This window comes from Ambystoma mexicanum, chromosome 7p (assembly GCF_040938575.1).
Source record: "Ambystoma mexicanum isolate Mex_15411 chromosome 7p, UKY_AmexF1_1, whole genome shotgun sequence".
Lineage (NCBI taxonomy): Eukaryota > Metazoa > Chordata > Amphibia > Caudata > Ambystomatidae > Ambystoma > Ambystoma mexicanum.
The window spans coordinates 168,145,243-168,433,600 of NC_090939.1; the positions used below are offsets into that span (position 1 = coordinate 168,145,243).

The window sequence follows — 288,358 nt, forward strand, 5'->3', positions numbered from 1 at the left end:
TCAGTCGTCGCAAAACACTAACGCTTCTCTCAGCCTCAGAGAAAGAACTGGAATAGTTAGGCTTCACCTGTGCAAAGAAAGCTGTTTGTCTGGGAAGATTCCTTATAAACATATCTACCGATTTTGGGACTGAAGAATACTTGTGGATTCTTGATAAGATGGTGAATTGTGCAGAGAGGAGGGCATATTTGATTTCCGGTTATTTAACTGTAATTTCAGTGCGTCTCCCTGGTTAGTGAAAGAATGGAATGGAAGAGTTCAGAAGGGGAAGTGGGGTAGCGTGAAAGAACGGAGAAGTGAACACGTGGATAGTTGCTGAGAGTCATGGAAAAAAGATGATATGGGAGGAGGAGCATTTAAGAGGGCAAGAGCGGTATAGATAATGTCCCAAAAAAAGATTGATATATTCAATATTTGCCTGCTGAAACATTTTAGACTCCACTTAGAGCAAGCACTGGCAAAGCAAATAGTGTTGGCCTGACGTATACACATTTTATATGCATTGGTATTAATATCCAGGTACCCATGCTAATTACCAGCTATTCCATCATAGGCCCATAGAGTACCACCGTTTATCAGGTATGGGTATGATGTGCTCTGGTACACCATGCACCATATATTTCTGTCCTGTACCAAGTAATGCAATGAAAAGCCCAAGTACTTACAATTGTAATGATCAGAATCCAAGGTACTCAAATCTTGGCATCAATACATCGGGTTCAGACACAATTACCATCCAATGATATGATATGATATGATATGATATGGCATTTATAACGCGCCTATGTGTTTCAATGCCTAGGTACTCAATCGATTATTGAGGCTTTGCAAAATTGGCATAGTATAGCCAGTGTCCACGATGCCCAGTTAAAAGGCAGTGCCAGATTCCATTATGTCCATTTAGCAAAGTGGTTACTGGCTACATTATGCCCATTTAGCATAGCAGTGCAATATTCTGTTTTACTCAATTATGATGTTAATACAAGGTTACATTATATCTACTTAGCACAAAAGGCTTGATACTAATATGCCAACTTATCATATGCAATGGCAGATTCAAATATGCCCAACTAGCACAGTGATGCCACATTACATTATTTGTAGTTTTCACTGTGGAGCAGGATAGCATTATGAACACCAGCACTGTAGGCCCAGACTTCAGTGTGCTTGGATAGCACTGCACTTCTGCATATTCTGTAGGGGCTGTATGTGTATGGTGCAGTTGCATGTATGTGTGTGGTGCTGGGGGCAGCTGGAGTGTGCAGTGCAGTGCTCGGGTACTGTATGCACAGTAGGGTGAAGTATGTGCATTGCTATGCTAGTGGCAGTGTGAAGTGTTGTGTTGGAATGCTGTGTGTGCGCAGTGTGGTGATGTGCAGGCACAGTGCTGCTTTGGGTTTATCCTCAGGGCTGTGTGGTGTGGGTGGGCAGCAGGGTGTATATTCCTTGATGGGCAGTGCTGCCTATGCAGTTCCAGCATGTTTATTGCCAAAGCATACTTGGGCATGTGCCTGCTTCATACTTGGAAATTAAAGGAGTTTCTTAATGTAGACCACATCTCAGAATGCATGTCCTTTCAATGTACCTAATTAATCAAAAAGAAATGCATTCAAGTGTTATTCTCACACTTTTTAAAGATGTTCTGCTTTGCCAACTTTCAGCCAAAATGAAAAACAATCATTGGCAAATGCCAACAGTTTGGGCATTTGTGTAGACATTGGAAAGGCACTTGCCAGGCACTGCTGTAGTGGTATTAACTGACCCTTGATGACAGCAGGTGCAACATTGTGAGAATACCTAGGCATCTAATAGCAGTGCTTGGCACATGCCAAATACTTATACAGAAGCCAAAATTGGTGGCTTTGCCAATGCTTGTTTTTCATAGGACTTCAATGAAGGACATCCATACTGCTTACAAATCGAGTGGCTGAAGGCAGACTTGGTTAAGACATTTTTATTGCATTAGTTGCGCATTTAAAGCTTCAATTAAGTAATTAACTCTCAGAAGATTGCTTTGAAAACACATTGGCAGGCACTTTGAGTGCAGATGATAAGGCTTGATTAAAGCAAGCTCAAAGATGGCCATAGATATTAGCGTGGCCATAGCCAGTCAATGGGTGGGCAAATAACCAAACAGCACGACAACCTTTGTTTACCTGCTCATATGCCATTTCTCTCTATCTGTACTCTAATGCAATAGTTGTGGCTTATAGGTGGCGCAAGGCCAAGGGTGGATCATTGAAAAATTCAATGGGTCAGATTTTCAAAACCTTTTTGACGCACGTGAGATGTGCTAGCACACCTCCCCATTTGAGCCAAAAAAAGGAGAAGCGCAATTCACAAGGGTCATCTGAATGAGTGCAACCTAGATGCACTCATTCAGATGCCCTGTACTCCCCTTTGTACATTTGTGCAAATAACAGGTAATCTCAGGATATTTAAATGCCCTGGAATGAGTGTCATCCCCCTCTGCCGTTAGAAGAAGGTGCAGTGGGGAGGCGCAAATCATGACAGGGTAATTTCTCACTCTATCATGATTTTTTTTTTTAAACTTTATTTATCATTGCACACAGGTAATGCACATACATATATATAATCCACTTTACATCATCAATGATTGTTTGTTTTAAATGTGACAGCCCTGAAAATCCTCAACAAAGGCACAGAGGATCTAGACAAACACAAAAAAACAACCAACCCCAGCAAACTAGTAGATAACCCACACACCTCACCAACACTGACATCCAGGAATAGCATCCAACAAAGAGTCATCCAAAGCACACATGCTGCACTGCAGCCTGCTTAACGTATGATCTATGGCAAAACACCAAACAGAAATGTACGACTTTGTTAGCAAAGATGGCATTGACACCCTCTTCCTCACAGAAACATGGCTATCAGACAACTATAAAGTAATCCCTCATGGAGCCATACCCGGCAGCTAGAAACGAATACAATCAAACAGAGAAGGCAGATAGGAGGAATTGCCATGACAAACAAAAAACAAATCAGCTCCGCATATTTACATTCAACAGACAAAAAACGGAGAATCACTCTTAGTCAACCTCAAACTCAGCAAACAATCCAACATACTCTTCCCTACTCTTCCTTCTTATCTAGAGACTGCCCACCTACCACCCTAACTTCGTCCCCAAAATTCACTGATGCCATAGCCAGCATAGCCATAAACCTGGGACATTTCTACATTTCTACATTTGGTTGGAAAGAGAAAACGAAACCAAAACTAACTCCATCGGCGCACTCCTGGAAATTCTCCTTCTCAAACAAATGCTGACCGGACCCACCCACAGATCTGGACACATCTTTGACACAATATTCTTCAGGGATGGACTCTCCACTACTGCCCCACTGGTACCAATCATCTGGTGGGACCATCATATGATTCCTTTCACTGTTAGAACACCAACCCGTACAATACCCACAAACATAAAGCAATCAATGACAAACAAAAAGAAACTGGAAACGGCTTGATCTAGAAACACTAACCCAACTACTAGAAACCACCAAACCCGATTCCTCTCAACTACATGAAACAACACCAGACACTGTTGAAAAGAACCTTTGCACCTGGATCACAGATGGAGTAGTCCATTTGGCACCCTTAAAAACCTTCAAACCCACGCTGACAAAATTTACTGGTTAGATGGTTCACAGAGGAACTGTGAGAAGTCAATAAAATAACCCGTAAACTAGAAAAGACGTGAAGAAAAACTAAAAACAACTGGACGAAAATAATGACCAAATACAAATTAATCTATACACATTGGCAGTCTTCAAAGCCAAGAATGCACATTACACTGCAGGAATCCGATCGGAAACAAACCCCCAAATGGAAATGTACAGAATTATCAAGGATGTATAAAACCCAACCTCATGCAGTAACAACACTGTACCCTCGCAAATGATATGTGAGTGTATTCCAGACCACCTTGGAGTAAAAATACGCTCAATCCAGGAAGCCATAGAGGCATCCAGGAGGACCACTAACAACACCCTCCAAGAAACCACATCTCCAATAACCAGTGCAACATTCACCCAATCACTGGCATAGCCGGGGTCCCTGCAGCCCCTATGCTGTAGGGGGACCCCCCGCTGCCACGGGTCCGGGGGGTTCACTTGGACTTCAAAAAGAAATAGTTTATTTTTTAAGTCACTGGCCTTTATGAAGAAATTATGTCCGAACAGAAATAATTTCTTCATAATGGCAGAGTGACTTCAAAAAGAAACTATTTCTTTTTGAAGTTTGATGGCTCGAACACTACATGACATGGAAGCGTCTAGGCAAAAATCACCCAATACCAACCCAGAAGAACCTTAGGTTCTAGCACTGACCTCCAAAAAGAAACAAAACACTATGAGAAAACTAAACACAGAGTGACTGTTTTCTCCATTCTCAAAGCCAAACTATGGAACTCGATCCCGAAGGAAATGAGGACAACGTAAGACCAGCAAATCTTCTGGAAATGGCTTAAAACTTGGTTATTCAACTCGCCGAGATAAAAACAGATCAACAACAACTATACAATGATCTTCCTCATGGGCAAGCCATTTCCACCTCATACAATGTCCAAACCATGGGCAGGCTCTTTCAACCCCATACAATGGTCAAACCACATCCACAAAGGCATTGAAACTGTAGCCACAAGGGACAGAACCGCAAGGACTCCTACAACCAAGCACTACTCAATTCTCGGACCAATGTTTCAAGAAACACGCACACAAGTTTGCATAACGGGTCAGGAGGATGTAGGAAACCAAATATCCCCTCTAGATAATTACCCACCCCAGTGACAGTTAACAGTCCCCTACACAATACTTTCTACCATATTAATCTATTTCCTTCCCTGTAGTCTCGTCCCACCAATTGGAAACAATAGCATAGCTGCACAATATCCAGACACCACCGAACATACTACTAACCACTTCCTCTTCTCTACCACCCGCCGTCACCACACACTTACCACCCACACCCAGATGGCTAAGGAACCACCCTGCTGAACACCCAAAACTGCACATCACTCCCAAACCAAATCACAAATCTCAATAGTCTCCAACACTCAACAACACAAACACTGGACCCTGTCCATCTGGAAACAATAAGCATGCAGTGTACAAAACACACCCAGAAAGCACACATGCACAGACTCTAGTTACCCCTGGTTCTGCATGCATCAACCCACCCCACTTTACCTTACAGATCCACGAGTGTCCCTGGAGACCATGGAAATGGCAGCAGTCTGCAGTATAAACAACTTAACATAACATAACATTTCCATCCCCCAAACAGGAATGGAATTATTTTTTTTCCTCCGGGCATTTTCGCAGAGATGGGCCCTTTAATACCCCGTCTTGGTGAAATGCGCATGCAGCAATCACATGGTTGCTGGGAACCTGTCATACATTAGTGTCGGGAGCACGATAATGTATGCAACGGGGCTCAACAAAAATGCTCAGGTCACTTGGTGAATATGGGGATCTGAGCAATTCTGAAAGCAGCAAAATGAAATTGAGTGCATTTGCTGCGCTCCTTTCTTTTGCGCTAATTTTTGACAATCTGGCCCAATGTCTGACTGTACTATCCCATGAGCAAATAATGATTCAATATTTCTCCTTGTTGGAGAAGGAAACCTCAGTGGTTGAATTCTCTGCTAAACTCTTGTTTATTAGTAGGTGACATTTGCATAGAAATATTTCATTACAAAGGCTTTAATAAATTACATAGTTAGATACATTGTATTTGTATAATAATACTTGTTTTACTCTGAACTATACAAGGTAAAGGTTAGTTTGTGGACTTAATACTCCAATCTTTTCACGGTCTTTGAAAAGATGCTCTGCAGATTATCATGGATGTGACCTACCCATCTCTGAGCTGGGACTGAACTGTACCTACATGTAACTACCTAATGTGACCCATCCAGCCTTGCGCTGTGCCTCAACTGTACCTACATGCAACTACCTAATGTGACCTACCAAGCTCTGCACTGGGACTGAACTGCTTCTATATGCAACTACCTAATGTGACCTACCCAGCTCTGCGCTGGGACTGAACTGTACCTATATGTAACTACGTAATTGTCCCCCACCCAGCCTAGCGCTGTGATCAAATTGTACCACCTGTAACTTCCAAAGTTGAATATGCACTTTCTGTAACTAGTTCCTAGATACCTCCGGGTTTTGTGCGCTGAAATTAATGTAAAAAATAAATAAAACTGAGCAGTTCATTGCAAAGTAAGCAGTGTCTGTATATATTTCAAGCATTTGGAATAAGAAAGGCACATTTCCCAAAAGATGCTCTGCACTGCAATTAGGACAATAAAGAGCCCTTCTTTCCCCTTGCTCCAGATTGTGGGGGGATAAATCATATTGTATCCCCCTGCCTAAAATTGTGGGGGTTATGTATCCCCCCTGCCTCCTCCATTTCCTGCGCCCATGCCATTTCCTGCAGTACAAGGCACTCGGGCTAGGATTTCAGAAGGCAAAGGGAACATTTTATAACAGCCTGGATTGGACCCCTTACATCAGGCTTGCTTTGGTCCAATCCCCTGTGACACTTTGCCTGTATAAAAATGGGGGGAACCTGCTCTTTCTTTGATTCGTCTTTAGACTTTCAAGACAAGAAGAAGGATTCACTGGACCTCTGATGAGAGCATAGTCTACTCCAAGGTCCACTGCTGGTGAGGTGAAGACAGAAGGTATCCAAAGCATATGCAAACTCTGTCCTCTACCATCCCCAGGGAACAGTTAGGATGAACTGCTGTAGGCCAAGGCCTCTCCGATGGCTGTACTGTAACCTGGACCCTGTTCAATGCAAGTGAAGGACCCCTTGTAGTTGCCAGCCAACTGGTAGAGTAGAACTGAAGGACTAGCCCTGTGCTGGAGACTCTGGGTTGGGCTTACCAGCAAACTAGAAGTCCAGAAGAAGCATGGAATGCGGTTCCATTGTCCCAAGACCCATTTTAGCCAGATTGATCCTGATTGATACACTTCAAGTCGATCCAGAACCCCTGGAGCTGCTTTTGGCACTCTATGCAGTTTTGAACCTCCTTATGTGCTTTGAGCCATTCAGATGCCAGTTCAATCCATTGAAGAGGCCTGACTCGTCTGTACCCGATACCATGCTCAACATCGTGGGAGCAATTGACTTAGTGCAGACTTGACAGCAACCCAGCAGAGCCATCGTCTCACTGCGGACTTCACCACCATCTCGAACCGCTACATTCCATTGTCTCAACCATCTCAAATGCTGACTCGACCCAACGTGAGCCTACACTTTCGAACCAACTCGATAATGTCCAGCAGTGGGATTGCATTGACTTGAACGTCTTGACATTGGTATGACCATAGAGAAAGTGACTAGAAGCCTGGCTCAATGCTGTTGAGCACCCAAAGACAAGAACAAAGGAACTGTGAGGAGGCCATGCCCTCCTGGTCCACATTTTGTGACCACATTGACATTTAAGCTCCCCTTCTCTACCTTTCTTCTAAGGAAACATATCCTTGAAAATTGATTTTTGCAGAAATACTTGCCTGAACACCTCCAATTACCAACCCAGAGTGCTGTTTCAAATCAAGTTCTGCATACCCTGTTTTTTTTTTTTGCAGGTGTGGCTTTTTAGTTTATTTTTAACTAGCTTGTTTACATTGATTAGTTTATTAAAGTCCTTATTTTTATAGAACTTTGATGGAATATTCTTTTATTTTGGAACCATTGTACCAATGCCGTTTGGGCTGCTACAGCTATCATCTGACGCCCCATTTGTAGATATAGCCTGCCCTCGAACCACGTAATCAAAAGAGACGAAGGAGCGGGGCCTGTTTCACTGGTTTATTGGGATCACTGCTGGTTTAGCAGCAGCAGCAGTTTGGTGCAGAGTAGGCGGTTTAGCCACTATTCATCCGTACACTCCTGCAGAGCAGTAGTCATTTGGCCACATGGATGCACAGCCAATAGACACAGCCAAGTTATATCTAGCTGACCTTCCTGTTGAGGCCCCAGTGGAGGTAGCAGCTAATATTATCCCCACAAATAATATTGCCATATATATGGTCGCTGGAAAAGGCCGTAGGTGATATTATTTGTGCGGATAATTTATGGGGTAAATGGGAGCAGGGATTGCGGGGGTGTCCCCCACTCCCTTTAAACAAATATGCGGGTTGCAGGGGTGTTCCCATCAGGTTACATGGGTAAATATTGCAGCAAATAAATGGCGGCATTCTTGTATGGCGATATTTGTTCAGGGATATCAACACATGGAACCCCAGTGGAGTCAGCAATTATATTGATACAGCTACAGATTTCATGTTGGCCTGTACCTTGCTCATTCCCAGATGTCACTGCATACATTATTATGGGTGCTCTGCTCAGGCTTCCCGCCTCTCACCATGGCGTTGCAGAGAGGACATCTAGAGGGAACACCCTGCGCATGCAACACTTACCACCGACCAGTCACTCCAGGTGAAACTGGAGCTGGGCTCATGCAGATGGGCCCAAAAGTACAGAAGCCCCCAAAGGACCCAACAAGTTCCACGGCCATGTACATACAGTAACATTCACCTGTGGAAATGTCTGTGTAATGACAGCTGCTGGTTAGGGGAATCTTGAGAGTGCACCAAATCCTGAGGCTCTTCGGGTGGAATGTCCTGCTGCAATCTAATAGTGGCAAGATAGACCTTGTTCATTATACTGCTTCTCACCCTTACCCCTGACATCTCTGGCTTTCGGCGGGCCGTTCTTGTTCTCACAGTATGATTTGTATTCAATAGTCCATCTCCCATTGAACTGCGTCTCGCCAGGCGGACCCGCCCATGTCCGCTGCTTACCTGTGCGGGGGGACACACCCGCAGGTCCATATTCCATTTGACCTTTCCCAGAGCAGAGCCTTCACCGCCCTGTGTCACTCGTACTGGGGGTGCCCATAGCAGCTCTGCACAGGCTCATTGCTTACCTGGGCAGGTGCTCAATGACATCTTCTTACGTTCCCTCATAAACATCCCCCTGGAAGGGGGAGGCGCCCTTTTGGTGGCTATAGACGTGTTGGTCGGTCGGTGGGCCTGGCAGCGTCTGGAAGCGATCAGTGCCTCCTTTGGAGGGGTGTGCTCCTGCCCTTCCCACTCTGCACCCTGCACCCGGGGCATGGTGAAGGTACTTATCGGCCCTGTGTCCCTAGCAAGAGGAATATCTGCTGTAGAGCAAGAGGCGCTAACCCTCATCCTCCTGGGAGGGCCAACCAAGGTAGCAACCCTCCAGGTACTCAACTAGCCTCACTCATCTCCTCTCTCCCTCTTCAACCATCGTAACATTATTGTTGTATTAACCCCTTAAGAGCCATGGACGAGTATGCTCGTCCTTTTTGCATAGACTTGCAAATACACTTTCCACACATTGTTTTTCTTCTTCTCAAAGCAGCACACTCCATTTCATCATGCCCTCCGAGGGAGTACCATTCAGTTGTTGGTCCAGAATCCACATTCCAGGTGCAGCCCCCGCACCTCCTGCAGAAGAGGGCCTGTGGTCCAACGCGGCCGAGGGCACCTCCATAGTGGCATGTGCCCTAAACAAAGTGCTTCAAAGCGCTCCTACATTCCACCTTCATGCTGAATAAACTGCATTAAAATAACCAATGGCGTGTCTTTTCTTTGTTCTCGAGTAACAGGTGGCAAGAACGAGGCAGTATCCCCCATCCGGTGAGAGCTCTATTTGACCCGGGAGCTGCACACAGACTGGAGGGGAATCCGGGCAGTGGCTGCTCACGTGCACATTGTGTTCTTCTGAGCTGTCCTTGCTTTCCTGGAAGCAGCCCACCCACGCTTGTCATCCTGCTCCTGCTGATTTTGAGTGATGGATGATTCCACAGAAGGCTGGAATTGTGTGCTGTGACTATTTAAATGTATGCGTGTCTGATAAGGCCAGGCTGTGGCTTTATTGGCTGGTGACTACTAGCAAGCTGGACCTTTTCCCACTGGGGCATTAATAGGCTCAGGACATATTTCTGAGACAGCATGCTTACCGTTTCACCTTCTGTTCATTATTACATACCTTTGGTGATATAATGATGGAGGCAATAGACTATGCAGAAGGCCCTCTGAATAAATGTTCTTTCCAAACGCTGGCTGTCGTGTCAGGCATTCCATATGCCTCTGCTGGTGCTCGCAGTTTAACACCAACCATTCACCACCACCACTGGAGCACATGGGCATAGAGCCCTAAACAAATATCTGAAATTATTTCCCAAACTAAATTGCCCATATATGTACTAAAGATATATTCCATTAACTCATTTCTCTGCACCCACAATGCACACTGCAGTTGGAGTCATTTCATGTATAGTTCCATCAATTGCTCCAATCTGCTCATTTCTATTATGTTATGCTTTGTTATGTTATGTTACCACTGATTTGCAGAGAGCACTGACGCCACAGCTTGTGGCTGTCTTCTGCTAAATGATCAGGCAATGCAGAGGGGGAGGGAGAATACTCGGAAGCAAAGGTAGAAGTCATGTGCCTTCATTTTGTTTCTAAATGAGAGGTGATCCACTATTCTCTTCAGTTCTAGTGGTAAATCATGCCAGTTTCGAGGCTTGTAATGGGGACACCGAGTAAAGGTAGCAGTCTAGAGCGAGATCAGAATAAGGAGGCTAAACATATGGGGCCTCATAACGAGTCTGCTGTTAGCACCAGCGGGTTACCGGCAGACTCGCCTTACTGTTACCGGCGCCCGATATCCCGGTGTTACTGGGATATTACAGGCGCTGGCATCGGCGGTAAGTTCCCATTCCATGGAGTCCCCTAGTACCCCATGGGATGGGAACTACTGAAGCACTGGTACTGTTGCCAGCAGTGCTGGTGCATCAATGATTACTCTGCCGGTAGGGGCCTCAACTCCCGGCAGGTCAGGCCTCTAATGGCAATCTAATCTGTGGACTCCCCCACAAAAAGTGTGGATGTGGTTAAGAATCTGGCTGTTCTATTCCATAGCCAGCTCTCTTTTGGTACGCAAGCAGGCCCGGTAGCAAAAAACACTCCTTTTCAATATCAGCCAATGCAAGCATCTGCTTGATGTAGGCCACTTAAAGAGCCTAGTTCAGGCGGCCATACTTTCAAGAGTGCATTACTAAAGGCCTCTTTACCTGGCCATGCCAATGTAATCAATTTCCAAGTGCAAATCCGTGCAGAGCATTTGTGTTCATTTTACACACCTTAAAGTAGAGGTTACACGGTTGCTACAATTTCAGCTATTTTATGTACTTTATTTTCTATTTATTGTGTGTTCATTATTTGTATAGCGCCTTGAAACTAGTCTTTGTATTGGTAACATATTTGCGCTTAATACATATTGTTGCTATTACTACTTGCGTTTCATAGACTGCCAGGCTAGAAGCTCAATTGACGATTACAGTAAACATCCCAAAGAGTGAGCAGTTCGCAAGCCCTCTTCCACTCCATCACTACCACGGAGTGGGGGTAACTGGCAAACCCACTCAACCAAAACATTAACCCCTACCAAGACCATCTGACAATTATTTCCGGTATGAGCATGGCTCTTAATGGCGGTCACGATATTGCTTGTCAATCCGCGTGCCTGATGCTGTGCCTGCTCTTTCCTTGGTCACTCCACTCTCTTTCCTGCCTCTTCTTCTACTGCTGCCATCTTCTTCCTCTCTGCTGCTGCTTGGTATCAAGGCAAATGCTACTTTACATCTATGCTGTTCCTGCTCCTTCCTTGGTCACTCCACTCTCTTTCCGGCCTCTTCTTCTACTGCTGCCATCTTCTTCCTCTCTGCTGCTGCTTGGTATCAAGGTAAATGCTACTTTAAATCTCTGGCTGAACGCCGCAGACAGTGAAGAAGGACTATGGACACAAGGCCACTAAGCATTGATTGCTTGGCAGCCATCACAGTTAATGGCTTTTTTTCACTTTGACCCTCAATAATTCTAAAACTATAGTCGAAATCAAGCAGCCGCCCTGTGACTAAGTGAAAATAGCTTCAAAGCACGTCACTGTTGGGAAATTCTAGTAGATATGTGAAATTGTAAACTAAAACACCTATTCTCTTTGTCCCTGTGCTCTTGCAAATTTAGATTGCAGATACGGTTAGCTCAGCTGAATATAGCATGAGAATTGATCGTTACTGATGTACCAAAGAACCGCTTCCAGCCGACGCTGAACAGTCATTTTGCTGAGCTGCAAAAAATGTATTGGTTTCACCAGCATTATAAACAATGACTAGAAGCAATGCACTATTGCATAGTATAGGCAAAGACAGGGATTTATCACTAATCTCAATTTACAAGAGTGGAGAGACATGGAGGATAAGTATTTTTGTTTACAAGTTCATACATGGGTGTCTAGACAGGAGTGCACCCTCGTTTCCATGCCTCCAGCAGCCACTTACCACTAATACAAATCTCTCAACTACTGTTTATACTCAGTGGTACAGAGCAGCAAATACCACGTGGAGTACAGACACTGCAAGTCTCTAAATTTGTAGTAGTTATGAGCCTGTAGAGTAGGAGCAAAAAGCCTCTACCGGTAGTCCTGCCCCGGTTCTACCTATATGTTGGGCACCAGAGATAGTGACAAGGGTGACACCTGTAATGATGCCAATAATACAAGCAGCCTTTGAAGCAAAGTACCCATTAAGGAAGCCATTTTTTATGTATCCACGAAGAGCTGATAATCTCCTGGGGAAGATCCCTGAAGAACGAGAGAAAATGAATGAAAGAGCAGATTGGTGACGTCACATGATGTAAAGTGACACATGGCGAGGAGATGACAGTGGAGAAAGCAAAGAGAACCTTTGAAACCTGATCACAAAGTAAAGAAATCAAGTAACTTTTTATGTGGAAAATGAAGATTACACTTGTGAAAAGCACAGAAGAAAATGCAAGCTGTTTTACAATTGTACAGAGGCAGTAACGCAAGTAGATTAAGTGATCATAAGAAGCTGGCTATACGTAGTATATAGATTACAGGTGGTGCCGCCAAGGTATATGTGAAACATAAAAAACGCCAAGGTATATATGTGCATAAGAAATCTGGATGTTCTATGTCATGTTTTAGCAAACTGGGATTCCATGGACAGAAAGCCTGAACGTGTGTCGCAGTTCATAAACGATAGCTGAGAAGCAAGAGAGAATCAAGGAGACTAAGCTGGCCGAGTGACAAGAAAGGCCACGGCCACCGAGAACCAGTTGTCTATTCAAAGGATACCATTAATGAAAGAGAAAAGCCACATTTCTGCAAAGGTGCAGCCGAAGGACAATGAGTGCCAAGTTTTATTTGCTTTAGTACCAGCTAACATTAAATTGAAGCTCGAAACATGGTCTCTAGACATGTGACCAAGATGAAAATAGACTCAAGCAGATGACGTTGAGAAAAACAGATGCAAGTATATACCCATACTGCCTAACATTCTCAGGAGTTGTGAAGACTACAAGGCCATGTACAAAGGCTAATTGACTGGCAGACAGTACGAATGATGATGGTTGTCAGGCTAATTGGGTGGGAAGTTATGGTCAAGACCAGCCGACCAGCACCTGGAATGCCAGCTTGTGCGCTGCTTGCAAGTAGAATATTCCAGAAGCGTACAAGCATGTCAACCAATTATAGGGGGCCACGTAGTAAAGAGCCCTGTAGTTTGAGAACCAATAGATCGTCGTGTAATTTGTGATGATGTAGATGACTTGCACTAGAGGAGGGCTTAGATGCCCACCTGTCAGTAGAGACCCAATCCCAACTTCAACTCCCATAGAAAGTATATGTAGATGTTCTTTGTTACCCTATCACAAAACCCCATAGGTTTGTACACTTTGCCATATAGTATGACATCAATGATGATGAGTTTTTAGTTTATAAGTGTGTTTTTTATGAAATTGCTTCGAGATTATGCTGTATAACATCTGCTGATGTTCGTTGTACTCCCTGTTTTAGATAATTGTTATTAAAACAGCGTACACCTTGCCAAACCTCTTGAGTCAACCTTATTATTGATGTTTGAGTAATTTCTGCATCCCCATCATCCTTCCCATAAGAGCGCCACCTCGTTTTAAAGAGCCCCTCATCCTGGTTCAAGTGGTAGCGGGTCGGATGGTTGGAAATAAAAGGTCCGTTGATTTAGTAGACCCGAGACTTTCGGATTATCCGACACCCTCTGCCATTTAGCTGGAAGGATGCAAAGTTTCCTGTGGAGAACGGCCAACATAGTCAAGCTTGCAAGTAAAGAAGATACAGGTGGGACAGGTCCCTCTTTGACGAAATCCCTCCTGGTTTCCACAGGCGCCGAGAAGACCCAAAGCGACAGTGGCCGGATTGCGGGAGGAGATACACCACTGATGCATGATATGATATGATATTGCATTTATAACGCGCCTATACACAAGTGTTTCAAGGCACGACGAGGCAAGGGAGGGGGAACAGAGGGAAGAAAAACTGCGATCCTACTAGGCCAGGTGTCATTCAGATTGCGCAAGTGCATGAGAAGGGGAAGGGGGAAAAGTGCTAGGGAGAGGGGGAGGGCAGAGGGCAGAGTGCAGTACATGGGATAATAGACTAATAGCATAGTAAGTACGACCAGCTGGTGGCAAGTGCAGACATCCGGCATCAAGTGCAGGTGGAGGGACTGTAGGGATACAGTGGCAGTCCAGAGTGCAGGGTTTGCCAGGAAGGCAGTGCAGGTGTGCAACTGGCAGTGGAGGGGACATGTGCTCGAGATCGGAGGATGGCCAGGTAACCAGTGCAGTTTCAGCCAGGGGTTCAGCAGGGGAGAGGAGGAGAGAAAGCAGAAGCAAAGAGAAAGGTTTTGAGGTGCTTCCGGAACCGGAGATAGTTCTCCTCAGTTTCAGTGATGCAGGGAGGCTGTTCCAGAGGGCGGCTCCAGCCAAAGAGAGAGATCTACCGCCAACTTGTTGCTTGGAGAAGCGACTGACCCTGAGGGAGTTGGAGGGGGACGAGCGAAGGGCTCGAGAAGGAAGATATTTAGGTAGAGAGAGTTGAAGGTATTGAGGCCCAAGGACCCAGAAGGTTTTGTGGACAATACAGAGGGTTTTGAACTTAATCCTTGCAGCCACTGGGAGCCAGTGCAGGGATTTCAGTCCTGGAGAGATACGATCCCTGGTCTTGAGGCCAAGAACAAGTCTCGCAGTCCTGTTCTGAATAAGTTGCAGAGGGCGGAGAGTAGAGGCAGGCAGATTTAGAGAGAGGCTGTTGCAGTAGTCCAGCCTAGAGAGAACCAGAGCTCTGGAGACAGTGAGCTTCTGGGGGAAGGAGAGGAAAGGAAGAATACCTCTGAGGAGGTGTAGCTGGTCGTGTGAATTCTTAGAGAGATGTCAGAGATGTGAGGAGAGAAGGAGAGTGTGGAGTTGAAGATGACCCTAAGGTTTTTGGCCTCACAGGTGGGCGCAGGAAGAGGACCGAAAGAGGCCAGCCAGAGAGTGACAGGAAAGGAGGGAGTGGGTGTTCCGATGAGGAGAATCTCTGTCTTACTGGCATTAAGGCAGAGATCATTGGCAGCACCCCACTCCTGGAGGGTGGACAGTCAGAGATGAGAGAGGGAGGAGAGGTGGCTGAGGGTAGCCTGAAAATTAGCTGAGTGTCATCCACATAGCACTGGAAGTTGGGGCAGAGCGCTGCAATGCGGTGGGCAAGAAGTGCCAGGTATTGGTTAAACAGCCAGGGATAGAGGTTAGACCCCTGGTGAACACCACAGGTAGAGATAGAGATAGAGGAGAGGAAGGACCCGAGTTGAACTTGGGAGGGTTGGTCAGAGAGGAAAGAAGTCAGCCACGCCAGGGCCTGACCGGTGATGCCCATGTTATCACTGAGATGATTGAGCAGGATGGCATGGTTGACCGTATCAAAGGCAGAAGAAAGATCAAGTAAGATGAGGACACAGGGGGTGTTGGAGTCAAGGTTTGAGAGCAGGTCTTCACAGATGTTCAAGAGAGCATTTTCTGTTTCTGGCAGCTCGGAAGCCAGACTGATGGTCATGGAGACAACCAACACATTCAGTGTGAAGATTAAGCTGGGAGATGGCCAGCTTTTCCAGGAGTTTGTCCAGGAAAGCAGTGATGGAGATTGGACGGTAGTTTTCCGGGCAAGACGGGTCGGCAGAGGTTTTCTTAAGAAGAGGTTGCACAAGGGAGTGCTTCAGGGGGCAGGGGAAGACTCCTGCGGCGAAGGAGTGGTTGCAGAAATCAGCCAGCGCATATGTGTAAGACATCGCCCAAAGCCCAAGATCAAACAGTATAGTGCAGAATGGGTGAAAGGCACGGCAGATAAGATGTTCATGCCATGGCCACAAGGGGGATCACTGTGGAAAGCAGTTTTGCAACACAGGACCACATACCTGCATGCAGCATTCACAGGGAAGAAGTTAGAGAACAGATTAGCTATTTTAGAACTCCCAGGAGGAGCGAGAGGATCCGTCCCCTGAGGAAGGGATGCTTAACCAGAGCAAGGAGAAGGGTGGTGAGCCTTCTGCTCCCCCCTGCTCCATCAGAAATAAACGGCGATAGTACAGAAGACGTAGGGCTGTATCCGTTAAAGTAACTGAAAGCGGCAACAGTATATACTGAACCACCTGCGTATAGCATTGGTTATAGTTCAGAAGACAGTAAGAGAAAGGAAGACATTTTTAAAGCCATACAGAACAAGGACGAGAAAGGTGAATGATCAAACTTGACCACAGAGATAGACCGAGAGATCAAGCGATGGAAAGGAGAGAAGGATAAAACTGACGAGATAACGCTCATACAGAACAAATGGATGGGTGGACAGATATTGCTTAAACTTGATGGGAAAAGCATTGAGGAAATAAGGCAAGGGGAAGATCAAGCCACGCAAGATAAAAAAGACGTGGAACAGGAAAGAAGGTTGAGGGAAGATGAGAACAAAAGAAAGAATAGACAACAGCGAGAAAAGATGTATCAGGAAGAGCAGCAAAGAAAGGAAGAGAGGGCTGAGGAACTACGAAAGCATGATAACAGCCAAAGAGCACTTGATGAACAAGATTGGTTGGAAAGAAAGAGGGAAGAGGAAGAAGAGAAGACAATGTGGGACAAAAGAATGCAAAGATGGAGAGATGAGGAAATGCGTAGGGCAAATGAGAGAAGGGAAGAGAAAAGAAAAGAGGAGGAAAGAGTTAGATGGGAAGCGAAGAAACAAAGAGAGTTAGATGAAGAAATGGAGTGAAAAAGGAGACAGAGGGCATGCGACATTGATCACATTCAGAAAGAGCTCATGGAACCAAGTCCGGTAATACCGTGGAGCCACATAGAGAAGTTCCTCCTGCCACAGGGAGCAACAATAGAGGCCCTCAGGATAAACTTAGAGGAGTTTCTTCTGTTAAAGGAAGTAATGCCTGGGTCGTCTAGAATAAACCTAGAGGAGAATTTGGAGATAGGAAGTATCAGAGATAGGATTAATAAGGTCTATCAAGACATGAGGGCAAAGGGCAAACTGGGAAGCAGGGGAAAGGAAGATCGATCTATAATTGCCCAATCACGAGACAAAGAAGGAAGCCTGTTTAGTTTCTAGCACCAAACCTTGTCTTTGGACAGGTTACCTTTGGATAAGAATGATAGGGATGAAAGCCATATTAGTTTGGGACTTGATATGTCACCCGAAGAAAGGGAAGCCTTCCAAGTGGAAGAAGGAGAAAGGGCATGTGGTCCAGAAGAATGTATGCCGTTAGTTAAGGAAGTAAGATGGTCAGATCAAGAACAATTTAGAGACAAAACGTCCGCACTAGTAGTATGTCTGGAGCGCCCCAAAAGACGAGCACATAGTGACAGAGGAGAATCCCCACCATATGTGAGCAGGCTAAAGGCTAAGGTCATTGCCCGGTAGAAGGCGATGTGTAACCATTGTTTAACTATGAATAGACAGATGATGGGAGCCAATGGCGGATCTGGGTATACACAGTTCCCCCTATTGGAGAAAGGAGGGGGTAGGCCACAGTATGGCCCATGTCCTCAGATGGATAAGGACAATTTAAGATGCAAGCTCCCTAGTTTAACGGCGGGCTCAGGAAAATTGATTCATGAATTGGAGAAAATGACAGGAGGAAATACTCTGGCTATAGGGGACATTAAAGGTCTCCTAGCAGTCATTCTTGGGGAAAGGGCTGACAACATTTGGACATGAGCAGGTTACTCGAGTGTCACAGTCACAGCAAAGAACACAGCGCATGATGGAGCGCCATTTAATAATTGTAGAGCAGATGTTTGGAGAGCTCTGAGAGTACAGTATCCTGATGCCTCAGATATGGGTACTATTATGGCACTTAAAATGCAACCAGACGAAGATCCTCTTGTTTATATTCAATCCATTCAGGAACAGTGGTCTTTGGAAACTCGTAAGTCTTGGGGGAAATCAGTGGCAGTATTTTACCACATTTTATGTCAAGGACTGCCGGAGCAAGTGCAGAGGCAGCTCAAGAAATTAGTGGGTATGGAGGCAAAGCCGTGGGCAGAGATACAGTTGACGATTGTGCATCACTGTCGGCTTCTGCAGGAGAAGAATACAAAACGGGACGTAGCTAGAAAACCCGAAGAAGCTAAATTAGTTAAGAAAAAACTGCCAAAATACTCCCTAGAAGGAGTGGTTTTAATGAGCGGGGAGCAGTTGGGAATGCTGCAACCCATAGGTGCATCAGAGGCGAATAATCAATGTCAGATGGACCAAGAAGGAAGTGGGTACATGCAGAGAGGCCGGATAGGCTTCAGAGGAAGAGGTGGTTTCCAGAATAATCAAAACAGTTTTCAGAATGTACAGAATGATGATCAGAATATGCAAGGAGGGCAAATCAGAAGGACGCCTCTTGTTTGTTGGGCATGTGGCACGACAGGCCACTTCGCGCGCATGTGTGGAAGCTCAGGGTATGTACAGAAGGGGCAATTCTCGAGAGGGGGACAGCTTACCCTCTGGTGTATAGCCCACAAGGTAGACATGGGTTTGTACAAGATCAGAAAGTTTATCAGCAGCAAGCGCCGCATATACAGCAGGCACAGCAATTGCAGCAAGCACCATTGAGTCCGCCGCAAGGGCAGTCACAGCACGCACCCATTGAACTACAACAGGACACAAACACGGGACAATTAATGACACCTAGAGTGGGAGGTGCAACTGTAATGAATTGGAATCCTTTCACGGGTAATGGGATGAGCATATATTTCCAATAGGACAGCTCACAGGGTGACTTGATGTGTTCATTACTATTGATAACACCACACCCCCAAGATGAACGGAGGGTTGATGCATCAATAGGAGGCAAATCTTTTTCTTTTTTAGTAGACACGGGTGCAACTCGCTCATGTATATGGGAGGGAAAATTGGCATTATCAGGAAATACCATGAATGCTCAAGGCTTCTCTGGAGCTACAAGTAGAGTTCCTTTTACTGATGAATTGCCAATTTCTGTGGGAAAATGTGACATGTCTGCACCACTGTTGTGTTCCCGACAGACACTGGTTAATATTTTGCGATGAGATTTAATGACGAAACCTAACATGACAATTTCATTTACGGATAATGGCATAGTGTGTTCCATGCCTGGGATACACTATTTAAAGGTGGGTGAATTAATAATGGCATTTACAGGGCATATGGCTCTGCGAGGGGTGCCACTCGAACCTGAAATCTTTCTATATGGGGTACGCGTTTTGTTAACATGGTTGCCTGGCTTAGTGGGAAAAACAATGAGAATACCCGATGAATTTTTGTTTAGACCACAAATACAGAAGGACGAAGAGGGAGGGCGAGTTATTCCTCTAGAACAGCGGTATTCAAACTGTGGGTCGCGACCCCCCAGGGGTCCGTGGGTGCATCCCTGGGGGGCCCTGAGGGCTCAGAAAGAAATATTTTTTATAAAAAAACTGTTTTTTTTTTTTTTTTTTTTTAGATTGGAAGAAATGGGCTGGGGTGGCTCAAATGGTCGGGTTGAAACATGAAACTGTCTCAGGCAACAATGAAAAAGCGGCCCGCAGTTGTAAATGGATATTCATTCCTTTAGTCACAGTCTGGGCCTCATTACAACTATGGCGGTACGGTAACAATGGTGCTGTTAAGCTACCGGCACCATTGCTACCGTACCGCCATAGTACGAGGTTTGCTCGCGGGTGTCTGACAGCCCGCCAGGTCTGACCTGGCAGGCCGTGCGGTAACCGTGAGCACAGCTCGTCGGATGCACCGGCACCATTATTAACGGTGCCGGTGCATCCGAGCTCCCCATTCCCATTGAGCCCTATGGGGCTCTGATGGGAATGGGGTTCTACCGGTACCGGCACCCGCGAAAGGGCAATTATCAGGTCTGCCCAACTCGGCATGACCCGGTAATTGCCCATTCGCGGGTGGCGGACCCGGATACAACTCCAGCGGCAGCCGTGCCCGTTTTACCGGCACAGCTACCGCCAGGGTTGTAATGAGGCCCACTGTTTCAATAGTACCCAAGGGGGTGCTTTGTGTTAAAATGTAAGTACATTGTGATATATTCAGCAACAATGGTCAAAATTACTAACTGCATAGTTAAGTAACTCATAAACCTGGTCCACATTGGCCAAAATGGTGGCCCATTTTGACTGGCCCACACTAGCATTTTACATTTTTGGTACAGGCATTGCCCTATAGGCCAGTACGAGCCTGGCGGCTCATCCATAATGGCGAGGGGACGCCCACCCAGTGGCCCCTCACCCATTATGGAGGAGCTAAGGAGCCAGCCCGGTGAAACAGTGAGCACTCCCTCGCTGCTTTTTCCAGCTGATGGAGTGCTCCTGGGCTGGCTGAACTGTCAAAGGGAAACACTGTTTCCCTTTGACAGTTCAGTTTAGTTCCCCAGCCACACATGCTCCCTGAGCCATGCAAGTGCTGGGGTGTTTTGCTTCGCCAGCATTGCATAGCTCATTGGAAATGCTGGCTGGGGCACTGCATGTCTGTATGTCCGAGGGGGAGCTCGTGCGCCTCCTCGCACATACGGACAGAGCAGCCTGGAGCAGGGCGTTTCAGCACCCACACGCAGGCCAATGCAGAAGGTATGTTTATGTTCATTGTTTTTATTTAAACATGTGTATGGATGCGTGTATGCTTATGTTATGAGTGAGTGTATGGTGATGGATGCTCGTGTGAATGATAGAGTGATTGCTGTATGAATGTGCAGCGCCTTGCATACACACATAATCATGTTGATTGTGTTAGGCCCAGTGGGGCCCAGGACACAGGGGTGGTAACTTTTTACTGGACATCTATCATAGATGTCCAGTAAAAAATGTCATGCCTGCCCTCTGGGCCCCCCAGCACCATTTGCAAACTGATTGGTTATTTACCCATTTTTTTGTTAAAAGTATGCTCTACAATGCAACATTTCAACCCATTATTTAACAAAAATTCACAGGGGGAACCCCCCCCGAACCTCCCTTTATTGGTTCGGGCTCCCTCACTATGCTCTGTCGCTATGGCATTTTTGGGGAAATAGTTGTGCCCCTCCACTTAAAAAAATCACCAGCCGCCACTGGCCCTCAGACTGTGTTGGGAACGGGATGGGGGGAACCCAGGGACTATGGTGGGAGCACAATGGGCGGGAACCATGGGATAGTGGTGGGAGCAGAGTGGGGAGAGCCCAGGATGTGTGTTGGGGTGGGGAGAGACCAGGGACTGGGTAGGAGTGGGATGAGAGAGCCCAGCAACTGTGATGGGAGCAGGTGACGGCGCGCAATACATACTGTCCATTTGGCATTTCTGGGGGGTCCCGACCTGCCCAAATTTTGCTCAGGGGGGCCCCGGCCAAAAAAGTTTGAAGACCACTGCTCTAGAACTAGGTGCAGCTGTGGTACGAGGAGAATTGGCTATGCTCAAAGGATGGGATGAGGGCAGGCCATGGAGAACAGTCATTGCCATTGGGCAAGGGTATAGACTGACTGATGTCACAGGAGTTGTTTAAAGATGATTCAACAGTTGATGAGCTAGTATTTGAAATGAATATTACATATTGGATTAAAATAGGGAAAGAGAAGTCCCACAGCGAATGATGATTATGCAACAGCATCCAGAATATTTTGACGATGATTTAGGTAAAGTGCCACTTCGTTATGTACTACAGGCCCCTATGACCTAGGCCTATTAAAAGGGGTGGGAGAAGTTCAGATTAAGTTGAAACCTGGAGCAATTTTACCTCAAGCAAGGCAGTATCCCATGTCTCGAGAGGCAGATGAAGGTATTTTTTAAGACAATTTCCACATTAATGGAACAGGGTATTTTAGTGACGTCAGAGTCACCATGTAATACCGCAGTGTGTCCTATCAAAAAATGTAAGGGAGGGTCATGCCGTTTAATTCGGGAAATGTAGCCGATTAACCAGATTGTAGAGGCAGAGTTTCCTCTAGTTCCAAATCCTGCGACGACATTATGTAATATTCCCATCGAAGCATGATATTTCACAGTGATTCACTTGAAAAATGCATTTTTATCAATCCTGTTGCATAAAGACTGTCAAGATCTGATGTCATTTACTTTTCGTCAGACGAAACTGAAAAGCACAAGGCTACCCCATGGATACTGCGAGTCACCATCGATTTTTAATAGGGTCCTTCAGATGGACCTAGGAAATGTTGTATTGAAAGGGAAAAGTGCTGTCCTGCAATAAGTAGATGATATTTTAATTTGCAGCACGACAGAAGACGAGTGCAAGGAAGACTCGAAACAGTTAATGATTATATTGGCAGAAAAGGGATACAAGGTAGACAGAGAGAAATTGCAGTACTGTTGAAAATAAGCATTGTACATAGGTCCGTTAATTTCGCATTAGATAAAAAAGGTTACACCTGAAAGAGCTGAGGCAATTATGAAGACAGCAAAACTGCACACAATAAAACAGATGCAACCGTTTTTGGGATTGTGTAACTATGTTAGAGCATGGGTATTTGATTATAGTTCATATACAAAACCACTTTTGCGAGTTCGTACCAAGGCGCAAATGAACACAGATAAAATAGAATGGACTGAGAAAATGGAGGAAGGGTTTGATGAGTTAAAAAGGTAATTTGCATGGCACCAGTTTAAGGAATTCCCAATTACTCTGCAGAAGTCTACCTGTTTTTGCACACTAATGGGACTGTTATGACGGCAGTGCTTACACAGAGAACTACTCTGGGGTATAACCCTCTGGCATATTATAGTGGGATTCTAGATCCAGTTATGAGAGGACAATTTCCTTGCGAGCAATCGTTGGCTGCAGCCACGTTTGCCATTGAGAAGACTAGAAATATAGTGATGGGATGCTCTATGATGTTATTCATTGAGCATGCCTTGTTTGCAATTCTGGAAAAACCCACATTGATGCATCAGAAAGCTTCTACTTATGAAGTAGTCATATCGAATCCGGCAATTAAGAGAGTCATATGCAGGATAGTGAACCCTGCCACATTTGTAGCTGGGCCTGCGGTAGAGGGTGAGCAAGTGCATGATTGTGCTGGTTATGAAGAAACGTATGACGACATACCACGTGTAAGTGAAAAGATGCTGTCAGAGGGAGAGATTCTCTTTATTGATGGGTCTTCGAAAATCGATCAAAATAATGGAGAAAGACAGACTGGGTCAGTTGTAGTGAGATACAGGGAGAACAGAGAATTTGAAGCAGTGGCAAACATAAGGCTGCCATTGCACTTTTCAGCACAAGCAGCAGAATTGGTGGCGCTTATTATCGTGCTTGAGAAATACAAAGGAGAGGAAGTGACGGTGTACACTGACTCCGCCTATGTGATGCCGACTGTGCACGCAGGGTTAGCACGTTGGAAAAGGAGGGGCTACCTCTGAGCGGATGGCACTCCAGTGCAACACTCATTATTATTGGACAGGCTTATGAAGGCACTGCTGCTCCCAGCAACCATTGCAATAGTCAAATGCACAGCACATACTAAGAGAACTGACTTTATTTCACACGGGAACAAGGCTGCAGACTTAGGGGTCAAGAGGGTTGCACACTCCTCAGATATTTCAAGTTTTGATACCCCTAGTGTAAAGAGGGGGTGGCCATGTCTATGATAATGCAAGAAGGATTTAATCATTTACCAAAAACACAGTTGATCGAAATACAGGAAAATTCTCCACAAGATGAGAAGGAGCTATGGGAAAGGAGGCGGTGTTCTTTATCCCCCATCGAAGCTTATCGCGGCAAGATAGCACTGGAAAGCCAGTGATGTCAGTAACATTAGTGAGGGTAGCGCTAGAACAGCTATACTACCCTGCGCATGTAACTAGAGAGAGTCTGGCTGCAACTATTGCAGAAGACTGGTTCATACCAAACCTGGTAGAACACATTGCATTTTTTGTAGTAAATGGCATTGTATGTCAAAAGTTTACTGCTGGGCATACACTGTGAACAATCCGGGGAGTAATCCCCAGACTGAATGCAGCATTTACATATTGACTATGTTGATATGCTGCAGATATGTAGTGGATACAGTTATATGATAGCGGTAGTGTGTCCGTTCTTGAGATGGATTTAAGCCGGTCCATGCACACATCCTGATGCCACTTGCACTGTGAAATTTCTTGTCCAAGAAGTATTTCCTAGATGGGGAATATGTGAAGTGTTGAGGTCCGACAATGGTCCACATTTTGTAAATGAATTGTTTGAACAGATAAATTTGTTGTTGAATATCAAACATATGTTTTCTTCTGCTTATCACCCGCAAGCGAACAGGATATGTGATAGACTCAACGGTCTGCTCAGAGAGAGAATAGCTAAATTAAAGTTAGCCCTGAAGAAGGGATGGTTGTACTGCCTACCGTTGGCATTATATGCATTAAGAAATCCGCCTGGGTCGTACCATCACCTCACACCCCATGACCTGGTAACAGGGAGGTGAATGAGAATGCCTCTAACTCCTCCATTGAGGATTAGAAGTGATGCCCAGAAGACAGCAGAAATGTTAATTATTGAGATAAATGACTATTTGACATGTATGACCGCTAGTATCTCTGTCATTTCAGATCAACACAGCAGCAAGGGGTGTCGGTCTCAAAATGCAAATAAAGATTGTGCAGCAATCAGTCTATCAGAACTACTACCTGTTCCTAGACTATACATTGGAGATTCGGTGCTAATTCGCAATTTTACAAGGAAGTGGCACGAGCCCCGTATTGTTGGCCCATTCGTCATTGAAAACTTTACCCCTTCAGCAGTAAAGGTCCAAGAAAGGCGTGCCTAGATCCATTTGGGAGACATCAAACCATATGCCGGAGAGTCTGACATGCCCCTACCCGTTGAATCGGAAGCAAGCCAACGCAAAGTAGTTCAGCACGTGCAGACTTAATCGATGACGTGGAAGAAGGATGCAGAAGGTGATGACTGAATGAATACAAGTTTGCATTTGGACTGTGGCTTCTATCGAACTCTCCGTATAGATATTATAGTAGATGTGAAAACCTGATTGCTTAAGCCACAGAGGTCTTTTGAAATATTTGGACTTTAGAAAAGTATTGAAGTCCTGAAAAAGTATGCCAAAACTTGAATTTCTCTTTGACGACTAGAAGAGGGAGCAGTTCCCCGATTCCTTCCTTACTGAGTTCTTGTTTGATTTCCCCAATGGTCCTCTCTAATATCGATACCCATAGATTACTTATTATGGTGTTTGTTTACCTGATTGAAGATCATCCTTATCTTGCCTGCCGAAGGACCAATACTTATGTGTTTTTGCGAGACCCCATAAATAGTACTGCAATAAGGTCACTACTTGAAGAGATCATTGAGCAAATCCTGCAGCTTCCTGAGAATCTGATAAACTTGTCTGATTAAAAGCATTTTTCCTTCCTTAAAAGTAATTCACAGGCAAGAAGTGGAGTATTGATAGTAATAATATAATAGACAACAAGAGAGCACAGCGACATTTGAGGAATCCCCGCTGGTGGGGTCTAATGTACTTGTGTATAATATATGCATGCACCGAATTCATCATTGTTTTTCTGTTTCTTACGATACACACTGTTTATTATGTTGCTCCAAAGAGAGCAGCAGTCCCTTTGTTCCTCCCCACACAAGAGGCAGTTACAGACATAACTGTTTCAAGAAGGCCAAGTCCCCATGTGATTATTCCTACACCAATGACACGTTTAAAGTCACCTATCTCTCTGACAGTGTCCCTATGATTTTGCCGGTAGGAAGGATGGCTACTGATATATTTCATGAGTGGCTTGCACGAACTCTGCTTGCAAGGAAGTGGCCCAAAAGGGGTGTAAGAGAAGATGATCATGAGTTAAATAATTATCTTGACAGTACAGCACATTTGGGGAATAACATGTGGTATCAGCACATGAAAGAGGTGGGCAAAAGGCCTTCTGAGGAGAGTTGATATGTGTGTGCTCTCCTACCTTATGCATTGGGGAACTTTAAGATATTTATAGCTATTGAAAAAGATGTCCAGTCAGCTCATTGCCTGAGGCACCTTGCACTCTGCCATACAAGAGGTCAATTCCATGGTCAAACAGCAGCTTTAGTATGAGTGACAGAATGTGCAGCACCCGAAGAAGATGATTATGTTAAAGATTAAAAAACAAGATCAAGATCACACACCAGAAATCATGTGATAAAATATGAACAGTCTGGAATGAACGGAACAGAGATTACATGGGCGATAAATACTAAGCTCAATTACCAAGGAAAGACTGAAGAAGAAATCCAAAGTTGTAAAGAGAGAGGACAAATGCAGATGTGGGGAACAGTACTTTCACCAGATCGATGGGAAGAAGGCCTAGTTGTATGCAGAGCACTGGCAGTAATGGGATTAACCAAATCAACCGTGCAGAATGTGGAACGGATATTCAAACCACGATGGCCGAAGCTTGCCAAGCTACTAACCAGGGTTGAAGATAGAGGAGGCCTAGTGTAGATAGCGGCCCTGGCAAGTGCAGAACTGTGTTTCAGAAATCATGGCACAAGAGAAGTTGGCGAGAACCAACAGTGTGCCAGAATCTTCGACGTACCAGGAATGAAGGATGGGACAGTCGTGATAATGGACCACTACTGGGCCTGCAGATCCAGAGCTTACATGAAGCTACCCAGAGATTGGGGTGGACTATGTTTTATGGTGCTTCTCCAAGTTCCAGCATTAGTGATTCCGACAAAAGTGACTTGAACATTGGAGAATTTCCCAAAGCCGATACTCACCTAAGAAAGAAGAGATCACTTGAAGAGGGAGAATTACTTCTCAGCAAAGTCAATAGAAGCGTTTGACTCCATTCCTTATGAGCACAGGCTGTTCAGCAAGACTGCCTCAACGTTTACGATCATCTTCATGCTAGGGATGCAGACGATGGCGAATACTAAATGGTTACAGATAACCAGATGGGAGCTTTTGCAGACTATCAACACTACCATAAAGGGATTCAATGCAATCAAAGAAGAGTTGAGAGCCATAAGACTGATGACACTACATAATAGATATGTCTTAGATATAATCACAGGTATGGATGGAGGTGTTTGTGCCAAAATCGGAGAATCATGTTGCACATTCATACCTTCTCATGATGAAGAGAATGGAACCTTGACAGAGGCCATAACGATGCTGACGAACTTACACGTCAAAATGGAAGATGAGGTAGAAGATGTTGCAGATGACAGCTGGTTTGCTTCATTCTTGTCATGGGTACCTCAGTTTATGGCAAAAAATTGTAAGTTCCTTGGAGCACTTCTAGTAATGATAATGTTTGGATTTTGTGTGATCAGGATAATCATCACACAATGCAAGAAGACAACAAAGAAGGCAATAGGGATGAAGATCATGATTGATGTCGAATCTGGAGTTGAACCAAAGGAGCTGACACATGGAGAAATCAGAGAGCACATCAAGGCCAGTAGTTATGCACCTGATGGAACGAAGTTCCTGTATCTAAGAGACCATAAGAAATATGTGGGAAGATGGATCTATGTAGTCCAAGTGGAAACTGCAGTCACATGGTTTGGAGCATTGATGACCATGTAAAATCAGCAGGATCCTTGAAGGGAGTGATGAAGATATGGACTCAAAGAAGCATTTCTTCAAGAGAGGATGTCTGAAAATGGAGACTGAAGGAAGAGTAGTCGATGAATCAGCCTGAGGGGATAGTGTAGAGGAGGAGCAAAAAGCCTCTACCTGAAGTCCCGCTGCATTCTACCTATATGTTGGGAGCCAGAGATAGTGACAAGGGTGACACCTGTAATGATGCCAATAACACAAGCAGCCTTTGAAGCAAAGTACCCATTAAGGAAGCCATTTTCTATGTATCCACGAAAAGATGATAATCTTCTCGGGTAGATCCCCAAAGAACGAGAGAAAATGAATGAAAGAGCAGATTGGTGACGTCACATGATGTAAAGTGACACATGGAGAGGAGATGACAGTGGAGAATGTAAAGAGAACCTATGAAATCTGATGACTAAGTAAAGAAATCATGTAACTTGTTATGTGGAAAATGAAGATTACACTTGTGAAAAGCATGGAAGAAAAAGCAAGCCGTTTTACAATTGTACAGAGCCAGTTCCGCAAGTAGATTAAGTGATCATAAGAAGCTGGCTATACGTAGTATATAGATTACAGGTGGTGCCGCCAAGGTATATGTGAAACATAAAAAACGCCAAGGTATATATGTGCATAAGAAATCTGGATGTTCTATGTCATGTTTTAGCAAACTGGGATTCCATGGACAGAAAGCCTGAACGTGTGTCGCAGTTCATAAACGATAGCTGAGAAGCAAGAGAGAATCAAGGAGACTTGGCTGGCCGAGTGACAAGAAAGGCCACGGCCACCAAGAACCAGTTGTCTATTCAAAGGATACAATTAATGAAAGAGAGGAGCCAGGTTACTGCAAAGGTGCAGCCGAACGACAATGAGTGCCACGTTTTATTCGTTTGAATACCATCTAACATTAAATTGAATCTCGAAACATGGTCTCTAGACATGTGACCAAGATGAAAATAGACTCAAGCAGATGACGTTGAGGCAAACAGATGCAAGTATACCCATACTCCCTAATATTCTCAGGAGTTGTGAAGACTACAAGGCCATGTTCAAAGGTTAATTGACTGGCGGACAGTAAGAGTGATGATGGATGTCAGGCTAATTGGGTGGGAGGCTATGGTCAAGACCAGCCGACCAGCACATGGAATGCCAGCTTGTGCACTTCTAGCAAGTGGAATATTCCATAAGGGTACAAGCGTGCCAACCAATTATAGGGGGCCATGTAGTAAAGAGCCCTAAAGTTTGAGAACCAATAGATTGGTATGTCATTTGTGACAATGTAGATGACTTGCACTAGAGGAGGGCTTAGATGTCCACCTGAAAGTAGAGACCCAATCACAACTTCAACCCCCATAGAAAGTATATGTAGATGTTCTTTGGTACCCTATCACAACCCCCATAGGTTTGTACACTTTGCCATGTAGTATGACGTCAATGATGATGAGTTTTTAGCATATAAGTGTGTTTTTTATGAAATTGCTTCGAGATAATGCAATGTAACATCTGCTGATGTTCGTTGTACTCCCTGTTTTAGATAATTGTTTTTAAAACAGCGTACACCTTGCCAAACATCTTGAGCCGACCTTATTATTGATGTTTAAGTAATTTCGGCATCCCCATCCTTCCCATAAAAGCGTCACCTCGTCTTAAAGAGCCCCTCATCCGGGAGAAAGCCCTTGGCCCTCTTTATGTACCTGGGCTTCGGGCCCATAAGTAGGGGTTCCAGACACATGACGGCTGGTGTTGCCAGCAGTGACTAGCTTTAATTCTTCTATAACATACAGCAGAGATTTTAGTTTACAAGCAGCCATTACCTCCTCGTCCGTCCTCCTCATCCCAGCCCTCACTCTACAAGATGAGTCCTCACCCGGGAGACAGGCTTTTCACAAGCCCCCGCAAAACATATTTTGTTCGTCTCATTTTTTCATTCCGCTCCTAAACACCTCTGACCCACCAAGACTTCCAGTTTTTGTCTGTCCCCGCTGGAGGAAGGTTCACGTACGCCCCCTTCCAGCATTCCATAGGTAAGTAGTATTGAACTGTTTGGACATGCCTGTGGTTAGTTTCTGTTGTAAATATGTTGTTCTTCACTTTTAGGATATCCCCGGCCATTGGACCAGCAGATTGGGGACAATTTGCACTCAGGCAGAGGTGGCTCTTAACATACTGAGCGTTCGTCCATTGGCGTCAGAAATTATTTTCTTTCTAAAAATGGGCTGTAAGGTTCTGCTGTGAGGGCCTATCACTTAGAATTGGGTTATAACTTCCCCTATATACTGTGAGATTTCTGGTACACATTAGCCCCCCGACCACCCAAATTGAAGTAGGTGGGTTCTATGTGAAATAGGCCTACTGAGACCCAGGCAGTGCTGTAGACATGTTTCTATAGATCCCTTCCCTTTTCAGAGACAGGCACTGCTGGGCACTCCTGGTCTCACAAATTATCCAAGTAAAGCATTAATTGGCCGCAATCTAAAGAAACCTGTCTACCACAGTGGTTAGTGCTTTGGCTTTTGAGCCTCATGGTTAGGAGTTCAAAACCCATCAGGAGCCTCAATCTTGAAATTGTATCCCACAACTCTGAGTTCTGCTAGCGTAGGGCGAAAAGGAGATTACCATTTAAATGATTCTCAGCAATAGAATCAATTAATACAGGTTATCTCACTAAATAGGGATGTAATGTGGTTAATTTCTGTTAAAGACCTCATGTGTACAGGACAGAGGCTGTTGCTCAGGGGGTTGAGCACTTTTACTAAGTGTATATTCAATATGCAGTTTGAATATTTGGATCCTGCCAGTACTGATTCTGCCTTTCACCTTTCATGAAACATAAACATATATGAGATTCCTGTTTTCTTTTTGTAAGAGTTTTGTTTCAGATGTACCTAGCAACTAGATGTGTGGATGCCAAGAAGGGTGCCACACAAGGTACATCAGTGTTGCATGACAGGTAAGCAGGTATTGCTTCATGCTATTTATAAATCTGTTTTCCTTTTTAAGGGACCTTTTTGTATCTCCCTGTGCCCTGGTTTGTATTGGCTACCAAATATTGGAAGTGTGTAAAAGAAATCAGGGTTGCAGTATTATGCACATCTATATAAATGAAAGTCAAAATGTGTTTGTTTGTGGCAGGATTTGTGACGAAGCGTTGTCCCTTATACAATTCCACACTGTTTCACCAATCTGCACCAAATTTTTCATAGTTACCTGTTAGGACCCTCCGGACATTACACACTACAAGAAATTTGGACACCCCACCCAGTTCCCTGGATTTCAGCACAAGCCAACATTTGTTTGTGGGTTTATGGCTTGGCGAAGCATTGTTCCTTATACAATTCCACACTGTTTCACCATTCTGCACCACAGTTTGCAATGTTACCTGTTCAGACCTGCCAGACATTACCAGCCACATGACATTTGGTCATCCCACCCCTTTCCCCGGATATCAGCACCTTCACACATGAGACGTTTGCCTGAAATCGGTGAAACATCAATGTGGTCGTAGAAGGACCAGCCCCGACACAAGGAACAAAACAAGTTCCAGGCCCTAGGATGCACAGTTTCCAAGATATTTGCACCGCAATGCACAGCAACGGAATGCACCACGCCAGGGTGAGGTGACAGGTGGGGAGAGAGCACAGAAGGTCCCAGTATGCAGCAGCACAGCAAATCTCGCCTCCCCCAAACGTCTGCTCTGGGGTATGTCAGCCAGCAACATACACCCATTTTCAGTGCAGTTTACTTCAGGGTGCAAAGCACATCAAGTTGACATGAAAGACCCAGTGCGTCTGCATCACAATGTTAGTGTCAAGGAGGTAGTTAACCTCACTGACTTTTTCTAGCACCACTTGGCATGCAAGGCACTGGGCAGGATGGGTTCCATGATCCAGACCATCTGGCATGGCATGTACTCTGTCATGGTGGCTTTCTAGTTATACCAGTGCTTCATGAGCTCCTGGCTTACCTTCATGTTCTGGGTGCTCTGACCCCTGTACTTAGCCATCTTAGATTGAAGACCAAGCACATAGTACACTATTTTGTGGGAAGGAATTCAGGGATTGCCTTCCCATACTTCCTGCACAAGGCCTAGCGGACCCCTAACAGGATGACCAAACAGAAGATTGAATATACTGAACCCAACACTGCTCTGTGTCACCTCCTGGTAGGAGAACAGGTGGCATGGTAGGAGAACACCTCACTTTCCCCTAAGGAGCTTTCCCAAACCACTTATCATGTACTTGAAGATTTTGTTGAACCGCTCAACTGACCGTTGGTGTGTGGCTGAAAGGCCGTGGAGAACTTGAAGGATACTCCACATTCATTGCACTTCACCTTCATGCCGATATGAAGTTGGAATCCCCGGTCAGAAATTCTTTAGGGAATTCCACATGAGAGAGTATTCTAATAAAAGCCTTCGTGATCCCCAGGGGCTTTGATGCTTCTCAGAGGGACATCCTTGGGGTGCCAGGTGGCTTGATCCACTACAACCAAAATGTATCGGTTTCCAGAGGAGGTGTGGGGATCCAAAGGACCCACAATGTCCATACATAGCCTTTTGAGAGCCCGGCCATAGGTAGTGGGATTATGGGGACCCTGGTGGCACCGCCTGCATTGCAAAATGCTTGGCTAGTGTGGCAGGACTGTAACAAATGTTTTATCTTTGACCCCATTTGTAACAGCTTTCAAACTTTGATAAAGCAGACTGACCTGGTCTGAAGGAGTCAAGTGGTAAGTCCTCTGGATGATGATAAAAGACAAGGCCTTGGTAAGCACTCACCTCCCGAAAGAGAAATCTGTGATGTAAGAACAGAGCAATGGGGAAGACGGCATGGAATTAGAAAGAAAATATGACTAGGAGCTAGAGCAAGCGAAAGGAGCAATGACAATCCCAGAGTGAGAGCCACGAAGAAAGACAGAGAACCTGTGGGGAAGAAAGGAAAACAGAATAGCTAACGCTAGGAGGAAAGGTGTCCTGAGGGGCAGTCCAAAGGAAATGAGACTGGCAACGAGAAGGCAGGAGCCCAACCCTGCAAAGCCGTGAGAGGAGAACAGAAGGTGAGTGCCGGAGGAGCCGGGACTCAAGGTAGGTTGGGCTGCGAGAAGGGAGAAGCCCAACCCAGTGAAGCCGAAGCAACTGAAGCAGGGGATACGAGTACCGGAGGAGCCGGGACCCAAGGTAGGTTTTGGCTACGAGAAGGGAGTTTGGTTTGGTGAATGGGGATTTACCGGTCCTGACAAGGTCCGACTAGACCGGTAAGTCCCCATTACACCAAACCGGACACAGTACCGTTATTGGTGACAGTCATGGCACAAATAGCGCCATGACTACCACTAACCTCGGAATGAGGGCCAATGTCACATTTATGCATTGCCACATTGTCAGTACATTTCCGACCTCTGCCAACAAACTTCCTAACATTTGTTAGAGTCCCAAGCAATTTTGTTGACTTGCTACTGGTACAAAAGACAAACACATAATCCCCCACTATCCTGATGATATACTTACTGCAAACTGTTTAATATTCTATATATAATTCACTGTACTAGTGATATAACTTGTATATATTGTTAATTATATGTGTAACTACATAACTATGTAACCTATGCCTCGCATATCCTGTACTGCGGCGCCCTATTACCCTCGGGTCTGGTGCGCATTATAAATTAATAAAACAAACAAACATAGTCCAGAATTTGCTCAGACAATTTCCTCTTTCTGGAGATTTTTCTTCTCAATTCCCCAGTACCTTGATTTTCAGTGGCGAAATGAAAATGCAAAGCTAGCAAATAATCTATGACTTAAATAATCAAACGAGGACAGCAACCATCTGTAGATGGATGAAATGGACAGCAACACTTCCTGTTACTGACATGTTCCTTTAGCAAGGACAGTAGTACACCTTTGCACCTTCCAACCTTCCAACCGCCACCTCCAATATGGAAGACAAGACAGTCTAGCCGTTCCAGACGCAACAGGAAGTGTTTGTTCAAGTGCAATGTAGATAAAATGTTCTTTCGTGACCAAATCAAGGCATCCGCTTAGCAGTGATCCGCGGTCACCTTCCTTTACCTGGGTGCTCTTGTTCATTCACTCTTTACATGATCTTAATTAGCGAGTCCACTGTTCGGTCGATACTTGTCAGTGCAAAATCAGACATCTGTCTCTACAGCAGTAACTATTCAAGTATCCTCCATTACATTTCAGTGCAATTGCCGTTGTGATGGTTGACCGGTTTGTATGGATGTAACACCCATAGACTGCCTCTTTTACTACATTACTGAGAGCAGATAATGTCATAACTTGTCTTCATATTGATAGAACGCATTTTCATCAACTCTTCTTGGCGAACACATTGACCACATGTGCACTTGGGAGACTCATACTGGAATATGAGAGCTTTAGGTGAACTGGCCTAAGTTCTCAGCCTAGGAGAAACACATTGGGCCTCATTACACGGATGGCGGTAACCATGGCGTTAATAGCGCCATGGTTGCCGCCGGACTCCGGCATGGTGAATGGCGAAATTACTGCCCCATTCCAAGGTTGGCGGGGCGGTAATTCCCCATTCACCATGGCCCTTCCCCATTCCCATTGAGTCCCCATAGGGCTCAATGGGAATGGGGAAGGAGAAAATAACGGTACTACAATTAGCGGTACCGTTATTTGCTCTGAAGTCCCTCAGCGGGTCCCGTCCTTAACGTGTGGTCTGACCACACGTTATGAACTGGACCCACTGAGGGACCTCGTAGTAGGGCAGTAAGGGATAACCGGCACCGGTGCCCTTACCGGTGCCGGTAATCCCTTACCGCCATCCGTGTAATGAAGCCCATTGAGAAAGTGTGTGCAATTGTTCCTGGAGGGTTCCATGTGTTAAAATCGCAGCAAAAATGGCTGTTTACACAAAAAATCGTGGCAAAAAGAACATGGTTTTGCAGCCGCAATCCATGTACAGGATGCGGGGGATACCCCCGCTACCCCCAGACCCATTATACCATTGAAGGGGAGCAGGGGACACCCCCACAGCCCCCGCTCGCCTTAAATGGTATAATGGGGTACACCTTTACCGGGTCAAACCACAGCATTTTTGCAGCAATTTCTTGTAAAGGAGACATTTTTGCCGCAATTTTATTACTGCATACCTCTTGGAGTCTGTACTTTCTAGAGTCTTCCCAAAGAGGTGTTTTAGTTGAAACGTACAGACCATTTCTACAATGGGCTTATTTTGAGGTTTTTCAAACTTGTGTGTTAGAACCTCCACAGGGTTGGAAGAATACTTTGGTGGGATCAGGAAATCTGGCCAGGTCCCTCAATTAGAAGTCCTAATAAATTTAGTAATTCTGAAATCAGACGTAGTAGGGTCATAACTGTCAAATTTGGGTTTTAATGAAAAATGTGCACAAGTCAAGGGATAAACCTCATAGACCTACCTTGATCTAACTCATATCGTAACACCCATTCCCTACCCCCCCACCCCCCACCGGCTTCAGTGACATTGGCATTCCAGAAGGTGAAAATGCTATCTGCCAGTATAACCCGCTCCCCCAGATTAATGCTGGTGGCAAATACTGCTGCTTGTAATTACCTCTGGCGATAGAAATACCGTCAAAATTGTATTACTGCCCGCACCAATTATAGAAGAAAATACAGCCAGTAGATTATTGTATTTACCTCCCAAAGCAAGACCAGCTATTAAGACAGTAACATTCTTAAATAGCTGTTGCCATATGACACGTGTCTTGTGCGAACAGTACAAGCACGTCATTATGGAGAAATGGATGTGTGCCATGGGGGTCACATGCCATCCCCAGAAGCTAAATTATATGACCGGCTGCATTTTTACCACTGGTATTAGCTCTGGTGGTGTTTACCACATTGGTGTTTGTGAAACTGTTAGAAATTACTGTTTTTTTGGTACTGCTGACAGTATTTACTTGGGCTGTATTTACCCCAGGGTTTAGTGCCATACTGCTAGCAGTTAAGTGTAATTGCAGTACTGTTTGCAGGATTGACCTCCAAAGGGGTATTTACCACTGGCAGCATTTGTTCTGTACTGGGGCCCTCCATGTTTTGATTAGAATAGTGCAGGATTTTGAACATAGTTTTTTGGCATTGACAAAAAGCAACAGTAAGAGGGAGTATTCATTACTAGAGTGCACATTCCACAACAGGCACATTTATGTGATCGCGCGAGGCAGGTCAGACAGCCAGATCATCTGACTTAGCCCGACTACTAGTCCGACTAGATTTGCTGAGCCTACGGCTATCATTAAAATAGATCTTGGCGGCAGCGTGCGGCACAGACTTGTTTTTTACTGGAGTGCTTTGGGAGTAGTCTATATTGACAAATCGATCATCTCCGATATCTTCTTGGCTGTGGACCCATTCCGCCTTAGTGTTGGCCGTGTTCTGCTGGGACTCCAATTTATTTGGGAAAGGGTGGACGTACTTACTAGTGGAAATGCTCAAGCATTGATTAAAGTCAGGTGGAGGAGTGCAGCTACGAGATGGTACATTAGGTTGTCCAACCTCCTTTGTGGCTTCCTTTTTATTGGCTGGTGGGGGAATGGCTTGGTGGGAACCTGGCAACTTTTGCCTGAACTTTTTCCAGGCGAGGTGATAGAGCTCCGCCAGGCTCAAGAGAAGGGAGAGCACCGCCACAGCCAACATGAAGACAATGAAGACATTCTTCTCCGTGGGCCTAGAGACGAAGCAGTTCACGGGATGCGGGCATGGACTACGTTGACATACGTACAACGTGTTGAGAAATATCCCATAGAGCATGTATTGCCCTACAATGAAAGCCACTTCCATGACAGTTCGTATCAAGATACTAAATATGTATGTCTTGAGAAGGCAACCTTGAAGTTTAATTGGTGCACTGAGCTCCTCCCTGCAGGAAAGTTCAGCTCTTTCCACTAGATAGGCCTGCTCATGATACGAAGGGTCGCTATTCATCATCACTTTCAACCTCTCCTCCTGTTCCCGATGTTTCTTCTTCTCCTCCATGCGGACTGTGTGCATTGCGTGCCCCATGTAGAGAAGTGACGGAGTGGACACAAAGATGATTTGAAGGACCCAGTAGCGGATGTGGGATATTGGAAAGGCCTTGTCGTAGCAGACATTTTCACAACCGGGCTGGGTGGTGTCACACATGAAGTCGGACTGTTCGTCCCCCCATGAAGACTCAGCTGCGGTCCCCAGCACCAACATCCGGAAGATGAAGAGGATGGTAAGCCAGACCTTCCCAACCACTGTGGAATTTTTCTGAACCTCTTCGAGGAACTCTCCCAGGAAGCTCCAGTCACTCATGTCTCCTCACCAGCGCTGTAGGTTCTGTTGGAGAGATGAGAAAAAATTATTATTAGCCAATCTTTATTCTGCTCCATCCTACTTAACGCTCATGGGACAAAATTGAGGATTAAGGCTTGTCGAAGACTTATAAACAATCATGCAAGTTATGCAGACATTGATTGAGCGGTCAGCACTTTGAATGAATCAGTATTTTCCCTCCAACTTGCAGGAATGTAGGGTCATCTATAAGGATGTTATAGACAGTTCTGTTTATCTGTAGCAGCTGCTTCTGTGACCAGATTGTCAATGTTACCTTCGTTCCTGTAGATCATGTTACCCTTCCCTCTACAGCTCATTTTACCTTCCCTCGTGTGGATCATGACCGCCCCCTCCAAATCGAATCAATCAGCGTTACACAGTACATTCGTTTGTGAGTAATTGGTTCATGCGGCCGCAAGTATACTCTTCACACAATTTCTCTTGACTGCCTAAAACAAATATCCTCAATCATTTCAAAATAGCCTTCCACATCGAAACTGATAATACCCAACTGAGTTTCCGTCTAGATGCGGGGTACCCCTCCAACCTGGCAAACATCTCCAACTGGCTATCTGCTCTCCACGCATGGAAGTGCTCCTGAATCCAGCTGAAATAGAAAGCCTTTGAGTTTAGGCAGGCCGATTGTTGAAGAAGCCCTGCTGTAGTGGCCTCTGAATGAGTCGTTGCACAGATGGGGATTTGAAGTACTTTTATCACTGCAAGCTTACAGTTGCTCGAATGACACAGAGGCCCTGCTGGGCATGAAACAAGCTAAGTAAGTACTGTACATTAGCAGGCTGGTTTTAAGGCATGGATTGTTCAAGACTCGAGTGTCTCTTTAGTCAAGATGGGAGTAGTATTCCAGCGGTGTGGGCAGCGAAAGATGCATGGTCACCAGCTCTTGGCAGGAGCTGTGGACTGAGGACGTCTGCTTGCATCCTCGTCCCGCTCTCAGTGCCAGCTGCGTGCATGCACAGCGTGGTCTCGCCAATAACATGCAAGTCATCTTTTACCCAATCGTAAGTTGATATTATTTTACCCTGAGAGGTCATACCTGTGCTGGACATGAACATTGAAAGGCACCTAATCCATGTATTGATCATATAAAGATTGTACTATTAGAAGAGTCTCCTGCACGGCATTCAAAGGTGATCCAAAGCAGAGCAGCGTGACTCCATGTGGGTTTTAAAAAATCTGAACATATTTCGGGAGCATCAAAATCCCTACATTGGCTTCCAATTCAATCCTGCATTTATTTTAATTTCCTATGCATCGTAAGAAAAGGTGTTTGGAACGTGCCCTCATCTCCCGCTATCTTAGATATCATCCGATCCTTATGGACCCTTACTCCCAACAAACTGTCCCCTGCAACCTACTAGAGGATGTACCAAAATTTGGCTTTAAGTAAGTATTCGGCCGAATTCCGGATGAAAAACAGATATTCAGAGTTGGTGGAATACATAATAATTCTCAAACTCGAGGCTGAATAGTTTCAGGAGACATTTAATGCTGCTTTTTTCTTGGAAGCAGCCCGACACGTCACAGCCATTCAAAGGCCATTCAAAGTCTCAGTAAGCAAAGGCTCCTGTCAGTTCCATGACTGCATGCTAGCAGTGCAGAAGGGATCAAAGTGCAAGTGTCTAAGTTTTTCATGTGTGGGACACATTGGGCCTCATTACAAGTGCAGTGGTGCGGCAAAAAGTGTCTGTAAAGACCTGATAATACCGCTACTGTGACTTTATCACCAATTACTGTACTGCCGTACATAAAGCTGGAGGTAAATCATCATCTTACTTTCAAAAATCATCAGAATTACTTCAGCAGAACTACCGCTTGTGGTAATTCTGGAGAATTCGCCAAGGAGTCCCATGGACTCCAGAAATGGGTACTAACACCACAGTGCCACCACTCATAATACTGTGGTATGTCCATAGGACGAGTGGTGGAAATTGTAATCGATTTTGGTGGTAAATAAGCGAATTTACTCCCCAACTCGTAATGAGGCCAAAAGCCTTCAATCTGGTTGATTGGTGGGGTTGGGCCCAAAGAGGCAGAACTCCCAATATTGTGGATGTGCTAAGAAGGAAGCCAGTGTAACATCTACTTTTCAACTGAAAGCCTTTGAGCTGCAGCAAGAGTTTAACCAATCACGACAGGAATCTGGAATTTTCTCCAGGGTCCAGTTCACTTTCTGAGGAATGGAGTGAATAATCTGTAGGTTACAGGTTCCATTCCCTTCAGTTTCCTATCTAAGGGCGATAAGTAGGGGGGTTGATTTGTCTGCTGCAGCGATCCCTTCAGCTTCCAATCCCAGTAAAATAGCTCAGGAAGTCATATGCCTACAGCAAAGAATTGTCCCTTTAACTTGGTTATCCGTAACCGCTGTTACTAAAGTACTTTGCTCTCTAATGATTTGAGAGCTTTACCAAAGAACACCTAAGAATACTTTAACCAGAAGGCCCAGTGGAATAGCAGAGAGCACCACTTCCAACACCAGACACTTAGGAAGAGGGATAGTTGCATAATGAAGACACGCAGGTGCCGGTTAGCACTTTAAATATGATTGTTGTCCTTTTTGCCCAGAAGACTTTGCAACGATGATGCATTTTCTCTGCCCGAAATATGCTGCTATTCGGAGAAACATTAATCAATGCTGTCCAGCTCCCTTATATCTTTTGCTGGCTCGGATAAGTTGTGTGTCATGAGCGGTAATTTTGCTTCAAAGGCTTTTGAAATTAGGAAAACTCTATTTAGTTTTGACTAAGGTTTTTTGAATTTATGCTGCTATATGGTTTCATTGATCTGTTTTAGGTTCGATATGTTGTTAATATTATGGGCCTCATTACGAGCTTTGTGGTAGCCATGCCCGTTTTACAGACGTGGCTACCGCCAAACTCGCTACCGGCACCGGCAGCCGCGATTGGGCAATAACCGGCCCATTACGAGTTGAATGCCGGGCTCCAGATCCCCATTCGGCCCAATAGGGCACAATGGGGGTGGGGAGCATGGTTGCAACGGCACCGTTGATAACGGTGCCGGTGCAATCACGTGTTCTGCTCGCGGGTGCCGCACAGCCCGCCAGGTCGGCGGAACATTCTGAATGGTGTTGGTGCCTTCCCGGCACCATTCATACCGTTACCGCCAACATTATAATGAGGCCCAATGTGTTCTCAGATTTGTTAACCATATTAAATTACATATTGTCTAAAGGTTTATATTAATACTGTTATTTTCTATTCTTACGATGCTTTTATGGGTTTTCCCCTGAAATAAAGCTTTTTATTGATTCATTGATTGGTTGGTTCATTCATTCATTTATTCGTCCATTCATTGGACAACATTGATGTGCAAGTGAAACAAATGTGTAAAACGCACGTGCCAACCAATTGTAGATCTTGAAATCAGCATGATTGCTCTTAAATTAGGTCAGCCAACAAACACAGAGGGCTCAATATTGCCTACTTGCTTCATTCTGGTCTGTTTTTTCCATGCCACAAAATACACCATTAGTGCTACCCTGTTGAAAACCGCACTGACTATGCATAAAAAGAAGTCTATCCAATCCCTCTTCTCCTCTGAGTGCCACGGTAGAAAGCTTGGCTCTAGCACCCCCATGGTTTGCATTCAGCAGCACTCGAGCAGTCAGCAGGGTGCAGGAGCCCGAAGGCAAAAGCTAGGCAGGACCAAAAAGGACATTTTGAAGATGAACAGACTTTTGTGTGAGCCTTAGTTACTTGTACCCTACCCGAAATGCAGCACCCACGAATGCACAAAAATAAACACTGGTACTCATTACAAGTTTGCCGGTCTGGTAACTACGGTACCAGCAAGATTGCCGGTACCGTAGTTGCCGGACCGGCAAACTACGAGTTCTGTTCGCAGGTGCCTTTTCGTCGGTGGTCCGACACCAGCGAGCAGAGCATGTCGGAGGCACCGGGTACCTGTACATCCGGCCTCCCCATTCTCCTTTAAGCCCCCACTTTGGCTCAAATGGGAATGGGGAGTAAACGTTTCCGGACCCTGGCAATGGGGAAATACAGGGTCCACCAGGGTTGTAATGGCCCTGTATTTCCCCATTGCCAGGGGCCGGAAAAATTAGCAAGTTTGGCGGCAGCCTGCCGGTTATACCGGCAAGGCAGCCACCAAACTTGTAATGAGGGCTACTGCTATGGATCTCTGTATTTCCTGCTAGACGTGTTCCTTTCTTGCTTTACCCATGAAAGTCTGTATATACCAAAAGGAGAAGGAAAACTAAGAGTGGCAAAACTCAAAAGTGTGGTGGGGTATATGCAACTTTGTTAGAAAAGCAACACTTTGGCCACGGCAGAATACTTGACCAACTCTTTGGTGCAAACCCTACAATCTACAGAAACAAAAGACGGGGACGAGAAACCTAGCGGCCAGAGGACCACACTCCGGAAGCGCTTTACCACAAGAGCTAAGACTAAACCCAAACAGTAAAGGCTTTCCAGACCATCAATTCAATTGCAACCTATATTTGAAGGGCTTTAATTTGAACTTCTGAAACAGGCCACTTATATTTTCAAGAGTGTTGGATAAACGCAATAAAGTTAGTTTTCTTCACAATGGCAATTTGCTGTCCCCAAAGCACTGTGAAAACCTTGAAATAAGGTTTTTATGTACCCTTCTCTTTCTTCCTGCTGACTCCCAAACCCCCCATTTTGCTTCCTGAGCATTATGCGGTATTGTGCCCATAGGCTGATGTATTAATTAACACTACAAATAAAGAAATAAGTGAAAGACGGCCACACATTTTTGCCTTACTCCTTCCTGACCAATCTGATGACAATTACTTCTTTCATTGTCCGTGTGCCTAAATAACGCCCGAGATAATGATGTTAAGCATAATTGTAAAGACAAATATGAATAACAAAAATTAGCACAATCAGTGGGGATCCAGCCAATCAGGAGCCATGGAACGCCCGCGTTCCAAGCCACCTGATGGCCAGTTCCCCCACCTGCCATCTTCCCCCCAACCGACCCTGCTTTTTTTTTCTCACCCTCTCCCAATCCTAATTACCTGATTGCTCCTGCAGCTCCTGTCCGCGTTCTGTTTGGCCACCAGAGAAATAGAAGAGGGGCTCCATACAGACCCCCTTCCTATTCAATGGTGGCCATGTTGGTATAGTATTTTTGGAGAGAAAACATTTTCCATGAAGCGAACTACACAGGTGCTAATGGCGATATATCATGAGGTGGCAGGCCGACCCTTTAGGTAACGGCCCACCACGCTCATTAAGGGACCCTCGCTGCACTTAGGCCCTTAACTTGGGCTGTGGGCTGTTACCTACAGGGTCAGACGCCACTTCAGGGCATAGCGCCTCAATACGTTCTATTCTCAGTTTAGGATAATGAGATTCTCATCAAGCCTCCCAAATATCAGAAAGTAAGACAGTCTAGATGCTGTGCTAGGAGGCAGTGATTAGGAGAGAGGTCAGAGCATGGGGGAAGGAGAGAGAGAGTGGATGAGACAAAAAGGGTAAGCGAGAGAGAGCAGAAGAGGGGATATCAGCAGGCAGAGAGAGAGGGCGGGGCAGAGAGAGAGAAGACAACTGCCCCACACAAAGCAAACGAGATAGTGGTGAGACAGGAGGGAACATAGAGAGAGAGAGTGATAAGAAGAGAGATCAGCAGGGAGAAAAAGAGGGGCAGCAACTGAAATAGGGGAAATGAGAGGCTTGGTGGGTGAGACAAAACGGACAACAGTGTCTTTGTGTGAGACAGAGTAAACAGTCAGAGTGTACATGCCTACAAGAGAACAAACCGCCAGAATCTGAGAGAGAGAGAGAGAGATAGGTGGGGGAGAGAGAGAGAGAGCGAGAGAGAATTAGAGAAAAACTTAGAGAGAGAACATTAGAGGGAGAGACAAATACTAAAATGCAAAGTGACAAGATAACAACCAGACAAAAACAACAAAGTGAGAGTGTGAGATAGAGAAATAGAGAGAAAGACAAATAAACCAAGGTACCATAAGAGAATGACCACACAGAAATAGAGAGGGAGAGAGAGAGAAGCAGTGGTGGGGGAGAGACAAAGAGGCAATGTGACTACAAGAGAACCACCAGACAGAAAGAGAGAAAGAGATTTAGAGAGACAAAGAAAAAGAGGAAAAGTGACAACAAGTGAGCGACCAGACAAAGAGAGAGAAAAAGAGAGAGAGAGAGAGAGAGAGAGGGGAGAGAGAGAGAGACAGAGAGAGAGAGAGAGAGAGAGACAATGACAAAGAGGCAAAGTGTCTACAAGAGAACCACCAGACAGTAACAGGGAGAAAGAGAAAGTGAAAGAAAGAGAGAGAGAGAGAGAGAGAGAGGCAGATAGTGAGAGAGAGGCGGAGAGAGAAAGAAACAGAAGATGAGAGAGAGAGAGAGAGAGAGAGAGAGAGAGAGAGAAAAGAGGCAAAGCGACTGCAAGAGAACAACCATACAGAAAGAAAGAGAGAGGGGGGCGTGAGAGAGACAAAGAGGCAATGTGACTACATGAGAACGACCAACAGAAACAGAAAGTGAGACCGAGAGAGAGAGAGAGAGAAAAAGTGAGAGAGGAGGTGAGAGAGACAAAGAGGCAAAGCGACTGCAATAGAACGACCAGACAGAAAGAGAGAGGGGGAGTGCAAGAGAGACAATGACAAAGAGGTAAAGTGACTACGAGAGAACGAGCAAACAGAAAGAGAGAGAGAAAGAGAGAGAGAGAGAGCACGAGAGAGTAAGAGAGGGGGGTAATGAGAGAGAGGCAAAGAAAAAGCGGCATCAAGAGAACGGCCAGAGAGAGAGATATGGGTGAAGAGAGACCATGACAAAGAGGCAAAGTGACTGCAAGTGAACGAACAGACATAAACAGAGAGAGAGACTGACACTGAGAGAGAAAGAAAGCAAGAGAGCGAAGACGTAAAAGGGAGAAAGAGGCAAAGTGACTACAAGATAACAACCAGACAGAAAGAATAAAGTGAGGGAGAGAGAGGGAGAAACCGAGAGAGAGAGAACGAGAGAGAAAGAAAGAGAGCAAGGAGGTGAAAGGGAGAAAGAGGCAAAGCGACTGCAAGAGAATGCCCAGACAGAATCAAAGATAGAGAGGAGTGTACGGGGGATAGACAGACAAAGAGACAAAGTGACTACAAGTGGACATCCTAACAGAGAGAGAAAGAGTGGGAGAGAGTGAGAGAAAGTCAAAGAGGAAAAATGACTAAAAGTAAACCACTAGACATATAGCGGGAGAGAGAGGGAGGGGAGAGAGAGAGAGAGACGCACGCAAAGACAACCAGAGCGCAACAGGACGAGAGGGACAAAGAGGCAATACAAAAATCAGACAGAAACCGAAAGAGGGAAGGGAAGAGAGAAAGAGAAACAAACAAGATACAGCAAGCATTACTTAAGATTAATAGAGTGAGAGTTAGAGAAGAGAGGCAGTGAAGTGGTGAAACAGTGAGACTGTGTGAGGTGGGGCATGGTGCTGTGGATTTCAGTAGGTCCGGTATTGGTATTCCAATCTTCAGTTCAGCAGGGCATGCAGGACACACCTTATGCACATGCATTGAGCTCAGCTGCTGGTACGTCATGGTGAGTGTCCCTACAGGTGGCGTGCAGGAGCAGAAATGGAACCCTTGCTCTCAGTGCCTAGAAACCCCAAGTACATCTCACTGGGCCTCATCACAAGTTGGGCTGTAGCCCTTAAATGCAGTGGTAACAGTATTACCGCTGCATTTAAAGGCTGGCCCTATCACGAGTTGGGCACTAAATGGGCTGTTTTACCTCCAGCTTTTTTCTGGATGTGAAAATCCCATTTAGCGCCCTGTTTACTGCCGGCTGTATTGGAGCGCAGTAGTAGTGCTGAAAATTGGGAATGGGGATTTATCGTTAATGCCCAACCTATGATCCAGCGGTAATAGCGCCGGACCAGTGGGCACTAACACTGTTGCAGTAGGTTGGTATTACAGCTGGGATGCTGCCCAACTCGTGATGAGGCCCACTGACAGGCCCTAAGTCCCTACCAAGGTTAAAAAGTGTTGGACAGTTGCTTGAAGTCTCACGTAGAGTGGGACAACTTGGTGGTTTGCAGCACTTTGCTCCTTATCGCACGGTTGGACTAATTCGCATAATTTGAGTCCCCTTCTTTGATGTCACAGATCAGTAGTAAAACCATGAACTGTTTCCAAGGATGTATAATTGTGTCCTTGGGACGTTCTCCAGTCTTTTTTAGTTTTGGCTATTAGGTGGCGCTGAAAGCACTATCTTTAAGCCGAAACTATTGTCATTAAAATAAGAGCTTTATCATAAAAGCTTCAAATAGGGCCTTTGAATGAGGGTCTCTAAAGCTTTTCAATGCAGATGACATATGAGGATGGATTTGTGTTGTTTGGCTCTGTATCCCACCCACTTAATGCACATCTCTAAGTCAAATCTTTACGATTTACCTCACATTCCCACCCATCTCCACCTTAAACCACACCTCTTTTTGCATTCTTTACCGTGCTGAAGTTGTCAGCCACTTTTTTTGCTACAGAGCCGCTATCTTGAAATGTGGTTGTTTACAGTTTTATGTTGGTAGATCACATAAGAATGTGGTTGTTTTGATAAAAGTAAATTATCAAATTGCACCGTTTTTAGCATCATTTTGATTTTGTTGTAAAAAAGGAATCCATTACACACATTTTAAAAAACTCTATTAATATATTTATCATGAAAACATGAGGACTCATCCATAGAAAAGATATATTTAGCAAAATAAATGTTATAATCATTAAAAAAACTTTCCAAATAATAGTAATGTCTCCGTGGGTCTGCTTATAAGGCAGGGAGAATACAATGAGGTAAGATGGCTGCTTGATGTATCATCGTCTCCATCTAGGGATCACGCTGCTGCTCCCGGTGTGCTCGGGAACCGTGGCCGCATATAGTGCTTTGTTTGTGTCTATGCTATCATAGAGCTGGGAGTTTGGGACTCAGTGGACTGTAATGAGAGGTCTTCGGTGTGGACTGAGTTTATGCACCCCTGGCTCCTCCAACACCTTTTTCTGCACCACCCGTTGAACAGGATATGATGGTGCATGTTCAGGGGCCTGTACGCCCCTGGGTGCCCCCTTTTTGTTTATTCATGTGCACACATTGAAGCATGTTTTGTCTGGTTACATAGTCTGCGCATGTGCAAAGGAGTAGAACACTGTGTGTGGGTGAGGACCTCATCCGTACATATTGTGCCCAAGTGTAACAAGTTGTACAAACAATGAAGACTCCAGTATTGCAAGGCAGAGCTGCAGCAAAGAGGCGGTCAGGTGAGGATGCAAGATGCACTACATTTGATAATAGGAACCTTTTAAAAAAACAATGTAATGTATGCACAGGAACAGCATGCCATATGCCAGCTCTTTCACAAGGCACTGCCTGCCTCTTGCAATCATCTGTACACACATTACCTGTTTAATGTAGTTGTTCTTTAGATGGTGTCACTTGTTAGATGGACATTACTATGGTAAATACACTTATTGCATAAAACAAAACAATGCAGTAATTCTTTTATTGATTGTAGTTTTCAAATGGTTTGGTTGCGTTGTGGTGCTCCACACCACCTATTTTAGCTGGCTTTTAATATGCCCTATAAAAGTTATGTTATGTTATGTTAAACCATTTATGAAGCCCAAACTCTCACCCCCAGGGGCATCATGGCACTAAGGCAGAACTATACAAAGACAGAAAGAGAAAGCTGCAGACCAAGTCCAAAGATTAGGCTGCGAAAGGCCAGGTTTTCACAGCCCGCCTCAAGCTGAGATGATCCTCGGTAAGACGAAGAGGAGTGGGCAGAGAGTTCCACAACTGTGCAGCCGCAACAGAAAAGTAGCGTCCCCCCACACCATTGCGTCTAACACGTTGAACCAAAATATAAGCTGTATTGGCTGACCTCAAGGAGCGGGCCGGCACATAACAGCAAGATTTCTCCTGCAGGAACTCAGGGCCAATACCATACAAGGCACGGTGCACAATGCACAGGGCCTTGAACTTAATCTGGCTGGCCACCGGGAGCCAATGCAGCGATTTAAGAACACCTGGAACCAAGATGAACCAAGAGACCCCCGTGGCAAGCTGTGCCGCAAAATTCTGAAGGATCTGCAGGCACTGCAGCAGATAAGCAAGTTGGCCAAGGTACAAAGAATTACAATAGTCCAGTGAGCCAGCAACCTGAGACGAAACCACCAGTGGGCGAACTCCTACGGGAAGACAGGGGAGAAATTTGCAAAGAGTGTGGAGCTTAAAGTAAACCCCTTAACAGACAGAGCTTATTTGAGGGAGCAGGGAGAGGGAAACCGAAAACTTAACCCCAGGATTTTTGACTACAGCGATTGGCTGGGGCACAGGGCACAGCTCGGGCGGCCAGAAATCGGCCAATCAGAGAGAAATGTCAGGTGGTACCCCGACGACCAAGACCTCGGTTTTATTGCCATTGAACTGGAGCCAGTTGGAGCCCATCCAGAATGAGATTGCCAAGCGCCAGCGCTCCACTGTCGATGGCGCATCAGAATCTGGGTGCCACCAGCATAGGAATAACATCAAAAACAGGGACTTCTGCACAGGCTTATTAAGTCACGTCTATCCCATGAACAATGAGCGCTCTGTACATGTTTTGTGCACAATCTTTTGAGTAATACATACTTTTTACTTCACATATTATACTTTTACTAAACCTACTCTATCCTTAATGTATGAGCCTCCAATAGCAAAACTAACCATGGTAATGTGAAACAACTAGAAAATTGACCTTTCCTTTACTGTGCACTCTTTCACGGTCTGTAGTGATTACTTATTTAAATATTTCAATCATTTTTAGTTTTGATATTAGGTGGTGCCAATGCACCACCTGAAAGGCAAAATTATTGCATTAGAGTACAGAGAGTACAGCTAGGGAGACATGGAATACGAGGAGGGACACAAAGATTGCAGTTGTTTGGTTATTAATCCACCCATCAACTGCCCATGGGAATACTAATCCTTATGGGCTTTCCCACCACGTCCTGCTCCTCCCTGCCCAAAACACATCCTCCTGGGATCTCCTTAAGCTAGCTTTATCAAGCTGTATCATCAAACTTTGTGCCTGCAAGTGTTTTCTCAATGCAGTCTTCTAAGAGTTAATGAATTAATAGGATCTGTAAATGTGCTACAGGTGCAACAACAATGTCCTTACCAGGTCTGCCTTCAGCCACTCAATTTGTAAGCACTATGCACGTTTTCCCCTGAAGTCCTGTTAAAAACAAGCATTGGCAAAGGTAATAGTTTTGGTTTCTGTTTAAATATTAGCCATTGGCCAGACACTGCTATTATATGCGCAGGTACTTGCACCATTTTGCAGCTGCTACTATCCATAGCCAGTTAATACCACTACTGCTGTGCCTGGCAAATACGCCTACACAAAAGCCAAAACTGTTGGCATTGACAATGCTTGGTTTGTTTAATCTGAATCGTTATGTCGCTTGCCAACCTTTCTCCCACTTTGCGCAGCTGTTGACATAGTGTGCAGGCGAGACAGGGTTCCCAGTGACAAGGAAGCAAGACGGTCTCCAGGGTGCAAGGGACCCTGGTCATCTCTTCCATTGTCCCGGCATTGCGCCTACTGATTCCAAAGACCACTGAGCACAGACGCTGTGACAGGGATCACAAATATCTCCACGCACTGTAATGACAAGGAAAGCTTCCCAAGCTTCATTGATATCATGCCACGAGCTTTAAACAAGCAGTGGCAATGTAAACATTTTGGCCTTTTGTGATGGCAACAGATAAGCATTTGCCAGGCATTGCCATGACGGTACTAACTGGCCATAAAATGGCAACAGCTAGCACATGTTGTAAGTACCTGGGCATGTCATACCAGTACCATGCCAATACCTATATAATACCTATACACTAGCCAAAACCGTTGCATTTGCCAATGCTTGTGTTTAACAGGATTTTAGTGCGAGACACAGATGTGAGGACACACATATTGCTAATGAACCAAGTGGCTGAAGGCACTGATTTACAGCTGCATTTCAAAAGCCATTAAAAGACTGCATAGTTATTACAATGACAGTGCAAAGTTTAATATTACTGCATGATAGATTTAGTTCAATGAGATCTGATTCTGGCATGTTTCAAGCCGGTAGGTTTGGGTGAATGGTTGGATATCAATAGGGATTAGCACGGCCATGGGAGGTCAATGGGTGGGTAAACGCCAAAGAACACCCACATCCCATCGTCCTCCTCTAGGTACTGCAATGCCAATAGTTTTGCTTACAGGTGACAGTAAAGGAGCACCTACTAGACGTTAATACCAATGGATTACGTTCAGGTTCTTTTGTGTTGAAAAGAGGAATGAGGCAGGGGTGCCCTCTGTCCCCCTTATTGTTTGTTATTGGGATTGAACCTTTAGCTGTGGCACTTAGGATGGAGTCTGGATTGCTTGGATTGAGCTGCTGGGGGTTACAACAAAAATTGGGGCTGTATGCTGATGATTTACTTTTGGTTCTCAGGAACCTTAAAAAGTCTTTACCAGCACTTATGGATATATTGTCATTTATTCATCTGTGTTCAGGCTACAAAATTAATTGGGCTAAGTCGGAAGTACTGCCCCTAGTCCCATATTATGATAAGCAGTTTATATTGAATTTGGGATTCAATTGGTGTGCCGAAAAGTTGTTGTACTTGGGGGTTTGGATTACACCTAGGATTGCTGATTATGTACAGGAGAACTTGAAGAGGGTTTGTACTGATTTTAGGCAGGATTTGGAACAATGGAGTTTATTACATCTCTCCCTCTGGGGGAAGGTCAATGCTCTTGAGATGGTCTCAACTCCTAGGATCAATAATGTCCTGAGCATGTTTCCGCTGAATATTGTCACGAAGTATTGGAAAGAATTAGATAGACGCCTAAGAAATTTCCTATGGGACCAAAAATCACCCAGATTAAAACTTTGTAAATTGCAATTACCTTTGGCAAAGGGCGGGTTAGGGGTGCCCAATTTTAGAGCTTATCATTTGGCGTTCATTTCCCATTTCTTGTCGGCTTTCCTAGAACCTGAACCGGATGAGTGGGTAACTGCGGAAACTAGCTATAACGGCCTAGGGAGATTTTAACTTCTGTTTCGAGGTCTGGCTGTGTGAAAGATCCCTTAATTGCGGGATTAAGGAGTTCCTGGAAGAAGTTGAATGAATTTCTGAGAATTGATGCGTTTGGGGATCCAGGGGCATCAGTTTGGATGAATCCGAACATTAGACTGGAGGATGAAGTTATATTTTGGCCTGAATGGTTTCTTGGTGGTGTAATGTGGATTGCTGATATTTTTAGGAATGGAAAATGGATGAAAGCCAGAGAATTGCAGATACATTTTAATATCTCTGATTTCAAGATCTCAGATTATCGGAAACTCAGAAGAGTTATTGGTGAGGTTAATGTGGAGGAGAGGCTGAATTTAGCCTTGTTCACTATGAAATCAAAATTGAAAGAAGGTGGCTTAGCCAGTCGAGTTTATGGATTGATTGTGGAAGAGTATAAAGGCAATGATACTTTGAGGAAAGAATGGAGTCGGAGGATTGGAAGTGATATTCCGGATGAGCTCTGGTCAAGAATGTGTGGGAATGGGGGGCGTGGCTAACTGCGGGATGGAGTAGACGTGCATCTGCTCAGCTCCCACGGCCGCACTAACATCCTGATATAAAAAAGCCTGTTTTCAGGGGTAATAAGAGCTGGAAATACTCTGATACGATAGCGAACACCGTTGGGCATTCCTGGAGCGAAGATCGAAGAGAACCACGGTCGGATTTCCCGGAGACAACCGTGTGAAGTTTTCTAGCGACAGCAGCCGGCCCGCTTTCAAAATGGCCGCGGGCGCACGCAGCTGAGCGTCCTGCGCACACCCAGCGAGGCCGCGCTGAGACGGTGGCCGACCCGCAACGGACTGATCGATCGCAGTGGGAGAAAGGTGCGGACCCGGGGAGGCCCCGACCGGCGGACGACCAGACTTCTTGTCTGTGCTCCCTGCAGGACAGCACAGACAAGAAGGTAACGGGAGAGCCTGCCAAAGAGTGGAGCCTAGGCCTCCCGCACCGGCTCCCGCCCCCTCGGGGGACTGGCCGGAGCACCATCACTGGCCGGGAAGTCAAGAAGGCCTGCAAGGGGAGAGAAGACCGTACACCCTGGTGAGCCCTGCCCTCCGAGCGGGGCGGCCCTGTGAGGCGACCCCAGTATCATACGCGTGGACCCGTGGGCCGGTGTGAGAGAGAAGAGCACGCCTTGCCCCGGGAGGCACGCTACTGCCGGGCGACGGGCGGTTCCTTCGGCCCTGGAGGGTGGACATATCCCCGGAGCACAGCAGCTATGAAGGGTGCGACATGCCGACAAGGTAAAAGAGTCTACGGGCACACCTGGCAGCGTGGTGCTCAGGCGAGGCTGACCACATCAGCCCATATAGCGTAAACGGTGGACCGGGCGCTATGGGGAAAGACAGGCCGAGGAAGCTTCACGCCCAAAGCAAAATGGATCAATACACCATTCCTCCTCCCCAACCCACTGAACTCTCAGACGACATGGAGACGGACCAAAGAATATCTCTCAAAGACATCATGGCCGCCATCACCGACTCCCGCACGTCCATGGAGCAGAAAATGGAGGAATTAGCATGGATGTTTCCCGCCTCAGGCACGACCTCCAAAAACTGACGGCACGCATAGGGGAAGCCGAGCAGCGCATTTCTAATACGGAGGACAGAATGAACACTGTGCAACAACAACTTCATAACACATTGTCCAAACGGAAGGTGCTGGAAGACAGAATTGAAGAGGGAGAGGGCAGGTCCAGGCGTAATAATGTACGCATCCTGGGTATACCCAAAAAGGCAGAGGGCACCTGCATGGAAGTCTTTCTAGAACAATGGCTCTCTGACCTATACGAGCCCGATGCCTTTTCCAAGTTTTTTTCCATAGAAAGGGCACATAGGGTGCCCACAGGCAGGCCACCGCCTGGAGCCCCTCCAAGAACTGTGATAGCACGATTCTTAAATTACAGAGACCGCGACGCCCTGCTGCAACATGCGCGCACCAAAGGATCGGTCACGTTCAATGGCTCCAAAATCACCTTTTTTCCGGATTACACGAGGGAAGTGCAAAGGGCAAGGCAATCCTTTGACTCCCTGAAACGACAGCTTCACACGATGGGCGTGAAATACGGCCTGCTCTTTCCTGCACAACTCAAGATTTCCCATAAAGGCACATCAGTCCATTTTAGTGACCCTAAGGAGGCTTGGCGTTGGGCCGAGCAAAACATAGAGGGAGACTGGTCTTCCCCCGCGAAAATAGGGGGAGAAACCGAAGACCTCTGCCAGACCAGCGGCGAGAACCCCGCCGACCACCACCGCAGGACCCACCGGAAGACCTAGGGGGGTGATAACCCCCTCAACAATCCTGTGTCCATACGGAGATACGCAAGTCAGACCATAGATCTTCTCACAGTACACGCACACACACAATGATAGACAGCACACATCCACCTGTTCCGGCCGCGGTACGCCCTAGGCACTACGATAGGAAAGAGCCCCACCCCTGAGAGCGCAACAAATCCCAGGTGTAGTTTACACGTGGATTGCCCTTGGGGATCACCTTTAGAGGAGTACTACCTCCCCCCACCCCGGGCTTTCCCTAGATGGGGACCACTTTTGTTTGATATTAAGTTCGGTGCATGTTAGGTGTCCAGTTGACACCATAGAGTTTTTGTTTGGGCGACCGATGCTTCTAGTTTGGAGGAGTATGGGGTGGGGGGTTTTGGGTTTGTTAAGCACAGCTTCATCAGGGACCTATCAAGCTAATGGAGGAACATGGCCAGGAAGGTCACCAGTACACCACTGGCATGCTTCCAACAGGCGCATATCACTGCCGGTGACAAGCAGGGCGGCCACAGACACACACTCACATGGCAGAGTATCATGATAAGGTTGACACTCTCAGAACACTGAGGCTCATGTCGTGGAACGTCAATGGCCTAGGCAATGCAATCAAGCGCCACCTGGTGTGCCAATTTTTGAACAGACGGGGGGCTGACATAGTGTTCCTGACCGAGACACATCTTGCAGCAGAATGCACCCTATTTAAGCGTACAAATTATAAGCTGATATTTCACTCAGGCTTTACGATGGACTCAAGAGGCGTTATGATCCTGATACACAAAAACCTGCCCCTCCACCTCTACACAGTGACCCATGATACAGAAGGCAGATATATATATGTGACGGGCGATCTATGGGGGGCGTCCATTGCTCTGATAGCCATCTATGCACCACTGACCCTTCTAGAATCACTGCTCACTGACATTACCCCGTTAATTGCTAATGACACTTCTGACTGCTTGATACTTGGCGGTGACTTCAATGAAGTCATGAATGTCACCCCGGATAGATCCCATATACGAAATAGGAACACCAAAGTCCCCACTAGGCTTGCTACGTTCGCCAACGCACTCGGCCTGTGCGATGTGTGGAGGGAACTGCACCCAGATGCTAAAGCGTACTCTTCCCACTCAGAGGCCCATGCCTCACTCTCTAGACTGGACTACTTCTTCACTCCCACAACTGACCTACACAGGGCACAGGAAATAAACATACTACTTAGAGGCATCTCTGATCACTCCCTGCTAGAAATGCTACTTATAATGTCCCGGAGGGTCCCACTGCCATGTTGGCGCCTGAACATTTACTATCTGGGAGACCCAGAGCTGATAGATAAACTACATGAGACCACCACCTCATACTTTGAGTTAAACACACAGACTGCAACGAACCCTGAAATGCTATGGGAAGCCTATAAAACAGTGCTGAGGGGCGAACTAATATCCTGGATGGCGGCCAAAAAAAGGCTGCACATGAGTAAGATCCTTGAAGCAGAGCTCCAAGTCAAACAGGCAGAGGAGAGGCACGTAGACGAAAATATGCCGGCCTCAAACCGGACGTTGCTACTTGCACAAAAAAGACTGCAAAGTATAGTGATGGACAATGCGCGCCAAGCGCACACTGCAATGAGAGCAAGGGTCTATGAAACCGGTGACAAGGCCGGTAAGATGCTGGCATGGCTGGAAAGGAAGGAGCAGGGACGTAGCCATGTCCGGAGACTTGAAGCGGACGGTTCGAACGCAAGGGTGACGGACCAGGAAATAACCCAGGGCTTTGCGGAATACTACGCAGAGCTATACAGTGAATCCACAACCCCGATGGACGCCACGATTATGGATCGAATTGAAACCCCTACCCTGAATGAGGCGCAAAGGCAACGACTGGAGCGGGAGATCACAGAGGATGAGATCCTAGCCGCCATTTCTGGGCTCCAGACCGTTAAGACTCCTGGTCCAAACGACCCTTCAGAGGTCTGTTTGGGAGGGGGGGATCGGGCTGCCCAGGATGCAATCATTCTATTGGGCCAGTCAGATGGAGGTATTAAACGACATGCTTCACGGTGACAGGAGTCTCCCGCATATCAAGGGCTTCCATTGCAACACTACAATCAAGCCAATAGAGCACCTCTGCAGAGACTTGGACCGCCCTCTGAAATCTGACATGGCATCCCACATAACGAGAATTTGGAAGGAAGCGCTTCGATTCTTGGGCTGGGGCGGGAAAACAACACTGGCCCAGCCGTTGTGGAACAATTGCAACCTCCCCGAAGTACGGAAACTGCCGAAATGGGCCGAATGGACCCAGCATGGAATCTCCACCGTTGGAGATGTGGTACAGGAAGACAACCTGGCAACGTTCGAAATGATGCAAGAAAGGTTCTCCCTGCCGGACACGGAAAGGTTTCACCACATGCAGCTAAATCATGCCTGGACAGCCCACCGACGGACCATACAAGATCTGCCCGAAAGCTCCCCGCTTGAACGAAACATAGTTCTGGATCGGGTAGAGCGGAAGGTCACCTCCACCATGTACACTGTAATAACCTCCTTCGCAACATCAGAGCTATCCGACCTGAAAACAAAATGGGAGCGAGATGTGGGCCCCCTCCTTCCGGAAGACTGGACGGAGACCCTGATGTACCCGCGTGAAACCACCATCTCTTCGAGACTCTGACTTGTCCAGCTGAAGATCCTGCACCGCACCTACTACCCGAGAGTGGCACTCTTCCGATGAGGCAGGGCCGTCAACACAAAGTGCCTACGCTGCAAGCGAGAGGAAGGTACCTTTTTTCATATTCTGTGGGAGTGTAGCAGTATTCAGTTGCTCTGGCAGAAATGCTGCGATAAACTGTCTAACGTTCTGGGAAAGACGATACAGAGGTACCCGAAACAATTGCTTCTGGGGGTCTCCGGGGAAACTGACTTATCTCGATATGAGAAACTACTGTGGTCAACCGCGTTCGCAGTCCTTAGGCGGAACATTGCAGAACTGTGGGGTTCGGAGCGCACACCCAGCTATGACCAGTGGGTCACGGACGTGGACATATGTGCGGTAATGGAGCACCGGGTGTACAAAGCAAGAGGGTGCCCCCATAAAGCCGGGAAAATATGGAGAAGATGGGAGGAGGACAGCTGAAGGCCGAGGCCGACCCTGTATCCACTGTGACTGTGTGAGACCCATTGAAAGGGAAATACTAACTCTGTTAAGACCGCCCTGTGCCATGAAATCATCCTATGAAAAAATTGATGGTCTGTTTGACCAAGGTCCCTGAAGCTGAGTTTGTAACGGTTAATGTTGTTTCTTTTGATTACATTGCTCTCTCCCCACCACACCCCTGCCTTGGCAACTCCCCCCCCTTCTCCCTCCCCCTCTCCACCCCCTTCCTCTCCCCTTCCTTACCCCCCCCCCCCATGCACCCTCCCTGGAATGTTGAGAGATGTTTGTAATGATGTTTAACCTTGAAAACCAATAAAATCTTTGATAAAAAAAAAAAAACAGGGATTTGCGGGCAGAATGGCACACAAATCCCCGCTATTCGGCGCACAAATTGCATGAATCAGCCCCTTATTCTCATCATTCCATAGAAAATAATGGCAATTTAAGTAACCAAAATACGTTTTCCAAATAATATTGCAGAGAAATAGAGGTATCCTGCATTTTGAAGACTCCTTATGCCATAGTTATTCAAATTTGCGTTTATACATATGGATATGAGTGTGTATTGTGAATGTAAACATTAGTGGGATGGTAGAAGTAAGGTTGCCCTTTCATTTCTGTAGACAATATGCCTCTATTTATGTGGAATATTGGTTATGACTTCCCCTGCATTTAATGTTAGGGCCCCATCTTTAATTTAATTTTTAAATAAAAACACAATATTCAGATTAAAAAAAATAATAATAATAATTTAAAAAAAAAAAAAAGAATGTGTGGGAATGTTCGACTTTGTTCTTTGGGGCTAATGGATAGATCCCATCAGATTAAGATTTTGAATCGTATTTTCTGAACCCCAGAGCTGATGTGGAAGAAAGGTATATTGGACAATGCAGATTGTTGGGTATGTGTGCATGAAATTGGCTCCCTTGAGCATATGTTGTGGGACTGCAGGAGAGTGAGAGGGTTTTGGTTGGAGTTTGGTGCGATCTGTGAGAAAGCCCTGGCAAAGAGAATCGATTTTGATTTTAAAACCTTGGTGCTGGGAAGTGATGAGATTTTAGATGTCCTCATTATATGCCATAAGAAATGGGTGTTCAGAGGTGCGATGATGGGGAAAAAAATTGATCTTTTCGGGTTGGAAGAATGCTATTTCTGTGAAGATTGAGGTTTGGATCATGGAAATGCATAATTTGGTGGAGATGAAGAGAGTGTTGTACAGGAGGGAAAGGAAACTTGCATTGTTTGAGAAGATTTGGGGGATGTTTCTTTCGTTGTATTAGATTTATGATGTGCCTTTGTGAACCTGTGGTGTGGAGGGGGTGTATGCCGGCGGGACTTTATTGAATGTAAAGATGATGGTGTATATAGTTCTCTTGGCTATTTTTTGGTTTGATGTATTTGGCTTTTGCATATTTTGTAAATTTAAATAAAACATTTTTTTTTAAAGAAATACTAGACATAACAGAAGAGAATAGGCCTCAGAACACCCTCCCCCGTGCACTGCACTGTATAGCTCATTACCATAACATAGTGAAGGTTCAATCTTGCAGTGCTCTACTCTGTACACCAGCAGCTATTGATTAGCTGGTTCAATATCCATGCAGTAGGATCATCTTTACTTGCCTTTAATGACTTAATAATCCATAGGGCAGTGTATACATTTTTCAGTGTGATACCTCAGTGAGTAAAGGTCTCTCTGCTGAGATCTCTGTGTGAACTACAGGTAGCAAGTTCACATCCCAGCACAGCCATCTCATCCTTTCATCTATATGATGCCAATGAACTGAGATTGGTTAACTATTGGTTAGTGTATGTGATACCTAGCGAGTCCAGATTGTTGAAGAGTGGTCTAGTGAAAATATTATATAGTGTAGAGATATGCAAGAGCCCTGTGGAACTCTGCATAGGATGATGTCAGGATTAGCAGAGAAGACTCGCATGGCGCTGCCTTGCAGGAACAATGTTATACAGGCTGTGGCATTGGGGGAGAAGTGCACAGCGGATGAGAGGTGGTGGCAGGATGTTATGGTCTACCAAGACGAAGGCCGCTGATAGGTCCAAGAGAAGGAGTAGGGGAGGTTTACCGGCATCACGGATGTCGTCCATTTGTTTTTTTTAAGTCAAGTAAGGCTGTTTCAGTTCTTTGGCTGGAGCAAAGGCCAGACTGAGGGAGGCCGAGGAGGCTACTAGCTTCAAGGAACTGTTGGACTTGCAGGTAGGCTGCTTTGTCCAGAATGTTTAGCAAGAATGGCACAGTGGTTATGGGCTGTAGTTGCCAGGGATGGTGGGGTCAAGTGATGATTTCTTTAGGAGGGGGCAAACCCAGGCTTCCTTGAGGCAAGCTAGGACAGACTCTGCCGCGAAGGAGGCTTTTATGAAAGACGTAAGGAAGGGTGCTAGTGTGCTGACACATTCTTTAATGAGGGGGTCCGGGCATATGTCCCCTTTACAGTTGGACGGTTTGATAGTGTTCATTATGTTGATGATATCCTGTTTGTTTACCTCCTTGAAGGAGAAGAGAGGGGAAGCCTTGCTAGTTTGAGGGGGGGTAGAGAGGCATGGGATGGACGACTGACTGTTGGCTGGCCTTGATTTTGTCTAGCTTGCTTAGCATGGCTGGTTGTATGTTATTACACCAAGTTTCATCTTTGGTGATGGCAAGAGGAGGGGAGGGTAGGTGTTTCTAATTCCCTGAAAATGGAGAAGATCTCTTTGGTATCGGACGTGGCATTAGCAATCCTTGTGATGAATGAGGTGACTTTGGCTTGGATGATTGCCTTTTTGTATTCCCTGGTCAGTTTACGAAACTCTAGATTGGTTGAGTCGAGATGGTTTGCTTGCCAGGCAGATAGCGCTCCCGCTTTTTGGAGCGAAGATCTTGTAATTCAGCGGAGAACCAGGCATTAGTGTATTTTGTTTGTTTAGCTTACCAAGACTTAAGGGGGGCAATGGCTTCCACTGATAGTTTAATGGAAGTGTTGTAGGTCTGTGCCAGTATATCAGGGTCATTAGGGAAGGGGGTCTGAAGGCCGGCCCTAGTAGGTGGGGTAGGCATCTATCTTTGGTGAGCTGGCGGGAGCTCCTAGTTAGAGTGGGTGGGAGGGGCATGGCAGGCTGGTGAACCTTCTTGGGTGTGGCGATGTCGAAAAGGATGATGTGGTGGTCGGTCCAGGGGGAAGGGGAGTTTGGGCCTCATTACGAGGTAGGTGGTAAGGGATTACCGGCACCGGTAAGGACACCGGTGCCGGTAATCCCTTACCACCCTATTCCGAGGTCCCTTAGCGGGTCCCTTCCTTAACGCCTGGTTTTACCAGGCGTTATGGAAGGGACCCGTTAAGGGACTTCAGAGCTAATAACGGTACAGCAAATTGCGGTACCGTTATTAGCTCCATCCCCATTCCCATTGAGCCCTATGGGGGCTCGAATGGGAATGGGGAATGGTTCCCGGAATGGGGACTTACCGGGTCCTCCAAGGTTGGAATGATCCGGTAAGTCCCTATTTCAGGAACCCGGACCCGGAATGCGGTAAGGGGGTAGCCATGGTGCTAATAGCACTACGGCTACCTCCTACCTCATAATGAAGCTGTGTGCCTTGATGGTGTGTGAGGAGTTGTGGTGAGCTGGCCAGTTTAGGGTGCAACCCTTGATGTGGGTAGGGTCAGTGATAGTGTTTTTGAAGCCTAAGATATCAAGCACATAGTCAAGGGATTTGGCGGATGAGTTTTTGGGGTCATTGAGGCCAAGGTTAAAGTCACCCAAGAGGATTTTTTAGGTTGTCTGAGAGGAGGTGTGTCAATGCCTCCTGGAAATCACCTGTGGGACCAGGGGGGTGACAATCAAGATGGAGGGTGATGGTGCTTAGAGTGAGAAACACTACACCACCTCATCATCAACAAGGCACTGGGTGCCACTGAGCAAGCCTTTATGACAAGCAGTCATATAGAACATATGGGGTTGACAATCATGTCCCTATTGTGACAATCACTGGGACTTTATGATCAACCAACAATGACTCTGGGCCTCATTAAAACGAGGACGTCCGCAGAATGAACAGTGCCGGTAAGGGACTGGCACCATTCACTCCGGGCCGCCACATCACAAGGTCTCCTCACGGGTACCGCTAAGGATGTCTGGTCAGACCAGACGTCCTTAGCGCACCCGCGAGCAGAGCAGGATGCTAACAACGGGCCCGTCATTAACAGGCCCGACATTAAACGGGCCCGTTGTTAGCATTCTCCCCATTCCCATTGAGCCCTATAGGGGCTCAATGGGAATGGGGATGTCCCGGGTCCCGGTGCCTCGAATGGGAATTACTGGGCCCGCCAAAGACAGCATGACCCTGTAATTCCCTATTTTCGGGAGGACCGGGACCCGGAGCCCGGTTTGGGGGTAGCCATGCCGCTAAAAACGACATGGCTACCTTCAAACTCGTAATGAGGCCCACTGTGTTGTCCACAGCCATCTAGCACACCAAGTGGCCCCATCTAGTTATTTGAAGTAGCTGGAGGCCAACGGAGCAGTGTGTTACACAAATCATCAAGATAAGCAATTAAATAAATATACATGAAGCATATGGTTAACATTACCTACATATTTGTGAGCTTAATTAGCTTTAAAGAAACACACAGAATGTGGTGCATTGTCATATTGCTTGTGTTTGTTCATATTAACTACACAAGCCTTTGCCACAATAATAATCCTTTTTAGGTCTGGCAAGAGAGACCTGTAGCTCTCTTAAATAGCTCTTGCAACAGTGTGCAGAGGGACCTTGCTGTCAATCAGCTGCTCTGCGATGCAGACACTTGGTATAACGGTAACATTACTTTTTCAGTGTCAGCCATTTTGTAGACAATAGAGCTACTGTGTAAATTGGGGAGCGAGTGGTTCGCTGTTGCTTTAAAGAGCTTCTTTTGTTTCCATGCTGCTTGGTATTGATATTTTTTCCACTCGTGTGCTACGTTGAAGTGTGGTTAAAGTATATAATACTGCAGCTCTCAATTCATAACAATTAGCTGCTTGCTGATGCGCTGTTCCTTTCCTTTGGCCATTATAGCGTAATTACAGCAGCATTTTCCTGGTGAGCATCTTGGAACGGTTAGACACACCAGCGTTTCTTTGTGTGTGCCAGCTGCATGATAATGGGGTTCATTACGGGGGTGCTGGTGAAACCTGCCGGTAGGCGGTGGGATACTGGCAACCCTGCAATGCCCTTACCGCTGCCTGATATCCTGATGCCACCGGGATATCCCAAGCGGCAGCGGTAACGGTAAATCCCCATTCCCATGGAGTACCATAAGACTCCATGGAAATGGGGTCACTGAAGCACCGGCACAGTTGCTAACGGTGCCAGTGCTTCAGTGACAACCATGCTGGTAGGGGCCAGAAAACCCGGCAGGTTAGGTAGGCCTCTACCGCCATTGTAGTAGTATGGACATTGCAACCGGCACCCTTATTTCCAGACCGCCATACTTATAACGAGGGCCAATGTCTCTATTGAGTGCGCATTATGTGGTAACTGTGAACTGCAGCATGGAACACAACATCTTAGTGAGTGTAACATTGCCTTATATTATTAGGGATATGTTCATGGTAGTGAATGTGTCACTGCATTATATGTTCCTGTGCGTGATAACTTTAAAATGAAGGACGTCACAGTGAATGAACGTCCGCATTGCATGATGGGAGAATAGCTATGCATACACATTTATGTTTTTGCAAGATAATGTAATTGTTTCCATGAGGATTTACAAAGCTATGGCGGGTGAGTATATTTCTGACCATTGTATTGTACCGAACAGGCTTTCCCAGGGTAAAGCAACATGAAATATATGGCACTAGTTCTAAAATATTGCAAAGTTGGGGTGATCAGGCTAATTTCTACTTCACCAGGAAAAGAAGAGCTAAGTTCCTAACAGCGCCATACCACCGTTAAAGACAAAGTAATACTTCAGGGTTTTCCAATTAAATGGTAAATACAAAGGATGTGGTGTAAATTAAATTTATGTCCTGTGAGCCAACAAGTGTTTCGTGCCTAGCTCTTCTTCAGGGCTGAATGGGGTACAATGAATGAATCCAATTATCAGTTCATCAGTAATATAAGTGACCATGGGCCTCATTACAACGAGTGCGGATCCGTAATGAACGGTGCCGGTAAGGGACCGGCACCGTTCATTACGGGCCGCTTCATTATGAGATCTGCAGCGGGTCCCGCAAAGGACGTCTGGTGAAACCAGGCGTCCTTACTGGGACCCGCTAGCAGGCCGGATGCTAACAACGGGCATGTTGTTAGCATCCTCCTCATTCCCATTGAGCCCTCTGGGGGCTCAAATGGGAATGGGGACGTACCGGGTCCGGGTCCCGGGAAAGGGAATTAGGTCTGAATGGCCCGGAAATTCCCTATTCCTGGAACTCGGACCCGGTACCCAGTATGGGGGTAGCCATGCCGGTAAGAACGGCATGGCTACTTCCATACTCGTAATGAGGCCCCATGTGGTGTTAGTTACTTAAACGTGCCACAATAAGTGCATAACATTTCACGTGTGTAAGTTGTTCGTGCTTTGCAAATGCGGCAGCCAATTTCATTAACTTGGCAAATGTGCAATCCATGCTCTAGGAAAACAGGGCTTGCATGTTAACAGGTGCGGGAGGATATCGTCGACTTCCACAAAATGGTGCCTATGCTCACCATTGGTACTGACGTCTCCTGAAGTACCGGAGAGCCCCGTCCCTACTGTAGTCCTAGTTGTCTAGTTTCCACTTCACTCCACTCACTGCCCATCAACTCAATTCCCCCATTTTCAATGCTTCGCAATAAATCCTGTATTAAATGCAACATGATTTCACAGGAGGAAAGTAGCAGTGCCCTACAGGTTTGCAAAAGAGACCTGGCTGATTGGCAGATCATACATGATGGGTACCTGACAGACATTATACACAAACCTACTGTACCTGGCATTTCATGTGCTGATTTAACTCTCTATCTCACATGCTGCCCTCCTCTCCCTCTCTCTGCCCCTCTCTCTCTCTCTGTCTATTTGTCTTTCTGTCTCACTGTGTATCTCTTTGCTAGGTGCGTCTTTCCTAGAGACACCCCAGAGATTGCTGTCAGCAGCCCGGCCAGAGGAAAAAACCCAGATTCCTTAAAGAGGGGTTGCTGTGTTTCTAATGGTTGAAAGAATAATGGGAGCAGCCGTGAGAAGTAACAGGCATCCCCGCTTTGGGGACCAGCCTGGTATATGGAGTCATATATTGTCATCCTGGGTGTCCTACAGGAATGTCACCATCAGACTGGGGATGCATTGTGCATGTGGGAGACGTGAAGGGGATGTTTACATGCTCTGCAGAGGGTGCAGGGGTTCTGACATTTAGGTTCTGTAAAGGGTCAGGAAGACCAGACTGAAGGGTCTACACCTGTGGTTATTTTCAATTTTGTGTACATTATTAATATTTGTGCATTCTGTAACAGTTGGATTGGGGTTTTACAGATAAATAGGCAATTGGTTTTAATATGAACATGACTCTTTCCAAGAAGAACAGACATTTTGAAAATTACATTGTAAACTGGCTCTTTCAAAGTTGTACAATGTTCATTTCTAATGATCCCTTTCAGTGAATTTTTTCGTTGTAATAAGAATTTCTAACTTTTCTTACTGGCAAAGCACATTATCACAATCTAGAACAGCCATATACATTATTTTCTGATCAAAGATTATAATTCCAAGATAGAAGACTAGTACACTCGTATTGTAACTTTTTTGAAATACCCGTTTGAAGGGTACAAATAGCACCAATGAGGGCTATTGACTGTTTTGCATAAATCCCAAACGACTCCTGGAGCATAAGAATGACCACAGACCTTTATATTTACCAAATATTTCTGTCAAAGAAGTTGCATGATTCAGTCACTAGGTCCTTAATGCACACTTGGTTTGGTGCTCATATCATTTTTCACAACATTCAGCCTCACATTAAATGCTTTGTAACCCTGCACCATATATGCTCATTTGTACAGCCTCAGAATTTGGATGTCAGGATACAATGGCTGTGACATGTGTTATTCCTTTGCGGTCTGAGTGCTCTACTGGTTCTCATTTCTGGAACAATCTGGACTATGATGGCAATACAGAAACCCCCAATTCTGGATTTGGCAAAGAGCCCAATTCTGGGAGAAGAAGAGAGACTTGCGGTGTTTCAGGTCCTTCCAGAATTTTGGACGAGGGAAAGCAAGGTTGCCTCTGGTATGGTGCTGTGAGCACGCCCGGACCTCAGGACGAGGGGAAGCAAGGGTGTCTGTGGAATGGCACAGTGAGCGTGCCCGGACCGCAGGACGAGGGGAAGCAAGGGTGTCTGTGGAATGGTACTGTGAGCGTGCCCGGACCGCAAGACGAGGGGGAGCAAGGGTGTCTGTGGCATGGTGCCGTGAGCGTGCCCGGACCCTAGGACGAGGGGAAGCAAGGTGTCTGTGGCATGGTGCCGTGAGCGTGCCCGGACCTCAGGACGAGCGGAAGCAAGGGTGCCTGTGGCATGGTGCCGTGAGCGTACCCGGACCTCAGGACGAGGGGAAGCAAGTGTCTGTGGCATGGTGCCGTGAGCGTGCCTGGACCGCGGGACGAGGGGAAGCAAGGGTGTCTGTGGCATGGTGCAGTGAGCATGCCCGGTCTGCGGGACGAGGGGAAGCAAGGGTGTCTGTGGCATGGTGCCGTGAGCGTGCCCGGACCTCAGGACGAGCGGAAGCAAGGGTGTCTGTGGTATGGTGCCGTGAGCGTGCCCGGACCGCAGGACGAGGGGAAGCAAGGGTGTCTGTGGCATGGTGCCGTGAGCGTGCCCCGACCGCAGGACAAGGGGAAGCAAGGTGTCTGTGGCATGGTGCCGTGAGCGTGCCCGGACCTCAGGACGAGCAGAAGCAAGGGTGTCTGTGGCAAGGTGCTGTGAGCGTGCCCGGACCTCGGGACGAGGGGAAGCAAGTGTCTGTGGCATGGTGCCGTGAGTGTGCCCGGACCGCGGGACGAGGGGAAGCAAGGGTGTCTGTGGCATGGTTCCGTGAGCGTGCCCGGACCTCAGGACGAGCGGAAGCAAGGGTGTCTGTGGTATGGTGCCGTGAGCGTGCCCGGACCTCAGGACGAGGGGAAGCAAGGGTGTCTGTGGCATGGTGCCGTGAGCATGCCCGGACCTCAGGACGAGGGGAAGAAAGTGTGTCAGTGGCATGGTGCCGTGGGCGTGCCCGGACCTCAGGACGAGGGGAAGCAAGTGTGTCTGTGGCATGGTGCCGTGAGCGTGCCCGGACCGCAGGACGAGCGGAAGCAAGAGTGTCTGTGGCATGGTGCCGTGAGCGTGCCCGGACCTCAGGGCGAGGGGAAGCAAAGGTGTCTGTGGAATGGTGCCGTGAGCGTGCCCGGACCTCAGGGCGAGGGGAAGCAAGGGTGTCTGTGGAATGGTGCAGTGAGCGTGCCCGGACCTCAGGGCGAGGGGAAGCAAGGGTGTCTGTGGAATGGTGCCGTGAGCGTGCCCGGAACTCAGGACGAGGGGAAGCAAGTGTGTCTGTGGCATGGTGCCGTGAGCATGCCCGGACCGCAGGACCAGCAGAAGCAAGGGTGTCTGTCGCATGGTGCCGTGAGCGGGCCCGGACCTCAGGGCGAGGGGAAGCAAGGGTGTCTGTGGAATGGTGCCGTGAGCGCGCCCGGACCTCAGGGCGGGGGGAAGCAAGGGTGTCTGTGGAATGGTGCCGTGAGCGTGCCCGGACCTCAGGACGAGCAGAAGCAAGGGTGTCTGTGGCAAGGTGCTGTGAGCGTGCCCGGACCTCGGGACGAGGGGAAGCAAGTGTCTGTGGCATGGTGCCGTGAGTGTGCCTGGACCGCGGGACGAGGGGAAGCAAGGGTGTCTGTGGCATGGTTCCATGAGCGTGCCCGGACCTCAGGACGAGCGGAAGCAAGGGTGTCTGTGGTATGGTGCAGTGAGCGTGCCCGGACCTCAGGACGAGGGGAAGCAAGGGTGTCTGTGGCATGGTGCCGTGAGCATGCCCGGACCTCAGGACGAGGGGAAGAAAGTGTGTCAGTGGCATGGTGCCGTGGGCGTGCCCGGACCTCAGGACGAGGGGAAGCAAGTGTGTCTGTGGCATGGTGCCGTGAGCGTGCCCGGACCGCAGGACGAGCGGAAGCAAGAGTGTCTGTGGCATGGTGCCGTGAGCGTGCCTGGACCTCAGGGCGAGGGGAAGCAAAGGTGTCTGTGGAATGGTGCCGTGAGCGTGCCCGGACCTCAGGGCGAGGGGAAGCAAGGGTGTCTGTGGAATGGTGCCGTGAGCGTGCCCGGAACTCAGGGCGAGGGGAAGCAAGGGTGTCTGTGGAATGGTGCCATGAGCGTGCCCGGAACTCAGGACGAGGGGAAGCAAGTGTGTCTGTGGCATGGTGCCGTGAGCGTGCCCGGACTGCAGGACCAGCAGAAGCAAGGGTGTCTGTCGCATGGTGCCGTGAGCGTGCCCGGACCTCAGGGCGAGGGGAAGCAAGGGTGTCTGTGGAATGGTGCCGTGAGCGCGCCCGGACCTCAGGGCGGGGGGAAGCAAGGGTGTCTGTGGAATGGTGCCATGAGCGTGCCCGGACCTCAGGGCGGGGGGAAGCAAGGGTGTCTGTGGAATGGTGCCGTGAGCGTGCCCGGAACTCAGGACGAGGGGAAGCAAGGGTGTCTGTGGCAGTGGGCTGCCACCTCCCTCGCCCCAGCTCCCCTGACCCCAACTCGATCTCCAGTGGGCTGCCACCTCCCTCGTCCCGGCTTGCCTGACCCCATCTCGATCTCCAGTGGGCTGCCACCTCCCTCACCCCGGCTTCCGTGATCCCATCTCGATCTCCAGTGGGCTGCCACCTCCCTCACCCCGGTGTCTGTGGCATGGTGCCGTGAGCGTGCCCGGACCTCGGGACGAGGGGAAGCAAGTGTCTGTGGCATAGTGCCGTGAGCGTGCCTGGACTGCGGGACGAGGGGAAGCAAGGGTGTCTGTGGCATGGTGCCGTGAGCGTGCCCGGACTGCGGGGAAGCAATGGTGTCTGTGGCATGGTGCCGTGAGCGTGCCCGGACCTCAGGACGAGCGGAAGCAAGGGTGTCTGTGGTATGGTGCCGTGAGCGTGCCCGGACCGCAGGACGAGGGGAAGCAAGGGTGTCTGTGGCATGGTGCCGTGAGCGTGCCCGGACCGCAGGACAAGGGGAAGCAAGGTGTCTGTGGCATGGTGCCGTGAGCGTGCCCAGACCTCAGGACGAGCAGAAGCAAGGGTGTCTGTGGCATGGTGCCGTGAGCGTGCCCGCACCTCGGGACGAGGGGAAGCAAGGGTGTCTGTGGCATGGTGCCGTGAGTGTGACTGGACCGCGGGACGAGGGGAAGCAAGGGTGTCTGTGGCATGGTTCCGTGAGCGTGCCCGGACCTCAGGACGAGCGGAAGCAAGGGTGTCTGTGGTATGGTGCCATGAGCGTGCCCGGACCTCAGGACGAGGGGAAGCAAGGGTGTCTGTGGCATGGTGCCGTGAGCATGCCCGGACCTCAGGACGAGGGGAAGAAAGTGTGTCTGTGGCATGGTGCCGTGGGCGTGCCCAGACCTCAGGACGAGGGCAAGCAAGGGTGTCTGTGGCATGGTGCCGTTGGCATGCCAGGACCTCAGGGCGAGGGGAAGCAAGGGTGTCTGTGGAATGGTGCGTGAGCGTGCCCGGAACTCAGGACAAGGGGAAGCAAGTGTGTCTGTGGCATGGTGCCGTGAGCGTGCCCGGACCGCAGGACAAGGGGAAGCAAGGTGTCTGTGGCATGGTGCCGTGAGCGTGCCCGGACCTCAGGACGAGCAGAAGCAAGGGTGTCTGTGGCATGGTGCCGTGAGCGTGCCCGCACCTCGGGACGAGGGGAAGCAAGGGTGTCTGTGGCATGGTGCCGTGAGTGTGCCTGGACCGCGGGACGAGGGGAAGCAAGGGTGTCTGTGGCATGGTTCCGTGAGCGTGCCCGGACCTCAGGACGAGTGGAAGCAAGGGTGTCTGTGGTACGGTGCCATGAGCGTGCCCGGACCTCAGGACGAGGGGAAGCAAGGGTGTCTGTGGCATGGTGCCGTGAGCATGCCCGGACCTCAGGACGAGGGGAAGAAAGTGTGTCTGTGGCATGGTGCCGTGGGCGTGCCCAGACCTCAGGACGAGGGCAAGCAAGGGTGTCTGTGGCATGGTGCCGTTGGCATGCCAGGACCTCAGGGCGAGGGGAAGCAAGGGTGTCTGTGGAATGGTGCGTGAGCGTGCCCGGAACTCAGGACAAGGGGAAGCAAGTGTGTCTGTGGCATGGTGCCGTGAGCGTGCCCGGACCTCAGGACGAGCGGAAGCAAGGGTGTCTGTGGTATGGTGCCATGAGCGTGCCCGGACCTCAGGACGAGGGGATGCAAGGGTGTCTGTGGCATGGTGCCGTGAGCATGCTCGGACCTCAGGACGAGGGGAAGAAAGTGTGTCTGTGGCATGGTGCCGTGGGCGTGCTTTGCTTTGTCAGTCATGATATTTGAACATTATTTCAGGAAGGCATAAGTTAGATACAACATATATTATGTACATTGACATTTGTTTGTAATTGTTACAGATGGCTTCAAAAACTCCCAGACTCCGAAAGATGGTTCAAGGGTTTTCATTTTGAAAACTGTTAAAAATGTCCCACGGGGCTTCCCTATCTCGAGCTCCAGTCGGCTCCCACCTCCCTCACCCCGGCTTCCCTGACCCCATCTCGATCTCCAGTGGGCTGCCACCTCCCTCGCCCCGGCTTCCCTGACCCCATCTCGATCTCCAGTGGGCTGCCACCTCCCTCGCCCGGCTTCCCTGACCCCATCTCGATCTCCAGTGGGCTGCCACCTCCCTCACCCCTGCTTCCCTGATCCCATTTCGATCTCCAGTGGGCTCCCACCTCCCTCACACCGGCTTCCCTGATCCCATCTCGATCTCCAGCGGGCTGCCACCTCCCTCACCCCGGCTTCCCTGACCCCATCTCGATCTCCAGCGGGCTGCCACCTCCCTCACCCCGGCTTCCCTGACCCCATCTCGATCTCCAGTGGGCTGCCACCTCCCTCACCCCGGCTTCCCTGACCCCATCTCGATCTCCTGTGGGCTGCCACCTCCCTCACCCCGGCTTCCCTGACCCCATCTCGATCTCCAGTGGGCTGCCACCTCCCTCACCCCTGCTTCCCTGACCCCATCTCGATCTCCTGTGGGCTGCCACCTCCCTCAGCCCGGCTTCCGTGACCCCATCTCGATTTCCTGTGGGCTGCCACCTCCCTCAGCCCGGCTTCCGTGACCCCATCTCGAACGCGGCTTCCCTGACCCCATCTCGATCTCCTGTTGGCTGCCACCTCCCTCACCCCGGCTTCCCTGACCCCATCTCGATCTCCTGTGGGCTGCCACCTCCCTCAGCCCGGCTTCCCTGACCCCATCTCGATCTCCAGTGGGCTGCCACCTCCCTCACCCCAGCTTCCCTGACCCCATCTCGATCTCCTGTTGGCTGCCACCTCCCTCACCCCGGCTTCCCTGACCCCATCTTGATCTCCAGTGGGCTCCCACCTCCCTCGCCCCGGTTTCCCTGACCCCATCTCGATCTCCAGTGGGCTGCCACCTCCCTCGCCCCGGCTCCCCTGACCCCAACTCGATCTCCAGTGGGCTGCCACCTCCCTCGCCCCGGCTTCCCTGACCCCGTCTCGATCTCCAGTGGACTGCCACCTCCCTCGCCCCGGCTTCCCTGATCCCATCTCGATCTCCAGTGGGCTCCAACCTCCCTGACCCGGGCTTCCCTGATCCCATCTCCATCTCCTGTGGGCTCCCACCTCCCTCGCCCGGCTTCCCTGACCCCATCTCGATCTCCAGTGGGTTGCCACCTCCCTCGCCCGGCTTCCCTGACCCCATCTCCATCTCCATCTCCAGTGGGCTGCCACCTCCCTCACCCCTGCTTCCCTGATCCCATTTCGATCTCCAGTGGGCTCCCACCTCCCTCACCCCTGCTTCCCTGATCCCATCTCGATCTCCAGCGGGCTCCCACCTCCCTCACCCCTGCTTCCCTGATCCCATCTCGATCTCCAGCGGGCTCCCACCTCCCTCACACCGGCTTCCCTGATCCCATCTCGATCTCCAGCGGGATGCCACCTCCCTCACCCCGGCTTCCCTGACCCCATCTCGATCTCCAGCGGGCTGCCACCTCCCTCACCCCGGCTTCCCTGACCCCATCTCGATCTCCAGCGGGCTGCCACCTCCCTCACCCCGGCTTCCCTGACCCCATCTCGATCTCCTGCGGGCTGCCACCTCCCTCACCCCGGCTTCCCTGACCCCATCTCGATCTCCTGCGGGCTGCCACCTCCCTCACCCCCGCTTCCCTGACCCCATCTCGATCTCCTGTGGGCTGCCACCTCCCTCAGCCCGGCTTCCATGACCCCATCTCGATCTCCTGTGGGCTGCCACCTCCCTCAGCCCGGCTTCCCTGACCCCATCTCGATCTCCAGTGGGCTGCCACCTCCCTCACCCCGGCTTCCCTGACCCCATCTCGATCTCCTGTGGGCTGCCACCTCCCTCAGCCCGGCTTCCCTGACCCCATCTCGATCTCCAGTGGGCTGCCACCTCCCTCACCCCGGCTTCCCTGACCCCATCTCGATCTCCTGTGGGCTGCCACCTCCCTCAGCCCGGCTTCCCTGACCCCATCTCGATCTCCAGTGGGCTGCCACCTCCCTCACCCCGGCTTCCCTGACCCCATCTCGATTTCCTGTGGGCTGCCAACTCCCTCAGCCCGGCTTCCGTGACCCCATCTCGATCTCCAGTGGGCTGCCACCTCCCTCACCGCGGCTTCCCTGACCCCATCTCAATCTCCTTTTGGCTGCCACCTCCCTCACCCCGGCTTCCCTGACCCCATCTCGATCTCCAGTGGGCTGCCACCTCCCTCACCCCGGCTTCCCTGATCCCAGATTTTGGTAACTAGCGAGTGGTAACCCCTACTATCTAAAAGCTAGTTATAAGCGAGGGCCTAAACGGCAAAGCCTTTTCTCTCTGGCTCCCTCTGAGCTTCTTCTAAGGGGTCCACGACCTAATACCCCCCACGTTTGTGCAATGGAAATGACACTTCTCTTGTGCTAGTAACAGATACCCTGGTGAAATCTCTCACACGTGCAATACCTCTCTCTATTTTCCCTGATTTCACCACAGCTTCTCCCTCATCCTACTAGCCGGTCCGATAGCACAGCGAGTAGAGCGCTCGCTTTGTCATCTGTGCAGAGCCTGCTGATGCAGTTTTGAGGCCAAACTCAGCACGATGTCGATAAATGAGCACCACACACCGTGGGTAATAATAAGCAGCGCTCAGGTACCTGAGGGTTGGTGGCACTATATAAATGCTAAATTATTATTATTATTTACTCTACTCTCACTCGTCCCTCTCCCTTACTCCGCCTTCTCTCACACCTTCTGGTTTACTTCCTCTCCTATCTTTCTCCCCTTTCTGTCTCTCCAATGTCAGCACTCTCTCCTCACCCCACTCCTGTCCGCTCTCTCATACTCACACTCCCCTATTTATGCCTCTGTTCCCCAATCTCACCACACTGTCTCTGCCTATTTCTTCCAACCATGTCTCCCGCTTCCTACTTCACCCTGCCCTCACCACTAGTCTCACTATGGCCTTCCATCCTCCTACAATACACTCTATTCATCACTTTCACTTCATAATTCTCTCTCTAATTCATCCTAACCCCCCACTTTCTTCTCTCTCTCTCTCTCTCTCTCTCTCTCTCTCTCTCTCTCTCTCTCTCTCTCTCCCTTTCTCACTCACTTTTTACACCCCCTCAACGCACTACACTCAACTGGCACCACTCTCTCTCACAACAAAACTAACTCCACCAGCAACTCTGCAACACCCCATTCCACCATCTGTCCATCTGTCCTCTGCCTGGTCTCTTGGTCCGCTGCCACATCGCCTGATCTCACTCCTTCAAATCACACTCTGTCTCTCATTCATTCTACTTTTATAGTATTCTCTTCCTGGTTCCATCTCCCCCTTCCATTGGTTCCAGTGCCCACCTGACTCAAGCGCAAAGTTTAAAAAAGAAAACTCTAAGCCGCCCCCTTTTCAATCTACATTTGCAGAGAGTTCAAGGTGCTCGTTTTCCGTGTGTTTTTCTTAATGTACTGGGGCGTTTTGCTTCCAGAACAGTTTGGGGCTGATTTTTGTGTCGCTCCTGCTCCCCTGCAGTGTCTTATCGACCTCAGTTTGTTTACTGTTGCCTCACGGTTTTCCTAGGATCCGCCTGGGGTTGGTAGGTTGGATTTTGGGTGTCTCATCTGTTTGACAAGAAAAGTTCCAGTCAATTATATTTCTGTTTTTTTAATCCATTACCGTGGTTCTAGTCCAGGCTGTCTTGGCTGCACCCAAGTGCATTCTGGGCATTGCTGTCCTGAAAAAGACAAAAGAGAACTCTGGTCAGAAAGGGTACTGGGAGACATTGTATGACGTAGGGTGGTACCCACCTTAGAATTGAATGCCGTGAGGGTGTTTTAGGGACTGACACGGCTCAATTCCTGCTCTCTGACTTGGGGCCAGGGCTGACTCTGACTTTTGCCCTGCTAGACCCTATGGCCAGGTTGGGTGGGGTCCTTGCTCCCCATGATAGGTTCCAGTCACAGAGCCTGTCCCATGAAAAAGGGGTCCAATACATGCAATCAACTGGGCACCTGATTTTTTAACCACTCCAGCAATATTGTGTTGTCAGCCAATTGTGTTTGGTTTTTATGTACTGTTATTTATGTATTTACATATTACTTATTGTTTTCATTTATTACCTGCTTTTTCTATTGTTAGTATACTGGTCCTGCGCGTATAAGTTGTGTCCAACAGTACTTCAGTGGGTGTTTTATCTAAATCTAATGTTTTTTTTCTTTTTTTTTTGGTGCACTCAACTCCTGCAAACTAGTAAGATATAAGCATTGGCTCCACTGATAGGGTGATGGAACGGGACTGCATTGAATACTTTCAGAAAAAGGTGCATTTAAAAACGGAGCCATTTGAGCATATGATGTAGAAGCGCTTCCTAGCACATGGGGCGGCCATTATTCCTGTTGCAGGAGTTGGCTTGTGGATAGGACACACATCTCGTAGCCCCTCAATCAGCTGGGGCCAGGTAATCATTGTCTCATTCCCTTTGCCAGACACTATCATCATTTATTTCAGGTAATGTTTTGGCAAAGAGTTTTTTATTAATATTTGTGGGACAGATAGACAGAAAACATGGGCAGGGACATCTTGAGCACTTTTGGGGCCTGGGGCACCGACCTCTTTGGGGCCGCCTCCACTGAGCCACTTGAATTAAGGGATCCAAATATCTGGTCAAGCCCCCTTGCCCTGGTTGTAATTTGTAATTGGTTATTTATAACACGCTTAATACCCAGAGGTTTCTAAGCGCGGACCCCGGAATCAAGTAGTGTTGCCATTAGAGAGCGAAGCAGCAGGTGGTGGACGCGGTGTGCAATATAGCATTGCTCACTATTATTATAGAGGAATCAACATTGAAACCGTGAGCGAGGCGTGTTTGAAGATCAAGCCCTCAGAAGGAAATCACTCCGAAGGCCCACAATTTTGCAAGGTTTCGGGGCTGGCAATTTTGACAAATTTGGCAATATGAGATTACCTGAGATGGCCAGGATCACACATTGGTGATACTGGGGTTTGCTCTCACAATGCAATTTCTGCACTTTAATGCTTTCTTTTCCAGTTCTTAACATGAACTAAAATAATCCCAATTGATAGAACCGACTGGGAAAGTACACAAATAACATAACTCAACATGACAGTTTTAAAATAAAGAAAATGTTATAGAATCGCATATTATGCAAACTTGGAATGATTCTAGGCTCATTGTATCTACAAAAGTAGAAGTACAAAAGTACCAGCAAACGAACACGATTTTATCCGCGTTCTCTTTTGCATTTTAAAACTTTAATTACACCCCAAAACACAGGCTTGTGAAATTGTTATTTAGAAGTGTGCAGAAAACAAATTTGAATTGCACAAAAAAGTAAACCGTTTTTTGAGTCAAATGAGCAGAATATGCTTGTCAGAAGCCTGCTACATCCGATCCACATTCTTCGGTATAGAAACTCTTCCACTAAAATGACCTATATAAAAAGAAAGATCGGGGAATGGGAGAAACAATGCTGCCAGCATGTGAGAAGGCAACACAGTAATGTTAGTGATAAGATGATTTCTCCAGGATCACTGTATTGTCTGCTGCCAAAGCCAGGATACGAGCATGAATGCTTTGGTTCAATGGTCTTGAATTTGGATGCCTAGTGACCTCTCTGGACTAACAGTTTATGCTCTTTATTGGAAGAGGCTGTCTAGGTTTTAGCACTCCCCATTTGAGCAAGCTAATTTCTAGACCCTCACCATACTGATGCTATGTTTGTTTTCATAGCAACCACTATCTGGTGCAGGTACATTGCTGATAATAGCACCTGTTTGCTACAATATAAGTACATATACATGCAACTTCAGTCATAGAAAAGGCGGAGTTAGCCTTGTTGGAATTTGGTATTGTACTCTTGTACATGAGCACAGATCTCTGCAAGGAGTGCATAACACACTGAGCTATCTTCTGAACCATTGCGGCACTCACATTTATCAATATGCATTTCAACTTCTGACTATTGCAAGTGATCAATATAACCCACACAGAAAGGTGAGAATGCTAATATGGTATGGTATAATATGGTATTGTTTATTTATCTAGCGCCTGTACACGGGCAAGTGCTTCAAAGCACTCAAGGAGGGTGGGAGCATGGGGAAAAACAAAGAGTCGCTCAGAGCCCTTGAAATTCTGAGACAATAATAGATAGAACAGGTAGAGTAACTGCATAAAAATTACATTTAAGAGACTGGGGGGGACAGCAAATAGACATGACAGCAATTCAGCAGTTTTAGACAGTGCAACTAGGGGGTGAAGACAAGGGAGAACAGAAATACGATCTTTGGCGCAGTGCGTACGGATCGAGCAAGTGCACAGAGGGTCACAATGAGGGGGGAGGATCAAGTGCACCAGGTCGGTTGAGACTGGGGTAAGTGCAGAGAGAGCCACTCTCTTGGGTTTATTTCTCAAGTGCTTTGAGTGGGGTAGGATATAGGGCCCTAAGGCAAGTGCGAGAGGACTGGCAGGGGTACTGGGGACTAGTGAGACTCTGAGGTACATTCAGTCACCAGTTAGCATGCTGTACAGAGGAGGAGGGAGGGAGGGAAAAAGCAGGGAACTAAGTTAGCAGGGTAGAGGGAGAGAGAAGGAAAAGGAGAAGAGGAAAGTCTTGAGGAGTTTCTGGAATTTAAGGAGATCTGGCTCAAGAAAAGAGGGCAGAGGGAGGCACCTGCTGAGGATAAGGATGTCCCTCCAAATCTCTGCTTGGAGAACCGGCTCACTCGCAGAAAGTTGGAGGTAGATGAGCAGAGGGCTTGAGAGGGACAGTATTCAGGTAGACAGCATTGCAGGTAGGTAGGTCTTAGGATCCAGAAAGCCTTGTGAACAATGCAAAGGGTCTTGACTTTGATCCTTGTCACCACAGGGAGCCAGTGAAGGGATTTCAGAGCCTGAGAGATGTGGTCCCTGGGCTTGAGACCAAGGATAAGTCTTGCGATTCTGTTCTGGATGAGTTGCAGAGACCGCGGAGCAGAAGATGGGAGGTTCAGGAAGAAGCTGTTGCAATAGTCCAGCCTGGAGAGAACCAGGGCTCCGGAGACAGTGAGCCTCGGGGGAAGGTGAGAAAAGGGATAGTACTATCTATTGGGGAAGGTTCTTTGATGATATTCTGGTAATTTGGAATGGAACTAAAGAATCATTGGAACATTTCTACAGGTACCTGAACAACAACAACTACAACCTGCAACTCACTCTGCAAGAATGCACAGAAATAAATCCACTTTCCGGATTTAGAACTCTACATAGAGAACAACACAATCCAGTCAACTCTGCATGTGAAACCTACAGCTGGGAATAACACCCTACATGCCATGAGTAACTACCCAAACCATATGATGCACAATATACCGTATGGAGAATTCCTCAGGATTAAACGGAATTGCACCAAAAACAATGAGCTGGGGAAGCATGCAGCGATAGCCACAAAAGAATTTCAAGCAAGAGGCTAATATACCAGGAAACTTCATCAAGCGTATGCTAAAACTATGCTTAGAAGCAGAAGAGAACTACTCCAGCTGCAAGTTCAACTCAAACTCAATTTTGAAACTGAAAAAATAAGGTTCATCACAATCTATAGCTCTGATTCCAAATGACTTAGAAAATTACTGATGAAATACTGGAACACACAGAAAGCTCAAAATTTGAAAAAACTACTTTGCCCATTCCACTTTCAGGGCAAAATACTTAACAGAGGAATACCTCAATTATGTAATCCAACTAATCTGAGAGGGAAATTCAAATGTGGCAAATGTACACAATTTTCATTTTCTGAAAATGGGAAAACAATGATACCATTGCCCAACGGACAGGAATATCAAATAAAATAATTTATCAATTGCAATACAAAGTATGTGATATATTGCCTAAGATTCACATGCTCGAAACTCTATATTGGCAGTACAATTCGCCACCTAAAGAACAGGATAGCAATACACATAATGTCAATCAAAAACAAAGACATTAAGTATCCTTTGGCATACCGTTTCCATCAAGAACACACACAAGACAGCGTTGACGATATAAAATATTTGGGTTTGGAAAGAGTAAGTATGCCACTAAGAGGAGATTTGTATGATGGACTGCTGTTATACGGGGTTGAACTCGGATACTGAAATGAACCACTTCTTATGAAATCAAGTTATTAGATGCTCAAAATTATCTAGTTACTCTGATAGCTATGTTTAAAGGTTGGCACTAAACTAGGAGTGTTCAGGTACTGTGTGTTGCAAGTACAACATTGGCCTAAATTTGTGTTCGTTCAGCCCCATACACGGAATATGCATGATGATTCAAGATGACTGGTTTGTATTTCACATATTTAATTATAACATTAGTCATTTCCATCAACCTTGAGCATCGTACGAATACTAGTACTGTTAACCTTGTTACTGAACGTTAGAATAGGAGCATTCCGCTTGTGATATAAAATCAAACCGATGCAAGATGGCGGACGGCGTGATGGGATGGTCACGTGATGCAAAGCGCGTCAACGTAATCACACGTCTTTAAAAAGCGGCCATCTTGAACACATTGTTTCCAGCGGTTAACATGCCGGCTCTTTAATCTAGCCATACAACCGAAAGGGGCTAGCACCACTCACTAAAGACAATAAGGTAAGCGGAAGCTTTGTTAACGTTAGAAATAGACCACGTACACTAATATGTACTACAATTAGAAATATCAAACACATGATTATTATACCAACAGGTATCATCCTGCCATTACAAGTGAAACAGCGAATATTCATAGATGCAATACACTAAAATCCAAATATCTACAAACACAGAGAGAGAACTGGTAAGTAAACCTAGCACCTTAAGAAATTCATTTAGACTGTCTATACAAACCAGCATGAAAATGTTTCATTCACATGAAAGGGCAACCAAATACTTGTATCATTACTTTTGTTTATATTCTTAGACGTGCTAATTGCCAACCCTCCCGATGAACCATTAGAGATTAATGGAGAAACACATGTCGAGGGAGATACAAATTGTTATTAAACTAAGGGATATGTGATATAATATCCAACCACAAACTGCAACTGAAGTGAATCACTGGGAATTATGTAATGTGAAGTAACATACAAATTTGAATTGAAGAGGCAACTACGCATTAAAAAACTAATTGAAAAATGTAATATGACTTTTTACTTTGGATAAATCCAAACAACTCAGGTGGGGCACAGACAATAAGGTTACTCAAGGTCTCTTCAGCTTTCTGATCAATATTGGGCCGCCACAGTATATGAGTACCCTACAAATGCAGCCCCAACCCAAAATTTAAATCAACAGCTACCAAGCAAAACTCGCCACCAGCTGCTCAAAGGCTGCATAACAAATACTTGAGGTGAAGCTGATAGACTTTTTAGAGATGTCAGGAATGTGAGAGGAGAAGGAGAGAGCGGAGTCGAAGATGCCCCCAAAGTTTCTCACTTCGCAGGTGGGCACGGGCACAGGGCCATTGGAGGCCGGCCAGAGGAAAAGTGGGAAAGCGGGAGCAGGGGTCTCAATGCGAACGATCTCAGTCTTAGTGGCGTTGAGGCCGAGATCGTTTGAGGCACACCAGGACTAAATAGCAGACAGGCAGTCAGATATGAGCGAATAGGATGAGGCGGCTGAGGGTAGCCTGAAAGATAGTTGAGTGTCATCTGCGTAGCACTGGAAGTTAGAGGGGAAAGTAGCGATCAGACGTGCTAGGGCAGCCATATAGATGTTGAAGTACCAGGGGGATATGTTAGATCCCTGGGGAATGTCACAGGTTGAGAGAGTGATAGTCTTGTGAAAGGCTCTGAGTTCCACCTGGGATGGAGAGAAAGGAGGAAGGAGGAAGGAGGTTAACCATGCCAGAGCCCGACATGTGATTCCCAGGGTGTCACAGAGAAGTACGATCAGGATGTCCTGGTTAACCGTGTCGAAGGCAGAGGAGAGGTCAAGGAAAATGAGGATAGAGGGGGTGTTAGTGTCAGGATTTGAGAGCAGGTCTTCACGGGTGTTCAGAAGAGCAGTTTCCATGCCTCTAGATGCTCTAAAGCCAGATTGATGGTCGTGGAAGAAACCAATAGATTTGGTGTGGAGAGTCAGCTGAGAGATGGTCAGTTTCTCCAGGAGATTGCCCAAGAAAGGAGTGATGGCAATAGGGCGGTAGTTTGCCGGAATGGAGGGGTCGGAAGAGGGTTTTTTGAGCAGAGGGTGCACAAGGGAGTGTTTCCTGGCAATTGGCAAAGCTCCATAGGAAAAGGAGAGATTGCAGAGATCAGCCAAGGCTGGGGCGAGGGAGTCAATCTTGTCTTTAATGGTTTTGGAGGGGTAGGGGTCTACCTGTTTGGATGAAGCCTTCATAGATCAGACTTGTTTGGTGACCTCATCTGCTGTGATGGGCAATAGAGAAGAGAGGGTAAGAGAAGGGGGGCCAAGGGAGGCTTGGTATTGGTGTAGTCTGTGGTGTGGAAGAGAGAGTGGAAAAGATGTCTTGGGTTTTTGTGGTGAAGTGTGCAGCCAGGGCCCAGCAAAGGGCCTGGGTGGGTGTGACAGAAGAAGAGGCTGCTGCAGGATTGGCCAGTTCTTTGCAGACTTTGAAAAGTTTAACCGTGTTATTTGAGGCCGCAGAGATGCAGGTTTGAATAAGGACTATTTTCTTGGTGCAGATGCAAAGTCGATAATGCCTTTGAAGGAGGCGGCAGGAAATTTTGTCAGATGGTTTGTCTGGCGCATTCCATTTCCACTTAGCTGCCCTACATTTGCCTTTAAGGGCTGCCAGGTCGGAGTTGTTCCAAGAGTTGCACTTTTTGGAAGGCTTCAGTTGGACCCTCATGACAGGGGCAAGAATGTCAAGAGTGTTGGTGATAGAGCGATTGAGGTTAGCGAGGGCTCTGTCAGCTGGAGGACTGGGCAGAGGAGAGTAGGAGGAGGCAAAAGCAGCCACTGTCACTTTTTTCATGGTAGTGAGCGCACAAACTCTGTGTACTACAGTGAACACAGAAAGCATTACAGGAAGAATTTATCAAAGCAGAATGTACTTGTCAGCAACAGATAAGCAATAGATTTAGATCTGCAGCAGCACAGCATAAGATATCTTGATGCGTGCTATTTAAGTTTGGTGAACAATGGGAACTGACTTTTTTTTAGCTCAGGTAGCCTTAAGGGTCATCCTCCAAGGTGGGGCCCTGAGCAAATGCCTTTTACCCTCCCCTAAAGATGTCCCTGATACATGGGATTGCATTCTTTTCAATGCTATAAAAAAACAGAACTTCTGAGTTGGGAGTGGCATCAGTAGTTGAGGCAAGCTGGCTGAGGCCTAAATTGCTGTAGAATCTGTTCAAAAGAGTGTGCTAAGAGATGGAGCACTTACTGTTCCAAAGTTCTTTTAGGATTCAGTGAACTAGAGGTGCGCAGAGGAGGAGCAGGATGAAAAGGAAAAAAAAAAGGATTAAAAATGTAGACCAGGTAGAAGTTGGGTGGCAAAGCAGTTAGGAGGCCAAGAGGTGGCAAGAGATCCTGTCAGTTTCTGGACTACATGTTATCCATCAGTTACCATTCTAAGATGGCTCCCAGAGTAGACCTTGGGTGGAAACAAACAAAGGACTCGCCTATTAAGGGATTAGATGGGACTATAGAGACTTGCAACTAGCATGAGTAATTTGCTTATCAACATTGTTCGGTGGATCTCACTTTGGTCCCATTCCGGCCTCTTGGATTATTTCTGATTTTGCTTGTTGGAGTTTCAGTGGTTTCCCCCAAGCCTCTAACCCCTGTTCTAGTTCAGGCATTTGAACACTTTTTTCTCCTGCTCTACTTGCTACTCCCTTTCTTTCCCCGTTCTCGGCCTTCCTTCTCCTGCACTGATTACCTGGTTATTCTTGCTAGGGCTCCACAGTTTTCACGTTCATGCTCTCCTGGTCCTCCGACACCCGCAGTCCCTGTGGCAATCTTCAGCTGGCGGCACCTCTGTGTTTTCCCTGAACTTTTTGCTTTTCTGTGCTGGCCCCTTCTGTGCTGCTGTTCATCCTTTTCCACCCGCAGCTCTTACCCCCTGGTAAGCTTTGAACCATGCCCTTCCTAAACTCTTTGGGGAATGGTCTAGTTCCTTTGTTTATAATGTGCATCTGTTTGGCCCGTTTATCCCTGCGGCATCAAGGCTTTCCCCTGACATTTTTCCTTGAATACATGGGATAAGAAGAGGCAGATAGATGTTGGTGGCTCACCATAGCCAAACACTCTCTACTCTACCAGGTAAATCCACCAGATCCCTTTCACATACAAGAGTCAGTGCTCATTCATGGTGACAGCCAATATCCTTAGATATACCAGGGATCCTGTGAAGTGGTTTCTCCTGGCCTGCCATTGTTTTGTCTCCTCCTTCCCTTGTAAAGTGGGACTCATTCTCCCAGGAGCTCTAGGGTTCAGTAGGAAGGCAGGCGTTGCTGTTCGAGTTTGCCAGAATTACTTTCAAGTCACGGCAGTTCTAAATACTGTGGTATAGATACATTGTAAAGTGGTATCTATGATCCCTCTAGTTTCAACTTTTAGGCTACTGAATGGGGCTGCGGTGACTGATCATGGGGGCCAGGAACCAGCACCTGCTCTTAAATGCAGGCACTGAGGTACACAGAGGATCTCTCCAGCCCATCCATAGCCTAAGATATGTTCCACACCCCACTTGTCAGTATATGCACCCTAGCAAAATGACAGACACATCTGTGACAGAAAGAGCACAGCGTCAGCAACATACTAGAAGAACACACCAGGACCCTGCAGCAGCCCCTTCTTTTCCGGCCCCCGCCTGGGCAAGGTAGTGCGCCTTCCCTACCACAGGCCAGGGACGGATACCACACGAACCAGCTTCCCCCAGACGAGCTGTTTGGAAGGGGCCCCACACCACCTGCAAATAAAAGTGATGTCAAAACAGGAGATGGGCTATGCCCTGAGTCCATATCTTCTTTTTTCACATGGGACACAGACATCAAACAGGAACCGCCTTTTCTTTATGAAACCCCAACACATAATATCTCATTAACATTTCCCTTTAACAAACCCTAAGGGATCTGCCCGTCAGCCCAACCTCCCTTAGGCAGGTCAAAGGTAGACCCTTGGGTTGGAAGCCGAGAACTGATGTTTTTCTGCCACCTCCTCTACGTCTCTACAACCGTTTTTTTTCTTTTTTTCAACGGTCTTTCTCCAGAATATTCACTCTCCCCTGTCCAGCCCATTCCTGTGCAGAGGAGCTTCATCCATTGTTCCTTCGTTCTTTTTTTCTCTACATCCATCCAGCCCCATGATGGGCTGCATGGTACAGTTCAGACAGGTAAATCCACCAAACACACCTACACATTAAATACAATGGGCCTCATTACGACCCAGGCGGTAAGGGATTACCGGTACCGGTAAGGGTACCAGTACCGGTAATCCCTTAACGCCCTATTACGAGGTCCCTTTGCGGGTCCCTACCATAACGGCTGGTTTTGTACGGGACCCGCAAAGGGACTTTGAAGGTAATTACGGTACCGCAATTTGCGGTACCGTAATTACTGCCTTCCCCATTCCCATTGAGCCCTATGGGGGCAAAAATGGGAATGGGGAAGTGACATGGTGAATGGGGAATTACCGTCTCCGCTCACCATGGCGGAATCAGTAAAATACCGGCGGCAACCATGGCGCAACTAGCGCCATGGTTACCGCACGGGTCGTAATGAGGCCCAATCGGCCTCATTACGGGTCCGGGTTCGGGTTCCCTGAATGGGGAAATACCGGGCCATTCCGACCTTGGAGGGCCCGGTATTTCCCCATTCAGGGACCCCGGACCCAGACCATCCCTATTCCCATTGAGCCCCTATAGGGCTCAATGGGAATGGGGAGCATGCTAACAACGGGCCCGGTTGTTAGCATGCTGGGCTGCTGCCGGGACCCGATAAGGACGTCTGGTAAAACCAGGCGTCCAGAGCGGGTCCCGCAAGGGGCCTCGTAATGAGGCGGTAGGGGTTTAACGGCACCGGCAGCTTTACCGGTGCCGTTAAACCCCTACCGCCTCACTCGTAATAAGGCCCAATATGCTTGCCTACATGCTGGGGTCTGTTTCCTTTTTTATTTTTAAACGCCCAGACCCAAGGGTAACACTGCATTTGAACAGTCCAGAGGTAGACGAACAAGGTACATGATAGACAACCTAGGCAATAAACAGCGGTCAGCTACTACCCATGTTTGTCAAACAACCAGGTCTTGACTAGTTTTTTGAAGATGGAGAACGGACAATTTGAGTGATGCAGTTGTTAAGGTACAAGGGGGCCTCCTTGTGCACACACTTGTGAGCGATGGATAGGGCTTTGAATTCCACTCAAGCTTTGATGGGGATCCAATCGGATTCGCGCCTGGTGGTTGAAATGCAGTCAGAGCGTTTGAGGCCGAGGGCGGAACGAAGTGCTTTTTTTGGAGTAGTTGGAGTTTGTACATGTTAGCAGACGAGGTGCCCATAAGTTGTACATTGCAGGAGTCAAGTTTCGAGAGGATCAATGCTCGTGCTAGTGTGATTCAGTTACTCAGTGAGAGGAACTGTCTACTCTGGGAGATGAGTCTTGATATGTAAGCAGTGGAGGATGTTAGGGCGTTAATCTATCTGGACATGGTTAGGGCTGTTTCGAGGTATACCCCCAGTGTTTTTATTTGTTTCAATACTGGGATGGACATACCATCAATGGAGGAGGAGAAGATGGCGTCCAAGTGTCTAAGCCGTTGTGGGGAGCCAATGATGAGTAGCTCTGAGTGGCCATCCAGTTTTGGATTGTGATGTAGACTGCGTAGATTTTAATGGTGTCAAAGTTGTGATCACCTGTGAGAGGGATGAGAATTGTGTCTTTATTCCCCTCAGGGGACAAGCATCTATCCCTACCTAGCTGAGCCCAATTTGGGCCATGGTCTACACTGCATCTTGTGGAGCACCTACATTAGCGTCTGCAGTGTTTGTAAAGGAGAAACCTGTTTTTTACAAGCACAGCAGCTTGCAAGCGCAGCTTAGCCAGCCATCAGTGGACTGTGTGTATGCTGGATCAGAATCGGGCAGTGAGCAAGAGGATTCAAGCCTCAGTCCACATGGGGGCATACCCTGCGTAGCTCATCAAACCACAATGGCGCCTGGGACTAATCACACGTTAGGCCATGGGGAGGCCATGTAGCAGCATGACAGGTAGACCATGGTGCTGATCTTGTAGTTCGTAGGAATTTTGTCCAAGCACACACATTCCCTACAGCCAGTAGAAAGCTAAACACACTTAGGTCCTTTACCAGCCTTAACCATGAGACTGACAGGTAAGAGAGGGGTCCGTGCAGGCCAGAGAGCGAGAGAGTTAGGAGTATGGTAGGAGAGGTGTTTGGAGCATGGAGACACATCAACGAGGGTGGATGGCGAGAGTGAGTCATGAAAGAGGAGCAAGCAAGAAAAGTGAAGGAGAGAGAAGGGAAGGAAGAGCAAGAGAGGAGAGCAGAGGAGGGAGATAATGAAATGGAGCTTGAAAGGAGAAAGGATGGGCTTGAAAGAGAAGAACATTTGGGATTAAGAGTAGGAAAATGGAGAAAGGACAGGCAAAGGAAGAAAAGGAGCGAGGGGGAAGAGAGCAGAAGAGTTGAAGACGGGACTAACGTGAGAAGAAAAGGAGTGGCATTAAAGTAAGGAGCTTAAGTGGTAGAAAGAGAAGCACAGAAGGAGACGAGGAAGAAAGAAAGGGAAGACTGTAGAGAGAAGAGAAAGAATTAGGTGGGGCTATGGAGGAGGAAGGAGTGAAAGGGGTAAAAAGGAAAATCAAAGTGGGAATAAAAAACTCAGAGACAGAACAGTCAAAAGTGGAGGCAAAGGAATCAACTGGGGAGGTGAAGGAGGGAAGGATGGAGGCGTAGGAGAAGACGACAGAACGAGCAAGAGGCAGTGAGGAGATGATGGAAGGAGACACCAAAAACAGACAGAGGGTTTCATTAAGAAGAACTAGAGGAAATCAGGGAGGTGAGGTGGTAGGAGGAACCCAAACAGAAGGGAAGAAGGAGGGGATGGGGGAAGATGAGGGCAAGAGGGGAACTAGGGGAAAACCATGGGGTCTGTGATTAATACTACAGAGTCCTCACAGAATCCCTGCCTAAAGTCTCCTCCTGGGAGGCCTGGGGAAGGCAGCCACTACCTGAACCTGATCCTGGGGGTGGTATTAGCTGGGTGGATCACCTGTGAGGAGAAGGCCCCCAAGAGAAAGGGACAACTCAGTAGGGAGAGACGCCGTATTTATTTTCCTCAGAGGGGAAGATTTCCATGTTGCCAGAATATTTAATGGCTTCTTGTCAGAGTGAGGCTTCCTTTCCCAAAACTACACACTTTGTTGGTAATGAAAACTGTTGTGATCAACTTGGGAACGCTGCTTATCGGAATCATATCCTTAATACACTGGCTTCTGATGAAAATGATTCTCCCTTAAGTCTGAACCAACCATTGACCCCTCTAAAATCCTTCCCTAGAAACATATTCATTAAACAGAGGGAATTAAATAAAGATGAAGGTTGTATTTGTGAGACAAGAAGAAACCAAAATATTGGAAACTTCAAGTCCCACAATGCCTTAAGTACTGGGACGTGGAAGCGGGCCTCATAGGCAGAGAACTGCAGTATCAAGTCTAGTGTTCCTGACAACCTACACCTGAACAGGACTTTTGAATATTTAAATCCCCCTCAGGTGCAGATCAGAAGGAGTGGCAGTGGTAGAAGAAGCTATCAGCGGCAGTGTATGCAGGATGGGCAGAGAGTCGAGGACGCTGGGACCACCACTGTGTCTGTAACGGTTGATGGTGCTGAGAGAGTCAGGAGAAGGCAAAGGCCAAATTGCAGAGCTTGCGCAGTGGGAAGCACTGCTGTTGCAGGTTACCCCTTGGGAGAGAAGTACTCTCCGTGCAGTGTGCCTGACTCTGGTGGCTGTTGAACACCAAGGAGCGAGAGGAGCAACGTGGGCTCCTGTTCGGGAAGGTGTGAGTCACGGGACTGCAAACTGAGCTGTTGAAAGCTCCAAATCCAACCAGCAGAGAAGAAGTGGCAGCAGCAGCGAGACATGCGGACGTGCAGGCAAAGACCATTGAATTGGCCTTTGACCAGGGACGTCATTTCACCAAAATGCCAGGGGTAGCGGAAGTGGCATCACACGACCTTTGACCTCTAATGATGTCACAAGAAGTGATGCCATTTGACCTCCACCCCGAAGTGACATCACGGGAAGCAATGGAATGTGACCTTTCACCCCTTGACAAAACAGGATGTGGCATCACATAGCAAGTACACTACGAAAAATATGGTTACGATATCACTATAATGTGATATACATTTCATACAAGAATGGATCACCATGTGTATCATTAAATCAGGGTGTACAGGTACATATTACCAAATTACTTTGAATGCAAGCAGACGTCCAAGGCCAAATGATAATGATGTGTTATAGCACTCATGTTTAAGCGCTTTATATAGAACATATAAACATACAATATAATGCAACCTGTATTGGTACTCATTTGTCGACCTCAGAAGGATGAAAGGCTGAGTTGAGGTGTTTAAGAACATACTAAATCAGTGACCCTTTAATGAGTCTAGCAATTACTGTACATATTTCCAGAAGGACACATTATTTGTTATTCCTATTCTTTCTTATTTAGGATCACTGCTGAACATTTTAGACTTATGGAAACCCCTGTTTTTTTAAGAGGCCTGAACTAGGAAGCCAGTCACTCCAGAAATAAAGAGCCACGTTGCCCTGGCCACAGGCCAGGAGTTTACATCAAAAATTGTTTTTTTAGGGGTTGCAAGGCCCACAGGCGACCCCCAAAAACGTCCCTGCCTTTGACAGGTGACCCGGAGCACTCTGTAGTCAACTGCAGACCACCAACAAATGTCATGAATACCAAACTAATGCAAGAAAGTCTTATGGGTGTACTATCCACTTTGGTCAGAAAAGAAAATGTTACACCTATTATTGCCAAGTCAAAGACGGAGCAATATTGAAGCAAGATAAGAACCTGCATTGCCAAAGTAAAGATGGGGCAATACTGAAAAAAACAATAACCACATTGCCAAAGTAAGAAGGGGGAAATATTTCAGAAATGATATAACCCACATTGGCAAAGTAACTACATGTGGCTGGAGGTTGTGGAGAAGAGAAAGTGACATGGCCACCAATGTGCTTAATGAATTGTGGAGAATTCATCCTGACAAAACATTGTTGATACAGAAGAATTGTAGAAGTGTTTATTTGTCAAGAAGAAGAACTTGTGTTAAAGTATAAACTATGAGTGTGGAGATAAACACTTTTTCGATTGGTGGAACCTTTGTCAAATGCTAAGTGAAAGACTTTTGTAGCAAAAAGAACTTTATGGTCAGAACTTGGCTACACAAAGGAACTTTCTCATTTAGAACTTTGATTGGGAATCCTGATTTGAATTTGGGGGAGGGGAGCTGACCCAAGTTACAAGGATACGCAGTATCCAGGTTTATGATTAATATAAATGTTATTTTCTTGTAAACATATATTGCAATATGATGCCTTTATGATTTTGACGTATGTAGAACTGTGCAGGACAGATTCCTTTTTAGAGGGTTTTCCTTTAGTCTTAGATAGATAGGCAGGGAAATCCTCTTTCTCCCAACGAGTACGGCGGCAGTGAGACCTGGCAGTTAATGAATTAATGAATTAATGAATTAAAGTGAGTCACTTGGACTGCATTTGCAATTGTTTGTTTAATGTTGCTGTCACTTACTCTAATATGTGTGCATATTCGCACATTTCAATCATTCATTTTGTATTTCTTAGGACTAGGTCCATCTACTTGCGCAACTTACAGCACGCCGTGTGCTGTGGTCCCCTGAAGGCCACCAGCTGCACAGCAATCCTTATGCAAACTTTCGAGTATGCATGCCTCCTGTGAGGCTCCATAGACTCAGATGTAGATACTGCCCAGCACTGCAGGTAGATCTCCCACCCTCCCTTCCTCCCCTTGGTTAGCACCCAGCACGACTAAGGTATGAATTTGGTCTCTGTATATCCTGCACCACCCTTGATTCACTAAAGGCACGGGGGCCCAGGGCACCAGAGTTATTGTGGGATCACCTGCCAATCACTGAGCTGTCCCCGGCTTGTTGTGAATTCACTATGGTAATTTTTGTCACTCCTGTATGTGAATGTGCAGCATTGCAACACGGCAATTGCAGGTGACATTATTTGGTCAATCACATCTGACTCATGTGGTTATACATGTGCTTTTGTTGTAGAATGTCCTTTAGTCCCCTGATGAAGATCTGGAGAAACAACACCTACACGTTGAAACCGGTTGGTCCTGTTAGAGTCTTGGCAATATGCTTGTATTTCATTGGATAACAAATTAGACTCATTCCAAGACAGAGGAAAACAAACAAAAGAAAAAAAAGAAATGTACACAAATTGTGGAATATTGTCTTTTATCAATGTTGAGATGAATTGTTGCATATATGTATTTTTATTTAGTGTGTTCTGCAAATATGAATGTTGAATTGTATATGGATGAGTGTTTTAGGATAGATTGTCTATTTGGTGGGTGTGAATGAGTTGTCACCTATTTTCTTATGTTTTGTCACAATTGTGATTTTACCTGCATTGAATTGTTGCGCTCTAGATTAATTCATGATTTCTTGCGTTTTAATGAATTTGTATCAATGATTTTGTATCAACTGAAATAAATATTTTTGATATCTTTATAAAAATGAATGTCTTCTGGATCCTTTCTTCAGTAAACTGCTGTTCCTGTTGACTACAGATTCAACAGGTATTGGTAATCGGTTAGCGTTGTGCCCTGCGATATCACCAGCCAATGCTATAATATATGCATCCACCATCTTGGATTCATTACCAGCCAGCTGATGTTACAGTGCTATTTGAGGCCTGGAGTTTCCGTTTGCCTACATTTAAAGTTTCCGACTTGTTTGGAATCGCACTAGCAGCAAAGCCCAATGCCCACGAAAAGTGGGGTGAGTAGTGTTTGTGAGCTGCTGTGTTTTGATGAACTATGCCTCCCTCTCTGTGCCACTTGTTCTTTTTCCCTTACGTCTGCTGGGCCACCCAGCAGGAGATCCTCTCCTAAGCAACAAAGAGGTCCCAAGGACAACCTGTTGGTGTAAAGATATAAGGCTAGGGCTGGACTCTGGAGCCTCAGTGTTATGCAATGCATCTCCTCCGTAGACACAGAGCGGGTGGCCTCTAATGTACGCCCAGTTACATAATCTAGCCTCAAGCCTGGGGCTTCCTCACATCCCGCAGACATGGACATTTTAAAAGTGTGCTTAGGCTGTGACTTACTAGACAGGTGCACTCTCTTCCACAATGCCATCCTGCTGGAATGTTGATGCTTGATGGATATCTTGATCGTGAAGAGCATGGGCCTCATTATAAGTTTGCTGGTCCGGGAACTACGGTACCGGTATGCTTGCTGGTACAGTAGTTCCCAGACCGGCAAACTACGAGTTCTGCAGGAGCGTGCCTTGCCGTCCGCCAGGTCAGACATGGCGGGCGGAACGGCACCCGCCCGCAGAACATGTCGGATGCACCAGCACCATTCACAAATGGTGCCATTGCATCCGGCTTCCCCATTCCCATTGAGCCCTCTGTGGCTCAATGGGAATGGGGAAGAATATTTTCCAGCGGCCGGGAATGGGCGATTACCGGGTCCAGTGTTGGGTTGTTTAACCATTTGATATATGTTATTGACTAGGAAAGATTATAATAGAATGTTATATTGAATGTTATACATGTGTTCTCTTATAGTATACTGTGTTGTAGTGCTTAGTGTATTATGACATCACACTGTTCTGTTTCAGAGTGTTTTTCTTCCATGTCAAGTTCTCGGTGGTCAGTTGGAGCTTGCCTCTGAGGGCAGCTCCTGCTGTCGTGATTCCTGCTACTTAATAAATACTTAAACGTGTTTGCGCTGTCCACGCATTATTCCTAACATTGGCGACGAGGATTCAGGCTACAGATCCACCTCGAGGCCTTCTCACGGCTGTTTGCTGCTGTTTGCTGCCTGGCCCTGCGGTGCTCCCGGATCGCTGTGCCGTATCCCTGCTCCCTCCTGTGTACGCGACAGCAGGCGGAGGTCCAGGAGGTGAGGGAGTGCGGCCATTGATTATTCCTGACGCGTTCAGGCAAGTCAGGGAAGGATATGGACTGAGGGAAGCGGAGCCCGTGCGACAGTGCTGGCCTTATTTTCGCTTAACGGGAGCGCAACTGTCCCCAGCGCGGGCTGTGTGCGGGCGAAGTCTCGTGGGGTTCTGTCTCCGCCCCACACATGCGCACTACTGGCCGTGACGTGCACGGTTTGGAGGCGTGTCTGCCTCCTTTGAGCCCCGGTCCTCCCCATTGTGACGTCGGTTGCGCGGCAACCAGTTTCCCATGCCGGAGGAATACGGAAGGGGGATCCTGCATACACCTTCATTCTTTCATTACGAACAGACAATGTTACACGGCATGTTTATATATTGTTGCTCGCTCGGCGCGATGTGTATTTGAAGGACATTTGTGACATTTGTTTCACTCCTTTTCACAGCTTTGGAAAGGAATATATAGAGTGTGTGCACAGTGGACTAATATTTATTTTTTGCATATGGTGTGTGCACAATGGGCCATTGATTTATTTTAGCCATTGCCTTGGACAAACCATCTTCAGCAAGCACCTTCCATAGAGGAGTCCTGATATTACACCACTTCTGTCATGGCTGCCTCTATCCCTCCTCCTCTTTCCTTTCTCAATGAACCAGGTCGCCCCTCCATCAGGTGGGACAAGTGGAAGGATGTTTTTGAGAATTACCTGGTGGCCATGGGGGGTGATAGATTTAGTTCTGCACGCAAGAAAGCTCTTTTACTCCACATTCTGGGCGTGGAAGGGTGCAGAAACTTTGATGGTTTGGCTAGAAAGCAAGTGCCGGAAGCTGGCGATGCTGATGAGTATGCCCTAGCTCTCAAGCAATTACAAGACCATTTTGAGCTACGGAAAAATGTTAGTTTTGAAAGGCACAAATTCTTCCAGCGAGTCCAAGAACAGTCGGAACCAGTAGAGTCCTATGTTGCCTGCTTGAGATCCTTGAGTTATTCCTGTGAATTTGAGCATTTGACTGACTCACTGATCAGAGATCAGTTGGTCAGATGTACTAACAATGTCAGAATTCAGGAGAAGCTTCCCACTAAGGATATGATGTTGGATGAAGCTGTTGAGTTAGCCAGAAGCATTGAACGTACATCCCTGTACGTCAAGGAACTCAGGGTTGATAAACAAGCCTCTTCAGCCACGTCGGTGTGTACTATTGATCAGAGAAAGAGAACAAGTGTTCCGACTGGAAGGAAGGGAAATTGGAATGCAAGGAATTCGTGTTCCCGGTGTGGGAATCCCAGACATGGTGCCAATTTTCCCTCTTGTCCTGCCAGGTTTGCGGAGTGCTTCAAATGCAAAGGCAGAGGGCATTTTTCGAATGTTTGCAAGGCTGCATCCATAAACATGGTGGAGCCCAGTATAGATAGCAGAACCAGCAGTGAAGAGAGTGTTCGGAGAAATTACAATATACAAGAGATTTCGAGCACGCAAGAACCCGGTCCCAGACATATATTTGAAATTTCAGCCATTTCTGGGGAGACGAAGGAACCAGCAGACATTTTTCATATTGATGGGTGCAAACTAGTGATGAAAGTTGACATTTGCTCTTCCTGGACTATAATATCACAAGACACTTTAGTGAACACTTTGAGGAAGAGTGACACTGTGATTCGCCCCACTGACATTAAGGCTTGTGGATATAGAGAATCTGCAATAGAGATCTTGGGGGAGTTCCCGGCAAAGGTGCTTTACAAAGAGAGAGAGTGCCTAGCCAACATCCTAGTAGCTAAAAGAGGGGCTTCTCTGTTAGGATGGGAGGAACAGAGGAGTTTGGGTGTGAGAGTACAGGCAAGTGCGCCCAACCCAGTGACTATCGCGGAGGTTGAGGATGTTTGGACCAAAGAATTCCCTGAGGTATTCTCTGAGAAATTGGGAAGGCTTAAGGATTTTGTACATCACATAAAACTCAAGAATGGTGCACGACCTATAGTACACAAAGTGAGGCAGGTGCCATTGAACATGAGGAGCCAGCTTCGTGATGAGTTAGACAAACTCATTAGCAAGGGAGTGATCGAACCAGTGTCAGCCACTGAATGGCTATCACCTATTGTATTGGTAGCTAAGGCCAATGGGAAATTGAGACTATGGGCCTCATTACACGGACGGCGGTGGACCAAGGTGCTATTAGCACCTTGGTCCATGCCGGTAAAATACCGGCACCGCCTTGGTGGAAAGGGGAATTACTGCCCTATTCCAAGGTTGGTGGGGTGGTAATTCCCCCTTCCCCCATTGCCCTTCCACATTCCCATTTTTGCCCCATAGGGCATAATGGGAATGGGGAAGGTGCTAATTACGGCACCGCAAATTGCGGTACCGTAATTAACTCCCTGGTCCCTTTGCGGGTTGGTTTTTAACGCCTGCAAAAAGCAGGCGTTAAATTCTCCAACCCGCAAAGGGACCTCGTAGTAAGGTGGTAAGGGTTTACCGGTACCGGTAAAATACCGGTACCGGTAAACCCTTACCGCCTACCGTGTAATGAGGCCCTATGTGTTGACTTGCGCAGCCTGAATCAGAACATAGTTGTTGAGAGGCGAACATTTCAGAGACTCTTTCCACGCTAGGTGAACCGAAAATATTTTCTGTCATTGATCTATCAGCGGCCTATCAACAGGTACCATTGTCCAGAGAGTCTCAACATCTTACCGCCTTCATCACCCATGAGGGTATCTTTAAATACAGTCGCATGCCATTTGATCTAGCTTCGGCTGCGTCTGTATTTCAGAGGGTGATGGAGGAGGTGCTTAAGGGCTTAGGAAAAGTCACGGTTTTCCAAGATGACATTTTGGTATTTGCTGATAATGAGAGTGAACACAATGAAATACTAAGGGCTGTTTTGATTAGATTCAAGAAAGCTGGATTAACTGTTCAGAGGAACAAGTGCAAAATTGCTGTACGAGAAGTAGAGTACTGAGGCCACAAAATATCCGGTGATGGTATTTCTCCAAAAAGGTCCCTTGTTGAAAGTATTAGTAGTGCTCCCCAGCCACAGGACAAGGAACAATTACGTTCATTTATGGGGCTGGCGGAGTACTACCATAAGTTTGTTAGTGGTTTTGCCACTATTTCCTCTCCCCTGAGAGATTTACTGAAAAAAGGTGTGAAGTATGAGTGGTCGAGTGGGTGCCAGGAGGCTTTTCAGAAGATTAAGGAGTGTATTGTACAAGCACCTTCTTTGGGGGGGTTTGTTACAGGTGGGAAAACAGTATTGGCTGTAGATGCTAGTACCCTGGGTCTCGGTGCCGCGCTGTCCCAGTATGATAATGGGAAAGTTGAACATATCATTGCTTTTGCATCTAGACCATTGAGGGGGCGGAGGAAAATTATTCTGTTATAGAGAGAGAAGCGTTGGCAGTTTCGTGGGCGGTTGCACATTTCAAATTTTATCTCTGGGGTCAAACCTTTACAGTAAGAACGGATCACAAACCCCTAGTTCAGTTATTGGGCAGTGTGGAATGGACCAAAGGGTCCCCCAGAATTTCAAGATGGATGATAGAGCTTTTGGCCTATGATTTCAAAGTTGTGTATATTCCGGGAAAGGACAATGTTGTAGCGGACTGCCTGTTTAGGTTGCCTGTGGGTGGCAAAGATTTCAGGGAGATGGTCGTAGAGCAAGGTTTGAGCATCTCTGAAATTGAATATGAGGCCCTAAGTAAGGATGAGTGGGAGGCTGCTGATGGTGAAGATGGTGAGTTAAAACAAGTCAAGATGTGGACTAGAACAGGGTGGCCCCATAGGAATCTTATTGAGAAGAAATTGGATTGTTATTATGGGATTAAGGATGGGTTAAGTCTGTCAGAGGATGGTTTCAAGCTCAGGAAAGGCAGTAGAATAGTTCCTCCCAATAACATCAGGTCCAAATTAGTGGGTATAGCACATCAAGGACACTTGGGCATGGGAGGTGCGAAGAGATATATTAGATAATCCTTTTGGTGGCCAGCAGTTGACAGTGATGTAGAGAGGTGTGTTAAGAACTGCAGGGAGTGTGAAAGAAGTGACAAGAGCAAGGTGGTTAGGGAAACACCCATAAGACCCGTAACTGTTCCTGATGAACCCTGGAAGGAAGAAGGTTGCTGTAGATCTAGTGGGCCCATTACAGAATTTGGGCGATGAGTTCAAGTTTCTGGTTGTCCTAGTTGATTACCACTCAAAGTGGATTGAGTGGAAGGTGATTTGTGAAGCTACCACCTCTCAAATGATTTCATTTTTTGAGGAAGTATTTTACAGAGAGGGTTTCCCCACAGAATAATTTCAGATAATGGTGTCCAGTTCTGTTCTGATCGGATGCTGGCTTTTCTTAAGAAATTTGGTATAAGACATTTAAGGACGGCTCTCTATCAACACAGAGCTAATGGGTTGGTGGAGAGGGCAAATAGGTTTGTAAAAGGGGGTTTACAGCTGGCGATGGCAGCGGGTTTGGACTGGCAGAAAGTATTGAGGGAGATGATTTGGAGTTACTGCACGACTACACATTCTGTTACCAAGGTTTCTCCTTTCATTTCTCTCAAGGGTAGGCAGCCGGGTACGAAACTCTGCCCGGGCTGGCTAAATTTAGCAAAGAGTATGAATGTGGACAGAAATAAGATCATGACTTATCAAGGAAGCCCAAAATGAATATAAGCAGAGATTTGATATGGAAAGAAAATCCAAGGAAATAACCTGGAAGGAGGGAGATTTGGTCTATGTTAAGAATCCCAGATTGTCTCCCAAATGCATTGAAAGTAAATTTATTGGTCCAAAAAAGATTGCAGTGGTGAGAGGGAATGTAGCTATCATGGAAGGGGGAGAGTGCTGGTCCATGTCAAGATAAGTGAAATGTTACCATGATGGTGGGGTAGTGGACTGTGAGACAAGTGAGGATAGCAATGACAATGAGTTTTTGTGTGAATCAAGAGTAAGCAATGGAGTTAGCCAAGACAACCACATGAATACAAATTCAGAGAGGATAAGAAAGAAGCCTCTTTGGTTGAAAGATTATTAGTAACCCGGCGAGAGCGAAGCAGAATGCAACAAGCATTCTGATTGGCTCTCGCCAGGTCCCTACCCGGGCAGGAATCCCTCCGTCAGGATTCCACGGCCTTTGTCCCCGGCGGGGGGCGTGGCAGCCCCTCAGCCAATGAGGAGGCTTGAAGCGGGGCCATCCCCGCGGCTGAGAGGCTGCCTTCGCCCCCCGGCGGTGACTCGGGTAAGTCTTTTTTTTTTAACGGACTCCGTTTTCCCTTTTCATGGCGGCGGCCATTTTCTTTTTTTTTTCCCCGAAACGCCTCAGTGCCAAAACGCTGCAGCGTTTCGGGACAAAAAAAAAGCTTTCAGTGCCCCGGTCACGCAATTTCTGCGGCCTGGGGTACTAATAGCAATAGAACCCTCGTGTCGGGGGCATTACCGACTCTGGTAATGCCCCGGGGCCTTCGGTAAGGCCCTCGCTTCGCTCGGGTCCTTACCTATGGGCCCCGGGGCATTACCTGAGTCAGTAATGCCCCCGACGCTCGGGTTCTATTGCTTAATTATATTGACTAATACTTTCAACATTGTAAGGGAGGAGATGTGTTGGGTTGTTTAACCATTTTATATATGTTATTGACTAGGAAAGATTATAATAGAATGTTATATTGAATGTTATACATGTGTTCTCTTATAGTATACTGTGTTGTAGTGCTTGGTGTATTATGACATCACACTGTTCTGTTTCAGAGTGTTTTTCTTCCATGTCAAGTTCTGGGTGGTCAGTTGGAGCTTGCCTCTGAGGGCAGCTCCTGCTGTCGTGATTCCTGCTACTTAATAAATACTTAAACATGTTTGCGCTGTCCTCGCATTATTCCTAACATCCAGCAAGGCTGTAATGAACCGATAATTGACCATTCCTGGGCGCCGGGAAAAAAATGACACCAGCGGCAGCCGTGCCTGTATATAATGAGGCCCCATGTCTTTGAAGTCGTCCTTCTCGATTGACCATTTTGCATTTAACACCCACTTATCCTTATTCACGTCACAGATCATAGGTGACAAACTAGAATGAAATTGAAAGGACCCACTACTGCATTGCACTGTGCATATCAAGACTGCACAAAATGTGAGGCTGATTTGTTCTCCCTCCCTTAGATTAAAGCCTCATTGCAGCGCCACTCCCCTGAGCACACCCAGACACTCCCACTTCCCCAAAAACACACCATTACTGTACTGTAAAGTACAATAAAGTAAATAAACAATGCATGGCAACAGTGCACTGTGTAAGGAAGACTTTTATTTTACGCCCCTCAGTTTACAATTATTTGGTGGGTGATATGGGGTGCGCTGGGGACCAAAAGAGGTCCTGGAAATAATTGTCAATGTGGCCCCATATTACACATTTTCAGCAAGCATAACCCTTTTTCTATGAGAACATTTGGGGGAAAATAGGTTGCTGCACAAAAGAGTCCCAGGGTGCATAGGCCTACCAGGGAATCTCAGAGTTCCCCATAGGCCAGTCCACCGCTGTGGGTGATTACATAAAAGTCAGGTGAAACCCTCCTCCAAAATGAGGGTGAGTTGAGAGAAATGGCCGACTGTACTGTAGAAATACTAGTCATAATCCGAGCATAGAATCTCCCCCACCCATTCTGCCCGGACCACAACTACAATTATCTTTTTAACATTAGTACGCAGGTTGTATACACAACTTTGGTTCTTTTTAAGGGTCATACAACTGTACGAGGTCCTGATGAAGGTGGTCCAATTACAGTACTGCTGAAATGTCCAGTTTACAGTAGGGGCCAAACTGCCCCTCTGCACAAATTAGTAATAGGAGAAATCCTTTCCATATACCTGGAGACATAGACCCTGTTTTGGAAACTAGTGCTCATTTGGGTGCTTAGTGGGTTTCACAACACGTGGCGTTTTTGAGAATTTTATTTTCATTATACAATTTTTTGCACGGTAGGATGTTTGAAAAATTATGATTGAATAGATAAACATGAAAAAAGATGCTTTATTCATTGGAGATACTTTGAATGGAAATGTATGTTTTTTGGAAGTGCAATGAATAATGTTTGCACTAAAAAATTGATGCAAAAACAGAAAACCAAAAAAAAAAATATTTCAATAAAGGTGACTGAGATGCTGGAAATGCATTGGAGGGACAGGGCCTCCATGTCCTTGTCTTGTACTCCTTTTTCGTGTGTGCTCTGTGTTGTTTTCTGTACAGGAGTCCATGTGGGACTCCTGGCAGGGCAGCTCTTCCTCTTTTTGGTTGTGTGAACAGACCCTTTGGATACCCTTATGGCACCCATGGGTGGGGGTGCAACCCTGTACCCCAGGTGTATGTTTTTGGGCACCTGTGTGTGGCCCACAAAGCAGGGTATGGGCTGGTGGCAGCTCCATGCTGAATTTGACAGGTTCCCTGAGTATCCTCCATTTTGGGATACCCAGGCCCTGCCATTGGAATCAGTTGACTCCTGATAGGAGACAAGATGGCCCCATGTGCCCTCTTGGTTTCTATTACCTGTTACCTTATTTTCCCAAAGTCCTGGGAAGCCCTGACTCTGTCCCTTTACTTGACTGGCTGTTGGGTGGAAGACCATATAGGCCAGACTAGCTGGAGCCTTTCCAATGACTGTATGTTTGGGGTGGGACATGGGTGAATGAAGTGTGTGACCAATATACATTTCATGTTATGGGTGTCTGGTTTCTAGTGTGTGACACAATGTATGAGACAGCCCTGCCCGAAACTGGTATGAATGTAGTGTGGTGTGCTGAAAGGCTGGGTGCTTGCCCCAATCCACATTCCTTGTTGTGAGTGTCTGGATGGAAGAGAATGGCCTGAATGCACTGTGAGCCTGATTTGCTGCCTGCCTGCCTGAATGCCCTTCTGAATGATTGGCTGCCTGAGCTTGGCTCAGCGGTGTGAATGAGAGACAAAACAGTATATTTGGGGACCTCTCACTTACCAGAATTGTTCAGAAGCTTAAGTCGAAACTTGAAGCTACTTATCCTCGAAGCGAGCTGGAAGAAGAAGAATTGCTGCTGCTTTCCTTCGATGCAATCTGAAAGCTGCCGTGTCTTCAAGGACTGATTCAAGAGAGGACTTGGCTAGGAGACCTTTCCCGAGCTACGAGGGAACATCATGCAGAAAGCTAATCTTCACCCAGGCACCCTGGAAGTCAGTCCCGAAAGGCTGTCGACCAGAGACTGGGACCGCCGATGAAGGGAAGCAACAGAACGTCGAGGCCGTCGACGACCATCACCATTGACTGGGGTTTGGACCTCGTCGACCGGAGCCGCAACGCTCCATTGCCTAAGACATTAAACAAAGGATTCCCTTGCCATCACCGTCGACCGCTTTGTACCACCAGAGAAAGTCGAGGTCGTCAACAAACCGAGGAGAATCTGCTGGTGGTTTCCCGCCACCCAAAGTCCACAAAGACGCCAACGTAGATTCGAAAGCCAGCCATGGTCGAGTCCCGATCGTCGACACCAACGCCGACCGTTAGGCAGAATTATATGCAGTACCCTTTGGGAACACCACACACAATTAGGACTACAAGTGACAGTACACATTCACCTTTGGTACAAGCCTGTACTACAAGTGGTAGTGATGGCTGAGCACCCAGACTTATCTCAAGAGTAAAGTGAGCAGTATCAATAGTTACACAAAGGACAGCAATTACTATGATTCAAACAAACACTGACTCAAGGTTTCTCAGTAAAAGAATATACATTTATTTACACATCAGTTATTAAACATTTCACTATTATCACGCAGTTGAAAAATCACACTCTTAATACACCACACCGCACCCAATAGATTCTGGACAAGTTAAGCTCAAAATGAAGTGTGAGCAAAATGGCACTCCAGTAATTTAAAAGGGAGGGAAAGAAAGTGTCAGACAGAAATTGAGCAGCACCAACAAGTAAGTAAGCAGGGCAATCTAGAAAAAGGAACTACAGTGAGGAAATCAAATTCAAGGGGCCTGGCCCAAAGTCAATGGACGAAAGTCTTCGCAGAGGATCACACAGTACAGGGTAGTTTCCGATTAAGTCTTTGCCAAGAGTTCAGAACGAAGTTGGTCGGACGAAAAGTTACTTTAAAGAATAGAGAAGGACAAGCCCTCGGATTGGCGAAAGATTTCACACACTTTCACCGCGGCTGGACGGAACGAACAACTGGATTAGCACAGTACCTTTAGAGCACAAGAATGCTGTAGCTGAGGCAGACGTTCCTGGCAGGTCCTGCAGACTCACAGTTCCTGGAGCGACTGTCGGACTGACACGAAGTAGGAAGACTGGAGGGTCCTGCACTGCCCAGGGAAGAAACCAGCAGCAGTGCAAAACGTTGAATAAAAGATGCGCTCCTTAAAACCCAAGCAGGGTTCGACCTTCCTGGCTATCCGGTTTACTGTAACTATGCACAGCAAATTCGACCAGAGAAGGGAGACCTGGCATGCAGTTTGGCGAACTGGTTGTTCCCACCAGCTCAAGGGGAGAAGATTCCTTGCAGATCTTCCATGTCGTCAAAGTTTGGCGATTCAGACCTGCAGCAAGGCTTCACCGAGAGGTTCAGTCATGGTAGAGGTTGTCCTCTGTCATCTTCTCTTCAGTTCTCGCGATCCAGTGGCGACTCTGCCTCCTCAGTCCCAAAGACCTGCTTTTTATGCAGTTTTCCCCCATTCACACAGCCTGGCTATCAATCACACAGCAGGGTGGCTGTCCCGCCGGGACAGTCACCACAGCCAATCATACCAGAGTGCGACATGGGTCTCCAAGGAGCCCGTGTGCAGGGAGTCTCAAACCCCTCCCTCACATCCGGTCCCCCCAGACATTCAGGCGCCTAAGGAGGGCTTCTGTGCAGAAGCCCGCGAAAGGTCGGCGAACAAAGGAACCAAACCTGGTTTGGCGCGCAGAGTAAACCACGAGAAAGACTTTTACAAAAAGAAATGGCAAATAAACCCGACCAGAACCGTATAAAAGTAAATATGGGTACAGCGGGTTTAAGTTCGAGGCTACCAAGATAGCCTAAAACAATACCAAGGCTATTTAAAATAACCGCATTAGGAAAAATAAGGTAGTTACCACTGCCACCAGCTAAATCTTAATGAAAAGGGAACAAAACAAGGTTCCATGAGAAACAGACAAAAAGGGATAACTATGAACCCTTTTCAGAACTCTATGAAAGATAGTTTGTAATGGGTCTGTGAGTTTAAAAAGACTAATAAAATCAATGGCAACTTTACATGTTCTGGGAGACAGTAGTCAGTCCTAGAAAATGGAGTCTGAGTTTGGGAAGTCTAAAGGACAACCCTGTGTCACTGCACTGAAGGTGCTGTGTAACACACAGTAAAATAATTATGCCTATGGAGTCCAGCAAAGCTGCTGAGGGACTCAGTAGGTAAGGGAAATTAGCCATTTTGGAGAATTCTCCCTAACACCAACACCCAGCGCCCACTGCCAGGTCTAAATTCTTCATCAAGTACTCTTTGCAGCAACGAACTCTCGTCACTGAAGTGCATTACACACCTCATCTTCGCAGGACGTCCACGATCGCGACGAGCACCGCAAAGGCCAAAGCTGCTGCCTCAACGACATTGTTCACCTTTTCTTCGAGGAATCTGGACGACCAGTGGCTCCTGCCTTAAAGGGAGTCCACTCAAGAGGGATCCATTGACGACCGATCAAATAACCCTGCTAAAGCAGGTACATTGGGGGTAGTAGAACATTTTTAGAAGGAAACAAGTCTAAATTAAGCATATATGGACTGGGCTTGTTCATACACTTTATTTACAGGTTGCCCAGGTGGGGGGATCCTCACACAGAACTGTGTCTTTAGTAGGGACAAAGCATTCTGCCATTTGTTTAACCCAACTTGCCTTCCTCCACATGTCTATTGTTGATTCACTCTTCTATTTGATTTGTATGCCATTGAGACTGTCAGCAGTTGGTGCATTTTAAAGGAGTCAAGAGTTAACTGTGGTACCCTGTAGACATTGTACATATTTATCATATTAGTACTGCCAAAGCACAAAGTGTGTTATTGATTGTGTATATATTCAGAACCTTATTTATATAAAGAACTGTGTTATCACATGACATACTGTGTGGACATTCCTTTGTTGGGGGCGTGGGGACTACACTACACTTAAAAACCAGCCTGCATCTCCTCCAAAGAGCTTAAGCCTTGATTGCTCGACCATTGCTACCGCATAGAAAATCTTGGCTGGGGTGCTCTTTGCCTCTACTCTGCCATATAGAGGGCAGGAGTACAGATACCCCTCTCCAGTCTTTACGTTGATAAATTGGTTGGTGGCATTTAGTCCTGAGAAATGTATTGACATTTATTGCAACAGAAATAGATAGAAATGGATATTTAAGCCAAAACGTTGGCCACACTTTTGTGAGAACTGAACAACTATAAAGCCAGACTCACATCATTAAATGCAAAAAGAACAAGGCACTTGTCTGTCTCTCAGTGTGGCATACCAAGCTCAAATCTGGATGGCTGAGAGATAAACCATCAAAGATGCAATCCAGGGCAGCCGAGCACTGCTCATTATTCCACTCTTTGCAAATCTTACATAAAATGCACTTTTTTTTGTTAGAATTAGTGCTGTGTACTAAAATGCACATTGTATAGAAAAATATGTGTTCGAGTCCCTAAACATAATATACATTAACTAGATATACACAATTGAACATAAAACTCTTTTTTTCAAAGACACACCTCAGGCAGGTATTCATAAAGGGGCCAGATTAATCAACAATAAATCCTACATACACATTGATGAGTTTGCTATGCAATAAACACCCAACAAGTTTCTTTCCTGGTGTTAACTGTAGGACATTCTTCAGGGTGAACCCTATTTGCACAATTATTTCAATCTTAGGTGCCCATCAACCTCTGAAACACTCAAAACAAGTAACTCATGTTATTTTCTAGATACTTGCATGTAGGATTTTAGAGCAGCAGTACATTTGATCAGATGCATTCATATATTTGTATGAGAACTGTGTCTCCCCCCTGTTCCAAACACTGAGCCCTCACATTGGTTTTTTCTCCATTTTAATAATCTTCAGATAAAGGGCTACTGTTCATCTTTATTACAAACGCTTGCTGCTCACGCGGTTTAATGGAAAAATCTGATCATATGCAACACAAGTCATGGTTTCTTCTCACTGCGCATAAGTATTTATCGGCCTGAAGGGAGAATAAAAAAAGAGGGCCTGGATTTCCCCTGACAATATCACACATATACCCTTCCTCCACCTCACAAGAAACACACAAGGATCAAGCGTAAAGCCAACGTGTAAAACCAAAGTGTAAACGGTTTGCACCTTGCTTTTACACTCAGTTTACTTTTCAGTGTAGTCTAAACCGCTGCACTTAACGCCATGAAAACAAAGTGTAAATACAAGTGCCTTATGTTTTATGCTTCATTTCACGCCTTGCAGTTTGCGCCTCTAAATAATACCTCTCCAAAAGGCCTCATCAAATAATGCAACGCCACATCACTTCATTTAGCACCCACTTTTACACCCACAAATATCACCTGCTCAACAGGATCTACAAAATGAGAGACACCCTGTACAGCACAGGTGTGGCCCCTGTAGCACCCAGGGTAAGGGATCTTCAGAATCAGACGCATGCAACAATCCCTCAGTGGGGAGATGTCTATAAAGCTACCATGTTCTTCATAAAAGTCCACACTAGATTTCGAGCACTACCTTTCCAGTGGCGGTTGCTGAATTCTTTTATTGGAGGGGCATACATGTTACTCCGAATATGTCAGAGCGACATAGCCTAGCAAGGAAGCCCTAACACAGAAAGGAGAGTTCGGGGGTCTCCCCCAGGCAAATCTTTTATATATTGGGTTAAAACCATGCATTTTCAGTACGCTTTCTGTGAAAGTATAGATAAAAAGCCACAGTTTGGAATGAGTTTATTAGGGTAACACATGAAACGAATCCAATAGATGCAAGCCACCAACATTGCACAGGAGCATTTTCCAGCTCATTTGCATGATGCCTTTGCACACAATATATGCAAGTATAAAAACATGTTCATGTCTATGCCCATGCAGGTCCATGGAAACTACAACAATCTAAGCGAGCATAACCATTTAAGAATATACTCCTTTTGGCTTTACCAGTACCAAATGCCATGACACAGTAAGACAGTATGTCCACATTGGTCCCACCAATGTAGGCCAGTGCCACATACGAACACTCATGTAGCAGGTCTGGGGCCAGGATGTACACCTCCCTCATACCAGACCCGGGGCAGTCCCCAGAGCAGCCAACCACCCCCACCCCACAGGCCAGCTGGATTGGGAGGGGCGTTGCACCTGTAAATTAAAATTGAGCTTAAGCAGGAGATGGGCTACGACCGGAGTTCTTACCTTACTCCTTCATGAGACACAGACACCGAGTTGTAATTTTTAGGGTTCTCAGTGGGGATCCCTCTTTATTTATAAACCCACATACATCATTCTCATCAAACATTATTACCCAAATAACCACAAATTCCCCTTTTGTATTCAACGGCGTGAGTTCCTTTTAAAGGGATCTGCCCTGTCACCCCCTCCTGCCTTAGGGGGCTTGAGGGGGACCCCAAAGGTGGACAGAACAAACCCATGGCCTACACCTGGCACCACCCAGTGGAGAGTGAGAGAGACCAGAAGATGGCCTCAGTGAGTGGCCCCATGCCATGGGCGGCCTCTGGCAGACCGCCGGTTCACTCACCTGCTTCACGCCAGGCAACACATGCCATTTCTTTTTCCCAATCCCTTCCCTCTTTTCTAAACTCTTACCCACCTCTATACACATTCTTTTATTAGCCCCCTACTGAACTACTACTATGCACTATCCATTAGTATAGCTATACACATGCACTTGACTGTACATTAACATATACACAGCAACACACATATAAACATATACTATGTTACATACGGGTGACTACCACAGTCAGCCACCCATTTTTAGCACCCTTAGTCGTGCTGTCCTGGTGGTGGTTGGGGTCTGCCCTGGCTGAAATGGGGGGCTGCTCCCCAAGTCTGCTCTTCAGTGGTGGCCCCATCCGTCATGTCAGGCCACCCGAATTCACTGTGCTGGCTTTAGGTGGCCCTGTTAGCCACGTGTGGCCACCTAATCACTGCTGCCCCGCTGCACACCTGGTGCTCTTTGGCAGCTCCCTTACAGTGGGTGGGCCGCCCGATATCACTACCGCAGCCTGTGATCTTTTAAATGTTTCGGGCGGCCTGTTCTCTAGGGATCTCAGACTGGTCTGGGCTCCAGCCAGCCTGCTGGAGCCTGCATCTTCACCCTGGCTGTGATGACTGTGGGCCCAGGACGTGTCTTCCCCTGAGCCGCAATGACAGAGCTGCCCGGGACTTCTCGTCTCTTCAGCAACATATCCAAATTGCAACACAAACAATGTCAGCAGCGATTCTCAGGTGAGTCTAGGGGCAGTTATTGCGAGGCTGGCGAGGCATGTTTATCGGGCGCCTCCCTATGAGTCTGTAACAGAAAGGAACAGAAGGGAAGCCAGATGTCAACTGGTTTACGTCCCACCAGTTGGAGCTGAGCCATTGTTCTTTCTGGTCTGAGGCCCACGGTATGGCCCACAACCATTGTGCCACTGTTGGGCTTGCCAGTCTCAACCAAACTAGTAGTGTGCAACTAACCACCAGTATCATGCAAAGGCTGGCTAGTTTATGAAAACATCGTCTCAATGGGTCAAACCTGTGGAACCAACATGGCAGTGGATTTTCCACTATAGCACACTCCAACATTTCCGACAATACACGCCCCTTTCCAGAAGTCTCTCAGTCTCAGGCAGCCCCACACCATATGGAAATATCCCAAGTAGCATCTGGGGCAAGTGGCGGGGATACCCATGGAAAACAGGTGCAATCTGGCCGGTGTGTAATGGTACCCATGAAGTACTTTACATTGGATCAAGTGGAACCTAGAATTAAGAGACACTTTACGAGACTGTAGGCACATATCCCCCCAGAATTCATCTGTAATGTCTAATTGGAAGTCCCTTTCATAGCCATCTAAGGCCCATTGTGGCAGAGCATTCCCAGTCACCTTAGGCAATGATGGAACACAATTCCACAAGGGGAAATCGCCAAGAAATGGACAAAGGGAACCTAACAGTCTCCATACTTTACTCCATGCATACACAGTCACACTGGTGCAATCACACACACACACACACACACACACACAGGTCCGTGTATTGCGGTGGCAGCACCAATGAACGAATGTCATGGGGTACCACTGCATGTCGTTCGATCTTAACGTGCGGATGGGGCATGCCATCCATGTACCAGTAGGATGGGCCGCAATCCAGTATTTTGTTCCGAAAAATTGCAAATGTTTGGGAGTTGTGACTCCACTCTGCGCTCACCACTTATTATTGCAAGCTGATTCTTGGCTGTCGTAGTCAGGGTAAACTAAGGTATTCCCAAACCTTATTTGATAATGGATATGATTGTTGTCGACCCACAACCAGCGCCAACACCTTCGATGTCAAGGAAGATACCCTTAGAATACTAGTAATGTGAAGGTGATCTTGTTTATTGAATCGCCCCTTAGTGTCACATCATCAAATTGTACACCTTATTAAATAAGGTTTGGGAATACCTTAGTTTACTCTGATAGCGACAGCCAGGAATCAGCTTGCAATAATTAGTGGTGAGTGCAGAGTGGAGTCACAACTTCCAGACATTTGCAATCAAGGTTAATTGACACTATTCCGCAGCTAGAACACCAGAAAACATCAACAGAGATTAGGAGTTCTAACAATTAAGAAATATGGCTGAATATCTACTCAAGGGATGAGGATACTGCTGCCTTATTTTTGCAAAGGCGGAGTACAACTAATGCTTTTCAGATCTCTAGAATAGTCAAGGAAGACCTAAGACAGAAATGTGTAAAACTCAAGAGATTATCAAAAAAGGAAACAACAAGTACTCGGACAAAGTTACGATGAAAAACTACTTAGACAATGACAAAATACCAAGGGGATTAAGAACACTAATATTTCCTGATTTCATCAATCCTGAAGACAGAGACCTAGCAGAGCAGTGGAAACCAATCTGAATCAAGGATCCAAGGTTATGATGGAATTATTAGTAGAGCATTCCACCCGATAGCTCAACAGAATAACCGAACAAACTGAACTAGTGAAGTGAACGAAATCACGAAGCTGAAAGACTTGCATGCCACCAAAGACAAGAATTATGCGAAAATACATTAAATACTAAAAGAATATAATGATGAGGTTAAGATTTGTAAATGTTGAAAGTTCTTTAGAGACGACAAAGACTATCGGGATGGGTGTGTCTACACTTTTCAAGAAAAATATTGAGTTTTGCAAAAAAGCCAATCAAGAGAAAGCACTCCGGCCAGCTCAGATGTGGACTCGGACAAAGATGGTACAACGTAGGCTATCGCGCCTAGAAACACTTGTGCACAGGTGCGTTACAAATGCCATATCAAATCATATCATAACATCCAATGTAGGGGCATCTTCAACAAGTGACAGCAGGCGAAGTATTCCCCTAGGCAATACGGGTTTTAGAATTTATCAGGAAGTTCAAAAAAGGCAATCGATGTATACATTTTAAGCAAGTCAGATTTCAAATTCCAGTCGTCAGTGGTATTTCAAATCAGATTGGAGGAGGGGAAGGCGCTGGGGGCTGGGGGTTGGCTCGAGGAAGCACAGATCAAGGCAATCAAGGCAAGCATGCAAGAAGGTTAATAAGAGCCAGTATGAGGAACCTAGCACAGAACCTGATATAGAAGATCTTGTCATCAACTTATCACGCAAGTCTCTGACGCTCACTCAACACAGAGTCCTTAACAAAGGTCTGTCATTTGCACCTTCTGCAATGAATGATCCTATTGACTTACATATTGATCTCTTCAAGTTTACTCGTAAACTGAAGAAATTCTTTGCATTACAAGCTAAACAAAGACGTGAAAATGAGGAATTACCACCTCTCAGTGAACTCACAATCAGAGATATTGACAATACCCACATATTGTCTACATTGGGAGAAGGAAAAGACAATGCTATATTGGATATTCTTCAAGAATATTAGACCCAGGAATCTTGAAATTATTTAATTAAAACCAAAGTCAAGATTCATGCCTCCTGTACCAATCGACAATGTAACAGATACATTTCATAAAGCGGTTACTGTAACGCTCACCTGATTCTCGCAAAGGCGCCGGTCTTGACTGGGCGACTACCTTATCTTCAAAGGTGATGTGTAGCACCCGGTTGGCTCTTTGGGCTGGACCTCTGTGCACTGTATGCCTGACGTGTAGAGTAAGATGTCTGCAGATAGAAAATATGGGGTTAATGAACTGGGGTTATTGGGGTGTCCCTATCTCTTTCCTCTTCTCCTCTCCTGTAGACCCCCAAAGGTTAACGCTCTCACCTTAGGTAAGTGAATGCCGAGCTCTCCATCTGCCTCGGGGCAGGGTGCTGTAACCAGTTTCTTCACTGGATAGGTAGCGCAGGCCTCTTGACTTCAGAGGACTGCTGTCCGTCGTTTACTGCACGAACGGTAAGTTTCGAGTCATTCAAATGTCTTTAAAGTCTTTAGTAATGATGTCTCTTGTTTTGCAGGGTTCCGGCGATGGCGGATGACGGGCTGAAGTAAGTTGAAGATGGAGCCCGTGTGATGAATAGAAGCGCCTGGAAGCACGTAAGTAAGCGCTTGTTGCCTGCTTCACTATGCGCTCTAACTGTCTTTTTATTTTGCAGGTACGAGTTTGGAGCGGCTGCAGGGTGCCGGAATACCCACTGGATTAGATGTGGAAAGGAGTATGGCACGTGAGTATTAAAGTTCCCCAATGTCTTTAAACGCACCTTGTTTTGTCTTTCAGATGCCGGAATGCAGTGTGAAGACCTCCGGAGCGCACGAAGAGTAGGTAAGCCTTTGCCTTTCAGATGCCGGAATGCTAACCTGTTCTTTCTTGTCTTTATAGGTGTTGCTGAAGACTGGATTCAGGATGGTAAGCCTTTGCCTTTCAGATGCCGGAATGCTAACCTGTTCTTTCTTGTCTTTATAGGTGTTGCTGAAGACTGGATTCAGGATGGTAAGCCTTTTTCCTTAGGCCCTGGACCGGATGCAGAAGACACGATGAGCGTTCTGCTGCAGAGGTTGCAGAATAACGCAAAGCAAGATTCATCCACCGGGTGTGGTTTAAATAGCCTCCTGTAGTGCTTAGGTGTCTCCTTCCACAGCCACGCCTAAGTAAGAAAAGAGTTCCTGGTAAGAAAAGAGTTCCTGCCTTCCAGAAGAGTTCCAGTGTTCTGAATCTAGGGAGTGGCTCCAGCCCCACCCAACAGGAAAAGTAGTTCCAAACAGAAGAGGATCAGAGGCTCAACTGGCAGGCAAGTAAGCAGCATGGTCTGCTGAAGGTAAGTCCACCCAAGCATTATGAGCCCGGCGCTTCCAGCGCTGGGACTGGGCATATTTATGAGCCTGGTGCCACTGGCGCCAGGACTGGGTCCAAAAGGTCCCAATTGGGACTGGTTGGCACTCGGAACCTGGGTTATGGATCTGCTTCCAAGGGAGTTGGGAAAACCCTGACCTTTTGGAAGCAGAGATCATGACAGTACCCCCCCTCAAGGCCCCTCCCAAACCGGGCTTCTCCGGGGGTTTTGGCTTGTCAGGAAATGTTCGGTGAAATCTTTTGATTAGGGGAGGAGCGTGGACATATTCAGCAGTTTCCCAGGATCTCTCTTGGGGGCCGTAGCCTTTCCAGTCAATTAGGTAGAATAGTTTAGATTTGGAGATCTTGGAGTCCAGAATGCTTTTGACTTCAAACTCGAGCTCTCCATCCACTAGGATAGGTTTTGGAGATTTGGTTAGTCGGGTTTGAGGTTGCACAGGTTTTAATAGAGAGACGTGGAAGACCGGATGTATCTTCATGTGCGGGGGCAAGTCCAACTTGACCGCTACTGGGTTTACTATGGTAGTGATGGAATAGGGACCAAGGTATCTTGGGTTGAATGTGCGTGGCCCTTTTAGAGATAGATATTTGGTGGATAACCAGACTTGATCCCCTACTTGATAGTGAGGGGCTTCCTTCCGATGTTGATCTGCTCCTTTCTTGTATTGTTCTTTAGCCCTTTGAAGGTGAGAAACAGCTTCCTTAAAGGCTTGGGTGATTGTAGAATGCAGGTAGTCTACTGCTGGTGTTTCAAGATCTTGGAGGGGATCCAACTCCGAGGTTCGAGGGTGACTGCCGTACAAAAGAAAAAACGGGGTTTTCCCAGTTCCCGAATGGACAGAGTTATTGTAGGCATACTCGGCTATCCAAAGGATATCTTTCCAAGTTTTTTCAGTTTGTTGCAGCATGCAGCGTAAATACTGTTCCAGAGTTTGATTGGTCCTCTCGGTTTGTCCGTCGGTCTGAGGGTGGTGACTGGTCGATAGTCTCACATCAATTTGAGCCGACCGACAGCAACTTCGCCAAAAATGAGAAATAAATTGACTACCTCGATCCGAAATTAGAACCGAAGGAAAACCGTGCAGTCGGACGATGTTTTCGAGAAATTCTCGGGCCAGAGTTGCTGCTGTTGGCAAGCCTTTGAGCGGAATGAAATGCGCCATCTTGGAGAATAAGTCCACGATTACTAGAATCGTATTGTATCCGGAGCATGGAGGTAGATCGGTGATGAAGTCCATAGAAAGCGTATGCCAAGGGCGATGTGGGATGTCAATAGGGCGTAAGAGGCCTGCTGGTCTTTCCTTTTGACTCTTGTTTTGGGCGCATACTCCACAGGACATTATAAAGTCTCTGATATCTTTTTTCCAAGACGGCCACCAGAAGTAGCGCTTGATCTTTTCTGAGGTCTTGGCTATACCGGGATGACCTTCCATTAAAGAGTCGTGATAACAAGAGATTACTTTTTTCTGTAAATCTGTGCTGGGTAGGTATAATCGTTCTTGGAAATACAATAAGTTGTCCTTTACTGCAAAGTCCTTTCCCTGCAGATGCCAATTCTGTATGTCTGCTGGAGTTACAAGTTGCCTGGCTTTATCCTTAACTTCCTCTATGGATTCTGTGGCGATTACACCCAGAATTCTTTGTTCGGGAATGATTGGTACAGGTTTAGGGTTGACCAAGTGTTCTTCCACTCCCATCCGAGAAAGGGCATCGGCTTTACCGTTCTTTGTACCAGGTCGATAGGTAATTATGAAGTCAAACTCGGCAAAGAATAATGCCCAACGGAGTTGTCTAGAGGATTGGGCTTTTGCGGTCTTCAAATATTGCAGGTTTCGGTGATCCGTAATCACAGTAACGGTGTGTCGGGCCCCCAGCAGATAATGCCGCCAAGCCTTAAAGGCAGACTTGATAGCCAGAAGTTCCTTGTCAGTAATCGTGTAATTGATTTCAGGAGGCGAGAATTTGCGGGACCAAAATGCCACGGGATGCAACTGATTGGTTACCGGGTCCTTTTGTGATAGAACTGCCCCCATGGCAAGGCTTGAAGCATCAGTTTCCACGATGTAGGGGAGTTCGGGGCGAGGGTGTTTTAAGATTGGTGCAGAGATAAATTTAGTCTTCAAATCCTGGAAAGCTTGTTCCGCCTCGGTAGACCATTCAAAACGTTTGTTTTTCTTTAACAAGGCAGTGATGGGCTGGACTATTCGAGAGAATTCGGGGATAAACCTGCGGTAAAAGTTAGCGAAGCCTAACATGCTTTGCACACCTTTTACGGAGGATGGTGATGGCCATTTGAGAACTGCATCGACCTTCTTTGAATCCATACGCACTCCGCCAGGTGATAATATGAATCCCAAGAATTCAACTTCAGTCACGTTGAAAACACATTTTTCCAACTTTGCGAAAAGTTTGTGTTGACGCAATCTTTCGAGGACCATTTTCACGTGTTTCCGATGTTCAGATTCCGATGAAGAATAAACGAGGATGTCGTCAATGTAAACAACAACACATACATCTATGAGCTCTCTGAGGACATCGTTCATAAAATATTGAAAGGCGGCCGGGGCATTACAAAGTCCGAAGGGCATGACCTGATATTCAAATAGCCCATACTTGGTGTGGAAGGCCGTCTTCCATTCATCGCCCTCTTTTACTCGTACCAAGTGGTAAGCTCCTCTAAGATCCAGCTTTGTATATATGCATGCTTTTCTGACTTGGTCCAGGAGTTCAGGGATCAAAGGTAACGGATATCTATTCTTAACGGTGATCTGGTTCAGGGAGCGATAATCGATACAAGTTCTAAGGTCTCCTTCCTTTTTTGGAACGAAGAACAAAGCTGAAGAAGCAGGGGACTTGGAAGGACGAATAAACCCATTTGCCAGGTATTGATCCAGGTATTGTCGAAGGTGAAGGTTCTCAGGCTCGGTGAGGGCATAAATTCTACTACAAGGAGGAGTAGATCCAGGTATCAGGTCTATCTGGCAGTCATAAGACCTATGAGGAGGTAGAGAGTTAGCCTGATCCTTCCGGAAAACATCTTGGTATTCTAGGTATTCGGGAGGTAACTGGGGAGTCTCTGAAGAAATTGCGGCCAGTGCAACACCAGGTGGAGGGTGACAAGTAGAGACACATTCTGGAAACTGGACCGTTCTTGCTCGCCAATCGATCAGAGGATTGTGTTTCTCTAACCAAGGTATTCCTAGAATAATCTGAAACTGAGGGGCCTTGATCACATCGAACATGATCTTCTCATGGTGTCCATCTTGACTTACTAGCGTCACCTCTTGAGTGGTATGCGTTACTGGCCCGGAGGCTATCTCCGTACCATCCACCGTAGTAATGACATCCTTTACAGCCTTGGGACAAAGAGTTAGATTCATCCTCAAAACCATTTCATGATCCACATAATTGCCGATGGCACCGCTGTCGACGTAAGCTTCAATTGCATGTAATCGATCCGGATTATCAGGGCTAATGAGGACCATAGGTATCACGAAATGCGAGGTCACGGAACTGGTTTTCACGCTCGGCAAGAGGACCTCTATTCTTGTCGGGCGAGGTTGTTTCCCTGCTCAGAGTTTGTAACTTTGGTAACTGCAGCTCCTACTGCCTTCTTGGCAGGTTTCACCGGACAGTCTCGAAGAAAGTGCCCTGAGTTTCCGCAATATAGGCATAATTGCAACTGTTTCCTCCTTTCCCGCTCCCTTTGTGTTAGAGGACCTTTCAGACCCCCTGAATGGGGGTTCCCCGGAGTCTACTCCTTTGGAAGGAGTTGGCGGTTTGGAAAATACTCGAGCATCAAACTTGGAACAATCGGCCTTCCTGTTCTGCAGCCTGTGATCTATTTGAACGACCAAGTCTATATAATCCGAACAGTCTTGTGGGGGATTCACTACTTGGGCTAAAACGTCTTTGAGCTCTCCACGTAGACCTCTATAAAACAGCGTAATCCTTTTGTCCTCAGGCCATTGAGTTTCCACTATTAGTCTATTGAAAGATGCAATATAAGCCAAAAGGTCTTGATTACCCTGTCGCAACGAAAGAAGCTCATTGTCCAAGGCCTGCCCCTGTGAATGTCTTGCGAACAGTTTTTCCATACTAACCTGAAAGGCTTGAAAATCATGGAGAACCGGATCATCTTGATTAACTAGACAGATCGACCAGTCTGCCGCATTGCCACTAAGGTACGAAAGTACAAAAGCTACTTTTGCTTGATCAGTTGGAAAGGCTGCTGGCCGGCATAAGAAGTGCAACCGGCACTGATTGATAAATACTGCAAACCTCTTTGGGTCACCAGAAAATCGTTCGGGCGGAGCCAGAGGTACATTCCCAGGTAGGTTGATCTGCACTGGTTTCATAGAGGATGTTGAAGGAAGATTTGCCCCTGAAGCGGGTAACGGGGTCTGTCCGGCTTGTGACTGTAGCACTTGTCTAGCAAGATTGTCTGTTCTCTCCTTGGAAATAATTAGTTCCCTTCTTAGAGCATTCGTTTCCTGACGAGCTGCATGCACTTCTGCCCTTAGTTCCCCAAGTAACCGGGCTAGGGGGTCAGTATCCGAGGTTTCCATAGCGCCTGGGCGAGAGTTTTGCGGTAGGCTTTGCGTTCTGTAACGCTCACCTGATTCTCGCAGAGGCGCCGGTCTTGACTGGGCGACTACCTTATCTTCAAAGGTGATGTGTAGCACCCGGTTGGCTCTTTGGGCTGGACCTCTGTGCACTGTATGCCTGATGTGTAGAGTAAGATGTCTGCAGATAGAAAATATGGGGTTAATGAACTGGGGTTATTGGGGTGTCCCTATCTCTTTCCTCTTCTCCTCTCCTGTAGACCCCCAAAGGTTAACGCTCTCACCTTAGGTAAGTGAATGCCGAGCTCTCCATCTGCCTCGGGGCAGGGTGCTGTAACCAGTTTCTTCACTGGATAGGTAGCGCAGGCCTCTTGACTTCAGAGGACTGCTGTCCGTCGTTTACTGCACGAACGGTAAGTTTCGAGTCATTCAAATGTCTTTAAAGTCTTTAGTAATGATGTCTCTTGTTTTGCAGGGTTCCGGCGATGGCGGATGACGGGCTGAAGTGAGTTGAAGAGGGAGCCCGTGTGATGAATAGAAGCGCCTGGAAGCACGTAAGTAAGCGCTTGTTGCCTGCTTCACTATGCGCTCTAACTGTCTTTTTATTTTGCAGGTACGAGTTTGGAGCGGCTGCAGGGTGCCGGAATACCCACTGGATTAGATGTGGAAAGGAGTATGGCACGTGAGTATTAAAGTTCCCCAATGTCTTTAAACGCACCTTGTTTTGTCTTTCAGATGCCGGAATGCAGTGTGAAGACCTCCGGAGTGCACGAAGAGTAGGTAAGCCTTTGCCTTTCAGATGCCGGAATGCTAACCTGTTCTTTCTTGTCTTTATAGGTGTTGCTGAAGACTGGATTCAGGATGGTAAGCCTTTGCCTTTCAGATGCCGGAATGCTAACCTGTTCTTTCTTGTCTTTATAGGTGTTGCTGAAGACTGGATTCAGGATGGTAAGCCTTTTTCCTTAGGCCCTGGACCGGATGCAGAAGACACGATGAGCGTTCTGCTGCAGAGGTTGCAGAATAACGCAAAGCAAGATTCATCCACCAGGTGTGGTTTAAATAGCCTCCTGTAGTGCTTAGGTGTCTCCTTCCACAGCCACGCCTAAGTAAGAAAAGAGTTCCTGGTAAGAAAAGAGTTCCTGCCTTCCAGAAGAGTTCCAGTGTTCTGAATCTAGGGAGTGGCTCCAGCCCCACCCAACAGGAAAAGTAGTTCCAAACAGAAGAGGATCAGAGACTCAACTGGCAGGCAAGTAAGCAGCATGGTCTGCTGAAGGTAAGTCCACCCAAGCATTATGAGCCCGGCGCTTCCAGCGCTGGGACTGGGCATATTTATGAGCCTGGTGCCACTGGCGCCAGGACTGGGACCAAAAGGTCCCAATTGGGACTGGTTGGCACTCGGAACCTGGGTTATGGATCTGCTTCCAAGGGAGTTGGGAAAACCCTGACCTTTTGGAAGCAGAGATCATGACAGTTACTCTAGATATTCATAAATGGATATACAGTCCTAATCAGGCTAAGAAGCAAACATGGAGTAATCTGAAGAGAGAGGAATTTGAAGTTATTAAGAATTTGAAGAATGATCAGACTATTGTCGGCGGAAATATTGTCGTTATGGATCGTGCAGACTATATTGCAATGGCCAACAATCACTTGTTAACCCTGGGATGTTATCAGGTCTTAAGAGGTAATCCTAGACAAGATGTGGTGGAAAAATTGCAAACTCTGATAGGTACATGGTATGGACATGGTTCATTGACAGAGCAAGAGATAAAATATTAAACAGTGAGAGAACCGGTATTACCTACATTATACTTTCTTCCAAAGAAACACAAGCCTTTTCAGTGCATTCCAGAAGGAAGGCCCATAATGAGTGGGACAGGTTGGGCAACGGAAGGAATTTCAGAGTATCTCAACAACATCATATGCCCATATGTTTCCCATCTTAAATCATATCTATGGCACACAACCCAAACATTGATATCATTGCAGGAGGTCAAGTGGGTATCCAGATACCATCTAGCCACGATGGATGTGAATGCATTATACACTTCGATAAGTCATGATTTGGCTATTGAGGCAATGGAATATACATTTAGAAATGCTTCTCATTATCTACATTTTACAATGCTCAAGGAAATGTAACAAGCGACACTAGAACATAATAAATGTATCTTAATGTTCAATTCTATAAACAGATAAAAGGGGTGGCCATGGGAGCTAAATATGCGCCCACAACCTCATTCATTTTGAGGACAAGTATGTTTATACAGATGTGGGTTTTCAAGGACATGTACTTTTGTGGAAAATGCACATTGAGGATGTGGTAGTCATCTAGAAAGGAGATTCTGAAGAAATTCAGGAATTGTGGGGATACGTTTCACACCTGAAAGCAGTGTTGGGAGTACTAACTTTCTTGACTTAACAATTTATGTGGACAGTGGGTGTCTGAGAACTTGCACTTACCGCAAGGAGACAGAAGTTTATTTGACTTTATATGTAATGAGTTGTCATAGCAGAACAGTTATCAAAAACATACTGACTGGAGAATTTATCAGGTCCATACGCAATTGCAAGGTTGATGTGATGTTTCGAAAGGGGTGTGATCTACTCAAGAATAGATCTTTGGCAAGAGGATATCCGGAGAAGAATATTATAAAAGCAGAAAACAGAGCACAGTCTACGAGCAGTGAATTGACACTAATACCTAAACTATCTGAAGATCAACTTTATCAAGGTACTATCAAATTTGTGACTAAATATACCAGAACAAAGATGGGATTGTGAGGATCGTGAACAAACATTGGCACATCCTACGACTGGACAAAGACATAGTGAAATACTTGGATGAGTCACAGGATCACCTATACCAGAGCCCAAACTCTCAAAATTAAACTAGGCCCTTCATTTCTGAGTGGTATGTATAAAGATCCACACACGATTTGGCTACAGCCAATTAAAAATAGTTTTTCAAGATGCGGTACCGGTACTATGTGCCGATATGCACATGGGACCACAGAGACATTCATGAGTCAAAGAGGTGGAACGATTAAGATTGGAGGCATGATTAACTGTAGATGTAAACATGTGGTGTATGAATATATATATATATATATATATATTATATATATATGTAATATATGTATATGCGATAAAATATATATTGGCAGTACAATCAGGGAGCTACGGACTCAGATTCAGGAACATTTTGCCACCATTGGAAGTCAAGATATGAAATATCCAATTGCCACCCATTGGCAAACATGCATCAACTTGATGTAAAAAAGGACCTGAGGTCTATTGGACTGAGTAAGATCACACTTGGGAAGAGAGGGGGGGATTTTGAACTTAAACTGAGACAAACTGAAGCAAAGCTTATTTGTCGCATTAGGACAACGGAAATAGGTCTAAATTCAGGCCATTGGTTGGGTATATTTCTATGAAGTAAATGAATGAATTGTAAAATTATGATAGGACAGATGGGCTAACTTTATTTTATGGAGTCAGTACGAGAATTGTTGTTATCAATGTTGCAATGATAACATGATGAGTGAGTTGCTATAAATTATCTACATGATGTGTTACCTGGCCGGTTCATGGGTGTGAATACCAATTGATGACCGTTATACAAATGTCTGTGGAATGTGGAAATATTAACCAAGGAGAAAAGGTACGTTTTCAGTTAATGATATGCTGCGTGACGCAAGAGTGGCATAACAAGATGGTGTCACCTTTAATTGGTCACGCATATATGCAAGTATGGCGCTCTGTTCCGAATCCCATTAAAAAAATGCCAGAACAGAGCATGTTACATAGCACGTACGACATCAATCATGTAAACAATTATAAATAGGGTCTCTAAAATGGAGGCAAGTCGGAACTAAACACGGGCAGATCACAGCGGCACTCTGCCTTCTCGAAAAAAGGAGGTTCCAACAGGTAAGCACAATTCTTCCCGTTGCTGTCTACTTATCAGACTTTAGGACATTATGCCTATTTTTTGTGACTGCACATTAAGAGTAACTATAAGAACGAATGTTCACTTAATATAAGAATTAGCAGTCGCACTAATAGATATTGAACTATGGCAATATGAGTATACAATTGGTTGGTTTAGAATTATCATTGTTCAATTGAATTTTGGCAGTAGGACATTATTGATTGAGTATTAGCTCAGTCTGACCACACTATGGTAATCATATTGGAAGTTATTATTTCCGGTTTTTGTTTGTTTTTATTTTCATTTGGCTAATGCTGGAATTGGATTCACAGGATTAGGAGTGTGACAGGCTATACCCATTGGAGGGTTATAACAGTGAGTATCAGATTTAAGTTATGTGTTAGCCAATAGTACTAGGGCTGCATGGGTTTGTAAAATGGTACACACAAGAGTGTAACGAAATTGAGTGTTTAACTGATATAAGGAACAATATGGCTTGATGAATTAGCACAATCGGAATATGAGCATGGAGTGCAATATTGACTACTGTATCACTAGTGATATATTAATAGACAAGTTTCAAATAGCGTTTTTGGTTATGGCTTTAAATGGCACCACAGTGCATGGATGGGTGATTGATTAGTGTACGGATTGTCTAACTCGGAATCGATTGCTTATTTAAACTTATTATGCTTCTTAATATATGTTTCTTACCTAGATATCCCTCCCCATTCCCATTCCTGAATCTCTGTCTTTTGTGTGCACAATCTAAACAAATAAATTCTTATTAATCAAATTGTATATGTTCTGTTTTGGAATAATGGCCTATTATTGTTTCGATTTTTGTTATATTTTGGAATTTATGTTCTATGAACCATGATTCTAGCCCTGGTTTGAGAAAGACTGACTGGTCGAAACACGTGTCACTAAGGGACATTTCAATAAACAAGATTACCTTCACCTTACTAGCATTCTAAGGGTATCTTCATTGACATTGGAGGCGTTGGCGCTGGTTGTGGGTCGACAATAATCATATACAGTATTTTTCGAAAGTCCAGGTCTGCAAATACCCCCTGTGAGACAGCGTGCTCCACTTAAGACGGACAGCCCCCACATGCCACGTAAAAGCATCAACCTCTGCCTGCAATTCTTTGAAGTAACGTCCCACAGTCCACAGCAGTATATTAAATAAAAAGTATAAAAGCTTGGGAAGGATAGCCATTTTAAGTAGTGCTACTTTTCCCTCTAAGGTGGGCGGTAGTCACCACCATTTCTTCAGTTTATCTGCAAGTCATGCCAAATATGCTGCTTAGTTGCAGTCCAAAAGTACAGAGGAATTCCTGGCCACGATCACCCCCAGGTATGTCATTTCTGTGGGTGACCAAGCAACCCCCAATAGGTCTTGCGGTGCAATCGTGGCCTCCGTCAATGGAAATATTTCTGACTTACCACAAGTAACGCGCAACCCTGACATATCACCAAAGGTCTGCACATCTGTCATTATCGTGGCCAAGTGCGTTTGGTGATTGTGCACATATATTATTGCATCGTCAGCATTTAGTGATAGGACCTCTGCTTCTCCCGATATTTTAATCACCCTATGAATGTGTCTATGGCGGATCAGATCTGCCGGCGGTTCCATCACTAACGCGGACAGTAGGGGCGATAGAGGACAACCCTGTCTGGTCCCCCTGGCAATGTTGATGGGGGGGAGGGAGCCTCCCGTTGGTCTTCACCCTAGCCAAGGGGGAAGAGTAGAACAATTGAAAAATTGAAACCATGACAAGAACCTCGGTCCGAAGTTGCTTGCGGACTACCGCCCACATAAACCTCCATGATAAAGAATCAAAGGCCTGTGGGATATCAAGAGCCACCGTCAACACCTGGACATTAGGGTCAATCTAAGAGAGGACATTAAAGAGGTGGTATAGGTTGATCGCCATGGAACTCCCAAGATTAAAACCTGATTGATCTAGGTGTATTATGAATCGCATGTAGGGCGCCAGTCTGGCTGCGATGACCTAAGCAAATATTTTCGCAAGTTGTGGAAAGGTCGCTCACATGCAATCGAGAGGCATTTCAGGAACTTTGGTGAATTTCATGGATGGTAGGAAGTGATATGATAGGTCATTTATAACGCACTTAATACCCAGAGGTTTCTAAGCGCGGACCCGGGGATCAAACCTGTGTTGTTCCGTGTCGTCTTACTTCCAAGGCGAGCGCGTTGCTCCTGAGCTATCCTCCCGAGACTCCATGGAATCAGACTCTGGGACTCCGAGAAGTGCCATGGAATAACCCTTCGAAGTAGACATTCATCCCAAGGAGACAGAAAAAGAGGGAGTCTGCTACTGGGGATGCACGTTAAGGTCTTGGGCAGGCTACAAAACTAAAGTGGTTGCAAGCCTAGTCCTACACTTGCTTTTGTTACTTATAGTAAGACAGGATTGGTGCTCCCGAGAGATTTATTTAATTACTAATCCAGATGTAGGGTAAAAATAATGTACCACTTTACAAAATTAAACACATTAAGACAAGACGACCCCCTTCCTACAGGTGGTCACTTACATGAAGTGACCACTACTTTCCCTCCCCTCCCCCACATTTCCAAGCTGTACAAGAGTTAAAATGCGAACAGAAAAGCTAAATGTGCAAGTGCATCACAAAGCCATCGAGGGGTGAGAGGAAAGCAAGTGTGCCAAGGTACACACCGTGTTTCACAGATGCAAGGAAGAAAGCTTGGAAGTGTCCCTGTGATGCATTTGGCAGGGGTGCAGCAGGCTGGCTTTTTCGATTTTTATTACATTATTAAAATGTTATGTTGCGGATAATTCCACCGCTGAAAGGGAAATCTGCTGATCAGATTCCCCTTCTACAAGCTCCAGGCCAAAAGAATGGAGTACCTGTGTCCCACAGCGCCAGCACGCCCATCCGCAGCGCCCGCCCCACCTGTGGCATAGCGCAGTCCCAGGTCACATGTCCCAACCTGACCACTGCCGTGACAGCCAAGTCTCTGCAGCGCAGGGTCTGCATTTAAGATATGTAACCCTGTTCCAAAACCCCTTTAATTATGGCTCTACCTACTGGGGGGTACAATAAGGAACACGTTACTTACCTGTAACTCCTGTTTTCCAGCATTGGTATCCTTCATGGACACACACACACACACACACATCAAACATTAACATTCCCCGTCAGGCTGGGAAATCCCCTGCAATGCCAAGACAGTATAGATTCAACATGTAAAGTTGCTCATCACTTTAGTAGTCTATCACTGGGAGGATAGCTCAGGAGCAACGCGCTCGTCTTGGTAGCAAGCTGACGCGAAGCAACACAAGTTCGATTTCCGGGTCCGCACTTACAAGCCTCTGGGTATTAAGCGCGTTATAAATAACCCATTACATATACAATTACAATTACTGTGAAGTTCCTGCTTGTGGGAACAGTGCAGTGCAGTACACTGTAGTGCCATGGAGTGTGACATTAGCTGAGCTCCAAGGGACAAAGCATGTTAGTGTGACAGTGATGAATACGTGTACAGGAGGACTTTGCTTTAGCTGTGACAGATCCGAGTCCCTGATTTAGGTAGACTGAGTGTGACAATATCACAATAGCAGAGGCAAATGCAAAGAAACATGACATGATAAACTAAAGACTGATGAGCTATATCAAAGTTATCAAGAGCACTTGGGCTACATGCACGGGCATAGAGCAGCAGGAATGAGAATGGTGCTTTAGATAGTTCTGGGCATGGGATAAAAGGTCAGTAGGGTCCTTTCATCTGGATTTGGTCCGGTTCAAACAAGGGTTTTCCTCAACTGGCAGGTCCCTGCTTATGGGCTATACCTATATAAAGAAGCCGAAGCTGACGCAGGGAGAATCTGTGCACTTTGCTCTAAATGGCCAAAAATGTAGTTTGGACTTATGTGCCAGCTCACACTAATGGTACCCCTAAATTAGCAAGACCAAAAGTGGGGTTCCTGCTTAGCTTACTCATGCAGGAACTGTAACCTGGCACTCTTCCCTGCAGTATCTGACGACTCCAGCAGGAAGATTCCTCACTCCACTGCTGTACTGTCAGTTATCATTCACTGTCTGGCAGGGACTGACTATTTCAGAAGTATGCCATGGTTGCTCAAGGCCTTCATCATCATCCCCTGTTGTCAACTATTGCAACGTTGGGCCACAGGGAGGGTCTGTCTGAGTTTTCTTTGAAGGTTAGGACCAGGACTAGCAGACATTTACAATCTTCCTTCCCATCCATTAACAAGCAACGGTATTACCCAAATTGTTCGTTTACAATTGTTCGAATGAACAATTGACCGAATTTAAAGGGTCCCAATTGACCTTTTCACAATTGACCGTATATATAACGGTTTGGTAATATATATATATATATATATAGATAGGGGTTTTGGGGGGTTTGGCGTTGGGTGGGGGATTGTGGAGGGTTTCCCCCCACATATATGTTACAATTGACCTTCACAATTCGGTCAATTGTGAAAAGGTCAATTGTAATTCGAACAGTTGTAAAACGAACAATTCGTATACAACCCAAGCAACGACTGCAAATGCATTTTCTTCATAACCTAACTTTCATCTAAATGAACTTAGGCACCCACTCCTACTCCCCACCTCCAGCTCTCTCTTCTCCTTTAGCATTATGAAAGAGCCTTTTGGCAGCCTTGAATGCTACATCAGCAACTAATACTGATGCTGCCTGCTTTTCTGTACATTTTACCACAGTTCCCAATCGCCCACTCCGCCTTCCTTCACTTTCACCTCATCCCCCACAGACCTTTGTAGTGAATCATTTGTCATAAAGCTTCCAGTAGGTTTTACCTCACTCGTAAAAGATTATATATTTTTGTTTTTTTGTTATGTCATGGTAAGTTGTTATCCGTATATATATATATGGACAAATGTGGACCGCTTTTGTCCAAAGTTTCTTTTGAGTAGAACCCTCCAAATGTCATTAGAGAGGGATGGTTCATGCCTTACATCTGCCCACACGGTGTAATTTGGGGCAACTAAGGAAAGGAGGAGAATGGGATGAGAGATGATAGGTGAACAGGGTTCAACATGGAAAAAGAGATAACAGGGAAACTGCAGAGAATGGGACCACCAGCAGCCTTAAACATAAGCAGCTGGTATTAAATCCAACAAGAATGAGGTTCAGTAAGAAGGGAGAACTGAAAAGTGAGAGACTCAGAGGCAGCAACAAAAAGGAGGTTGTGGACCAAAGAAATGGAATGATGATGCACAACTGCACTATGGCAATCTTCTACTGGTAGGACAAGCAAAGAAGCTGAAAGCTCCACTTCTAAAATTTGACAGCGTCAACACACATCGCTGTGGAAATCTATTGATGTCTGCAATTTCATGTTTGCAGCCGAGTTAGCTACATTAAAATGAGTTTTACAAATGTGCAGCTCTGGATTCAGGATACCTACTGATATTTAGTTTGGTTTTAGCCATGCTTAGGCAAGATGTCTGAGCGATATTCCAAGCCGTATGGTCTTAAATGCAAAATGCTAGCAATGTTTTTAAATGCATTTGGAATGTATGTAGGCAATGTAAAATAATTCACTCTTAAGAACAGAGAATTATGTTGGTAGTCTGGGATGTGCAGCAATGTTATCTTTGCTAGGAAACATTGTGTACAGATTGCATAAACAATGTTTCTGGGACGCACTCCAGACAGTCTGGGAAGCGCTTCAAGTGCCTTGGTTTATTATGATGAACAAATCTAAATGGTTTAGCTAATAATGACAATTACTAACAAACTACACAGAACTAAAACATTAAAAGGGAACATCGCCTCACCCCTCAGGATCCTTTCGGGAGCTTCATAACAATTATGTCGACACGATTAACAGGTGCAGTAACTTCCATTAATTAATTGTAGTGTGCCCATTCTCTCTTTGGCTTGAAGCTGATCCATGTGTCCACCCTAATGCTAAATCAGTAGCTAAATTCTTGGTGCATGAGGTATTTCCTCAATGGGGAATATATGATGTCCCGAATCTGACAATGGAACACACTTTTTAATGAGCCCTTGAAAGAAATTACCCCCTTATTAGGAATGAAGCAAAAAGTTATGCTCCATTTATCACCTGCAAGCTAACAGAGTGTTGAGTGCCTGAACAGCCTGTTAAAGTAACATTTAGCAAACGTTTGTAGCTCACTGAAGAAAAAGTGGTTGCACTACCTTCCTATAGCATTCTTTTCTCTGAGGAATCAGCCAGGGAAAAACCACCGTTTAACACAGGATTGTGATGGGCAAGAAGTTGCATACACCACTCACAACCACAAGCACAAACTCTGATGCCCACAACACAGCTGAAGCATTATAATATGATAGGTTATTTATAACGCGCTTAATACCCAGAGGTTTCTAAGCACAGACCTGGGGATCGAACCTGTGTTGCTCCGTGTCATTTTAATTCCAAGGCGAGCACGTTACCACTGAGGCAGGGGAAGAACTTCAGGGCTATCTTGGGGACCTAACCAAATGTGTTCCAGTTATATCTCAACAGCTTGGACCCCATCCACGACAGCTGGCTGCATCAGAGATCAACAACCCAGCATCTCTGCAGCAACCACTTGCGCGATCTGATCGACACAAGGCCTAGTAAGATCATTGTTTGTACTCCTTCTGTTTCCCCCTCCTTGTCTTGTTGCACCTTGTCTTGTTGTACAGGCGCATCATAAATGACTTATCATATATATATATATATATATATATATATATATATATATATATATATATATATATATATATATATATATAACCACTTCCCAGGTAATCACGTTTTTTCTTCAGATATTTGCAAGAAAGTGGACACGAAAGAAGATTCCAGGAGCCTTATGAGGTCATCTATGCCACACCCATTGCTGTGAAGGTTAAAGGACACAAAACCTGGTTCACCTCACTGACTTTTGGAAGGACACCAGTACCCCCCACCCCCCAAGGAGCAGGACATAAAAGGGGGGAGCACCAAAGATGGGTTTTCTAAATATGTTATTGACATTTCTGAAATCAGTGCTTCCTTTCAAACAAGCAAAAAGCTAAACCTTCTTCACAGCCCGCAGGAACAGCAGATACAATTTAGAGTATTATGTTGTGTATTCGTTGTCTTCCTTTTTCTCTTTTTCTTTCCCTTTTTATGACAAGATTAATATGGTTGGGGATTGTAAAGGGGGATATAATAATATGGGAATAACTTTTGGGTTGGCAAATGATAGTGTATCCATGATCAGAAGCAAAAGGGACACTGTGGATCAGGAGGATCTTTTTGATAGTATTTTGGAGGTGCATCACCCTGTCACAGACACTTAATGGTACAATCACATGCAGGAATTGGAAGAGGGAAAAAAGTCCTGTTACATCTGCTCTTTAATACCACCCGCAATGGACACACCCAGACTGTTTATTCACAAATAAAGGCCACCTCTAAAAGAACAATGTTTAATGCACCTGGCCCTATGCATGGTGTGTTGGTTGTGTCATGGGCACATGGTTCAGGCAACTGTGTTAGAAGTAGACGAAAGTGAATGTTCTGGGAATAATGAGCAGGAGCAGTTGTGGTACAGAATAAGACCACAATTACAACTGGAAAGCGCTGTTTTTCACAACAATCAGTGGATCAAGGGACGGATGGGGTGCACAGCAGGAGGACTGGTGGGGATTTCAGAGGAAGTAGTGGCACATATCAATGAGACATGTGATGCCCTGTGGGGATGATATATAGAAAAACTGTCCAGGATCAAGCACTGTGAACGTCCCAATAGAGTACAGATACTTACACAGTTCCCCTTGTGTTTCAGGGGCAATGGCAGTGGGCATGTTGGTACAAATGAACAATGCAATGGCACATTTCATATTCCAGACCTCAATGGAGGAACTGCAGACCCTATGGATGCTTTGCACTGTTCTGGAATGGATCTGCTCCCTAACAACTTTACAATCCCTGTTCTTATTGTGCCAGGTGCCCATCTTACCATAAGAAATGTGCCCTCCGCCAGTCACATGTGTGCCCCTATCTACCAGTGGGCCCAACGATCAATGGGCCTCTGCCACCACAAACGTTGGAACTGTTTTATTCAAGATTCAACGGAAAAGCTTAAGGCCATTCCCGAACAGTACCGGTTGTTCAGCAAGACAGAAACATGTTTTACCTCGCTGCTCATTCCAGGAATACAGACAGCTGCAAACTCAAAGTGGTTACAGATTAAGAGATGGCAACTGATACAGACTGCAAATGACACAGAGCATGGCCTCAACACCATCAGAGAGGAGTTGAGGGCCTTTAGATGAATGACACTGCAAATCCGCTACGTACTTAATATCCTCACTGCCATGAAGGGATGGTGTATGTGTCAAAATAGAGAGCTCCTGTTGCCCCTATAACTCCCATGACTCAGACAACGAGTCCCTGACACATGCCATTGGGTTCCTACACAATGTACGTGCTGCAATGAAAAAGGAATGTGGGGTGGTGGAGCAATATTAGCTAACTGCCATGTTTTCATGGCTTTCTTCCTGAATGGGCATTGCTGTAAAGGTGCTAGCGCCCATCGTTGTCATATTTTGCTCCTGTCAGCTGGGACTAAGGTGCTGCATGAAAACGCTGTGCAGAGGAATGACTTTGATGTACCTAATGCTTGAAACAGGTAAGGCCACTCCCCTCTTGAAACATGCACACACACTGACAGACAAATGGAATGGCGAGATTGAGCATAGAATGGTTAGGATTTGTGAGGAGCCATGAATAAGATGCAGACACAGGACTCATGTTTTTGGTTATAGACTTTTATCAAATAATAAAGGGGTTGGAAAATGCCTCATTATTCCTAATCTAAGTGGTATTTCCCTACTGCAAGCAAAACTAAGAGTCTGTCTTGTGTCAAGATGTCCAAAGCAAAGAAATGTTCTGTGTCTGAAATCCTTTCCTAGCCCTCACATTCTAAAAGTAACTCTTAGGTGTAAATGATATTGCCTTTGGCCTTGAACGTGTAGAAAATGTTCAAAACCAACAAAAAGGTGTAAATCCAACAAAAGCCTCAACTGGTTAATATTCACAGTTGCAGGGCACGACTCCTTTTCCAGATTTTGCTCCACCAAAGTGAAAGTTCAAAAAGATAATCAAGTTCTTTGTCGACCAAGAGGATAGCTCCCTCCTCTTGGTGTTGCAATCCACTTCCAAGAAAATGACTCCTTTCGCCAGGTTTCTTTCCACCTTCAATGTAATTCACAATCCTAAAGACGTGTGTCTTCCTTGGGATTTTCTTTTCACAATACCACAACTTGGGAGCAGGTCCCAGACTTGCAGAACACCTGGTATACTCCCATGCCAGGTTCTCTTCCACATTCTTTGTATTTTAAAATCCTAAGGGTATGAGTCTTCCTTGGGATTTTATGCAATTCATTCCCCACACTTGGGTTTGCCTGGTATATTCTCCTGTCAGGCCTTTTTATGCAGTTCGCTTCACACGATTGAATTTTCCCTGGTATACTCTCCAGCCAGGACTCTCATATGCAGTTTAGTTTACACACATGGCTTTGCCTGGTTTGCTCTCCTTCCAGGCCTTTCTTATACAGTTCACTTCACACACTTGGCTTTTCCTGGTATATTCACCTGCCCGGACTTACTGAATACACAATGTCCCTTCTTGGTCTTCCCCAAGTTCGTACTGTGGGTCCCAGACCCCAGTTCCACTGTTTAGGACATCCAATACCTTTCCTGACAGTGCTTCTGTGTCCCAACCCTTTCCCTGGAGTCACCAGTTATTTTCCTGCAGTCTTTCTGTGTCCCTGACTCAGAATCAGGTTCTTCTCCTGCTCTCGTGGCTCTCTCTGACCCTGCAGGCACCTCCGGAAAGGTGTTCGGTTCTCGGTCCGCGTCCAAACTCCCTTAGCTAACAGGAAACACAGGTTGCTTCCTCCTGCTTTGCCACAGCCTCCGTGGACCTTACCTGAGCACGTCGCTTACCAGGCAGCCCCACCTTCTGCACTACTGCCATTTGCCGCACTTCCAGTTTCTCCGCTCACCTGTCAACGTGACAGCTTGGGTTCTCTGGCAGCACCTAGCCGGTCGCATCTCCCATTCTCGCAGAGTCCTCGATCTTCACCAGGATGAAGAAGACAAACTTCATACTTCTCTTCCCGGCATGGTTTAAAACTGTGTCAGACCAATCAGATTCTTCCAGCTACTAGACTGTTGGTGTAGGTTCACATCAGGAGTAATCATCATCGCTCCTTGCCTCTTCCTCGTCTCAGTTCTTGTCACATTGCTCGTTATCTGATATTGAAGAGTACTGTCAGTAGACTTGGCAAGTTGTCGAGGGGAATTATGGCAGTATGCCATTAAGGCATGAGGAATGAAGGGAATATCCCTAAAAGTGAAAGGGGGGTACCATGTCTCACCTGATGATGTAATGTCATACCCCCAAAGGTCGCCTCCCCCATGTGGTCCTCCACCAAATAGCTGCCCCCAGGGTCAGGATCAGACAGCAGCTGCCATTCACTGACCATATGAGGAGAGGTCACCTCAAGGAAAAGAGTGATGGCATCATCAGATTCATCAAAGATCTCACACCCAATTGGTGCACCAGGTACACGTTCATGTCCCCCACCTGATCCCAAGAAATATACTGAACATTGGGTTGATTGCACTGCAGGTGGGAATTGTTCTTGTTTAACATGCACCCCCGAAGAATATGCTCAGTGGGCAGATAGCCTGGGTCAAGTTGGTAAAGTGTGGGTTCCCCAGGATGATTTTGACAGGGAGCGGGAAGCAATATTACTCAATTAATTAACTAAAAGGGGAAATGTTGGGATACAAGTGCAGCGTCCCAAACATGGAAAGAGGTTCAGGCTGCGTACATTCTATTGGCAAGTACAGCTGGTCTTTTAGTCTCAACATTTCCGCCATCTGGATTAGCATTTCGGCACACGTGCTATTTGTAGTAAGCGTTAGCACACTTTAGACAGCAGCACATGGTGAAAGGAGGAGCCACAACAATATTGCTGATTGTATTTACAGTTTGGGCCCAGGATATTTTAAGGGCTATGTGGCTAGCATTAGTGAATTGAGTGTGTTTTGCTTTTATTTAGAAGAACTCAAAATATGTTGATTTGGTAGTTGGTGAAAGGGTGGCTGACGTGCTAAGTAGTTCAAACATTTAGTAACAAAATGGCTGTTGGTCAAGTTAACAAGAGTTCTGCCATTTTGAACTAGGCACAGAGTTTGCACTCTCTGTCAGTAAAGAAGCACTGGGCTACATTATTGAGCATCTGTTCTGTTCATTAATTGAATGGTTTTCTTTCTTCCCCCAGTGAGTGTTCAGGCCCGCAAGGTCCTTTGAGGAAGGGGGAAGCGCAGCACTGATAGTAGTTGATGGTGCAAGGTCAAGCAGTCCACGGGAGCAATGAACGGAATGCATTAGGTCAGTCTGTCCCTGATAATTAGATTAGTGCAGCAGTTGTGAAAGGCAGATCTGGTGACATACTGCCGAATACCTAATTGAGGTGTGGTTATACTGCCCCCATTGCAGAGGCCAGACTATTGGAACTATCAAATACATCTGAGAAATGAGTTTCCGAGAGCAGGGCTTCAACTGCATTTTTCATAAAGCCACTTATTTCCCAGGAGACATAGGGAAGGATGAGTATTAGGAAAGCAACATGTTTCAAGATGGGAGTCACAAGAGGTGTTGCAAAAAGTACAGCTGCAAGGTTGAAGAGCCGTTTGGGTTGCCAAGCTGCCTGGTCTCATTAGAAAGTAAAATTGAGACCACTTCATTATCACAGGGTATTGGCTTCCTTGTTCCCACTCACGCATGATTGGGTCTCTTCAAGGGCCATGCAACTCCCAAATTATCTGAAGTCGTTTTGACCAATAAGAAAGGTCCACTGTTGCAGCAAGTTATCTGAATGTAATGGGCCAATTAGTACTAAGTATTTTCTGCTGGCTGCACAATAAAGTCATTTACAAGGGTTGCATTAATGTGGTCACAGATACGTTATTAACCAACAGGTTGATGAACTATAGGGTATGTTTAGATAGTTGTATAGGGGATAGCCAATAGGAAATGTGGGATTAACCTGTGTTTGATACATTTTGCATATGTAGAATTTCTGGTTTTCAGCTACAAAACGTGTTTCCTGAAAAGGGCATCTCAAGAGAGATGTTAGTTTTCCAGCTCTATGGAGCTGGCTGGCCCTGCCACCTGTATTTGCATGTAATAAACACATGCTTTTCTTGCAAACCGTGCACTCCTTATTCACCTCTTGGATTGTTTGTTATCGATCGTTTGTTGGGCTTACCACATAGATGGCTAGGGAGGGACATGCTCAGCGCTTAATTTCCAAGTGCTTAACCAGTCAGGATTTGTATTCCTTGGAATCTAGGACACGAAATCGAAGGCTGCCTTCAAATGGGCAAACACATGGTGCCTGATTCTGCAAGGGATATGTGTGTAATTCCCAAACTGAGAAACTGGAGCACTGTTTGCATGCAGGTGGTAAACTGCTTTCAAGCCGAAGCATCAGTGTGTACAGAGCAGATATGCATGCATATTCCAAGCGCAGGCGCATGAAGTGTGAGTTAATGTTGGCAGAACTTGCAATATGACAAATCTCTAGATCAAATGAGTGACCGGGGAAGTTTAGGGTGAGGTCAGGAAGGACCTTGTCCCAAACGGAGAACGTCTCAGAAGCAGTGCTGATTCTCAAAGAAATTGACTGCAGTTTGCTCGAAGATTGCCCTGCCTCAACTCAAGCGTTTCCAAGATATGTGAACAGCTGAAAATGAGTAATCGGCCATATGGACACTTTGTTGCACAGGGCACTAGCTGCAGTCAAACTCGCAAAGCATGCCAGAACGAGGTCGACCACCAGACGACTACCCTTTTTAATATGTCCGATGAGGAAGTGCTGGGGCGGCTTTGTTTCCCATCGCATAGGATATGGCACGTGGTGAAGGGATGGGAGGCTGAGTTATCCTCATGAACTGCCCCCACACATTCACTGCCGCTGCATAGAAGTCCTTCTCAACTGGGTCATTGCAACAGGAAAGTGCCATTACTGGAGGCCTCTTACAGACCAACCAGTCAAAATGCCTATGCCAAGAGCCTCATCCGGTGCATGCCGCATTACATCTGCATGCTGCAGTCTCTGCTGGGCAGGAATTTGGTAGAACGGAAGTTCTCCATTGTTACTCCTTCCCTCAGGTTTTTGGGCCCCTAGACTGCACCCATGATGCACTGCAGGCACTACTCAGGTGTTGCAATATGAAGTTTTGGCATTCCGCCGATGCAATGGCCACCTGCTATGCCAGAGGCACCAATCATGCGTGTGAATGCAAACTTTCCTAGTTCAACACATGACAGCCACATCTTTCACCGGTCACCCATTGCTGCAGCCTTAAGGGCTGGAGTCCATGAAGCCATGTAGTTGCCTTGCGAGTACACAACCAAGAAACAAAACAAATATGCAAGACAATGTATGAACCAACAAGGGTGAAACATGTCTGGGATTGCTTGTTGTCTAGAGTAAAAGGGTTGTGACCAAGCAGCTGGGGCAGGACTTCCCCTTTTGGGAGGTGGGCCAGGCCTGATATGAATATTCTTTTTTGTAATGGGTTGGCAGGCTGAAGAACTATTGTCTGGAGGGTTGGCCAGAGCTGTGCCAGATGTTAATTTGAAATCTCAACCTTCCAGCCACCACCTCTCGTGTTTTGGGCAGGCAAAGAAGGTCTCTGTTACGCATTCCTGCAGATGTTTTGGGCACTAGACTGTGCCCACGCTGCACTGCAGGTGCAACTCATAAAGAAACACCTGTACTGTAAGAGGAAGGTTTGGCATTCCATCCATGTAATGGGCACCTGCTATGCCAGAGGCACCATCACACATGTAAATGTGATTGTTCCTGTTTGAACACATGACAGCTATATCGTTCAGCTGTCATCCATTGCTGGAGCGTTAAAGGCCGGAGTCCCTGAAGCCAGGCAGCTGGGTTGTGAGTACACATCCAAGGAGAAAAACAAATATGCATGACAATTTTGTTGTCACGAAGAACATGCCTTGACCCACTAGGATAGAGGACATATACTTTTTTGCTATATGGGAATGCAAGATGCACAAGAATAAACATAAGGCTTGCACAATGCAGAACAGAGTTAACATAAGTAGCCATAAAAATCAAGATGGAAGATGCGGCCACAGTGAAGTGGGTGGAAAGCACTGGGAAGGCTTGAGGACGCAGGAAGAGGCATGACTCGCTGATTTAGCAGAAAAACGTAGACCAGACTGCTCATGCAGCCCGTTGTGCATATTTTTGCCATGGCTTTCAAGGAAGGGAGTTTCACATCAGCACCGAAGGTACAGATAAGAGCAGACGTAAGAAACAGTCTTCTTAGATTAATAAAGAAATAAAAAATGTTGTTGGAAGGACAGAGACACAACAAATCAGACTGATTGTAACTGAAAGGTAGCTCAAACAAGTCTCCAGAGGACAAAGAAGGTATGACACCTGCATGTATAAAGGCAAAAAATCATTGTTAATGTTCAGCAGGAAAATCAAGTCTGTGGTCTCAACATACGTGATCTGAAACTGAGGGACAAAGCCTATTCATTTGAGTCCATCTTAGGACAGACGATACAAAGTAATACTAAGTTGAAAACTAAATGTCCTGACTCAAGGCCCAGAGGATCAGAGATGGTAACCTTATTGGTACAGACAGTACCTTTGGGGCTGTTTCCATCACCTTGAATGGTTGCTCATGTGCTGGTAACCTTCCAAGGCACCAAGGCTAAGACCCTCACTGACCAGTCCCTACTCGCCTTCCGCGCTCAATTCACACTTTGTTGCATCAACCAATTATAATGCACTAACCTGACATGCCTTTATTTGCAACATTTAGGAGGTGGTCGCACTAACCCTACATGGAAGATATATTTAGCTTACCCCACTAACCAACCCCAGTTTACCTTAGGTTTTGTGGAATAACTTGTCATTTCTGATGTCATAACCCTTTATAAACTGTTGACAAGCCTGTAACGAGTCGAGAGCATTGAAAATCTTGAGATGTCTATTTCTTTCCCTTTTTTACGTGATATTGTTAATAAAGCAGTGGATTTGTCACATTTCTGGACTTTTCCATTTATTGGGCCTGGGGATTTCCCCCGAACCAGAACTCTTCTTTTATTTACATTGGGGCTTTCCAACCCCTCCGCTACAGTCTCACATCAGTTATTTTTGCATATTTTCCTGCATGCTGGCACTTGATCAGTAGCAGATCCAAGGGTTCCGACTGCTCCCTTTTAACCACTCCTGTACTCTCAGTTGACTCCTTCCACCTGGTGGGCTGCCGCAGAGCACTATCTCTTTAAAATAAAAATATGCATGCAAGAGTGAGCGGCCACAGTCTGTATAGGACCCTCAGGTTGCTTACCACCAACTTGAGTTCCTACCTGGGTGCTTGACGTGTTCCTGCCCGGATGTCGTATCTGTTCCTTCTGCTCTGTTGCCTGATATTGAATCCTGTTGTGGTGCTTCACAGCCATACTGAATAGAACAACATCCTGTCCTTGTCTAAAGGCAAGTTAAAAATTAAAGTCTTTGTGTGCATTTGTGTTTGAATGTAATGTGCAATCACATGCCGGAATTAAATTCACTGCTCCTGTGTGTGAGTAAATGAGTCTTTGTGTGTATGTGTATGTATGTTTGTGTAAGTGTGGCCGTGTGTGTGTACAAATGCAATACATCCTAATTTGGCATGGAAGCAGAACCACATCATTAGGGGTTCTAATGATGCTTAATTAGTGGTTAAAAGGGAAAAATGCAGTGTGTATGTGTGTGTGTGTGTGTGTGTGTGTGTGTGTGTGTGTGTGTGTGTGTGTGTGTGTGTGTGTGTGTGTCTCATCATCAAAGTGAATTACACTGGGGAATACAGGCATTCTTTTTTTCGGTGAAGTTTCATGAAGTGATATAGATTGGGAAAGTTATATATGCTCATACATTTTACAGCATCTTAAAAGTGATATACAATGACAATGCTAGCATATATTGTGGATTCAGCTTCAAGAAAGCTTCATGAAAATGATGTAGATTGGCAATGCTGCCATATAATGGCACACTACCATGAATCATATACAGTGTCAATGCTGCCTTACATTGTGGGCCCAGCTTCATGAAAGTGATTTACAGTGGCATTATTGGCATGCATTGTAGATGCAGCTTCATGAAAGTGATGTATTGATTGAATGATGGCATATATTGCTGGTGCACAGTGGTCGAAGTGTCCGAAAAGAAGTAGTGGAACTATGTTCCCTACTGGCCTGCACCGCTCCCCACAGACCCCATCGCCGTGCCCCCACCCATGCACAATATAAACCCCAAAACGCATGGGCCTGCTCTTTAAGGAAACGTCCTGTGCAGTGCACTGAAAGTGCAAGTTCCAACCTCTTCCTACACTTTTATTTTAAAACAAAACCATTCTAGAACGGTTTCTTTTTAAAATAAAAGTATAGGAACGGTAAAACATAATTTTAAAAAGTAGAGGAGCACCGCTCCCGACCGCTCCTGCCCACTTCGACCACTGCTGGTGCAGCTTAATGCAAGTGATGTACCGTGACTATATTGGTGTATGTTTTGTGTGTGACATGAACGTGATTTACAGTATGAATGCTGGCACATATTGGGGTGTGGTATCTAGTGGGCACAGCTATGTGAAAGCGATTTACAGTGGCAATGTTCACCTATATTGTTGGTGCATTTCATGAAAGTGATTTACGGTAACAATGCTGGTGCATTTTGTGGACAGAGCTTCATGATAATGATTTACAATGGCATTACAGATATATAGCTGCACAACATCATGCATTACGAACAGTGGCAAAGCTGGGTGGCAAAGCTGGCATATATTGTGGATGCAGCTTCATGAAAGTGTTTTACAATAGTGATGCTGGTATATATTGTGGCTGCAGCATCATGAAAGGCATTTACAGGGGCAATATTAACATGCATTATGGGTGTGGCATCATTGTAAAGTGTAGTATGAAATCTAACAAATATGACTGGTGCAGCATTATAAAAGCCATTTACAGTGGCAATACTGCCATGTATTGTGGGTACGATAGGCATATAGTGTGGGAACTGATTCATCAAAGCTATTTACAGTGGCAGTGTTGCGCAAATCGTGGTAACAGGCATCAATATATAAAGGGGCTGATTCATGGAATTTGTGTGCTGAAAAACAAGGATTTGTGCGCCATTCTACCCGCTAAATCCCTATTTAACAAATGGGGATTTGCGGGCAGAATGATGCACAAATCCCTGTTATTCGGTGCACAAATTCCATGAATCAGACCCAACATGTTGCAAAATGCTCCTTTGTACCGTTGGTGATCTCCATCTATTGAATTTTTTCAAGTGTTGCAATTGTAATCTGTATGTCTTTTTAACCATTTTATTCTCACAAATTGTGTAGCAAACGGTAACACTTCAATGCGTCATCTCAAAAAATGTTCTCAGGGAGAGAACGGCACTTGACACCCCTACATTACTTAGGGGTCCCTGGCTATGCTCGGTTGCTCACACTAAATCAGAGGGGATGGTAATGTCCCTCCACTGACAATATTCACCAACATCCACTAACGTTTCATCATTGATTTGCCACAAATCAAAGCCTTTTATTGGCAAAGTAATATTTTGAAGTGCACAGATAACCTTGAAAACCAAGTGTGTGCACTTTGCTAGGGCTGCAACAAGTACTCTTGGAATCTGAAAGAAGTGAGAATAACGAGGCAAACAGATAGATCTATGTAGTAACTGTGTTTGCTGTGAGTGGGCCTGGTCCCCACCTGCTCAAGCTTCTTCCTGGAAAAGCCTATGTTGCTGGTTCCAAAGCTTCACGGACATCAACATGTCCATGTCACGCCGGCATTCCCTAGACTCTGGAGCAGGTGGGCTCCTCTACGGCATTGTTGCATACTTATATGCATAGTTTGACAACCCCAATATAGTCCCCTTTTGCAATCGAACCTGTCCCCCTCCCTGTCGTCTTGCTTCCAAGGCGAGCATGTTGCCCCCAAGCTATCCTCCCAAGACTCACATCAATGGCTTGGCAAGTGGGCTCCACATCACCAGGGCTGCCCCTTCAAGATGTAATAAACACTTTTTTCCATCCATAGAAGGCGGTCGAAGTATGGTATTCAGGGTGGAGAGGGCGCAGAAGCAGGTACAAGCTTACCCCAGAGATTTATTTTGTGTTCTGTGTTTAAATCATGATAGCACTGTTGCAAAACCCAAAGGGGATTTGTAAGACTGAAGTTAATTGATATCCTTAATGGAACCCTGCAAGTACCATAATGCAAAACACAATCAGACTCTTTTTTTGATGAACATGACTCCTTATGGCTTTATGTTTGTTTGTTTGTTCATTATTAATAATGCGCGTCATACCCGGGGGTAACAGGGCGCAGCAGATACAAGAATATGCAAAGCTTAGTTACACAAAATTATACAAGAATTATATGCACAGAATTATACAGGATACATGCATGTAATGTAAGAATTAAATACAATGAAGCATATTTACAAAAATGATATACAGAACACCGAGGCAGGAATAGAGATTAGAGTGGCTAGTTACAGGCTGGCGTAGTCATATCAGTAGACCTTCCTGCTTAGGTTAGGAATGCTGGTTGTCAGATTTTAGCCACATAATAGTGTTGGCTCTAAATTTGTGGTAGGTTTGGTTCATTCTTAGGCTAGGAGGCAGAGTGTTCCATAATTTGGACGCTTTCACTGGGAAACGGTTGCCTCCAATTGTCGACCGTTTGGAGCTGGGTATGACAAGACGGTCTTTATTGGCAAGTCTTATTGGTCTAGTAGACGTCTGCTTGTGAAATCTCTCTGCTAAATAAATGGGTGCGGCATTATTGAGAGATTTGTGTGTCAGTGATAGAGTTTTTAGGAGGACTTTGACGTGAGTTGGGAGCCAGTTATTCTGTCGACTAATCTCGGAAATATGGTCTCTTCGGGACATGCCTAGGGTCGCTCTCAGAGCATTGTTTTGAAGTATTTGGATTCTTTTGATGATGGCTTTGGGTGATCCTAAGAAGAGGGCATTACAGTAGCCCAGACGCGAGAGGATAAGGGCTCTAGCTAGAGTAATGCAGCTACTATCTGAGAGGAATGGTTTACCAGTGCGTATCAGTTTGCACGTGTAGGCTGTGGAGGATGCTAGGGAGTTAACCTGTTTAGTGAATGATAGGTGAGAGTCGAGGTAGAAGCCGAGTGTTTTTACCTCATGCTCTACTTTTATGATGCTGCCATCGATTGTGAATGATGAGTATTTGGGACCTAGTTTTTTAGGTTGGAAGGGGTGCCCAGGATGATGAGTTCAGTTTTATCATCATTCAGGCGTAGACCGTGAGTGGCCATCCATGCCTGGATGATGATATACACTCTATATATATGTCAGGTTCGTTTTTAATTAGATATTCAGTGCAATCACTACAAACTATTTGTGTGGGGTGGCCAGCTCATGGAGGTTTTTTTCTATCTACAACTAGTAGTTAGAAGCACCTCTGTTTAGAAAAAATTAAGGCACTTGGATGCGGCCAATTTGCTAATTACAATTTTTTTCACGTAACTTACGCCAACATTTCTTTGCATGAGTACAAAGAAAAGTTAGACACTGTGTTAGTCTAATTTTAAAATTACAGTTGCAGAATGTGATACCTTTTATTGGACAAACTGGAAAGTCTATGCAGAGATGGAACAAAACATTAGCTCACGAAGTCCCACAGACCCTTTCATCAGATGTTGCAGAGTGAAATGACTTATAAAGGAAGCCACAGCAAAGATCAAAGCTCATTCCCAAATCAAAAAAATTAACACATTAATTGGCTGGAGGAATAGAATGAACGGAATATGGGCCTGGAATTACTTTCTTACCTAAAAGGCCATAAAACTCCTGGAAGTAGGGGAAGCAAGTGGTTGGAAACAGTACACACTCTGAGAGTTGCATTTAACAGGAAAAAGGTGAAACAACTGATTATTTTCACATGTAACCATTCATTTAGGTCCAACTAGTCTTAATGTTATTTTACAAGGAGTATTAAAGCAAGAGGTTTGAACCAACACCATTGGGAAACAGTGTAAGTTTGTATTTTAATCACAGAGTCTAAAAAAGTGTTTTGCAGCCTCTAAGTAGTGTCAGAGTATTTTAGTGATTAGCCGATAAGGCTTCCTGGCTGGTATACAGTTGGGCACTACAAAAATGTGTTCACGGTTTAACTGATGCAGTCTCCAATGTTACCTCATTATGCCTGAAGCTTCACAATGGTTTCCTGGCTTGCATACAGAGTGGCAAATGAAAGAAATGTTGCCCAGTGGCCTCTGTTATCTCAGCTTGTGTCATGCACCGTAATGGGTGCAAAACATTTGAGCTTAGGCGTCCAAGATTTCCATTGTCAGTGTCTTGTGTCCTGACACATTTAGATATAAATAACATTATATCGACTTGGGGGGTAATTCATGGATTATTTGCGCTGAAAAAAACAGGATTTGTGCGCCATTCTGCCCGCAAATCCCCATTTGTTAAACAGGGATTTGGGGGCAGAATGGTGCACAAATCCCACTTTCTTCGGTGCAAATAATCCATGAATTACCCCCTTGAACTCTTGGAGTAAGGTACACATCCTGCGTTCGATAGGACTCCATACACTTCTAGGGTAATCATTTGCTCCACCGATGGTGCAGCTGATGTTTACGGGGTCAATTCACAAGGAGCAAATATGCATTTGAATGACTTGCATTCCCCAAAATGTGCTTTCGGATATGTGCAGGATATCTGTGATTCACCCTAGCTAAATGTAAGATATGCAGTGTAAAACATGGCAACGTGTTTAGTGGGTTTGGCCTTCTTCATGACCATCAGCTAGGCTTCTGGCCCTATAGGAGGTACACTGTAGGCTCTAGTCTACATGATGGGCAAGTCCTGGCACCCTCATCCTCCTAAACGTATCCTCTGTCAACAACACCCCTCTCCCCAATCTTCTCGAAAACTCCTTCGGTATGAAAGACAAGCCCTGAGGTTGGTCTCTTCCCTCCTTCTGGACAGGGGGGCCCAGGTCTGGCCCGTTCCTTTCTGATTTCAGCTATCAATAACAATGGCGTCCTTCAGGGCTCCATCCTCTCCCCGGGGATCTTTAACACTTACCTGTCCATGCTGGCAGATCTCAGCTCACCCTTCTTAAGCACATTGCGCTCTAACGCTGAGGACACAGAAGTTGCCTTCAGGCTGGGAGGCCACTCTTCTCACGGTTCATGTCTTGCCTTTCTTTTAACCAGTCTTCCATGTTGGAAATCAAGCTGTGCCCTGATGCAGCCAAGACTGCAATTATATTCTTGGGTTCTACCATTGCTACTTCCTTATTGGTCCCTGCCCTTCCTTTATGGGCACCGCAGTACTCTGATACCTGGAGCCAGCTTCCTTGGGTTTGTCTTTAAGAGGTCACTCACCTTTACTCCACTGGTCCTACCACTACCTAAGAACATAGAATTTCTAGCTACAGCTTTTCAAGCAGATTCTCCCATTTCTTAATTCCCGAGAGCTTCAATTGTCCTGAGGATACACATTATCCTGTATCTTCTCCTTCTCAAATCCATGCATTAAAGATAAGGCGGCCAGGCTCATCCTGTTCTCAGGCTCAGTGACCACACCCCTCAATGCACTGACTGCCAGTGGAGGCCCGGATCTCTTGATAACTCTCTTTATCACCCTTCCCGCCTATTGGGGTACAGGGCCCATATACCACCAATGGAAGGTGACTAAGCACTGCCTGATCGGGCCCTTGAGATGTGCATGTTCCAGGTCCCCTGTTGTCCGCCGGTCTAAGGGAGAAAGGTTCGGTGGAAGAACCCTTGGTCTTGCTGGGGCTGGTCTTTAGAACTTTCTCCAGTCTTAGTGCATAGACACAAAAGCCCCCATCAGTTCAGGAAAGGTCCCAAGATTCTCCTTTGGCTCTTAGGGTGGACTTCCTACTTGTCCCCTACCTTCTCCTTGGTGGTCTCTGATCATGGACGCGATGCAGTCACGTGTCTATTTTTAGAATTGTTACCCTAGCAACGCCTTCACTCGGCGATGCTCAGCGGCGTTCCCTCGGCAGCCGCAGCTCCTGTTTGGTGATCACAGGTATGCCCGCGGGCAGCTCCCGACATTTCCTGACAGCTCCTCATTTCTTGTCATCATTTATTGAATATGGCCTTCAACCCACAGATTGCCATCTGGATTTTGTCCAGCTCTGGATCGTGTGTTGCTTGTTGACCGCCATTGAAGATCACACGCCTGATTTAAACTCGGCACCATTACCTCTTTTGGCTTTACACTCCTCGAGAGGTAACCTTTCCCTTTTGCTACCAGATATTGTACTACCGCTTATTTTCCACACTACCTCATGATTTCTCCTATTCTTTTGTTTTTTCCTTTTCTACACCCATCATGATTTGAATTCTCCCATGTTCTGGTATGTGATTCTTTTTTATCTATTGTAATGTGTATGTGTTTCTTGCATTATTACACTCACGTTCTGGCACACAACCACTTGATATGTCATGTTTAAATTTGTTGTTGTTATTATTACATTATATTAGTACAGACTTGCCCTGACGAAGGAGACAAATTCTCCGAAATGCATTGGCACTTAAAGTCTACTTACATTATGAGATGTGTTAGCCGCGTCTTTACTAAGATTGAATTAGTGACTATTTTTTTTTACTGTTTTTTTGATAAACAACTATTTCTCTGACTAAGACTTGGATTCTATTTGTGAAATTTTGTGAAATGTATACTACTCAAGAAGTGAATATTTATAATTTTTGAAGAACTCTTTTCTGTAATTGCATTACCCATGTTGGGTTTAAACGGAGAGCGGCTGTGTGACTAGGTTTGTCATCTAGTCTTCCGCTTCACACCTCTGATCAATTACACCCAGGAAGGGGTCCCTTGGCGATCTGCCTAGTACACTGTTCTAAGGAGCGGGCCACTCACCTACCTGTTTACTCTGGTGTGGCCTATTACTGCTGAGTACCTAACGCGCTGCGGCCTGTCTCCTGGTACTTCTCTAATGCTTACTCTGGGGCTCTGCTGTGACTCTGGGATGTTATGCCGGCAAGCTTTTCGGGACCTGCTTTTGATATGTTTTGCGGGTTCCTGAGTTTATACTCCTTTGCGCTTATCCTTTTTCGCCCTCACTTACCTGACCTGAATGTTACAAGGATGTGACGATCTACACTCTCCCCATCCCCACACCTTCCCCACTTGCAGCATCTTAAAGTGATGGGGTTTCATAGATGGCACATGCAAGTCAACTACAAATAAACAAATGTGCATGCATGCATGCAACTTGCCTGTGTGCAGTTAGATCAGAGGGTGGGGCTGGGACAGAACACTGATCACATGCAGGTTGCCTATGGAGAAAGGGAGAGGTGAAAAGAATGGCCCAGAACAGCAAACGAGAAGGAGGGAAACTGAGTGAAGTGCCCTGGGATGTTTGTGACTCACAAAGCTAGAGCAAATGATGTGCTCCTGTTTTCCCCAGCAGTACCTTGTGGAACAGCAAGTCGGGTAGAATTCCAAAGCATTCTCTGCTTCTTTATGATTAGCAATTAGGTGGTACTTTAAGCGCTGCCTGTATGCTGTTTTGCTTTTTAGCCACCCATTAACCATCCATGGCCATTGAAATCCCTATCCCTACTCCCACTCACTGCCTACTCCTCCACACCCAAAACATACATCCATGGGATCTCTTTGAGCTAGCTCTGTGCTTTTAAGGGGATTCCAACGTTATTTCTAATCAGTCTCCTGAACGCTAATGGCTTAATTCCAGCCTTAAACCAACTTCTTGTTTAATTTAAAAAAAAAGATCATAAGCAAGTGTATCTTTAGTAGCTTCATTTATATGTGTTCTTGCACAATTGAAAACAAGCAGTGGCAAAGCCAACAGTTTTGACTCTTGCATAGACATTAGAAAGTCATTTGCCATGCACTGCCATAACATACTCACGTGTTAACGCTATTTACTAGCTGTTGCCATTTTAGGGCCAGGTAGTACCATCATAGCAGTGTGCAGAAAATGCCTATGTCATGCCCGCACAAAGGCTAAAACTGCCGGCTTTGCCAATGCTTGTCTTAAATAAATAGTGTTTCCAAGCTGAGTAAAACACCCTCCAGAGTAGGTGTGCTCTTTCAGGAGAGATGAGTACAGGATCTCCACTTTACTGTTGGCCATGAGGCGTTCGCTCTTACCACCTTCACATTGCAGGAGCCATCTGAGGCCAGGCAAAGGTGTGCTGCCCCAGCCCCGCAGAATACTTCCCAAAATCTACTTTAAAAAGTACATTTTTGTGCAGCGAGCCTTCTCTCCATGGCTACTTCGACCACCACACGGCCTCCATTACCTGAGGAGCACAGTGAGTAGCAAGGCCCTCCTCGGAGCGCCCTCATTTTTAAAAATCTGTAGGCCTTGAGGCCTTTAGCGTTCCCCCAGTAGCCTGCTCCCACCCCGTGCCATCTTCCTGGTTCACCTTCCCTCCCGCCTCCTGACCCGCCCAGCACCGCTCCCATTGGTCCTCCCAGCCTTCATCACTGGTCCTCCCAGGGCAGCCCATCTGCCCGTGCAGCCCTGCGGCTAAGTGCCCTAAGGCCAAGGGCGGCTCCTACATTGGCGGCTCCAAGATGTGCCTGCAGGTGTCCGCAGGGGAAGCCAGTGAAGCCAGCAGTCAACAGACACCAACAAAACTGTGAGTGTGGCATGGCTGGGAAGTAGAGCAATTACTCTACTCCAGAAAACCCCTGCCACTCTATCTTATCTCCCAATCACATAGACTCACACCATAGACCACCTGACTGAACCTATTCATGACAGGATTGTAGAAGTTGCCTTGCACTACATACTAACATACTTCAAAGTCAACAAGCGCCGCACTTAGGTGAAACCTAAATATTAGCATGTCCACACTTAGATAGAATTGCGATTATTAGCATGTCCACACTTAGATAGAATTGCGATTATTAGCATGTCCACACTTAAATAGAATTGTGAATATTAGCCGGCGTCGCATCTACATAGGATTTTGATTGAAAGGTTTGCATGCCTGAGCCTAGATGAAACTTCAATATTAGCATGTGCCACACTTAGAATTGTGAACACTGGCCTGCACCGCATCTAGATAGGACTTTGAATAGTAGCATGTCTACACTTATACAGAATTGCGATTATTAGCATGTCCACACTTAGATAGAATTGTGAATATTAGCTGGCGTCGCATCTAGATAGGATTTTGAATGTTAACATGTCCACACTTATAAAGAATTGTGAATATTAGCATGTCCACACTTAGATAGAATTGCGATTATTAGCATGCCCACACTTAGATAGAATTGTGAATATTAGCCGGTCGCATCTAGATAGGACTTTCAATACTAGCATGTCCACACTTAGATAGAATTGTGAATATTAGCCGGCGTCGCATCTAGATAGGACTTTGAATGTTACCATGTCCACACTTATACAGAATTGTGAATATTAGCATGTCCACACTTAGATAGAATTGTGATTATTAGCATGTCCACACTTAGATAGAATTGTGAATATTAGCCGGTGACGCATCTAGATAGGACTTTGAATGTTAACATGTCCACACTTATACAGAATTGTGAATATTAGCATGTCCACACTTAGATAGAATTGCGATTATCAGCATGTCCACACGTAGATAGAATTGTGAATATTAGCCGGTGACGCATCTAGATAGGCCTTTGAATGTTAACATGTCCACACTTATACAGAATTGTGAATATTAGCATGTCCACAATTAGATAGAATTGCGATTATTAGCATGTCCAGACTTAGATAGAATTGTGAATATTAGCCGGCGACGCATCTAGATAGGACTTTGAATGTTAACATGTCCACACTTATACAGAATTGCGATTATTAGCATGTCCACACTTAGATAGAATTGTGAATATTAGCCGGTGTCACATCTAGATAGGACTTTGAATGTTAACATGTCCACACTTATACAGAATTGTGAATATTAGCATGTCCACACTTAGATAGAATTGCGATTATTAACATGTCCACACTTAGATAGAATTGTGAATATTAGCCGGCGTCGCATCTAGATAGGACTTTCAATACTAGCATGTCCACACTTATACAGAATTGCGATTATTGGCATGTCCACACTTAGATAGAATTGTGAATATTAGCCGGCGTCGCATCTAGATAGGACTTTGAATGTTAACATGTCCACACTTATACAGAATTGTGAATATTAGCATGTCCACACTTAGATAGAATTGTGATTATTAGCATGTCCACACTTAGATAGAATTGTGAATATTAGCCGGTGACGCATCTAGATAGGACTTTGAATGTTAACATGTCCACACTTATACAGAATTGTGAATATTAGCATGTCCACACTTAGATAGAATTGCGATTATCAGCATGTCCACACGTAGATAGAATTGTGAATATTAGCCGGTGACGCATCTAGATAGGCCTTTGAATGTTAACATGTCCACACTTATACAGAATTGTGAATATTAGCATGTCCACAATTAGATAGAATTGCGATTATTAGCATGTCCAGACTTAGATAGAATTGTGAATATTAGCCGGCGACGCATCTAGATAGGACTTTGAATGTTAACATGTCCACACTTATACAGAATTGCGATTATTAGCATGTCCACACTTAGATAGAATTGTGAATATTAGCCGGTGTCGCATCTAGATAGGACTTTGAATGTTAATATGTCCACACTTATACAGAATTGTGAATATTAGCATGTCCACACTTAGATAGAATTGCGATTATTACCATGTCCACACTTAGATAGAATTGTCTAGATAGGACTTTGATTGAAAGGTTTGCATGCCCGAACCTAGATGAAACCTGAATGTTAGCATGTGCCACACTTAGAATTGTGAACACTGGCCTGCGTAGCATCTAGATAGGACTGTGAATGTTAGCATGCCCACACGTAGACAGATTTCTAAACACTGGTCTGCACCGCATCTGGACGTGATTGTGATTGTTAGCATGCCCACACCTAGATAGAATTCTAAACATAGGCCTGCGCCCCATCTGGATGGGACTGTGAAGGTCAACAGGTGCCACGCTTAGAAAAACTGTGAACTTTAGCATGTAAAATGTCAGGTAACCCACTAACCAATATAAGCTCAAACTCTGCATACTTATCTCACCCAAAAAACTCACACAACCATCTCTCGCACAACAAGCCGCACGCACTTCACAACACTGCAACAACACATAAGCCGGAGCAACAGCACACGCGGACTGACACCAGTCCAATACCTGCACCAAGCTCAGCACCCGGTGTATACCGAGTTGAAGCTGCCAACAGAACACCAGTCCTCTCACTATCTTACTCGCTCTTCACCTTACTAACCCATCCCACCTTATCGTTTACAGATCCGCCAGAGTGCCTAGGGACCAATTCAGTTGGTGACGGTGCGCGGTACAAATACCTTTAACATTTAACATTCTATACAGACCTGCCTAGTCTCTGGGTTTAGCCTGGTCCGGAGCCTTTGGGTCTCCGGTTTTCCAGGAGTGCCAGATACCCTTTTCTACGCCTTTATGTATTTGGCTACAAACATATTGCTAGTGGCCAATCACATGGAGATGTGGTTAGATAGAAAGCACAGCAAATCCCGCCTCCTTTTCTGGCATCATACTGTTATGATCGCTTTTTTTAGCCATGTGGGTGGGGTTGGGGCGTGATCTTGGGTGGATGTGGGTGGCGATCTCCAGGTTTTCCTTTTTTAAATAATGTAGGGAGGTCTGCCACAGTCCTGTGATAGCGGCACGTGCCTTATTTGGTTGATTCGCATTTTGTGCACTTTCTCCTGAGAGATAGCGCAATCCAGCCAAGGACATGTGACTCTGGGCTTAAAGCCGGCGTGGCTGAATTGCGATGTACTGAGCCCACGGCCCTGCTGATTCCATGCGGGGCTTCCGGTGCACACCCTTGCAGCAATGCACGCAGAGCGTAATTTCAGAGGGGGGTTACTCATTACTGGAATGGCTGTCCCTATGGGCGTAATTATAGGGAGGGACAGGAGGGATCCCCCCAACTTATGTGGCATGCCTTTTTGTCCCCCCCATCTTTTGGTGGGAGGGCCGGAGGGGCACATTTTGGCCACTGCATTCAATATAATTACATAATGCTGAGCTCAGCTCAGCTGCGTGTATGTTTGTTGTAGGGCTGGGCTGCAGGCTGCCCCTAGTGCGGGGTCACATTTGTACAATCACATTTGGCGTCAAAGGAGTATCCAGCATTGCACCATTGCGGGGTGAAGTGAGCCACGAAATGCAGGGTGTGTAATAGCCTTATTCACATCCCCAAATTGGCCACCCTGCCCCAATCTACGTTTTGGTAAAATTAGTGGAAGATGGCATTTCCAGGCCCTCTGCCTCTGGTGCAAAATACATGGAAACCTCCTAATTTGCATATGGATTGCAGCAACAGAAGTGACTTTACAGAAAAGGACATTGCAAGGAGCATCATCAGTCTTTAATACGTGGAGGCACCATGGAAATGACTTTAGAATAAGTTGCCATAAGTAAGCCTAGTGGCAAATAATTTTGTGGTGCAAAATACCTAAATTGCACTATTTTTATTTATGGAGCAACGCTATAGGCATTCGTTTTTTTATTATAATAGCATGATATATTAACATAAGCTTTGAAGTTAATGAGAATTCCGTACAGAGCTTCAGATTAGACAATGGGCCTCATTACGACTTTGGAGGCAGCCATGCCCTTAATAAGGGCATGGCTGCCTCCAAAATCGTGTTCGGGTCCCGGTTCCCTGAATGGGGAAATACCGGGCCATTCCGACTTTGGAGGGCCCGGTATTTCCTCTTTCAGGGAACCCGGACCCGGTCCTTCCCCATTCCCATTTGAGCCCCTATAGGGCTCAGTGGGAATGGGGATGGAGCTAACAACGGGCTCGTTGTTAGCTCCCTGGTCCCCTCGCGGGACCCGCTCTGGACGTCTGGTAAAAGCCGCGAGGGAACCTCGTAATAGTGCGGAGTGGGATAAACAGCGCTGCACCATTACCGGCGCCGTTAATCTCATTCCGCCCACCTCGTAATGAGGCCCAGAGTGTTGGCAATGGACTCTTGTGGTGTGGTAGTTTAGTGTTATCCCTCAGAACCACTGTCCGCCCTTCCGCCACCATGCCCCTCTCTTTCAGTTGTCATGCCCCCCCCCCCCAACATTTTCAGCAAAGTTACTCCACTGGCTGACGGCGTCCCTTTACCTTGTGTCCAATTATATTAAACTAAAAGCCATTATGCTTGCCTGCAAGTCTACCTAGCTGCCATTATTGCTTTCCAACAGCACTGCAGAATGCGCAGTGCATTTTTAACGCACGCTGTTGAGCAAAGCACATCCACCCGACCTCGGGAATGCACCCCTACCAAATGCTTTCAACAGGTCTTGCTTCATTTCCTTTTCTTCTCTTTTATTTTTCTCTTTCGAGTCTCCCCACACAATCCCCGGATTTAGTTCCTCGAGTTCCTAATCGTCAATGCATGATCACAAAACACTAAGCGAGTGAATACAAAAAGACACCAGTGCGTGCACCTGTTGCCAATCCAGGGCGCATCGTATTCCCGCTCAAAAGCAGCACCATTGTGATTGCTAGACATGTTGTACAGCAATTCCCCCGCGAGACAGCTTCTGGCAGCCAGTGCCCATTACACCTACACAACCTCCGCCTACACTGTTAACGCAGAAGCGGACTTTAGCCGGTGAGACGCCGCCCAGAATTAATGGTGCGGACCTTTTATTCCCACATACTCGAAAAAACATTTTAAAATTCGATCGTTCGTCATTTTACGGGCAACAGCCTGATACCGCGAAACATGCGTGGAATGAGTCGGACATGTCGGCAAGACTCGGTAGTTTAAAAATACCCTACACGCCCAAGGCGGTGCTCATATTGTTACACGCAGGCTTTCATGGCAGGGCAACCGTAAACTCCTGCTTGGTAGCCGTCACCCCGCCTGAACGTACATAGCTTTGGGCTCCCCAGAGTCCTCTTCAGACGCAGCTGCGCCATCCATGGCACGACTTTAGACCAGAGGGTTCGTTTATGATCACGTGCTCCTCAAAATAGAAGCGGCCTACTTACGGGTACTCTTTTGCGGCATACTATGCCCTCCTTGCAAACCACTCATGTCCATTTCAAGAAATCATGGCAGCTGGTTAGTTTTTATTCCACGCGCTGCTCAGGGATCTAGCTAAGTTAATAAAATAGCTCAGCGCAGGGACGGCGTAAGGGCCTTTCAACTTTTTCAAACGGAAGGGTTCACGAGCCTCAGGGGGGCCGCTAGCAACTGTCCCCATGTTGCCATTCAGCAGTTTTGTAACACGGCAATATATTCCGGGGCTTAAAATGTTCGCTTACGAGCTGAATTTCTAGAGCCCTTCCGGCCCTCACTTCCCACAGAATATACATACTTGTTATCACCTTATTACCTTCTACCACTGGTTCATCCACATCAGCCACTTGCTGACAAAGAAGGGTTTATAGCTCTTCAGTGAGCATTTGGTGGCTGGCAGTCTCTTGATAATCGGCGGCTATTAACCCTCTCATTGTCGCCATTGTAATGGCTGTACCCCAGGGGGCCTCAAACTATTTTTGGTCTAAGCAGGGGCCCCCAGCCAGGGCTTTAAGTGGGCTGGGCTGGCCAGGTCCAACCCCCAGCAGTCTCCAGAAAGGGGTCCCGAGCCAGGACCCTGGCGGGGCCGACCCTGACTACCTCCGGCCATGCTGACACCCCAGGCAGCCGTGTATCCAAAGCGCTGCACAGTTACACAGACTGCCTGCAGGTGTCAGCACTTCAGAAGTACTGACATCTGCACACAGCCAGTGTAACCATGGCTTCGGCTATGCGGCAGCCAGATGACTGAACTCCCAAATAGGAGGAGGACTGGAGGGCCCAGTTTCTTCTTTTATTTCCGAGTAAAGAGTCATCAAGCAGCTCAAAGCCTTTTAAACGAGGCTTCATGAGTGATGACTCTTTAGTCAGAAACAAAAAGTGAGACTGGGCCTTCCAGCCCTCCTCCTGTTTCGGAGTAGAGAGTCATCATGCAGCAGGCAGCCCTTTCATTCAAGGAGCCTGTCGTTTTTAACCATGCAGCACCTTGAATGAATGGGCTGCCTGCTGCATGTGCGCGTTGGGGCACACTGGTGTCAGACATTGGGTGCGGCCAGCCCCAAGGGGCTGGGTGCACCAGAGGTAATAATGTCAGTGTCGCCCAACTTTCCTGCTTTCACCAGGCACATACTTAGGCCATCCCCCTAATGAGAGACCCCCCACAATTTAGCATTCCACTTAATCCTCTGCCCCCAACCATCATGTTGAAATCTCCTTCTTGGGCAAACTCCTGGAGAAGATGGTCATGTCCCAACGGATCCACCACACAGAATCTGTTGGCTGCCTTCGCGACCACCAGTCTGGCTTCAGAGCATCCAGAGGCACAGAAACTGCTCACCTCGCCTCCAACTCTCCTTCCACCCTCATTCTCCTCGATCTGTCCTCAATCATTCCTCCTCATAAATCGGTTCTGTGATGCCCTGGGCATCACGGACCGGGCACTGGATTGGTTGACCTCTTTCTTCTCAAATCGGCCCTCCCAAATTCAACTGGGCCCCTTTCCCTCCTCTACCTCACTCTTGACTTGCTGAGTCCCTCAGGGCTCTAACCTCTCGCCGTGGCTTTTCAACATTTACCTTGCTCCCCTTGCCCACATGAGCTCCACCTTCTCTCCTCTCATTTCCAGTGTTATGCTGACATCACACAGCTCTCCTAAGCTTCCTTCTTTTTCCTCCTCTCCTTCCTCTCTCATTCCCGACTGTCTGACTACTATCCAGGAATGGAGTGCTGCTAATGTTCTCTGCCTTAATGCCAGTAAGACTGAAATCCTTCTCATTGGGACTCTCACTCCCTCCTTCGCTCCTAAACTCTGGCCACCCTCCTTGGGCCCCCTCACCTTCATGTGAGGCTAACAACTTGGGTGTCATCTTCAACTCCTCTCTCTCATTCTCTCCTCATATCACTGACCTTGCCAAGAAGGCCCACTATCAGCTTCACCTCCTCAAAGACATTCTCCCTTTCCTCACCTTCCCCCAGAAACGCAATGTCTCCACAGCTCTTGTTCTCTCCAGGCTTGATTACTGCAACAGCCTCTTCCTTAATCTGCCTCTTTCCTCACTCTGCCTTCTTCAACAAATCCAGAACAGGACTGCAAGACTTATCCTTGGCCTTAAGCTCAGGGAGCGCATCCCTCCAGCCCTAAAATCTCTCCACTGGCTCCCAGCGGTTGCAAGGATCAAATTCAAGACCCTCTGCATCATCCACAAAGCTTTCTGGGAGCTGGAACCTCGCAACATTCAACTCTCTCTCCCTAAATACCTCCCTGCTAGAGTCCTTCAGTCCTCTGGCGCCAACTCTCTGCAGATCAGACGTTTCTCCAAGGAGAGAGTAGGGGGACGTAGATCTCTCTCTTTGGCAGGAGCCTCCCTCGGAACAGCCTCCATGCCCCTTTCCGACTTGAGCCGGTTCTCCTTAAGTTCCGAAAGCTTCTCAAGACCTTCATTTTCACCTCCTCCTTCCCACTACCCCTCCCCTGCTAGCCTCCTCCTGCCACTACGACTGGATGCCTGTGTCTCTTATGAGTCTCTCTGGGGTCAGGCCCTCCTTCGTCCAGTCTTCCTCTCTCTCCCCTTCCTACCAGCACTTTCCCTCAGGGAACCTTTCCCTGACTAGTCTCAGAGGCTGGTCCATCCCCTGCCCTTGCACTACTGACCCCTACCTCTGGCCCCTCTGCCACTTGCCCTCCTGGGCACCCCTTAACACTTTTCCAGCCCCTTGGACTCCGTCCCTCCAGCACTTCTCCCTCTTTCACCCTCTCCCTATACCATCCCTTTGTCCTGACCTGCCCCTTCCCCCTGCACTTCTTCATACTGCACTTGCACGATCCGAATATCGCAAGACAGATTAGGACCGTTATTGTTGTTTTCTCCTCTGTCCCACCCGACCCCCCCCCTCTTTTGTCTTGTGACACCTGGAAACACTTTCTGCTGTGTAGGCGCTATACAAATGTTCAATAAATAAAAAATAAAAATAAATGGGCCTCCACACTGTCATGACCACTGTGAGGGGGCACAAGTTGTGCCACAAACAGACTGCCACCAGAACCCTGAGGGCCTTAAAACGACTGCAAAAGTGCTCCTGGAGCCAGTCCTGAAACCTTTGGTCTAGTGTTTTGGGTGTGGCAGGCCTGGAACTACTTTCCCTGGTACTACTTTACCTGGGCTATATAAACCACACCCTGACTGCAGAACACGCTTCGTGTTATTCTGCAATCCGCAGCGTGACGCTCACTGTGTCCAGCTCCTGGTCTTCAGCATCTTCCTGTAATCCTCCAAGAACAAGAACAAGATTATTCTGCCTTACCTGAGAAAACACCATCCAGCACTCAGCATCTCAATTGGGCTGCAATCTGTGGAAACCGAGAGAAGAAGAAACATTACTCACCTGTGAGTACTAGCTTAAGGACTTCCGGCGAACCGCTACCACAGCTGCTGTTCGAACATTGCGACCTGCAATAACGAGAAAGGGAAAAACAATATTAGAATGCGCGCTTCCAAAACATCGAATTCCAACAGTCTTACCTGAATTCCATCGCGCTACGTCACACTTCCATTGGGAGCACCAAAGCAACATCTGCAAAGGAAAAGAGATATATTCAGGTTCGCTTTCAATATTAAACAACTACAAATCGCTGTACTTACCTTAACGGATTCCGGGGGCCTGTTTTTCATCGCGCTCTCATCCACTCGCAGCACCACAGCGGCCTGTGAGGAGAAGAAGAAGAAAACACAGGTTAGCTTTAAAAGACAATAAAGGCGCTGCGCTTCACGCTTTCTCTTACCTAGAAAACGTGCCTCTCCATCCGGCACGCCAGCATCAAGACCTTCACACCTGAAAAGAAGAGAATAAAGACATTAACGAATTCCCTCCATAAACAGAACAAAGACTTACAATTAACAAACCTACCTGCCTACCAGCAGACTCGGGGTCACAGCAGGCCTGGGTCCAAGGAAGGCGTACTGCACCAGTGAAGCAACTCGGGCAGCTCGCCAACAAACGTCAAGTGCCCCTGCACAAGAAATGCAGGACGGATAGCTCACCCTACAAATAACTAAGATTCATTTTCAGCACTGGGCAACTACGCATCCAGGGTTCCAGATCTCAGAGCCTTCCAGACGCCCCCGGGGATATCAGGTGAGTGGAACACACACATCTTCAGCCGGACCGGACTCAGTGTCTTGGGCGTTTGCATCAGCGATGCAAACCTATCATAGAGGTCAAAGACTGGAACATGCCAGGGGCAGATTACAGTTTCTGTGGATGATGTAATGAACACCACTGAGTTTGTTAATAGTCCCACACCGTTATTCAAGCGGCCGTCTAGTTTATGGTGCGTGCATTATAAATAGTTGATAATATACTTCAAGCGAGGGGTCATTATCACAGAATAATGACTCCTGCTGAGGTCTAGAAGGCTATTGGCACGTAGTAGCAATATCAATATAGATTTTGCAGCTCTGGTAGTAAAATACAAAGTTATTTAAATAGTGAGCAAGTACAAATGCTATTTTAATAGTGGATAAAATAAATACACAGTGTTCGGACATTAAAATCGGCTTCATTTCCTAATATTTAAATATCAACACTGTCTTTAGAAGGTACATATTTAATCCAGCTTGGTGGAATTGGAACTGTTTTAGTATGAGGGTGGAATGTAAAAGTGAATGGTTTGTCTACGCGAAAGCAAAAGCATTGTCACTTAATTTAGCTTTCACTTTGGCATGTTAAATTGGATGTTGTCTTTCAAATTGAACGTGCAGTGTTGGGACATTACATGGCTGTTTTATGAATGTGGTTTTCATGCCCTGCCTGTAGGACAGACATCGCCTTTAACATTCCGCCACCCTGAGCTAAGGCAGGCCTGAGCGGGGCGAGGGCCTCAGCTCGGGATGTGGGCCATTAAAGGCCATGTCCGACCTCCTGACAGGACATGAAAGCCATTCCCACCTAAGGGTTCATCCGGTGGGGTGGTGGATTTGGGGGGATTGGCTTTCAGAATTGTTCACCTGGAGATCCACACTGCTATCGAAGTCCATTTCCCTATGAAAAATGAAAATAAAAATAAAATGTTACCGTATCGAAAAGGGACTAAGTCTCCTATCCATGTCTACAGCGGTCAAATGGGAGGAGTGCCAAGACCGGAGCGCTATGCTCTGGTTCTGCAGGTAAGTGGAGGGGCGGGGAGGCAACAGCGAGAGCTCCCAGTTTCCTCCCTGCATTGGAAAAATGAAAAAAAGAGTTGCCACCCAAGGAAGGGCCTCACGTGGCTGAGACTGAGGGAAGGGATTGTGTATTCTCACCCGCTGTTCCAGCCCCCTGATTGGCTGAGCACCCTTACCCGGGTGCGAACGCACAGAAATGCTTGATCTTCCTCCCTTATCGGCTTCTGGGTTCAACGTGTTTGGAAGGCAATAAGTTTCATAAGACTTTGCCTTTGGGGCATTCTGATTGGCTAAGTGGAAGTCAATAATGAACTCCACGTGTTGATTAAGCTTTATAGACTTAAGGAGGTGTCGTTATGGCTGGATAATGACCCATCTAGAAAATAAGGCAACAGTCATTAGGAACAACTTTAATGAGTCCTCCCTTGGTCTATGATGTAGGCAAAACGAAGGAAACAAAAGAGACAAAGGGACCTTTAAAATGATGGAAAAAGTAAACTATGAAGAAATGAGGAGATTTGGAAAACAGTTTTCCAGTCTACATGTGTTATTGTAGGTAACAAAAGGGACAGCCCTGGAGCGGGGAGGACAATGGGCTGAATGAACATTGGAACAGGGGGGGTGTCCTACCCTCTGGTATTTCAATCTTTGTAATTATTTAATGCAGAAACATTTATACCCTTGCATTGATCCAATGGGATAAACCATCTTTGTCTCATGGGTATGTGACCTAGAAATACACATAGACAACTGTAACATTTCTGAAGCTCTTTATTATTAAGCTGATGGATTCTTTTCTAGAGGTTTATGCATGTTCTAGATAAGTAAAACATCTGGCAGTGGGCCAGTTTACACACAAAACATGAATGCCATTGTGGGAGTTCATAGTGTATTATGAGCACTCGATTGACCATGGATCTGCTAGCCACTTTCAGCAGGAATGATCAAAACAGAACATGAACACAAAGTTGTGTGGTCTTAAACACTGTCTGCAATAATAGTCAACAAACAAGCACTTTGTGAGTTAATCATCATCAGTATGCTTTCATTTTATGTAATAGTGCATTGTGTCAACCGTGTTGGGTTGTGTATTAGTTTAAAGTCTGAGTCTTATTTGAGTGGGAGGCCTCTGAGGAGGTTCTCCCGTGCCCGACAGAAGGATGACCTCTGGGTAGGTCGACGTCTAGATCTAAGGTTAGAGATGTGGTGGCAGACTGTAGCGCTGCACGAAGTGGGGCACAGTGTCTGCTGACGTTTCGGCTCGATGGAAGGGGAGCCTTCTTCTAGGGCCAAAAAACAGGTCTCTCTGTACGAGGGACATACACAAATATAGTGTATTAGAGGGACACATGTGTGCTCAAGGAAGAGTAAAGGAAATGTCTATACAATTCAAATTAGCATTGCGAAAGGCCATGTTCCAGCGCCCATCAGCCTGACCTTGCTGGGTGCTCCAAAAGGGGTGGCAGACCCTTCTGAAGTTTGAAGAGCAGCAGATTAGTGGGGCGTCATGGTCCCTCTTGGGTACGTGAGCTGGGATCCACAGGAAGGTACTGGGGCACACTTGATCTGCTAATTGATGTGCCCTGTGGGTAAGCAAACACGGAAGAAATGCTGTTCCAGGTGGAATCAAGAGGGTGTATGAAAATAAACTGGAGAACCAGGTTACCTGTGGGGCGGTGCAATAACGTTCCCGGTGATTAGGCTGGCTTGAAAGTAAGGAAGATACCTTCGTCTGAAGGCCGGTCCTCCTATGAGGAAAAGAAGGGCATCATGAGTGGATGAACTAAAGCGTAGAAAACACATGAGCAAAAAAAGGCCAATGGAAAACTACCCTGTGAGGAAGTAGTTCCAGGGGCAGGCAGGCGTCCTTATCCTTGGATAGTGAATACCTCGATGGTACAGTTAGACATGAGTTATTGTAGCCAGTCAAATTAAAGCAGAAGCCGTGTGTGTTTCAACTACAATTTTGAAAGGAGTGTTTTTACATCTTTTCAGCGTTTACAGTGAAGCCTGTGTGGGTATAAACTTACTTTGAAGAACGTGGTGACTGATGTGTGCATGACAGGTGTGCATTATAAAGATGGCGGGTCCTATAAGCTCTGTACAAGAGAGGAATGATAAGGTCTTGGGGGGGGGGCAGAATGAGAAGCGTTATGAAGGGTTCTGCTTAATTTAGGACAATCACACCCACCTCACAGGTCAGCCACAGCACCCCGCAGTGCACCCCGCGCCTCTGTATGTGATACCTCGGGCCTCTACATCCTGCTGCCCGCATCTATGGAAATGCCTTATTATCCAGAGTTAGTGTCTGTACACACACGTATGAATGACTTTCTGGAAGGCTATTGTGCGTGCCAACACACACAAACACATCCTAGCAACTGACTGTTCAGATACCTCTTGCAAACATAAACTCTTCTTAACAAAAAGTGTTTTTGTCCAAAATCTCCTTGACCCATACACCCTCATAAAATGAATAAGTAATGTGCTTTGCTAAATGCAAACATGTATGAAAAAGGTGCACGGACCTGGGCATATGGTAGCAGTGCCTGGAAAATGCCTATCCAATACATACACACAAGCAGAAACTGTTGGCTTTGCTAGTGCTTGTTTGTAACAGGACTTTGGTGAGTGACGAAAGGCAGATCTGATTGAAAGGCAGATCTGATTTTAAAAAAAAATATCACACCGGTAGCGCGTTTACAGCAGCAATTAAACCATTAGCTCTCAGAAGACTGTTTTGAAAAAACCCTGGCAGGCACTTCAAGTGCAAAGTTTGATTTTAAGGCTTGACAGAGACAGCTCAAAAAGATCCCAGGAGGGTGAGTTTTGGGGCGGGAAGGTCAGGAAGCGGGTGGGAATGGCCATAGGGATTAGCATGGCCATGGGCAGTTAGTTAATGGATGGGTAAATAACCAAACACCTACAAGCTTTTGTGAAAAGGGGAAGCACAATGCCAGAGCGATGCGGAGGGATGTTTTGGCTTGGGGGCAGGTATTTTGCAGTCTGTGTTGAAGCTGTCAGGACTTAGGGAAGATTCAATGCTACTAAACGCCAAGAAAGGGCTGTAAGGAGCTAACAACATGTATGCTTGCTGATGGAATAGGCCTGTGTACTTAAACAAACGTACCCACTGAAGAGTAGAGCCAGGCTGCATTCTGACAACAAAATGTGTAGGTGTTTAATTAATAATTTAAACAAACAGAAGAATTACCAGAGCCGCGCTATTCCACGTGTTGTGTGAGTAAGCTAACTGTCTTAAATGATCAATTAATTAGATTTCCCATGCGTCAGCATACCTAACATATTACTAGAAGGGAGCTAGCTAATGAGCTAATAGTGCAGTATCCTCCACCGACACATGGTGTAACTAGGAGGGAGCTAGCTAATAGGCTAATAGTCCAGTCCAGTATCCTCCCTGACACATCATATAACTAGACGGGAGCTAGCTAATAAGCAAATAGTGCAGCGCAGTATCCTCCCCGACTCATGATATAACTAGACAGCAGCTAGATAATAAGCTAATAGTGCAGTGCAGTATCCTCCCCGACACATGATATAACTAGAGGGGAGCTAGCTAATAAGCTAATAGTGCAGTCCAGTATCCTCCCGGACACATGATATAACTAGAAGGGAGCTAGCCAATAAGATAATAGTTCAGTATCCTCCCCGATGCATCATCTAACTGGAAGGGAGCCAACTAATAAGCTAACAGTGCAGTGCAGTATCCTCCCCGACTCATGATATAACTAGACGGGAGCTAGATAATAAGCTAATAGTGCAGTGCAGTATCCTCCCCCGAGACATGATATAACTAGAAGGAAGCTAGCTAATAAGCTAATGGTGCAGCGCAGTATCCTCCCTGACACATGATATAACTCGAAGGGAGCTAGCCAATAAGATAATAGTGCAGTGCAGTATCCTCCCCCGACACAGGATAAAACTAGACGGGAGCTAGCTAAAAAGCTAATAGTGCAGTATCCTCCCCCGACACAGGATATAACTAGACGGGAGCTAGCTAAAAAGCTAATAGTGCAGTATCCTCCCCCGACACAGGATATAACTAGAAGGGAGCTAGCTAATAAGCTAATTCTACAGTGCAGTATCCTTCCCCGACACATGGGAGACCCGAGTTCAGTTTCACACTGGGGAGTCAGTCGGTTTCAGAAACAATGACAGTGAACATATCAAGACATTATTGCTGGAACATACTCCACCCCAGTGAGCTGGTTGTGTCTGCTGGAGCAAGGTTGCACTTGGTTTGAATTTGCACAATTATGTCTCATTCCAGCTGTTTTACCATTGTCCTTTAAGGTTGACGTGTGTATTTGCACACATTTGATGTGGGTGCCTTACAATGGGTGAAGAGGCGTATTAGAGCACGGCTTGAGAACGTGACCCAGGCATGATGCAGATAGACATGGTAGATAATATGGCATATATTGTTCTCTGGCAGTAGACGCCATGAAGGACAGAGGTCCCCAAGGTTACAAGCTTGTGAGGATGGCGTGAGGACGTCAGGGGGTGGGAAACAGAGTGTGGGGAGGGGGCTCCAGGCGGTAGATGACTTTGGTCTTAGAAGAGTTGAGCATTAGGATCCTAAGTCCTAACCAGTGAAAGCAGGAGAGACAGCTATAGATATATACAGGAAGATATATAAGGGGTGAAGGAGAGACGTTTTGGGTGTCATATTTGTATAGGTGGAGGAGAACCCGAAGGAAAAGTTAAATTGAAAGGCAGAGTCCTGGATGTCAATGGTAGAGTGGGCAAGTGAGAGCAGGGGATTTCCGACAATGCTGAAGGCAGTAGAAAATTCGAGGAGGATGTCAGTCAAGGTGAGCGTAGAGCAGCGAGCAGTACTGCAGCCTTTGGAGTTGTGAGCGCTGTTTCCATGGCGATCCCGCTGCATATCCTAGACAGGCCAAGGGTTACAGAGTCTGTTGGGCTCTAGGTAAGCAGCGATGCAGCTGGACGCAGGTAAGGGATTTAGGGGGGATTTTTTGGGGTCAGCAGTATTTTTAGAATGAGTTGGACTGAAGCTATTTTGCAGCAGGGAAGTTCCTGGGGGAAATTGTAGTTTAAGGAGCGGGGCGAGGTAAAATCAGGTGAGTTAGCACCAGTGCTTAATTTGTAAGAAAATAAATGCCAAGGCCCAAATATTTTCTAGCACGCTTGTGACACAACTGCAGGCGGGCAGTTCCCCACCACTGCTGTCACCACCCACAGCTGCTCCCTACAGTGTCGACACATTTGGGGTTCAACTACAGCTCGCAACTGCTCATCGGGGTTGATGGAGCTCGGGCTACCATTACTTCATGATCAGTCTGAGTCTGAGCCTTGGCAGACCCACACACAAATTAAGCACGGGAGCCCCTGAACATCTAAACAAACCCAATAGAGTGAACATTTTAGATTGACGCATGATATGATAGTTTATATTATATAGCGCCTATACTCAATGTGTTTCAAAGCACTTCAAGGCAAGGAAGGGAACAAGGGAAAATACAATGACAATAATACAATGACATTCTTACAGGCCATGAACACTAAGGATGTGAAACTAACTATCGTACTCGGCCTGACGACATTTAAGAGAGCAAGAGCTAAGACATAGATAAGGAAGGGAGGGGGAGAATGGGAAGGAAATGGAAGCACCTACGGTACTAGACCTGGTGACATTTCGGGTAGAGCCGGAGAAAACAAAAGGTGAGGGAGAGGGCTGCAGAAAGGGAGGGGAGGAACAAAACAAGTGACTATCATACTAGGCCTGACGACATTTCAGATAGTGCTGGAGGGGAGGGGGGAGGATACAGTCAAGGTTGCTATCATACTAGGTCCAGGGACAATTCTGATAGAGTAAGCACACAGAAGAAAGTAAAGGAAGGACATAGGAAAAGGGAGAACGGGAGAGGAGGAGAGAACAGAGAGTAAGCAGTCAAAAAGAGTGGAGAAGCAAGAGGGGAGAGCGAATACAATTGCAGAAGTCAGTAGTAACACATAATGTTGCAAGCCTGGATACAAGATGAAGATGGGAACAGCATGATTCAGGGCCACCATGAGAAAGGGTGACACACTGTGAATATATGAAGTCCATAAACGTCAAATCCAGTATTGGCCACAAGACGGTGATGGGGAAACCAGAATGTGTCAGGACAGACTCCTGCAGAAGTAGGCTGGGGGGGGTTAGTGGGGAGCAGGGCAGAAGAATCAAGCAAAACAGGAAACACCTGTGTGCGAGAAGGGGGGACACAAGGGAACATCATAGTGGGACAAGAGGGGTGGGGATGGCCTGTGGGGACAGAGGCAGTAAACATATGTTGGTGCATGCTTACCTGCTGTCTGAGCAGGGGTTCGGGCCCTGGATCCTCCTGGTCCGAACAGGCATTGCCCCTTTCCTTGTCTGCCCTTCGCTATGGGACACCTGGGTGAGAGACACTCTTAATCAAAGAGTTAAGAGCAGGAAGCAAGAGGCAGGGCTAAGAAGTTGGGTGGTGCTAAGGCCAGGTGACCTAGATCCACTTGCACCTGCTCCCCATCTGCAAAGGAAAAGAAGGAAAAGAGGCTGGAGGGCTCCTTAAGTAGAGAAAAAGATCGGCAACCAGGAAGGCAACAGGTGGCCGGCCTTGCAAAGTGGGGAAAAAGACCGGCAATTTAAGGAGACGTATAAACCGGGCCTGATTTCGTATTTATTTGTTATTACGCCAAGGCGCTGTACAGAACCAATTTACAGTACAATTGAAATGAACAGGGGAGTACATTAACAAATATAACTTACAATGAGACTTAGAATACAATTAATATTGAAGTAAGAAAGTGTTCAGGGCAGCATGGAAGATTGAATAAGAGTGAATAGACCGCAGAGAGAGAGGGAGAGCATTCTAGTAAAGAGGAGCCAATAAAGAAAAAGAATGGAAACGAGAAGAAGCACATGGAGGGCGAGGTACCGCTAAAAGAAAGCAGGTTTGTGAACGAGGAGTATGAGAAGGAACATTAAAAAAACAAGAGAGGTAAGATAAACAGGAGCAAGTGCATGGAGGGATTTGAATACTATGCAGAGAAAGTTGAATTTAAGTAGAAAGGGGAGGGGTAGCCATCGAATTGAGGCCAAAGAGGGAGAGATGGAGTCACAAATAGGTAAGGAATACAGAAGACGGATAGAGGAATTAAAAACAGATTTAAGAGGAGCTAGACGAGAGACGGGAAGACCAAAGAGGACTACAGAACAATAGAATAATCGAGAAAAGATTAATACAATCTATTTTCATGTAAGTGAAGAAATGCCCTTCACATTCATAAACAAAACAAGACGATGTGACGAATCAATTTACGGAGCACCAGTGGCCCAGGGATGCATTTCAGTTTCTAAACCATCAATCAGCCCCACACCTCTAATACACATATTATCCTGGGATGGTTCAATTTCTGCAGGAAACCAATGGGCACGTTTCTGCTGGTTTCCCTCTGGACCAAGCCATTGTCACGCAATACATCCATATGACTTTCAATATTTTGTTTCAAAAACCATGATTTACTACAAAAGTATTTCTATCACTTTGTGATAAAAATCTTGTTTGTACCTTAAAATTACGAACATTACTTCTAATAAACATTGTTCAGCCCACAGAAAATACTGGCATTCTTACTAATTGAATTGACTGCAAAAAATGTTTGTATTATTTTTTATGGATATTCCCAATTGTTTTTAATCCCAATTTGTTTTCAGCTCTTTCAAGACAACAATCCTAATGTTCTACCCAGATGTTTATATCATTTTAACAATTTGCATTTCCTTTGTGTTACTTTCTATATATAAAAGTAACATAATGAAACCTTATTTTATTTAGGTGTCACTGTTTTGGCTATTTATACCCCTAAACAAAATATTTCTAGTTTTGGGGAGGGAGTAAGGTTGGGATTTTCAGGAGGAATTTCCCATAAATGTGAAGAGTCCTCCATTTTATCGGTTTTAGAAAATTCAAACCTGATCAAATCAAACGCAAGAATGTCACCTGTTCCCTTCAAAGGACATTCTGTATCAGTCCTGCTGCACGTATCATGCATTTATTTCACAGGGTATCAAAAATAGATTCAATTGCATTCTGATCCGATTTTTTTTATGTACTAAAACGTTTTAGTTATCTCACCTAAAATGTAATGTAATGTAAAGTTGGCTTATATAGCGCCGTTCTGCCAATGATGTTGGGATCGCGGCGCTTGGCTCTGTAAGAAAGGAGGGCTGGGTGTGTTAGTCGGGCAGCAGGAAGGATGTAGCAAAAACCTTTGGTGTTGATGGATGCAGGTCGGAAGTGCCCGTAACCTTTGTGTCGCCATGAAAATCTCTAGGTTGTTGGTGGTTGGTACACTCTGGGCAGCTTAGCCACTTGGGCGGTTCCCGGATTGTGAAGTCCAAAGATTAACAGCCTGGTTGTTGAAAGAAGAGCCCTGATATACCCACGTGGGCATATACTTTAAATAATCGTGAAAATCAGGGTGAAAGACCACACATAGATTTCTTATTTTACTCCTACACAGAACAAACACTGTTTTAGGGTTTCATTAAGGTCAGTGAGAATGCTGACCGTGAGTTTTTAATTTACATTCATCAAATATAATAAGACAGCACCTAAAGACACTAAACTGTTTATAATTTTGTATACAATACAGATTTGTACAACCCAGTGAATTGGACTAGATTTTGGTAGACATACATGTTTCTGCTTTTGTTGATTGACATGTTTAGCTTTACAGATACAATGTGAACACAGAACAATTTTCAGCGAACAAGAAAACATATATCAGTGTACAAGGTGGACACTGAATTTGTGAAGAAGTCATCGACACTATTGTGTTTCGGCCCAAGGTCAAGCTGCTTGATGGAGCTTAAGTGTGGAAGGCCTTCATCAGGACGTGTGGTGGATAGTGTAGCCGTGTCCTGTGGGTCTCTATCTATAATTAATGACAGAGGATGTGTGGATTAGATCTGTTAAGTACACCAGACCTAGGAGGTTGTCTGCAGGAGTTTGTGAGGTGTAGGGATGCCAGATGTTCATTGTGAGGAGTTAGTTGAGGCGTGAGAATGGTGGAGAGAGGAGTGAGGAGGTTGTCACTTCCTGGCTCTTGGTGGTAGATTTCACTGAGATGAAAGGTGTGGACCAGTAACACGGGAGAGGTTCCGTCACTCTGATTGGTTTCCTGCAGATGGTAGTGCCAAGGGTTTCAGAAAATGCTTGCTGTAAATTAGCCCAAGTTTTTTGTGCCCAGCTTTTAGTTGTTTGCTATAATTTGTCCTTTTTTTCAAACTGGTTGGTTGAAAAGCCAAGACTTGAACTATTTCCTGAAAAGCTGGTGGTTCTCCTCCAGGCAGAGAGGTCTGGGTAAGGTGTTGCACAGTTTTGTGGTCAGAACTGAAAACTAGGATCTGCCTTGCCATTTCTTGTTGAAGTTGGGGACTAGTACTAGTGTCACATTGCTGGATCTAAGTGTTCTGAGAGGGGTATTGTGTTAAAACTTCTGAAGGAGGAGGCTCCCCCATCGTGGTATGAAAGATTGGCGATACACAAGGTTTTTAAATGAACCCTTTTTTGATGTGTAGCCAGTGGACAATACGTAATGCTATTGTGATATGTTCAAATCGCTTCATTCTGAGACGTAGCCTTTCCGCCAAATTTTGAACTCTTTGTAGTTTCCGAATTAGGTAATCTGAGTGTCCGAGATAGAGGCTGTTTGCATACACTAGTTTGGTTAGTATTCGAGAAATTCTGGCCATGGCTTTGTGGGTGAATGTTAAGTAAGGTAAGATTCTGCATAGCATGCACAGCTGGAAGAAACAATTTATGATGATGGCTTTGACCTGTAGGTCAAGTGTGAGGCTGTTGCCCATTTTCGTTCCAAGATTTCTTACAATGGTTGACGGGTTTGAGCATGGAGCCATCTCGTCAGGCCAAGGAATTGTGGTGGAGTTAGAACATGTAGGAATACAGAGCATCAGCTCTGTTTTTCTAGGGTTGAGTTTTAGTCTGTTTGCTGTCATCCGTGCATCCACCTGTGCAAGGCAGTTTTTAATATCCATGGTGTTTGGTGAGGGGTTGTTTACGAATTTGTAGATTATTTGTGTGTCATCCATGTAATTGTAGCAGGCGATACCAGATTTATTGATCATGTCTAGTATGGGTGTGATGTAGATGTTTAAGAGTAGAGGTGATAGTGTGGATCCTTGGGGTACTCAGAAGGTAAGTGGGTGAGGCCGAGAATTGTAGGGTCCCAGGCTTGTGGTTTCCATTCTACACACGAGGAAGGAGGTGATCCCATGTAGAGCTGATTCTTTAATACCAATATCTTCCAGTCTTTTAGGAGGATCTCGTGAATGACTGTGTCAAAAGCGGGTGAGATGTCTAGCAAGATTTGTGCACTCTGTTTTCCTCCGCATCGTTTTTAAGTGAATCCCAAATGGAGCAGCAAGCCGATTCTGTACTCCTACCTACAAGGTCTAAATCTGTGCTGTGCATCGTTCAGGAGTTGGTTGGTTTCGATAAAGTCTGGGGTTGAGGCTATATGAATTTTTTCCAGACGTTTCCTCATGAAAGGCGTGTTTGAAATGGGGCGATAGCTGGCTAGGTCATACGGCTCTGCTCTTGGCTTTTTGTGCAAAGGTCTGATGCATGCAGATTTCAACTGAGCTGTCCCTCTTCCGGTGCAGAGGGAGTCAATGTGGAGGGAAAGGGAGATGGGAGCTAAGTCTGGAGAATTCACGATTCATTTGTAAAGATTGGGTCGGACATGGATCCACAGGACGTCCCGATGGGTTGCATGAGTGAATGGTGGCTTGTAGGTCCTGTGCAAACAGAAGGTATCGGAAAGACAATGGAGAGGAGTTAGTGGGAGATGATGGTGGGGTCTCGCTGGTGGGAGCATCCTTTATTGTCAAGGTGACCCTGGATGTCTAGGATCTTTTGGTTGAAATCACACAAACTCATGTATTCCTTATCCTGGGAATTGCACATTAAGAAAGCCTATTTATTGGGCAGTGGAAAGCGCTGGACACATCTTCCCTGCACTCACAAAATATGATAAATCTGAAAAGAACCATGCTATCAGTGGCATACTTTATTTATTAATTTATTGATCATTTATAAGGAGCTTTATACAATAGAGCTGTGTTTGAAAGCCAAAAAAGAATGTATAAAAATGAATTGTGTTTTACCCACCGCAGATGCAAATATCAGCCTATTCTGCATGGCTTGCTCCCACCATGTTGCAGTTTTGTAGCACTGTCAAGAGTCAAGTGGTCATATGATCCGGTACCCTGTTATTTCAGTGCAGAACATTCCCATCAGGGCAAAAAGCTCATTGCAAAGAAGTTCACCAACAATATATGTGTGCACAAAAGGTACAGACAGTATGTTTGGAAAAGGGGAGAATGGCTTATTTGGGGTGGGGTTGGGGGTAAATGGGAGGCTGCGGGGGTGGGGGCGGTTTACCATTCTGAATTTTGCTGCAGCAGTGAATTTGAAAAGGAAGAACATTTTAAATGTAAACATTCCGCACTGAAAAAATAAACAGTAATAAGAGACAGAACCCCCTGTAGCCTGCATATCACTCAAAGATATTTGACACAGGTGCTTTAACCCACCGAGTTTACTAGTCAGCTGAAGTTATTGTCTTTTGCGATGTTTGCTTTCAGACTTTCCATTGAGAGGAACTGTGCAGTCACATTGCAATGCAAGATTAGTGAATGTTAATAAACGTGTTGTTGGGCAAAGTGCCTACATACTACAACTGTTTGGTTTTCTTTTCGTGTTAAATCGGGGTATTTCGCCTTCTTGCTTTGTCCTGTCCTAGGGGGCATAAGTAACGCCTATTCAATCAGAAAGGGGGCTACAATCCCTGAACCAATGAAACGAGTTCAAACAGAAGGCAACGGAATACAAGATAGGGATAGTACAGGTGTGGATACAAAACCAGGGGCAGGTACGGAATAGCAGAAGACACGGCAGGAGATCAAATAGAATAGGAGCGACTACAGAACGGGAGTGGCCAGCGAATAGGGAAGCACACACAACACGACTGAGTCCATACTAGCAGTGGGTAGAAAGATGGAGATCAGTGGACATTAAGAGCATGACGTTTACAAACCAGGAAGTCTTAAAAAACAGGAGTAAATACAGGACACAGGTGAATGCAAATCCGGGATGACTAGATAACAAGAGGGAACATAAAGCAGGAGTGAAAATAGAATAGGAGTGTATGTGAGCAGAACATGAATCAATTTAGAACATGAGGGGACATACAAAGGGGTGATACAGAGCAGGGGTGAATGGGGAATATCTTTTAGTAGGGACCATAAAGCAGGGTGACAAATAACCTATGAGTGCATGTGTTTCAAGAAACAATATATAACTGGAGGGGAGATAGAGACTAGTGAACAAGGAAAGGGGTGAAAAGAAATCAGGTGTGATGCATGATAGGCGGGAGCATAAAGCAGAAGTGTAAAAAGAATAGGCGTGTATATAGAACAGGAAACCGAATAGAACAGGAATGGCTGTAAAACATAAATATAGAATCGCAAAGCGTAAAGAACAGGAGTGTGCCTAAAATAACAAAGCCTGCTGACCGGAAACGAATGAAGTGATCCGAGTAAACACTGGTGAATATTTACAGTGGTGAATATAAAAAGGAAGGCAGATCACAAGGGGCGACTATAGCGCAGGGTGAATGTGCCAGCCATGGAGTTGAAATCAGACATGGGGACACTATAGAGCAGGTGCTGGAACAGAAGGGGACTGTGCGAAGATTAGGAATGTCCATAGAAAGATTAGGAAGGTGAGCCAGACGTGATCGAGTACCATGAGTTAATGCTGCATAGGAGTGAATCTAGGACCTGACTGAATACCTAATGGGTGAGCGCAGAGCAGAAGTAACAAACAGAACAGGAGTGCATACAGAACACGAATGCGCGTGAGTAGGAGAGGATCTGAAGGGCAGTCAGTAGGAACCGAGACTGATTACAGAATAACACTGGAAATCCAACATGTGTGTATGTTATGCCATGTTACTATATATTCTAAAGGTTTGTGTAGGATGCGTGGGCTACAACGCCACCGAACTGGACCAACCTAGGGTTGGCGTGACAGCCTGCAAATCATACATGTGCCAATTCAACCTTTAGAGCATCTTGTCTAATGCCAAGCAAATGCACTTCAGATGTGTGTGTGTTACTGGGACATATACACTGGCCACCGCTGCCGCCTTATGCATGGCTTCCGGGCGCTGTGGCCGATCTGAAGAGGAGGCGGGTGGGTTCGGTTGGTGGTGAGAGCGGGGGAATGCTAGCTAGCTTTTCTGTTGTGTTTGTGTTTGCAGTTCGGAAGTAGTCGGTCACTGTGTGCGGGTCTGTTGCCAGGTGCCTTACGGAAGCACTTTGTCCAGATGGGCGCCGCGTGTGCACACGGTGCTAGAATGCAATGGCCGGGGTGCTGGTGTGTAAGTTGGGTGTAGGGCAGTGCTGTTGCTTGATCTCTTTGGGGAGGAATGTAAATAGCCACGCGAGTGACTTATTTGCTCTGTGTGTATTGTGTCTGAGTGGTGTGGAAGATGAGAGGGTCAGTGGAGGGGGGTCAACCCCCCCAGAAGGCTGGTGGATTCTAGGTTGACGCTTCTATTTCATATTCACCCGTCTTTTATTCACCCCTATCTATATATATTCATTCATCCCTGTCTTATACTCACTCTCTTGCTATATTCACTCTTCCCCATGTTTCCTTCTGTTACATGGCAACTCCTTTGCTGTGTGTCCTCTATTCTGTTCTTACTCCTGACATTTATTGACTCCCATTTCATATTCATTCCTGTCCTATAATCAGTCCTGTGCTATAGCCACGGGCTCCCTGTACTCATTTCCCTCACATGGTCATTGTTATTGAATGGTCACTCATTTCCTTTATGCATTCCGTTCTGTCTCATGCCTGTCCTGGGATGACTCCCATTTCATATTCACCCGTCTTTATTCACCCCTCTCCTGTGGATATGCATCTCTGCCCTATACTCATATTCGCCCCGTCCCATGTTCACTGTGATTACATGGTCACACCTTTCCTGTGTGCACTCCATTCTGTTCTTACTCCTGACCTTGATTGACTCCTTTCTTCTATGCATTCCTGCCCTATACTCACTCATGTGCTATAGTCGCTGGTTCCCTATACTCACTCCTGTGCTATAGTCACTGGTTCCCTATACTCACTCCTGTGCTATAGTCACTGGTTCCCTATACTCACTCCTGTGCTATAGTCGCTGGTTCCCTATACTCACTCCTGTGCTACAGTCGCTGGTGCCCTATACTCACTCCTGTGCTATAGTCGCTGGTTCCCTATACTCACTCCTGTGTTATAGTCGCTGGTTCCCTATACTCACTCCTGTGCTATAGTCACTGGTTCCCTATACTCACTCCTGTGCTATAGTCACTGGTTCCCTATACTCACTCCTGTGCTACAGTCACTGGTTCCCTATACTCACTCCTGTGCTATAGTCACTGGTTCCCTATACTCACTCCTGTGCTGTAGTCACTGGTGCCCTATACTCACTCCTGTGCTATAGTCACTGGTTCCCTATACTCACTCCTGTGCTACAGTCACTGGTTCCCTATACTCACTCCTGTGCTATAGTCGCTGGTTCCCTATACTCACTCCTGTGCTACAGTCACTGGTTCCCTATACTCACTCCTGTGCTATAGTCGCTGGTTCCCTATACTCACTCCTGTGCTACAGTCACTGGTTCCCTATACTCACTCCTGGGCTACAGTCACTGGTTCCCTATACTCACTCCTGTGCTATAGTCACTCGTCCCTATACTCACTCCTGCGCTACAGTCACTGGTTCCCTATACTCACTCCTGTGCTATAGTCACTGGTTCCCTATACTCACTCCTGTGCTATAGTCACTGATTCCCTATACTCATTCCTGTGCTATAGTCACTGGTTCCCTATACTCACTCCTGTGTTATAGTCACTGGTGTCGTATACTCACTCATGTGCTGTAGTCACTGGTTCCCTATACTCACTCCTGTGCTACAGTCACTGGTTCCCTATACTCACTCCTGTGCTATAGTCACTGGTTCCCTATACTCACTCCTGTGCTATAGTCACTGGTTCCCTACACTCACTCCTGTGTTATAGTCACTGGTTCCCTATACTCACTCCTGTGCTATAGTCACTGGTGCCCTATACTCACTTCTGTGCTATAGTCATTGGTTCCCTATACTCACTCCTGTGCTGTAGTCACTGGTTCCCTATACTCACTCCTGTGCTGTAGTCGCTGGCTCCCTATTCTCACTCCTGTGCTATAGTCACTGGCACCCTATACTCACCCCTGTGCTGTAGTCACTGGTTCCCTATACTCACTCCTGTGCTATAGTCACTGGCGCCCTATACTCACTCCTGTGCTATAGTCACTGGTTCCCTATACTCACTCCTGTGCTACAGTCACTGGCTCCCTATACTCACTCCTGTGCTACAGTCACTGGTTCCCTATACTCACTCCTGTGCTACAGTCACTGGTTCCCTATACTCACTTCTGTGCTAGAGTCACTGGTTCCCTATACTCACTCCTGTGCTATAGTCACTGGTGCCCTATACTCACTCCTGTGCTATAGTCACTGGTGCCCTATACTCATTCCCGTCCCATGGTCATCATTGTTATTGCATGGACACTCATTTCATCTATGCACTCCATTGCATTACATACCTGTCCTCAAATGACTCCTACTTCGTATTCAGCCCTGTCTTATATTAACGCTTCCCCTATATATTCATCCCTGTCCTATATTCCCTCCTGTGCTATATTCACCCCTGTCCTATGCTCGCTCTTCCCCTATATATTCATCTCTGATCTATATTCCCTCCTGTGCTATATTCACCCCTGCCCTAGGCTCACTCTTCCCCTATATATTCATCCCTGTCCTATATTCCCTCCTGTGCTATATTCACCCCTGCCATATGCTCGCTCTTCCCCTATATATTCATCTCTGATCTATATTCCCTCCTGTGCTATATTCACCCCTGCCCTAGGCTCACTCTTCCCCTATATATTCATCCCTGTCCTATATTCCCTCCTCCTGTGCTATATTCACCCCTGCCCTAGGCTCACTCTTCCCCTATATATTCATCCCTGTCCTATATTCCCTCCTGTGCTATATTCACCCCTGCCCTAGGCTCACTCTTCCCCTATATATTCATCCCTGTCCTATATTCCCTCCTGTGCTATATTCACCCCTGCCCTATGCTCGCTCTTCCCCTATATATTCATCTCTGATCTATATTCCCTCCTGTGCTATATTCACCCCTGCCCTATGCTCGCTTTTCCCCTATATATTCATCCCTGTCCTATATTCCCTCCTGTGCTATATTCACTCCTGCCCTATGCTCACTCTTCCCCTATATATTCATCCCTGTCCTACATTCCCTCCTGTGCTATATTCACCCCTGCCCTAGGCTCACTCTTCCCCTATATATTCATCCCTGTCCTATATTCCCTCCTGTGCTATATTCACCCCTGCCCTAGGCTCACTCTTCCCCTATATATTCATCCCTGTCCTATATTCCCTCCTGTGCTATATTCACCCCTGCCCTATGCTCGCTCTTCCCCTATATATTCATCTCTGATCTATATTCCCTCCTGTGCTATATTCACCCCTGCCCTATGCTCGCTTTTCCCCTATATATTCATCTCTGATCTATATTCCCTCATGTGCTATATTTACCCCTGCCCTAGGCTCACTCTTCCCCTATATATTCATCCCTGTCCTATATGCTCTCCTGTGCGATATTTACCCCTGCCCTAGGCTCGCTCTTCCCCTATATAGTCACCCCTGCCATATATTCACTCTTCCCCTATATATAAATATATATTGTATGGTCACTCATTTCCAGTATACATGCCTTATTTCCTCCGCCCTGAGAACACGTCATTGGTTACACGAGGTAAACAGAACTCGGCGCAAAGCACTGCCATTAGGCTTCTAGGCTCTGGAAAATACTGGCCCGGGGTACCTTGCTGCAATATGCACGGTTCCCCTTCGCGGCGTCTACCTTCAGTGCGTGCTTCCCTCCCGGTTTGAGCTTCGGCTTAAGCGGTCCATGGCGCCGGGGAGCTCTTTCCTAGTTGTGCAGCCAAGCTTTGGAGCGCTTTAGCAAGCTTTGGAGCGCTTGCATGGGGCGCTTTATCAAGCTATGGTGCGCTTTGGCAAGGTTTGGAGCGCTTTGGCAAGCTATGGAGCGCTTAGCAAGCTTCGGGGCGCTTTAACACCGGATTTACGGAGCAGTCCAGCATCATAACTGGAAGGAAATGAAAACCTTCGAATTTGCGACACGGCCGTCCTCCATGGTGCATCTTCGACTCCAGTCTTGAAACAGCGCTTTGATGCCTCGGCCGTCAGCGCTCTATAAGAGACTATAGACCACACAGAATGTATTGGCGCGTGCATTGTTAGAGAGCACCCAACATCGTTCATTTCAGACAAATCACGAGAAGTTACTAAGGACATCTTACCTGGGTGCTCTTGAAGGTTCTGCCAGGGTACGCGCTCGCACAGGGTTCCCCAATGTGCAATGGCACAGCGTCCTGGGTGAGACATCCAGGTGGGCATCAGGGGGTACCAACAATTCCTTACCCAGAGAGGCTGGGCAGCGGAGTCAAATTACTAGGGCATAGCTTGGATTCCACCATTAATCCCCGCAGGGTTCAAGGCAGACCCCACTCCGAGCTCCAGGCGGGCACAGCTTTCTGGTCCAGTAGAACGCACTCCGCTTGAGCACCTGCACCCGGCGGGTACGCCTGGCATCCAGTAAGAGAAGGAACACGCGCCACTTCTAACCTGCAGCAGCAAGGCGCCTCGAGGCGGCCTAGTGCTACAGAAGTCTCCTCGCGCTCTCCGACTCGGGCAGGAGAAGGCAGCTGACTGCCAGCCCGGCTGCTAAAACGCGCCTGCCGGCCTCGTGTTATGAACGTGACGATCGCAGGGGCAGCGGCTTGCATGGCTGCGACTTGGCCGCGCTTCAAGCCCCGGCTATTTATAATAAAGGGAGCTCACCCTATCAGAAAGGAAGTGGGATTATTTCAGGAAAACAATAGGCGCATATCAAGAAACGATTGGGCTGCCCTCCCCGGGGGCTCAGCGGGCTTCTTGGGCATCATGGGTGCAACGCTGGCGTGTCGATCCGATGCGGGTTTCGAAAACAAGTTGGAAAGGCAAACTTTTGAAAAATGCAAAGTTTTGTTTTAAAAAAAGAAATCATAAGTTCGAAAAATAAACAGTTTAAAACAAATTGCCAGGATGAATAAGCAAGGGGTTCGCAGGTGACACTTGTGAGTACCCCCTCTTTTAAAACTAAAACAAAACTTTTTTAACGGGAACGCAAGAACATACATGTCTCATGCCCCATTCCATCCGAGAAAGGCGCGTCCGGACCCCCTAGCTGTTCTTCCATTCTGCTACTTGTAGTCATGGATCTGTAATGTTCTGCTGTTTGATATTTGTGTAGTATAGCGCCTAAAGCCATTGTTATGGCTTTCAAGCGCTGTGGGGTGGAAGGCGCCTCGAAAGACCGTAGACTGTGCAAACATGAAACTAGAAAGAGCATTACATTGCTTGCAAATACTAATTAGAATTAGGGGACTGTTCTGTTACTTGTAATGGTGAAATCCAAGACTACAAGTCCCAGAATGCAAAGAAATAATCTGCCTAACGGTATGGGGCATGCTGACATGCTTGAAAGGAGCCAGGCGTTCAGAGAGCAACAGGGGAGCAATGTAAGATACGGCTTTCCATTGTTTTTTTTTTTTTTTGAAGGGGTGTATTTTGAGTATATTGTCGGTAATACTGCGCTCGCTATTGCCATAGTGGTCTCCCGCCCGGGTCCGCAGCTTCTCAGGATGGGACGCAGAGCCAGCTCCGGACAAATAAATTAGGTAATTTAAAGCAACCAGAAATGCTACGCAAAACTATACACTGGAGCCAATCCTCCCAAACGCACACTTTCAAGTTAAAGGTCGCGCTGCTCGTTACAACGCCCGTCTCGCATTGCACTGCCACCCCGTGGCGACCAGCAAAAGGCGGGGACTTCTCTCTACTATAACGCAGCGGGTCCGGGCAAAAGCCGGTTCGGTAGTGCGGCGGGTTTAGTGCCGGCGGCAGTGACCTGTGTGCAACCTGCCTGCTGCTGTCGCGGCTGAAATGCTGTTGATGGAGCATTTCACCCTTAGGTGCTCGAGAACAGGCGTACTAATGAGTTCAGCAGTTTATTTCGTTTGTATGGCAACACTTTTCATAATGTATCGTTGAAGCGCTGAGAAGGACCTCCGTTTATGCCGGCACTATACCACGGGCCAACATCATCAATGATAAGCCCAGTGCGAACACTGCATTTTTGCCTTTGGGGTGTACACGGCGAGTTCTCGTGACGTGGGCTCCCCCCAGAACAAATCCTCAATACAGCGTCTGACCTCGGTTGGAACACGACGATGCATTCACTATTTGCACAATTGCTGAGGCAAAACGATCCTTGTTCCACGTGCTAGAAAAAGGGACTTTCTTTCAGTCCACTTTTGTGCTCAGCTGGAGAGGTCGTGTACCACAGAGCCCCCTCCTGCACTCCCCAGCGCCGGGCTCGCCCTCTCCTCTCCATCTCGATGTGAATGAAGGGCTCGCCTCTCGGCGCTGAGGCGGCATTTACCGCTCACGCTGCGGCCCCCCTCTTCTTTTCCAGAGCCAGGCATGCCATGAGCAAACATTTCCCCCCGTATTAGCTGCCCCCCCACCATTTACATATGAAGGGGTGTACTTCTGAGCCCAGTGCCCCGGGATTACTTCAGCCTGCAGCATTGCTTCTCCAGAGGGACGTGACCTTGGGGGCGCCCGTTTAAAAACCATGATTTACCTTCGTTGGTCTCAGATCAGTATTTTGCGTCACGTTTTTGCATAGCTGTGATTATGCCCGAGTGTGGGTTCAGGTGTTATGCTGTAAAACCAGATGGGCCTGATTATTTTCGCACTCCCATCAACCCAACCACATGCCCAAAGTCTTTGTTTTGATTGTTATAATTATATAATTACAATTGTTCTTTTATAAGGCGCGGACCGGATTCTAAGTGCGAGCCTGGGTTTCGAACCTGTGCTGCTTTGCGTGGCCCCTGAGCTATCTTCCAGGGTGATGCTGGTATTGCATTTACAAGCAAGCTTCATGTTTAGAACGCGAGCCTTAAACAACGTTTGCGCTGGACTGTGAGTCTGGCGGTAAACTCATTTACCGTTACAACACGTGGTTAAAACGAATTAACAAACAGAAATGACTTAACAGGAATGGTCCGCATGAGTATCATGTCATGCAGACCCTTCAGTTATTTCCCATTTTGGGGGTCCAGTACAAACACATTGAAATTGCTTTCCACCACACGTGGAAACTACCGCGGGTGGTCATGATTTTGTGTGGAAATAAACTACCTCCTCAACACAAAAGCAAGTGGTTTTGAAGAGTTTCACATATGAAACTTGGAATTTGGGGGAATGGTAAAACATACTCTATTATAAAATACCTCAAATTTTAACACTACCTGCAAACTCGTACTCCGGTCTTTTGTCCAAGGCTGCTGTGGCGTGGCAGAATGCTGTAACTAAGACTTGTTTTGCGATACTTACCGTTGTGCAGATCAGCAATGGCTGGCTTCACCTTAGATCTTGGCTCCGCTGGGTGTAGGGGTATCTGTGAGAGGGGCCCGACGATCCCGAGGATGGACCACTGAGCAGCTTCAGTGCCGTGGGTCTTTATTCTCTGCGACAAGTGTTAATGTCTTTCCATGCCCTGGAACAGGTTTGGCCCTTTTCTTCTGTGGGAAATGAAGACAGAAAGGTTCGCGAATCCTGCACGTGTAGTGGTACCTCTCCATCTGCAGACTGTCTGATGGGAAAGAAGCTTGTGCGCGCATAAACACACAGCATAGGCGGGCCACGGCCCCGCCCTCGGCGGCCTATCATTGGGTTAGTCGCTCCCCCCTCTAGCGTATAACAAGCAAGGATTGATCGTCCACGTGCTAGGCGGGATCTGGGCATTACCAGTAGCAAGCGTATCCTCGTGTCACCTGTTCCGCCATTTTGAACGTGTTTGGTATTCAAGCAGGTCGGATGATAAGAAGGGCCCAGTTTTGCTGAGATAAGATTATGGCACCCCCCCTCAGTCCTCACGCACTCCCCACAGTCACGCTGGTGTTCTTAATGCTAGGTACTGTGGGGCACGCCTCGCTTATGACCCCTCTGTGTCCTAGGACTCTAGGAAGCAATTATAACAGCGTTGGTTCCTGTTGTTTCCTGGTGGAGATGGCAGCATTCCGTGGGGTTTCGTGGTACCCGGCTTCCTGGCGTCTCCTCTCAGCTTCAGGCACTGCCTGAGGCCCGCAAGTCGCCGGTTTCTGTCTTCTGCCTTGGACGCTCATCGTGGCGCACAACACTGGTTATCTCCTCTTGACCGGTTGTCTCCTCTTGACCTCTGATGATGGTGAGTGCACTGAGGCACAGGACACGATCCTCTGTGTCCACCACACCACATTCAAGCTGAATGTAAAATCTTTGGTTTTAGAAATCCAGTGTAACCAAAATATTGGGTTTGTGCAATTATTATAGGTTTTATTAGTTGTTTGTGTAGTAATGTGCTGGACAGTACGTTAGGTCATCGGAATGATGGTGCGTGGAATGTTTAGTGTGGAATGCTGCGTGCTGATTGAAGGGAGGTGCGGTCACTGGTGTTTCATGGAAGCTGGCATGGTGTGTGGATGGGCCAGTGTCTGTGCAAGCTACACTTAATCTATATGTGTAGAACTGGACGGAATAAACGTACAACAAACTTACCTGTGGTCTCCAGCTTGGTATATTACAGGAAGAAGCCCCAGGCATTTAATCGGTGACGAGTATGTCTTGATCTGGAGTCAGGAAGTGGAGCAGCTGGGGGCACAGGCACTGCCCCAAACGAACACCATCCACAGGTGTCAGCAAGCGACAGCAAGTGCTGACGGTTGAGGGAGAACGGTCTGTAGGAGTCTGCAGGATGGGCGGCGCAGGCACTGCAGACGAGCAGGTGGACACCTTCTCCCTGGTCTCTGCCCCCTTAGCACCATCCCATTGGAATCACAGACAAAGAGCCACAATTGGGAACCCGTGCATGAATCCTTGCAACATTCCTGTACAACGTTTAGTATATGAGAGACTTTATGCACTCGGGCAACCATTTAGAGTGTAGCCACAAGCTAACATAGTGGAGGAAACCTACTAAGAAAGATGCCCTTTGCCGAGCTGTCGAAATGCAGCCATTAACTACATGGATGTACTTTAAAACAAAGTCTGACGACAGTAAAAGAATATCATAAAGAAGATATTAGAACCTGTGCTGAAACAATATGAAAATACTTAAAGATGACAATGCAATTGGAACACTAAGGGAAACATGTTACCAATGATACAGTAATCATGAACACAAAGGAGAATTAAGTGACTTACTAGTCAATAACTCTATATTTAGAGTATTGGCGTATTGCCATAACGCAAGGTAGAAAGAACACATAGAAGCTTGCTTAAAAGAGATATATATATATATATATATATTCAATGTTTAGGACGACCATTAGAAGAAGATGGACAAAGGACATGTCAATCAACCCAGCTACCTCAAAATACGAGCCCAGGATCATGAAGTGAAAAGACGATGAAGAGTCTGTTTTTCCCTTGCAAAATAAAGGAGTACATTGGCCTAGGACCTAGGATGCTATTTCAAGAGATGAAGGCAAAGTACGAAAGGTGTGTAATGAGCAGACCATGTGTGAAGGGCATACTTCTCAAGATTAGGAGGAACAAGAACATTTACAGATGCCAAGTATTGGACAATTAAAAGCGTATAAAGTTTCTATGGGATAGAGTGAGCAAGTCTCTAAAGGCCAAGAGGAGCAACTGCACCCAGTAAAATTGAATCAAATAGTGGTAAATACACTGTCAAAATGGACAAATTCGTGGTCTCTTAACACGAACACGTGAATGGTGGGACTAGACTCCCTTGAATGTTGCAGGACAGTGCAGACTGGCAAGTTCAATCTTCAAACGGAGGGCACTGCCATGAGGCCTACCAATGAGAGAGGGTAGACTAATTGGGAAAACAAGGGAAGAGCTGACCTGTTTCAAAACACTTAGGTTTCGTTTCATGTACGTGCTGCTAGCGAGCCAAATGTCCATGGTTGGATTCCAATCGGAAAAGCCTGACATGCACTTTTACATACAATGTTGCAAGTATTATTCTGCTGCCATATTTTTAGCTGTAATCAGTGTGCTACATATGTAGAAGTAGCTCAGGGTGTGTCCTACAGACAAGGGACCGCCAATAAGAGACTAACACTCATTCATTCTATATGGGGACATGTTCCCTTAATCCAATCCCACCCCTCAATCGGTTTTTGTAATATGCCATGTAGGATGTTGTCATAGATTATACATCTAGCATCATATAAACTAAGTATAAACGAGAAGACAGTGTGATCCTGCATTGATCAATTTGATGAATGACGATTAACCCTGCTTTCCTTCATTGAAATAAAAGCAGTATTTTACCATCTTCTTTGAGTCTGTCCGGTTATTTGGTGTGAGACATTAAGACACTTCAAGGAGCTAGAGCACAGCACAGTGTCAGCGGGGGCTGATAGGTGACAAAATCTATGAAGGATGGACTGGAGGAGTTTGTGAGCCGGGCAGCGCTGGAGTGGAGTTGGTGCTGTATGGGTGGCCAGCAGGAAGCTGGTGACACAGTGAGGAAGGACGTGACTGACAGCCGGTGTCTCACTTATGGAAAGTGGGAGCAGGCGTGACCGTGTGTAGGAGTGGTCGCAAGCCCCTGTGTGTTGGTGGCGGGGCTTGGTTGTCCGGTGAAGCAGTGATGGGACACAGGTCAATGCCTGCGATGATGGGAGGCCGGAAGAGCTCAGGCATGGTTACCTGTCGAAGTGGTAATGGTGACATTGTCTCCAGGGAACATTAGCGTGATTGTGCACCAGATCTCTGGTTGGCATAGAACCAGTGGAGCATGTGGTGAGGTGCGTAGTGGAACTGGTGCATTTGGTGGAGAAATAACGACGGTTCAGAGAGAAAGGCTGGGCCAGAGCCGATGGTCGGTGGTGCGCAGCCCGTAGCCTCAGGGCCGGGGTTGGACACAGGTAGTGTCCGGGGCTCAAGACGGTGAGGAGTTGGGTTTTGTGTTGGTGGTGGTGCACATTGGAATGTTTGGAAGCGTCAGCACAGTTTTACAGGGGGGAGCAGCGATACAGAGCGGCAGTGCGCTCATGATGATGAAGTGAAGCGAAGGTGCATTTCTGATGGGCCTGAGTGTCAAAGTGGACTTCAAGATTGCTCAATATGTACGGAAGGCAAATTTACCAGTGCAGCAGTCTGCCAAGGATGCAGCAGATTCGTCAATAATTTCAGGGAGTTATATCCAGATTAGTGGACTTTTTACCTGCAGCTCATAGGCAAGGAGGAATAATTAGGCTGGTGTGGGGGAGGGGAGGCTGTATGAAATTATTATGTTCTTTGTGTTTTTGTGGTGGCCTCAGAATTTAGTTTTGGGTTAATTTCTCCCTAGAGGGTGGAGCGGGATATGTTAGGTTTAGGGGCATGTTGCTCATATGATGTTGTGTTCATGTTGTGGCAACATTTAGGTTTTTGTGTAGGGTTAGGATTTTTGTGTCTTTCTGACACATGGAATGTGATGATATCTATTTACATTGTGCATTTTGGAATTAGTGGGTGTGGGGCGCGCTCATTCAGGATATGAGGGAGCACGGAGGACCGCTGGCTCCCAGTTCACTGTTTACGTGGGCTTGGGAAATGTTGAGGTTTGGCTACATTTTTGGACATTTAGGTGTGGGGAGGTCCGTTCCCATCCTGTTGATTACCGGATACTTGGGTGTTTTGGTTTGGACATTTCTGGACATCTTCTGGAGGAAGTCGGGGTACAGGCTGCATCATCCATTTGTCAATTTGTGTTGTGTTGTTTTCTGTTATTTTGTCAAAGGCTGTTTTGGAAGTGTGTGTTTGAACATTTGTTTGCGTTGTTGGTTGGTGTGCATTGTTTGTCCTTTGAGGGCTGGGCAGCTCAGAGTTGCTTAAGGATGGTATGGTCTTATTGTTGGTTCACTGGTTGCTTGTTTTGCATGGGTGTGTTGTTGGGTGCATTGTGGTTCTGTTTGGTTTGTGTACGGTTGTGTGTCTTCAGTGTGCCGGGTGGCTCGGAGGGCACCTTGGTACTGTTGGTTACAGTTGAACCCACGGGGGGGGGGGCCTTTAAATCAGTAACACGTCATACTCAGGATGGGATGCAGAATAACTCTCACACCAAATAATAAGACCGACTCAGGAAGTTGACAAAAAGTCTCTCCTGACTGTTTTATAATCAATTGTCTAAAACAGGGAGTTACAACGGACATCAACAGACACCGCACAGCATTACCTCAACGTATTTCATAAAAAACAACTATTTTATAGCAAAAACCCGTCATATGTGACGTCATACTACGTGGGAAACTAAGAAACCCTACGGGGGTTTGTGATTGGCTTAAAGGAAACATCTAAGTATATTTTCTTTAGGGGATCGGGTTGTGATTGGGTCTGTACAGTCAGGTGGACAACTTATGCCCACACCTAGTGCAAGTCATCTTCATCAGTTACTAGATACACGGTACACCATTGGCTCTCAAACTATAAGGCCCTTAGTTATATGTCCCTCTACAATTGGTTGGGACGCCTGTACCCTTCTGAAACATTCAGCTCACTAGCAGCACCCCACTAGCTCACTAGAAGTACCAGGTAAGCTGGTACCTCAGGTGTCAGTGGGTGGACTTGACCGTGTCTCCTCACCCAGTTAGCCCAACATCTCTCATCGCTCATGCCGTCTGCTATTCAGATTGTCTTTGAACTTGTCCTTGTAAAGTATCACTGCTCCTGAGACTAAAAGGGAGTATGGGCACACTCTTATCGCAGTTCAGGTCTGCACGCCCAACTCCTATTTCCATCCTTGACTCACGTGACAGGAGACCATATTTCGGCCAGTTTTGCAGCATTTAATTGTCTTGAATTAACAATCTTGGCACTCATGGTGTTCTTTCTTTATACCTTAACAAGGACTGATTCAGCTTCTCATGTTCACTGTTCTTTAAGGATAGATAACCAGTTCTTTGCCTCTCCATTCTTTGACACCAGGCCAGACAGCTATTTCAAGCCTTTCCTCGATCTTCAGCTGTTTTCTGACTGCGACACAGCCTTCTGATCCTTCTTTCTTCACGGGTATGAGCTTACTAAATGTGTGACACCGATGTCCAGATTCTATATAATGGCGGCAACGCCTGCAGTCTATTCACTACGTATAGCTAGCCTTTAAGATGACTTAGTCTACTTGCCTTGCTGCATCTGTACAGTTATATAACGGCTTGCATTTTCTGCAGTGCTCTTCACATGTGCAATCTTCATTCCGCATAGGAAAGGTTACTTGATTCTTTACTTTGTCATCAGATTCTATAAGGTCTATGCATCTTCTTCTTCAACCACTCTTCCCATTGCGTCACACTCATTTCTTGTCACGTCACCATCTGTGGGCTACATTTAAGCCCTAATGCAGAACCCCCCACAACAAAAACTGCATTTCAGCAGTGACCCAAAAATGGCTGTGCTTTGGTCTGATGAGCACATATGGGGTGAGAGTTGAACACAGCCACACCAAGAATAGCTGCTTTTTGTTATCATTCACGTGAATGCAGAGAAAACAACTCAAATTCAGAATGGCTGTGCATTGCTGTTCTGTCATTTAAACATTCAAGGCTGCACGGGAAAATGACCTGCATTTAAAACTGCATTGCACTGGTGCTACTGTCATTTTAACATCACACAGTTTTGTTCTATTAAAACACGGCCCAGTACGTGTATTTAATTTTGAACACCATCAAATAAGGCCATCCCTCCTAGAACGGAATAGTTTCCTCAGTAAAGTCTATGAAAAGCAAAAGAATTCTGCTTCAAGTCCGCACGGCTTGGATTTACTTTTTGAAATAAACCCACACACGCAAAGAACTTCAAAGGAAAGATGCTCTCTCTTGCATCGTGTCAATTTCTAAGAAACCATTTTCAAGCATATCTCTGTGTCCAGAAACTGACCAGATCTATAAAAAGCCTTTCAGGAAGTAAACACAAAGGAAGTTGTGTGCAGAAAAAAACATGCATTTTGTGAAATGAACATAAGAGAAAAAGAACATGGGTAAATCTGCTTTTGCAAGGCAGAAAATAACATTCAGAAAAATAAATGTGAAATAATACTGTAGCTCGCACAGAAACACAATTGTACATGTGTGGAGAGGGGCTGCAAAGATATGTATATTGTGCTCTGTTTTTTTCCCCAAAAGACAAATCATCCTAGCTGAGGCTCAGGAATTTCTGTCAAACCAGTTTGGCAGCAAGGCTAATTTCGCACCTACCACTGACTAAGGCTGCAAGGGCAGGGGCCCTGTTTTTATGGACCTGACAGTGTGATACTTACAGGTTCTCCCAGACTGCAAGGCAGACTGCTCCCAAGGACAACGGATGGGGGGATGAAGCCCTGTGTTTTGCCTGATAGGTGTGATTTCCACTGCATTCATTCCCAGTATCCACTGGAGGACTTCAAAGGTGAGTCATGGAAACCATTGTATAAGCTGACCCAGGGGAGACAATTTGGACTGTGGGGGTGGCAGCGCCACCCATATCTTTGGCAAATCCACCTCATTGACAATGCAGGACATTTATACTTTTAGACATTTTTCTCCTCAATCAGAATGAGCAGTAATGTGATATTATGACAGTTTTAATCTGATTTTTGGACAAGCACAATAAGACTATGTGCATCTCTCTGGCACACGGGGAACTGAAATGGCAGGAAAAGGGCAATTCTGGGGGAAGCATAAATGGCATAGATATTAAACTTGGGGGAAATATGCTAAATACTAATATGCTTTTGTGTAGCCATTTGCAGAATTTTAGATAAAATGTTTCTCCTGAAAACAGTGAAATCGTGCCCAGGGACAAGGCAACATCGCACAGAATTGGTGTTCTAACCAGCATATTCCTTGTAAAATATGGGATCTGCCTATCTGATTTTTACGATGGTGACTATTGTAAATATGACATTTTGAGCCATTTATTTAAAAAATATATTTTTATTTGCATTTGTGAACAAACAAACAATGATAAATTGCAAATTGCAGCAATCATTTCGTAGCACACTATTTGTAATTCTGGTGGCTAACAACAATTAAACATTGAACAACAACAAACAGTGTCTATCTTCATTGCCAGAGTAAGATCTTAACTGTCCTTATGCATGTGGGAGTATGGTTCAGGGGCTACAGTACTTTTCATGGGGGAGCCCATTCAGGGAGGTATTTCAGCGCCCACCTTATATTGTGTCGTACATGTATAGTGTTTTCCGTACAGTTTCAGGGGGGCTTGTCGTCCTCTCGGAGGAACAAGTCTCTTATTAGTGCTTTCCATGCCTCAAACGTGACACTTACATCGCCTTCGGACCTAGTAATTCCTGCACTCCAAGCTGCAGTCTCCGCTGCAGCCCAGTGCTCCAGTTCATTGCTCCATCTCTCATATTGTGGACCCCCGGGTGATTTCCATGCAGTGCCCAATTTGTAAAAAAATAAGTGCCAGTGCCCAAACATTATTGGCCCCATAATGCCGGGCACAGTGCCGCCCGCAGTGCGGCGCACCGCCCGAGTCAGTTCAGTGCTAGACCTACATGGTTTGAGGAAGTATAATGCTTTAAAGTTGGAAAACACTTGTTATGGTAGGTGTAGTGGTTCCAGCATTCCGGCAAAACCAGAGGCAAAAGAGTGCATTTGAACACACTTTCTAAGTTCTAGACCACACTTGTTAGACATCTGGACCATACTTGTTGTCCTTGAAGTGATAATGCATTTGATAAAATTGTTGCATACCTATGGATGTTATCTTATTTGTCAATTTTGAAAAATGACCCCCCAGCCCCTCCTACTGCCCTGTTTCCCAAATGGCTCTGAGTGGAGCTGGGGTCTCTTGTGAGAGTATCTTCCTGTTTTGACGTACAGTAGGAAAAATAATAGACTGTATTTAAAACATTAGGTTTGATTGAATGAAAGTTAACAGATGTTGCAGTAATTACAAATCTGAGGCAGCCTCAAAAACACTTTTTTATTTAACTGCACACTGAGTAAATAATAAATAAACACATCAAGAATAAATAAACACATTGGATATAGAACAGAACCAAACAAGAAAGTACAAGGTGCCATGTTTGGCTTTCATTTTAAACTTAGAAAAGGAGGTAGAGAAGGCATCAAATCTATATCAATTAAATAGACTGGCCCTCATTACGACCCTGGCGGAATCCGCGGTGCTAAATGCACCGCGGAGCATGGCGGAAAGCCGCCGATAGCGCCATGGGGGTTGGCGGATTTACCACCCCATGCCGACCTTGGTGGAGCGGTAAATCCCCAATCCCCATTTTACCCTTCCCCATTCCCATTCTTGCCCCATAGGGTATAATGGGAGTGGGGAAGGAGTTAATTACGCTGCCGTAAAGTACGGCGGCGTAATTAACAACGAGGTCCCTTAGCGCCATGGTTTTCTCCGCCCGGTAAAACCAGGCGGAGAAAACCTCCATGGCGCTAAGGGAACTCGTAGTACGGCGGACGGGTCCGCCGCGATTAGCGCTGGCGGAAACCCACTCCGCCAGGGTCCTAATGAGGGCCACTGTCAGATGCTATTTAAATGCTGTGTTTGTTTAAAGTAATTTACATTCTGCCAGCCACAGTATTTACCCTAACATGACAAAATATTCTGTATAACATTTCACAAAATGTCATAGTAACTCCAGATTCTATTACAACTTTGCCAGCAGCTGGTTGGGATCACCATGGCTAAGCTGCTATAGTCAAGTGCAAAGTGCAATATATGAACAAAACAAACAAATGCAAATACCAGTTACTAAATAAGTACAAATAAATAATATATTACATAGTTGTCTCTATTCGCTCATAAAAGCCCATAAAATGTCTAAATCTGACCTGGCCATGTCCTCTTTCGTTCCTTACTCCTAGGGTCATCAGCAGCTCTTTGTCCTTTTGCAATCCATGAATTGACATAGGGGATGGGGTTGAACTTCTTCAATGGTGGGCCAATGAGATTAATAAATAATAAGGATGAAATGGTGTCAGTATGCAGGGATGCTCTTGTTGATGTGCAGACAAGATTCATTTGTGAAACCCCTCGTTCACACTCAGCAGTGGAGATAGCAACAGTGTTCACAGTTGTCAAAAGTTCCTTGTAGTGTCTATTAACTTCTTTTCCGCCTGTCTCCCTATGTTACCTGTAAACCCGAATGGTTTGACGAGTGTCACCAATGTCAAATCTTTCACACAGAGACTCTATCTCACTTTCTCCATACGTAGGTGGTAACTCATATGGCCAGTACTGCTTGTACAAACTTTGAGTTTGCTTATTAGTTTCCCGTACGCAACTTTGTTGTAGGCGGCAGCAGAACCTCCTGTAGACAACAAACTCCATGGAAATTATTTTCTTCTATGGCCTTCTCGCACTGGGAAGAATGTTTTCGCACTGGGAAGAATGTTTTCCTCGCCTTTCTACCATTGCCTCAAACACTGATATTTGTCGGCAAATAGCACGATGTGCATCAATGATCGTGTAATCACGCTTTTGTAAATCAAGAGACAATTCTGATAACTCTTGAAGTGCATCAAACATAATTCCAAGATTAGCAACAAACTGCACAGATGAAAGGCATCTGCAAAGTCCAGTGTACATGTTTTGTGTTGTACCATCACGAGATCCATCACTAGATGCCAATGTAAGGTGTTTGTAAAGAGCAGGATGAGCATTCCAGACAGCCTCTACTGTTCTCTAGCTTGAGGCAACCTAGCGAGTATCCAACACTCTTCCTATTTTACAAAGCTGAATGTCAAGAGCATCTGCACATGCTTTTAGCTCCAAACAATTCTTCACAGATGTGCTAAAAAGAGAATACAGTTTGTCTAGCAATGTTTTGAAGTGATTTGTAGCTCCAATGTCTTTCATGACTTCATTTACTGCAAGTTCTAAGCGGTGTGCTGAGCAGTGCCAGGCTACAATATTCGGAGAAATTATTTCTTGTAACCTTTTCACAACCCCGCTATTGCGGCCAAACATTACTGATGCTCCATCACAAGCGACTCACACCAGACATTTGATGAGAAAGTCCTCACTAATGTTAATTGGGTCCTTTTGGAGCAAAGACAGCAAACTGTTCACTACACCTTCAGCAGACACATCACTGAGCTCGATAAGGTCAACAAAAATATTAGCTGGAGACTCCATATCCTGTAGCTGAGTACGTAGGTACACAATTACAGCACTTTTTTTTATTTAAGGCAGTTGCCTCATCCAGCAAAAGGCTCACCTTAGGAGAAAAAGCAACTATTTTGGCAAATGTCTTTCGTTTAATTTCCGATTAAATGTGTTGCTGTATACTTGAGCAAGCCACATTGGAATATAAAATGCGTCCCATATCTAGCCCATTCAATTGCTGGCAGTCTATCTCAGATTCAAAACCATAGGCTAGCCTTTTCCGCTTTGCTTCTTTATAAGCTTTTTGGAATATTCTGCCAGTTGTTGCTATTTTCCCTGCCTGGGCTCTAGAAGTTACTTTAAGCAATGTATCTTTTTTTGCCTGCTCTAATATTTTTGATGCTGTGACGTGTGCCTTTGTTGAAAAATGTTTGTTAATCTTTTTTCATAAGGATCTTTGTTGCTTGTGTTTGTTGGTACCATATGAGCTAACAGTACACTCAGTCCATTCTTTAGACAATTTCATCCCATGAGATTTCTCTGCACCAAAGCTATTGACTTGACGGCAAATGGTGCATTCAAGAGTGTGCCCTCTAACAATCAACCATGGGTACTTACTTAGAAAATATTGTTTCTGGTCCAGCTTCCAGCCTTTAGGGAGTCGGCCTTTCGTTAAGGGAGCTGAACGTTACGGAAATGATAATTGATTAGATTCCGTGCTACTACCTGGCATTTCTGTGTCACTGTCGTTCGGTAGTTCATGTCATGATGCCTACCCCCGGAGCATCAGGCCAGGCCCAGCACCCCCGGAAGCAGGCATCATGCCCTCGGGTAAAAGCCCAGCGGCCCCTATAGGGACTCTTTGGACTCAGTCCTGGCGCCTTTGGCGCCAGGCTCATGTTGGACATCAGTCCTGGTGCCATAGGCGCCAGGCTCATAAAGGGAGGTGTTTTGTGCACTTACCTGATGCAGACCATGCTGCACGCTTCAGGCCTCCCTGAGACCTGAAAGGGACTATTTTTTCATAGGGACTATTTTTTCACTCGGGCGTGGCCAGGGAAGGATACATACCTAGTTGGGGAAGGATACATACCTGGGACTTCTTTTGAGGCTATTTAAGCCACGCCCAGACAGCAGCTCATGCTTCGCGTTGTTCTGCTTCCTGCAGCTTAACGCTCACTGTGTCTGCTCCTGCTCCTGGACTACAGCCACGCCCGTCTTGAACCTGTAAGACCTGCAAGGAGGGAAGAGAAGAGAAAGGTGAAAACCAAGAATTATTTCAAGCTTCTTACCTGCATCCGGAATCTTCTCGCCAGCATCCCTGAAGGAAGACTTCAATTTAAAAGCATCGTGCTGCTCGCTGCAGCGCCATGCTTCACTCACCTGTCCTGTCCTCGAGACATCTCCCGGCTCCATCGCGGCTGTCAGCATCGGACGCCACATCTCTGCACGCAGGGGAGAGAGTAAGAAACAAAAGGTGAGCAGAAGGACACACAGAGGGAAAGCCTGATTAACAGCCATAATACTTACCGGCTTTTCTTCCACATTTCGGGTCGGCGCCGCCCCGTTGGCAGGTACCGTACCCCGGCCCCTATGGGGAAAGGACTAGAGACATTTCAGAGGAATGATAAGGACATCTAGAGGGATCGCCCTCATTACTACTCACCTCGGCAGGTTAACCCCTCGACGCATCGCCTTCATTCTGCACCTGAAATAAAGGACAGATCACAGGTGAGAAAGACACCATAAAGGGGGCCTCACTTGAACTTTGAACTTTCATACTTACGGCGCATCGCTCAGGAAAGTCAAGTGGGTTTTGCCAGCGCCATTCTGAAAACCAGTGAAGCAACTGGACGAACGCGCGCCCCTGCACCAGAAGCAGGATGGAGAGTTCAACCTTCCAAACCATAAGGTGAGCTTAAACCGGGTTTGGAGGAATAGAGAGGAACGGAGGGGGGAAGGGGGAAGCTAGCACACGATTCTGCAGACTGTTAATCCCCTTTCTCATCTGCAGAAGGATATTCCTACGGGCCAAGGAAGCACGATTTGGAGATCCTGTCCAATCGGTGTTCCGGGTCCTGCGCATCACGCTAGAAGAGGCCGCAGTAATCCAGACTAGATCAGCGCCCCCGTGGGAACCAGGTGAGCGTTACAGAACGTGAAGCCTCCTTACAAATTCCCACCCAGGCGCTATGGAAACTTCTGAGACTGACCAACTGGCCCAACTACTGGGGGAATTACGGGCCGAGGTACACGCTGCTCGTCAAGAGACTAATGCCCTCAGAAGAGAAGTGATTGTAACAAGGGAAAGGACTGATGACCTGGCTAGACAGCTTTTGCAAGGTCAAGCTGGACAAACTCCTTTACCCGGTTCCGGGGGGAACCCCACTCCTGTGGTTTCCAGTAACCCTGTGCTGATTAATCTACCTGCAAACATGCCGCTGGCCCCACCCGAACGCTTTGCTGGGGACCCCAAACGATTCGCTGTATTCATGAATCAGTGTCGTTTGCACTTCCTATGCAGACCCGGGGCCTTCCCTAATGATCAGACCAAGGTAGCCTTTGTGTTGTCATATCTCAGCGGCTCTGCTGCCGATTGGTCAGTCCCACTGGTAACTCAAGATGACCCGATTCTTCGTGATTTTCAAGGATTTCAAACAAGCATGGAAAGGTTATTTGCTCGACATTCCCAGGGACAGGCTCTGGATGACGAACTTTTATCTCTGCGACAGGGCAATCAAGACCTTCTATCCTACATTGCAACCTTCAATAGACTAATTGTGGAAACTGGTTGGCCAGAGGATAAAAGAATCACGTTATTCTATCGAGGTCTATGCGGAGAACTTAAAGATGTCCTGGCACAAGTTGTAAATCCGCCCCAAGAATGCACTGAATATATAGACTTAGTGGTCCAGTTGAATCACAGGCTGCAAAACAGAAAAGCAGATCGGTCCAAGTTTGAAACCCGGGTGTGGGCCAAAACCCATGCTAACCCCAAGGGGGCTGATGCCTCGGAGCCTATGCACATTGGAGGAGTTAAAGGACCCCTAACTCAAAAAGAACGGGAAAGAAGACGACAGATGCAATTATGCCTTTATTGTGGGTCCTCAGGACACTTTCTTCGAGATTGCCCGGTTAAGCCGCCCAAGAAGGTGGTAGGAGCCGCTGATAAAATCCATGGAAACTCTGTATCGGGCAACGACCACGCCCGGCAAGCGTAGGGGTCCGCTTGCCGAGCTTGAAAACTAACTGTCAGACCTCGCATTTCATTGTGCCAATGGTCCTCATAGATCCGGAACAGCCAAAACGGTTGCATGCTATCAAGGCATACATCGATAGCGGGGCTATAGGAAACTATGTGGATCGAGAATTGGTCTCTAGGATAAACCTCCCTCTGCGTCCTATATCCAGCAAAGATGTCATCACCACTGTAGATGGAACCGAAATTGCCTCTGGACCGGTAACACATTCCACAGCTGAGGTGACACTTGTAGGTCCGGATGGCCATCGGGAGGCAGTTGTGTTTGATGTGATCAAGGCTCCACAGTTTCAGCTTATTCTCGGAGTCCCTTGGTTAGAGACACATAATCCTCGAATTGATTGGCGAGCGAAGAGAATAACCTTCCCGGATTGTGCACAAACCTGCTACCCAGAAAATCCAAAGATTAATCAAGCATCAGTAACCTCTGTCCCCGTGCAACTACCTCCAGAGTACCAAGACTTTCAGGACGTCTTCCAAAAGGAACAGGCCAACACGTTACCTCCCCACAGATCGTACGATTGCCAAATCGATCTGGTGCCCGGTGCACAACCCCCTTGTAGCAGGATTTATGCCCTTACTGAACCTGAGAATCTGCATTTGAGACAATATTTAGATCAATACCTCGCCAATGGTTTCATTCGCCCGTCAAAGTCCCCGGCATCTTCAGCTTTGTTCTTCGTGCCTAAAAAAGAGGGCGACCTTAGGACTCGTATCGATTACCGCGCATTGAACCAGATAACTGTTAAAAATCGTTACCCTCTGCCTCTGATCCCTGAACTCCTTGACCAGGTGAAGGATGCTTGCGTATACACCAAGTTAGATCTCCGGGGGGCTTATCATCTGGTACGAGTAAAAGAAGGCGACGAATGGAAAATGGCCTTCCGTACAAAATATGGACTATTCGAATACCAGGTGATGCCTTTCGGGTTGTGCAACGCGCCTGCTGCCTTCCAATTCTTCATGAATGATGTCCTTCGGGAACTCATCGATGTCTGTGTTATTGTGTATATCGATGACATTCTTGTGTACTCCTCTTCGGAATCTGATCACAGAAAACATGTCAGGGCCGTCCTAGAGAAACTGCGCCAGCACAAACTGTTTGCCAAGCTGGAAAAATGCGTTTTCCATACCACCGAGGTTGAGTTTCTCGGATTCATCCTGACACCTAAAGGGGTCCGAATGGATTCACGGAAAGTGGATGCCATCCTCAAATGGCCATCACCTAGTTCAGTGAAAGGTGTCCAAAGCATGCTTGGTTTTGCCAACTTTTATCGCAGGTTTATCCCGGAGTTTTCACGTGTGGTGCAACCCATCACTGCACTCTTGCAAAAAAATAAACGTTTTGAATGGACCGAGAAAACCGAACAGTCCTTTCAGGAGTTGAAAGCTAAGTTCACGTCTGCACCTATTTTGAAGCACCCGCGTCCTGATCTCCCATATATAGTCGAAACCGACGCGTCCAGCTTAGCCATGGGAGCTGTTCTGTCTCAGAGAGACCCTGAAACCAACCAACTGCACCCCGTAGCATTTTGGTCCAGAAAGATCTCACCGCCGGAGATAAATTATGCGATTACCGATAAGGAACTATTAGCCATTAAGTCCGCCTTTAGGGCTTGGCGGCATTATCTCCTCGGCGCCTGGCATACCATCACCGTGATCACTGATCACCAAAATTTACAATATTTAAAAACTGCCAAGGCCCAATCGTCTCGACAGCTCCGATGGGCTTTGTTCTTTGCTGAGTTCGATTTTGTAATCACCTACCGCCCCGGTTCTAAGAATGGTAAGGCGGACGCTCTATCCCGAATTGGAATGGAAGAAATAGACACAAACTCAGAACCTGTGCCGATAATTCCCGAACAAAGAATTTTGGGAATAACCACTTTACAAACCCTTGAAGACATTCAAGCACGAGTAAAACAAGTCCTGGACTCTTCAGCCTTGCAGGATTGGATCAAAAAGGGGTCTAACTTTTCAGTCAAGGATGGCTTACCTTACTTCCAAGGACGCTTATTTTTGCCAGAAAAGGAATTGCAAGAACTGGTTATTTCCCGTCATCATGACACCCTGATGGAAGGACATCCTGGCATTGCCAAAACTGAGGAAAAGGTTAGACGACAATTCTGGTGGCCTTCCTGGCGAAAGGATATTTAAATCTTTTGTGATGTCCTGTGGAGTTTGTGCCCAAAACAAAGGTCAAAAGACAAGACCCGCCGGTCTTCTTCAGCCCTTAGACATTCCACCAGCACCTTGGCACACCCTGTCACTAGATTTTATCATGGACCTGCCCTCTTGTAATGGTTACAATACTATTCTGGTCGTGGTGGATTTATTTTCCAAAATGGCCCACTTTATTCCGTTGAAAGGATTACCTTCAGCCTTTGTTGTTGCCAAGGAATTCCTCGAGAATATCATCCGTTTGCATGGATTCCCATCCATACTAGTCTCCGATCGGGGAAGCCAGTTTATTTCTCATTTTTGGAAAAAGTGTTGTCAGATGGCACAAATCGACGTAAGACTCTCGACCAGCCACCACCCACAGACCGATGGTCAGACGGAGAGAACGAACCAGACCCTTGAACAATTTCTATGATGTATGTTGCACCAATCGGAGGGTAATTGGAAGGATATTCTGTGGGTGGCTGAATATGCTTATAATAACTCGATACACTCTGGAACGGGTCAAAGCCCCTTTTTTACCTTATATGGACATCACCCTCGTACTTCAGACTTGGACTCACCTTCGAGCCTTGAAATGCCCGCAGTGGATCATTTGCATTCTACGATAACTCAAGCCTTGAATGATGCAACTGCACATTTGCAACATGCGAAAGAGAAATACAAAAAGAATGCGGATCTACATCGAAAGGAGGCGCCTCCGTACCAAATTGGGGATCAAGTATGGTTGGCTACCAAACACTTATCGCTCAAGGGACCTCGAACTTTTAATCCAAGGTATTTAGGCCCTTACTCAATCAAAGCTATAATTAACCCAGTAGCAGTGAAGCTCGATCTACCAGCCAACATGCGGATTCACCCCGTTTTTCATGTGTCACTTTTGAAACCAGTACAACCAGGAACCAAATTAATAAAGCCACCAGACCCAATCCTGATAGATGGAGAGCCAGAATTCGAAGTAAAGAACATTTTGGATTCCAAAATCTTAAAATCAAAGCTTTTCTATCTAATTGATTGGAAAGGGTACAGGCCTCAGGAAAGGTTTTGGGAACCCAGTGATCACGTACATGCACCTCGGCTGGTAAAAAGGTTCCATCGGAATTTCCCAAACAAACCGAAACCTCCAGAAGGAACGACCTTGGGAGGGGCCTTGGGGGGGAGTGCTGTCATGATGCCTACCCCCGGAGCATCAGGCCAGGCCCAGCACCCCCGGAAGCAGGCATCATGCCCTCGGGTAAAAGCCCAGCGGCCCCTTATAGGGACTCTTTGGACTCAGTCCTGGCGCCTTTGGCGCCAGGCTCATGTTGGACATCAGTCCTGGCGCCATAGGCGCCAGGCTCATAAAGGGAGGTGTTTTGTGCACTTACCGGATGCAGACCATGCTGCACGCTTCAGGCCTCCCTGAGACCTGAAAGGGACTATTTTTTCATAGGGACTATTTTTTCACTCGGGCGTGGCCAGGGAAGGATACATACCTAGTTGGGGAAGGATACATACCTGGGACTTCTTTTGAGGCTATTTAAGCCACGCCCAGAAAGCAGATCATGCTTCGCGTTGTTCTGCTTCCTGCAGCTTAACGCTCACCGTGTCTGCTCCTGCTTCTGGACTACAGCCACGCCCGTCTTGAACCTGGAAGACCTGCAAGGAAGGAAGAGAAGAGAAAGGTGAAAACCAAGGATTATTTCAAGCTTCTTACCTGCATCCGGAATCTTCTCGCCAGCATCCCTGAAGGAAGACTTCAATTTAAAAGCATCGTGTTGCTCGCTGCAGCGCCACGCTTCACTCACCTGTCCTGTCCTCGAGACATCTCCCGGCTCCATCGCGGCTGTCAGCATCGGACGCCACATCTCTGCACCTAGGGGAGAGAGTAAGAAACAAAAGGTGAGCAGAAGGACACACAGAGGGAAAGCCTGATTAACAGCCATAATACTTACCGGCTTTTCTTCCACATTTCGGGTCGGCGCCGCCACGTTGGCAGGTACCGTACCCCGGCCCCTATGGGGAAAGGACTAGAGACATTTCAGAGGAATGATAAGGACATCTAGAGGGATCGCCCTCATTACTACTCACCTCGGCAGGTTAACCCCTCGACGCATCGCCTTCATTCTGCACCTGAAATAAAGGACAGATCACAGGTGAGAAAGACAGCATAAAGGGGGCCTCACTTGAACTTTGAACTTTCATACTTACGGCGCATCGCTCAGGAAAGTCAAGTGGGTTTTGCCAGCGCCATTCTGAAAACCAGTGAAGTAACTGGACGAACGCGCGCCCCTGCACCAGAAGCAGGATGGAGAGTTCAACCTTCCAAACCATAAGGTGAGCTTAAACCGGGTTTGGAGGAATAGAGAGGAACGGAGGGGGGAAGGGGGGAGCTAGCACACCATTCTGCAGACTGTTAATCCCCTTTCCCATCTGCAGAAGGATATTCCTACGGGCCAAGGAAGTACGATTTGGAGGTCCTGTCCAATCGGTGTTCCGGGTCCTGCGCATCACGCTAGAAGAGGCCGCAGTAATCCAGACTAGATCAGCGCCCCCGTGGGAACCAGGTGAGTGTTACAGTTCACGATTTTCATCAGTGATACCAGTGCCACCCAGTCCCTCTCGGAGTGGAATGCTTGCTGTCTGGCTTTCTGTATGGATGATGACAGTAGTAGTGCTGGTGGTGTCATCTAGTGTTTTTTCTGGTTCTTCACAAACACTATCTGACTTGTCCTTTTTCCTTCGCTTGCTTGTAGGCTCTTCTGTTTCTCTGTTTTCTACCAGGTTTTGAAAAGTATGAAGACATTTTCTTCTAGGCTCCAGACATTCTGGGGAAGGAAATGAGAAGTAGGGGTTATCAATATCATGGGATTCCTTCCAAGTTCCAATACACACAATGATCAGGCCAGGGGTCAGGACAGGACACCAGACCTCTTAAGTGCTTGAAATGGAATCAAGGACTAGTGAACAGCAAATGTATAAGAACAAACACATATAATGGTGCACAGTGCACACATGGAATGCGCTTTCCATCAGAGCCCGGCTAACAAATACAAATGTGCACACGTTTGACTTGTCCTGACTGAAGACAACATTGCAAAAAGAAATCTAAGAACAAATACCATGTGGGTGGTTTGTAAATGGCTGCAAAGTGCCAGTTGCCTCCTTTTATCCCCCTACACACCACACTGAACCATACAATTTTGCGACTTTTGAAAAGTCGCTCTGTAGTGTAGTACCCATGCCCGTCTCCATTTTTAAAAAAACACCCACTTTCCTTGAGTCAGTAAAACAATTACACCCCACTTATGCTTGGTAACGTACGTCTTACCTTGTTTTCAGGGACGAGGATGCAGCGTACCACACAGCAGCCTGCGACTTTCAGACTCTGACTGCACCACGATGAATGAACCTCTGATGAAGTCGCTCACTCACTGCAAACCTAAAGGGGGCAAAGGCACTAAGTCAATGAAATTGTAAACCGCTGGCGTGATACCTTGTATGCTCAATAGGAAATTCAACTGCTGGAGGCAGAATTGGGATATTCGGGTTCACACAAAAGGCATGACCATAGCCCCCTGAACTTTATGCGCCAAACGTGAGGGTAGGAAAAAGAAAGCCTCATAGGACACAGTGGGCCAAATCTGTAGATATTGCAAGTGAGACATTTTACTAACAGGGCAAAGGTTGAACTTTACATGACCCGATGTTACACTGCACAATATTTTACTGACCTCTATCACAACACCTGCAGACATATGTTTGACTTGCCTTCAACAATGCAGAAGGGAAGAAGGGGGAGAGTGACCCATTGCAGTTGAAGTCAGGTGAGATTACATTATTTACCCGGGATCACACACTTATGCTGAACAGATGGCACCTCCCAGGGTGCTACTAATGCTTCATAAATATACCTAAAAGCTTTACACATAATAATGCGGTCAAATGAGAAAACTGAAGCAAGTTAGGGAATTACCCTAAACCAATTATTACTGTTTGTGTCATACTTTATATTATAACACGCACAGGGGCAAAGCACAGGGGCAAAGCGCTGTTCTTGGAAGCAAGACCACGTTTGAATCCCAGATCCGCGCTTAGAAACCGAATTCTGCTGGTATTAGGTGCGTTATAAAAAAACAATTAAAATAAAAAACACAACCCACGTTTTCCTACGGAGAGTGAAAGGGGAATGTAATGCTTGATTAGGCTCGAAAATATTTCCGGGTCATGGCTGAGCTTAAAAGTTACCATTACCGGGAGATCCGAGGTCAGGAAAATGATTGGTAGGTACAGTAGCAACCAGACAGACTGCAGCAGGCTGCACTAAGAGGAGTCATCCAGAGGCGCCTGACTTGTTCCTGAGTTTGCAGTCTTGAAAGAGAGTGAAGGAGGACATTTGCTTGGTGTTGTTGGCACATCAAAATGATGTTGTTCTTTCACTGACAAGAAATTCTTTGGGAATTGGCTTCCACTAGTGGCGGGGGCAGGAAGGGAATTAGGGGGCGGAAGAGAGAGTGAGGGTATGCCAATTATTCCCGCCACCCTCCCATAAACATTTTTGCCTCTCAAAAGACTAATCATGATTAACTGCAAAAGAACCCAGAAAAGAAGCATTTCCTATAATGTTGCTGGCAAATTATAAAAGGTTCACACCTTTTAAACCTAAGAAGCTGTATATAAATATTGCTTTCAGAGTGCAATCCAAATGAGCGTTTTCGAAGGCATTGTCACCAGCCCTTCACATGATCATACAGTAAAGTGGCCCACCCCAGGTCCTAATAACATGGGTTTGTATCTCGTCTTTGGCAGAATACACTAAAAACTTCTGGTGAAGTGTTCGCTGGGAAAAGGGCCCCGGGGTCTATCAAGGGAGACATTTATTGCGAGATCCAGCAAAATCCAGCCCAATTCCAGCACTGCATGTTAGGTTCCCAGAACCCACTCGAACATCACATTTGGGCCCTACCTTCTGTGCTGTACTGTTATACATTTATGTCAAGACAAGTGTGGCATGCTATGGCGTGTGTTGCTATGTTACCTTTGGCTGTTTGTGTTATGCTCTGCTAATTTATGCACATTTTCTGGGTTAGGTCTAGCTATGTTATGTTTCACTTTCTTTGTCTAAGCTACCTAGGCATGGTAACCTAACAACAGTTGTTGGACCCTAGCAGCTGTGGCTAGGATCTCCCGCCCAAATGCCGAGGCAGCAGGAATATTAATAATAGAATACTCAACCAGTCGCCACACCCCCACCACCTTCTAACACAGATTAACCAATCAGACAATTGGGGTTGCTTGTTATGTATCCCAAATGTTTAACTAGACACAGTTCAAAAGCAGAGAGGAGCTTTAGAGTAGCCACAGGGAGACATCTAGCACTCCACAAAACACCCAAATATATAAATAAGATCCTTTCCATAACACTCATTTCCATGATTGGCAAAACATGGTGTTGCTGCAGTGCCAGGTGACGTTCTCAGAGTGGAGCCACCACCCGTTACTTGGGGTTGTTCCAATACCATCTAAACAAGATCATGCCAGTGCTTTTGGCACTGCGCGGAGTCCCTTCGTGAGGCGCCGACCATCTTAACGTTATCCATAATCTTGTGCCATGGGTCCATTTCTCAATAGTAATGGACTATGATGTGGTTGTGCAAAAAATAGCTGAGACTCCAGTTAATCGCCTTATCCATGAGGACCTCCGTGCCTTGTTCAGAAAACGGATGCTTGTGCTTCCAGAAGGCCATTTCATAAAGCAACCAAGTGCTCTAAAGAAGTGATATTGAAATAAAAGTGCAACAGCAGGAGCAGGCCAGAAATTGCCCCTAAAAGAAGTCCTCCTAGAAAGGATTGACAAAATAAGTCGGAGGACCAAACATGCATAGCTGTGATGATAACCAAAGCACTCTGCGCTGTGTTTGAGCATGCAAGTGCATGCACGCTCAAATGCTACTGCTAAATAAAAAATGGTTATACTAAAAGATGAGCACCTATTTGCAATGAACAAAAACACTTGTAGAATCGCAGCACCCGCGTTGCACATGCAGGGTATAAACTCAGAACTGAAAGCCAGACGCCGTGGCGTGCACACTCGCAGATGCACTGCAGTCTGAATGCAACTTCTCCTATGTAGGCCATACTTCCATCAAATGTCACGCAACCAGTAAAGGCTGTCACCCATACAAATTCGCAAGTGCGTGATTCCCGGCAGCAGCGCAGACCCAATCCCCCCAAAGAAGAAGCCGGGTGTCTCCAGGAAAATAGACATGGAGCGCTCGCGGAGGATCCAGGGCAGTGCAGGGGCCAGAGGCACTGGCAAGGAGAGTTGGAGAGCATTGGCAAGTAATACAAGATGGATGCAGATGGATACAGTTGGATGCAGGAGGGTGAAATGGGACAGGGGGTAACAGCAGGAGGCGGAGGCGGAATGGTACAAAGAGGAGAGGCTAATATATCATGGAGGGTTGGTGGTTAGGCGGGTGGAGTTTATAAGCTCTGTGGAGGAGGAGTCTTTGAAAGGATAGGTAGTGGAGTAGGAGGACGAAGTACTAACTGAACAGGAGGTGGTGAAAGGAGGAGCAGAGAAGGAGACAATGTTTGAAAGTTGGAAGGTATACGATCTGAAGAGGAGGTGGTGTAAGGAGGAGCTAGGGTAGTGTGGGAAATCAATCCGATAGACATAAAAGAAAGACCCTAGACAGGAATATACAGTGGGATGGAGAACAAGAATAATTAGGCAGGGAGGCAAGAGAAAGAACAGTCAGCGAGAGAAGCCTCACTTTGTGTGAAAGGAGGGTAACGTCACTCCAGCTCAAGTGAAGTTTTAGAAAGTGTAGGTGTCTGTTCATAGCTTCAAAATAGATGTTGTACCTGTACCATTGGATCATTAACAAGATGAACAGACGTAACCAGAGAAATTTGGCAGTGACAGGATGGCAACTCTGTTCGGTAATCCAGCAGCAAACAGAGAGCATTTCAAGGGTTCCAGAACCCCCTTGAAACTCGCAACACCACTCAGAGTGTTGACGTTGTCACATTTAGTATGAGCAATTCATTTTTGGTTACATCATTATTTACATCGATGTTTGTTGAATTTCTGTGTGACTAAAGGCTGTAAACCAGCCTGGGTATCCCACCTAAGCCTGCAGACAGGCAGCACCTGCAGGCACCAGGCTGGCAGATAGAAGATAGAATGGCTAGCATGACACCTAATGCATGTCCCAGACAGGTGCAAAGACTACTGGCATTAATTGGGAAAGAAGGACAAGCAAGAGGCAATGGAATAGGATCACATGGGAATAAGAAGAAAGGGCTGGCAAATGTGTTCCAACAAGAAGACGCAAACTCCTGTTTCCAGCTGAGCACCTTAAGAAAACCAAACCCTCCCTTCACTTGAATTCCATTCCACATGGGTGATGTCAATATTAAACTCCAATATACACTTTTCACTAATTACACTGCTCAAAAGTTGCCCTTCACCCACCATCCTCATCATGGCAGGCCAAAAGAAATTCAAACATGTTTACCTAGGTTTAGGGTGAAAGGATCGAATACAAAGTTAGTTTTGAAATGCAATTGTTTCGAATCAGAAGGACCGGAAAAAAAAATCAAAGGTACTTTTTTTTTGGGGGGGGGCGCGTCCCCCCAAACCCCTGTTTTTTGGGCAAAACCCACAAATTTAACCTATACCAAGGCTAAAAAAAAATACGTTTAAAAAAGGCATTCGATAATTTTTTTCGGTCCTTTTGAGTCGAATGTATTGTATTCGACCCTTTTGAATTCGACCCTTTGACTGGACACCGTTTAACCCATATCCCTAAATCATTATACTGGCTTCCATAAAATTTACAAGTCCACTTCACCAAGGAACCATGATACAGAGCCTCCAAGTCCTCTTACCTTACATTATTATTGCGGCGGGCCTCCATATCCACGGCGGCCTCCGCAATAATAATGTAGGCAAGCAAGGGATCATGATGCGTGTTACACTCGCATTGCCTCGCGGCCACATCCTGCCCTGTGGCGGCCGCGGGCACACACCACGGCCTGATGCCACAGTGACACAGTCACACTGCGGTCAAAGGGGGGGCTTTCTTACTTTAAAGGACACCAGGACCACCCCCCTGCACCAGCAGCTCCAGACCCCCCCCCAAAAAAACAGCTCCATCACCCCTAGCACAATGGTAAGTAGATCATGGCTTCTGGATCAGGGAATGGGGCTGTTAGGGAGAATTCTCTGTTTAGGCTGAATTTCCTAACCTAGTGAGTCCCCCAGCAGCTTTGCTGGATTTCTGGAGTTTGTTTTTTTCCATCCTGCCAAGAGTGAGACACTTTTCCTCCCACTCTTGGACATGTATGTGTGTAATTCCTTTGAATGTCAATGTGTTCTATGGGCTATGGGGTCTTTTACTCCATATGGTCTCATATGTTTTTCTATGTGTGTTACACCGCACCCTACGTGCCGTAACACTGGGGTGTCCTAGCGGACCTCCACCATAGACTCCATACCCGGGGACTGACTACTGTCTCCCCGGGCATGTAAAGTCACCATTGGCTTTACTAGACCTAAATTTACTAACAGAACTAGTACAAACCATCTTATTGTGGACGTTCTAGTAGGGGTAATTCGATTACTCCTGGATCTGTTACTCGAGGGGGCACTGTCCCGTCCCCCCTCGTCGAGTTTTGGCTGGTGGCAGTGGAAACTACTTGTTATGTTCGACTCCGGACATAACCCTATGGGATTCGTCCCATTGTCGGAGATTGATACTTTTTCTTGTTAATCTCTAACGTACCATCGATCTACTTATCTTAAATAAGTTTTTCGGATGGTATTTTCTGCCAGAACTCGGTTTTTAAAATGGCGTCTGTGTTCGTCTCTGTGACTCCTAAACCAAAGGTTGAGCCCTTTGTTCCACTTTTGGCGGGCCTCTGGACAGAGACCCTCCAAAGTGGTGCCATTCTGTCTGGGTTACCACAGGGGTGTGGGAGGGGGTTTAGGCACCCTGGACCGAGTTGCCTTGCCAACTCCGGTCGCACTCTGGAGTGATTGGCCCAAGTGGTGAGCCTCCCCGCTCACCACTTAGCATGTGTTGATTGACAGCTAGGCTGAATGAATGGGGGTTTTCTGCATAAAAGCAGGGCTTTTGGGACTGGATCTTCAGAAGTCGCCACAGGACCTAATAATCCGATGAGGGTAACACTGAGCCGACCTGCATGACGACACCTCCGGTGGAGCCCTGCTGAACCAACTCACCACTTCCCGACGACAGAGGAGATCTCCCTGCCGGAGAGCCTCTTCCCCTCACTGGTGGGAACAACCAGTCCCCTTTGCTTTTTCTTCTCCTCAGGACTCGGTGGTCGAATTGCCCGTGCAGAGCACCCCGGCAACCAGATTGCCACTACCCCTGTACCGCGACCAAAAGGTGGTGCCTTGTGACGGAGCACTCCGCGGCTGTTCTCTTCCCTGGTGGTGCACCGGACTTCACTTTTCTTCGACGACGAGATCATCTCTACTCTTGGCAAAGACCCGACGTGCATCCACCAACAGGAACAACTGCCCCTGCCGGAGCTGTCTCTCCACAACAAGGTACCGTGTCCGCCTGGCTTCCCTTTCGATCGGTTCGAGTGAGGTGTCTTAATCCTTGCCTTTCCGTTGGGTCGCCTCCAAGCTTTTTCTAATGTGTTGTTCTGAACTGGTTCAATCTGCCGATAACAATTTGCTACAAAGACTCGAACACATCTACACTAGAGACTTTTTGGGACATACCGCCTTGCCCCTCTCCGAGTGGGCCTGGCCTCTGAACTTTATGATCTATTGTGGTTCTTGCCTTCCTGCCTTGCATTTTATCCGTGAAGTATTGAACTGTGTTGATTTCGTAACCTGCCTATTTTTCTCTCCCGTCCTAACTGATATTAGAGTGCCATCTAGGTTGAGGTATACACCTCTGTCTGAAAATAAGTGATACCGGTAGAACCTAGACTTGTCGAAATATTGTTAGGGGGATTGATCGTGTTCTTCTTCGTAGAGTAATTCTAATTGAATTGTTTGCCGTAATAGTGCCATAGTGTTTTCCATAGATGTTCCGTTATAAATAAATACCTTAAAATCTTTACACTGAAGCCTTGTTGCGTGTTTGCTTGTCTTACTGTGAAGAATTGTCCTAGATTGTATACTCCACATACTGCTCAACTTTTCTTGAGAGAAGTCTGACTGCTCAGCCACAGCTACCAAGTGAATCTGTGTGGCACAGACTGCTACCAAGTGGGTTCACCGCCAAACGCCTGTAGTCCTAAATCTTTTGCAGTGGTCCCAGAGGGAACTGCACAGGTTTCCGCCTAACACTGGTGTACAGCGGTGGGATTTGTATCGAGTATACAGTTTAGAGTGCTTTTCGACGCTTTAGGATAACTAACCACAAGCTTAGCACTAAAAAGCAACTTTCAACAAACATGTCTACGATGGAAACTTACAGTCAAGAATCCTTGTCAGGTGAAAATACTGAGAGTTTGCGAGCTCTCTGTAGGCAAGAGAATCTTTCTGTAAGAGGCAAGAAGTTAGAACTAATCGAGAGATTGCACGAACCAAAGTCTGGGTACTGGTTCAGAGGAACCAATTTCTCCAGCAAATGTAGATAACAGTGATGGCTTTGATCTAAATCGTAATTCTGATGATAGTGATGAAGAGGCTGACGAGGACGGAGAGGCTAACGAAACTGTCTCCCCTGCTCCTCTACCTGCCTTACCAGCTGTGCCTACGGGGCCCATACCAGGTCCCACAAGTAACCCTGCTTATTTTGAACTTGAAAAAATGAAGCTCGAATTAGAATACAAACGGTTCTTGGCTCAATCTGAACGAAACCAAGAGCTCGAGTTCAGACGGATGAATGCCCAGGCTGAGCAGAAGCAAGCTGAGTTAAGACTCAGAGAAATAGAACTTAATCACGAGTTAGAGATGAAAAAGTTGTCTATGGAAAATGCTTCTCTCTCCTCTGGTTCCTCTAGGAGCTCCAGTCCCAAAAGACCCCGGATGCCGAAGGAATTAGTGGGTATGCATGAACCGAGATTGGATGTGTTGGATTGGTTAAAACTGTTTGAGTACAATCATGGGCTCCAGGACATCACCGGGAATGCTTTACTTCCCTGGTTGTTCTCTAGGCTCCCTCCTGTTGCGACTGATGTGGTAATGGAGTTGGGGGAGGCGGATAAGACGGATTACGAAAGTGTGAAACTAGCTTTGATAGCTAAATTCGGGAAGACCCCTTCCCAGTATCTTAAGAGGTTTAGAACCCTCAAAAAGCATGATGGTACCCCTTGGGCTACCTGGGTGAGTGATGGGTTGAAAAACTTAGAGGGATGGATTAAGGGTTACAAAGTGAACACTTATGAGGGTATGAAGAATCTTTTTATGTTGGAGTCGATTTATGATGCCTGTTCTCCTGAGCTCAGACAGCACTTGGCTGATTCGAAAGAATTGGATTCCCGGACGCTAGCTAAGGCCGCTGACTTATGGGTTGCCAACAGGGCTACTCATAAGGATTCTGGGGCAACTCAGAAAAAGGATGAGGGAAAACAGCCTAAAAAAGATTCAAAAGAGAATTCGAATAACTCACATTCCAAAGAGGGCCTCAAACCAAACCAGAAGGGTAAGCCACCGGGAAAACCACAACAGAATAGAGTGTCTTCTGGTGCCAAACCGGAAGGAGGTCAGAGCAAGCCACCATTCCAAAAAGCGTTCGGTAAATGCTTTGTTTGTGGCTCGACTGACCACGTGAAAGGAGATCCCAGATGTAAGGGTAAACCTTCAGGGGTCCAGCTTGTCTCCTTAGCCTTCGCTCCAGAGGAGGAAGTCCAAATGGCAAGTGGAAACTTTCTACTGCTAGCTGACGAACCCATTGGAGTCTCAGCCAGCGTTTCTTTAGTATCTCTGGGGTTGTGGGAACAACAGAATTTAGATGTCTATAATTCTATCCCCGATAATACTAAAGAGTATTATAAGGACAGTGTCCAGGTGAATGGCCAGGAGACTCCTGCCATTAGGGACACTGGGGCCAGCATAACTGTGGTGGATAAATCGTTTTTTCAGGCTGAGGATGTTGCTAAGGCACCCAAACGCCTCACCAAGTTACCTGGAGGGCCTGTGCAGATGCTTCCCCAATTACCAGTTCTCATCCAGTGTAACGACATGACTGTGAAGATACCTGTCAGCATACAGAGTGAGGTACCAGGACGCGTACTGTTGGGTAACGATTTGAAAACTCTCGGAGTTGTATCGCATACTCCCAGACCTCCTAGTAAACGGTTACAGGAGCTAACCAGACCCGCAAGAGAGAAGACCATGCGCGGTACTCTCAAGGAGGTGATGAAGAAAGAAATCACTCCTGCTCCACTGGACTTGTCGGCCGCTGTCTCCAAGAAATCAGAAGCGAAAGGGAAACCTAAGACTTCTATCCCGAAACCAGCAGCCAGCATTCCAGTGCAGCCAACACGGACTTCCCCGCGGTTGTCCAAAGTTACACCCGTAACTCCACCTCCAGCCGAGGCTGAGAGGGAGGTACAACCCTGTGTGGTAGAATTAGACTCTGAGGAAGAGCTAATGGAAGGCCAGGAACTCATTTGAGATCTGGATCCTGTTGACCATCCTGAGCTGCAGTCTTCACTGGCAGAAGGTGGACCCAGCAGGGCAGACTTCAGTAAGGGACATAGAGAATGTCCAACTCTGGAAGGTCTTCGCCACCAGGCAGAAGCTCAGGCTGAAGGGCAAGAGCCTGGGAAATACAGGTTGCACTGGGAAGATGGCCTCTTCTACAGTGAACCGACAGAGTCTGCACCTGGAGACTACAAACGACTTGTAGTACCCCAAGAGAACAAACCACAGTTCTTGCTGTTAGCCCACGAGATTCCTTTGGCTGGTCACTTGAGTTTCAAGAAGACTAAGGAAAGGCTCTCTCTCTACTTCTATTGGCCAAAGATGGGGGCCGAAGTAGAAAAACACTGCAGGAGCTGCCACACCTGCCAGCTCTCTGGTAAGGTTGGCTCCAAGAATGTGGCACCTTTAGTGCCTCTCCCAGTTGTGGGAGTCCCATTTGAGAGAGTAGGGATTGACATTGTTGGTCCCCTTGATCCTCCAACCTCCTCAGGCAACAGGTTTATACTTGTTGTAGTAGACCATGCTACTAGGTATCCTGAGGCAATTCCTATGAGGACTGTTACAGCTCCGGCTGTGGCTAAGGCCCTCCTTGGTATTTTTACTAGGGTCGGGTTTCCTAAGGAAGTAATCTCTGACAGGGGGTCAAACTTTATGTCCAACTACATGAAAGCCATGTGGAAAACCTGTGGAGTTACTTACAAGTTCTCAACAGCTTACCACCCACAAACCAATGGATTGATAGAACGGTTCAACCGAACCATGAAGAGCATGATAGGTGATTTAGAAGAACCCCTTAAGCGTAAATGGGACCTTCTACTGCCATGCCTTCTCTTTGCTTATAGAGAAGTCCCTCAGGAGGGAGTAGGTTACTCTCCCTTCGAGCTTCTCTATGGTCATCCCGTCAGAGGTCCCTTGGCCCTGATTAAGGAGGGGTTGGAGAGTGCTCCTTCCCCCAAGCCAGTCAGAGTGACTGACTACGTGATAGGTCTCCGGAGGAGAATGTCGCACATGATGACGGAAGCAAGCGATAACTTGAAAGCTGGACAAGCATTGGTCAAGCACTGGCACGATCAAAAGGCTAACATGGTTCAGTTCGCTCAAGACCAGCTTGTTCTCGTTATGATCCCAACAAGGCAGAGGGCCTTGCAAGATAAATGGATGGGACCCTTCAGAGTTGTGGGTAAACTCGGAGAGGTTAACTATCTGGTGGACTTGGGCAATCCCAAGGAGGCTCCGACAGTCTTTCACACCAACCGACTTAAAGCGTATGTCTCACGACCTGATGTAGGAGCGTTGCTTCTAGCGTCATCCGAGGAAGAAGAAGAGAGTGAAGCTCTTCCGGATCTCCTCAGAGGCTTACCTTTAGATGAGAAAATTGAAGGAGTAAATCTCTCCTCCAATCTGACACCCGAGCAACAAGAAGAGTGCAAAGCTATGTTGAATCAGTTTGCCTCTCTGTTCTCGCTTTCACCAGGCTTGACCCCTTGGGGCCAGCATGACATACTCACTGGTGACTGTCTGCCAGTCAAGAGCAGAGGATACCGAATGTCAGAAAACGTACGAACCCACATCAAAGGTGAGGTCAGTAAGATGCTTGATCTCGGGGTAATAGAGCCCTCTACTAGTCCATGGTCAAGCCCAGTTGTGTTAGTACCAAAGGCCGGATCTAAAGAGCTTAGATTCTGCGTGGATTATAGAGCTCTTAATGTAGTCACCACGACTGATGCCCACCCTTTGCCAAGAACAGATGAGTTGGTGGATAAACTTGGTGCCGCCAAGTTCCTCAGCACATTTGACTTGACGTCAGGCTATTGGCAAATAGCCGTGGCAGACCATGCCAAGGAGAAAACTGCATTTTCTACCCCCATTGGCTTATACCAGTTTAAGGTAATGCCTTTCGGATTGAAAAATGCACCTGCTACGTTTCAACGGATGGTAAACCAGGTTCTGAATGGGAAGGAGGACTTCTGCATGGCATACTTGGATGACATCGCAGTGTTCAGCAATTCCTGGGAAGAACATGTAACCCACCTAAGAGATGTTTTGCAGGCTCTTGGACGAGCCAATCTGACCATAAAGGTGAGTAAATGCCAAATTGGACAGAGTAAGGTAGTCTATCTTGGACATGAGGTAGGAGGTGGAGAAATAAGGCCTTTGCTCAGTAAGATTGAAGCTGTGCAAAATTGGACAACACCTACTACTCAAACCCAAGTGAGAGCCTTCCTAGGCCTCACTGGGTACTACAGGAATTTCATAGAGAACTATGGGACCATAGCTTCTCCACTGAATGTCATCTCCTCGCCCAAATTTCCTAAAAAGGTTAAATGGAACGAGGAGTGCAATCAGGCTTTTGAAAACCTGAAAAAGGCTCTTTGCCAAGCCCCAGTACTCAGAGCTCCTGATTACCACCAACACTTCATTGTGCAGACAGATGCTTCCAATGTAGGGATAGGTGCCATACTCAGTCAACTGGATGGGAAAGGTAGGGAGCACCCCGTTTGCTTCATCAGCCGCAAGCTGAAGGATCCTGAAACAAGGTGGGCAACAATCGAAAGAGAGTGCTTTGCTATCGTGTGGGCTCTGAAGAAGTTTTGGCCGTACTTGTATGGTTCTACTTTCATCATTCAGACTGACCACCAACCCTTGAGATGGTTAATGCAAATGAAAGGGGAAAACCCAAAACTATTGAGATGGTCGATCTGCCTACAAGGGTTTGATTTCACCATTGAGCACAGGTCAGGGTGTCACCACCAAAATGCTGATGGTCTCTCTAGGATGTATGTCATCGACTAGAGGTATGAGATTCATCCAGGAGTGGATTAAATCCTCCTGTCCCTTAGTCTGGGGGGGGCGAGTGTTAGGGAGCATTCTCTGTTTAGGCTGAATTTCCTAACCTAGTGAGTCCCCCAGCAGCTTTGCTGGATTTCTGGAGTTTGTTTTTTTCCATCCTGCCAAGAGTGAGACACTTTTCCTCCCACTCTTGGACATGTATGTGTGTAATTCCTTTGAATGTCAATGTGTTCTATGGGCTATGGGGTCTTTTACTCCATAGGGTTTCATATGTTTTTCTATGTGTGTTACACCGCACCCTATGTGCCGTAACACTGGGGCGTCCTAGCGGACCTCCACCATAGACTCCATACCCGGGGACTGACTACTGTCTCCCCGGGCATGTAAAGTCACCATTGGCTTTACTAGACCTAAATTTACTAACAGAACTAGTACAAACCATCTTATTGTGGACGTTCTAGTAGGGGTAATTCGATTACTCCTGGATCTGTTACTCGAGGGGGCACTGTCCCGTCCCCCCTCGTCGAGTTTTGGCTGGTGGCAGTGGAAACTAGTTGTTATGTTCGACCCCGGACATAACCCTATGGGATTCGTCCCATTGTTGGAGATTGATACTTTTTCTCGTTAATCTCTAACGTACCATCGATCTACTTATTTCGGATGGTATTTTCTGGCAGAACTCGGTTTTTAAAATGGCGTCTGTGTTCGTCTCTGTGACTCCTAAACCAAAGGTTGAGCCCTTTGTTCCACTTTTGGCGGGCCTCTGGACAGAGACCCTCCAAAGTGGTGCCATTCTGTCTGGGTTACCACAGGGGTGTGGGAGGGGGTTTAGGCACCCTGGACCGAGTTGCCTTGCCAACTCCGGTCGCACTCTGGAGTGATTGGCCCAAGTGGTGAGCCTCCCCGCTCACCACTTAGCATGTGTTGATTGACAGCTAGGCTGAATGAATGGGGGTTTTCTGCATAAAAGCAGGGCTTTTGGGACTGGATCTTCAGAAGTCGCCACAGGACCTAAGAATCCGACGAGGGTAACGCTGAGCCGACCTACACGACGACACCTCCGGTGGAGCCCTGCTGAACCGACTCACCACTTCCCGACGACAGAGGAGATCTCCCTGCCGGAGAGTCTCTTCCCCTGACTGGTGGGAAAAACCAGTCCCCTTTGCTTTTTCTTCGCCTCAGGACGCGGTGGTCGAATTGCCCGTGCAGAGCACCCCGGCAACCGGATAGCCACTACCCCTGTACCGTGACCAAAAGGTGGTGCCTTGTGACGGAGCACTCCGCAGCTGGTCTCTTCCCTGGTGGTGCACCGGACTTCACTTTTCTTCGACAACGAGATCATCTCTACTCTTGGCAAAGACCCGACGTGCATCCACCACCAGGAACAACTGCCCCCGCCGGAGCTGTCTCTCCACAACAAGGTACCGTGTCCGCCTGGCTTCCCTTTCGATCGGTTCGAGTGAGGTGTCTTAATCCTCGCCTTTCTGTTGGGTCGCCTCCAAGCTTTTTCTAACGTGTTGTTCTGAACTGGTTCAATCTGCCGATAACAATTTGCTACAAAGACTCGAACGCATCTACACTAGAGACTTTTTGGGACATACCGCCTTGCCCCTCTCCGAGTGGGCCTGGCCTCTGAACTTTATGATCTATTGTGGTTCTTGCCTTCCTGCCTTGCATTTTATCCGTGAAGTATTGAACTGTGTTGATTTCGTAACCTGCCTATTTTTCTCTCCCGTCCTAACTGATATTAGAGTGCCATCTAGGTTGAGGTATACACCTCTGTCTGAAAATAAGTGATACCGGTAGAACCTAGACTTGTCGAAATATTGTTAGGGGGATTGATCGTGTTCTTCTTCGTAGAGTAATTGTAATTGAATTGTTTGCCGTAATAGTGCCATAGTGTTTTCCATAGATGTTCCGTTATAAATAAATACCTTAATATCTTTACACTGAAGCCTTGTTGCGTGTTTGCTTGTCTTACTGTGAAGAATTGTCCTAGATTGTATACTCCACATACTGCTCAACTTTTCTTGAGAGAAGTCTGACTGCTCAGCCACAGCTACCAAGTGAATCTGTGTGGTACAGACTTCTACCAAGTGGGTTCACCGCCAAACGCCTGTAGTCCTAAATCTTTTGCAGTGGTCCCAGAGGGAACTGCACAGGTTTCCGCCTAACAGGGGCCAAGCGTATTTTTTTCTCGTGATCATTACATTAGAACCAGGTGGCGTCCCAAGTAGTGATTCAGAGTCGCCCTCCATGGCAGTGTACCGCCATCCCCCTGCTGCAAAGTCTCCACTTTGTAATTGACTGTTCACAAAATTCAGATGGGAATTGAACTCCCGACCCAGAGTCAGAGCCGCTCTGGGGAAGAAGGTTTAAGTGATCCTCTGTGGTAAGGGGATATAGTGCAGTCCTGGGGCTGGGCATGTTTAACGTAGCTCTGGGTCCTTGCCCTTTATCAGTCTTTGAGGAAGTGCAGTCAGTGTCTCGGGAGAGGGCATGCTTGCAGCGACCGGAAACGTGTGTTTCTGAAGCCAGACCCAGCAGACAGAGTGAGGGCTTTCGGTGTCATGTTGGACTGACCACTTCTTTCTGACTAACCTTGTGTCTAGTTTCTTATCGCAGCTTCGGGCCCGAGCAGTCTGCCCACACCGGATGGGCATATCTCATCTGCACACACCGTGCATCCGGAGTTCACGAATAAACCCTAAAACTGCACCTGTTGGCATTAGCAGGATGTTATTTACCCCAACGTTTACAAACTAGATCTAGAGAAGATATGTGGTGTATAGAGGGGGGTACGAGTGCAGCAAAGGTCTTGTGGTCAGCAGCGCTTGTAGACTTAAGAGTGCATCAAAGTGCCAGAATTGCGTGTGGAGTAGCTAATAGAGAGTTGTTCTTGGAAAGATTGCATTGCTCATGCAAAGAACAGCGAGGGTACGGTAGTTGACAGCGACATCGTGCCCCGATGTTACACAGTGGCTACAACTAAACATTACAGTGGGTACACAATAACCAACAGCTTATGATGCATCCATGGATACGTTACATTATTACTATGGCGCCGCCACTGATGTCACAACTCACATATCCACGGCGGCGGCCGCAATAATAATTTAACTTGTGCCGACATGCACATCTCGGTCTGGACAGAAGAAAGTTACAGAAGACTAAGTTACTTACCGTGTGGTTACCTCGAGTACCAGGCCTGCCCCTGAGGAAATTAAGCAAGCAACTAGGCTAGGCCACACACACTGGAACTTAAGCAGCTAGGCCACAGTGTGCACACGGGACCACACGTGCAGGGGAGGCTCTTTTTCATGAGTCTACTGCCAGCCACGTCTTAACAAGTGAAGTGAAGGTGGAGCCGCTGCCTCCACCCACCACCAACCCCACGTCATCATGTCATTTCACTGGCTCATGAGAACAGCCAATGAAAACCTGTACATTATGTGCTTCTATACAGAATGTATCAAATACTGCATAGTAACAACAGAATGTTGGTTTTCATTGGCTGTTCATTGTTGTGCTGTACTCCCAGGTCCAGCCAGGCCCTGCAAGCAGAGCAGACTCTCTGAATGATTTATGATGCAAACTAAAGTTCGAACAAACAAAGAAACAAAGCAATTACACGTGCACCAGCTGGCCCAATGAGTTACCCAAAAAAGAGTGTTGGTGTTGCCCACCGCCAAACACTGGCACAAATTAAGCACTGTTTCCATGCCATTGCAATTGCCCTCTTTGCTAGTATGCACACCATGTCCATTAATTTCACAATATGTTTATGTTTACTCAGTCTGGTGTATGTGCCCAATAGGCACTCCTTTGGGGACCAATCGTATCTGTTCACTCCTGCTTTCCTACAGGTTCGTTCTATTTTAGCCCAGAAACCCTGTACTTTATGGCACCTCCAGAACATGTGCATCAGGCCAGCTTCTTCATTACTGCACCAGGGGCATGCTGGTCGAGTTTGTTTGTTAAAGCTGGCCACTCTGAGAGGGGTCATATAAGCCATATATAGGACATTCAGCTGGATTAGCCTGAATCTAGCGTTCCTACGACGTTTTGTTCCATAACCCACTTTTATAAAAAATAGGCTTGTGGGACAAAGGGAGTCATAAAAATGCACACACCTAAGGTGAGGTCACTTCCCTTGGACCAATCAGCCTGGAGGGAGGAGGCGACACCAATAGCCTGGTCTATCCCATTCAGGGGGTAGGTCCAGGGTACTTCCGCACAGATTGTAAAATTCTCTGATGTCATTCTGGCTGTATAAGGAGCAGACAGGGATATTCAACATTCAAAATTCACCCTTCAAGATTACAAGACTCCAGATCCAGATCCAGGCAGAACCACCTATCCAGACCCAGGCATACCCAATAATCCAGGAAGAAAGCAGGAAAGGCTGCTGATCCCCTTTAGGAGAATCCAGTGACCAGACCTTTTGCCCAGCTGACCCATCCCGCTGTCCACAGTGACCAGACCTTGCCCAGCTGTCCCATCCAGGAGAGCTTAGCTGACCCAGTAACCAGATCTCTTGACCCCGCTGCCCGTGACCAGATCTGTGGCGCTGCCTACTAGAGACCCTGCTGACTGACCAAATTACCAAACCCAAGTTTGCATTGTAAGTATCCTTTCACCCAGTACCCAAACACTGCATATCCCACTCTTTTACCTTGCATCCTATTCAATCCTATTAAAATACCATAAAAACTCTTGTCATTTTCCAAATTGCCAGTATCCTCTGTTCACCCTTTCCCTAGAAGAATATGTATAGTCAATATCTGTTAGCATATTTCTTTTCTATTTCCTTCAGTTACCTGTATAAATCCCTAGTATCCTTTGGAATAAATCAATTAATTCCACCTTAAAAATTCACGTTCATTATTGTTGCACTTCGAGAGTAACAATTTTGTTGAATGTTTTTACTAATTATAGCCTTAAAATATAGTTTCAGTAGAACTAATCATTGTGTGAACAAAACTGATTTTACCCAGGTATTTTGCTTTCCTTTAAAAAAAAGACTTGCATTTCTCATAATAAAACCCATACTATCATCCCATAGTCATCTCTTCCCCACAGTATCCTATCTGTTCTGTGTCTTTGTTTCCCATCCCAAAAAACGATTTCCGATTTTGATTGCTACGCCCATTTTCTTAGCTGTTTGCCAGTTTAAAGTTGTGTGAAATAATAAATTGCAATTCTGCCACGTGTGATTTCTGTTGCATTGTTTTTCCTCCCAAAGTCGATCTTCTCACCTGTGTTCACGTTGCTTTAGTACCCTGCTCAGTAGCCTGTAAGCTTCCTTATCTCTTTAGTGCAGCCACAAGGAATTCTGTTCTATCTACCAATTGTAACTGATCTATAATTCCATGCCACAGATTAGGATGCCTCAGCGCCAATTTAGGAGCTGCTGTCGGAGGCGGTCATTGTAGGCGGTGTGGCCTGACGTAACCCTTTCCCAGTGTAGGGTGCCTTCCTCTAACCTTGCGCAGTGTGGAGGAGTGAAATTGAGCTTAGATGCGACCGAGCACCGCTACAAGGTTGGGAGGCCTTCCAGGACGGTATGAATGACTTGACAGTGAGGCTACTGCGGGCTGCGGGTTGCACACCTTGGCCACGCCATGAGTCCCGCTTTGCCCACCTCTCATGCCGTGAGTCCCGCTGCGCCCACCTCTCACCCCCTCTTCTCAGACCCTTAGTAGTTGTCCATTCTGCCAGCGTCACCTCTAGTGCCGGTTTTAGAGAACAGCACAAACGCCTAGATGACCCGAGCACTGCGTTGCCTGTAAGCCGCATTCAAGGGGCCTGCCTCTGCTTTGGCAGCATTGTGTTGCCTGTGGCTGGATGATCGAAGTGCAACTATGGGTTCTAAGTGCCCTTTATTATTCTTTTTCTTTCTTGCCCTCCTGTTTTTTCTTTGTTTGTTTCGCTGGTACTATGTCGCATACTATGCACAGCAGGGATACAGACACAGATGGGCCTACTACCCCTGAAAACGCCTCTGGATGAAGGGCAAGGACTGCCTGCATACAGCAGGATGGTTTGGGTGGGGCTGATCGTTCCCCACATTCACCATCTCTGGGCAGCCACAGAATTGGTAGTGGCTTATTTAAAGTTTTGGCATTCAGTTCCAAAAGGAGGCAAAAACTTCAAAAGGAGCAGCTTATGCTTGCCAATCTCTTGTCAATAAAAACAGACCTCAAGAGTGTTGTTTGCCCCGATTCCTCTATCTCCCTGCAATAACCGTGGTCTTGGGATACCCGATTTGGAGCTATATTACCTAGTGTCCTAGGTGTCACACGCACAACGCTGGTATGGTGCAAGAACCACGCACCCTCACGTCAAAATTGAGTGAGTCTTAAGATACCCAAACACCCTCCAAAATGCAATTTTAGAAAAACTAGGCGGCTTTGGGGCAGACACAGACTGGATACAACAGTTTGAGCATGTAAAAAACGATATAAACCTACAGGGATTGGGCTTGCATATCCTCTCAAGTGTTTCTACAGAATATTGGAGGAATACTGGTTATCTTTGATGTGGCCTTCCAGAGAGGGTTCACTAGACTGGGCCTTATGCAAATAGAAGACATGTTCCCAAGGGGTACCTTCATTACATATGAACGATCAAAGCAACTAGGAGTTCCCGTTATGCACTCTGGCACAGGAGTCGTCGGGTTTCGTTTAAGGGCGTGGTTAATTATTTTTCCGAGATAGCCGGATTGTTAATTATTTACCAAACTCATTTGGACTAAACCATGTCGTTTCAGGGCCTTACAAAGTAGTATTCAGTATCAAAAAGCAGTCCCTGTCGCGTGGCTGAGATGGGAAGGCGCTCTGGGCCTGCAGTTAACAGACAAACAATGGCTGCATGTGATGGGTCATGTGCTTAAAGTCTATAGGAGATGTTCTCATAAATTAATGCAATTTAAGTACATCCATTAATATTACCCACCCCCGAAGCAGATCGCTGTATATGACCGCAGATTGTCCCAGATGTCGACCGAGGGCAGCTGATTTCCTAGACATGGCCTGGAACTGTCTCCTGTACAGGAGTATTGGGGAGCAGTGATGAGCAAACTCCATGAAATACTGAGCGAAGATGTAGACTCGACTCCGGCAATCTGCTTGCTTGGCTCCCCCCCCCACGCATCTCCCCGAACTAAACAAAAGCGATGCTAAATTTGTGGGGCTGGCATTTCTCTTAGCACAAGCGGTCATTGCGAAAACATGGATCAGCGAGACGTCCCCCACTAGTGAAAATTGGATGAGGAATTTGATATGGTGTAGTGAGCAGGAAGACACAGCAGTATAACTGCCCTGACTGCTGGGCCCGCGGTTGCTGGAGTAAACTGCGCACGCTTCTTACAAGGCAGTCCCTGCCCACTATCAGTATGGTGTAAACTAATTGAGGTATGCCCATTGGAAGATATGATCAATCCAGCCTCTCCCCAACCAATTTATCTGAGGAGCAATTTATGTCACTTACCTGCAATTAACATTGTGGGGTATGTCTTTAAGTATGCGCATCCTTTTTGCATAGACTTGCATAATAGCCTGGCACTTAAGGGGTTAGTGCACTGTTGTTTGTTGTTATTGTTGTTGATAAACTGCAATATAAAGAAGTTTAAATGAAATTGACTCCAAACAACCGATCTGAAGAAGGGCTGCAGGACTCCGCCTTTTATACCAAATTCAAGCCAGGGTCCCTCCCGGCCCACCAATGGAAAGACTCTGCAGCATTCATGACCTGTGGAGCCAAAAGGTTAGTGACTGTCCCCCATGCTTTCTTCAGACACCACCAAACAACATTGTGTAAGTGTTGGCACTAAAAGGCTATGGTTTCTATTGCACATTACGTAATAGTAATACACACCCCTCATAATCATCATAATAATACATAATGCACAATTTTGGGCACAGGGTTCAGGTTTGTGCCACCTGGCCCGTGCCACTTTCCTCTTCCCACGACGACGTGGGTCCAGTCTGTTGCTCTGTATTTCTTATCTTCTTTCTCTTCCCTTTTTTCTTGGGTGGGAGGGTTCTTGAGGAAGAAAACAGTATTCTGTGTACGCAGACTACTTGTTTGGTACTCCTTGCCCCATGCACAGAACCCTTTTTCAAATTTCCAGCAGGTAACGTTATATACTTGTTGGTGTTCTGTGGCTTACTGTTGCTTTGGCTCCAGGTATTGGACCTAGCCCCCCATGGCTGTTCCTTCCTAAAGGGCTGTTCTCCCTTGTTGTGGTTCCCCTCCTTGCTGCTTTTATTGCTGCTTATCTCTGCTGTTTTACCCTGTGCTGGGCTCTTCTCCCCCACGCAGGTGTTTCCCCATTTAGTACATAAAAATAATTTTGGACCTCGTCCCATTCTATTTCTGGACGTTCAGACATGGCTCTCCTACATCTCTCATCATATGTAAGCCATGCACCCCCCCGAACTCTTCCTTAACGTCTATGATTTTTTCTATAATGGATTTTATTTTTCACCCTTCTTTTGTTTTTTTCCCCCAAGATTACTGTAGCTATTATTGCAAATGCGTTTAGCCAGTTATCCCAGTCGTGCTCCACCTGCACTTTTCTTGTAAGGATTTTATCCTCAATCTTTTTGGGATCCCTAAAGGCATCATATCCTTTTCGCTGTGCTTCAAGCAATGAAAATATTTCCATATATCCCTTTTTCCAAATAGTTTATTTGACCATTTGTTCAATGTGCTATGACGAGGACCTTTTGAACCGATTAAAAATATCACTTTGTAGTGTGTTTAGTTTCTCCATTAGGTGTGTGTTTGTGACTATTTATTTTATGTTTTATTTTATTGTGTTTCAGTTCAAAGAACTTTTCACAAATATATCAACAACAAAAAAAATCAGATAATGATAAAATTCCAAGAAAGATAGGATAAAAGTTTGTGGCTGTTTTGCTCTGGTCTTGTGGGGTTTTTGTTGCACAGCCTGTGCTATTGTTAATAGGTGCTGGTGCACTTCCTACTATCCCTGGCACCATAGTTCCAAGCCCTGCTGGGCTAGGCCATGTTATCTCAGTCTGGCTCTGGGTAGGGTTGGGGCCTACCCATGCCCTCATTGGGTCCTCCCCACTGGTCCTTTGCTCCACTGGCACCTCTGCTCCTGTGATTTGGAGCTGTTTCTCCCCCAACTCTGTCATCATTTTTTCCAATGTATCAAGTTTGACATTTACTACTGATTCTTGTTGCACTAAATACTTATTAGCAAAATCCTCCAGCATTTCAGTCACAAAAGCTTTCTTTTCACCTGGCGTGTTATTCTTTGCTCAGGCACTGGTGATTTCTGCTTCTTTGCTGTGTCCTGGGCTTTTCTCCCTTTGGCTTTTTTCTTCTGTGGCGCTTCTTCTTCCTCATTTACTATGATGGCATCATCCTCTTCTTCATTAGAACTGCTTTCCAAGCGCTTCCTTACCCATTCCCAGCCGTGAACGCGCTCCGCCTCGTCTGGCAATTGCATCACTTTTGGGCTGTCATTTCCGTTTCTTTTTATACTAGGCTCTTCTTATAGCTTTAAAATCCCGTTGCTCAGTCTGGTCTTGCTTCCAAGACCAGCGTGTTGCACTTTGATTATGCGCCAATATACTAGGCTCTTCTTATAGCTGCAAAATTATGTTGCTCTGCGTGGTCTTGCTTCCAAGACCAGAGTGTTGCACTTTGATTATGCGAGAATATCATTACAATTAGGACTAGCACAAATTAAATGGGCTTCATACTATTTGTGTTTTCTTTTTCCAGGAAATTGCATCGAAAAAAGCCCCTCTGCGCTCTGCTTGCGCTGTGTCAAAATTATTCAGCTTCCGCTCTTTGTTTGTAACTAAAAAGCAAATCACAAAACCCTCAGTTCGGAAAGTCTGCCAGTTACACCTTGCGATTGCCCGGCAACCCTCACGAGTCCTTCTTTCTTCGCTGTGTCTTCCTCCGCTAGCCGGCATCTGTAACTTGTGCGTCCTCTGCGCCTCAGTTGTTGTAGGCTGATCCTGGCTGTCTACGGCTGCGTTGGACCATTCGGTGAACTTTTCAACGTGCTGCTCCTCGTCCTGAAGGCTGCTGAAATCCGGACTCTCACCTTCGCCTCGCTGTAATTCTCTGGTGAGTCGTTTTCGATCACGCAGCTTTGCTGCTTATTTCTGCTGATCGCCTCTTTTTCCAGCGACTTCTTGCTTCTTTCTAATTCCTGCAGGTTGCTCTGGAGCAAGTTAAAGCTCGCGGTGCTGTAGCCTTGCAGAATGCTATGCAGAACATTGCTTCTTCCAGTAGTTGGCGTTGCACTGGAGCATGGCAATTGTGGTGAACCAGGCCAATGTTTCAAAGAAAAAAGTATTATGCGTACGCAGACTACTTGGTTGGTTCTCTGTGCGAAGTCCCAAACAGGATTGTACTTTTCTGCTGCTTGTGCAGCTCCTTATATTGTGGATGACTAGCCTTAGGCTATGTCTGCTTGTGTGTGGGGTCTGACAATCCCCTGGCCGGCTGGAGCTGACAGCACTTCGCACTTTGGGGTGCTCTTTTGTTCCATACCTGGGGGTTTCCTGCCTCCTGCTTTTGCTGCTTGTCACCTTCTCTTGTGCTATATTGGCCCATTGTTTCCCTCATCCTCCCTGGCACCATGTGTCTGTGGGAAGGGCTGGGGAGAGGTGTTGCACTTCCCTAGAGTCACAGGTTGCTGCCTGACTACCTGTAATCTGCCCCTCTCCCCATGTGTCCCATTTTGCCCCTCAGGTTACTGGCCCTGTATACTTAGCTGCAGGGTGCTCTCCCCACACCCCCTGCAGCGCTGTCTAAACTAGCAAGGGCTGTAAAATCATGGACCCACATCTTCCCAACAACAGACATACCCATGGCTGAAGTGTGGATTGGGACTAGACAGTTCTAAGCCAGACATCACAATGCCATGTGCCACTGCTGTTCCTTTGGTAATAGGCCAACTTTAATCCGTTATAACATAGCCAACTCAAAAGTAAGCACTGTGTCGAGGAAGAGTGTGAATAAGAGTAATGCAGGCTACCAGTGATTAATCCCGACAAATCTTCATGCGCTTGTGGTAAAATGAATAAACTTGTCTCAGAACATATGTTTTAAACATATGTATTTATTTTCTTGTATTATAATAATGAGTTCCCCCAGGAGGTTGCTGCCTCTTCTACTCGCCTCCCATGATCATATGATTCTGGAATCTAACAAGACTCCAGAATCATATTACATCGTGAGAATGCCATAGTGCCAGCGGCAATATTATAACATCTCACCTTCCACAATTTAACAACCAAACATTTGGTTAAATGATAATAACAATGTACATAACACAGACTAAGAATAATAATAGTAAACGATATAAACTCAAAAAGGATATGTTCGGGAATCCACTTCTTAAGATCACTGTGCAAATGTAGAATGTCTGTGGATTCAATAGTATACAAAGTCTTTTTTAAAGTTTCGTATAATTCTTCTGTTTTTTGAAGACATATTACACTTTCCCCCATTGTCTCCAATGTCTTCTTCCAGTTGCTTTTCTTCCAAAGGGAACCTTGCTCTTGACAACACTATGTCATCACAGGACCACTTTTTACCATCATCAAGGATTACAGATTTATTTGAACAATTTCCACACTTTGTGGAACCCTGTATTTGGATTCTCCTTTCAATATCTTCCTTGGTTCTTTTACACAAACCCAGTCTCCTTCCTTGATGGTACTCTTCTTCACATGCTTATTGTCATCATAATATCTCTTGTACTCAGCCTGTCTCTTTTTCACTCTTTCTACAATTTCATCCATACTAATCTCTTTGTTTTTCTTCAACATAAGCCAAGCCGGTCTTAACCTATTAGAAGCTGTTCTGCCTCTCATCAGTGTGAAAGGTTCTTCTTCCATGACTGAGTGTGGGGTAACTCTATAAGTGTTTAATGCCTCCTTTAAAGTATCTCTCCATGGTTAATTATTGGCAATTGCTAATTGGATTATGCTCTTTATGAATCCATTCATTCTTTCGACTAATCCATTTGCCATTGGGTGATATAAGGCTGCCTTTGTATATTGAATGGCTCTTTCTCTCATGAACTTTTGTACTTCTAAAGACATGAATTGGGCACCATTATCTGATATTATTTCTTGTGGATCTCCTTCTCTATTAAAGATTTCTTCTAAAAAGTTCACTACCTTGGTAGCAGTAACAGTTTCTTCTGCCACACCCCACTCTACCCATTTTGACGTATGGTCCATCAAAACTAAAATGTACACTTTTTCAGACTCCAAGGTTTCAAGTGGTCCTGTTATAACAATGGCCAATTTGGTCCATATCTCTTTAGGAACTTCAACAGGTTGTAATGGTGTAAGCTGTGTTTTCTTCCCTTTATCACTGATGGCACATGTTGTGCACTCTCTTACTAATTGTTCCATTTGGTTCCACTTATGAAGGCACCAATACACTTCCCTTACTCTCCTTTTTGTAAGGCTTCTTCCTACATGTCCTTCATGAGCAATGACCATTATTTTGTCTCTCAATGTAATTGGTGGAACAATGCGATCTCCCCTATATATGCATCTATCATCACAAGAAATTCTGCAGTTATAGAATGACCCAAATAAGTTACCTCATTTTTCTTTATTTTCCACTTTTCTATTCTAAGTGTGAGACCTCTTTCTTGGATGACCTGTAAGACTCCTAGCAATTTCGCATCATGGTCTTCTTCAGTCAATGCTGATATCAAAATATCATCCTGAAAATATCGAACTCCTTGGAGACCATCAAACAATTGGTGCATTAACCTTTGAAATACGGCTGCCGCCAAGGCCAATCCAAAAGGCATCCTTTGGTATCTGAATGTACCTAACGGGGTAACAAAAGATGTGAGGTGTTTCGACTCATCATCTAGAACCACCTGATGATAAGCAGATGACAAGTCTAATGTCATAAAATACTTTGCTGGCTTCATTGTTGTCACATCTCATTTATATTTGGTAGAGGATGTCTTTCTACTCAAATATTTGCATTTAAGTCTCTTAAATCCACATGCATCCTTATAGATCCATCTGGTTTACATACAATGACAATTGGTGAAAGCCATTCTGAAATTTCTATAGGTTCTATAATGTCTTGTTCACACAGTTTCATCAATTCCTTCTCTTGTGACAATTGGAATATTTCTCACTTCATGGACTACTGGTTTGGCATTTCTTTTCAATACAATTCTGTGTTTAAATCCTTTCAATGTGCCACTGCTTTTGTTTAATACTTTTGGGAAACTCTTTGCTAAGTTCTCACCAGTTCCACATATCTCTTCAGTGATACCTAAAATCAGTACTGTCTCTCCTGGATGTTTTTTGATTTGTAGGGAAGCCTGCTTCCACCATCCTACAATCGAGAATCCATTTCAGCCACATAAAGTTTGCAATATGTCTTTCTTTCTTTAAAACATAAATGTACCCATGTGTATCCAATTATGTTGATGGGTGCCTTTCCATATCCATTTGCTCTCACTCTTGTATCCCTTAAGTCTGCTCTCTTTCCTCACAGTTCATTCTCAAATGTTTGTACATCTACCATGGTGTATGGCGACCCTGTGTCAACCATTACTTTCAATGACACACCATTCACCAACATAGACACCCATGATCCTATTGTAGAGGAGGTCCCAGACATGGCCTGCACCCCTTGTCCTCATTTCGAGGTACCGGGAGCATACATGCCAAGGTATGTGACGTATGAGGAGCAAATGAACCAACAAAGAGCTGCACTGGGACTCTGCCCAGTATACATCAGAAGATCCATACCTGTTGAAGCACCCATAACCAGACAACCCTGGGCAGCATGGTACCCTATCAGACAGCCATACCAGCCGCTGATACGAAACGAAGAGTACCTACAGATGGTCCATGAAGAGACCCAAAGAGCCCTAATGGAAGGCCAGAGGAAATGACTCAAGGGCCTGAACAGACTCGTGAATGAACAAAAGAAGCTATCGAAGATAGCACGCCAGTGCGAGTAACTACGAAAATAAATATAATGGACACAGAGAAGAGACGATGTTAAAACGTGAGGAAACGTTGCTACGAGACAAGATGGAAGCAACCGGCCTGTTAAACGTGTGTAAATAGGCTTGAAACGCAAGTTGCGAAGAAATCGATACTGCTTGCAATGCTTAGTAGAAGATAGAGCGGCAAGCGCCAACCATATATCTACCTCAATAAGGCACATTATACAAGTGCGACTCCATTTTGTAAAAACAGAAATGTACCCAGGCTGCCAGAGGCCTGACAGGCCAAGTTTCGTAACCCAGCCAAAGGCAAGAGAAGGAGCAGAATCGAAACTCAACAAAGAGCGGCTCATGCCTAGGAAATCGAGGTCAACCAGAGAAAGGGAGGAGAGTGTCAGCTAACAAGACTCAAACTTCATGAGGCAGCCTGCCTCATGAAGGTCAAGATGAGGGGGGCCCATGCAGGTGTCGAGGCTGAAACAGAATTAAATGCACTAAAAGTTGGAAACTGAAGCAGATTCATGGTGAACTAACACGTGACCAGCCAGGCGCGAAGAAGCACCACCGCCTGATGTCATCCAGGACCCGAGGATGCCATAACTTTTCCCGATAAGAGACTACAGTTTCGAGGCCATCCTTAGCCAACTAATTGACACATCGCCCTAAAACACTGATTGATGGAAGGGAGGCAGGGCGAAACTTGGGACACCAGGCACATGGGTGTCCATTCTGCATGCTGCTAATTAAAACAGGGATTTTTGTCTAAGGGCGTAACTTGCCCAATCACAATGGACCATGTAATCTAGGGTCCTATGGATACTGTAACCAATAGGACGTCGTAGTTGTAGTGACGTCCATCATGCATGATGTAGAGGGATGGGCGTAGATGCCCACCCAATAAGAGTTATCCAATACGCATGCCCTATTATCACATACAGATATAGCACCTATACTTAAGTTACCTTTCCTAACCAATTATATTGAATGATGATTTTTTATAGAATTAGACGTCAGTGATGACGAGTTTTGCCTATAACAATGATTGTTCAACTGAAGTTCGAGGAAGTCGGAGCAAGACAGGTGATGGCAATGCTTCTGATTTCCATTTGTTTCTCTGTTTGATGTACCTATCATTAAACAGACTTCCCTTTGCCAACTTACTGAGTCCTCATTATTGAGTCGTGTTGGAGTAAGTGAATTCTGCACCCCCTGTCCTCACATGGTGCAGCTATCTTGTCTCACAAGTTCTAGAGGGTGAGCGCTGACCTATGGGCCAGTCAGTGAATTCCTCTCTTCTTAAACACTTGGTAGCGTGAGGATGGTTTCGGCCATTAATTATTGATTATATTAGTATTCTAAGACACCTTAGACCAACAGCACGAAGTAACCCCGGGCCTTCGGCAAGATCATGAGTCCTTTCGACATTCCGCCTGAGTAGACTGAGAAGCTCCCCGTGGACAATGATAGAGTAAGTCCATAAAAGATCTGCAGTGGGTCTGAAGGAACCCACCTTTCCAAGCATAATCCTTCTCATTCCGACGGGCAGCCAATCAGACGAAAAACCTTAAAAGGCTGGAAGAGGAAGGGGCAGTGATCCCGAAGTTCCAGAGAGGAAAAGATGCGATCGGTGAGTGAAACAACAAACTCGTTACTTTGGCAAATGTCATTTAGGCATTAGAGCCAGTAAGGGAAAGGTAACGGTGGGCGGCGGAGAAAAAATTAAATAGTCAGAAGTAGAGAAGACTGTATATATATAGGGGGTAATGACTCAAGCATAAGAGATAAAGAGTGGATACCGGGGGACACCCGAGAGAAAAACAAGGGGCACCAGGGGGGCACCTGAGATAAAAACGTAAGGATTACCAGGGGGGCAACTGAGATAAAAACGTAAGAATTCGCCTTATTCCTGCGCTTTAATACAGCGGTCAGAAGAAACGTGAACTCAGAGCCCACAGTGGGGGGACGATTAGGCTACGATAACGTTTAAAGACGTCATCAAGGGAGTTTGTTTGAATCCCATGATGGGGTATTGATTAGAAGGCAGGTATACGTATGACCAGCTGGTGTTCATCTAGTCTGTCAAGTGTCTGTAATACGTGTCTTGTTGTATGTCAAATGTAAAATAATTGTATTAATGATTGTTTGAAATGCATTATGGCTTTACGCGATTCTGTAACTAAGAGGGAATCGGCATTGAATTGATGGGTTTTGAGTAAATTGTTGGTATACATTTTGGCAGGAAAAGATTTGATTGGAGCTTGCGGATGTGGTGCTCGCTCATACTATTGGAAGGTTAAAGAACTGTATAAACACTGTTAGTGACGAAATTAAAAATGGAGGAGGTCACCCCACTTGCGCATCTGTGCATACAACTACCTAAGCATGCACCAAAACTTAAGAAGTATAGCACAGAGTGGGTTAAGGGTACCGCCCACAAAATGTTCATGCCTTGGCCACAGAATGGGTCCCATTCTAAGGCTGTTTTACAGCATATGATGACCTTCCTACACGCCACATATACAGGCAAGAAGCTAGAGAAATGTCTTGCTGTTCTAGAATTGTGGAAGATGTTTGAAGAAACGAAGGTGGAAGAACCACCCACAGACTGGATACTAAATGTATGTACGGTGGGGGGTGAGACACCTACCGTGCCACCAGCCCCGCCTGAGCCAGTCATTGAAGGGAGTAAAACAGAGGGGCCTTACTCACTAAGAGAACTCAATGTAGCCACGGGGTATAGCAACCCCGCATATGAGTCGCCTACGTACAGTAGTGACGATAATAAGGGAAAGGAACAGGAAAACAATATTTCCTCTGCGGTCTATAGGGACAAAGAGAGATGCAAAGATGAAGGGAAAGATTGGGCATGGAGTTGTGCACCTCCAGATAAGGAGAAAGAGGGAAATAAACGTAAAGGAAATGAAGGTAGAGGTGATGAGATAGCATTCGCGAAAGACGAATGGATGGGAGGTCAGATATTACTGAAGTTGGATGGAAAAGGAAGTGATGATTTAAGGCAAAGGGAGAGGTCTGATGAGACGCAAAGGAGAGAGAGAGAAAGGGATGGAAGTAAGGGATGAAAGGACAAGAAAGAAGGATAGGCTAAGGCAAGAACAACTATATCTCGAAGAGCAAGAGAAACAGCTCGATCGCAGACAAGAGGCAGCCTACGACCGGTACAGACAGACTAAGCAAAGGATGGAAGAAGAGCAAAGGGTACGTGAGAAGAGAGCGAAGAGACGAGAAGAGGAGGAAATTAGAAGGGCAAAGGAATGTAGAAACGAAAGAATGCGGGAAGTAGATAAGGCTAGAGAAGAAGAGAGGAAGCGCAAGGAAGTAAATGAGGAAATGGAACGTAAGCGCAGACAGACGGCACGGGATCTTGAATATTTTGAGCGGGAAGTCATTAAACCCAATCCTACAGTAGAATGGGAAGACATAGAAGAATTATTTCCTGCAAGCGATGCGGTACCAGGTACAAGCGGGACAAATATTGAAGATGACTTCGACACGAGAAGCATCGGGGAAATGATTGATAAAATCTATGACGAGATGGGGCTGGAACTAATTTACCAAGGGTAAAGGGAAGATGAGCGCTTAGAGAGCACTCAGCTACACGACACTGAGGATGTCACCCGAAGTAGTGGGAGCAGGGGATTGTCACTAGACAGGCTGGAGATTGGGCAGAACGAAGAAGATGCAAAGGAGGTGTGTAAACTGGGAGTTTTCAGGATCTGACTCCGGTGGGGAAACGGAGGATGTGGCACATGAAGAAGGTAGACGGTGCGAAAAACGGCTCCCAGGGGACCGAGGGGTACGATGGTCAGATGCTAGCAGGTCCACAAGTAGGGCACCGAAGTCTGCCGCGCAGTCCGGCCGACAAGAAGGAACACCCCATGGACAGAGGGGGGCGGCAGCACCTACCTATGCAGACAGATTAAGGGCATTGCCAGGAAGACGGCAAGGCGGGAATGCCATCCCAGCGGTAGACAGAGGAGGTTAGAGAACAGAAAAAGAGGACTGTGCATTCCAATTCCCGTTGCTAGAAAAGGGGGGAGCAAGACCACAATATATTCCATGGCCACACATGGACCGAGAGTACCTTAAAAATGAGCTTCCAATGCTGACATCGGGAGACAGAAAGTGGAAACATGAGTTAGAGAAAATGACGGGGGGTGTTACCCTAGCTATAGGGGACATTAAGGGCCTCCTAAGTGCCATACTTCGTGAAAGAGCAGATGATGTATGGAAACGGGCAGGCTATCCTAGGGTAACCCTAACTAACACCTCCCATGACGGAGCGCCAATTAATAACTGTAGGGCAGCAGTGTGGAAAGCGCTGCGAACACTATATCCAGACACTTCTGATATGGGGGCTATAATGACTCGGAAAATGAAAGAGTCAGAGGATCCGTTGATTTATATCCAGAATTTTCAAGACGCGTGGGTGCTCGAAACGCATGAGTCCTGGATGAAATCTATCCCTGTATTCTACCACATATTATGCCAGGGGTTGCCTGAACCGGTGCAGAAGCAACTAAAAAAATTGCTAGGAGTAGAAGCAAAACCATGGGCCGAAATACAGTTGACAATTGCACACTACTGTAGACTGCTGCAAGAAAAGAATCGGAAAAAGGAAGCCACCCGTAAGGGTGTGGAGGCAAAGCTTGTGCAAAAGAAACTCTCAAAGTATGCTCTCGAGGGAGCCATGCTGACAAGCCCAAGCACACAGCAAGCAACTAACCCATCGCAGAACAATCAGGGTAACGTGGGATTTTACCCGAGTGGAAGGGGTTTTGGAGGAAGATGATGGCAGAGTAATCAGGGAGGGTTTCGAGGTAACCAGGGTGGCTTTCAGAATAATCAAAATGGATTTCAGAACACGCAGATGGGCGGTCCAGCTATGCCAGATGGACAGATGGCCCGACCACCGCCAGTGTGTTGGCTGTGTGGAATGACAGGACATGTGGCGCGTGTGTGCAGAAGCCAAGGCATGTGGCAAAATAGCCAAGGGATGGGGCAGGCATGGTGAACCAGCCTGCCATCCCGCAGCAGGGCACTGCACAAAATCACACAGTGCAGCAGCAGGCGCCAGGCCTACAGCAAGGTGCACAGCAAGTGGTTCATCCCCAAACATGGGGAACGTACCGCAGGGACAATCCCAGCAGGCACCACCGCAAATGTCACAGGGCACTAGCTCCGGAGGGGGAGTCAACCCTGGGGCTGGGGGAAATCAACAAGCATACAGTGGGCCGAACTTATATATGAAATAGGACAGCTCACGGGGGACTCTGATGTGTTCTATCCTATCAGTGACACCAGACCCTAATAGGGAACCTATGGTGAATGTCGTCATAGGGGGTAAAGAATACTCCTTCTTAGTTGACACGGGTGTGATGCGCTCGTGCATACGAGAAGGCAAGTTTTCCTTGTTCGGCAAGGCCATAGATACTCAGAGTTTCACGGGAGCTCACAGTAGAGTTCCCTTTACAGACGCACTCCCAGTCTCTGTGGGAGAGCGTGAAATGAATGTACTGTAAGAAGATCCAATTAAATACTACAGCTAAGTCAATGCCTAGTCTGGGGTACGGAATGGAAACCCTTATTGATATATCTTTATGTCCAGTTCATGAAATTTGGACGACTACCCCTATATAACACCCCTCTCTTAGAATCCCCCTGACCCCACTGAGCCAAGAAGTAGTTCTGTTTTGCAAGTTTAAAAGGTTTATTTGAGAAAAATTAAACAAAATATATATATCACACTTTTATGATCAATTAATAATTAATATCACACTTAAAACATGAGCAGTGATCAACAGTGAATAATGTCCTACTAGTAAACTGATTTGGTTACCCAGGAGTAGTATAAGGATGAGGTAGCACACTTGTGAATAGTAACAGAAGAATAAGGTGGTAGAGAATGCTTTATATAAGTTCAGATGGATGCAATGTTGAATGAAAATGCAGTACAGAAAATACTCAATATGATTTCAACAAAACTATGTAATCACTTTTCTCTGGCAATCCACTCCCCCCCCTTATGCAATGTAAGGAAATGAAGAGTAGCACACAGTTCTCAGAAATGCAATCAAATGTAATTCAGTTCACCCCAGCAAGCTTAGAGAAAACAGGTATGAGTTTGAAATACAGGCAAAAGTGCTTTGAGAGGTGGCAATGAAGTGAGGAATATGCTAAAAATGGTTTTAATTCCCTTTAGGAGGTTCAGGGTGAGTGATAGCTACTTTATATGAGTTCATGATCACTTTAACAATGCTCTAGGAGTAACTAGCAGGTTAAACGAGTTTTTGGCAAAGTAAAGCAAGGAAGCTGCCGCTTTTCACACGTGAGAGAAATCAGCTGAAATCGCAAATCGCAAATCGCGGCAAAATTCGCGAATGCGTGAATCGCGATTACGGCAAAAGTATAAGGAGTAGCAAGTCGGATTTAGATTCGTTGAAAAGCTGAGATACTAATCTTTCAGAGGAAAGTTACAGCAAGTTTCTAGCCCAAACGGTTCCCGAGATATGAGCGATCTTGTAAAGGTCGATTTTCGAATTTAAAGTAACTCAAATTGACAGGTGACAGCTTTTAAAAATGACAGGTGACAGCTATGCGGCTGCAGAATTGACAAGTGACAGTTAGGAGGCAGTTCGACTTAGATTAAATAGATTGAATTATATCACTGGAAACTAAGAGATTTGGTTTCACACCGTCCTAGCTGTACTCACAATGTATTTGGAAGGTCTAGGTCTCACGGATCGGGTCAAGATGGCTTTGGTTCTGGTTTCGCCCCGGACGGTCTCTGCGCACAGCGTCTGGACTCTGCTCTGCTGGTCTGGTCTGACACAGCTCCTGGCCCGGCTCCTGGATCTCTGGGTACAGCGTCTGTGCACAGCTCCTGGATCTTTCTGCACAGCTTTCTCTGGACACAGCGCTGATCTGCACGGCTCCTGGATGCTGCTACCGCTGTTAGGTTTGCTGGATGCTGAGGCCTGCTGAGAAGAGTTCTCAGTTTGTAGGTTTATGCCCTTGCTTTGAGTTCTGAATCAAGTTCTTTGGAGTTTTAAAGTCTAAGTGTTGGATCTGGTATCTTCTGGATGTTGTGTGGTCCGGCAGAGCGCGTTGCAGCAACTGGATTTGAATGTCCTCTCTAGCTTCCAGTGGCTCTTTTTATGTCTTTTGAAAGTGGGTGTGTGTGCAGCATCACTAGTCAGCCCCTCTCTCAACTGCCCATTGGTCAAGCTTTCCGCACTGCTTTGATTGGGGAAGGAAATGTGTGTCATGGTGATGCTGTTTTATGGTCTGCAGAAAGGATACTCCCCTGTCAAATTGCACACAAATCTATATTTGACCCAAATACATATTTGCACAGGTACACATTTGTTTAAAATTACATGCACCCATCACATATTACATGAGGTATACTCTGTTCAAACTCTGCTCTTCCTGGGGGCTTGCATTCAAAAATGGCAACTTATTTTCGATTTTAGTAGGTTATGCAACCTTGGTTCTTCATTAAAAGTTATACACATATACACAGGCTGTCCATACCTACTCCAGTAAATTCCCATATCTCTAGCTTAAACACAGAGTATGTGGTGTCAATAAATAGCGGGGTTTTGCCCCAGAACATCACACAAATTCCCAACGCGTCTTAAAACGTGCACAGAAAAATCACAAGAATAATGGTATCATTTAAATAACTTTGACAAGTCCGCACTGTGAGTTATACATCTTTCTTAGAATCATATTCTGGCCAACAGGGGTGTGTCTTTTCAGGCACATGGTGTAGAAACCAGTTTATCCAGTTTCTGCCAAGCTCAGAGACCCTGCCCCTCCCAGCTTCTGCCAAGAGGAAGCTATTTTACGGCCCCCCCGATAAACCATCTGCCTGAGTCAAGGGAGGGCTTTGTTCAACCTCCTGCAGTCTGTAGGTGCTCCACCCCTAATCCAATTATCAGAGAGATGGCATATCCTTTTAGTGTGGGCAGCAGAAGGCAGCTAGGCCTGGGAACTGCTGTGGATCCAGTTTCACTCCAGTTGGGGGAAGTTGTCAGGCAGAATTCAGTTCCTTTAAGCCAGAATTTAGCTAACATGTCACTTTTTGTTCCCAGTTTAAATCAAACATACAATTTTTACACATGCAGCTAAAACACTGATTCTAAGTTCTAAACTATGACATTTCAACAGTGACAAACTATGTGACACTCAAAAGTAGGTCACTCAGTTAATTTAAACATTTTTGATTTTTGGTAGTTTTAAATCCAGTTTCAGTTAGGCTGCTGCAGAGCTCAGCCAGTCTTGTTATGAACATTGTTTTGGGGCTCTTCAACTTCCCAGATTTTGTATGCACACATACTTCATTCTGCCAGATGTCTGCTGGTGTTCAGTGAGATTTTTGGATATGTTGCAATGTTTGAAATAGGCATTTTGAGCTGGCATTCAGGGAAACAAAAGGTGATTTTAAAGTGCGGTTTTTCCTTTGGCACACATTTCACTTATGGCACCCCGGCCCATCTTGCTCGCACTGGTGGGTGGCAAGTTAGGCAACCATTTTAGTGTGCACAAACTGCATGGTTCTCCTGGATTCGGGCGCACATGTGGGCTTTTTGGCCATCTTGGATTTTCTAAGCCCACAGCACCAAATGTTGCAGCATGATAGCTCAAACGTGGGTCAGGACACCCAACAAAGCCCCCCCACGCGACTGCACTTTGAATTTGAGTCGATGGGGAGTCGGGTGCACAAGGGTTTTGACCCACGCACTGGTGTGTCAGCATAATGTTCTTCCAATTCTGCAAATGGCACAGTTCAGCATCTTCTTCTCCATCCGGTACTGATCGATCGGTTCTCCTCGTCGGTCCTGATGGGAAAATTGGGCGGTACCCCGGGCCCCTCGGATCTTTGCTCCCGGTCTCCGGATCGTCCTCCCTGGCCAGTCTCAAGGTTTTCTTTCTCCCAGGACGACAAAGGAAGAGCGGCAATACCTATTCATAGACATTTTTCCCCCACCATTGATATAGTGGGGTGGCATATAAATTTATAGCCAAAACATATGAACATGCACATTTCTTTTTGCATTCAAAAACGAAAACACCCACATTGAGAAACTCAGAATTTGATAGGCGATATGTAGGATATTTTAAGTTAGAACTGAATTAATCTGAGACAGTACCCTCTAGGATTTCAGCGGATTCCTCCAGTTGTTGCAGAGTGTGCCTGGGATGGCAACACTTCAACTGGTTAATGTGGACCCACTTGTCTTCCCCCTCTGCCAAAGGACCTTTAGGGATGTGGATCTTGTAGGCCACAGGGGAGATCTTGTCTATAATCTCATAGGGTCCCTTCCATGTAGGCAAACATTTTCGCTGCTTTGCCTGGTTTCTTGGGAAGTTGTATAAATAGACCCGGTCCCCCACCTGATATTCCTTCCTGGAAGTTTTCAGGTCATAGTGGGTCTTCATACTCTCGGCTGATCTTTCTAGATTCCGCTGAGCATAGGCAAAAGCATGTTGAAGGTGTTTCCTTAAATTCTCCACATACTCATGAGTTGTGGAGGCATTTATCAGTGTCTGCTCTTGGGTCCTGTAGAGCAAATGCTGAGGAAGCACCATCTTGCGTCCGGTCATCAACTCAAATGGTGACATTTTGGTTGCAGATGAAGGGGTAGATCTGATGGCCATTAGGACCAGAGGTAATCGGATATCCCAACTTGGCCCAGAATCTGCCACAAACTTTTTTAATATGCTCACAATTGTCCGGTTGTAACGTTCTACTGCTCCCGAAGAAGCTGGCCTGTAAGCAATATGTAGCTTTCTTTTGACCCCCAGTATCTCCCACATCTTTGTCATTACTTCACTGGTGAAGTGGCTACCCTTGTCTGACTCAATCCTTTGAGGTAGACCAAAACGGGAAAAGATGTGGGTAATCATCAGGGCAGCTGCAGTTTCTTCCTTGCAATTTGGGGCTGGGAGACATTCCACCCACTTGGTAAACAAACATGTCACAGTCAACATGTACTTATTCCCCCTAGCAGAGCGAATCACGGGGCCTACAAAGTCAATTTGCAAATCTGACCATGGGAGTGTCATTCCCCTCTTTTGGAGAGGTGCCCGGTGTGTGAGGGATGTCGGCTGAAATTGTGCACACACAAGACAACCCTTCAAATATTGGTTGAGGTCCTGGCCCATGTGTGGCCAGTATGCAACCTCTCTTAAGATTTCAAGTGTTGTGTGAAACCCCCTATGACCGGCGGTGGCCGCATCATGGGCGTGACTTAACATCAGGCTTCGGAATGAGGTAGGAACCACCCACTGATCATGGCCAGCTTGGGATTTCCTAACCAACAAACCGTCTTGGATCCGGAACATTTTTGGACATTTCATCAACACTCTAAGGTCCTCTTTCCCAATGTAATTGGTATCCGTCAGGGGAAAGTTCTCAGGGTCCTCAAGGTGTTGGTAAAACTTACCAATAATTGGATCCCCCTTCTGAGCTGTAAGCAAATCAGCATCAGGGTTCTCCTTGCTCCATTGGGCAGTTGAAAGATCATTGTGAGCATTTGTCTGGGACCTAGTGATAGCAGTAACCTGGATTTCCCCCAACAGGGACTCTATTTCGATTAGATCCCCTTGGATGGCCCCGGTTTTGGCCAGCTGATCAGCTAAGTCATTTCCAGTTTTGTCTGGTCCCTCTACTTTGGAATGACCCTTGATCTTTTTCCAGTAGATGGTCATCCCATTCGATGTGACCAGATCATCAATGTTTTGGATTAACTTCCCATGTTTCAAGGGTTTGTTATTAGCACATAACATGCCTCTGGTTTTCCAATTAACCAGGTGCTCCACGAACCCGTTCCGTACATAATCCGAATCGGTGATTATAACCAGTTCGTGGAGTTGATGTTGGACAGCAGTGAGGATGGCCTGATGCACAGCCATCAATTCTGCCACCTGACTACTTCGGGGACCAATTTTGTATCCAGCGGAGGGTTCTGGGAACTCCTTCACCCATGCATTCCCTACGCCAGCCACCAGTTCTTTCTCCCCGTCGTTGTCAACATGGTAAGAGCATCCATCCACATAGACAGTGGGCATTCCCTCACACTTGTCTTCTTCAAAGACTTTGTGTGGGAAATTAAGGTATGCCTCCATGTTGTCCTTGAGTTTTAGACTTTCGTCCTCGAGACAGTTTTCTCTGGCACAATCATGCAAGTCAGCCAGACCTTGCGCGAGGGGACTCTTCTTGTTTTGGCCATATCTGACCTCCACAGGAAAGCCTTGCATTGACAGATTCCAGGAAGTAATTCGGGAATTACTCACATTTCCGGCCCGGATTCTATCACTTTGGAGATATTGCAGAGGCTGGTGTGGAGCCTCCACTATGATGTGTTCCCCATGGATAAACGGGCGGTAATTCTTCAATGCCCACACCGTTGCCAGGAGTGCCTTCTCACAATCGTTGAATTTTTCCTCCACAGAGGATAAAGTTTTGCTCGCATAGGAGATTACTTTATTGACCTTGTCATGCTTTTGGTATAATACTGCCGTCAAGCACGTATTAGAGAACCCTGTCTCCAGGAAGAACTCCTTGTTTCTGACAGGGTAAGTGTCATGATGCCTACCTCCAAGGAGCCAGGTCCGACCCAGCAACCCCAGAGGCAGGCATCATTCCCCCCAGGGAAGTGCCAGCGGGACCAAGCTGGGGCCCTATGGACACAGTCCTGGCGCCTTAGGCGCCAGGCTCATGTTGGACCCCTGTCCTCGCGCCTCAGGCGCCAGGCTCATAAAGCTAGACATGTGTTCAAGTGTTTTAATGTGCACTTACCTGATGCAGACCATGCTGCTACATCCAGGCCCTCTTGAGGCCTGAATGGAACTACTTTACCTGTGGGACCACTTTCCACCTGGGTGTGGTCGGGGAATGATACATACCTGATCGGTGGAATGATACATGCCTGGAACTTCTTCCAAGGCTATTTAAACCACGCCCGATCAGCAACTCACTCTGCTCCTCGCAGCTGGACGCTCACCGTGTCAGCTCCTGCATCTGGACTTCAGCCACGCCTGTCAGCATCCTGGGTCGCCTGCAAAGGGAGATAAGAGAGAATTGGGGAGAAAGAAGACCTTACCTGCTAAAGCTGCATCACGGGGACATCACACCGACGATCCTGAAAGGGAAGACATCATTTTAAAAGCATTTCGCTTCGATCGCTGCAGCGCTGCATTTCACTCACCTTTCCTGGGCGCCTCCATCTTCAGCAGCGATCATCCGGATCCGCACCCACTTCCCAGAGCCTAGAGAGAAAAGACAAGAAAACAAGGTGAGAGAAGAAAGGGAAATAGGAAAAGCTCAGTTTCCTTCTAAGACATACCTGTTGGGTCATTCCCATTTCATTTCGGGTCCTGCCGCTTCCTGGCATTCCGGACCCCGGCCCCAATGGGAAAAAAGACAAAGACATTGAATGAGCGAATGCAAAGACATTACCTGAACGCTCATCTAGAACTTACACTTCGGGTCGGCGCCATATCTCCGGCATTCCGAACCCCGGCCCCTAGGGGGAAAAAGACATAAGCATTAGCACTTGCTACAATAAGACAATGAACATTATTATTAAGCTTGAACTTTTGAACTTGCAACAGAACTCTTACAGCGCCTCATCTGAATAGTCAAGCTTATTTTGAACTCCCATCAAACCTCAATCCAATGAAGTAACTGGGTTTCAACGCGCCCCTGCATCAGAAGCAGGATGGAGAACTCATCCTTCCAGACCCTAAGGTGAGACTTCACGGGGAAGCGTGAAAGGGTATCGAGGAGGGTTGGAAGGGAGTGGGAGGCTTGAGCATTATTCCGTCAGTAGGTAATACTCCCTTTTCACGCACAGGGGAATATTCCTGCGAGCCAGAAAAGCCAGAGTAGAGGGGCCCTTCCTGTCCATCATCAGAGTCCTGCGCTTCACCATTGAAGAAGCATCAGCACTCGAAGCCAGACCTGCGCCTCCGTGGGAATCAGGTGAGCGTGACAGAACGCGAAGCCTACCCACAATTTCCCACCCGGGCGCTATGGAGATTCCGAGACAGATCAGCTGGCCCAGCTTTTGGGGGAATTACGGGGAGAAGTGCACTCAGCCCGCCAGGAGACTAACGCTCTCAAAAGAGAACTGATCCTATCCAAGGAAAGAACTGATGACCTGGCCAAAAGGTTATTGCAGGCCCAGGCAGGGCACACTCCTTTACCTAATTCCGGAGGTACTTCCACATCAATGGGTTTGAATAACCCGGTACAAATCAATCTACCTGGACACATGCCTTTGGCCCCGCCTGAACGTTTTGCGGGGATCCCAAGAAATATGCCGTCTTTATGAACCAATGCCGTTTACACTTTCTATGCAGACCCGGGGCCTTCCCTAACGACCAGACCAAGGTAGCCTTTATACTATCTTACCTCAGTGGCAGTGCTGCCGATTGGTCTATTCCATTGGTAAATCAGGGTGATCCCATTCTCCAGGATTTTCAGGGCTTCCAGGCCAGCATGGAAAGATTGTTTGCTCTACACTCTCAAGGACAGGCCCTTCATAACGAGCTGCTATCCTTACGACAAGGTAATCAGGATCTCTTGTCCTACGTTGCCACCTTTAATAGACTGGTTTTGGAAACTGGATGGCCATAAAACAAAAGGATCACATTGTTTCATCAAGGCCTGCGCGGAGAGCTTAAGGATGTTCTAGCTCAGATAGTAGATCCACCCCAGGTCTGCGCAGACTACATAGACTTGGTGGTTCAACTTGATCACAGACTTCAAAATAGAAAAGCAGATCGGTTCAAGTACGAAACCCGAGTACCGATCAAAACCCACGCTAACTCCAAGAGTACCGACGTATCCGAACCTATGCAAATCGGCGGTGTTAAAGGACCATTAACGCAGAAGGAACGAGAGAGAAGGCGGCAAATGCAACTTTGTCTGTATTGCGGGACTTCCAGTCACTTTCTTTGAAATTGTCCGGTTAAACCACCTAAGAAGGTGGTTGGAGCCACTGATAACGATTTATTGACACCTGATTCGGGAAACGACCTAGCCCGACAAGCGTAGGGGTCCGCTTGCCGAACTTGAAAACAAACTCTTTGACCTCGCACTTTGTCATGCCAATGGTGCTCGTGGACCCAAAACAGCCTCAGCAGTTGCATGCTGTAAAAGCATACATCGACAGTGGAGCTATTGGAAACTACATAGACCGTGAATTGGCTTCCAGGATTAAGCTCCCTCTCCGCCCGAAAGTAACCCAAGATGTCATTACTACGGTAGATGGAACCGAAATAACATCAGGGCCTGTAACGCATTCCACTGTTGAAATGACACTGGTGGGTCAGGATGGACATCGGGAAGCAATCGTGTTTGATGTGATCAAGGCCGCACAATTTCAAGTAATTCTTGGAATTCCTTGGTTAGAAACACATAACCCCAGAATCGACTGGCGAGCAAAGAAGATACGTTTTCCTGATTGTGAACCAACTTGTTATCCAAGAAATCCAGTTATGGCTCTAGCCTCAGCAACTTCCACCCCTGTACAGCTACCGTCAGAATACCAAGAATTCCAAGACGTTTTTCAGAAGGAACAGGCTAACACGTTACCTCCCCATCGGTCTTATGATTGCCAAATCGATCTGGTACCCAATGCTCAACTACCTTGTAGTAGGATTTATGCTCTTACGGAACCTGAGAACCTGCATTTGCGTCAGTATTTAGATCAGTACCTAGCCAATGGTTTTATTCGCCCGTCCAAGTCTCCTGTCTCCTCAGCTCTGTTCTTCGTGCCAAAAAAAGTGGGCGACCTTAGAACATGTATAGACTATCGCGCCCTAAATCAAATAACGATTAAGAATCGTTATCCTCTGCCCCTGATCCCTGAGCTTATCGACCAGGTTAAAGACGCTTGTGTGTACACCAAGTTAGATCTCCGAGGAGCTTATCACCTGGTGCGTATAAAAGAAGGCGACGAATGGAAGACTGCATTCCGCACCAAATTTGGGCTCTTCGAATATCAGGTGATGCCCTTCGGTTTGTGCAATGCACCTGCCGCCTTTCAGTACTTTATGAATTATGTTCTTCGGGAACTTATCGATGTCTGTGTCATTGTTTATATTGACGACATCCTGGTGTACTCTTCTACAGAATCCGATCACAGAAAACATGTTAGGGCAGTTCTTGAGAAATTGCGCCAGCACAGACTATTTGCAAAGCTCGGAAAATGCGTTTTTCATACCACATAGTTGAGTTTCCCGGATTCATCCTGACACCTCAAGGAGTCCGAATGGACTCGCGAAAGGTGGACGCCATCCTTAAATGGCCATCTCCTAGCTCGGTGAAGGGAGTTCAGAGCATGCTCGGCTTCGCCAATTTCTATCGAAGATTCATTCCGGAATTTTCCCGAACAGTCCAACCCATCACAGCTCTCCTAAAGAAAAACAAACGCTTTGAATGGACTCTTGAGGCCGAACAAGCCTTTCAGGACCTGAAAACCAAATTCACCTCTGCACCTGTATTGAAGCACCCGCACCCAGATCTCCCTTACATTGTGGAAACCGACGCATCCAGTTCGGCCATGGGAGCTGTCCTGTCGCAAAGAGACCCAGAAACTAACCAACTACACCCTGTGGCCTTTTGGTCCAGGAAATTTTCTCCTCCTGAAATCAACTACGCAATTACCGACAAGGAGTTACTGGCTATTAAATCTGCTTTCAAGGCTTGGCGTCACTACCTTCTCGGGGCAAGACACACCATCACCGTAATTACGGACCACAGAAATTTACAATATTTAAAGACGGCCAAAGCTCAATCTTCACGACAACTCCGATGGGCTCTATTCTTTGCGGAATTTAATTTCGTAATTACCTATCGCCCTGGCTGCAAGAATGGTAAAGCGGACGCCTTATCCCGGTTTGGCATGGAAGAACCCAATTCGAGTTTAGAACCTGTGCCAATCATACCTGAACAAAGAATCTTAGGCCTAACTTCATTGAAAACTATTGAGGACATCCAAACGCAAGTAAAACAACTACTAGACTCTTCAGCCTTACTGGAATGGAGTCAAAAGGGTCCTCATTACACCGTTAAGGATGATTTACCCTACTTCAAGGAGCGGTTGTTTCTGCCAAGTAAAGAATTGCAAGAACTTGTTATTGCCCATCATCATGAATCATTAATGGAAGGAAACCCTGGTATCGCTAAAACGGAGGAAAAAATCAAACGCCACTTCTAGTGGCCTTCTTGGAGAAAAGACATAAAGTCTTTTGTATTGTCTTGCGGAATTTGCGCCCAAAACAAGGGTCAAAAGAAAAGGCCAGCCGGCCTACTTCAACCCTTGGATATTCCACCGGCACCATGGCACACCTTGTCAATGGACTTTATAACTGACCTGCCTCCTTGTGCTGGTTACAACACTATCCTTGTAATTGTGGATCTATTCTCCAAAATGGCCCACTTTATCCCTTTAAAAGGTTTGCCTTCAGCTTCCACCTTGGCCAAGGGATTTCTGGAGAATATAGTTCGCATACATGGTTTTCCTTCCATATTAGTCTCGGATCGTGGAAGTCAATTTATCTCCCATTTTTGGAAGAAATGTTGCCAACTAGCACAAATAGATGTGCGGTTATCCACCAGCCACCGCCCCCAGACCGACGGACAAACCGAGAGAACCAATCAGACTCTCGAGCAATATCTTTGGTGCATGTTACACCAATCCGAGTTAAATTGGAAAGACATCCTTTGGATCGCAGAATATGCATACAACAATTCAGTGCATTCTGGAACCGGACAAACTCCTTTTTATACTTTATATGGTCACCATCCTCGGACCTCTGACCTAGATCCACCTCTGACCCTGGAAATGCCCGCAGTAAATCATCTGCATTCCACAATAACCCGAGCCTTCAAAGAAGCTGCAACTCATTTACAGCAAGCCAAGAAAAAGTATAAAGAAAATGCTGATTTGCACCGAAGTAAAACTCCTCCTTACCAAGTAGGAGACCAGGTATGGCTAGCAACGAAACATTTACCCCTCAAGGGCCCGCGAACCTTCAATCCCAGATTCATAGGACCTTATCCCATCAAGGCTATAATCTATCCGTGGCCTTTAAACTGGATTTACCGTCTAATATGCGTATTCATCCAGTTTTTCATGCATCACTTTTGAAGCCAGTACAACCAGTGACCCGACTGTGCAAGCCTTCAGACCCAGTTCAAATTGAAGGGGAATTAGAATTCGAAGTGAAAGACATTTTAGACTCCAAGGTGTTAAAGTCAAAACTCTTCTATCTTGTTGACTGGAAGGGATATGGACCTCAGGAGAGATCGTGGGAGCCTAGTAACCATGTTCATGCACCTCGATTAATACAAAGGTTCAACCGGAGATTTCCGAACAAGCCAAAACCCCCGGAGGGAACAACCTTGGGAGGGGCCTTGAGGGGGGGTACTGTCATGATGCCTACCTCCAAGGAGCCAGGTCCGACCCAGCAACCCCAGAGGCAGGCATCATTCCCCCCAGGGAAGTGCCAGCGGGCCCAAGCTGGGGCCCTTTGGACACAGTCCTGGCGCCTTAGGCGCCAGGCTCATGTTGGACCCCTGTCCTGGCGCCTTAGGCGCCAGGCTCATAAAGCTAGACATGTGTTCAAGTGTTTTAATGTGCACTTACCTGATGCAGACCATGCTGCTACATCCAGGCCCTCATGAGGCCTGAATGGAACTACTTTACCTGTGGGACCACTTTCCACCTGGGTGTGGTCGGGGAAGGATACATACCTGATCGGTGGAAGGACACCGTGTCAGCTCCTGCATCTGGACTTCAGCCACTCCTGTCAGCATCCTGGGTCGCCTGCAAAGGGAGATAAGAGAGAATTGGGGAGAAAGAAGACCTTACCTGCTAAAGCTGCATCACGGGGACATCACACCGACGATCCTGAAAGGGAAGACATCATTTTAAAAGCATTTCGCTTCGATCGCTGCAGCGCTGCATTTCACTCACCTTTCCTGGGCGCCTCCATCTTCAGCAGCGATCATCCGGATCCGCACCCACATCCCAGAGCCTAGAGAGAAAAGACAAGAAAACAAGGTGAGAGAAGAAAGGGAAATAGGAAAAGCTCAGTTTCCTTCTAAGACTTACCTGTTGGGTCATTCCCATTTCATTTCGGGTCCTGCCGCTTCCTGGCATTCCGGACCCCGGCCCCAATGGGGAAAAAAGACAAAGACATTGAATGAGCGAATGCAAAGACATTACCTGAACGCTCATCAGGACTTACACTTCGGGTCGGCGCCATATCTCCGGCATTCCGAACGCCGGCCCCCAAGGGGAAAAAGACATAAGCATTAGCACTTGCTACAATAAGACAATGACCATTATTATTAAGCTTGAACTTTTGAACTTGCAACAGAACTCTTACAGCGCCTCATCTGAATAGTCAAGCTTATTTTGAACTCCCATCAAACCTCAATCCAGTGAAGTAACTGGGTTTCAACGCGCCCCTGCATCAGAAGCAGGATGGAGAACTCATCCTTTCAGACCCTAAGGCGAGACTTCACAGGGAAGCGTGGAAGGGTATCGAGGAGGGTTGGAAGGGAGTGGGAGGCTTGAGCATTATTCCGTCAGTAGGTAATACTCCCTTTTCACGCACAGGGGAATATTCCTGCGAGCCAGAAAAGCCAGAGTAGAGGGGCCCTTCCTGTCCATCATCAGAGTCCTGCGCTTCACCATTGAAGAAGCATCAGCACTCGAAACCAGACCTGCGCCTCCGTGGGAATCAGGTGAGCGTGACAGTAAGCTAGGCTGGGCGCTTGTGAGAGGCTTCTTTTGAGTTGTCTTACTGCCTCGGCTTGTTCTGGACCCCATTCCCACTTGACCCCCCCCTTCAGGAGATGAATCAGGGGTCTGGTGATCTCTGCGTAGCCCTCAATGAACTTTCTGCTGTAATTAGTCTGTCCAAGGAGGCTCCTTAGTTCCCGCAGAGTTGTGGGGTCTTTCAGTTTCTGAAGTGCTTCCACTTTCTTTTCCTGAGGACAGAGACCCTGAGGAGTAATCTCATGCTCCAATAAATTTACACGGGTTCTACACCACTGTGCTTTCTGAAAGGAAAGTTTTGCTCCGGCGGCCCTCAACTGAGTCAGAACATAACGGATCTCCGCTATGTGTTCCTCCACAGATGAACTTTTGATGAGGACATCATCTACATAAGCCAGGTTACCCCTTGCACCCAGGTCGGGCATGGCCTTGTGTAGGAAAATGTTGAATTCATTGCCGGTGTTGAGGTATCCGAAGGGAGTCCGGGTCCATGTGTACTGCTGGCCCCAAAGGTAAAAGCCAGTTTGTATTGGTCCTCCCTACTGACAGGCACGGTCCAGTATCCATTGGTCAGGTCTATTTCTGTGAATACCTGTGACCCCTGGATCTGGGCCAGCCCTTGGTCAATGTAGTGCAGAGGCCATCGGGAAGTATGGACCCGTTTGTTGAGCTCCCTAAGGTCGGCTCAGAGTCTCCACTGGCCGTTTGGCTTCAATATTCCCAGCACCGGGTTATTGAAGGTGCTGTGAACTGGACGGATTATTCCCCGGGACTCAAGGTTCTTAATTATTTCAGTAAGGGACTCCATGGATGCGAGAGGCAAGCGATATTGCTTCACAAACACTGGAATCATGCCAGGGTCCGTGGGAATTGTTGTTGTGTGGATGTCGGTGCGACCACAATCATATGAGTCTACTGCAAAGAGATCTTGGAAATCCAAGAAAACTTGTTTCAACTTTTGCTTTTGTTCCAAAGTCACACAGGCATCAGCTAGGTTGACTCTCTCTTCCACCATTTGCCTGAAGCCTGGAAAGACTTCTGGTTTGGCAATCTCAGCGGCCTCCTCCAGCTGGGGGGAGAAGTCCCTGGTCAGAGTGCTGATTTGGACTGGAGGCCCCAGGTGGGAAAGGCAACCCTCATGGACCTGGAAAATCACCTCATCCCCTCTGAAGTCACAAGTCACATCTTCCTTACCATAAGGGCAAGAAGTGTACACCAGGAACTTCCCCCCATGCCGGGTGAAAATCCTGTCTGGTGTTGTATTGTCCTCACTATCACTGTCAAAACAGTCCTTGGGGATTGGTCCTAACAGTTCATTTCCTAAATCAATGGAGAAATGTCGGTCATCAACCGCCATTCCAATAATGGTGCCTGCGGCTAGAGTAATACTCTTTAAGTCGCTGTTATCCACCTCTATTGGAATGGTGTCATGTTCTATGTTGACTAATGGTGTTGGGTTTACCCCCAACCCTTGCTGTTGGAGAGAAGCATTTAGATGTATATAAGCATCAGGGTTTTGCAATTTTTGTCCTCTTTTAACTTTCACTTCCAGGGAGAATTGTCGGGTCCTTTCGGGGATGGTGACTTCCTCTTTGATCTGAATTTCAACTGCATAAGGTAGCAATTGAGCTGACCTAAATGCTTTTTCTGGATCATCAAAGCCCATGGGATTATCCGCTAATCGGGACCAAGCTTTGAAGTTTATTAGGTCCAAACTAATGGCAAAGCGATTGAGAATGTCACTGCCTAAGTAAAAGGCGGCAGTGACGTCTCGCACGACCCAACAATTATGGACTATGCTCTTGTTGCCAATGGAGATTTTGAGCATACACCTGCTTGGCAGGAGATGTTTGGAATTAGGTGCTTCCAGGTCCATTTCCCATTTGTCTATCAGTTTGAATGTGGGAATGGCTGGATCTTTTGGGAGTTGGCGGAACATGGCTTCGCTGATGAAGCTCTTACCGTTGTTCACGCACACTGGAGCGAGAACAGAGTCCTTCCCATCATTTAACTGAACTGGGATGAACAACTGCTCTCCAATTTGCTGAACATCAGCCAGGCTCTGAGCTGATTTCACATCTTCCTGGACTATAGGAGTGGGAATGTCTGATTGTGAATTAGTATAGAATTTCAAAGTGTTTCCTTCCAGCGTGGAGTACCACTTTAAACTTGAAAGAAGGTTGATTTTCAGAAATAGAGAGGACCCCCCATCACCAGTCTGTTGTCCTACTGCTATTTCTGTCACGTCTGGAATCTGGTTGTTCTGGAAGTGAAATTCTACTTGGTCAGATTTTTGTCCAACCATGTGGCAGGTGCCGTTTAAACTAACATGGTTGACACTCTGTTTTAATTTGATTGGTCGGCTAGTCTGGGTCCAGAGGACCTTGTTTACACAATCTATTAGGGGTGACAACCTTCTCAGGAGATCATTCCCTAGTAAACAAGGGGTGCCCTCTGGAGTCACTACGATGACCGGGTGTTTCAACTTGTGTCGCCTAATTTTAATGTCCAAGTCTGCAGTCCCCTCAACGGGAATTTCCTTCCCGTCAAAGTTCTGCAGTTGTCCAGGAAGAGAGGTGAGAGGAATATGGTAATTCTCCCCCCTTCCGGCATTTAGTTCCTCAAAGGCCCTTTTGGACAGAAGGGTAGCTTGGGATCCAGTGTTCACCAGTGCCAAAATTGTACCCTGCCCCTGTACTTGTACCGGGGCATAGTATCTTCCCTCCTTCTCCTCAAGGGGGCACAGATAATGCACATTTTTGGACAACTGGTGGGCTAACTTTCTGGTTTTGGACATTGCTAGCGAAGATATTTGGGCAGAATTCTGTGGACACCCTTGGGAATCTGAAAGAAAAAGTTGGCAACTGGAGGTCAGAGCCATTGTGGGTTCCCCTGGTTCCAGTTCTGGGCCACCCCCCCTTTTTGGAGGCAGTCACCAGGATGGGTTTGAACCAGGGGATTTTCTTGCTGTTGGTTCTGGGATGAGATGGTGGGCGGCGGTAGCTCAGTCTCCATATCTCCCCAGTCTGAATTGGCATCCCTTGGGACCCATTTTTCCTTGGGAGGAGTTCCCCCATCTCTAAAGGAGAAGATCCTTTCCCCAGGATCCTCTGAGGATCCCTCTCCCTCAAATTGGAAGATCTGTACCTCCTCCACAAAGTGGGTCTGTTTGGGTGTTTTGTTTCTCCTGCCCCCTCTCTGCTCCTTAGGAGGCAGACTTTCAGGGGCAGGAGATTTTGTTTCCGGTTCCTGGGCTTCCAGGGGCTGTTTACAAGTGGGGAAGGAGGCTTCCTCCAAGGCTTTACACCCCCCTTCCCCTTGTGCCTCCTCCCTGGGAACCGGTGTGTTATCGGGGTGCTGCCCCCGTCATTGTTCTGGAGCACCAGGTCCAGATTTTGGGGCATTCGGCGGTGGCATGCTCATCTGAGGGTTCTGTTGAGCCCTCAGTATGTGACCCAGATCCCGTGCCATATTTTGGACCTGGCGCTCTAACTGGGAAACCCGCTCAGGCTGATACGGGGTCCTGTTTTCTCCCCTGGGCTGATCCCGGGAAGGGTAGCTATCCCTTCTTTGGTAATACCCCTGGTTGGGAAGATTTGGGTACCCCTCCACCCTTGGCCTCCCCTCTCCCGGATTAGGTTGTCTGGGCTCAGGGAATTGGGGAAAGAAGGATGGATGATTTTGGGGCTGGAAATTGGGTGGATACCTGGGGAAAAAGTTCTGCCCAGGGTTTGGAGAATTTCTGCCCCCCTGTGGGAAGTTAGGGGGGAAGTTCCCCGGTTTGGGTGTCTGGTTGGATTCCCCCCCCTTGGGCTGGAGGAGTCCACACATAACCCAGGATTGGGCTGTTTCCCTTGTAGCGAGGACTTACATAGTCAGGAGAGCGAGGGACCCCATTTGTGGGACTACCTCCTCCACTCCCTGTCTGTGACTGGCCCGAGGGATTTCTGGGCTTAGGATTATTAGGTGCAGGTAGGTTTTTAGGCCCCCCCATCTCCAAGTCTAAAACGGGGGCAACCTTTACCTCTGCCACCTTGGCAGCAGCAGGGGTGCTGTTGGTTTTGGGGTTTTTCGGTGCGTTATTTTTATTTTCGATTGGCTTCTGCACCTCATAGATCCGGGTAGCCTGTTCAATGACCCAGTCTAAAGATCTTTTCTCATGAAAATCTCTCACGAGCTGGGTCATTATATATTTAGGGAGAGCATGGAAAAATGTATTGACAAACTCTCTGCTGTCTGTGCGCACCCTTCTGGTGGTCTGCACAAAAGCACGCTTTAATTCTTGCACAAACTCTTGTGGGGCCTGATCCTCCCCACACTGCAAATTGTAGGCTGCCTTGCAAGCCTCTTGGGGATTTCTGTGAACAGAAAAATGTTTTAATATGGCCGCCCTATAGGTGGACCACCTTGAATGATTTTGGTCCTCCAGCCCCGCAAAGAAACTGGAGTACTCTGGGGAGAATGTCCACTTTACATATTGGATACAGCTTTGGCTGTCCTTCAAATGAAAAGTCTCCATCATTTGCTCATAGAGCTCCAAGTGTTCCCAAACAGAGTACTTGGTGTTCTTATGATAAGGCGTGATGACACTCCTGATTGCCTTAATCTGTTTCAATGGGTCCTTAAGCAAGGCCCTTTTTGCCTTATTGGCCTTTTTGGTTCGGCTAACCCTGGTCCATTCATCCTCTGACTCAGAGGCACTGCTCCCAGAGGTTCCTGTCTGATCTTCCAGGTTTTCCCGGATTCTGTGAGCCTGGGAATGGCTGGCAGAATGTGGGGACCTGGTCTCCTGTGTCCTGCGCCATTCAGAGGAGTCTTCAGATTCCTCCTTGCTGCCAGGATTTGATGGGTACCCCCCCACTGACCTAACTGGGCAGAAGTTTTCAGGATGCCCTTAATGGGCGTATTCTCCTGGGGTTCCCCACTAAATTGCACTGTGCTTGGGTGCCCATACCCGGATGCCCGCCCATCCATTCCTGGGAGGTACTGGCCTATGAGCCCCATGCTTCTGGCTGGATAGTAATCTGCCATCCCTGTGGCCCGGTGCTCATGTGCGCCAGGGGACATGGGGGTGGCAGAGTCCAGGGACTGAGAGAGATAAAGGCCTCTGGTTCTAGGGCTCCTGAGGTTATGCTCAGGAGTTTCCCTTTCCCAGCGAACCTGGTCTCTATCCGCCCCTGGTCCCTGTTGCAATGCAAGAGCCTGCGCCTTCAGTTCCTCAGTTAAGGCCTTACTAGACTCTATCAGTCTCTCCTGCATCGCTACCTGTTGTTGGAGCCTATCATTGTGCTGGCAGAGAGCCTCATTCTCTCTCTGCGTTTCCTGATTGGTCCTGGAGCACTGGGCCAGTCTTTACTGCAGGAGGGTTACCTCCTGAGTCCCATCCCTACTGGCCTGCTCCTGTCTTGCCAGAGCCTCCTCCACCCTCCTGGTGTGCTCTAGCAAGTCCTGGTGTTCATTTTGGAGGTCACCCAGGTTTCTTTTTAAGTGGCAGACTTCCTGGCCTAAGGTGTCCCTTTCCTGACTAAGAGTCTGCATCTGTGCCGTCAGGTCGTCCCTTTGCCTTTGGAAGGCACCAGCTTTCTGGCGCTCCTGATCAAACTCTGCCTGGGTATCCAGGTCTTTCAAGATCAGTTTATTGCTCTCCTCTTTCTCTCTGTCTAGTTGGATTTGCAGGGTGGCTACCTGCTCTGTGCATGCCCTGTTGAAATTGATCTTTTGCTCCAGCTTTTTCTGGCTCTGCAGTAGGGAGTCCAAACTGTCTTGGCGTTCCTTCTGCAAGGCCAGAATTCTGGTATCCTGGTCAGCCTTTTCCTGTTGCAGTATATCCATGTCCTCTTTTATTTTAATGATATACTGCCTACTATCATTTTCTGCCTCCTGGCTCCTCTGCAGCCTCTGCTCAGAAGAGACCAGGTCAGATTGGACCTTTTCTAACGCCATCTGTTGCCTATTTGCCAGATCGTGACCTTCAGCACATCTGTCTTGCAGGGCTCCCATATATAGATACAAATATGCCGCTATCCTAACCATCTTGTCTTGTTCATCCTTAGCTTTAGGAGCCATGTATAGTTCACTCAGGGCCACATGTAAGGGACCCTGATCTCTCCATGTATCTGACCCTGTTTCAGTGACCTGTTGCGTGATGGCCTGCAACCAGACCGTTTGGTCCTGGTGAGTCCACTCACCTCTCACAAATAACTTATGTAAGAAGTGCTCTCTGGCTATTTTCATGTCTACTAAGGTTGTCATTCTAGAGATTGGTCTCTGTCCTGACTTACAGAAATTAGTATTTTATTTTTGCACAACAGACCTTTTCCTTAGAGTGTCCCTTTTGAGGAGTGCTTTACAGCGCAATGCAGCGTGGTGATCCGACTGGATGTATGTATCCCGTCAGTTAGCACACTGTATTAAGTTGCACAAGTGATAGATCTAACCCAGACGTCCGGCTCGAGCCCCCAGTTTGTAAGAAGATCCAATTAAATACTACAGCTAAGTCAATGCCTAGTCTGGGGTACGGAATGGAAACCCTTATTGATATATCTTTATGTCCAGTTCATGAAATCTGGACGACTACCCCTATATAACACCCCTCTCTTAGAATCCCCCTGACCCCACTGAGCCAAGAAGTAGTTCTGTTTTGCAAGTTTAAAAGGTTTATTTGAGAAAAATTAAACAAAATATATATATCACACTTTTATGATCAATTAATAATTAATATCATACTTAAAACATGAGCAGTGATCAACAGTGAATAATGTCCTACTAGTAAACTGATTTGGTTACCCAGGAGTAGTATAAGGATGAGGTAGCACACTTGTGAATAGGAACAGAAGAATAAGGTGGTAGAGAATGCTTTATATAAGTTCAGATGGATGCAATGTTGAATGAAAATGCAGTACAGAAAATACTCAATATGATTTCAACAAAACAATGTAATCACTTTTCTCTGGCAATCCACTCCCCCCCCCTTATGCAATGTAAGGAAATGAAGAGTAGCACACAGTTCTCAGAAATGCAATCAAATGTAATTCAGTTCACCCCAGCAAGCTTAGAGAAAACAGGTATGAGTTTGAAAAACAGGCAAAAGTGCTTTGAGAGGTGGCAATGAAGTGAGGAATATGCTAAAAATGGTTTTAATTCCCTTTAGGAGGTTCAGGGTGAGTGATAGCTACTTTATATGAGTTCAGGATCACTTTAACAATGCTTTAGGAGTAACTAGCAGGTTAAACGAGTTTTTGGCAAAGTAAAGCAAGGAAGCTGCCGCTTTTCACACGTGAGAGAAATCAGCTGAAATCGCAAATCGCGGCAAAATTCGCGAATGCGTGAATCGCAATTACGGCAAAAGTATAAGGAGTAGCAACACGGTTTTAGATTCGTTGAAAAGCTGAGATTCTAATCTTTCAGAGGAAAGTTACAGAAAGTTTCTAGCCCAAACGGTTCCCGAGATATGAGCGATTTTGTAAAGGTCGTTTTTCGAATTTAAAGTAACTCAAATTGACAGGTGACAGCTTTTAAAAATGACAGGTGACAGCTATGCGGCTGCAGAATTGACAAGTGACAGTTAGGAGGCAGTTCTACTTAGATTAAATAGATTGAATTATATCACTGGAAACTAAGAGATTTGGTTTCACACCGTCCTAGCTGTACTCACAATGTATTTGGAAGGTCTAGGTCTCACGGATCGGGTCAAGATGGCTTCGGTTCTGGTTTCGCCCCGGACGGTCTCTGCGCACAGCGTCTGGTCTCTGCTCTGCTGGTCTGGTCTGACACTGCTCCTGGCCCGGCTCCGGGATCTCTGGGTACAGCGTCTGTGCACAGCTCCTGGATCTTTCTGCACAGCTTTCTCTGGACACAGCGCTGATCTGCACGGCTCCTGGATGCTGCTACCGCTGTTAGGTTTGCTGGATGCTGAGGCCTGCTGAGAAGAGTTCGCAGTTTGTGGGTTTAGGCACTTGCTTTGAGTTCTGAATCAAGTTCTTTGGAGTTTTAAAGTCTAAGTGTTAGATCTGGTATCTTCTGGATGTTGTGTGGTCCGGCAGAGCGCGTTGCAGCAACTGGATTTGAATGTCCTCTCTAGCTTCCAGTGGCTCTTTTTATCTCTTTTGAAAGTGGGTGTGTGTGCAGCATCACTAGCCAGCCACTCTCTCAACTGCCCATTGGTCAAGCTTTCCGCACTGCTTTGATTGGGGAAGGAAATGTGTGTCATGGTGATGCTGTTTTATGGTCTGCAGAAAGGATACTCCCCTGTCAAATTGCACACAAATCTATATTTGACCCAAATACATATTTGCACAGGTACACATTTGTTTAAAATTACATGCACCCATCACATATCACATGAGGTATACTCTGTTCAAACTCTGCTCTTCCTGGGGGCTTGCATTCAAAAATGGCAACTTATTTTCAATTTTAGTGGGTTATGCAACCTTGGTTCTTTATTAAAAGTTATACACATATACACAGGCTGTCCATACCTACTCCAGTAAATTCCCATATCTCTAGCTTAAACACAGAGTATGTGGTGTCAATAAATAGCGGGGTTTTGCCCCAGAACATCACACAAATTCCCAACGCGTCTTAAAACGTGCACAGTAAAATCACAAGAATTATGGTATCATTTAAACAATTTTGACAAGTCCGCACTGTGAGTTATACATCTTTCTTAGAATCATATTCTGGCCAACAGTGGTGTGTCTTTTCAGGTCACATGGTGTAGAAACCAGTTTATCCAGTTTCTGCCAAGCTCAGAGACCCTGCCCCTCCCAGCTTCTGCCAAGAGGAAGCTATTTTACGGCCCCCCGATAAACCATCTGCCTGAGTCAAGGAAGGGCTTTGTTCAACCTCCTGCAGTCTGTAGGTGCTCCACCCCTAATCCAATTATCAGAGAGATGGCATATCCTTTTAGTGTGGGCAGCAGAAGGCAGCTAGGCCTGGGAACTGCTGTGGATCCAGTTTCACTCCAGTTGGGGGAAGTTGTCAGGCAGAATTCAGTTCCTTTAAGCCAGAATTTAGCTAACATGTCACATTTTGTTCCCAGTTTAAATCAAACATACAATTTTTACACATGCAGCTAAAACACTGATTCTAAGTTCTAAACTATGACATTTCAACAGTGACAAACTATGTGACACTCAAAAGTAGGTCACTCAGTTAATTTAAACATTTTCGATTTTTGGTAGTTTTAAATCCAGTTTCAGTTAGGCTGCTGCAGACCTGCAGAGCTCAGCCAGTCTTGTTATGAACATTGTTTTGGGGCTCTTCAACTTTCCAGATTTTGTATGCACACATACTTCATTCTGCCAGATGTCTGCTGATGTTCAGTGAGATTTTTGGATATGTTGCAATGTTTGAAATAGGCATTTTGAGCTGGCATTCAGGGAAACAAAAGGTGATTTTAAAGTGCGGTTTTTCCTTTGGCACACATTTCACTCATGGCACCCCGGCCCATCTTGCTCACACTGGTGGGTGGCAAGTTAGGCAACCATTTTAGTGTGCACAAACTGCGTGGTTCTCCTGGATTCTGGCGCACATGTGGGCTTTTTGGCCATCTTGGATTTTCTAAGCCCACAGCACCAAATGTTGCAGCATGATAGCTCAAACGTGGGTCAGGACACCCAACAGTACCCTTATTATACTCACGTCAGACCCCAGTAAACATCCTGGGTCGGGACTTAACGATTAAGTTGAATATGACAATCTCATTTACCGAGAAAGGTATAGTGTGCTCCACTCCAGGAATGCATTATTCAAACATGTGCGAAATGATCAGAGCATACTCCGGACGAATAGCCATGAGAGCTATACCGTTAGAGCCAGAAGTCTTCGCATATGGGGTGCGGGTGCTCATGGCTGGATTGCCAGGCCTCGCAAATAGAACTATGAGGACACCTGATGAGTTTTTATTCAGACCCAGAATACCTATGCACAAAGAGGAGGGACAAGTATTTCCCTTAATGATACAATCTGCCATAGTGCGAGGGAAAGCGATATTGGTAGAAGGATATGATGACAAAGGCAGACAATGATGTGCTATTATCGCCATCGAGGAAGGGTATTGAGTGACTGACCTCACTGATGATGATCTGTTCGAAGAACACCCTGACCTGGAAGAGACGAGGGTGGAAGTAAGTCTCGCATTTTGGGTCAAAATGATCAAACGAGAGGTGCCACAGAGAATGATGTTGGCGCTGATACGTCTAGAATACTTTGATGACGACATGGCCCAAGTGCCTGCGGCGGTATGGTCTACAGGGCCCTATGACGTAGGCTTCCTGAAGGGGGCAGGTGAAGTAAAAATTAAACTGAAACCAGGAGCAATTTTACCAAGAGCGCGACAATATCCCATGTCCAGAGAGGCAGATGAGGGGATCGCGAAGACAATTTCCGCCATGATGGAGCAGGGCATCTAGTGACGTCAGAATCACCTTGCAACACAGTTATTTACCCTGTCAAGAAATCAAAGGGAGGGTCTTGGCATGTAATCCAAGATTTACGAGCATTAAACGATACAGTTGAAGCCGAATTCCCTCTAATCCCTAATCCATCCACAATTCTGTGCAACATACCAAATGAGGCAGAATATTTTACGGTGATTGACCTGAAAAATGCATGTTTCTTAATCCCGTTGCACCATGACTCTTAAGATCTGACATCATTTACTTTCAGACAAATGCGCCTGAAAAGCACGAGGTTGCCACAGGGGTACTGTGAGTCTCCATCCATTTTCAACAGAGTCCTGCAGATGGACCTAAACAATATTGCAGTAGACAGTGTTGTTTTGCAATATGTGGATGACATTCTGATCTGCAGCATCACTGAGGAACAATGCAGGCGCGACTCTGTCCAGTTACTGCCAATCCTGGCTGAGAAAGGATACAAAGTTGATAAGGAAAAGTTACAATACTGTCAGCGAGAGCTGCTGTACATAGGCCAGCTCATCTCACACAAAGGGAAAAAGGTAACCCCAGAAAGGGCTGAAGCTATTATGAACACGGCTAAACCACTCACGATAAAACAAATGCAAAGCTTCTTAGGCCTGTGCAATTACGTCAGAGCATGGGTTTTCGACTACAGCTCGTATACCAAGCCCCTGCTTTGGGCTTTGAAGAAAGCCCAGGCACCAAAAGGAGAAATTGAATGGACTGAGGCAATGGAGAAGGGGCTTGCAGAACTTAAGGGGGCAATTTGTAAGGCCCCAGTTCTCGGGATTCCTAATTATGCAGAGGAATTCTACCTGTTCTCACACTCTGATGGTAATTTTATGATGGCAGTGCTCGCGCAGCGAACCTCGCTGGGGTACAAACCCCTATCATATTACAGCGGGATTCTGGACCCGGTCATGAGGGCCACTTCCCATGCAAACAAAATCTAGCTGCTGCCGCATTCGCTATCAAAAAGGCGTCATCCATCGTGATGGGTTGCTCCATAACATTGTATGTTGAACATTCGCTGTTCGCCATACTAGAGAAGCCAAAGGTCACACTGACATTTCAGAGAGCATCTGCCTATGAGGTGATTGTCTCTAACCCATCGATCAAAATAGTTCGATGTAAAACTGTGAACCCTGCTACATTCATAGCTGAGCCAGTCGCAGAAGGAGAACCTATACATGACTGTGCGAAGTATGAGGAATCTTATGATGAAATCCCCAGGGTAAAGGAAAATGCCCTGGCAGGTGGTGAAATCATGTTCATTGACGGTTCTTCGAGAATCGACCAAGAAGACGGACAAAGGTATACAGGCGTGGCCGTGGTAAAATACCTAGCGAATGGAGAGTTTCGAGTACTTGTCAGTGTGCAAATACCCTCTCACTATTCTGCGCAAGCTGCAGAACTGTTGGCACTGATACTCGCCACTGAGAATCATGCAGACCAGGAAGTAACTGTGTACAGTGACTCAGCCTATGTGAGGTCCATAGTACATGCAGGTCTAGCACTCTGGAAATGGAGGGGCTACCTACGAGCGGACGGCACAAACGTGCAACACGCAGCCTTACTGGACAGGTTGATAAAAGCACTACAGCTCCCAGTGGGCATAGCGGTCGTGAAATGCGCTGCCCACACCAAGGGGACAGATTTTGTGTCACGTGGAAACCATGAAGCGGACACGGAAGCCAAGCGCATGGCATCCAAAACTGAAACAATCATGGACGTGGAGGTGGCATGAACCCATGAGAGGATGATGGTAGCGCGAGCCACACCTGAGGCCTATAGTAACATAGGGCAGACCCAGCTAATGGAACTCCAAGGGGAGGCACCTCAGGAAGTGAAAACTTTGTGGAAGCGTCAAGGGTGTTCTTTAAACCCCTCTGATGGGTTGTGGAGGCAAGACAGCACTGGTAAACCAGTGATGCCTGTCGCCCGGCTAAAGGTAGCATTAGAACAACTACACTACCCCATCCATATGTCAAAAGAAAATCTTGCTGCAACGCTCGCAGAAGACTAGTTCACACCGAATTTAGCAGAGCATGTTGCATTTTTCATTATGAACTGCATTATCTGCCAACAGTTCACCCTGGGCACACATTAAAAGTAGTGAGAGGAGTTATCCCCCGGCCGAATGGACCATTCCAGCACTTGCATATCAACTACGTCGATATGATTAAAGTGTGCAACGGGTACAGGTATTTAATTCTGGTGGTGTGTCCATTCTCTAGATGGATAGAAGCAGGACCCTGTACACACTCAGACGCTACCTGTGCTGCCAAATTCCTAGTGAGGGAAGTGTTCCCTAGATGGGGGGTGTCTGAAGTAATGAGATCAGATAACGGGGCTCACTTTGTTAATGCAGTGTTCAAACAGATCAGCTTGTTGCTTGGTATAAAGCACAAGTTCTCGTCGGCGTATCACCGGAGGGGAATGGAATATGTGAGTGGCTCAATGGCCTGTTAAAGGAGAGGATAGTCAAGTTGAAGCTCACATTAAGAAAGGGATGGCTGCACTGTCTACCACTGGCAATGTATGCACTTCGGAACCAACCCGGCTCCGACCATCATCTTACGCCGCACAAGATAGTTACAGGCAGAAGGATGAGGTCCCTTCTTACCCCCGAGATAGAGCTAGATGTGATGCCCAGCCAACTAGAGAGGTTCTGGGAACAGAGATGCAGGAGTACCTTAACTGTATGACATCCAGCACCTCTGTCATTTCAGGCCAGCTGCATCGAAGGTGAAAGGGGGACAGTGCAGCACAAAACACATCAGGAAGTGCTGAAGCTGACCCCGCACAAGGTCTACATGCGCCCTTCGTCTTCCCTGGTGACAACGTGCTGTGAAGAACTTTACCAGGAAGAGGTGGGACGAGCCAAGATTTAATGGCCCTTTCATCGTAGAGGACTGCACCCCTTCCGCCATCAAGCTCCAGGGCAGAAGGGCACGGATCTTCATAAATGACATTAAACCGTTTATAGGGGAGAGCCCTCCTGCTGCATCCAACTGCGAAGAAACCACAGACAACGGGGAAGAACCTCAGCATGTGCAGACAAGATCCAGGGCGAGGAAGAAGGATGCATGAGCAGAAAACCAAGACAAAGAACCCGGATGCAAGTTGTGGCATAAAACTGGACAGGTTCCCAAAACAAAGGGGGATAAGGACATAACGAACACTCTGTACATCACAGTTGCAGGGTAAAGAGAAGCACATCCAAAGCCATAACAACATTGATAAAACGAACTTTTGAAAGCACGTCATGCCCAAGTAGTACAAAGAATCAAGACTCTGATAGACTGTTTAAACAAAATATTCTCTGAGAGTGTAACACAGTATCCTGATGCGACCCGTATTGAGACTTTGCTCACAGAAGTAATGGTACATTTCGCATCATAGAGGAATGCCCAGGACTCGTAGGGAGAACCACGGATACCCTAACATTCATCAGAGATCCAAGAAACAATGAATACCTGAACCAAGTGTGGATCAAGCTAAATTACATGGTTGCAATCCACGTAGCAGAAAAGTGTAAAGACTGTTCACTTCACAAGAAAGGCCTATGATCTAGAGACCAGAAAATCAGGACGAATGTCGTTGTCACCAGAAGACAGCAGATATGAATACCATGTCTTCTTTCACCTCATTGAGAACTTTCCAGAACTAGTGGGTAGACCAACCAATGTTGACGTACTCACATTTCTCGGAGATCCAGTGAAGAGTACCCAGCTAAACATGCTCTTGCATGCCATTATAGCTCAGATTAAAAACACTAATGTCCATCGACTTGTAAGGAGATTCCAGTAAGACTTTTGCTGTGGGACAAATTCGAGGAGAGAGACACTGTTCTTCAACTTGTCGCCGAGAGACTGAGCGAAAGGAGCAGACACAAGAACTTCATCATCTTATTTTCCTTTTCTTAATTTTTCTCATTTTTTTCCTATTTTTTCATATGTTCACTTTTATTTTTATTTTTGTTTTTATTTTTACATAATGAATGTGATGTGTTTAAAGTTGTTAGCCTAACCCTTTTCCATAGTCTAGCACAAGAACTGTACTGAGCACCCAGAGACTACCGTCGTCACTCACATGAGGGGGGACATTTGGAGAAGCACTTGTCACGTTAATAGTAATTCACTCTCGAACTACGAGACCAGAGCAGGAGAAGGAATAAATAACTGACTATGAACTCATTCAAAATGGGGGCCCAGAACAGTAACTTGGTTTTACCCCCAACAGAAGGGCACCCCCACTTCCCTGGAAGAAAATGCTGCAAATTGTCGTTCCGAAAGATTATGTGTATATGTATAGTTATTATTATTGTTTTTCTGTCATTAACAATCAGACCTGCTTTCTTTATTGGTGCACAAAGTGTCCCAATCTCAGTGAATGAACATCTGGGGCCTACGAAAGCACCCAGACCCTATATAGTCATTCCAGTCCCAAGAAAACCTGATGGTAAAATTAACAAACTGAAATTAAATGTAATTAGCAGTGATTTAGACACATTTGAGGTAACAAATGAAGAGAAAAGCTGGAGACAGGGTCAGCACGGAATGAATGAAAACGCTGCACTGACCACTGCAAGCACCCACACACAGGATGCACACAGACAAGGGCAAGTGTCAATGGCTACAGAGCCTCCAACGAAGACAGCAGAGAGGGGGAGACTGCCTGCCGAACAATCAGTTCCAGGAAACAATGGAAGTACCCAAGAGGAGCCAAGTGAAACACTAGAGTGAGAGGGCATAGCAAAATCCCTCAAAAGAACAGAAGTAGCCACAAAGGAATTCACAGAGAAAACTGCTGATAGACTATATGTTCCCCTTCGTAGTCAGAGCAAGGAAACTGCACAAGGAGCTGAAAGGCAGGACTATAGAGACTATAACAGCAAGCATACCTGCTCCAACGCAAGGAACAAGACTCAGGCCTACAACACGACCACGCGTTGGGAGGTTGGGGAGCCAAAGGCGGTTCGAGGAAGTCTATGACAACATACATAAGGGAAGGAAAGGAAACACAAACCCTTCTCCTACCACAGTGATGCAGTCGAGGCAGCCTGCTCCACTGAGACACCCAGAGAGGAAAAGCAGAACAGACGCATTTAGAGACATAGTCATAGCAAACTACAGAAGAACGCTGAGAATCAAGAGAAGCCCACACGAAGATAACAATGAACTTAATGGTTACCTGGACAGCACAGCCCATCTCAGAAACAACATATGGTACCAGCACATGAAGGAAGTAGAACGAAGTCAGTCGGAAGGAGAATGCTTTGCCTGTGCTCTCCTACCATACAGCATGGGAAAATCCAAGATCTTCGTGGCTGTAGAAATTGATGTCCCTACAGCACACTGTATGTCACACGTAGCAATGTGCAACACCAGAGGACTATTTATGGGAAGAGACGCTTCACTGATATGGGCCACCGAAAAGGACTACCCAGACGAAGATGGCTACTTCCAGGACATTAGAACAAGAAACAGGGCGCACACTAGGAATCACGTGATCCGATACGAGAATCCTGACGTCAAAGGATCAGAGACACGATGGGTGACAAACCCGAGACTGAACATTCACGGAAAAACTGCAAAAGAGGCACAAATCTGGAAGAACAGAGGGCAAATGCAGATCTGGGGAACAGTGGTTTCCTCAAATGGATGGGAAGAAGGAGTAGTCATCTGCCGAGCTTGGATGATCCTTGGAGCCTGCAAAGAAGCAATAGAAAACTCTCAAAAACTGTGCAAACCCCTATGGCCAAAGCTAGTAAAGTTACTAACATGGGTCGAAGATAGAGGGGGACCCCTGCAGATAGTGCCACTGGATAGCCCGAAACTATATTTCAGGAACAATGGCACAAGGAAGATGGGAAAGAATCAAAACTGTGGAAAAATCTTTGAAGCTCCAGGAACGACACAAGGAACTGCAGTTATTATGGACCATTACTGGGCATGTGGATCCAAGGCATACATAAGGCTGCCGAAAAACTGGGGAGGCATATGCACACTAGTGAACGTCCATGTTCCTGCGCTAGTGATCCCTAAGAATGACCTGAAGTTGGACAGTTTCCCGAAAGCAGATGCTCATCTAAGAAGAAGGAGATCTGTGGAACTGGTATCCAGTATGAAGAGGCAAAATTACTTTTCTCCCAAATCAGAAGAGGCGTTCCATGCAACCAGATGGGAGTTACTAGAGACCATCAATACCACTATAAAAGGATTCAACGCGATCAAAGAAGAGCTGAGAGCAATCAGACTGATGACCCTCCAAAACAGATATGTGCTTGACATGGTCACTGCAATGGATGGAGGTGTTTGTGCAAAAATCGGAGAATTATGTTGACATTTGTACCATCACACGATGAAGAGAACGGAACCCTAACAGAGGCCATAAGCGGGTTGACAAACCAGAAAAAACAGATGATCGATGAAAGTGATGAAGTGGACAATGACAGCTGGTTTGGAGACCTATTCTAATGGGTCCCACAATTGATAGCAGATATATTGAAGTTTCTGGGAGCTCTACTAGCAATGGTATTGTTGGGATTCTGTGTTATCAAGATAATCATTACACAGTGCCAGAAAACTGGGAACAAAGCCATAGGGATGGAAATAATGGTCGATGTCGAGCCAGGGTGGAAGCCCAGAGACCTGACTGATGCAGAAATAAGAGACTTTGTGAAGGCCAGCAAATTTGCGCCAGAAGGAACAAGGTTCACATACCCTAAGAAACGAAGAAGGTATGAAGGAAAAAGGATCTACTGCAGCCCAAATGGAAAATGCCAGCTAATGACATGGAACAAAGACGAACATGTGAAAACAGCACGGAGTTTGAAGGGAGTGATACAAATATGGACTCCAAAGGCTCACGCATTCACACCATCTTGTACAAATCCTGAAGACGATGAACATGACACTGAAGAATCAAAAGAAATAAATGCAAAGGAGGTTGCAGAAGTGGTCGATTAACCGACCAGAGGGGGGATTGTAGAGGAGGTCCCAGACATGGCCTGCACCCTTCCCCTCATTTCGAGGTACCAGGAGCGCACTCGTCAAGGTATGTGACGTCTGAGGAGCAAATGAACCAACAAAGAGCTGCACTGGGACTCTGCCCAGTATACATCAGAAGATCCATACCCGTTGAAGCACCCATAACCAGACAACCCTGAGCAGCATGGTACCCTATCAGACAGCCGTACCAGCCGCTGATACGAAACGAAGGGTACCTACAGACGGTCCATGAAGAGACCCAAAGAGCCCTAATGGAAGGCCAGAGGAAATGACTCAAGGGCCTCAACAGACTCGTGAATGAACAAAAGCAGCAATCGAAGATAGCACGCCAGTGCGAGTAACTACGAAAATAAATATAATGGACACGGAGAAGAGACGATGTTAAAACGTGAGGAAACATTGTTACGAGACAAGATAGAAGCAACCGGACTGTTAAACGTGTGTAAATATGCTTGAAACGCAAGATGCTAAGAAATCGATATTGCTTGCAATGCTTAGTAGAAGATAGAGCGGCAAGCGCCAACCATATATCTACCTCAATAAGGCACATTATACAAGTGTGACTCCATTTTGTAAAAGCAGAAATGTACCCAGGCTGCCAGAGGCCTGACAGGCCAAGTTTCGTAACCCAGCCAAAGGCAAGAGAAGGAGCGGAATCGAAACTCAACAAAGAGCGGCTCATGCCTAGGAAATCGAGGTCAACCAGAGAAAGGGAGGAGAGCGTCAGCTAACAAGACTCAAACTTCAGAGCATACCAGCCTGCCTCATGAAGGTCAAGATAAGGGGGAGGCCCATGCAGATGGCGAGGCTGAAACAGATTCATGGTGAACTAACACGTGACCAGCCATGTGGGAAGAAGCACCACCGCCTGATGTCATCCAGGACCTGAGGATGCCATAACTTTTCCCGATAAGAGACTAAAGTTTCGAGGCCATCCTTAGCCAACTAATTGACACATCGCTCTAAAACACTGATTGATGGAAGGGAGGCAGGGTGAAACTTGGGACACCAGGCACATGGTTGTCCATTCTGCATGCTACTAATTAAAACGGGGATTTATGTCTAGGGGCGTAACTTGCCCAATCAAAATGGACCATGTAATCTAGGGTCCTATAGATACTGTAACCAATAGGACGTCATAGTTGTAGTGACGTCCATCACGCATGATGTAGAGGTTTGGGCGTAGACGCCCACCCGATAAGTGTTATCCAATCCGTATGCCCTATTATCACATACAGATATAGCACCTATACTTAAGTTACCCTTCCTAACCAATTATATTGCATGATGTTTATTTTATAGAATTAGACGTCGGTGATGAGGGGTTTTCCTATAACAATGACTGTTCGACTGAAGTTCGAGGAAGTCGGAGCAAGACAGGTGATCACAATGCTGCTGATTTCCATTGGTTTCTCAGTTTGATGTACTTGTCATTAAACGGACTTCCCTTTGCCAAACTACTGAGTCCTCATTATTGAGTTGTGTTGGAGTAAGTGAATCCTGCACCCCCTGTCCTCACATGGTGCAGCTATCTTGTCTTACCAGTTCTAGAGGGTGAGCGCTGACCTATGGACCCGTCAGTGAATTCCTCTCCTCCTGAACACTATACTTCCTTCATAGGGTCTCATTGTCAGGATTTGTACATGTTCTTCCATCTCATTGATCATGGACATTAAATTGCTTGGACAAGAATTTCCTTCTATTGCCCTTGTGCTCGACATATTATTCCTTGTATCTTGACTTCCTTCTCTTTGCATCCTGTTCATGGAGAATGGTCCTATTACTCTCCCCCTTTCTCAGGTGTTTCGACGCACCTTTCCAAAATGGCCTACATAGCCACATTTGTAACATTCTGCCGAGAATGCCGGGCATTCTTTTTCATTGTTGTTGTGCCTATACCTGCCACATTTGTAGCATCTGTTTGCATTCTACTAGCAGACTCTCTATCTCTTCTCATGCTGCTACCACTGTAGTTGTCTTTCGACATTCTCCTAATTGCTGCAACCAAATGTTCTTCCTCTCTATCTGAAGTACCTTCTTGAACTTCTTGTATACATCTAACTTCACCACTTTGTGTTTTATCTTGTATTTCTTTCATGCATTTATCTCCTAATTCCATTGATCTGGCAATGTCCATGGCTTGCTCTAGGTTTGGGTCCTTCGCTTGCCATAAGCGTTGTTGTATCCATGAGTCTGCGACTTGTAACACTAAATGCTCTCTCAAATACTCATCCGCTACTCCAATAAATTTGCATGTAGATATCAATACTCTCAGAGCAGCCATATATGCATCAATAGTCTCACCTTTGTTTTGTCCCCTTGAAATAAAATGGTATCTCTCCAGCACCACATTAGTTTTATTTCTGAAATTTTTGGTTAATTTAGCCACAGCCAATTCATATTCCTATTATTACCAGAACCGGTGGCCACCTCTTCTGATCCTTCTTCCATATTGTTTTGATCAGGTAAAGTTCTAAAAATTCGTAAAGCCTCAGTACCCACACAGTTCAGCAATGTGGCCTCTCTAAGATCATCATTAAATTTGGCCCCTCCCACTGCTCTCGGGTACAGTTGAAAATTGTCTAGCAACTGCTCCCAACTACACACTGGATTACCTGGTTGCGCAAGAAATTTAATTGATGCAGCAATATTCTGCATCTTTGATACTTGTATCTGGCAGTATTGTCTTTAATTGTAATGGTGTTATGCTTCTGTTCCCGTTTATTTTATTCTTTATGATAATTTCTTCTTTCCATGCACAATCCCACTAATATTTGTTTCATGCATGTACTGTACTGTCCTTTAAACTATTTCTTTTATTTCATATCTTTTATTCTTTTCAGTACAGTATAATCAGCAACATTATTGTCATTGCATTGCCACTACTTCACAACATCCATTAAATATTTGTTTCCTTTGCTGCTTTGTATCGTGCTTCATAACGTATTTTCACTCATACGCGTTGCTTGAGTTGCCTTGTTAACACTCCATACATAAAATGGCCGCTGCACATTATTTGACGGTTTTTACGTCCTTTCCTCTAATATCAGGCATCCAGTACGCTTGCGCTCTATTGGAAAGATGCAGCTTCGCATCATTGAGCGCACGTACAGTTTCCTTAATATTTCTGTGACCCTTTTTGCATAGAACTCACTGTGCTTCTCTCCATGCTCAATCCGCCACTTCAGCACTGCCGTTCTCTCACTTCTGCAGGGTACACTCTGATTTGTACACCCGTCTCCATTTCTTGTTCTTGTTGCTGGGGACCTTAGACCTCAATCTTGGGATGGGCGATCCTCGTCGCCAATTGTGGTAAAATAAATAAACTTGGCTCAGAACATATATTTTAAACATATGTATTAATTTTCTTGTATTATAATAATGAGGTCCCCCTAGGAGGTTGCTGCCTCTTCTACTGCCTCCCATGATCATATGATTCTGGAATCTAATAAGACTCCAGAATCATATTACATCATGAGAATACCATAGTGCCAGCAGCAATATTATAACAGCACTCCTTCAGGTATTCCTGTGCTGAGCGGGTAGCGCAGTGGAAGGATACGCAACGAGGGACATAGCTGGCGCCGCCATCACCTAACAAGCAAACACAGAACAGCTGATGGCATGCCTTTCTGGATTCCATGCAGTCCAGGCGTGGCAAAGGCCGCACGCCAAGAGGTTTGGCATGGCATATGTGCATCATTGAAAGCAGAGCTAAAAATGATATTTTTGCTTAGTCTCGCCCTTATTCATATTTCAGTCATTCCATGTGGTCTCATTTCATTTTAGCGGCATCCTGTTGTATTTGCAACCTTTCCTACTTTCATACAGATGCAGGGGTTGTCGCTATTAATCTGCCTGCTACTCCTGACTGCTCAATCCCTCTTTGTTTTGAGGTTATGTTAATTCATAACATGCACCGCTACCATTTGCATGGCCTCCATGATGTGATGGTGTTCTTATAAGCGAAAGGTGAAAGACCGAATTACTAGCCGTGCTAAAATCAAACTTATGACTTCCAAAATGTCGCAGCAGTGGTTGTGTCAACAAAGCGTTCGCCCTGCTTTAACACTTCTCTCAAAACGACACTGCGCGCATGCTGTGCACGCCTAATTAGTCTGGAATGGAATTTGCCTGTCAAAGACAAAACAGCTAAATCTAAAACAGCCATATCTGCACCCTTTTGTTTCTGTTTGAGCCCATTTAATAATTTCCAGCGTGATTTAGCGTTTTATATGTGCTTAATTTCACCTAGGCGCTGTGCGGATCATTTTGGACAATTGGTGGGTGCTATGACAGCCCCTCCCTTCATAGTCTCAGCCCCAACAGGGCACGTGACACTCTGAGTGACACAGACAGCTTGTGGCTTCTTCACAAGTTAGTGAATGGAAAATGGCGGCTGAGAAATAAAGGAATTACTTCCACATCACTCTTCCTCGTCCCAGTACTTGCTGTTTAAGAGGGCCAGAGGCTCAACCCGTATACCCGATTAAAAAACACCTCAAACAAGTTTAGATGCTTCTCTTTCCACATTATGCACTTCCTCCACAACCACGGTTCCGGTTCACCCATGGCGAGAGCAGAATACACCATATCTCTTCAGACACACTTCAGCCCTGTAAAACCACTCCAGTGGTGACGGACACAATATAAATATTCAATTACTTAAAATTAATTGGATTGATTAGTAAACAACCAATCCAAATGTTCAGCATTTGTAAACAGACTACAAGTCCAGCCTTTCCAAGTGCAATGGCTGAGTCGTTGTCTACCTGGAGGCGGTAGTGCTTAACGAATGGGGAAAAGACGGTCCAAGTAGCTGTCCTTCAAATCTCCTCTTGGGGACACCACTGAATCTGCCGTGCCTCTGGGTGATCTCGCCTGGATCCGAGATGGTGTGGGGAGGCGGCTCATATTCATACATGCCAACATTCTGTGACAAAAATCTGTAGGAATCTTAAAGTTTCAAAAATAGTAAGTAGCATAAAGATGACATCACAGAAAAGGGTGTCACATCAATTTTACCCAATGAAATGGCAAAGAAATACATCTGGGGGTTAACAGCCGCCACTTATCACAAGATGGCCAGGCAGCAGGGAGCTGAAACAGGAAATACCCACTGAAAATTTATAAATCTTCTATGTCAGCAAGTGCCTGCTGTGGAGGAACCAGTGTGAAAAGGCAACGAAGTGATAACACTTCTGTGTATCCCAAGGGAAGTGACAGCCGCAAAGGCTCCCGCAAATGCAGCTTGTAAGGCAAGCCCAGAACACAAGTAATATATAGAGAAATATATTGCTGTGCTACGAGACTAACTGGCAACATGGGGCCGTTGATGTGGGCATCCCTGAGGCTCATGGCCCCTTTCAACTGAAAAAGTTGAAAGGCCCTGATGTCGTCCTTGCCCTTGACACACGAACTTCTTGTTCCTCCCTTCTTGGATCCGTTTTTTTTAGTTTTACTTCTTTTTGTACACGAGCTACAAGCACAGTACCAGAAAGACACTTCTCTGGTGAGTGGGGAATGTGCAAGAGGCACAGGAACAGGTATAGAGTAAGTCTGACTAATGGGGAACAAACAGCTAGGAAGCAGCAGTCCCCCTTATTTCAGGCACACTCTGCTCTGTATTGGTGGGCTTGCGGTATTCATGTACCACCTTGAAGATGCACCAGATTCCGTATCACCCGGGTGGGGATAAAAGTAAATTTTTAGCAGTTTCCTCCAGTTAGGTACAGTGTTCACCTACTCAGACAGGTACAGTGTTCACCTACTCAGACAAACCCAGGGCAACCATTTGATGGCAAATGGTCAACAGGGTGGGTCGTAGGGTTTAAAAATCGTGTTTAGTGTATTTCTCTCACGGGGCAAAGTGTTTCCAGTAACACTAGGTAATGTAGGTTCCGTGTGTTTATAACAAATTCACTAATAACAAACACTTTTTTAGTGAATTTAAAATAACGAAAAAATATCATTTATTTTGTTTTTCAATTTGGGAGAAGTTCCCCCATACCTCTGTTTGCCTAGCGTTATTACCCAACCCCAACCTCCCTCCCCCTTTTTAATCCCTTACCCCATCGCATATATACTTTTACCCTAAAATTATATCGTTTTTCATTATTTTGTATTCACTGAAAAAGTAATTTGTTATTTATTTTTCGTTATTTAAGGGCCATGTGATGTGCACAGTATTAACTTACATTTCTTTTTGGTGCATATGACTCCAGGAAATATGCTGAATCAGAGAGGCTGTCCAATATCCTGGCACGAATCTAGAAACATGAGCATGGACACATATAACTGGCCTGAGGCAGACTAATGGTAACTTAACTACAGACCCAGACATGATTGATGAATGCTTTATGGACTTTTATTCTTACTTGTATCCCTCTCAGACTTGAGCCAGACCTCCTTAAGTTATGGAAGCTCCTCACGTCCTTCCTTTTCTCTTCTTTCTTCCCCCTCACCCTCTCCTGCTAATGTCCCCTCTGCCTGAGACTGGTGACCTGGTTCCTTCAGACTCTTACAGTGCGACAGGCCCTCCTCTGCCCAGTCTACCTCTGCACGTATTCCGCGTTCTCAGTCCCTCCCAACCCTCCTCCTGCACTTGCCCTCATGCTCCCCCCGCTTACATTTAGCTGATTGGCTTGCACCCCTGTTGCCTTGCAGCACCTTAATTTGCACTTGTGAACTCCCTTCAATCTCTTCTTCCCCATGGCCCAATCCAGCTGGCCTCTTTCTTTCTTTCTTTCAAATTATCGAATGCGTGGGCAGACCCATGCAGGCGCTTCCCCATCCAAAAGGATGATGTGCACCCACCCCACCAATCTTACACACAGCCCTCACATTCTCATAACTCCTCCCACCGCCCCGTCTGCCCCACAAAATCTAGCAGCACACTGCTCCTCTCCCTGCCTCTCACCCCGACTCCTCCCAGCAAAGCCTTCCCACTCAGTTCAGCCACTCCCAGCACAGACAACCGAACCCTCATCAACTCTCTCTCCTCAACATGCCTCTCACACGCAAGAAAAAAATGTCCCACAGTCTCAGGCACCCCACACACCGCACAGTCCCTTGACTCACGCTTCCCCACTCGAAACAGACTGTCATTCAGCCCCACATGCCCTATCCTCAACCGATTCAGCATCACCTGGCCTCCCTGTCCCTCTCCTTCCCACGGGCCCTTGCGCCAAACTGCTGCACTTCCCCACCTCCCTTCGCCCATGCAGTTCTTGCTACTGCACTTGCACAATCAAAATGTTGTAAGGCCTGTTAGGATCGCTACTTTCTTCCTTCCTGTTCTCCCCCTCCAGCCTTGCCGCGTCTTGTAACACTTGTGCACAGGTGCATTACAAATGAACAATAAATAAATAAATCTATACACATCCCTAAGCACTAACGAGCCAGGAGCCATAACGGTGTACTTGGAGGTCCTAACAATCTTGTGGTCGCATGACTGCCATAGAGAATGGTTGGGGTACCCCGACACAGAGACTGCATTTAAAGAAACCATCAGTGAGTTGGCACTGGGCAAGTCCCCTGATGGGCTGAGTGTGGAGTTCCTAGACATCCCAGCCCCCAAACAGATCTCAAACAGGGGTTGCTTCCACCTACATTTTGGGAATCCAACATTACTGCCAACACCGGGGAAGGATACCTCTTGTGGCTCAGATAGGCCCTTATCAATGTTAAATGTACATTATAAAATCCTCGCCAAGTTGTTGGCTCGCAGGCTCCTTCCCTTAGTTCCGGATATTGTTCGTCCAGACCAATCCGGATTTGTCCCGGGCAGGGCGACTCAACGCAAGCTCGGCAGGTTTTATTTGCTATTAAACACCATATTTCTGACGGTGTACAAGCAGCCTCTGTTCTACTGGACAAGCAGAAGGTGTGGGACTACCTATTCATGACACTTTGGAAGATAGGGGTGGGCAAGGACTTTTTAAACATGGAAAAGCTATTATATAAAAACCTTACTGCCCTTGTCCTAACACAGGGGTCTGCAACGTGTCGCTCCCCAGATGTTTTGGACTACAACACCCATGATCCCACACCATAGAACAATAAGGCTAGGGCTGCTGGGAGTTGTAGTCCAGAACATATGGAGAGCCAAAGGTTGCAGAACCCTGTCCTAACAGATAGTATAATGTTGGCTCTCATTACGATTGCGAGCGGCCCTCGTCAAGGGTGTCCACTACCTCCCCTGCCCTTTGCAGTGGCCATTGATCTCCTAGCTTGTGCCTTATGGCATAGACACAAAAACAGGGGTCTACATTTGTATGGGGTCTGCACGTTAAGATCATTGTATGCTGATGATTTAATGTTGCTGGAGGAGGTGACCACCTTTGGAGTAGTATCCAGGCTCAGAGTCAATCCTGTGAAATCTGAAATGTTCCCCCTAATAGCATACATTATGGAGACCGGACAACTCCTCTGGAAGCTTGATATGGTACGCTACTTGGGTGTTCGCCTAGAACACACTCCAGAGGACTTGATGCGGCTGAATCGCGCTGCCCTGCTTGACTGGCTTGAGGAAAATGTCGGCAGGCGGACAACGCTTCCTATGGCAATGCTTGGTAGGATATCTATTATCAGAATATGGGTTCTCCCAAAATGGTGATATCTCCTCATAAACATCCTTATTAAGATTCCGTCCTCCTTTTTAAAGAACGTCTACTCGCCAAATTAGTATGGGACACAAAGCAGCCCAGGGTCAGATTGGAGGTACTCACAATGTGATCTTGGGATATCCCATTTGGAGCTATATTACCTAGTGTCCCAGGTGTCACACGCACAACGTTGGTGTGGTGCAAGAACCACGCACCCTCACGTCAGAATTGAGTGAGTCTAAAGATACCCAAAGTCCCTCCAAAGTGCAATTTTAGAAAAACTAGGCGGCTTTGGGGCAGACATAGACTGTGGATACAACAGTTTGAGCATGTAAAAAACTATATAAGCCTACAGGGATTGGGCTTGCATATCCTCTCAAGTGTTTCTACAGAAGATTGGAGGAATACTGGTTACCTTTGATGTGGCCTTCCAGAGAGGGTTCGCTAGACTGGGCCTTACGCAAGATGGAAGACATGTTCGCTGGGGTACCTTCATTACATATGAACGATCAAAGCAACTAGGAGTTCCCGTTATGCACTCTGGCACAGGAGTCTTCGGGTTTCCTTTAAGGGCGTGGTTAATTATTTTTTCGAGACAGCCGGATTGTTAATTATTTACCGAACTCATTTGGCCAAAAACATGTCATTTCAGGGCCTTACAAAGTAGCATTCAGTATCAAAAAGCAATCCTTGACCGCGTGGTGGAGATGTGAAGGCGCTCTGGGCCTGCAGCTAAAACACAAACAATGTGTACATGTGATGGGTCATGTGCTTAAAGTCTATGGGAGATGTTCTCATAAATGAATGCCATTTAAGTACATGCATTTTTTAATTACCGACCCCTGAAGCATGGGTGTAATTATAGGGGATTACAGGGGGTTTTGTCCCCCCCACCCCCAACTTCTGTGGCATGCCTTTTTGTCCCCTACATCTTTTGGAGGGAGGGCAGGGGGGGCACAATCATCAATTATGCAATTGGGCAGCGCAAGCCCGGCTGGGGTGCCTAGAAAGGCTTGCGTGGCTTAGTCTCTCACCCTGGCTGGTCTGACTCAAAGTCAGCAACCAGGGTGCTGAACTAGGTGTTGCAGCGCCTGGCGGCTGTGCTGCCACGCTAGCAGCAACATTTCTATGGGCCGCGCACAGAGAATTGCTTTCCGGCTTTGTGTGCGTGCGACAGGAACTAGGAAGCTCATTCAGCTTTCTGGTTTCTGTCTGGAGGTGCGTGAGTGTGAAGAGGTTAGGTCGGTGTAACATGCAACGTGGCCCTGGCGGCATTCGAAAACAGAGCTGAGGTACTTTTAAAAAAAAATAATGTTTTAATTGTGTTTGTGTATGTTTGTTGGGGGGCTGGGATGCTGGCTGACCCTAGTAAGGGTGCATGCCACATTTGGACAATATGAGCAGAGCTCAGAGTACACATTAAATCCCCAGGCATGAAGACACACTAACAATAACAAATGGTGCATCCTCTGTGGCAAGCCACAGCACTGCAACACCTCTAAAATTAGTCTTGCCACTTTTCAGATGCTACTAGAGAACCACCATCCTAAATTCAAAATTAAGTTGGCAGAAGCTGCGCCCTCCCCAAGTAGAGTGAAAAGAGTCAAGCTGAGAAAACATGTGACCCAAAACTGTCATACTCTGCAAATTCTGTGAATTGAAGCTGAGTGCTATACACCTTCCAAACATGGTGAACATTTGGTAAGCAATTTTTTCTCTAGGTGCGCAGAAGGAACCGTATGGAATTTTGTGTTAAAAGCACACTCTTAGGAGCCCTGTATAACTTTTCCCCCTACCGCCAAAATAATCTTCACCAAAATGGCAAAAAGTATTTCGAGTTTTGCAGACAGGAGGTGAGCAACTTTTACAGCATAGTAAAAATCTGTGGAATTCAACATGGTCTCACTGGTGCCCCCAACCCGCCCAATCTACTTTTTAGGTAACATTAGTGGAAGATGGCATTTTAACACACAACAAAAAAAATAAAACTGCAGGATCATTCCAGATGCAGGAAACGCATCTATTAGAGCTCTGTCCAAGCCCTCTGAGGCAAGATGCATGCAAACTTCCTAATTATTGTATGGATTGCACCACCAGAAGTCACTTCACAGAAAAAGACATTGCAAGGCTCATCGTCAGTCTTTGAAACGTGGAGGCACCATGGAAGTGACTTTAGAATAAGTTGCCATGAATAAGCCAAGTGACAAATATCTTTGTTGTTCAAAATACCTAAACTGCACTATTGTTATATGTGGAGCAACTCTATAGTCATTAGGCTTTTCCATTATAATATCAGGATACATTAACATAAGGTTTGAAGGGAATCAGTCACTTGCAGAACTGCAGATAAGGCACAATGTGATTAAATGATTTACTCAGTATCACACACTTGGTTAAATGGTGAAACAGGGATGTGGACAATTTAAGCGACCGCGCACATCTTTCCAGTTTTAGTTGATATAGATATTTATTAAGGTTTTGTTTTACATTTCGTGTGCTTAAATAATAATTTATAGCAATGCCTTGGAAGCAAACCATATTAAATAATAAACTAGTCTTTCATAGTAAACTAACCATACACTATGTACATTGTCATAGAAATATGTTGAGCAATGGGAGTAGGGCTTTAGTTTTATTCTCCCCATTCTGCATGCAAAGTAACAATAGCATCATGTAGATTAATGTGATCCTAACAAATCCCCCTTTTGTTTTAAAGCCACAGTCATTATTTCATAAAGCATGCAACATTATGCACCCTCCTCATTTCTGATCACTTCCTCCCATTCACATTCCTAAAGAGACAAAAGTCCCTGCTAATAGTAACCCCATCAGTGCCTAATTGCTCACATTGTAATGCTCTGTTGATACAGAGCAACACGAGGACCCTCTGCTGCCCGTAGCTCCTTGGGACATTGTCCTGGAAGCAGGACACCTCTACCATTTGGAACGGGTAAGGTGTCCTGCTGCCAGGACAATGAGCGTGCTAAGCAGGAATTACTCAGCACACATTGTCCTGCCAGCAGGACACCTTTGCTGTTAGGTGCCCTCTTTGAGGTGCCAAACGGGAGGAGTGTCCCAATGACAAATGTCCCGGTCTGGCTCTTAAAAGAGCCACACGGGCAGCTTGCCCGCCCCTGCCTCTCCCGCTCAGTAGTCCATTGCTTGGAGCCATTTGAACACCGTAAAACATATCTTAATTTAATTTTAATCAGTCAGAATCTTGTAGAAAAAATCTATCAGCACATACACATATAAGGCTCTGTGCACAACCCAAGTTTGGAGATATATGGCATTTAAAAATTGATACCAAGTATACTTGGTCAATAGTATACTTGGTCACCCACAGCACTGCATTAACCAACGGCTTCTGCCTTTGAATAAAATGAAAAATCAATGTCATTGCTGACATCCACGTGAATCTGTTCCTTTCGGCCACGGCTTTATAGTTCAGCTATTCAAGTCAACTTAGCCCAAAATTTCAGGGACCAGGGGGTGATAGTCTGGTCTGCTCAATGGACGTTGAGCAACTTTTCCATGTGTTATTGTATATATAGATATAAATGTGTGCACACAGTGTATGTCAATAGAGGTGCTGGGTGCACTTGTGTGTGAGTGTGTATGCAAGCATATGTGTGCTGACCTTTGTGTCTGAATGAATGATAAATAAGGCATTTAGGTTGTTTGACCGAGGTACAAAATCACAGCAGAATTGACCATAGTCATTTTCGCTGCGATTACGTTTTTACCTTGGTACAACAACAAAAAAAAAACATGTGCCCCCAAACCGCCAGTACACCCATAAACCCCCCAACTTACCTTTTCTCCATCCGCTGCCTCTCCTGTACCCTGCAGCGTCAGATCCATCCATCTAACGGGGGTGGGATCTGACGCTGCACGGTCCCTTTTTCTTTGTTTTTTTTGTTGGGTCCCCTGCCACCAATGCTGAGGCAGCGGGGGACACCCCTGCAACTGCCAAAGCCAAAAATACTGAACATGGGGAGCGGGGAAACCCCCACAACCTCAGCTCTTCATGTTCGGTATCTTTGGCTTCAAACTAATAGTGGTGACCGAATTCAGTCAAATCTACCATTCAACCAAATTCTTTCGAACAATTTGGCTGAAACGATCCCTAAGAGCCACCACCTGCCCTCCCTCCACCCCTGCCCCCCCCAACATTTTCAGCAAAGTTACTCCATTGCCCTGAAGCAGATCACTGTATATGACCGCAGATTGTCCCATATGTCAACCAAGGGCAGCTGATCTCCTAGACATGGCTTGGAACTGTCCCCTGTACAGAAGTTTTGGGGAGCGGTGACGAGTAAACTCCATGAAATACTGAGCGAAGATGTAGACTGGACTCCGGCAATATGCTTGCTTGGCTGCCCCCCGCATCTCCCCGAACTAAACAAAAGCGATGCTAAATTTGTGGGGCTGGCATGTCTCTTAGCAAAAGTGGTCATTGGTAAAACATGGATCAGCGAGACGTCCCCCACTAGTGAAACTTGGATGAGGAATTTGATATGGTGTAGTGAGCAGGAAGACACAGCAGTATAACTGCCCTGACTGCTGGGCTCGCAGTTGCTGGGGTAAACTGCGCACGCGTCTTACGAGACAGTCCCTACCCTCTATCAGTATGGTGTAAACTAATTGTTTGTGGTATGCCCATTGGAAGATATGATCAATCCAGCCTCTCCCCAACCAATTTAGCTGAGGAGCAATGTATGTCACTTACCTGCAATTAGCATCTTGGAGTATGTCTTTAATTCACTGTTGTTTGTCGTTATTGTTGTTGATAAACTGCAATAAAAAGAGGTTTACATGATATTGACTCTAAAAACGATCTGAAGAAGGGCTGCAGGACTCCTCCTTTTATACCAAATTCAAGCCAGGGTCATCCCCAGCCCACCAATGGTAAAACACTACGGCATTTAAACTTGCAAGGGCTGTCAAATCATGCACCCCTCATCTGCCCAACAACAGACATAGCTGTGGCTGAAGTATGGATTGGGACTAGACAGTTCTAAACCACACATCCGGTCATGTGCCACTGCCGTTCCTTTGCTAATAGACCAGTTGTAATCTGTTAAACGAGGAACAGAGGGCTTGGTTTAAAAATTAAAAATAATAACATATCTGAAGAGTTTCTGTCAGGTGGGATTAGCAAGCCAACTCAAAAGTGAGCAGTGTGACGAGGAAGAGTGTGACTAAGCGTAATGCAGGCTACCAGGCAATTATTTGCATGCACTCCTTCACGTATTGCTGAGCGGTTAGCACGGTGGAAGGATACACAGCGAGTGACAAAACGGACGCCATCATCAGCTAACAAGCAAACACGGAACAGCTGATGGCATTCCTTTCCGGATTCCATGCAGTCCAGGCGTGGCAAAGGCCGCAGGCCATGAGGTTTGGCGTGGCGTATGTGCACCATTAAAAGCCAAAGCTAAAAACGCTCTGTCTGCTCAATCACGCCCTTATTCGTAGTTCAGTCATTTCATGTGCTCTCCTTTCTTAGCGACACCCTGTTTTCTTTACACCTTGTCCTATTTCATACAAATGCGGGGTTGTCGCTTTTAATCTGCCTGTTACTCCTGAGTGCCCAAACCCTTTGTTTTGAGGTTATGTCGATTTATAACGTGCACCGCTACCATCTGAACGGTCTCCGTGACATGATGGTGTTCTTATAAGCGAAAGGTGAAAGGTCGATTTACGGAAGAAGCCGTGCTAAAATCAAATTTATGACTTCCAAAATGTCACCGTGGTGGTTGTGTCAACAACGCATTCGCCCTGCTTTCAACACCTATCTGAAAACGACACCGTGCGCATGCTGTTCATGCCTTTGCACGCTATTTAGACTGGAATTGAATTTGCCTGTCAAAGACAAAACAGCTAAATCTACAGCATTCTGTTTCTGTTTGAGCCCATTAAATCATTTCCAGTGTGATTTAGCGTTTTATTATTTATTTATTTGTAATCAGTTTATAATTGAACTTTTACAAAATCAATAAAATACATATTCAAAAACAATATTAATTTCTTACGATGACTTAACACACACAAATCTTAGTTCAACGCATATTCACTTTAATAATATTAACTTTTCATTTTGTTTTTGGTTTTACGATTTATAAAATTTATAAAACTTAACAAATTTTTGTTGTTGAGATTTTAAGAAATATTTGCATTTATCACAGCAGTATCGATGTTCCTTTAGTAATTTATTTACTACTTATTCAAAATGTGTTAACCTGGCACCATACTCTATATAGATCTATGTGTGATGACCCACGTTCTGTATTTAAACAGTAGGTCCAAAAATCTAATGTTTTTATGGACTCATAGGGCCTCATTACGAGTTGGGCGCAAAGGGATTACCGGCACCGGTAAGGACACCGGTGCCGGTAATCCCTTTGCGCCCTATTCCGAGTTCCCTTAGCAGGTCCCTTCCTTCTTAACGGCTGGTCTGACTAGGTGTTAAGGACGGGACCTGTTAAGGGACTTTAGAGCTAATAACGGTACCGCAATTTGCGGTACCGTTATTAGCTACTTCCCCATTCCCATTGAGCCCTATGGGGGCTCAAATGGGAATGGGGAATGGTTTGGTGAATAGGGACTTACCGGTCCCGCCATGGTCGGACTGGACCGGTAAGTCCCCCTTTCACCAAACCGGAGTCGGTGCCGGTATGGGACGCAGTCATGGCGCAAATAGCGCCATGACTACCTCCATACTCGGAATGAGAGCCATAGTCATGTGTCAAATGGTCTAATAAGGTCATGAAAATATGTCCTAATTTAGAACATTCAGTCAACAAATGTCTCACGAATTCAGTACATTCAGGGATATTACAAACTGCATATTCGGTCTTCTTTGTGAATTTTCCATTGCCCACCACGAATGGATCTCTCGGGGAACTGATTTGTACGCATTAATTAGCAACCTAAATCGCCTTACCTCAGGATCCGGGCAGAGCAGCAGATATCTTTGAGGTTTCATGAACTTATGGGAAATGTGTGCTACTTGATTATAATTATGGAGTGTCCGCAGGTGTTCATAATTGATCACGCAATCCCATTTTCTGAAACGGCGGGAAAATGCCTCTTTCAGTTTCAAATAGTTCGAGCAGCGTTCGAAATCTGGCTTCCAATCTAGTTTTTGGAACAGATCTTTTACTAGATTCATATCCCCATTGCTTTTCTCGGGTTTATGCTCAAGACAATCGTTGGCACCTACTTAATGAGGGGACATACAGGGGAAGTTTTAGCTTTCATAGAAAGCCCCCCCCCTCTGCTTTTAAGTGCCATGGATTTTAGAGACAATAGTCCTAGCTCCAACCACATATACTCTATAGGGGTTAGCGATTTATATATGCTTAATTTCACCTGGGCGCTGTGCGGATCATTTTGGACAATTCTCTTTTGTAGTTAAATCCAAACTGGAAGTAAGTGTGAAGTCAGCAGGGAGCAAGGGTGGGTGCTATGACAACCCCTCCCTTCATAGTCTCAGTCCCAACAGGGCACGTGCCACTCTGGGTGACACAGACAGCTTGTGGCTTCTTCACAGGTTAGTGAATGGAAGAATGCTGCTGAGTAATAAAGGAATGACTTCCACGTCCCTCTTCCTCGTCCCAGTACTTGCTATTTAAGAGGGCCAGAGGCACAACGCGTATACCCGATTAAAAAACACCTCAAACAAGTTTAGATGCTTCTCTTTCCACATTATGCACTTGCTCCACAGACCACAGTCCAGTTCACCCCTTGCGAGAGCAGAATACACCATATCTCTTCAGACACACTTCAGCCCTCTAAGATCACTCCGGTGGTGACGAACACACTATCAATATTCAATCACATAACATTAATTGTATTGATTAGTAAACAAACAATCCAAATGTTCATCATTTGTAAACAGACTAAAGCACAGCCTTTCCAAGTGCAATGGCTGAGTCGTTGTCTACCTGGAGGCGGTAGTGGAGAAGTAGTTACTTCTGCCTTTTCCCCATTAACGAATGGGGAAAAGGCAGAAGTAACTGTCCTTCAAATCTCCTCTTGGGGACACCAATGAAGCTGCGATGTCTCTGGTTGATCTTGCCTGGATCCGAGATGGTACGAGAGGGCCTCGAATTCATAAATGCCAACATTCCATGACCAACAATCTGTAGGAATCTTAAAGTTTCAAAAATAGTAAGTAGCATAAAGATGACATCACAGGAAATTATGTCACATCAATTTTACCCAATGAAATGACAAAGAAATACATATGGGGGTTAACAGCCGCCGATTATCACGAGATGGCCAGGCAGCAGGGAGCTGAAACAGGAAATACCCACGGAAAAGCTATAAATCTTCTATGTCAGCAAGTGCCTGCTGTGGAGAAACCAGTGTTAAAAGGCAACAAGGTGATAACACTTCTGTGTATCCCAAGGGAAGTTACCGCCGCAAGGGCTCCCGCAAATGCAGCTTGTAAGGCAAGCCCCAGAATAAAAGTAATATATAGAGAAATATATTGCTGGGCTATAAGACTAACTGGCAACATCGGGCACTTGCTCGGGGCATCCCTGAAGCGCATGACCCCTTTCAACTGAAAAAGTCAAAAGGCCCTGATGCTGTCCCTGCCCACTTCTTGTTCTTCTCTTTCTGGATCAGTTTTTTAGTTTTACTTCTTTTTTTAGCACGAGCTACAAGCACAGTACCAGAGAGGCACTTCTCTGGTGAGCGTGGAACATGCAAGAGGCACAGGAACAGGTCTAGAGTGGGTCTGACTAATGGGGAACAAACAGCTAGGAAGCAGCAGCCCCCCCCTTATTTCAGGACACGCTGCTCACTTCAATGTATTGGTCGGCTTGGGGTATTTATGGACCCCCTTGAAGATGCACCAGATTCGGTATGTTTTTAGCAGTCTCCTCCAGTTAGGTATGTTGCCGGCCACCAATGGGTTAACTTGTTAGCCCCCGCCGTTGGAGAGGCGGAGTTTATGATGGGGAGTTGGGGAACGAGGGGAGTTCTGGGTAAGGCGCGAGAAGCGCCAGTGATTGTTACGGAGGTTGAAATAAAGACGTGTTGAGAAACCACTCCGTGTGCCCGTCCTCCTTTTCAAGCCTGGCAGAAGGCAACACTGGCGACGAAGGCTGTGCGCACAGCGGAGTCCTCCTTCACCTACTCAGACGCACCAAGGGCAGCCATTTGATGGCAAATGGTCAACAGGGTGGGTCATAGTTTTAAAAAAATAGTGTTCAGTGTATTTCTCTCACGGGGCAAAGTGTTTCCATTAATACCAGGTAGTGTAGGTTCCGTGTGTTTATAACAAAGTCACTAATAACAAACACTTTTTTAGTGAATTTAAAATAATGGAAAAATATCAATTTTCCCTAATGTTACTACCCCACGCTAAACCCCCACCCTTTTAATACCTTACCGCACCCCATATATATTTTAATCCCAAAATTCGATATTGTTTGTTATTTTTTTATTCACTGAAAAAGTAATTTGTTATTTATAGCGTGATACATTAAAGTTAAATAACTGCACATACTGACACTGTAAACCACTCCATGTACAGAACATGTTTTGCATCATTATATGTACGTTTCCATATTTTACCCTTCACAATTTACCATTTCCATTGCACAATAAAATGTGTTTTACAATTTCAATGGTGTCTATATGTGTCATAAAATGGAGCAGTGTGCTGGTTATAATACTCATATTATCACTCTGCCGGGGCCAGAGAAATGAACTATAGCGCTGGACTGCTTCTCAGAGCTAGAGCTATGCCATATCAAATACTCGAAATGTCATATTATCATTAATAGTGTTCGAATAATGATCTATTGGGCATTGTAACATTCTATCCGCAGGTGCAAACGAAAAGGAGGTAAAACAAAGCACACACACAAACTCCCTTTACATTTCCAAATGTTGCTACTCATTTTAGAAGCACACACACTCGAACACACTACACCCACTGCCCATGATCAATCAAATGAATGGGCCATTTAACTCGCCCACCTTCTGAATGCAGGGGATGGTCCTCCGCTACCGCTGGGCTAGGCAGGCGGGCCTGGAAACCGATGCTAGGACTGGACACTGAAATCTGGAGGCAGCAGGACTGTGTAAAAAGCACTCGACTATCACCCAAATCGGTAGGGTTGGCAAGTATGAGAATTGTGCAAGCCAGACAGATAGCACCTCTCAGTCACTGACTGAGAGGTGCTGCTAAGGCCTCTTTCCTCTGATTGGACACCCCGAGGATGATAAGCAGACTAAGGGATGCTGTGAATATGACTGTTCTGTCTACGCACACCTACAGTACTCTCTTTGCATCTAACCTTTACAAGGTTTCCCCCTATGAGTGTGAACGGGAGGGGCACAAGGTTGGGAATACCAGATCTTGATTCAATTGAGTCTTGGACATGACTAGATTTAAAGGAGGGATCACAGTGTAGAATAGCTGCCTCCTACGTAAACACCAGGAAATGGGATAAACATAGAAGAGAGACAATCTCTCTAGAAAAAAACAGAAAGGGCGAAATGCCAGAATCTTAATATCGTAAGATGGAATGGATCCAAAGTGATGGCTTTGTAATGGCGAACAAACCGGGGGAAGATCACAGGCAGGGAGACATTTCCCTACTCCGGGTCAAGATTTGAAAAAGCTAGGAATCTGTCACTTTATCAGAAGGGCCCCATCAGAGGCACCCCCAAGGCTCTTCATATGCTGCAATGGTCGCCATAGGACCCTAAAGGAGGAGGTCGCCAAACCCAAGGACAATCTGTTTTGTAGGAAACGTAAAATAGTCGTGAGATCACAGAAAGTGAGGATGATCTTTCTGTAGGGGATTGCCAAGGCACACAGGAGCTCCATATCCTCGAATAAGCTTTCAGTGAAGATGGATGACTTGATTGCTGAAGGGGGTGGTCAAGGGTCAAGGGATGTCTAACCTCTAGAGGCCTGGCCTACTTTGCCCAGGCCCATTTCACTGTTGAGGGGACACTGAAAGACTCAGCACAGGGCTCTGGAAGCATCGACAATCTTCCTGAAGTGCCATGGATAGTTCGAGAAGGATCAGGAACCAGAATATCCTGGGAAAGACAGGGCTATCAGGATCAGGTGATCTTTAGGATCTTGGGAAGAGGAGGAAAAAAGAACAAGAAGCCTGGTGCCAAGTGTCCATTGCCCATGACTCTGGGGGAAGCCCTCGTAAGAAAAAGGGGAAGGATCTTGTTTTATGGGGAGGCAAACACATCCAGCAGTAGTTGGCTGCATTTATGAGAGAGATCAGCGGGTTCTGGTTAATTTTCTGAGATGTAGGTACAGTACTACTCCTGCTTTCTGCCTGAGTGTTGAGAATGCCTGTAATGTGAGGGGCTTTGAGGGACCATAGCTGAGCCCATAACCAGGTGCTATTCTAAGCTGCCGACACCTCCAGGAGTCACAATCATGTAACCCTATCTGTTAATGTAAGAGAGGGCTGTGGTATTGTACCTACATAACAATACTGCTTAGCGCTCAAGGGAGGGCGTAATGATGACTGTCCATTCTCAGCTGTTTGAAGATCTTGCTGCTTTATAAGGATGCCAATGATCCTGCAAGGATGTCTCATCCCCCAAAATGCACCTCACTGCAGTCTTCTGGCATATGTTATATTAGCAATGTTATGCTATGTTATTTGGCATTTATATAGCACTCTATATATCATTGGTATGACCTCAAGGTACTTGTGGGTTAAATGCCCTTGGGGACCATAGTCCAGGTCAGTAGAAAGAGTATGGAATCATAGGGTGCTTAGGTGCACTCATTATTATGTGTGCAGCTGATGCGATTGGTTGATGGAAGCTGCACGTTAGCAATAGGTATGGTGGTATTGAGATCAGTTGGATGTGTGCAGTCAGGAGGTTGGTCTCTGAGACTGGATTCTAGCTGTTTTAGGCCTGTGTTGGATGCTTATGTGTGCAGCTAGGCTGATTTATCGTGGCAAATAGCTGCGTTCTAGCACGATGCTGAGGTGTTCGTGGGGTGTTGTTCATATGTGAGCGGCTAGGACGAAATTGATCAAGGGGTGTAGCTGTGCTCTATTGTGTGTTGATGTAGAGTAGAGAGCGAGCATAATGATGGGAGAGGCGAGTGTCCGGAGTGGATGTTTTATCTTACGAGCCCAATGTTCAGGGTTTCATTACGCGTCTTGCGATTGCGGCGTTCGAGGGCTTTATTAGTGACTAATTAGTCTAATTCAGAGGTGCCACTGAATGGAATTTCATTAAGCATTTGTCTGCAGGTTGTAGGGTCTTCTCAGCCTTCAAAGGTCTTAATCGGTATTGCGGAAAGAGACAGATTTTTAGAGCTTCTCGAGAGGCTGTGTAGTTTTGGGTGTGTCGAATGTGAGGGGGGAGTATGTTCCACAGAGTTGGGGCCAAGATTGAGAAGGCAGAACCTCCAATCCTAGTAGAATTGAAGGAAGGAATTACTAGTAAGTGGACAGTGCTTGATCTTAGGGTGCTCGGTGGGAGGTAGGGTTTTTTCTTCTCTTGTAGGTACGTTGGGCCGGTCTTGTGCACTGCTCGGTGGGGGTGTGCAGTCAAAAAGTCGAAAACATTATGTCGAAAGACATAATGTAAAAAAGAAAAGTCAAAAATTCGAATGTTTTTTTTAAAAAATTGTATGTTTATTTTGGGTTCCAGGAGTAAAAAAAAGGGTAAAACACAACAAAAAATAAAAAAAGGTGGGTTGGAGGGAAACCCCCCATTTCGAACAAAAATCAATTAAAAAGAAATCGGTGGGTAATGCATAGGGTTTTGAAGGTGGCCCTACGTCCGACAGGGAGCCAGTGGAGGGTGCATAGAGTGGGGGAGATGTGGTCTCTGTGTCCAAGGGCGAGAAGGAGTTTGGCCGCAGCTTTTTGGTCTCTTTTTAGTTTGTTAAGTTGGTATGCTGGTTCTCCCAGGTATAATGAGTTGGCATAGTCCAGTCTTGACATAACTATAGATATAACAGCAGAGCGTCTGTTGGGATAGGTGAGGTAAGGGAAAATGTGTCTAAGGAGTTTGAGATGTCAGGATTTCTATACATTATGGATCTGACGGGAGAGAGTTAGACCTGAGTCTATAGTGCATCCAAGGTTTTTTTACTATTTTGGAGGCGGTGGGGGGACAGGGTGCCAAGGAAGCAGGGCCAAGGGAGCGGTTGCGGGAGAAGGGCAGTTTTGCTGCACACCATGATCTCAGTTTTATCAGGGTTGAAGAGGAGGTGTTTTCTTGTCATCCATCTGTCAATATCACTAAGACAAGCTTCAAGGTCGGGACGTGGGTTGGTGTTGGTTTTGGGAATTCTTAGGATGATTTGCGTGTCTTCGGCGTAGTTGTAGCAGGTGAGGTTGCACGTGCGGATGATTCCTGGTAGAGTGGTAAGATGGAGGTTAAAACAGAGAGCAGAGAGGCCCACGCCTTTGGGTACAGTTATTACAGAGCGAGCAGTAGAGACAAAAGGGGTGAAGAGGGTCATTTGCTTCCTGTTGCTGAGGAAGGAGGCAATCCATTTGAGTGCCGAGCCACGGATTCCGAGAGAGTGCAAACGATCAAGGAGGATTGCATGGCTAACAATGTCAAAGGCTGCTGACAGAACAAGGAGAATCAGCGCTGCGCAACCCTCAGAGTCAGCCGCAACCTTGAGATCATCCCAGATCGAGATCAGAGTGGTTTCTGCTCCATGGCGCGGTCTGAAGCCTGATTGTGCGGTGTCGAGGAGTTTGTTGGATTCTACAAAACTGTTCAGCTGGGAGTATATGGTCCGGTCAATGAGATTCACAAGAAATCTGGTGTTGGAGATTGGTCTGTAATTCTTAGGGTCAAGGGGGTCGAGGGATGCCTTTTTTAGAAGTAGTTTTACATGCGTTATTTTAAAGGCTTCCGGGCAGGTGCTAGAGGTGGGGGAGTCGTTAAGTATGGATCTTGCATGTTCTGTGCAAGTAGAGGAGAATAAGGGAGGCAGGGCAGGGGTTGAGGGGCGATCTAGAGGGTTTGCTGCGAGATAGTAGGTCTAGGAACTCATCTCTCGAGATGGGTTGAAAAGAGTCGAAGGTTGGCATAGCGGGTGTCTAGGCAATGGGATCAGGAGGGGTGGATGTAGCGCAGTGGGAGAGGGTGGAGATTTTGGTGTTGTGGGATGCCATCAATTCAAGTGCGGTGTTATAGAAATGTAGCGAGAGGGAGTGGCAGAGTGTTTATGTGGGAGTGGTTTGGGCAGAGGTGTAAGTAGGTTTCACAAATTCGGAGATGAATTTGTGGAGTTCTTTGATGCTGCTGCCACAGTTCAGAATTTGTTTATTGTAATATACTTTTTTGGCATTTCGGATCCTGGATTTGTAATTACGGTGGTGGAGGGTGAACATGGATCTGCTGAGGATGGTTTTAGATGCTCGCCATTTGCGCTGTAGTGTGTTGTTTTAATTTTTGAGTGTCTTCAAGAGGGGCGTGAACCATTTGGCGGATGGTCCTGTGCGTGAGGTTGCGAGACGGGAGGGGTTGAGAGGAATTAGTAATGTTTTAAGCCAGGGGTCAAAGGATTCAGTGGATAAGGGTCTACCACAGGACAGCTTTGCTGGGTGACAGAGTAGAAGAATTTCGGCTAGGTTGGGGACTACCTTGACTTTGTTCCAGCAGATGGGGGAAGAGGGTTCAGAGTGAATCCCTTTGATAGATGTGGGAACCAACCACCTCTTTAAAGCCTGAGCGAAGGCTGGTGGGACCTCTAGGCAGCAATCATAAATGAGACCAAGGGGAGAAGGTGGACCCTAGCCCATGGAACTAGGAACTCACATGATGACATGTGTCCTAGTATTAAACTGAATAATCTGACTGGTTCTGTGTGGACTTGTAGGAGAAATGTGAGTTAATGATGTAGCTTGACCACTTAGGTCTCTAGGCGGAGGACCAGTCCGTGGATGGTGCAGCTTCTTGTTCCATAAATAAGTCCTAGGGGGGGTGAAAGATGGGATTTATCTCTGTTCTGGATGAAGTCCAGGTCCTGTAGTAGATTGATGGGTCTCTCTGTGTGAAGGTGAAGAACGTCTGCGTCCTTCACCTGCAGAGGCCAATCATCCAAAAATTTAGAAGGACATCGCTTGCTTGTGTGGCATTGCAACTACTGGACCGAGATATTGGTAGACATCCTTGTTGGAGACGCTTTGAAGTCAAAGGGGCTACCAACAAAACTGGAAATGACACACCCCCTTAGCAATACATTCATATTTGAAATGCCCCCTCCAGATTTGTATGTGGAGGTAATCACCATACAATCTAGAGATGCTACTACATTTGTGCTAATCATTACATGTGTAATAGGGTGGAGGCTCTCCCTCTTCAAGTGGCAGGTGGTCCTAATGCCATTCAGCTCCTTGGGGATTGCAGGATCAGTCGGAAGCCCCCTTTGTTCCCCAGTAATACAAAAATGTTGGAATAAACACCAGATATCTTCTGCTGTGATGGAACAAATCTGATAGTCCCCTTCTTCAACAGATCTAGAATACCCTGTAACAGAGCTGATTGGCTGTCTGGATCATGCAATCAGAGGTTTCCTGAATCTAGTGGGAGGTGAATGGCTGACATATTCCAGGCCAAATCGCTATCTTACAATCTTTAAGACTCAATGATTGCATGTCCAGAGACCAGTAAGGAGCGTAACATGAAGTTCATATTTATGTGAAGGCAATCTTTCCCTATAACAGGTCAGCGCTCAGCATTTCTCCCATTGTCGATCCCAAAGTTGTGTTATGCAAATCCTTCTTCTGCGTCCTTCACCTGCAGAGGCCAATCATCCAAATAAGTATAGAAGGACATTGCTTGCTTGTGTGGCATTGCAACTACTGGACCGAGATATTGGTAGACATCCTTGTCGGAGAAGCTTTGAAGTCAAAGGGGCTACCAACAAAACTGGAAATGACACACCCCCTTAGCAATACATTCATATTTGAAATGCCCCCTCCAGATTTGTATGCGGAGGTAATCACCATACAATCTAGAGATGCTACTACATTTGTGCTAATCATTACATGTATAATAGGGTGGAGGCTCTCCCTCTTCAAGTGGCAGGTGGTCCTAATGCCATTCAGCTCCTTGGGGATTGCAGGATCAGTCGGAAGCCCCCTTTGTTCCCCAGTAATACAAAAATGTTGGAATAAACACCAGATATCTTCTGCTGTGATGGAACAAACCTTCTTCAACAGATCTAGAATACCCTGTAACAGAGCTGATTGGCTCTTTGGATCATGCAATCAGAGGTTTCCTGAATCTAGTGGGAGGTGAATGGCTGACATATTCCAGGCCAAATCGCTATCTTACAATCTTTAAGACTCAATGATTGCATGTCCAGAGACCAGTAAGGAGCGTAACATGAAGTTCATATTTATGTGAAGGCAATTTTTCCCTATAACAGGTCAGCGCTCAGCATTTCTCCCATTGTCGATCCCAAAGTTGTGTTACGCAAATCCTTCTTCTCAGGGCTTTTCGTCAGATTCCTCCTACTCTATTGAGTTGCCCTGCCCTGCAAACCAACCTCTTTGCTTTTTAGCAGGCTTCAGAAAACAATTATGTGTGTTAGCTTGCCAGTAAAGGGTGGTTGGTGTATTTTGTGGATGCATTCATGCGATTGAATTTCTCTTTTTGCTCCCCCTTCTTTGTGTAGCCCACGTTATTTTGCGTTGGCTGGCTGGTGCAGGTGCTTGCCTACCGTGCCAGGGTGGGACCCCTGCAAACCGCTATCACTCCTAACACAGCTGGGAAGATAAACCTCAGTTAGTAAACCAACAAAGACTATCTGATGTCAACTTAGTGGACAACAATCCTGAGTTTCCCATAGCAGAGATAAATAATAACAAAACACACATGCCATTGTTGCGCCCCATAGGGGGTACCTTTTCTCAAATCAGTTTAACACATAGGGCTCTTACCATCTCTGTAACATTGCCTGCAACGGTGCTCATTTAAATATGCGAGAGTCTGGGTGGACGACTCACAGCATGATGTTCGTCTTTGTTAAAAATCAAAAGCAACCTACTTAGTGATAACCATCAATTGCACATATGTCATCCATGCACAATCCCTACGCTCCCCTGAATGGATATAGGCCTTTCTATAGGTGATCTTGTAAACTTGCCCATCCCTTCCCAACTGCGCCGCAAGGAGGATACCCGCGATGAACACCCTGAACAGGGACCTCCTATAGTCTTCTCAGAAGAGATGAAATCATAGATTAGCTTAAGCAGCCCCAAAGCTCCACTTTTTGGATTTAGCATCTACAATATATAAGATTTCAGAAGTCCTGAAACCTTCAACAACAATAATTCATGTGCCTTGTGGGCACAGGGTAACCCTCTACCTCAAGTTCTTACTATTGGTGCCCATGGTGGTTCCTCACCCATTCAGCCACCGGGGGCTGCCTCGTGTCTTCACCGCCACTTGATGGGGCCTTGTGCACCGACTGATGGTGAGTCATGCCCCTGCATGCTTATTTCCTCTGTGGCGGCGGAGCAGTCCCGCGAGGAGGCTGCGCCATGGGGTAGAACCACCTCCTCTCTGCACAATGAGCTTTGTGGGGTCAGTCCACCCTCAGCTAGCTAACCGGAGCTGCTCCTCTTGTTATGCAACTAGGGCTGGAGCTGCTCGGTTTACATGGCCACAGCAGCCCCCATGGCAGACACCACTGTGCTCTAGCACCTTGAAGGGTCTTTTGTGCTAGATGGAATTACAAATAATGATCTCAGACCAAATAATCAGACAGACTCAAGGAATATGGCAAAGTACTACTTTCTTCTCATTTAATAAAGCAGGGAGAACTGACAGGCATCGCACACTCACACAGTAGCTTCATTAAGTAGAGGTCTTATACCCCAAAATACGTCATTTATGAGTTCATTCTACTTGGTAAATTATAAAACCTATTGAGGGAAAGGATTGGTTAAGGGAACATATGTACATATAGGAATGAATACATAATTGAATGCCCCTTGTCTGTAGGACACGCCTTGAACTACCTCTAAATACGTATGATACTGACTATAGTGGACAAAATGGCAGTGGATTGGTCTATAAACATTGTATGTTAGGTTGCCCCTTAGACCCACTAATTGGTTGGCATGCTATGCTAACCTTGGACTTTCAGCTCTTCAGCAGCACGTATGTGAAACGAAACCTAGGTGTTTCAATCCTAACAGACTACTCACTGTTTTCCCAATGAGTCCATCATCTCTCATCGGTCGGCCATAAGACAAAGTCTTCTGTCTGTAGTTGACCTTGCAGCCTGCTCACTGTCCTGGAACATTCAAGGGAGTGAAAGCACATCACTATCTTTGTCTGAGGCTCTAACAAACAGACCTTGTTTTGGACTTCTGAGTCACATGTGAATAGACCACGAATTTGTCACTTTCGATGTTCTATTTACTGCTATATGATTCAATTATGCAGGTTGTTGTTACTCCTCTTGGCCTCTAGAGGCTTGCTCACTCTACCTTGCAAAGAGTTCATATACTTTTAATGTTGTCTTCTTTAATCTAAGAGAAATGTGCCCTTCGTTCATAGCTTACCCCAGTTAACCCCTCTTGTGCCTTGCAATTATTTCTTAAAATAGCATCCTTGATTCTAGGCCAACATAGCCTTCCTGTTGTTCTGCACACAGCGCTTTCCAGGCTCTCCTGATTCTGCAACCTTGGGTCTGTCTCTGAGGTAGTTTGGTTAAATTCGACATAGGTCAGCGTCCATTTCCCTATCATGGCCGTCCTTGCCAAGTTATGTATTCCTCTATAGCATACCTCTATATGTTTCCTTTCTACCTTGAGTTACTGCCTATTTCCAATAATTGACCAGTAAGTTACTTCATCTTCTTTGTATTCACGATTACTTTATCCGTAGGTACATATTTCTCTTGGTGCTTTGATTGTTACTTCCTAACTATGTTCATATCGTTTTAACATAGGTTTATATACGTTCTTCATGACATCACTTTGCCCTCATCAGATGTCACTTTAACGCTCCATGATGTCCATAGGTGCATGCTGATATTCTTCCATGCAGCCTCCTTCCACACTTTCCGTGCAAGGGTACATTCTGTATCACTGTCTGAGTCCATACCATCTCTCATACACTCGATGTGGTATAGGAACAATACAGGGCATCACATGTACTGCTCTTCTTCTACTGTTCGAATATGAAGGTGATGTTGGGTCGGGAACTAGTGAGAAAGCATCCACCTGCACCTCTACATTCCCCCTCTGGTCTAATTTTCAACCATATTTTCTTCTTCCATTGTCTTCATCTTCTCTTCATCCTGCATTTTCTTCAGAATCCAAATCTTTGTCACTCACTCAGGTGACTTGCATTCTTTATATATTCATCCACATATGACAGCACTCTCCATATGGTGGACAGAACATCCAATGTCCTACATATTTTTTATGATCCTTGGGATAGTAGAACTTGGTTCCCGGAGGTGCAAGGGGACTTTTCTTTATATCCCTCATTCTGCATCTGCTCACCAGTTCCAGAGTCTATATCAACATGAACCTCATCCCGATAGCCTTTTTGGCTGTCTTCTGGCATTGCCCCAAGATGACCTTTATGAAACAGAATCCTAGCAACACCAACACTAGTATTGCTCCAAGTATTTTAAAAGCATTTGCCAGCCAGGTTGGAATCCATGACAATAAAGATGATAACCGATCATCTACTGCCGTCTCATCAGCTTCATCCTCAATTTTCGTATGCAGGATCGTCAGCATAGTTATTGCTTCTGTCAGGGTTCCATTTCCTCCATCATGAGATGGTATGAAAATACAGCAAGAAGCCCCAATCTTGGAGCACACTCCTCCTTCCATTGCTGTAAATAGATCTAGGACATATCTGTTCTGGAGGGTCATTAGCCTGATGGCTCTCAGTTTTTCTCTGATAGCATTAAATCCCTTTATTGTCACATTGATCATCTGCAGCAGCTCCCATCTTGTAATCTTCAGCCACTTGGCATTTACTGCAGCTTGATGTCCTGGCAAAAATATAGCTGTCATTATCATTGCTGTCTTGCTTAACAATTTATGCCCATCTGGAATATTTTCATAGGCCTGCAGTTATTTTGCTGTGAAATAATTCTCTCTCTTCAGCCGGCGGAGTTTGGGGGGTCTCTTTTTCCTCTGGCGTTCATTCATTTTTGGAATTTCATCAACATGGCAGTCACTTTGGGGAATCACCAATGCTGGTACATATAGCATTACTATGGAACATATTCCTCCCCCAGTGTGCATAACGTCCCGCATAAATTCAATGCGGGGTAGGAAAAATACAGGGGATCCCATTTACTGCTCTTACTCTACTGTTCCAATATGACGGTGGTGAGGGGGTAGGAACTAGTGAGAAAGCATCCACATGCTCCTCTACACTACTGCTGGTTGTTCCTTTATGGCACTGTCCTCCTCACTGGGCATGCTACACTCCTTGTCCGGCCTGGCACTGTAGGGCTCCCTGCTCATGCCCATCTGTGACTTTAATTACCCAGGTCGGGTGATGCACTAGATCCTTATCCCACCTCTTGTCCGCTCCACACCTAGGCCACCTGCTCATGTGGTTTGGAATTCTTGATGCATGACCCCTGCTCACCAGCCTCATTTCCACTGTTGTTCAAGGCAGAAGCCCCCCAGTGGAAGAGCTTCCCTCCACCTCCTGCTGCATGTGCCTTCTCCTTCTCAACCATCTCATTTTTTCCCCACTCTCCTCTCAGTCATCTCCGGTCAGTCCACTTCCCATGATCACGACAGGGGTGACTTACCCAGTGTCCCTGTCTTTCAACAATCCAGGGGTCCCGCTTGGGATAGCAGGGCCAACTGCAAGTGAATACAGTACAACAATAAACACATGCACACCTTTACTATAAATAAATATCATCGAAATTCCCCATGGTGAGTGTGTGTTTTATTTCCTGATGCCATCTAAAACAGGCACTATTCTGGCCAGGGGTTACATGAATTCCCCCTTTAGGAGCATCCTTGTTCCGAGGATGTAGTTCCCAATATAAACACCATGCAATGTCACTAAAATATGGCATAACCTACGTGGGCCCTTAGGGCTGTGAGTTTTCTGCATTGCCTCTGGAGAAGCCTATGTTTTTTTGCTGTGACCTATGTTATGTGTACAAGTCCCGTACACTTTAATAACACTGCATCAATTATGTATCACCGGCAATAACGACACTAACACAGTGTATGGGGGAATACACTCATCTCTTTATTTCGTTCCTCTCACTCGTACTAACTCTCTGCCTCTTCCTGTCATATGAACCCTATGCCATGTCCCAGAGCTGGCAGACATAGACATGGGACAAGATAACAGACATGGACATGGGACACTACATCTCCCCCTTACATGAATCACTGCATATCACACTATTCCATTTCCTCAATCCACCTTAGTGGTTTTCTGATCCCTCTCTTCGATGGACTCCAAGCCACAGCCACTTCGGTACCTCCACTACTACAGCTATCATCATTATCTATGTCAGCATCCATATAGTCAGAGCAACTCCCTTGTGAGCTGACTATGTCAGCCAGCTCTTCGTGATCAGGAGTACCTTCTGCAAGTTTCCTGAAGAACGATGAGGTTCTGGTGATGGAACAACCAGAACCTTCAGCCGACACCATGGATCTTTGAACTGCTGTCACAATCAATGCACTGGGATCAAACGCAGACACACCCTTCTGTGCCTGAGGTTGGTCATACTAGCACAGAGTCAGTTACTTGTATATGTGATTTCCTGGCTCTTCCCTGACCATCTGCATTGCTCTTCTTTTTTCATTTGCTTACATCATCCCTCTTCCGAGCTTGCTGATCCATGTCTGGACAAACCACTGGATCCACCACTTGTGGCAACCGTGTTTTGCACGACTCTGCCAAACATTAATTCCGAGGGAGATACTCCCGATGAGCTGTGCGGCGTGTTCCTGTAATTTTGCAGCAAAGTGAAGATGGCTTGCTTGAAGGACTCACAGGTGATGGCGCATACTTGAAGAGTGCATTTAATGTTGGCCATAAAACGTTCCACAGTGTCACTGGCGTGAGGCCATAATGGGATGATCCTTCGATGTTGAAACCCCAAATATTCTCCAAACGTGGCAAACTCTCGGCCACAGAAGGGCAGACTAGTGTCCGATTTTACGGTTGAAGGAATACCATAGTCAGAATTACTGCGTGAGCAGTGGTGGAGGAAACTAAATGTACCTCTGGGAAACGAGAATCTCATCAATTGCCACTAGTACGTATTTACCATTTGTCAACGGTACAAAAAGGTCAATAGCCATTTCATTCCACACTTTCAGTGGTAACAGTGTCATTTTCAGAGGTTTTGGGAAAGTGCGAGGGGGCCACTGACCTGCAGATCACACATGTTTCTAGAGTCTCTTGTATTTTAAAAACCATTTTAGGAAACCAAACATTTGTCCTGAGCTTCAGCTTGGTGGATACGATCCCTCTGTGCCCTATGTTCGCAAGACCAATTGCACTATGCTGCAGGGATGGGGGAATGACAATTCTGTTCTCCTTTCACAGTAACCTCTGTGGGGATATGGACAGTGCATCCTTCATGAGATGAAATGCCTCCAGTAACTTCCATTCACTCTCCGAAAATGTTTCATCACCTCTACTTGATTCTCACCAATTCCCTGACATAACCTTGTCTTTGATTCGTGTCAGAACAATGTCCTGGAGTAACTACTTGATGATCTATGGAATGGTCAAGACCTTTGGAAGTGCGTTGTCCACTATATAGTTGATGTACTGATCTGCTTTTGAGGACTGTGCCTCTTCCTTCGCTGGAAGTGGATACCTGGATAGGATATCCACCGGATTATTGTCTTTTCCTGGCTGGTGTATAGTATCAAAACAATATTCTTGTAGCCTAAGCTCCCAACGTGCAATCCATGGAGGCATTTTGGCATTGGGTTTGCCATATATTGTTGTGAGCACCTGATGGTCTGTACTTCATCCTGGTACCTCTCCTTTCACAACATAGATGGTCAACTTCTCAGATTTGTCCTTATGTGAGCAGGTTGTTTCAAACATCCCTCTACATTTCAGCGGTGTGTTAGATCCATAGGGATATATGTCAATGTCAGGAGGCCGAAGCTTTGGAGTGTATTTCAGCTCTTAGTAGGTGTCTTTGTTGATCACATTAACTTGGCTCCTGTATCAATTAAGAGTTCTCAGGCGACAGTCCAAGCAATAGCGCTGGACTGTCTTCAGCCGCCGTCTTGTTGCCTATAGCATGAACATACCATCTCTTGTGACCACCATTCGTAGATGAGTCAGAGTCCTCTTGACGTTTGGGTGAGGGTGCGATGTACCTTATCTTTTGTCGCGTCGACTTCCTTCTCGGTTCTTCTGGGGTGGGTGCTCTAAGGTATTCATCTCACTTTCCTGTTTATCTTCTGACCCTATGCAGAGATTCCTGGCGTCTGTCTGGAGAGCCCTTCCGCCTCGGAGTGGGAGACTGCCGTTTTGTTGAGCGGGGACTATCTGTGCCCCTGCCTGAGCTACTGCGGTCTGCATATCGCTGGACATATTTCATATTTGTGTACATTGACTGGAAATAATTCTCACCTCCGCAGGCATAATACACATGACCAATCGATGTACATGGTCCAACATGAGGGAAGTTATAGCCACAACAATTGCATTTGCGTTGCTCCTTGTTGATCAATTCAGCGGGTATCTGGACCTGACATATCGGTGGAGCAGCCACTGTCTGTGACATTTTGATGTTGCCCAAGGACTCTGCTTGCATGGAAACTGCCATGTCAGCTCACGCAAGCATTATTATTTCCTCCAGAGACCTGGTTTTCCGCAATAACCTTTCCTGGAACTCGCAACCCGCAATCACCTGTGATTTCAGAGCTTCATCCGTAAAATAATCATCACAAATCTCACAAATGTGTCCAATGCCTTGCCTTTCTCTTGACTGCTTGTGTGAAATATATGTCTCTCATAATCAACATTCCTATGCAGAGCAAAATATGTGTTTAATGAGTCAATAATTCCTGTAAATGTGTCTGTGGCATTATCTGGCATCTCAAATACAATGTCTCACACTGTTGGCACTAGCGAGTGCATGACTACGCTTTTCAGTCGTCCTTCTTCCCTTCTCCAGTGGCGTCAATGTAGATATATAATTCCTTTAACCATCTGTTCCAGCTTGGTGCAAGACTGCTGGTGTCTGAGATATCAAATGGTGGAACCGCCTGTGGATGCAGAGACTCATGACCCCCATCCACACTACTCGGCAAACCAGGTGAAAACATTGACGGGGTGGCGTTGACGCTGGGGGTGTCACTTTCTGACATGATCACTTCTAGGTTTTACTCACAGCACTGATTTGCTTCTGGCCTTGCAGACAGTGGCTTGTGCACATGTTTTGTAGGCCACTTGTTGCCACTGGGCCTGGTTTCTGGTCTGTTATGATGTGGATTCTGCTCTATTGTGCTGTCCACCTCCTCGTGCATCAAACAAGCTGGCAGACACTGCACAACGAGCACAGGCTCATACAATGACATGGATGGCTGAACTTTATGGAATACGTGAATGTGTCCTCGATAAGACGTGTGAGCAGGGGCCGCTTGACAGGAGCGCATTCCCCTCTTCTTCCAGTGCATCGCCCGGCGACCGAACCCCAGCTGATCCACCCTGCTGGATGAGCGGGCGCGTTGTTCACAGCACGGTATAAGGTCCTTTGAAGTAGGCCCACCTGCACGGGATTGTGGGTCATGGCCTGGCTTGATGGTCTACTTTGGTTCTGGCGCTGCTGCTCACACGCGGGCACGTAGCTCACACCTTCGTCATCAGTGTTATGTGTACGAGTCCCATACACTTTAAAACTGCATCAATGATGTGTCAACGGCAATAACGACACTAACACGGAGCTGGGGGGATACACACGTTTATTTCATTCCTCTCACTCGTACTAACTCTCCGCCTCTTCCTGTCACGTGAACCGCATGCCATGCCCCAGAGCTGGCAGGCATAGACATGGGACAAGA

General features: G+C 46.2%; 1 protein-coding gene across 1 annotated transcript; it reads right to left on the reverse strand.

Annotated features, from left to right (window-relative positions):
* Positions 1 to 35,447: 35,447 nt before the first annotated feature.
* GJA5 (gap junction protein alpha 5) lies at positions 35,448 to 170,141 on the reverse strand. Its single transcript, XM_069636000.1, has 2 exons — positions 169,701 to 170,141; positions 35,448 to 37,339 (listed from the first exon to the last, which is right to left on the reverse strand). The coding sequence occupies exon 2, from the start codon at positions 37,313 to 37,315 to the stop codon at positions 36,203 to 36,205; it is 1,113 nt and encodes a 370-aa protein (XP_069492101.1). The 5' UTR covers positions 37,316 to 37,339; positions 169,701 to 170,141; the 3' UTR covers positions 35,448 to 36,202.
* Between the last annotated feature and the right edge of the window lie 118,217 nt (positions 170,142 to 288,358).

What these genes read in the sequence shown, in the direction of transcription:
- GJA5 (XM_069636000.1), bottom strand. Translation starts at nt 37,315, where the DNA reads ATGAGTGACTGGAGCTTCCTGGGAGAGTTCCTCGAAGAGGTTCAGAAA.